The following is a 288,358-nucleotide window of genomic DNA, read 5'->3' on the forward strand; positions in this document are numbered from 1 at the left end:
GTCTTCAAACAAAAATAATGAATAAATAATAAAAAATGAATAAAAATACAACATAATGACAGAACTTTTTAACCACAGCTACAGTGGATTCTCTGGATTTCCCCTGTGAAGCAGTAACTCAAATCACTGCGCACGATGAGCAGAGTTGTGCGAGCCCCAGCATTACTCCTGCTGGCACAGGTTTTGGTTTTAGCTGTTGACTCTCCAACACTGAAAAAGTCTGCTGATAAATTGCAGATACAGGAGTGATACAGACAGAGCTTGTGACAATGAGAATGTTTTCTCATATCCACACATCCTTGAGTGGAATGGGTGTACATGCAGTCATGCAGACTAATTAACACACCTAATTAATATGAATTAGAAAAGCTACTATTACATGCCCCTAATTAATACAAATTTGTTAGAAAAGCTACTATTTTCTAAGGCTGAACTGTTGTTTTAAACACTAAACATTAGTGCTTTATTTTCAATAGATTAATAATGTCTTTTTTCCTTATTTTAATGGGAAAAATTGAAGTTTCTGAGCATAATTGTAAAGAAAAAACTGGTAGGGAAGGAAGTAAAAGTTTAAGAGACTTTTGAGCTCTACGTAGGTCAGGAAGGGGAAAAATACTGTCATGGAATCATGTGTGATCATTCAAATTTTGCATTAGGAATTAGTCTCTTTCTTGTGGTTGTTTCCCTAGTAAACCAATTCAGTGCTAATCTAGCTTCTAGAACTAGGCATCTTTGATAGATTTTAAATGCACCTTTTAAAAATGAAGGGGAAGTGCTATATTAACAAATTATGCTACTGCCTTGAAGTACCCATTCTGTTCTAATTTTTCAGAATAAATTCACATTTTCTATTCTGAGTAGCAGGAAAAAACAGAGAAGATTTAGACTGAGAACTCTGAAAAACATTGCAAACACTGTATCTTTATGAGAACTGCTCTGAATTATTTCTGATGTGCCGAGTGACAGGGAAGCTTGCATGCTATATATTACATAAAGCTTCCATGTCTAGGAATATATCCAACAGAGTGCACATTGAGCTTGGCAGCTCATCTACCAGGTTTTATGAAATGCTGGTCCCTCAGTGGCAGAAAGTATTTTGGTGTTGTCTTCTAAAATGCATTTACAAGGGTAGAGCTATTAAACACTGAAAGTTACTGAATATTTCTTTCAGCTTTCAATACAAACAAAGCCTCCTGCTTTGTTTTATCTCAGTCACAAAATCATCTGTTTTCTCATCCGTTAAGTAAACACAAAGTTTGTCATTTGATAATTTAAATAGAAGGGCATCACATCTCGGTATTCAAGGAGGGATCTGGATGTTCTCTGGGAAAAGTTAGGAAGCTGAATACATTTCTAGAGGAAAAAAAAAATAAGGAACAAAAGGATTTTAGGTGCAAAAATATTACTCTTTACTATTGCTCCAGCTGACATCATGTGCACAGAAGCGAGTAGACACACAATCTCTGGCTGGCCTCATCTTATCTGTGGGCAAGTTAATCAGTATTTTAAATAACTAAATCTTTGACATCTTCCAGTAGTATCCTGCATCTCAGGAAGTCATTTACTGTAGTTCTCCTGGATTTGGAGGGGTTTGTGGCTTGTACTAGGCCTCGTTTTCAAAATTGTAGTGTCTGTTAAATTGCAAGTCACTTAGAATCAATTTGTGCTAAATGCGCTTTGAATTGTAACAGGTTTCATTGAAACCAGTCAAAACTTTGCAGGACAAAAATGAAAATTAAATTGTTGCATGGTCTGTTTCTTCATTATAGTTACAAGTGAAAACTACACAACCCAATAACATTGACACAGCAGAAATAACAAAGAACAATGTTTTATTCCTGCACACTGAGATAAATCATGCAATTCAATACGGTGTTTCTAGTTTCTCTCATTCTATTAACTCTTTTTTCTTCAATCTTTCAGTCACATTCTCCAATTTCCCTATCTGGTTAGCAGACAAATAAGAGAGGAGAGCAATACTGAATTACATTTGTTGTCTTTGTACCTCTGCATCTCTCCTATGCAGGTATCCAGTACTATTTTGATAAAATGAAATACACTTACGTGCATCATTCCTGTTTTTATGAGTGCAGGCAGCCAGGCTGCAGAGTCGTGCCGGTGCTGCTGATGGACTCCAGAGAGTTTTCAGCTGCTTGTACAAACGCACTAGAGTATTTGCCTTCACACTACTCATTGCTGTTCACCTTGGCACTTGAAATCTTCAGCTGGTCACACAGCCAAAGGAGCTTTCCAGAATCTAGCAACCTACCCACAAAAAGCAGAGGAAAAATCCTGTGGATATACAGCTTCAGGATAACAGAGGGGTCTTGAGACCTATTTATAAAAAATTTTGAGAGCACCCTTTCCTGGTTGGAGAGGTGGAGCTAACCAAGTAGTTAATTTTCAACTTGTCCCTGGACTGGCTTCTTCACTGGCTCTACACTTTGTTGGAGGGCCGACTAGTTGATGATTATGCTACATGGGCTTCCCAGGTTCTTTCTCATCCAGCTCCAGGAACACCAAAGGGTTACAGAAACCACGCTTTTGTATGCAAAGAGAGGTTTCTTATCATTTCTTCAGGCATACATGTTTTGAATTTGAATAGTTGTGTATTTGAATACTGATAGCTAAGAATTGCTATCATTAACAGCTGCAATTAGGAGGACTAGTGACTACTCAAACTGAGGAATTCACAGCAATCTAGGAGATACACAAGGCTTGCCCAGGAGAACAGGAAAGGGAGCAGCCTCCCGCAGAGGAGTATTTTAGCTCCAAGCAGGTAAAACAGTACCATTGCAGCTTCAAGGGGAGGAATTTGTTCTTCTGGACTATCAGATATCCCCTAAGAGGGATAATTTTATATAGACTAGAGGTAGAAACAGACATAAGGAACCAGCATTAGTCCTCCCACTCACACATGACTTGGACCCAGCTGAAGGGTTTGGGTTTTTTTCCAGTGATGAGAAGAGATTGAGAGGTTTTTCTGACCTATGTTTCTCAGGGATGAAAGCATGAAGAATGTTACTCTCTTATTATTTCCACATGCAATTCCAGTAACTTTGTTACCTTACATGAAAGATCTGTAGAGGAGCCCATCCTTTCATTTTCTTGGGGACATCTGCTCTTCCTGCCATAGCTGCAATCCACAGAAACAGCTCAGACAAGTAGCTTCTGAGTTAGAGCTGTAGTTTCTCAGGCCAAGCACAGAAACACAGGCAAGCAATTAATTCTCTATAAAGACTTGTCACCCTGTTAACAGATTACAGCAGGTCAAATTAGGAAAGGGTGCGAGGGCACATTGGGGAGCAGCAAGGACCACAGGGGAGCCGGGAGCCAAGGACGGCCCCAGCACAGGCAGCACCCCCACGAGCAGGGGGGGTACCGCACAGCAGGCAGAGCTGGCCACTGGTTGAAGGGACCACTGACAGCCCCAACACCACAAGTGACAAACCAGTCTAAGGTCCAAACAGAGAGCCCAGACAGGAGCAGAAGGGGACAGGGCTAAAGACAAGCAACAACAAGGGCTCAAAGTCCTTCCTAGAGAGAGCACCAAGGACAAACCTGAAGACAAGCACCCCAACAACAGAGCTTAGTGGCCCAGGCCTGAGCTTAAATGGGCTCCTGGCCCATGGGGAGGGCTGCGGGTGCAGCCTGCAGGTGAGGCTTGTCAGGGCCTGTAAAACTTGTCAGTAGCCTCAGGGTCATGACAGCACAAAAGCGTTGCAGGGTCTTTAATAATTCTCATGTAAGTATTTACAAAATCCATGTGATTATTTTCCTTCACTCAGTACCTAGGAGGGCATGTTTTGAAAGCTATAGGATCAATGACAGAGCAAGCAGAAATGATATGACTGCTAACATTCAGCCATTAAACCCCACTCCTTTCTTAATTAATAAAACTACCTGGGAAATATTTTTCAATAGTTGTTTTGTTTGGTTGGTTTTTGTTTCTTAACAAATTGCGGCATTTTGAATTAGGAACTTTATTTGCTTGGTGATATTTTCATTAAACATATGCTTGTCTGTCATCTCTTACCACACAGGTGTTAAATGCAAGGCTCAGACTCAGGGAATCCTTTCTTTAGTATCCTATCTGTGCTATTTACTGTTCCAAAACCTACTATTTAGGAGATTCTTAATACTTGTCATTTGTTACCTCAGATGCATGCTCAAGTATCTAAAAGTAAACCATTGCCAGTGAGGGGTTCTGCCTGAAGAACTGCAAAATCAAACTTCTATTGCTGCTCATAATTGTGGATAATAACAGATGTGGAGTGTGACTGTGTACAGTGGAAATGTGCTCACTTTGTCTTCACAGAAACTAGAAAAGTAAAAATCTAGAAATTTCTTGCTGTCACCACCCATCTGACTTTTGCCGTAAATGCCTCTAGACAAGACAGGCAAGATCAATATTTGGGTTTTTTTTTCTGAGGCTTACTTGAGGGTTCCCAGTACTTACATTCTGGTTAACTTCAAATGAATGCTGTTACTCGCAGAGGGAAAATTACCTCCTTGATTTAGTGTTTGAAGAAATCAGATTCTCCTGAAATCATGCTTGTAAGGGCGTTCCTGTCCTAATATTGTCGCAGTTGAAACGTTGGCAAGTCAAACCCAATAATTCAGAAAAAATATAGTCTTACAGTTTTAGTGGAATAAAAAAGAGACAATGAAATCGATTTCATAATTAATATTTTCTTCAGCTAGTTATTGTTGCATAACAGCTGACAGGATGATCAATCAAGTTGTGGGAAGGTGCCTGGATGGCATTGCTGCTGAGGAGCCCATGTGAAACCTCTGTGGAGTGGCTGGAAGTATCACCTAGGGCAGCTTTTACAGGGCAGTCCTGGATGGGCTTTAACGCTCATTTTTCTGGGAATTCACTCACACTTCACATGTTAGATATTACTTCAGCCTAAGGGCATCTTTTCTTTGATGTCCCAATACTGCGTGTGAGCTCACCAGCCTGCCAACAGCCTCTTCTCCCTCTAGTTTTTCATTCTCTCTCCTGTGTTAGGGGTCCCTAAACAGGACAGGGTATTCCAGACATGTCCTCACAAGTGCTGAGTTATGGAGAATGGTCACCTGATGTGCTGGCCATCCTCTTTCTAATTCAGCCCACTATGCTATTGACCTTCATTGCTGCAAGGGTGCATCGCTGCTGCGTGTTTGACTCCTCCCCTGGGATCTGGAGCGTGTTTCTCCAGAGCTTTTCACCCCAGCAGTCAGTCCCCAGGTTGTGCCGGAGCGTGGGATCACACCGTCCCAAGCACAAGGACTTGGCATTTGCCTTTGTGGCACTTCATGATGCTCCAGCTGACATGGCTTATCAGGACTGCTCTGCACGGTGGCCCTGTGTCCTGTGTGTGACAAATGTGGTGTTGTATGGAAACTTACTGAGGGGACAGTTTGTCACCCTGGCCACTGATGAAGAGTTACACTTAGTTTACCTTTCACACCTGAAAAAGTGGGGTTACATTGCAAAGAATTTTGAACATGTGTCTAAATGGATGCAGGTCCAAAACTAGGAGATGGTCACATTCTGCTTAGAACAGCAGCATTAATGATCCATTGATGCTGTGTAACATTTTGTATGTGGATTTCTGAAAAAAATATAGAAGGTGGGAACTACACACAGAGTGACAAAGCAGTCCTCAGGCAACCCTCAGTCTGAAGAAGAGGATAAAACCCTCTAAAATCGTTAAGTGTGATGAGCTCCCCTTCAGGCTTTTTATAATCCCAATGGATTAAAAAAGATTGATGATAATAATGGTACCTGAGCAAGTAAACATGGCCTGTGGCAAACCTGAACAAACTGGGCAAACTAGCAAATACTGGGCAAAGGTATCAGCTGTGTAACAGAGGTAAAAGGGCAACAGAAACAGCTGTGAGCGTGATCCTGGGAAGATCACAGTTGAGCAAAGTGCAAATACAGAGCTTGTTAGAATGGCAGATTTCTGAGAAAGGGAATAGCCTCCTATCTTTTTTTTTTTTTTTTTTTTCCATGATGTATACAGGGAAATGGAACAGTATGTAAATAAATAAGAGAACATTGAGATCGTGCCTGACCCTTCTCACCCTATTTCTTAGACTGGTAAAAATGGCCTTACAAGACCATGAACTTTGACCAGCTAGATGATCACATCTGTAATGATGTTTTTCTCTCTGCTGTGGGAATTCAAGGCCTTGTCTTCCATCCTCTTTCATGAAAATTAGGAGTATTGTCACTGAATGAAAAGAAGTTTACTCAGCATAAACCAGAAGTGAGATCAGAGTTAGAAGAGAAAATGTCTGTGTCTTGCCCTAAGTCATAAGGCTAGCTGGAGTAGGGTCAGGAGCAAACCCCACTGGATCCTGACCCGTTTTCTGTAACAAAATCAAATAACAGTTCTGAGAGAATTGAAAATGGACGTGGTGTCTGAACAGTAAGTGATGAGGAAGTATGTACTTGAGGAGGAAAACTAACAGATTTCAACAGCAGAGAAGTTTTCTGTTGATAAAAAGGGAAATGCAGAGGTGTACAAATAGCACTGTTACCTTTCCTTAAAAAATGTATTTTATGTAACTTTTAATTAAGCATTACTGTGTCACAAGATAGTGCATGCTGTGTTCACAAGGATGTGTTTATGTTCCTCTCTACTTATGAGAGTTGGTATATAGAAAATGAATAAAGTAACCCAAACAGACACTGAATAAACAGGGGAACTTCAAGTACTCTTTTTGTTTGTAATAGCACAGGATGTGATCAAGGATTTTATCCATAGGAAAGAAAATTATTCCCACAGAGTTCTTATGGCAAATACTCTGGAGTTACTTCTGTGCCCTGATCACATCTTCTGTGTTCTTCATGCCTTTGTTTCTATATTCTCATGCTCAGCAGTGAGTATAATTATGAATGCCTGTCACTTGTTTAAACAAATGCTTTGTTTGGCAACCTTTGTTTTCCTGCTGCTGATGCAGCTGCAAAATTGTGTGCACAGTGTGTTAATTTTTTACCTTTGATGCTATGGTAAGTTTTTTTCCCTAACAAAAAAAAAAAAGGAAACCAATGAATGAGATACCAATCTCTCTTGATCCACACAAAACATGTGAAAGCAGCAACTTCCTTAGGAAACAATAGTAAATGAATGCTGATACAACGGTAAAATAAGCTAGATATTTCCTGGAACCAAATGATTCTTCATAACATGACAGAGAAAAGTTAGCACATACATAAAATGTAAGGGGGAAAGAGAGACTAAAAAAAAGATGAAAAAGGTGAGGAAATAAAACAACAAAGAAGTATCTTGTTATTTTATTTGGGACAACAGACTAACAGGGCAACAGAATGGATTTTCTTCCATAAAATTAAAAAATGAAATTGGTATATTAGCACCCTGAAGTTCTTATTTTTATAAGGGGGAAGGAAAATAAGAATGGATTTGACATAGGCACTTGAACAAGTTACCATGGTTTAAATCAGAAGATAACTCATGGTGTATCAACTTCTTCCTGGTGCTTGCTCAGGGGCAGTCTCTTATCCCGCGGTAGAGTGAAGCCTTCATTCACTAGAGGGGGACTTACACTGAGGTTCATTACACTGTTGCAGTAATATTCAGGTGAGCACATTTCTGCAAGCTCATAAAGTTTAGGAGATTGTGAAGCACAGGAAACAATTATCGTTTGGTAAATTATTCATCTGTTGGTACTGTGAATTAAAGACTAAAAGCCAAATTTGGGCCTTCTGATTTAAGCATAAAGGAGATCTCTATTCTTAGGTTGTGAACAGAAAGACCTTGTTTCTTGGGCTGTTTACCAATGTTTTCTGTCATACTTGATGCTGCGTGAAGAGTATGTCATACCTGGCTGTGCCAGTCTCAAGGGGAACGAGGGATAGGCTGCGGTAGCAGTCTCTTCATGATTTATTAGTGTAATTCAAAGTTTTAAAAGGAAATTCCCCCTGTTTTTGAAGAAACGATAGGGAAAAAAAAAAATCTAAAATTGCATCTCTTGTAAAGAGGTAAGTTAACTGTATATTCCAAATTGCTGTAATGATCAGAGCAGACCAACTCGCTAGCAGAAGGTAGCGCTGCAGCCTTTCTTAGTGATAAATTGCCTTTTTTTTTAATTATGTTGCTATCTCTGATCAAAGACGTAAACAGCAGTTGGATCCTGCCAGTATTTCCTGCAGTTAATTTGACAACTATAGATGAATAGTATAATTGGTTTATGACAACCAAAGTTTTTGTTTTGTGTTGTTTCAGCTGCAAAATGATTTACTGGCTGTACAGACAGGAGCAGGATCTCACACCCTCAGCAGAATGTGAGTTAATAATCTCTGGGAGAGAATGTACTGATGAGAAAACAGGACAGTTTTTACATTGGATTTGGTTTATGATGGTGAAAGCTTTTACTAGCCGCTTTCCACAGCAGGTAGGACACTGATATTTGTATCACTGCTTTTCCAGCTGGGACCTGGGAATTGCTTGAGTGCAGCAGAAACTGGTTGGCAAATCTGTTGCAGGGCAAATCTGTGCAGCAAAGCGTGAAATAATCCTGTGTGAAAAGTCAGTTTATAAGTAGTTTAACCTTTGAACTTCCTAATCTGCTTGTGAAGGAAGAGAACACAATAAATAAATCGACAGACTCGGCTGAACAGTTACAAATCTGGAAGCAGAAGCAAGGGTTCTCCTAACACTCCGGTTGTTAATTCCCTGGCTCGTGATAATGCCAATACTGAAAACACCAGCGTGAGAAGTCACTGCAGGCCTTTTGAAGAAAGGCATGGTGCACGTGCCCCTGGCAGCATAAGTTTCCCTGCCCGAAACATGGAACCCCTCAAGTCCTGTTCTCTGACTCTGTCTTCCAGACAGATGAGGAAGAAGAGTTGCTGATCCCTTGGGATCTGAAACAAGAAACTGGAGCTTTTGTGACATGCACCATTTAATTTCATAAAGTCCTTGCAGTGAACACTTTGAGTTTGAGCACGACAAAGCTACAGTGCCTGAGAAAAGCTTTTCAAACCACTAGCCCAGCAGCCATGGCAACAGCTCCGTTTAGCCATAGGTCTGTAGATGTCACGGTGGCTAATTACATCTGAACCAGAGCGGATTCAATTGCATGTCATGACACTGCAGAACTGAATTAAGCAGCTCATTTAAGGAATATTTTTATGCAGAAGTCTGAAAGTCACCGCTGGCTATGCCGAAGCTGAGAAATGAAATATGATGATGGTCTTGTTTGGGCAACACTGTGATATATAAGGATATAGTAAAATAATCTAATCTTTGTCTTCTGTCAGAGCTACTTGCATACTTCCTCCATGCTTCCTTTTTTATGCTTTTGCATATTTTTATCATTCCCAGAAGGTTAACAGAAGGTTTTCCACCTTCGCCCAGTCATTCTGTTCTCACACCAAATGCAGGAATGAAGCAACAGAAGAATCAGTCTGATGAGCTAATTTAGCAAATTCCCACTTGCTGCCTGTTCTTCAGCTGTGTTCTGAGCACGGTGACATTTTTCTCCTTAATATGACAGCTCACATTCCGATCATCCCATTTCAGCAATGCAAGCACTCAGGAGCCATTTGAGCAGGGAGAAATTTATTGGAAAGGACCAGGGAAAGGACGAGGAAAAGGGAACGTGTCAGCGTGTGAGTGGCTCAGTGCAGGCGGCTCTCGAGGTGCAGATACACATTTAATCTGCTTGTCGACAACTCCGCTGGCCAAATCCTGTGGCTGGGTCACCTGGCAGGTCTGGAAATAAAAAAAGAGATGTGACACGGGGGTTTGCCGTAGCCCCGAGAGGCTGTCGGAGAAGGAACCGCAAAGCTGTGGGATACCACTGCACAAACCCCAGGGCTGCCTTGCCCGGAACGCTGGCAGGCCCGTAACCCTCCAGAGGGTTTTGTGGAACCCTCAGGGTTGTGGCAGGGCCGGGGCCTGCGCCTCAGAGTGAACGGTGGGGAGAAGCGGGGGGACAGTGCGTGTGTGTGCGGGTCCGGGGAGGGAGGGCCGGGCCTGCGTGGGGCGTGTGGCGCGGACTACAACTCCCGGCATGCACCGCGCCGGGCGCGTGTACTACAGGTCCCGGCCTGCTCGGCGGGGGCGGCCCCGAGGAGCCGCCGCGCTGCCCTCTGGGAATTGTAGTTTTCCCCGGCGGCGCGTCGGTGAAGGGCGGCCGCGGGGCCGCGCCCCCCGTGCGCCTGCGCGGGCGCTCGGGGCGGGCGGGGGCCGAGCGGGCGCACGGCGGCGGCGCCTGCGCGCTGAGGAGAAGGAGATCTCTCGCGAGGAAGGACGCCATTATCGCAGCCGCTCGACAAACACCACGAGAATTCGGCACCGCACACGGTAACCGCGGCGCCCCGCGGCCGGACGGCTGGGGCTGAGCTCCCGGGGGGCCTGACGCCGGGCGTGTAGCCCCGGCCCTCACAGCCTTCCCGCTTCTCACAGCGCTGCCCGAGCACCCGGGCCGCGAGGCGGCGGCTCCGGGGAGGGGCCGAGGCGGGGGGGTGGGGGGGGGCCGCGGGCCCCCGCCTCCTCCTCCTCCGCCACCTCCTCGTCTTCCTCCTCCTCCTCTTCCTCCTTCTCCTCACCGGGGCAGGGGGTGGGGGGCGACCGGGGACTCGCCTCCTCCCGCCTCGGGACGCCGGAGCTGGGCCCTCCGCGGGCGAGGGGCGGGGGGGGGGTGGGGGAGGGCTGCTCTTCATCGCCTCGCTCCCCGCGCTCGGGCGTGGGGAGGGCTGTCACCCCCTTGCTGGGCTCCTCAGTGCTGGCCCCTTCTCGCTGCCGGGGGCCGCTGGTCGGCCCTGCGGCGTGTGCGGCGGAGGGTCTGCTCCGTCCCTCCCCCGGCAGTGCTCCTGAAGTCCGTTCCCGCTCTCCCCTCCCCCCCACCCCCCTTTCCCGCCCTCCCCCAGGGTTGTGTTCTCTCGATCTGAAGGAGGGAGCAGGTTTGAGCCTCCCCTGGCCGGGGTCGCGCACACCCTGCACTGCAGGCACGTTTTTGGGCAGGGGTATCGCTGAGCGCACCCCCCCCTCCTCTTCCCTCCATGTCGTAGGAGAGTGTAAATGACTGGTGACAGTGGTGCAGCCTCCTCCTCTCCCCTGCTCGCAGGTAGCGATAACGGAAAGGGGCTGCTGCTTTTCACATGCCTGCTAGTGGGGGGGAAAAAAAATAGTCTCCTGAGGTGCTGTTTTGCCTGTGTGGTCAGTTAGTCATAGTAGGGGTTTTTCACATCCATAGAGGAGTTGTATTTTCTACTGTCTTCATATTAGTGATCTGTTTGACAACACACTGCCTTTTTCCTTATTTGCAATGCAAGTGTTGCATTTTTTAAACATTTTTTTTTTAAGTCCTTGTACAGTGGAAAGTTGTCTACTTAACCAAATATAGTAATTTTATCCCACTACGGGACATATAGTTTATATATCAGTTTATTTTTAGAGCTCTCGAGGGAAGATTTTTTAAGTAAACAAGCTTGAAGGGGTATTGACAACTGAGTGATTGCTTCAGTGCAGCTTTCAAATTGTCAAATGATAGTTTGGAACGTTTTTTGCTACTTTTTTCTTTTGCCATCTGTGTAAGATTACCTTAGGTGTAGTACCCTGTTGATGTCAGGCTTTCAAGAAGCAAGCGTAAAATTTGTAGAATTTTCAGTACTCAAGATCTTAAAAACAAACAAAAAAACAAACTAAAAAATGCCTTTGTCTTACTAATTTCATAGCACTGCCTCTTGAAACAATGGATGGTCTCTCTTAGAAAGTATTAATGTGTTTAAAATGGATATCCACAGAAATCAGTCAGAATAACAAGAACTTGATTCTGAAACTGTATGAGCCTTATTCCGTACATTAAATGACATCTTGGCAGTAGTTCAGCTTTCAATAATACATGAAAAGATGTTACAAAGAAAGACTCGTTAATTTATTGAAGAGAGTTAAAAGATTGAGTCTGGATTTGGGAAGCATTCCACCTCCAGAGAATGAAAATATTTTATAACTTTTTTTCTTCGTTTTGTAATTTATAATCTAATTTATAATAACAGTAACTGGCTTTAATGTCTTAATTATCCAGCCATGTTTAAGTTGTGCGATTGTAGGACAGGTTTTAAATTTTAAGGTTCTTTTAAAGGAGTGATTGTTAATAATATTTAGAGTAATTGAAGAATGGTAACATTGAGAGTATGGTAGTAATATGGTGAGTGCTAATTATCAATGTTCACAGCTGAAAGGGTTCCATCAGCACGTGTTTTGCTAAAGCTGTTTGAAAAAGGCTTGTTTCCTGCCTGTGCTGTTTCTAACACGGTACAGCGTGCATGTTCTTTACTGGTTTGGACTGATCAGGTGAAGAAAGATGAGTTTATAGTCATGGCTTCATGTAACCAGAAGTGCTACTCAGTGGGTTTACCTTGATTTTCCAAGGAGTAGTGCTTTGGGATTCAGACCCACATTAATTGCGGTAATATGCCCGCATTTGCAAGGACTTGAGGATGTCTCTGGTCTTTGTCTTTTCCCTAAACTTGTAAAGCATCGTTTGTGCAGGAAGAATACATGCCTTGATTTTGTCAGAACTTGAATGTCTTCGTATCTTTAATTGAAGAATACCTTGAATTGAAATTGCTGTGATGCTCCTTAGAAAGTAAAGACTTTCTCAGTACATTCACTTTGAAAGGAAGAGCTGGGTATTTCTCTTTGTGCACAGAAGCTGTTTTCCCAGAGATCTACAGAAACTTTGTGAATTGAGCAGAACAGCAAGAGCTACTTGCAGGAGACAATGCAATGATTAGAATTAGAACAACAAAATGTTTATGTATTCTGAACGTTGCCAATAAAATTTTTTTCACAGAATTGATTTCCTTTAGTTTGAAACTTGATATTTAGTTGTTAACAATGACTTCATTTTATGTTTTCTGTTTTTTACATATTCATTAAAAGGCTAAATCATAACCTTTTTTTTTTTTTTCCCGAGTATAAATGAATAAAATGTCTTTTAAGTCATGTCAAACGCTTGTTTCCTTGCAGTTTTAGGTTTTTAAAGCTGTCGTTAAGTGCTTAATTTTGCTTACCACTTGTTAGACTGCATGTTTAGACATTAAGCAAAAGTGCACAAAAGGACTAACTTCCTAAAATCCTTTGCATTTGGGACTTTAAATAAAATAATTTGTAATGTTGTCTGTTGAGCAAAATTATTTTATCTTGCTTCCTGTTTGTAAAACCCTGACTTAGACCACTTAAGGGAAAAATACATTAAGTTCAGATTTTCCTCTGAAAAGTGGAACACCTGTATTTTATGATGAAAAAAGAATGTATCTCTCCTACCCACAGAGCAAGTTCATAGCAACCGTAAAGTTAAATACCTCTTCCTTCTCTGCTACTTAGACACAAATGTCTGTGAACCAACTTATCCTTCTTTAACATCCTATGAATATATAGTCTTGTAAACTTAAAGCTGGAGTTACTTTTTTTTTTTCTAGAGGGAGGGGGGAATTGCAAAACAGAATCAGACTGTACTAATGGAAGTATTTCTGAATGTGAAGAACTACTTGCTCTACATTTTTCTACTGAAATTATGCTCTTCAGTTTATTTTCATAAGTATTTTTGGTAAGAATTTAAAAATACTTGCATTATCCTTGTGTTTTAAAACAGTGCATCTGTTTCAGCAGCTTGGATGTTTCCTTTTTCTAGATAGCTACAGGAGGTAAATCTATTAGAAGACTTTTGAGTAAGCAGATTATGTGTTACGTATTTTCCGTTGGCCATCGTGCTTTTTGATAGTAGAAGCCTGTGCCAACATTGGGGTTTGTCTTTGTACCCCCTGGAACTGCTAGATTAGAAAGTTTTTCCAGTGTATAGAAGATTAGCAGTGCACATGCTAGGAAAAATATGAAATGATAAAAAAAATACATTATATTACTCCCTTTTGTTGTCCAAGATTCTGTTTTAGGTAAGCTGAACACATAGGAATAAAGCATTTAGAACAATTTCCCCTTGAACTTGCCATAGCCATACTGGTCCTGGGGTGTCTGCTGTGTTTAGACCAAACAACATTCCAAGGCAGAGCCTCTAAATGATAGGGCAAAGCCTCTGTCCTGCAAGGAGGCAATTAAACTGGGAGGTTACGGGATTAAAAAGTCTTAATTCCTTCTGCGATGAAAAATATGTACTGAGCAAGGGTGTCTCACAGAGCACGCCAGAGGAGGTCAGGTTCAGGTGTATGTCTTATTCCCACACCCTGCCTCTATATTTATTTTTTTGTTTCTGTAGAAGAGCTAGTTTTAACGTGGTGAAGGAGTACAGTGGTCAGAGGAGAACATTCTGGCAGAGTGTCTGTGCTCCACCACCCAGACGTGACAAATGAGGCGCTGTGGGGGAGCACCCCGCGCCCCCCACGCCGGGTTTGGGAGCTGAGGAGAAGTCACAGCTTTGGGTGTAGAACAGTTGAGCCAGCTGGAAGTGGCTTTTCGGCAGCCCTGTTTTCTTGCAAGCCAGTGCGGGGCAAGATGTTTTCCTCAGCCAACTCTTCTGCTTGGAATTTCACGGATGGGGATTTTCATCATGCAGTTCTAGTCCCAGTGTGGTGTTGGTGATGGGATGGAGTCATGATGTTGGAGCTGTGCTTGTATTTCTCAGTGCGTGGCTCGAGTACAGCTCCAGGCTGTGGGGCTTGGCTACTGGTGCTTTCATTTTTATCTAGACAGTGACAGGTTGTTTCTGCTTCCAGAAACATAAGCAGTTTTCTGCACTAACTAAAATTTCTAAATGGTCTTTTATTTGGCTCTAAGTAGAGCTCTTCCTGATTCTTTATGACTGAAAAATATGGATACTGTTAAACCTTGAGAGATCCTCATCAGAGCCAGTTTTTAGTTTGGTCAAAGATGTGTGTAGTTATGTCTGGCTACTGCTGTGATTTCATTTTGAAATGTACACTTAATTTAGTGATATCTTTAACTCTTAGGAGCAAACAATAGTCTCCAACCTAAATCTGATGTTTATGACAGTGAGTAATTTTTTATTAATTAAAAACTTCAGTTTTAACACACCTTAAAGAAATAATTTTTTTCCACTTTTAATGCTTTTTCCTCAGAAAGCATGAGATTGTGTTAGGTGGGGTTTTTTTTCACGTTTTGCATAATTTTTAATGAAGACATTCATTTAATACTGGCTTCCCCCCTCAATTCTCATACACTTTTTAGCAGTGTATTTAAAGTAATCTTTTTCAGTTTACACTAAATTGCAGTGTTTGGTCTGCGAAGTGAACTAATATTTGCTTTGCAAGAGTTAGGATTACAAGATGCAGTTTAGGAATTCAGTAGTTTAATCCTTTGGACAGAAGTTGTTTTTTTCTTATGGTTGCTAGCTTAGTCTTCACTCAGCCTTTCTTCTACATCTGTTTATGGAACCTGGAATAAATGTTGTTGGAAGTTTTGAGGAATCAGGGGCTCTTCTGGCAGTGTAACTGTTGGCACGTGGTGGTTGATGCCAGAATTGGTGATGAGCCTTCCTGTGGAGTCAGCAAGTCTCGTGGCATATTGGTGTGCCTCTTCCCACTGAGGCAGAGCCCAGCCCCACTGAAGCTTCATGATTGTGAGGGAATCTTCATGGAGAATTCAATCTACTCTAAAATTTGTTCTTTGGTAAACATTTCTTCACAAATAATTGCACTGAGTTAATGGCCTTGCCATTTCAGTAGTCATTTAAAGTTTAAAGTACCACCTGTGATACTTCATTTGAATACAGAGAGGGAATTTTTGTGAGGTGGAAGAATTACTTTGTGATACTGAAATGATTGGACAGCATAGTGAAAAACTGGGCCTTCAGAGGTATAAGTTGAAAATATGCTGATTTCCTTAAAATCTCTTTATTTCCCATCTTTTGATATTGACTGTGTACTTCTAGTCTTGCATGAGGGAAATCAACTTAAAATAACACAGATTGCACAGATTTTCACAAATATCAATGGTTGTGCAGTAAAGTAGAAAGTATTAAGCAGGAAGGAAACTTTATGGCATAGCTACTTAATACTGAAATGCCAAATGAAGCTGCATTAGAGATTCATGCAAGTGCTTTTATCAGGTATAAATTATGTTGGTGGTCAATATTCAGAAGCTCTCATTTATTCAGCAAGTTTTAGCAAGTGTGTCAATATTAAAAATTCGCTCTCCCCGTAGCACCTGACAGGTTTTTAGAACTGTTCTTTTTAGTTGCAACCCTTTTGTTATGCTATTGATGTCCCACTTTCCAAAGGGGGTTCAAATATTGAATAAGTAGCTGGTATCTAGAACTGTTACTCTTCTCATACATATATTCCCTAAAAAGTCCTTTTGAGTTGAACCAGTAGTTGTGCAGAAAATATCTCAAAGACTTTCTGACCAACATGTGGTATTGTTATCTAGAAAGCAGATACAGATGTATCATGTACAGTCTTAAAGAACTTTTCTGCTTTTTGGCATCTACTTCATATGGGAAACTAAAATTTTAAGAATTAATATTCTTCAAATTTTTTCAGTCTATGCCACAGATTTCAAAATGTTTTAATATCAGTACACTTTTCTTTCTCCCTAAAAATTAAGTAATAAAACTCAATAGAAATTGTATTCTCCAGAGCCTTCTCTCATGCAAGTTCAGGGTCAGAGGTCTGGTGGTAAACCTTGTTCTAGTCTAAACGTTGTTACTGGGGGAAAATGTGCTGCTCCCTTGGTCCTCCGTGGAGTAAGTTACTTTTCCTGAGCATAATGCAGATGCCTCTGCTGCGAAGGAGGTTCATCTCAGAAAGTCTATTTTCAGATGTCTGTAAAAGATGCTTGTACTGCTTGTGCCTCTCCTCCAAGTGTTTCATTCCTGGGACTAGAAGAAGACTTTGCAGCTTTTCTCTGTGAGCTTCTCCGCTGCCTCTGCAGGTCTTTTGAATAGCAGTGGTGAAGCTCATTTGCTGTGTTACTTTGTCCTGCTGCTTGTGAAAATTAGTGTGGTGCAAGAGCTCTGGCCAATACCTGCTCTGAGCTAGTGCTAAGCTGATTTCATGGCTGGTGATGCTTCCGCTACCAGTGTTTCCTGGAATATTGGCTTTCCAAAAAAAGTTCACCTCTTCCTCCCCCACCTCAGCTCTTAAACCACTTGTCAGTAGAAGCCCTATGAGATGTTTAAAAATCACTTGTTATTTCTCCTCTGTTTTCCCTGCAGGGGAAATAATACCAATTCTTTTAAAATAACACCTTTTATTCAAGAACCAGGCAGATACTGCACCTTTGGTTTTTTTGGGGGAGTAAGGTTTCTTTTTTCCCTTTTTTCTTTCCCAGATGGGAAAATTGAATCCTGAATAATGTGTGTGGTGATCCCTTGGTGGGCCAGTAGCACACATTGTGGTGGACCTGTTGTTGCTGAAGTCTGTAGACTACTGTGGTTTCTTTCACATTGGAAGCAGCATAACATTTTAATGTCCTTCTGAGTTTTGTGATGGAGAACAGGAAACAAAGCACTCAGAATTCAAATATTTAAGTACGATGTTTTGACTGCTGTATAATCCTCTTACATTGCAGTATTAAACTTCAAGCAGTTTTGCTCTTACAGGCTTAATGTTCTGGTAAGAGCTTTCTGCTTGTGGTTATGACAATGAACTGGGGTGCAGTTGTATTTTTGTTCCATTTTTGTTATTTGTTTCTGTTGCAGCTAGCAATAGCGTTAGAGTAGATTTTGGTCTTGATTTTACCTGTTTAGCAGGAATATCATTTTGCTGGGAACATATGAAAGTATTCCTGGATAGGGAATTTAGAGGATCAAACTGACCTTTCTGAGGAGAATTTCCAGTTTGGAGAGGCCCAAGGGTACAACCATCTTTATGGAAAGACACAGGCACAGTGAGTTAGGTGGGATGTTTTAAGGTATGCTTTGAATCTGACGTCGTGGAGCTGCCTTCATGAACTGAAAAAAATAGTAGTAACGTAACTTCAAGTGAACTTACAGTTATTCAGAGTTCAAAGGACATCTGGACTACCTATTAAAAAAATTCTAATAATGGGTGGAAGACTTTGAATTTTATATAAATAGTTTTATATAAATAATATGAAACTAATTCTGGAAGTTTGTTCTTTGAATGTAAGTACTTGCAGGTTTTTTTTGGAGTTACCAATAAAGATTCTCCATCTAGTGGATGAAAACAATAAAACATGACTACATCTGGTTCTGCATACTGCATTTGCTGTCTGGGCAGTTCTCGTTCCATATTTGCTGTTTTTTGGCCACACATACAAACTGTGCCTGGCATTAATGACCTATGTCCTGAATAATTATACCATGATGCAGAAAACTGACCTCTGCCTTAAGGCACTGAATCTGCAAACACTTAGGTATTATCCAGTCCATATGGGTAGTCTTATTCTGTTTAATGGGTTTATATGTCTGTAAAATTGAATTCAGCCTTTTTTTGCGTGTCTAAGCACCTGAAAGTGCAGTTGTAATAGGTGTTAACATACCCTTCCTAGCTCACTTGGGAATGATTATATCAAAGATGTGGCAGTGCGGGTGTTGGCACCTGACAGCAGCAAGAGGGTTTTTACAAGGTCCCCAGAGAATTTGTGCTTGAGTTGCTGGTGCATGTGGCCACATGCTCGGCGCTGCCGCTCCCTGTGCCAGAGCCTGTTAAGCTGGTGTGAGTTCACTGGAAAGCAGGACAGTGGTATTTCTCTTTTGGTTTGCTGTACGTTGTGTTAGGATTGCAGCCAATGGCAGTGTATTAGAAGAGTTAGAAAAAGACATCCAAGCAAAACAGTGGCTTGTACCAGGCGGAATGAAAAAAAAAAAAAAGTGTATGTGGGGGAATATTTCTAGAAGCAAAACAATAAAACAATAATGTGAGCTGCTTTCATAGCAGTATTTGAGAATTTCTGCCTCCCTGCAAGATTTTGTACTCCAAAGAAATTTCAAGTTCCTTTATTCTTGGAACAGCAGTTCCCTTTTTTTCTGTTGCTATCTGTATTTTAAGAGCTTGTACTGGAGTCCATCAACATAGCATCTCTGTGAGTGATATTTATTTATCTATCTCCAGAATGTTATGGCTGGTGTCCCTGCTTTCACAGATAAGGAACGTTTCTGTCATGTTTTGGGAGGATAGACTTTTTTTTTTTTTCTGATCTCTGGCTGCACCAAGAATGCCTGTATGTTACTACACTAATTTTAAAAATTGTTCAACTGAAACACTTGTGTAGTTTTACTATGAAATTTACTTAAACCACGATGCTTTTACTCGCCTTTTAAGGTGAGTTGAGAATAAGGATGAAAGCTAAACAGATCCTAAGAAAGATTAGAATATTATTCTTTGTAATTTTAATAGTAATAAAGAAATGTAAATTCTGATATCTCTTTTTTCTTTTTCCCCGTCCTCCCCTTGAAAATGATTTTCAGCTTCATATTCTGATAGACTGCAGCTTCAGAGAGCTGAGCATATGGGAAGCTGGTCGCTCTTGTATTTACAGTGCATTTAACCCTGCATGCTATTAAATTGTTGCTTCTTATTATGTTATTCCTCATCTGTTACAGTGCATTAATATTTGCACTCATGTGGCTTGTTGGGGAATTCTTAATTAGCGTAGGAAGCCTCTGGTTTCAGTTGCTGACTGAAGTGACTTTATCTTAGAGAAAAAGCCAAATTTGGGGATTATAAAAAAAGTTGCAAGTCACAGAGCAAGACTAAAAGAGCACTGTGAGGTTCTGAACTTTGTAATAGCCATGAATAACTTGATGTATCGAATTATAGGAACATTTCCCAGTTTTTTCCATGGGGCTACTTGTAGAGATTGTTTCTGTGAAGACACAACAGCTGTGTTGGAGCAGGAGATCTGTGCCCAGGTTAGCCAGGGTTATAACCTGAGCCTGCTGGTTATTCTTCGTTAAGACTATCATGTGAAAAATTTTGTTTTGTACTTGGAGTGCCTTTTTGCTGGTTTTGCATAATTTGCTTCCAGACTGGATTTAACTGAGCTGCACAAAGACATTCTTGGCGTGGATTATTCTTTGCACAGAGACTTAAAGCTCAGTGGTCCTTCTGGGCTGTTTCCCTGAAGGGACGAGAACTCGGGGAAGTTGAAGTGATTTAACAAAAGCAGTGGAGTTAATGAGTATTATGTCCTCTATGGATCTTTACTTTCAGAGAGTGGATGATCTTGATACTATAATCCCTTTACAGTATAAGGTCATTTTACTTCTGCACAAAGTTGTCCTCGCAGAGGATTAATACACTTAAATGCGTGTATCATACATTCTTATCGTTAGGCTTGCCTTTGTAGTCTGGCTGGTTTGGTGTTTCAGGAAAATGTTATAATGTCAGCAAATCATAGTGCTCTGAAAGATAAGGATCCTTGTTTGTCCCAATCATGGTAGATATTAAGCTCAGAAAAATAGGTTGATTGGCCAATAGTGATTTTATAAAGCAGAAAATATATTTGTAACACGGTATATTTGAAAATGGGCCTTAATTGATTTAAAGGAAAAGTGGAATGAAGAAGAGGAAAAACATTTGGGGCTTTTGGGTTGAGCGAAGTAAAATGGCATCCTTCGGCTTTTTTCACACAACCAGAAGGAAATTTTTGTCGTAGTGCAAGTTGAAGTATGAGAGAAGTTTTGCATTTATCGGTAGCACTGAGAAATATTAGCCAGGAGGGTGATTAGCTTCTCAAGTAAGAGCAGTTCAATTAAACACTCTTAAGCAGACTAGAGCTTTGGAAAACGTTTTTTTAAAATGTAGTGTTTACCCTCACTAATTAGTATGAGAGGGAAGATTTATGTTTTGTGCATGTTTTTGTATGTTAACAAGGCGTTGTATGTTTTTGATTATACACTTTGGAATGATGCCCTGTGACTTTGTAAAGCCATCAGATATTTCAGTAAATAGGTTTGTTTACAAGGGACTGCTCAGAAGAATTATTCTGAATTAATGTTTTAAAATAGATTAATTAAATTGCATTAAATTTGTGTGTGGAAAAGCTAATCTGGAATTCAGGTGAATTTAATTTAGTTGCTTACAAATATTAATTTACTTAATTAAACAGACTAATTCTGTATTAAGTGTATCAATTCTGAGTAAGAGTATTGGCAGAGGTATCTAGTGCACTTTATGTAATCTGCTTTAAATTTGTACCTTTAGTTGTCTCTAGTTTTTCCGAGTGTTCCAGGACTAGAGCCATCTCCTAGCAAGTGGCTGTAGGAATGGTTTAGGTTTTTTGCTCCCCTTTTTGGCTTTGTTTCTGAAGATGAAATGCCAGGAACATGGAGGAGTGTTTATCGTTACTTTCAACTCATGATACGTAAATAGGGAAATTAATATTTTTAAGTTTTGATGGGTGATGAAACAGACTGTATTTATTATTAGAAGATTTAGTTCTGTTACTCCATATTGATGCTTGTTCTGTCTTGGAATCTTAGGGCTGTTTTCTCAAATTTTGAAAAAGTATTTTTTATTTGGGAGGTAAAAAGGAACTGCTGCAGTATGTTTGCTATGTGTGGTTATTTCCATTATTCACTGTGATTAAAACGTGGGCCAATTTCTAGTACGTGCTGCTCTATACAACAGGAATGGGTTTCTGGTGGGTTTATTAGGCAAGGATTACCAAAGTAGTGTCTGGCCTGGGGTGCAGAAAGGAGGGGCAGATCTGAAGGGTTAGGAACATTTGAGGTAACTGAGATTTGAAGGCACCCAGGGCTGAAGTAGGAAGAGAGGTGGGAGGAAATCCCTCGGATACACACCGTAACCTGTTTTTCAGTTTTTGCGTTGGGTAAGAGTTGAGGCAGTCTCTTCCAAGCCCCAAAAAAAACCCTCTGGGAGAAGTGAGTGTAGATCCACCTAAATAGCTCAGCTGGAGTCACTTTGACATTGGCTGGCCAAGGCCTCCTGTAGTGTCTGTGTTAATGAGATATTTTCCATTGTCTGGTATAAGCTGTCTTCCCATCCTCCTCCCCCAGATAATGGCAAATTGACTATAAAACACTGCTCTGTTGAGCCAACTTCCATATGCTGGTTGAGGGAGGAAAAGTGGGCACATCTGTCCCTGTTGTAGTTTATCCTCAGTTTCCTGGCTTTCTGTTAATATTTCTTTCTTATAGCTTAATATTTATTCCAGGTAATATTTCAGCATTGGCTTCCTAATGCCAATGTACATACACTTAATTTAGAATTAATGGGGGCTAGGGTTTCAGCCAGAAAAAAGGAGAAAAAAAAAAAAAAAGAATGGGAACATATAGCAAATTTCAAGAAAATAATTGTTTTACACAAGGAAATGCTGGTAAATACTTAACTGAGTAAAATGCGTGGAAACCATATTGACAAAGTTATTTTGAATTTGTTGACTGAGGCTTTTTAAAATCTGATGGACTAATCTAACTCTAATCCTGTTAAATTTTCTTGGTCTTTTACCCTTGGTTCTGAAAGCAAGGTTAGACCATTGCTAAAATTTTCTGTTATAAATTGAAATTCTGAATTTGGAAGAGGGACATTTTATTCAAGTTACGATAGCTGCTGTGGTTGCAGTACCCAGTATAGCTTACTTGGGCATTGTTTTTCTAATCCACACATCTAGTGTTAATAACAAATTTATTTGTTTTTCCCATATGTTTTGATACAGGAGCTTGCTGCATCTGATGACAGCAGAAGTATATTTTGTTCTGTCTGTTGAGAAGGCAAAAATGTATTCCGTCAGGATGTTGGCTAATTGCCCATGAGCTGTGTCTGACTTACTGAAATTGTAATAAAATTTGTTTAAATGGAAATAAATACTAATGTTATGAAGACACATTGGTGTGTATGTGTGGTAGCTGTTCTGCCAGTCACAGTTTGGTTGGTATTGCCCTTGTTTCAAGGCCCTGTGACAGAATGTTTTGGTAATTCCTTTCCTATGTGAGGTTGAATACTTTCAGGCTATGACCCATGAGAGGTGGAGAACATGTTAGAAGTGTGAAATTATTTTTTGGTTGTGTGGAAGAAAGCTTTAATTTTAGTGATTTTTTTTTTTTTTTTTTGTAATGAATTTTGAAAGGCTAATACATGCATCCCATGAAATACTAAAGTGGACTTAAAGAAAAGCATTGCAAATCCTTTGGAATGTTTTATAAAATATTGATGTATTTATAGCTGTAACTGGTTTAAATGCAACATGTGAAGTATCGGTGAAATCTTGAATTGTGTAAATAGCCAAAGTTTCAAAAGTTGGGTTTTGTTCTAGTTTGTCCTTTTTTAGTGTTTGGAGTGGCGGATGTCTTCCCTCAAGTTGAGGGCAGGGTTCTTAATATTACTAGCAGTATGTAACATTATGAAACAGTAACTGTAGCACAGCTGTTTTATTATGTTAAGCCTGGCTGGTTACCAGGATTTCTCAGAAATGGCAAATATCATTTGCCAAAATGGCATCCATATGCACTAATGTATTGCCAGGTTTTTTTGGGCGTGCTGCCACAGTCTGTGCTGTCCCAACAGTTTTTCACCACGATCAGAATTTCAAATGACTCAGTATTGGCAGTGCTGGTATTTTGAGTAAACAATTCTGATGTGTGGGGAGTCCTCCTTTTGAGATGGGCTTTCGAAGCGCGCAGCAGTTGCTCAGGCCAGTCTCAGAATTCTTCTGTAGGTTGTGTTGCTCTCTTCAAAAATTTGTAGTCCACCTGTCTGGCTTAATGGCTTTCTTGTGTTCAAGTGGAAGAGGAAAATCTATATGCATAGTTGGACTTGCATCAGTGTTAAGGGATGAATTACCATTTCCATTGGTAAACCTCAAATTATCTCCCTAGTGGCTTTTTGCTTCAGGTTAAAAAGGAAAAAAAATCGGTTGATCTCTTAGTATTCATTGTCCATCCCTTTGTGGGAAAGCACAGATATGAATGGTTCCAGTGATTTTTTTTTTAATTCAATTTTACAGGCTGAAGGTTTCTCTTAAAGCACTAAGAAATAACCTTGACGGAGAATTTCAAGGGAGCAGGGCTGAGAAATATTTTGCTGTTAAAATCAGGACCATATTCTGAAAATAGTTTTATCAGAATTGGGCTGTAGAAAAACCAGGCTAGTTCAATAGCCAAGAAAAGTCAAATTTTTCTTAAAGTCTAGTTGTAATTAACTACGAGGAAGCTCCCTGTTCTCACTGAATGTTTATTAAGATTTGAGAGGCCTGTTAAGATCCATACATGTAAGAATCGTGTGTGGGTATAGATCTGTATAGAATGCAGTAACTGCAAACCTGATGTGGCTTGGGAGCTTCACATGCTTTTGTGACATCAAGAATAAATAGTAGAGTCTGATTGCTTCCAAGAGCTAAGTAATAATTTGTAAATTAAAACCCTGCAATTTAGGAATGGTCTTGTATGCTCTAAAGCTTCTAAAACAAATAATCAATGTGGAAGAAAACTTTTTTTTTTTATTTTATACCGATGAGCTGCCAAATATCTAAAGCTAAATGTTTGCCTTATCCATTGGGAAAATACAGAAAGGTGGATCAGCAGGGAAAGCTTGAGCTCTTGTCTCAGTGCTAGTATAGAACAATTTACTCACAGAGGTGGTGCAGGTAGTTCAGTCCTTTGCTCTTTGAGGAGGCTGCCAAATAAAGGAGTAGTTGATACCACTGGATGATCACTTCGTAGCTTAGTCACTTTTCTTAGGAACTGAAACTCCTTTTATAGAGGAAGAATGAAAAACTAAAGGCAATGTCAAGTATATATATAAATTTGTGTATTGTATTTAGAGATACGTATATTATATATATCGAGTGTCTGTATTAACACCCTTCTTGCTGCTGTGTTTCAGGATTGCATGACTTGTAAAATTACTTCTTTGGGGACCTGCAGTGGTGTTTGACTGGATATTGCTGCCTGGTTCTGAATGATGTCAGAACAGGATTTGGCAGATGTTGTTCAGATTGCTGTTGAAGACTTGGCTCCGGATAACCCAGGTAGGGTAGAGATGGCAGTGATGGCGTGAGAAAGATCGTTTACGGTATTGCCCGTTAAGAAGGTAGAAATCACCATTGAGCTTTTCTTAAAAATATAAAGCACTGCTTTTTTTCTCTGAGAATTTTTTTTCTGAGAGGCACTCCTTAAGACTGCATATGAGGTTTTCCATAGCTTCACTTGTATATCTTCAATACTCTTTAGATTATTTAAAAAAAAATTTTACTTTTCTGTTAAAGGTTTTACTTCCTGGGACATTTGTTGTGCAGGGGTAGACTAGTGCCAGAAACTTTGAGTGAAATATGACCTCTTGCAATCTTTTGTTTTTTTCTCCAGACCAAATATATATTTTAGGCTTTCCCTCAAATGAGAACTATCACCCATCTATTTTGAATTTATTTGTAAAGTAGTTTCTCTCATACATTATTAAAATTCTTTGTACGTACAACAAAATTACAGTAAAACTGAAAAACACTTCTGAAAGCAAACATTGTGATATCTTAGAAGTTGACCTACTAAGCAAAACCATGTTGAGATCAGCTATAGACATTGATCCTATGCTGCCATTATATGTAAGTGACTGAAAGAACAGTAACTACACTTATGGGAAACAGAAACACATAGCAAAAAACTTTTTTTTTCTGATGCAAAATGAAAAAGTTACTTCAGAAATGTTCCCAAAGAGTTGGAGGAGAAGCTGGGACCTGCCTGACTTAGCCTAGCTGGTAACTTGGTGCTCAGGATTGTGTATGGTCAACCTTCCACAACTCCTCCTTTGCTCGGTTTGGTAAAGGAACCTGACCCTGCTCTGATCTCAGATGATGCTCTGACCGTGAGGCTGGTCAGGGCTCTACCTCTTGATTTTACCAGCCAGGCCTTCTGATTCTAAATTCAGTGCTTTTTTTTGTTGCTGTTTCCTTCAAAATGAAAGGCTGTTAGAACCTATAAATCTGCATCTCTTACTTATTTTGGAAAGCTTGCAGGATTTTGTTCATCTGTACCGGGGAAAAATAATTCTGTCTTTGTACGGAACTTCATTATTATTTTTTATTATTTTCTATAAACACGAGGGTTCAGAAGCCTGTAGGACCTGTCAAAACAGCAAATGTGGCAAATCTGCTACCTCATACTAAGTTCCTAATAAAAAAATCCAAGGTAGTTCTCATGTGCTACATCCTCAGTGCATTTGAAACAAAGTCTTTTATTTGGATAAATGCTTTCTGAGAAGCAGTAAACTGCTGTCCTATATTTAAGAGAAAACCCAAGTAAGTGTAAAAATACATACAAGATGTTAATTAAATTCCTTTTACATTTTTTTTGTTTTATTCATTTAATGTATTTTTAATTTGAGCCTTGTCCTCTTGTATTATAAACAATGGCAATGCTTTTTTTTTTTTTGCAGTTGTGTTGGAGAATCATGAAGTGACAGATGATGATGTAGAGCCTGCTCTGAAACGTCAGCGTATAGAAATTAACTGCCAGGATCCCTCTATTAAGGTTATGATAATGCCTTTTTCTGGTTTTGTTCAAAATACCAGTTAGGTTAGCTTTCTTAGGGAAATATATTAAAAGAATAAATATTTTTTTTTAATACATGACACTGTAATTATTAATGGCCTTCTTGTAAATGTTTGTTTATTTTTGTGCATAAATCTTAAAATATGGATGATTGGCTAATTTGCCAGTGTAAAATTGGTAGCAGGAGTTTTATATGCAATATAAAATGTTATCAGTATTAATTTCAGTGTCTCAAACATCACTATTGGTACATTTTTTTGATGAAGTCAATAAAGTTGACCTAGAAGATAAACTTGAGCTTGTATTGGTATTATAATTTGTAGATACTTTCAGCATGTTTTAAATTATTTTCAGCTAACAGCATTATCCTAATAGTTAACCCATATTTGGTTCAGTAGCTCAAGCTTTTCTGTACTTGCAGAACTTGTTCTCACTAGTGAGAACTTCAGTTTGTTTTTTTTTTTTTTTCGTCTTGGAGCATGTGTATGACTAATATTTTCTTGCCACACACGTTAAATAGTATGGAATTCTGTATTTTTGAAATGGCCACAGAAATCGAAGCTCTGAAAAGAGCGGGGGGAGCAGCACCATAAACGAGCTTGATTAGTGTGTAAATTGTAGTGGAGGCCCACAAGGTGGCATAGTTGCTGTTCGCAAAGGAGAATGTATGTAACATTACCCTTTAATGGCCTGTTTTCCCAAGAGAAACTAAGTAAAGTATGCTTGCTTTTGAATAAAATTGCTTAGGAAAACAGATTTTACTTATTTGCTTTTCTTGATTTGTTCTTCAGGAGACAACTTAAGTGAGCGGCATTGATTGTCTCTGAGGTTATTTGTGTTGATATCATTTCCACTGTAATCATCTGAATGTATCTATTTGGGCAGGAAAAAAAAAACCAACCAACTTCATCCAGGAGGATGTGTTCATAGAGTTATAATCCTTTTGTTTTTACGTGTATCGAATGAAAGGCTTTGGCATGTCATTTGAAATGATTTTGTGGTGTATGAAATCATACTAACAAAGTGCTTAGGTGAAAATGTGTTTGGCTCAGCTGCTTTTGGCTTCTAAATAAAGATCTGGAGGAATTTGAGAATGCTAAAATGCTCCTGGATGTCATCAGTTTTGTACGTGGCTGAATTTTGTCACTAGGCACACTGCTAGTTCCTTTAGAATTGTTTTCCAGTCCTATTTATCTGGAACTTCCTTATGTGTATGTTCCTGAAGATAAATACCTAAGTCTTTAAAATCAGTTTCTTTTGCATTCTCCCCTTTCTAGTCATTCCTGTATTCCATTAATCAGACAATATGCCTGCGGTTGGATAGCATCGAGGCAAAGTTGCTGGCACTAGAGGCTACCTGTAAATCATTGGAAGAGAAGTTGGATCTTGTCATGAACAAACAGCACAGCCCCATCCAAGTCCCCATGGTGGCAGGTTCTCCTCTTGGCGCTACACAGACGTGCAATAAAGTACGATGGTAAGAAAAGAACAGATTACTCATCAACGTGCTTTTTAAAAATAACGTAAATCCATTTCTTTGGCATCAAGCTCTGCAGCTTTCGCTATAGCTGTCCAGATCCCGGTATGCTGTTTATGAATGTAGAATTAATTTATCGTGAAGGTAATTTTTGTACCAGTTTCATGGTGTTACTTAGAGTGAGACACTGGTCCATGGACAGTTTGCAACTATTTCCACATTTCATTTTGACTTCAACCAGACTGATTCATCTATCCTCTGGAAAAGTCTCATCAGCTATTTTAGACGGGTTTTTTAGACTTGCTTAACTTTCATTTATGTGGCCTTTTGGACTTAATAAGTTTGTCATCATTCTAATTGCTTCTCATTTTACTTTAATTCACCAGAAATACAATGGAGTTTAAGTGCTTGTTTTCTAAAGACTCTTGCTAGAATAATATCTGTGTTTATTTGGGGGTTAGAAGATGGAGGTGGAAAATCTGTTAAATAATCTAATCCACTTTGATGAAAAAGCAGGTTTGACCTGCAGTACCTTTATGTATGAGTTACTGAATATGGTTTTAAATATCTACATCTTGATGTGCCAGTCACTTTACCATGGAGATGATTCCAGCCAGAGAAATACACTTCTCAAAAGACTCTTTTGTCTAACAACTTTCTCTTCGTTCCTATTTTTATAGCTAGAAATATCTTAATACTTCTTTCAATAATTACTTTTTATTCTGTATTACAAAGGTGTATAGGCAACTTTCACATGTCATACTATTCTAGTCAAGATAGACTACCTTAATTCCTATTTTGTCAGTCTGTTTTTTCCATCTTCTGATCTTTCATCACTCTCCACTTTATCAATATCTGAAAATGACTTTGAATATTTTTGGTATATTGTACTCAGTGTAGTTTCAGGTGCACTACTCTAGAGCTCTATAGAAAAAAAGTAGTTCTTGCTTTATGCTGTGGGACTCGTAACCTGTGACTTGAGGGGGGAGCGGGGGGAAGCCCCAACCAAACCATGACAAACGTTACTGTCTTTTTACTAGGGCACTACTTGCTCTCTGCTATTTCTTTTTTAACTTTAAGTATTGCTATTTTTGTAATAGGTATTTTAAGTTAAAAAAATCCAGAGATGAGTGTGTTTTATTACAATACTTCAGTTCATGCCTTTATCAAAGAGGCTGGAGTATAACCTTAGTACCATAAGGGGTCAGAGTTGGAGATTTTTGTGCAAGAGGGATACACTCTGCTCTCGTAGCTGTACCTGCTGCATGATGCAGGCTGTTGCCTCACAGTTCCTCACTGAGCATGATTACTTCTGATGAATGTCGTCTAATCTTTTAAAAAGATACTTTATTTGTATATAAAAATCTAAAATGATACAGAACCCAGTGTGTTTCTTGATCTCTATTTTGAAAGTTCAAATGTCCTTTTTATTTTCAGTGTAAATTTGAGTACTCTTTGCTCCTTTTGCTCTAACAGTCACTGGCCCAGTTAGGAACAGTTGATGTCCTCAAACTTTTTCAAAACAACTTTCCTTATTAGATGTCCAAATACAATGTTTGGGTCCCAGTTCAGAATTCCTTTATCGTTTTTGTTCTTTTGCTGGTCGTGAACATCTTGACCGTTGTACATCCTCCTTTTCCTTTTTAATTCTTCTTTAAAATAGGTTCTGTGTTACATGTACCTATGCCTTTGAAGGCTTCCCAGTCATACATGGAAAAGGTCAATGATGGCTCAGTTCTGCATCAAAAGACATAAAGTACATGGAATAACTATTTGGATCATAGAGCAAGTAACTAGAATATTACACCAGTGTTTTTGCCAAATACTCTTTATCAATAATTACTTCTCAAGGAACCTTCTTTAAATCTGTTATTAATTTTTTTTTTCTCATTAGAGATCTTCAAGTTCCTGTGCATAAGCTGAACTTCTTACTGCGGTTTGTGCACAAAAGACTTCAAAAACATTTTCAGAAATACACAGCCCCTTTGGGAATCTATAAATTCATGTTCAGTGAATGCTTTCCTCTGTAAATTGTACTATTTTGAGTTTCTTATGGGATTTGTCAGACCTGAAGTGTTTTTGCTTTGCTTTTTTTTAATCTCTGTAACCATCGGAAATCTGTCCTCTGTGTTAATGGTGAACTTAGAGTTTAATCTTTTGTTTGGGGTTCACAAATTTATGATGACAGCTCCTTCGTCAGTCTGAACATAATTTAGAAGTCTTGAAGACTAAGATTCTCTGCCCCATATATTTGTTAGTGTTGGTATGAAGTTGCACATTATCAAATGCATCTTGCCAGTAAAGCACTGAGGGCTTTTTGTTCTTTTAGCAGTCTGTGGCCTATATGACTCAAAAGAAAATAGTTAGGGGTGTATGTGTTTAACTTGGCATGAGTAACGCTTCACTTTTCACAGTGGTAGAATGTTTCACTGAATTCCCTGTCTCTCATTCATAAAAACCTTTATCACTTGTTGATTGTTTCCAAACAAAGCCTGCATGGACTGTGTATCATCTCTGTATTGTTCCCCCTTCCCCTAAGATTGCAGATGGCAGTGGAGAGCTGCCAACAAGAGTTAGTATTTTTGGATAGTGATTTTTCAGATTCTGCATCGGAGTCAGATTCTTCAACTTCCTTCTCCTCCTTCTGCCACTACAATAGTACTGGGTTTGCTACTCTGGCACAAAAGTTGTAGTTAGCATAACCATGTCAATCAGATGGTGCTACACTGCCAGTAAAGCGCACACTCTTTTTTTGATCAATACTTTAGGGTTTGTGATCTTTTCCACTCTATAGTGAATTTTGTTTACCTTTTTTTCTGGTAGTTTAGTTACTTACATTAATGTGCTGCATGTTTAACGTAACCAAAATTTGTTGTACAACAGTGCACGCAGCAGAGTGTATGAACTGTGCATTATAAATTCTCACAGTGTGCATTGTGCTATTTCTGCTCTTAAAATTCAGTTAATTTCCTAAGACTTGCCAGTTTGAAATATGCTTAGGTCATCATGTGATGAAAACAAGGACAACCTGGACTTTCTTCTGTGTCATCTTGTGGTAGAATCATGTAGTGACAGTGTACCAGGTGAATTCACAGCTACACGCTGTGTCCTGCCTAAACTGGGATGTGGAATCTTATGCTGTGTGCAGCACTGTACCCTGACTGCTTATAAGGTAGAATGATAAAGTGTAATCTGTCCGTGCAGCTGCATTTGGGAGGCAGGAGTCTCACTTTGTAACAGTTGTCAGATTTACGTTTAATGATAAGTTGTCTTTTCTAGTAAACTTAATGCATTGATTTATTGGGATAACTCATACCTTCTTTGTGCCAAACCGTTGTTTCCAAGTTTTAATAATTCTTATTAGGGAAACGAAGCAGAAATTTTCATGGAGACTTGCAATAAATCAGGAACCACCCCATGTTATTAGCTCCCAGGACAGAAATGCAGTGCATTTTAGAGTCTCATTCTGCTTTCTGTCTCTTTATTAACACACGAGGAATGATATGTGTGGAAATCTTCCAACATCTTTTTCTGGACATGTGATTTTTGAAGGGTTGCTGATGTTTCTTGGAAAACTACAAAATGTTGAATTCTGAAATTACAGTACTGTCTACTGCTCTTGGTATTTTGCGTAAGTACATCTTCATGAAAGCTGGATTGTGTTCTAAACTCTTTTGTTCGTACTGTTTACTCTGATCTGCTGGTACGGTACTTCATTATATACTGGCTAATTGCAGTGCAGATAAGGGAGAAAATAAAGGGTACGTGGTGCTGTGTAATGAATAATTTGTAGAAACAGTTGAGATACAGAGGAGCCATGGACTACCTTTGAGATCTCCAAGTAAGAAGTTTAAGCTACAGGAAAAAAAACTTATTTTGAAAGGAAGTCATTCTGAATTTGTGAGGTGTAAACTCTTCTGGGGGAAACAGCAATAGGCCACAATCAACATGGAGAGATTTGTAGCTGTTGTGTTTCAGTAAATCATCCCATGAAAAGCAGAACTAAGCAAGTGTAGTTCCATGTAGGTTTTAGTCCTGTGTCCTCTATCTTTTCTCTGGATGAGCCTGGTGTTTCCCGTATGGTTCCTGACGCTCCCTGCTGTGGGATTTGGGAATCTTCCACGGTGGTCCCATGGCAGTAGCATATGCGACTGCTGGAGCTGGCTGCTGTGGGGTGATGGCTGAGACTTTTCTGACTTTCTGTTCGTGGGGTGTAGCATTTAGGTTTCTCCTTACTCCAGCCTCAGATTTTAACAGGTGTTTAATATCTCTCAGAACTCTTTCTTTTTGTCAGATTTGGTCGTAAGAGTGCAAAGTATTACTTGGAATTGGAGAAACAGCATGATATTAAATCTCATTTTCTCTGAGGGGGAAAAAAATAGAGTTTTAGAAAGTAATTTCTCAATGTTTAGTGGCTGCTGCTTAAAAATATGTAGTTGTCAGAATTATCTACAAAGACATAGTGTTAATAGAGTTTTAAAAATTTCTTCCAAGGAAGGCAGGCTGTCAGAAGGTTTCAGAACTAGTAGAATGGATGGCAAAAAATCCTCAGATTGCACAGAGTTATGTTGAACTATATGGAGCTAGAAAAGAGCCAAGAACAGTAGCAAAATAACTTAATAAATTGGTAATGGCAGTATATTGTCCCAGTGTTCTGAGCTTTGTCCGGTTTTGTGCAGCATTAGTACAGCCCTGCTTTTCCATCCAGGAAGTGATTGTCTCTCTTCCTCTGTCTGCAACATTTCCTGGCAGTATGGCTATTAAAAACCTCTAATTTCTTTTCTTTATGAGGTACCATGCTGGTCAAAAATTCCAGTAGCTGCTGAAAGTTTCTTGGATAGGAGAATTGGTGTGATGCCTGACAGCCTGTCAGTATGGCAGCCTCAAATGATAAGTTTGAAATTTAGCATGTGCCCAGGTCTTGAGATTTATAAATTGATGAACACACAGTGTGACAGTGTGACTAAAATCTTTTATCCATGTTTTAAAGAAAATATTTCATCTGAAAGATTTCAGTCCAGAAACAGTGTTATTTTTGTTAACGTCTTTCCATTAATCATTTTTCTGAGTGGGTAAGCCCAAGTATAAATGGTTAAGGTTGGTTGCTTCAGATAACACAGGAATTTGTTTTGGTTTCACAGACCTCTCCATCATTTGTTTTTATGGGTATTTCCTGCAAATGCTACATTGTACAATTCTGCACTGTTATTTTGGAAGTTTTTGTTGGGTAAACAGATGAAATTGAGAGCAGTTTTAAAAAATGTATTCATTTTGGAGAGAATTTAAATTTAAAATTGGTATTTTCTTCATACTTAAGTGTTTCTGATGAAATATGGATATTCATAGGTAAACGGAGTTTTTGCTTTTGTTCAGATGTTTTCTCTGAGCCTTTGTTACGGTAAAGTTGAAATACAGACCACATACATCTGGTTCTTTACCATATGCATTTGTGGCTAACCGATTAATGATGCTGATCACTAAGGGTAGAGATAGAATTGCATATATTTTTGTCTTTAATGGGAACTGGAGAGTTAAATGGAATTGCAGAGTTTAATGGACTCAGCTGCTGTGCAAGGACTTAATATGGTATTCTTGAACAAGACTTAGTGGGTTGGACATTAGCTTGTTGAAGTGGAGGTGCTTCAGATCGTCTTGTCTGCACTTCATTGTGGTGTTGGTAGGTTCAATCAGTTTGAGAAAACAGCATTTGCCTTTTTTTTTCCTTAAGAGACAAAACAAGTTTGGGGTTTTTTTTTTACATGCAAAAGAGAAGGCTTGATGCAGTTGTGTACCAGATGGGATGTATGGACTTGTGTTATTTTTGTGGACTTGTGTTATTTTTGTAGGTGTAGATCATTAATATGTTTGTTTTTACCATTGCTTAATCAACAGGGTGTAATAGGTTTTGAAGAACAGGATTTGTTCATCCACTTTGTGGTGTGCCAGTTGGCAAGCCTTTTGGCTCCAGATTTCCCAAGTTCCAGATCTGGATTTCTGGAGTGTGAGAGTTTCTTTGTTTACTAGTGGTTTTGTAGTCAAATAAGACAAAATTGAAAACTGAGATGATTTTAAATTAAGTTGTAAAGCAGAAAGATGTGGGGTGGAAAGAGTTGCAGGATAACTGTTCTTCTAGACTTAGCAAAACTATTGTTGCTCCTGTATAAACCGTCTAGGAAAGCAAACAAACCTGAAGAAACATAATCAAGGTATTGGTATAAAACCAAAAATAGCTAGAATTCTGTTTTATATATATATATATTTTTTTTTCCTGTGAGTTACCCCTTGAACAACCTAATTTCATGTTATCAGGTGTTGAATATCTTTTTCATTTTTGTTGCATTTTTGTCATAAGGATTTTTATTGATTATAATAAACTATCCTACTATGCTAATCCAGGCTTTTAAAAAGAATAGTAATTCTTCAGTTCTTATCACTGAATAGTGGCTGTTGAGTCTCTGGTGTATATCATTAACCTCTTTTGTTGCAGTTGATATTATAACTCATTAGGTGGCACAAATCACTATCCAAGTTTAATTTATGACTATTTTTTCTTTCCTTTTAATTCAGTGATAAAATGAACATTGTAAACCTTCAGGGTTGTTACTGTCTTTAACTGTAATAGAGCTAACTGTCTCTTCATGGAAATACACTCTCTTCAGGTCTGAAGACACTCAGTTTGCAAGAAGATTTTTTTTTAAGTAGCTGGTTTGAAACAAAGCATGTGTTGAGGAATATATTATCCTGAAAGATGTATGGTATGTGGTTTATTTTCATGTTGCAGGTACATTACTCTGCCTGCTGTGACCTGATCTCATGCACTGAACTTTAGGCCTGAAAAAATATTTCTCTGGAAGCAGATTCAGTCCTCAAGACAACTCAGCAGGCAGCTTAGTGAAAGATGTAAAATAAGCCATGTTTTGTGAGGTGTGAGCATTACAGATAATGTCTTGAAAACACAGCCAGTGATTTGGGGTGTTAATCAGAATGTATTATAAAGGTTTTGTTTGGAGAAGCTTTGGAGTTCATCAGGTTTTCAGAAATTCTTGTCACTTACTATAAGCAAGCCAGGTTTATTTATCCTTCAGTATATCTTATGTTAGAGCCTTTTTCTGGGGCCTCATCCAGTCTTTAGTGGAAACCTTTAAGTCTGGGAGCAGCTGACAAAAACACAGATGAACTTTTGTCATTGTTTTGGACTGGACCCTGTGGTATCAATAAACTAACAACCTTTCCCCTTCTCTTTCTGTCATCAGTCACTGGTACTGTGTGCAAACATTTATTTTAAATTTCATTTTTTTTAAAGTTCATGTCTGCAGCTTCAGCCAATAAGAGTTTTGTTTAAAATGACTGGGTTTGTTTCATGAAGAATTGAGGATGATGGTGCTGCCCCCGTGTGAATAGCTCTTTCATGCTAGTCCAGTCTGTTTATGTCTGGGCATGGAAGGGTTTGAAGGAAAATGGCACAATTGTCTGTGATCTGTTTTCACCACAGTCACGTCAGGTACGCTCACAATGAGAGAACAAAGTCAATATTAGCAAAATGTAAAGATCATAATTAAAACTTCATGGCTTCAGAAGATTTTACTCCTTTTTTATGAACTCAAAATTTTTCTTTTTAGAATCTCATTTTTTTTAAAGAGCACACTTTATAAGCAAAATTTTTATCTTTTCATAAAAAATTTCTGGTAAAGTGGGATTTTGATTAAGGGAGTGATAATTTGAACAATTGCATCAATTGTTTAACAATGCTTTTACTTTTCATGCCTTTTGGGACTTCTGTTTTCAGTTTTATTATCTCCCCCCCCTTTTTTTAAATCCTTACTGCAAAGTGGGTGATAAAGTGATAGATTCTTACACATGGCTTCATGTATAAACACACAGAGGCACACTCTTGTTTCCAAGTTGAATGTGTGAAGTAATATTTTTGCATGGTTTTCTTAAATGAAGGAAGTTTGCTGCTATCACCTTGCCATACCAGTAAGTGATGAGCAGTATTTTAGTCTGGAAGAATTGTGGCTTGAAATATATGTGGCTAGATGAAAAACCCAGATATCTCCTTGAGGTGTAGTAGACATGTTTATCTGAAAATTATGGTTCTGTCTTGCATTCAAAAATTCAGTTTATGAAATTGAACTAATCACATAAAGGAATTCTTTGATTAGATGTCGGTCTCTCTTTCTTTATCCAGGGCTGTGTAAGTGTTAGTTTCTTTGGCTGTGGTATGAAAAAAAACCCAGCTTGACATGTTTGATTCCTTGGAAAACATGACAGTGCTTTCCAAAGTCTCCTAATTTGTCATAAGAACTCATCAGCCTCAACATCTTGAGATTGATTCTGGTCCTACATAGCAGTAAGAATAGTGATTTACATATTTTTATTTTAACTGCATTGAAACATGCATTTCATGTGGAAGTACCTGCTATGAATTAAGTGGACTTCTGCACTTTGTTATATTTAGGATCAATACAACTTTATATTGAAATTAGTTTAAGAACTCTCACGACTGATTTTTTTTGTTGTTGTTATTTGCCGTATCCTGTAAGATCTGCAGCAGCAGTGCTGCAAATAATGGTAATTCTTGCTTTGGACATTTATGCTCGAGACTTAGATATTTGAAATTAAACTTGCCCCATTTTGGTTGTCTGTCTGGAGATTTTGTTACAGACCATCAGCAAGTGAAGATTTTTTTTGTTGTTGTTGTTGTTACAAATCATCAGTTTGCGAAGATTTCACATTTATTCCCTTCACTATTGGGAGTTAAAATTCACACAGGACTAAGGAGAAATGGCATCTTGGATGCAAGAAGCTTGTACAGCAGTGTTCTCATTGGAATTTCACATTCCATTATTGTTGCACTAAGATATTGAGGAGCCAAGTGTTTAGTAATTTGTTATTGGGATTTGATAAATTCAGAAACAATGTATAACTTCCAGATAGCATTTAGGTTGAGAGTGCAAGGTCAGTTATGGAATTAAAATAACAATTTAATACCAACATTTCATCTGTGATTTGGGGAGTTCAATAATTCATGCGTGTATGGGATGGAACTCAATTTATAGAACTCTTCAAACTGACCAAGAGTTGAACTGTGTTGATTCATTCTCCTAAGCCCAATTTTTCTTAAGTTAATGGTTTCTGATGAAATACCGTTTATAATAGTCCAATGATTCAAATGAGAGCCTAGCAAGTAGCAGCTGATAACTTATGTCTGAGAAATGGATGCAAAATGTATGGCTTGGATCTTTTTAATTGTGGTGGTAGTGCTTCAAATGTTCCTGTGAGGCTTAAAACACTAGAAAAAATGTTTTAGACGTAATTTTGAATTTTTAAATATAATGCTAGTTAAGATTTTTCAGCAGTATACACTAAAGTCTTAGTTAATAAACTTCCTTCCAAGTTTCAGACAAAGGTTTCAATCTTGCAGATGTGTTACAAGGTTTAATATTTTATTATTTGCCAGGTAATCGTACAGTAAATTTTCCTGGTTGTTCCTCTTAGCCCATGACAAATGTTGAAATCCTTTAAATCAGGAGGTTTAAAGCATCGGAAGTAATTTGAGCTTGCTCTGAACCACATGTGGATAAACAGTTTATTTATTCCCATTTAGCTAATACACAGGAACTGTGTTCTGTATCTGAGACCTTTGTGAATCCTTTTATTTTCATTTTGTAAAGAAAAACCCTATGTGAAAGTTACGGCAGCAAAACCAGAAATGCAGTTGTGCGAAGTCCCTTGTGGTGCAATATATTGCTATTCACAATAGTAAGCTAAGAAACAAGAGAACTGAAGGCACACAGAATTTGTCCCTTGTGCCAAGACATTTTAGAAATCAACATCCTTTAATTCTAAGGGTATCTGAGAATGAAAGAGAGGCGTACATGGGGATCAAAGAGGCTTTGAGTTTTATATACAGATTAGGGGAACATTTACCAGTGTAATTAGTGTCTAAGAACATTTAAAACCAATTATAGTAGTATTAAAATGTGGGTTAACCTCCCCCCTTGCCAAATCCCATAAGGTCATATTAGATGAATTCAAGGAAAAGCAGACCATTTACTTTAATTCTATGATTCCCTGCGCATAAGCCAGCTATTGCATTTGAGGAATCAGTGTAAAGGGTACACAGCTTGAAATTGGGTTCAGGACAAATGCCTTCATATGGCTCATGCTTTTCCTTTTGCCTAAAGTAACGATTGAAAAGAATTATTGTGTTTAAAGGAAGTGGTCAGTTTGTAACTCGTGAATGTTGTAAAATGGATGAAAATTACTTTTAGGATTATATTTTAGTGAAACTCTAAAAATCCTAATGTATTTGAAGCAGTGCATCAGCCTATGTTACATACTATATACTTTAAGAAATATCAAGCATATAATAAACAGAAGGGGGCAGAAAAGCCTTATCTATTTATTTGGATTCCAGTTCTAAGAATTTAAATGTTACAGTTTCTGGAGATGCTTGGGAGTTTGAAAATCCAGAAGTAAGAGCCGTCCCTGGAAACTTTTCCTGTGGGTTGGGGTATTTAATTCTGCGAGTACAACAAAATGAATGAATGGAGAGCAGCTAATCAGTTTGGATTAAAGGGGGCAAGTGTTCATCTTCCTTTGGAAAGGACAGAAATTTAAGTTGTTTCAAAATGATTTGCATACCAGTTTACACCAGATTAAAGTACCAGTAATACTATTTTTAAAAGTTGCAAAAATAACTTGTCTTGCTACTTATGGAAAATAAATTGTAGTAGTATAATTTTAAAAGATAATCTACAGCAGGTTTGGGTAGTCTTAGTTTTACTTTAAGCAAGGTGGAAAATAGCTATAGAGATGCATCCAGAGCTTGAAAAGGATGAGCCAGCCGAACATCTAGCAAGGTCTCAGCAAGGTTGGTAAGATGGCAAAGAGCCAGTCTTCCATCTGCTTTATTTGGCAGCAGATGCTATTTAACTGATACATTTCCAAACGTAAAAAGCACACTGTTTGGAATCTGAATGTCTTTCCAAACAGAATTTTTCCTTTTGTGGAACTGTACATTTTTGCATATCTTTAGCTCAATCTCTTTGTTCCATATTGAAGGGTGGGGTATGAGACAGGAAATCTGCTCCTAATAACTTTTAAAATTGTGTTCTTTGTAAAAAGCAGAGTGTGGTGTTTCTTTAACATCCCTTTGGGATAGATGGAAATTAAAGATTCAGTACCAGCTCTCAGAGTAGCAGCATCCTTGGCCTTTCTATAAAAAAGTGTGTATGGTGGCAGGTGTACATAAGGAAAATGGCTGGGTAATAAGGAAAAGCAAGAAAAACAGAGATACATGATGGAAATTATTTACTAACTGTCTCTGTAAGAGCATTTGAGTACTGTTTGCAGAAACCTAACGTTGTAATATATTTGCAGTTTGTTATCTGGTGACCATCAAGGCTCCAGTTACTGTAACTAGTGTCTTGGAAGCCAGTTTCTAACGCTGCTTCCTTTAGCCCCAAACATCCAGTGCCACATAAGTCAGACTTAATTCTGATATTAGGATTTGTAAGAAAATTTGGAAAATAAACCTAGAAGCAGCTAATTGTATAAAAAAGGATTCAAATGCTTTTCTTTCGCTTCATACAGTGTTTTCTAAATATATAGCAATTTCAATTTTAGTACTAAGGCTGCAGAGGTAATTTCATTCATAGTAACTTGTTGAAGATCAGTCAAGCCTGTGTATTTTGTTGTGGAAAATGACTGTCCTTCCCTTATAGATCAGCCTTTCGTATTTCGTGTTTAATAGAATCTCCAGCAGGCTACACGACTACTGCTTACCTACTTCAAGGAGTTAAGGCTCAAAGAAGGGTAACAACTGTGAATTTTTTCTATACTGTCTGAAAAAAAGAGATCTTTTGCTGTTACATTTTTGTGAGTGCATTTATCTTTTAAGAGTCTTGTATTGACCTGTTAATTAACAAGTCATGACCTATATTGACCTATTAATTAACAAGTCATGACCTGTCCTTTTTCTTGGCCATGATCAAAAGTAGAACAATATCCATTAATGCCATTTCTGTTATGCTGCTTTTCAGTCCTAGTTATGTTGTTGTACATAACTGGATGTGCTGGTCTTTGCTGCTTTGTGTATCTGCATAGGCCAAAAGGTGCTCTGGAGACTGTTGCACTGTGCATTTAATTTTGACAGAGTTTCACTTGTGTTTGAAATAATTTAAAAAAAAAAATCCACAACAGACAACAACATGTGAAGTTGCCTGTGTATCCATACAGGTGTAAAACCCCTGAAGGAACAAGCCTGACTTTTGAAATGGGAGGTTCTTTGAGTCACTTGTGGCGTTATCTGGCTGTTGGTTAATTGATAAACTAGTTGGAGATGGGTGATTTCATTTATGAGTGATTACACTAGATTGTACAGGTGTGTTCAGCTTTTCTCAGCGAAGAATAATCCACAGCAAATTTTAACAGCTTTAAAACTGGTTGATAAAATTGACTTAAAGCTAGTAATTCATGTCTTTCTGATTGTCAGCCAATTCAGAGGCTCTCTCTGTAGGTAAGGCTGAGTACAATAAACTCTATATAGATGTATTTTGTAACTTGGAAAATGTCTGGCTCTTTCTTATTTGAGCTGAAAATTTAATGTTAAATGTTCTTAAACTGTTAACAGTATGTTTTAATAAATGCTCGATTTGCTTTATCTTTATTATAAATTGATTACAGGTTTCTCAGTTTTCAGATCCATGAATCTCTCCAGCGATGGCTGGTGTACTTTGGCTTGTCTTTTTCCAGGACCTAATTGTTAGTGCTGTCTTTATAACGTCCGCTCTTATGTGATGTTCCAGATGCAAAGAATCCAAAGATAATTTTTGATGACTGAACTCTTACTGAAAATGATGGATAATGCTGCTGCTTTTCCGGCAATTGGCTGGGACTAGGCAAACGCATGGTTTAGGGACACGAAAACTTTTAACTGTTCAAGTGCCCGTGCAGCGCTCCACCCTGCTGCAGGTGTCCCACTGGTCTTCATCTTGGTGAAGGGTTTCATGGCTGGAAGTTTGCTCTCTCCTGGGAGATGAGGAGCTGCACTCTTTTACTCTTTTTTTTTTTTGGCCTAAGTCCAATGTAATTTTGTGTATGCTTTGACAGTTTGTGGTTTTGTTCATGTATACCATAGTGTAAATTCCTAAGTCAGTTTTCTCATTCCTATTTGGATAGGGAATTTTAACTGTGTGTACAGAAGGCAAAGGAAGCAGGTGGTCATCAAGAGGAAGGAGCATTTTAACGTCGTTATCTTCCTGAATAGTGATGAAAAGATCCAAAGGGTGTCTGTTTTTACAGATGAATGCAAGTGTTAGTGAAAGATAAAAAAAAAAAAAAAAAAAAAGTGAAGAAAACACCACATTTCTAAAACGGTATTTTTCTATATAATTTGAAAAACATTTAGGTTTTCTTCATGGTAGGGCTAATTATAATATTCCTCCAGAGACCCCACGCATGCATTTAAGCCTTAATATTTATCACCAGCAGTAAACTGGAAAATACTAGGTTTCAAGGGCTCTTTCCCAGACTTGCTTTCCTTAAAGCTCTGTTTGGCTGGAGACCTTTTGTACAAGCAGCCTGCCAGCTGTAACTCTCAGCTCCTGCCTTCCTGATCTCTCTTTCCACATCTCCCTAAAACATACGCTGGAGGAAGATGAGAAGGATATGCTCAGGAGCCCTGCCTCCCAGAGAAGCAGCCCTCACCGTGTGGGAGTTGTGGTGACCACAAAGTATTACGTGGGCAGGGGTCAGCAGTTCGTGGGGGTGCAGCTACCTGATGGTCTCTGAGCTGAGCTCTGTCTCTGAGCTCTTACCTCTTTGCAGATGTTCACATGTGCAAAGGAGACTCAGAAATGGTCTTAACAGAGGACTCTCTTCTGTTTTCTCTTTAACTGGGTGAACACTGCTATAAATATTCCATTAACTAGTCTATATTAGTGTGTCTAGCAAAACAAGAACAACAACTTCCTGTCTGAAAATTTCAGTCCTGAGTTTTTCCACAAGTAATTTTCATCCATTTGGAGAAATGCTTTTGATCGGGTACGTTGTAGAAGATAGAAATGTCACTAGGTTCCTTTTGCTTTATTTTACTCTCTTTCTAAATGAAAACCTCATCTGGGAAGAAGAGGAGATGATGCTATTGCCAAAAGTTCTTTTATGTCACTGGCTGCATTCTGTGTGATTGACAGGTTATTGGCAATGAAAAACCAAGAGTTAAGACTAATGATCATATCTCTGACTCACACGTTTTCCATACTGAAAATTACCTTTGGCAGCAATTTTCTTATGCAAAATATAGAATGTCCTTTTATATTTTAAAAAACCCCAAGAGCAGAAGCTAAATATCCACACTTGAAAATCATTATCTAGTATGTTTATTTTTTAGAAATATTTTCACCTGTAATTTAACAGATAATTCAATAAGCTGCATTTTAAAAAAAAATCCCCAAATATAATAATATCTGTAGGTTGTATGTATTTTAAATTTTTTTACTAAGTTATGTCCAAGAATAGGCAAATTGCAGAACCAGTCTCTCCAAGTTCTAATGCTTATGGGGAAAGGAATATGTGAACAAAAATGGAAAGTACTGAAGCTTATACAACAACACCGGGTTTCTGAAGCCCTCCCTCTGACCTCTCTTAATATTTTCTTTCCATCTTCTCCATGAGTATAGTACTGGCAGCACTCATAGAAAGAATTGCTTCACTTGGGATCTGAATATCAGATGCTTTCTTCCTTCTTGTGGTTTTTATTTTCTGTACTGTAGTACATAGTAATGATTAAAGTTCATTCATCTTCAGTATGAGAGGTACAGACTGAAAAAAGAAATTACAATGATCCGGTATCAGGATGCACTAGGCTGTAAAAAGTTTTAATTATTTCCTTGATGGATTTTGTCAGGTTGGCCCAATATCTGGACTTGACATAGAATTCCTTGTTTATTTTTGTTATTGTTGTCTCTTTAAAATAAATAAATCTGAAAATGGAGAGCAGAACATCTCATAGGAAAGTTAATGGGTAGCACGTTCCCATATCTGCCGGGAATCTTGTGGATATCCTTTTCCCCTGTGTATAAATTGGAGTCTAAGACAATCCTGTGAAACTCTCCTTTTTCAAGCATGGTGGTGCCCTTTTGTACTGGTCCCAGTTGTTATTTTCTTCCAGGTAAGTAACTGCTCAAGTTTCACAGCATCAGCTTTGAAAAATTTCTGCCTCGTAGTCAGAATTTCTCAGCAAATTCCATAGCCATTCTTGTCCATGTAGAACATGGACCAGAATTGTAATTTCTTGGTTAATGTTTATGACTTTTTGAATGGAAAGGTCACCTCATCCTCCTCATGCAGACTGTTCTTCAAAGCACCATTCTTCAAGAGTTAAACTTAAGAAATTCCTTCTCCTTTAAGACTGAAAAAGAATTAAGTGAGTTTTCCTGGAGTCTTTGTGCTAGTAGATACAGAAAACAGTAATAATCTTTTATCCAACCCTAATAATTCCCGGTAACAGACAAGACACTTCAGTTATTTTCAAACTAGATGTAGAGTTGCTACTCAGGCAGGTTAATCACAGCGAGAGGTTAATTGGAGGTTGTAGATTTGTTGTGCTGTGTATGCTTACTGTAGCTGTTCTCTACCAAACTGCTTTATAGGTACTTTCCTCTCCAAACTGCTTTATAGATTCTTTGAGACCTTACAACTTGATAAGAGTTCATTTCCAAATGTAAAACAATTGATGGACAGTTTGGTGGTATCTGTGGCTTCTTACAGAGCTTTTCCTTGTGTATGTGGTGTCTGGTTTTGTCGTTGTGCCAGGAAAATACGTGTCACTAAAATAGTGTGTTTAGTGGCTCCTCTCAAAATAACCGTGCAGGTGGATTTTTCCTGTCAATAACCCACTCTACTAACTAGGGAAAGTTAATTCTTAGAGAGGAGCCAGTGTTTTCATGGGTGTTGGTTTAGGGATAAATTTAAAGAAAATTTTTCTTCACTGAAGTAAGCAAGCTTGCACGTACATTGATGCGTTGAAGAGGCAATAAATCTGTGCTGGTGGGCTGTATAAAAGTATTTCCTAATTCAAAATTTGCTTGAATTAGCTATATGCCATCCAGCTCACTCTTAGATTGTCTTCTTTAAAAATGACTATTCCTTAAAAAAAAATAAAATAATGGGGCAACCCATCCCCAACTTCTTCCTTATTTTATGCCAATTTTTAGTGCTAAGACTCTTTTTCAAATAAAAGCTTAATATGAGCAAAATCCTAAGGACTTTATAAATGTAATTTTATTGCATTTATCTCTACAGCTGAAATTAATTATTCAGAGTGTTCATTAAAAATAAGCTTTGGTAAGTGACATTTTAAACAGGCATTCAGAAGTGATTGCAAGAAAGATGGTGATAAAGAACAGTGTCTAAAAGGAAGTGTAAAATCCTCGAACATTTTAAACTGGCCTGTAAAAACTTCAAATGCAGCTATTTGGGAAATGTAAGGAGAACATGTATTGCTGCTAGACTGGGGGGACTGCCAGCATTGCCATGTATTGGTATTTTATCTAGTTGGTGTAGGTTTGTTTTTTTAAAATGTTCAGTGCTGGCGTTGAGAAAAGAGGCAGAAGTTGCCATTTTAAAAAATAAAAAGCATGCAGGTTTTTTCCCCTTGGTAATGGAGAAAATTTTGAAAAGGTGACTATGAAAGCATCATAAACCCCTGTGCTCCAGATAGCAACTGAAGAAGCCCAACAGAAACCATCTATTGCTTAATACAGTTTGAACTTCACACACACACATGAAAAACTCTAGTACAGTTTGTACTTGTCTGATAGACAAACATCTTGCAGAGCTTCTCAAGGTGTGCAATCCAGCAGATCCTTGGCAGTCCGTGAGGAATCCCATGTGTTGCTAGCAACAGATGCAGTGACTGTAAGAAGGAGGCAAGGCATTAGGCCCTGAAGCTTTTTGTATCCAAAAAACCTGTGGTCAACCATTTTATCTGTGCCAAAGTTGAGATCCGTTTATTGTTAGTTCTTGTGACAGTTTCTTATCTTTTCTTTAGGTCTTAATGATGGATATTGTAGTGCTTAAAATGTAGACACATGAATATTCAAGCAAGCAGATGCTCTCTTACAGCTGAAATAAACAAGAGTTGCTGTCATCAGATTTGTTTAATTTGTGTTTGAACAATTAGCCAAGGAATACAGTTAGGAAAAATAAATTACTATCAGTCATATTTGAGATGTTGAACCAGTTAAAACAATAGTGGACTGTTTACTGTGGGAAGCAAAGAGAAAGAAGAAAGCCTTCTCTTTCACCGAACCACAATTTTTCTTTGAAGTTTTCTCCTTAAGTTTACCATGAGCACACTAGAAACAGTCTTAAATATCAAAACCATGATTTAGAATATGAGTAATGTGGTGGGAATAATGTTAATAATCTCTGAAACCAAATTAAATGATAAGCTACACGCTGGAGACAATTATTCATATTTGCTTTTGTATTATAGTGCAGACAGTGTGCTTTTCTGTGCAACACTTCTCTAGTTACTTCCTTCTATGTTGGCATCATAAGTGATCAAGAAGGCTTTGTGGTTTCTCACATGCTAAATGCTTTTCTATTGTTTTAGATTTTTTTTTTTTTGTATGTAAAATGCACACAAGAAATGATATAGTCTTGTCATTATTTAAAGTTACAGTCTGTCCCTGTTTGCTCTGATACCCCTAGTATCACTCTCGTCTCCCTGCCCTCCACAAGCCCCCCAGCTCTGGAAGACAACATGTGTTTTTAAACTAATCTTATCATCCAATTTTGTAATAAATAATTTTACATTTTTTTTTTCCCCCAGGAATTATCCTACTAAAAATGGTGCATTACCATGTAAGTTGGCTGTAGTATCTCTGAAATTGCTCACACTCAGAGTTTTAAAAAAAAAAGAATTTGGTGGCTCTTTGGAGCTTTGATTTACAGACTTCCTCCTGTGTATCTTGAGTTGATGAATTCTTTATCGCTTTGCCAGGGGTCGTGGACTTTTATATAATTCCATTGAAGCCATCTGTCCTCTGAAAAAAAACTGAGTACTTGAAATGGTACAGATGTCAAATGGGATGGATTACCAGCTTTAGCATTTGATACATAACCGCGATGCTGGGAGAAAGAGCAAGGCTTAGAGGCAGTCTCTTGTTTTTAAGTAGACTATTTAAACCATAAGACTGTGTTAATGTATTATTTATAAGGTTTGCTCCTTTACATTCCATTTTCCTCTCTGATTTTTGTCTTGTAGTGTTGTCCCTCAGACCACAGTAATACTGAACAACGACCGGCAGAATTCAATTGTAGCCAAGATGGTTGGGCAGGAAGAGCCGTTGAGCAGAGCAGCGGATTCTCTGGAAAATATCCTTAGCAAGTTAGTAGCAGTTACGGGAATCTTCCCCCTTCATTTCCTCCTTTGACAGTTCAATATCAGCCTCTACAGCCATTTGAAGTGCAAAACAAGGAATGTTCTAGGTAACAGTGAGGGGAAAAACATGGAACTGGTGCTTGAATATTTTATCAGGCTGAGAGTTCTGCCTGGGGAAACCTCCTATCAGCCATGAAGGTACAGAGCAACACTTCACTCTTGATGGGGAGAGAACATCTTGGAGGATCTGGGATTAGTTCAATGTTAGTTGACAGCTGCCAGTTGTCAACTATGACTTTTTCTAAGTGCCCATAGCTACATATTTTTTTTACACAGATGCACGATCACTTGGGAACATGCCAAGATCCTGTATTTAACCAACTGAAGAAGGGATATACAGCAGCCCAGGAAGGCTTGTTAGGATTTGTATTATCTACAGCAGATTTTAAATTAAGTGGAAGTGTAGATTCTGGGTAGAAAATGTTCTAAATAATATGTTTTTATAAATTATTTAAATATGTTTTTGTTTTGCACACTGGGCCTAGACTTTTCCATTAATAGAACTACTGTGTATCTAATAGTGATAAAAGTGTATATCTAAAATTTTGTTATTTCTTCTGCTGTTTCCCCTCCATTTTATTTTGCAGGGTATTTCAGAGTTATAAACAGGAGTAGTCTTGTTTAAAGGACTGTGTTTTTATAATACATTTGATTTCGTCAATTAGTGTTTTTAATTCCCTTATAATGATGCTATTCCAGATCAAAGAATTGTGTTTTCCCAAAGTTATGTACTTTTCTTTTCCATAGTGCTGTTCCTGGACGTAGGCAGAACACCATAGTGGTGAAAGTTCCAGGGCATGACGACAGTCACAATGAAGATGGAGAGAGTGGCTCTGAGGCCAGTGACTCAGTTTCCAACAATGGACAATTAGGAAGCCAAAGTATTGGGAACAATGTCACTCTTATTACGCTGAACTCTGAAGGTATGCTGATCACACCGTGCTTGAGCAAAGGAAATGTGGTGGTGGAATGAACTAAAGTTCAACTGGAAGCTTCAGAGATTGTATCACGGGTCCAACCTTGAATTGTTAGGCAGTATAGCAAGCATCAGATAGGAGTGAATGAATCTCAGTGGGTTGGTTAGTTGGTTTTTGGTTGTTTTTTCCTTTTTCTTTCCATTTTTACTAGTATTGCAGGCAGAACAGCTGATTAAAATTACTTGTAAAAGTTAGAAAGTATACTCCAGTATAGCGGGGTAGCTTTATATTTTAAATCCTTCAAATTAACACATGCAACCCACAGGATTTCCTATCACCAAGCTGAAATACTGTTTCAGGAAAAGAAATGTCTTCTCTGGGCAATAAAATCTATTGGTCCATTTCCTCCTGTAACTTATTGTGACAGTCCCCTTGTGTAATTCTTATGAATGTAAAGCAGTTATTTTAGCAACTGTAAACAAGTTTTATAAGGAAATTCATATTAAAACCAGCGTTAACAGGATAGTGTATAGTGTCAGATTTTTAAGTCTTGGACACAGAAATCAAATGTAGTGAAATCTAAGCATCTTAGATTAGCTTTATGTTCTATCTTACGTGGTTGGAAATACTGAAACGAATGTTAGTTTCTGTCTTTTAATCACAAGCAAAATTATATAAGGGATACTGAGTTTTAGGGGAAAACAACATATGATAAATTATATTTTATGACTCTTTGAAAGCATCAGTGGGTGGTGTTTTTGAGTACAGATGTAATTTGAATCCTAGACTTCAGTTTAATAATTTTCCTAATTGTTTTAAAACATATTTATTGAGTATTTACTAAAGTGTATTCTGGATGTGGTAGTTCATACTTATATTAATGTACCAGAGAAGAATAAGTTATTTCAGGAAATTATTGCAGCAGATTGCATTTAGGAGGTGACCTTTGTACTTAAGCGACAAATGTGTTGTCGTTTTGATCTCTGACATTGAAATAGGAAGATTCTAATTTAGGAGTAATTCAATTTCTTCTGCATGATCTCCAGCCATTGGTAGAAAGCACGTTGGGTGTGAACAAGTTGGGATACAATTAGTGGTGAGGATTAATTCAAGATAGCCTGAAACAGAGTATTTAGGAGTGCAGTCAAAGATTTCAGAACAGTTGAACGAGATGATTTAAAACTTTGATACTTGGGAAATTTCAGAAGTCAGTCTGCTGAAAGTCTCATGTGCCAGAGGTTGTTGCTGAAAATGTTGCTCTAAGGCATCTGGACCTAGGATTCTTTGAATTTTGTGGATACTTGTGCAACACGTGCATGTTATAAAGAGCTTTTAGGTTCTGTCCTGCTTGTGTGTTGTGAGACAGAGTTGCTTCCGAAGGCTGTTTCGTTTTGGGTCAGTGGGGAGGTAAAGGAGGCTGAGACTGCCTGAGGAGTTCCTCTCAAAAAAAAAATTACTGGATCGCAGATAGTGCTGATATTTCGATGTGAAAATACGCATAAAAAGTCTGTTAATATTTCATACAGCTCTGTCAACTATGTGAGGAACAAAGTTTCTAACCTTAGGAGGGTATTTGTTCTGTAATGCCCTTTCTGACTCGGTTGTTTGGCACAGTCTGCACAGACAGGTGTGATGTTGGCCTCTTCTGCCATTGTTGTATATGTAAATTTTGAAGAAACGGCTAATCCATTAATGTCTTCAGATCTGATTTTCTTCAGACCTTTAGAACGCTCATCCATTAAAAATCTCTCTGAGATTGATGAACACTTTGAGGATCAGATTAGTAATCCCCCACACCTACCTCTTGCCCTCGCAAAGATGAGAGAGGACCGCTTGCACAGAAGGAATGCTAAGCGAACTAGCCTGCAAGATATCACAGAAATTAAATTATTAATAAAGGAAGTGAAGAAGAAGAATAGTTCTCTTGTGCAGACTTGTTTTCTTCAGCAGTAAAAGGCAAAAGTTACAGCACCCATCAGCTTGCTTTCATCGTCTGTGAAAGAATTCTGAGTGACTTTGAGTTGCTCAAAGCAAACTGGATTGATTGTAAAATCCGAGGGGCTGAGAATGGCGTACGTCAGCCCTTATGGACTGAGACTAAACAGCAGGTTTTCAGTATGACTCCCATCTGTCATCTTGTGTCAGGAAAGCAAAACTAAGCTGTGTTTATAGTTGGGCTTTAGCTGACTTTGGATATGGCACTGACGTGTGGATATATTCAGAATTTAGTTAATACATTTATATAAAGGCATTGTTTGCTGGCTGTTTTCAAAGAGCATTTAATCATGTATGGTCGTTTAAAAAATATTAGTGTTATTGCCTTTCTATTCCTGCAAAATAATTATGCAGAAGCATGGAGGCCAGTTCCTAGTTCCAGTAATAGTCTAGAATAAGGGTGTGTGGGTTTTTTCAATTTAACACTGTGACTTTATTAAATTTTTCAATTGTATATTACTCTTTCTGCATGTGCAGTAAGGTGTGTTCTCTCGTTTCTTTGAACAACCTGACTTGCTTTTCAGAAAATGGAAAATATCCATTTTCTAGATGCAGTTAATGGTCTGCAAAGTGTTGACGTCAGAACGTAATATTTATGAACTGAAAGCACGTAGAGATACTCAATCTCTTAATTTTTGTGAAATCTTGTGAATTTATTCCAATGTGAAATTTGGAAAAATGGATTAATGTCCTTTCATGTGGGGACGATAGCAGAAATATTAACAACTGCTGTATTCATTGGACTGCAGTTCTCATGGTAGTGTTCCTAAAGTAATCTCGCACAAGTGAAGATAAAACCCAGCAAGAACAGAATTGTTTGGTATTGTATTACCAGTGTAAAATCAAATTAAAATAGGCTAGAAGGCTTACTAGTGACTTACTACTATTATTAATGTCATATTTTTGGCATAGAAAATATCAAGTATATCCTTATTCAGCCAACTAAGTAATAGTGTTTTTTCATTTAACTTGTAATTTTACCCCATAGATATTAATAACTGTCAAAAGTGATTAGTCTGTTGTTGTTTTGAATGCATATGTTAGAGTGTGTCTTTTCTGCTCTAACTTTGTTGCAGCCAAGTGGATCTTCTGGGGAAATTAGAGAAGAGCACTTGGTATGGATGTATAAACAGTCGTGTAAGCTTATAACCACGGGCTTTAGATGTGAAATTACTTTTCTACAAATGGGAGGATAATTTAATACTGAGATCAGAGCTCAAAACTCTGTTTTAGCAAACTTCTGTTTTAAGGAGATGTCTTCCTGCAGAAACTGTTTGAAAGAGTTGAATGCCACTGATCCTCTTAGAGCTTAAATGGGGAAGGGACATCAATTTAAAACTAACTAACTTTGAATCTTCTAGATTGGAGCCTTCATTTAAATCCTTAGGAAAAAAATATAACCATTTTTTTACTAACTGAAACTTGGTACTGAATGAAGAAGCCCAGGTGTGACCCACTAAACACATTTGAGTAGTAGTGAAAAAGCAGAAAGCTCTTAAAACAGCAAACATACAATTTACCAAGTAACACTGTGTCCACACGCTCTATTCTGGTAATTTAAACAGCTCAGCCCATGCTAAAATGTTTCTTCTAAGTGCTATCTGTAAGGTCTAATTGACTTAATCATCGCCTATCTCTTTTCTCTTCATTTTTCTGATTTAGGAAAAAAAATCTCCTCGTATTTTTAGCACAACATGTTAATGTTTAAAAAGGTCCTCGCTTTAACCAATAGTCATTTTTTCAAACCAGAGTTCTTTTTGTCATATAATTATCTTAGTTACAATCTTGGCTAAGAAGTTCTGATTTGGAAGAGCTTTTGGATTGCTCCTCTGACAGTTGTGAAGCTGTCCTTACCCCCAGTTACTAAGTCTCAAGTCGGGTTAACCTTTCTTTTTCTCTGTTTTTTGAAACATTAGAGCTCTATAGGTAACTCGTCTTATTGTGGTAGAAATGCAGCGAAGCAGTTTACGTCAGGAGGTGTAGTTTTGTGTTTTCATAGAAACGTTTTCTTTCTAAAGAGCAGCTTCTAGAAATTTGAAGTACCCATCTGTTCCCGTGTTTTAGAAGCCTTTGGTGTAGTTGTTATTCCCAGAATATGTGAACGTGTCTGTCTTAGCAGAAATGTTTTCTGGAGGAAAGAAACCACCAAACATGAATTACAGCGTGACGTGTCAAACTTACAAACAAACCATTTTCATGTGCGAGTACCTAAGAATTCAGACAGAGGCTAGTTTTCGGAAGGGTTTTGGGAGATGAAAACAATGTAAATATAATGAAAATTAATGTCTTTGCTGTGTTTTCCTGAAGCACCGTATGCTTTTTCTTTAATCTGGAGGAAACCTGTGTTTAAAAAATATAGGGGACTTTTCTTGATCGTTGTCCTCTCTTTCGTTTTTTTCTTTTTCCCCAGCATGGATTGCACATCTTTGCATTTAATGGAATAAGAAACAAACATTTATCACTAAGAAGTGTTTAAAGTAAATGTCAGCAGTTGATAGATGTGTTTTTCTCTTTTAAAAGTCCAGTTAATTTTGACACGAGTGTGTTCTTACTGTAAGTCTTGGAGTACAGCAAATTCTCTCAGTTTAAACAAAGTTGTGCTTTTCTTTTATCTTGAACTTTCTAATTAGGCTTAAAAACGATGAGCAGTTGATTAATGAAGAACATTTTTTAAAACATCATCATTTGGGCTTGGTGTCTATGTACATGTTATTTTTGTAACGGATTGTTGTAAATCTTCAGGAACTGTTACAAAACCCCTTATTTGTCCCTTTGTTTGTGAGGATTTAGTTGCTATGTGTGTTAAATGGTTTATAACGCAGTGACTTTTATCCATCTGTTCAGCTGTGATTGGAAGGGCGTTGATATTTCTCTCAGGTGTAGTGAAGCTGTGCAGAATTGTGTGACTTAAATGTCATGGGCACCCTCCAACTTTGTACAGTTCACTGTTATGCAAAGCAAAGATAGCACAGGAAGAGATTTCATTAATTTCACTGATACATTTTCAGAGTGGGAGAGCCGTTAAGTTTTATATACTAAGGATGCTAAATTTTTTTTAATAGCTACATGGGAATTTGTGTGTTAAATGATGGCACTATACTATTTTCCTCTTCAGTTTTCCAGTATTTTGCTACTTAAGCTCTCAGCGTGGTCATAGAAAGAAAAGTTTAGACTGTTATTTTGAGAAGACTATTTTTCTGTGCTTGCCAGAATTCTTGTACACTTAGAGAGGTGTGTAGACTCTGAATTGGATTTCACCAACCTAAAATGCTACGGTTGATACTTAGTGCCCTTCTTGCACAGAAATTATTTTGTGGATGGATTCTTTAGGCCTTTGGATCTCTGAAGATGTCAGTACTAGTCGATTACGTGGTAGGTAAGGCCTCGTGTTTAATCTGTTTATGAAAAAATTAATCTTAACGTTGTTCTTTTGGATTTTGCCTTCCACTGCAAAAAGTAATACTGTGAAGAACATGAGATCCACACTAGTTTTAAATTACAGCTGATTTAAACCTATGGTGGTATTAAATACCTATATTGTTTTCTGACTTGAATGAATTCTCTAGTACTGGTATGTGGCTGTAATCCTGTCGAGTTGGTTTTCAATTGACTAAGCTATAACCTGGCAACCGTACGCACTTTCATGAATCTGTTTAAAATATATTCTGACATTCTTAAATATATTTTGTCTAAACTTGTTAACTGAAGAGTTTTAGCGTTAGATGACGAAAAGCAAGTTGCAGTAACTATGAATAAATAAGTTTTGGTAAGAATGGTGAGCAGATTTTCAAAGGATCAGCACTTAAAAGGAGCCTTTTATGTTCTTAATAGATAACATCTGAGACAAAAATAACACTGTTTTGTCTAGATTTCAGTTACCTCTCATCTTATTTACTGTAAGGACTCCTCTCTGGCCTTATATTCAGAAAGCTGTTACGAATACAGTTGTTTAAACTCATAATTTTAACCCCGTCATCTTCTCCGTGCATCCCCTTCCCTACTCCATGGCACCCTCATTATGAAGGAAGGTCTTGACCTTTGCCATCTTCCAGTCACTGTTTAAGAGTTGCTCCGGCTTCCTCAGCCATAGATGACAGGTTTCCTTGCTTGTCATGTTTTCACAGAGACTTTTATGCTTCCTTCTGCTTCCCTGGGAGGAGATCCTTATAACTAGATATATACATCACTGTCCGTAATACTCGCTCATAAAATTGTCTTTTTTCATGGTGTTTACATAAAACTTAGCTATAGTTGATACCTTTCTCTTAAGATACCCTTTCTTTTGGTGATGTCTACCCATCTCAGTGTGTGTTGTCATCTGCCTGTCTCTCTGTAATCCACTTACGGTGGATTCTGTGGATTACTGCCGTGTTCTTGGATTGTAAAATTGCTGGGTAAGGTCGTTGTATTTGTTCTGTACTTATGTAGCACCTTCCGCAACACTTGATTCTGATTCAAGACTGTTACAGAAAATAGTCAAAAAGTGTGGCTGTTGCTTACTCGTGGTTTCTTATTTGTGGGTAAAACTGCCTGGAATTCATGTATAAAATATCACACTTAGTTCATAAAGAACTTTTTTGGCAAGTCTTGAGCTTGCACTAAGTAGCATTTTCAGAATTTTACATTGTCAAATACTGTTTTACCAAGAAACATGTGCTAAGAGCAGAAAACAAAGAATAGCTAACATCCAAATATATTTAGTAATTTTTTGGATAAATTAGTTTTGCTGTGATCAGGCAGTTTTGTCTTTCCTCTGAAGGTGTTGAATTTTATTTTGAAAAACTTTACAAGAACTTGCTCTTCAAAATTTCACATTAGACTATTGGTAGAAACAGAATTTGCTTTTTAAAATGCAGCTTATGTACAGAAAAACTACTAACTCAAGCAGCTGCTTCAATTTAGCTCAACAAAGCTCAAATGTTGAATACTTACTGTTCAACTAAAGGAGCTATCTAAAGGCACGGTGATTATACTTGCACGCTTCTCTAGGAGATATGATGAAAGCATTATTTGCTTAATACTAGATATTGCTTTCAAGATACAAGGGGCTTCAAGATGTAAGGAATATTATAATAATACTGTTCTTAGACATATTCAGTATATGGTAACATTTAAAATATCTAATCTGTGATTTACTGTATAAACAAGAGGAGCATCTGTTCCTAAAACATTAATGCACATTATGTTATCCTTTTAAATCTTTCACAATAGAGTTACTGTCCTGTCTTTAATATGAAAGGCGAAAAAAATCAAGCCCTCTCATCTTTGTGGTATAAGAATGTCCCATTCAGCATTACTATGGCGCTTTAAAAGCGGATATTTTTAAAAAGCCTATGCTAAAGCCAAGACTTTGAAATTACTAAGAAAGAAACACACTGTCCTTAGTATCTCCCAAACATGTGGAATGCTCTTGAGCAGAGCTCCATGAAAGCTGTTTTAAAGTGATAGAAAGAAAATGGCAAGATCCATTGATTTAGAATTTGGTTCAGTGAACTTTACCCTTGATACGCTGACATATGATGTTTGGCACCACATAGGGTAGTTTTGTATCATGTCTGCTTTCTTGGCATTCCTTTTACTGCATTTTAAGACTATTAAAAATGTAAACCTGCATATTTTTTGAGAAGATAAGAGAAAGCTGGTCTCCATAGTGTGCTAATTAAAGGGGGAATAATCTTTTTCCAAATGAAATTTAGTCACATATTGTCTCTTTGTATTCGAAACAATCATTTTACAATAGTAGTATTAAGTAGTGCTCAGAATTTACTTTCCAAATGCGAATCCAAGCAGCTATTTGCATGAGGCCCAGACTTTTCTGTCCACAGGATTTTTCAGTTTACTGAAAGATCAAATCTTGCATGTTATATGATCATTTGCAGCACTTGGCTTTTTTCTGCCAAGCTCCTTATGACCAGATACAGGAGGGAATGACCTTTTAAATTGCAAACTTTTTGTGCCCTAAAACAATATTGTATGTAGCTGATGTGAAGACACTGATGAGACTTCAGGAGCTTCAGTGACTCGTTAAAGCCAAAGAAAACTATAGAGATCGAATTGCTTTGATTTTTAAATTTTTAAAATTTTATTATTATTGGTAGCAAACGAATGAACAGTGGTTTCTTCCAGGTATCTGTCACGGTGATGTCTGGAATCAACAGTCTGGTCCACTGTGTAAAGTTAAATGTTAAGAAAAAGGCAATAAACAAGAAAGTGGGCAAAATCTAAATTAGAAATCTGATTTCTGTCATGAAATGCATTTTCTCAGTGTTTAAAAAGCCTTCTAAATCCACGGATTTTAATTTTCCCCAATTTATCTGGATTTTTTTTTTTTAGCTGATGGGTTTAGATTACAGATGATCGCATAGTCTTAATTTTCTACTTCCGTTGAATAAATTCCCTGGCCTTCCATGAGTCATAAAGTAAGTGAATCTCCTCTTTCTCTCATGGCTTTAACCGCATACTAAAACTGAGGCTTTATTTTTAACAAACTAGTAATCTTGCTGGTGTTATGCTGAGACTTCGATGCACACCATAGTATTTGCTGAGCCAAGTACGCTTTGGTACTGCATACCCGTCTCTGTTCCTTTGTGCTCTGTGTTGTCTGTCAGACAGCTGAAGAAACCGTGAGGGCAGGGCAGTGCAAGATATATTTTCAGAATATTTTGTACAGTGTACCAGCTCTCTAACCACGAGGGCTTAGAAGTTAACTGGAACTGTGTCTCCTGTAGCCAAATCCTTTGTGTCATATAGAAGATTTTACCTGGAGCATGCAATTCTTCTGGCTAGCTTTCTTTTATATTTACATGCAAGTTAAATCTTTTTTTTCTCCCCCCTCCACCCCAAGAATAGTCACGCAAAAAAACCCCAGTTCTGTGTCCAGGGCTGATGTTTGTGGATGTGTGTGTTGTACGCTTCTTTTTGCCAGAACTCCCAGCATCTTAACTGCTTTTTGTGGTGGGAAGAGGTTTTGGTGAGCATAGCTTTAAAGCTAGTTCTTTAACTTTTCTTTTTGCACAAGCTTTAAATCAAATTGCTAGATTTGTGGGTTAACATATAGCTCATTGTCACTCTGCTCCTTATTTAATGATTGTTAGTTAATTAAGTCAGTGCTCTGTAGCTTGTCAGTTCATCACTACCCCTGTGAACTCTTGCAGGAGCAAAGGACTTGGACTAATTGGCAGAAGTTTATTTAAAAAGATGATGATGAATTTTCTACACAACAGCCAAAATATTATTTAATTTCTCTAAAATGGGGGTTTATTTTTGTAGGTTAGTATTTGGTGGTTTTTTTTGTTTGTTTGTTTTTTTTTTTAAAAAAAAGCTCTAATTAATCTTTCTGCCTTTGTACTGCAGCTACTTCTCTGCTGCAAATGCCAGATTTGCACCCAGCCTTGTTAGTAAAATAAACACAACTACTCTGAATAATGGAACATGTTAATTCAGGTGTTTATGTGGGCAGGTGTTTCCTTTTGTTTTTCCTTGGTTTAAAGAAGTGACTGACAGCACCTAGCGAGAGCTTTGCTTCTGTTCACACTGCTAATGCTCCCATGTCAAAGTAGGGGAGTGTACCCCAATGGAAAGATGTAACGGGTAAGTGTCTGCCATCTCCCCAGGCAGAAAAACACACACACACGTCTAGAATGAGTCTGAAAGCCACAGTGACTCTTGTTTGGTTTTTATTCTCTTGATGTAGGGTTTCTTGATACTAACCTTAAGGCTGGCTCGTCCCGTTTCCATAGAAATGCTTGTTTGCGTAGCGGCCCCAGCTGCCTCTCCTCTTCTCACACATCCCTGCAGAAACAGAGGAACGGTCAGCTGGGTTGTGAGATAAAAGAAATGGACTTAATACAGTAAAAAAGATTTGAAAACGGCGTTGAAAAGTGAACTAGTTCTGGATTCAGTAGGATGGAGATAAAGGCAAATTTTCTGATCTCTAAAAAAAAAAACCATTGAAGAGGAGCTAGAAATTAGACTGTCTGTCATTGAAATGAGCTTCTGAGTACAGAGAAGAAATCAGATAAAAATGTCAGGACTTTTAACACTGGAAGGAGAAATGATCAAGAGCCACTTCTCTGATGATATAACATTTGGTGTAAAGAAACTCAAGGAAGTACCTTTCCACATAGCACTCAAAATGCAGTGAGGCCATTAGGAAAAGTAAGGAAAGAAAAATCCTTCAGGGCAGAACAAAAAAGGTGTGCGATTAACTGAGTTACAGATGAGTGTGTGCATTTATGCTTCGTTATCTTAAAGAAAAGCGTGTTCTTTGACTGACTGTATTCTTCCTCCCCAAACCCATCACGTGTTATGTGTGTTTTAGTAGCCTTTAAGGAATAGAAGCAGCTGTGTATGGGTGTACAGTGCCTAGCGGAGTCCTGACTCAGTATCTGGCTATTGCAACTTATGTACTAAATAACCTGACTCATCTAGATTCTATGTAGATATTACTTGTAACGCTGATAATACACGTAAAGAACCATTTCAGTAAGCATAAAAGGTTGTTTGAGTGCTAGGAGCTTCAAATTATGCACCTTTAATCAATAGTGGGTTTGTACTTAATAGTTCAGAGAGAACTTCCATCAAGCTCCCACTCTTTTTTCCTCTTAGTCTGTCTTCTCCCATACCACCCCTCTTGGGCAGAGCAGTTCTGCCTCCCTCATAACTGGCACTGCACTTTCTCTTTTCACCAGTTTTTTGTGTGCCAGTCTCTTCATATTTGCTGTATGCAAAGTGCCAGGTGCGTTGGCAGGCCGAGAGGAATTATTTTTAAATACGATAAGGAATAGTTTAGCTTTTGTGCCCTCAAGTAGCTGCAGTGAGACAGTAGAGTCATGGTTAACTTTAGTCATGCAAGTTCCACTTAATGCAAAATGATTATAAAGCAAATTCCCTTTTCTGTTGAAGCCTTTAAAGCAGGAGGAAAATGCAAGAGATAATTTAATGTGGGACTTGTGTTCATAGGTCAGAATAACAAGATAGTGTCTATTTTCCAGGCTGTTAGCAATAAAAGAACAGTTGCATGTGGTAAAAACAGTATGTTCTGGATTCCGTGCCAGTAAAAAACAAAAAAACAAAAAAACAAAAAAAAGAAGAAAAAGGAGATTATTTTGCAAATTGAAAAAAATCTTTGTTTCATGTAGGTTGATAGCATTTGTTAAACAAGATTGCAGGTGAAGGGTGTTCCTAAGTACTAATAACTCTTCTAATAGTAATTCTGTGAACTGGTAAGAAAGTAAGATTTGGATAGGATGTAGGATCGTTTACTAAGCCTTCCTAGAATTTCTTTAAAAAAACTTAACGCATTTATCCAGAGATGTTTTTGCTTTGTCAGCTCTGCCCAAATTTTTATAGAACAGTCAATTTATCTTCAGGAACAGACTGTTGTTTTCCCTGATAACGTTAACCAGACTTGTGGTGAGGCCAGACACAATGGCATTCAAAACAAGTCATAATTAATCTGAACCACCTTCTTTTTCAGATGGCACCTGGTACTGGGAGCAGAAAACAGCTAGTGTGCCCTAATACCTAGTTAGAATGAAAAGTAAGGTTCAAATAAAAGATATATATGAAAAAATTCCAAGTGTATAAAAATATATTCAGAATAGAGCATTATGTTCTGATTTCAACATGAGGGACTAGCTGCTACATATATCAGCAGTAAATATTTTTCCTTACAAATTATTATAGTTGATAATCAGATGTTTATAATGATATATGGGTATTGCATAATCTAACATTTGCTTCATGCTGTCATTATTCATTGCAATAAACTTGCATCTGACATGTGGTATGACTCAACCCAAAGGTCATGTTGGAAAAGTGTTTTTTAGTGTTTGAGTTGCTTTTATGTTCTATTTTATTGCATACTTTTGGCTTGTAGTCTAGTATAATGCAGGCTGCTTAACTTGTGCCAGTACTCGGAAATAAAGATGCTGCTTGCTCAGGGGTCTGCTCAGTGTGAAGAGGATGTGCTCATCTGTCTGAACTCCATCACCTTGTCTGGGGACTGGAAGGGTTATGAAAACCAGGAATTTGTGACTTTGTATATACCATGAAATGCTACTTTAAAGACATTTAATGAAAGATAAATCATGTAATTGAATTACCTGGTCACATTTTTACCAGTGTGTGAAACAATGAGATACAGTAAAGCTCCAGTACGGAAGGACTGAGTGACCCCTAAGTCAGGAAGCTTTGTTTTACTCCACAAAGTTGAGCAAACATAGAAATCAAATCCAAATGGTCTGTGTCAGAGAATGCTGAAGTGCTGGAATGTTGCTCTCTCCAGTTCCTATTAGCATTGTCAAGATTTGTACTGGAAATTTTGTTCTTATCTGAAATGAGTCTCCTCCTAGGTCCTGTGTTGCATCCTCCACTTCGGTAGGGATTGATCATTCTTACGAGTTCTGTTCTGGTTTCTGGTCAGTCTTGAATCCACTAACTTCTGGCATTGTCTGCAAAGATTAATTTACAGGGAGGACTTAGTGTTCGTCTTAAAATGAAAAGGTTTTTTTCCCACCAAACTGAGAGGCTGGGATAGAAATCAGAAAACTTTATGTATAAAATGTACGTCTGTGTATACACAAGAGAAGTTACGTACAGTTCTGCTGCTGCTCACCTTAGACTTGAATAGAAGGGAAGATGCACTTGGTAAATGATAAGTAACTGATTCATTATCTTTAGGTTGTTCCTTGGTAAACTCTGTGTTTAGGAAATAGTGTAGATTACTGGCCACTAAACTTGAAGAAAGACGAAAATTTTGTTTGGGGTCTCTGGCTACATTTTGAATGATTGTCATTGCTTGAAATACTCTAAGTGATTAAATACATTACTGCTTTAATTTCTTAAATTTATAATCTTACTTAGACTCATTCTGATGCTTTTGGGGGAAAATATGGTTCAAAGCTGTTAGCTTCTTGAAATTAGCTGTACTTTTAAGAATATTATGGTGGTGTAGTAATCTTCATTTTTAGGGGATGACTAACTTGATGAATGAGAACACTGTGAATATAGTATGCTCCTTCAGCTGTTGGCCTCTAGTATGAGACACTTTAAAAAGATAATAGAGAGCAGGTTAGGCTGGACTAATGGCACCAGTTCCTCAGTAGGCCAGAACATTAATGGCAGTAACTTTTGGTCACCGTTGGGGCAGATTTGAGAATAACTTTTTATCTGTAGCAAATCTTGTGAGCCCTTAGTCACGCTACATTTTAAAGAAGTTTATGGAGACCGTGAAGAAAATTAGAATTGCTCATGATAACTTAGGAAATGTTGACTGTAACTTGAACCCGACTGTTTCATTCTGTGCCACAGTTAGACTTTCCACAATCTCTTGTTTTTAGAGGATTACCCCAATGGGACGTGGCTTGGAGATGAAAATAATCCTGAGATGCGGGTCCGTTGCCCCATCACCCCTGCTGACATGCTGCACATCAGCACGAACTGCCGCACAGCTGAGAAGATGGCACTGACATTGCTCGATTATCTCTTCCATCGGGAAATTCAGGCCATCTCCAACCTTTCGGGCCAGGGGAAGCATGGGAAGAAGCAGCTTGACCCTCTCATGATTTACGGAATTCGCTGTGAGTATAACACTGAAACTTTTGTATTTATACCATATAGATAAGGCAGAAACTGTCTGCTACTTGCAGTTAAAAACTGTTTTGTAAGAATGGAGTAGGTATTGCTGTTAGACAGATGTTTTCTAAGCCTTTGTGAAGGAATCCTAATGGGCTCGTTTAATTTAACTTGCTGTGGGTGTTTACCAGAAATTCCTCAGTCTTGAAATCTGAATTCAGATTTCTTTGCAACTACCAGCTGGGAGCACAAGTGTAGTAAATGCCAGAGAAATACTATTTTCTCAGATAATGGGACAAATAATAAAACAAATTACACATATTTAAATGTTGTTCAAGTATTCAAAATAGTATGGTCTCGACTCTTAGTTTTTTACTTCCCGTTTATGTGTATTATTTCAAAAGACTAGCTGACGTTGAGATGGAGGAAATTTTCAGTCTCTACTAAAGGAGAGATTAAGTATCATAAAGTTTGTGGATTCGTAACAGGAATGTGTATGATGTGAATGTATTTCTGTCTGCTTCAGTGTGCGTGAGTCTCTTGGTTATTAAAGCTGTTGTGGAGTAATGAACAGATACTACTTATACTGAAGATGCAATTTTTGGCAATTCAAAAGGAATCCAATGTGTTTCACATCTTGAATATAGTAGACATAGCCACTAGTTTTAAGTGAAGAATCTGGACATATGCATTTTGCTCTGAGATGGTGATTTCTAATAGGGAATTACTCGGTGAATACATCGAGGACAGCCAAGTCTGTTGAAAAAAAAATTCATTATGAATTTCTTTATGAAAAAATATTTTCCAGCAAAAGAGGTAGGTGAAGGGCTCTCAAACAGCCAAGCATCTGACACAAGTGTACAGCTCTTGTGTGGTACCTTTGCTATGCATGCAAAGAGGAAACAGATTGAAATGTTAGTGCAGAATGAAGAGAGAGTCTAAAAATGACCAACTTTACTAGTTGGACTAGATTTTAATATACTAATAGGTCTCACTGTTAAAAGATTCTTTATAGTCACATCTTATGTAGGTCAGCCATGGATTAGTAGAGTGGGAATAATACGTTGTACTAGAGTCTTTAGTGTGCAGTTGCCAATTTGAAATGCCAATTAAGGCTTAAGAACATAGCCAGAGAGAGCTTATTTTGACTGGTGTTTGAAGAACTTGATGTTTTGTTTTTAATGCTTCTGTTAGGGCAGTGTGTTTGATAGTTACATGGAAGAAAATGTGAAGAATATTCGATGAGACTGCTGTGCTTGCTTGACGCTGAACTGAGCTGAGGAAATACAGTCCTGTTGACCTGCTTTTGTTTCTAGTAATTAGCTGGCTGTCTCAGGGAAATTGTTAGGCAAAACTAACCCATTCAGTTTGCTGCATTAAGCCAATTTTTTGTCCCGTTACATATGTGAAGCAGAAGACTTCAGGTTTCTGTATGAAATATATATTTTGAAGGGAGATTATGGATCAAAGTGAGTTTGATCTCCAAAACCTTTTTAGCTATTGATCTCGCCAATGCAAGTGACCTTGTCCATTGTGTTTTTAACATTTAGATTTCTGTTGGCATTAGTTTTTAGAAACATAAAGAACTGACTAGCCTTCTTCCCTTGTTCCACTGTTAAAGCCAGTCACTAGCAACCCTTTTCCCCATCCCTTAAATCTGTGCACACAAACCAGATGAGTGAGTTTATAATTATTTGTGTAGGAAGAACAGGGTTTTGAAAATGTGAGCATGGGGAAGGAATGTGCTCATGTGACTGAATGCTCAAGCTAGGGATTATGTCATTTATATGAGGCATTCTGACCATGAAGAAATTGGATTATAGAAGTGATCCCTGCAGCTGGAAAAGGTCTGCAGTGTCAGAAATGTAACGGCAGTGGATCACAAGCAGCAGTGTTCGGAATGATGGGCACATGACACCAAAGGCACAGACAGTGGTTCCTAAGCACAGTTCGGAAGGTTTTGGGATCCAGGTCTATGAAGCATAGCTTTATTTCTTCACATTGACTAGCATGTTGCTTTTGGGAATTAGTCCATAACAAACTAGGGCTGGTTTATGCCTTCTGGAAAAAATACACCCCATGTGAACCTGACCAGAGTTTACTTTTTTTAGGTGCCCAAATATTAATGGATATTGAGCTTTGCTATCAGCATGACAAAGAATCTTGTGGCAACAAATGATAAAAATGCATGTAAACTTGATGAAGCAGCAAATTTAATAGTAAAAACATTGGTCTAGAAATGATGATTTCATGTAATAACTGAGTATGTCACCATTGTGAATAATTAAGTTGAAATATGATTTCGGTAGCCTGTTTATGAATTTGCTGCGATGTGACTGAGCATATGGATGACTCATAACTTTTGGGGATGAGATTCTGGCCGTGTTCACTTCAGTGGCAGAACTCCTGGTGAGTTCAGCTCTGCCCTGATTTCATCCCCCACACTTGTGTGAGAGGTGCTGGGAAGAGCCCTGCCATGCCACAGCCACTTTGCTTTACCAGTCCACACACCATCTGTTTTTTATTGGTGAAGTGTTCCATAAAATCTACCAAAAATTGAGTGCAGTGCTAGCATGGGAACTAAATTAGGTCGTTGTCCTAACAATGTGGCTTGCTTCTGCTCTGAGCAGTAATACTTTGATGCATTATTTTAAAGTTAAATGAAAAATCTAATGTCATCAGCCTCTTATTTCCCAATCATAGCTAGAAAAGCTCAAGCCAATATAAAGGATTTTATTTTCCCTTTTGTTTTGAGTTTCTTGAAGTTTGTCAGTGGAAAGATATTCCTTTTTTTTTTTTTTTAGAAGAAAAAGAAAACACCAACCAAATCTCTATTTAATAGGGAGAATATTTTGTATAATATGCAGAAACTATAGAAAATGATGAGTTGTATGTTTATTTAAAATTCTTGATATACTGCATAAGGTTTACCGCAAGAGAGATGAAAGTTTATCTTTGGAAGTATAAATTTTCACTTGTGGTATAAATTTGCTTGTGGGGTGGCAGTGGTATTTAGAGAGTTTTTGGGCAAGAAACCAAAATGACTTAAACACACTATATGTCATTAAGTAGCTCATTACTTCAGCCCTGCTAAAAATGTAGACATTTTCTGGTGAAATATGATATAAGGACATCCACACTTGTAATTTTCTTTGTGTAACAAAAAAATGAAGGTTTAGCTCTTTTGAGATTTTTATAGCAATCTCCACAATCTGTTTGAAAAAGCAGATTTCCCAATTCAGAATTCTACGGTTTTAAGAAACTTTATGACACAAAGGATGATTTTACGTGTCGTCCTGGAAAAAATTGAGAGGGGATTTCTGAAGTTCATAAAAGAAAATCTGTCAGTAGTTCTTTAAGTAATTAAATTAAACCAAAATAACATTAGTTATTTCCTCTGTGTGTAACTTCGTTAGCGTGTCATGTCTGTGTAAGCCTCTTGTATCTGCACATGTGTTTTTGCAGACTCTCATCAATCATTTTTTAACATATTTGTCAGTTTTGGTTAGTTATGGGAAGGGGATAGAAGGTCAGTACCTACACATTAAATGCAGAACGAGTGGTTGGGTGGAGGAAGGAGATGCAGATTCACTAATTGTGTTAAAGGGAACCTGTGCCCTTAGTTCAGCTGTATTATTGGACACCAGAAATCCTCTTTTGGCTCCACACAGTCATCCGTTGCTTGGGCAACTATTGATGCGTGTTGAAATAACTCTTGCATTAGTGACATGATGATTGTTTAAAAAAAATCCCCCAAACAAGAACTAAAAACCCCACCAAAAAGCCCCAGTACCCGCAGAGGGGAGGGCACTGTGGTGAAGGATGTATGAGCACTGTTAGAACCAGCTTGGGACTATTCTGTTGAATTTTCCCATCCTCTTGCAAGACTACTTCCTAGAACGAATGTGTGCCCATTTCCATTCATGAGTTAACATTTATTTCATCCAGAATATGCTTCTGTCATTTAAATAACATAGAAAAAAAGTGCTCTCTGAAAATACCTTATGCTAAAGTCTGATTTTTAACTATATGGTAAATTCTGTATATTCTGTTTCAAATGGTACATTACCTTTTAAGATGCAATTCATTTTTAAGAGACAATGAAAAATATCGACTAGAAAAAAAAAAAAGGTAATCAAAGCTTGGTCTTTCTATTGTGGCGTAATATTGCTTCCAGCAATGATGGGGCCACTTTTCTACTGTACTAGTTGAAAGAGATGTTAATACACTTTGATAGAAGAGTGAAACGTAGCTACGTCCTCTTCTGAGGGCTGTTCAAACAGAATTAAGCACTATACTGCTTTATAAAATTCACTGACACAATAGTGCTTGAGAAGCAGACCACCCGCATTTGTTTAATAGGAAACACATTGGGCTCCTGCTTGATTGTGTAATGTATGTCAGTTAGATCAGTGTATGTATATATATATTCATGCACATAACCCAAACATCGTGTAGGTTGGGCCAGTTTAATCAACTTGTGTCATGTAAAGGCTGCGGATCGCAGTAAGTCACTACTGTTTCAGCTTCTCGTTTGCTTTTAATGAAGATTTTGATTTTAATAGCAACGCAGGATAAACAACAAATATACCACATTTTGTTCAGTCTTTCTTAAGCATTCTCATGCTTTGAAATACTGGAGGAAGGGTATAGTAAGTTGCTTCTCGTAGACAAACTGTTAGCTGTAACGTTTCTCACCAGAGGACCTGTTTTATGTGGTACTGCAGACTATTATACTGAGTGTTTCATATAACTAAACGTTACAGTTACTGAAGATGTACAGTGTAAATACAGAATGTATTTAGTATTTTCTGTTTGTTTTCATTTTTCCACTTAAAAGCTTTTTTTATTGCTGTATTTTTATAAATTATACCCATTTTTCCTTTTATATCCTTCTTTTCCTTCCTAATCTTTGTATACTTTTTTTTTGCACTCTCTCTGTCTTGCTTTCATTTCCTGTTTATAATTCTGGGCTTCGTGTGTTTCATTTCTGAATATTGTACTAGTCATTAACTGTCCGAGTGTATACTGTATGTACAATGATTTAAAACAGTGTTATACCTAGACGCAACGGAGATTGCTCAAAGTCTTGCTTATCAGCAATTGTAGACATGCATCTAGACCTTGGATTCCATCAGGACACTGTTGGAGAACGTCAAGAAAAATTAATAATTTTTCCGATTGGCGTTTTGTCCTATGTGTTTAATATTTCATCATCACTAGAAACCGATGAATTTCTGTAACTTGGATCGTTATGACTACATTGCTAATTGTCATTTCGATCCGTCCCCCCTGACAGGCCAACTAACTCAAGATTCAGTCACGCTCCGGATACGCTGGAGGTTTGGGGGAAAGAGGAATGGGTTAGTGGCAGTGCTCAAGCTAGTGATTTGTTGAGGATCTCTGTCTTCTGTTTAACCCGTGCTTCTGTTTGTTCATTATATAGGACATTAACTAATCTTCCAAGCTATAGTAGTATGAAAAGCAGTTGTGTGGTTTGTATCCGCATGGATGAGCTAATCTTGTGGTCACTGGAAATACTACTTGCCAACATTTTCTTCTCCTAGTAATAAATACCACGGACTGTAGCTCTTTGGAAATAAAGATTTGCTTCAGCCTCTTCCTTTGAGGACTGTGGTGTTCTTAGATGCTGTGGTGCATTTCTCCTCAAGTGCCAGGTCATGGCTTAGAGGTAGGACGGAATTCATTTTACAGTTTTGAAGCGTTGAGTATAAGCAGGCAAGAATTTGCCCAGTTCTGCAGCATCATGCCTCTGGCAGATAGGGGAGTCGAAGCAGGTTCTCCCGAGCTGTGTGCTATTCAAAACATCCACTCAATCTCACCAAGCGGACCATCTCCATCTGACAGTGTCAGAAAAGCTGTGTTGTGATTCATTCTGAAGGCCCTGAGAGTGGTGATGGTTGTTGGAGAACAACTTGGGAAGAGAGGAGGGAGAGTTTGCAGAGGTGTTGAACTATCTCATCCTCAAGAAGAGAGCGAGAAGCAAAGTCTGAGACTTTAGCACATCTTTAAATGCAAAGAAGTGAAAGAAAGCATTTCTGCTGTGCTTTTCTCATACCTCAAAAGCATTAATTTTTTTTTTGTGCAGCACCCTCGGGAAAGGCCTTGTGATGCAGAGGTGCTGCTTTTTTTCAAACATGTTGTCTTCCTCGGAGCTGCAAAAGTCTGGCTCCAGTTCCAAATGGCTGCTTCTTTGTGAATCAATTAAATGCCGCCACATGGAGGGAAGTGATAACCTCTTTTGAGGCTAGGCAAGAAGATAATGCGAGAACCCATTGAGTTTATCTCAGCACCGCAGTTCTCATAAATGGCATCAATGCTGGCACTTGCTTACTGACTTTATGTAAGCACTCTAATTTAATGCTGGCTGTTGTTTCCTTCTTTCCTGGGCACTTATGTTTATTTCAATTACTTTCCTGGCCAGTTACTGTTTAATAAACTGAAATAAAGGCAGCAGTTTGGGGAAGTAAAATAAATTGTTGGCAGTGGGTTTTCTCTCTCCTTCTCACACTTCTCTTGTTCTTGCATTATACAAGCGATGAATTTAATTTTCCATTCTTGAACGTAAGCAGCTGCTTAGCCTGTCAGTCGCAACTGTGCATGTAACTTGATTGTGCATGATGTGCTGTCAGGCATCTGCGAGTTCGTAGGCTCTACAGAAAGAAGTAATACATTAGGTCACTTGGACCATTTCTCTCCAGCTGATGCGCAGTTGTTCCTTCCAGTCATTTCTTTTCCGCTTTGGCCAGACTTATTTAAAGTACGTGCTGAAGTGCGCAGGTCCTCGCTTCTCGAGAGGCAGCTAAAAACATTCAGATAAGTCTCAAGTGTGAAAGCACTTTTCTCAGTGTCTTTAAGTGTTCCTTTGAGAGTGTATCATGAAAAAAAGGGGCAAATTGAGTAATTTGTAAGGAAGATTTGCTCATTGGGAAAGTTACTGCTTCAAGTATGGTAACTGAATTGAAGGAGTGCCGTTCCGTTCTAATGAAAATCAAGGGTGTCTTGCGTGGATTTCAGAAGTTTTTACATATTCATGTATTAAGCCCCCAAACCTCACGTCAACAAGAAGAATTGGACCATTCATAATCAATGTGTTGAGTGTGATGTCCAAGGATCACCCTTATCAGTACTGAAGATCCATCCAAACTGTGAAATTACAAGTGAAATAAAAGACTCTTTGTATCACGGTTGTACTAATCACTTGTTTTCTTTGGGCTGATTCCTCCATACATGGAACTTCTCCAGTGTTATGACTGTCTGCAGGGTAGTTACTCCAGTGTGCAGTTGTGGTGTCCCTTTAGGGCCGAATTCAGAAGGATGCAGCGTGTGCTTTACTCTCACCAGCTGTAGGGGAGGCTGGTGGTTACCCAGCATCACTCAGGCTCAGTCCCTGCATAAATAAAATATCCTAATGAACTTCCAATGGACTCCAGACAAGAAATATTTTCTTTACTATTGAAGGCCTATAAATGTCAAAATTGAACTTTCATGGTGTGGTTTTAGAAGACGTGAAGAGTCTCTAAGAAAGTATTTAATCCCTGACATTTTGGGAGGAAAAGCGGCTCAGCCACCAAACGCAGATTGATCCGCGCGAAAATAATGTACATTCATCTGGAAAACTCATTGCTGCACGCAAGGAGAGCTGTGATTTCACAAAATGTCGTAAACGGAATTCCAGAAAGTTGCATAGCTTTTCCTTTCCTGGCTTTGAACTTTCTTTTCTCCATTTCACAAGGGTTAAAAAGTGAAGTGAGGAGATGCCTCAAGCTGACTGCAAGTAAAATGTAAATAAATTCCCGCAGCGTTCAGGTTTCTGTCGTGCCAGGCCTTTCCAAACCCACAAGCTCCTTCGGAAGGGGAGAAATTTTCGTTGTTGATTCATAAGTGAGTTTTTCTTGGCGGCACGTGTGGTGGTGTTTGCCATCCAGATGGGCTCCCGAGGCACTGCGGTGAGGGCTTATGTAACGGGATGTCTCGGGAAAGGGGGTGGTTAAAGCAACAACCCTCCTTTTTCCATCGGTTCTGCTGCCGGTTCTGTCAGATCACATTGTGCTGCTGTGTGAAAGACAAACAGCTGTTTAATCAACTTCTCTGTAAAATTGTGGCTATCAAAAATGACCTGATGTGTGGTTTCTGGCAGCGACTCCTTAAAATCAGAGGCATTTATTTCGATCAAGCGTTATTACTTCAATTTAGGTGATTCCATTTGTTTTGAGCATCAGACTTTGATTTCAAACAGTAAGTTGATCCTTTGGCAATAAACTCATCATATACTTAGGTATGTTCCATCCCAAAACAGAATGACGTCTGATAAACCTCGTGGGATTGTTTCTCCCAGTGAGTAAAAGAAATAGCAAGATCTTTGCTTGCTGACTGATCATAAATAAATGCTCTGACGTTTTGAGTGTGCAAAACTAAAAGGTAAATTTAACTGAAGGCTTAAAAGCGTGATATCCTGTAAGTGTGTTTTTATTATGCAAAAAGAATGTAATAGTTATCATGAGTGTGTTAGGTATTTTATTTGGAAGGTGATAGTTAGTGGCGGGGTAAGTCAAACCAGTGTTGGAATCTGTAGGTCCTACTCTTCATGAAAAGCCATTTCAGATGAAAATGCCTGCACAGTCTGTATGGAAAGCTGCCACTGCAATTTTTAGCTGTACAGCTATAACTATGAAGTATGCAATTTTGCTTTCATACTGAGTCCCAAATGTTGCATGAATGTATGTATTTTGGGGAGGAAATGAAATGTGGATCTTTTTTTTTTTTCAATGTATCTTGTTTTATTTGCTGTGTCTTTGGATTTTTGCAAGATGGTTTTTTGAGCAAGCAATGTGTTTTCTTTCTAAAATGAGGGAAAAATAGAAGTAAATTTGTGTCGTTTGTCCAGTATCATCATAGTGGAGTATCTCTTATGTAACTCTTGAATTGTAGAAAGTCTGTACTATAGATGACATAGGCTTTTTTATTTTCACATTGTAAAACCTTTGATTTGGTCTAGAATTATTTTCTTGTGGGGTTGATTCGTTTGACGAGTTAGACGCTTCACGTTTGTGATAATTATACTCTGGTTATTAAACTGTTACTCCTATGCAGCTGTTGATATTCTGTCACAATCAGAGACATGTGCTCTAAAGATCCCTACGGGAATGCCTTACGGGCACTGCTGAACCTGCCGCGTGGAACTCGCTTTGACCAAAGCGTGCAGCCAGGAACATCAAAAATACTCTATTTCTGTAGTGATTAATTCACTCACTTCCATTTCCCAGCGTCTCTCTGGTTCTGCAGTTCTTGCTAACCTTTTGTAGCACTTGGCGTGTGCTGAGAGGGAGTCAGAGACTGAGCAAACATACACATGCACGGATAAAAATGCTGTCGTTTCTTCCCAGAATGGTAAATGTGACGCTCCACTGGATGGCATTATTTGCATGCTTATGGCTGTCTCTTGACGAGTCAAAATAAAACAGGTTCTGCTCTTTGTAAAATAAATAAAAATAGACTGGTTTTCCAGAAAGGTGGCAAAGTGTGTTAGAATGTAAGAACTCCTCTGTTTTAGAAGAGGATATATTGGTAGAATTTGCAGATTCTAGATGCTAATTAATTTTATTTGTTGTTTTTGAAACTTCTCATAGGGTCTTGGAGACCTGCATGGGTCCTTCTAATTTATAGTACAAGGGGATTTAAAATAATTTTTAATTTCATGTTTCTTCTGGTTCTGTGATTTGTTAGAAATGAAATATTCAAGCACATGTTCTAAATAAATATTAATAAAAGATTTGGACAAATTAACTTTTAATAAAATAATTACATATTAAATATTCTGATAACTGGAAGCTAGCTATTGCTTCTTTTAAGGAACAGTACATTGCTAGAATGAAATCTGAGCTAGATCTGCATATGGGCATCAAGAAGGTGTTTACTTTTCTTGTGTAACGTTTGGTTTCAAAACGCTTTAAATCTTTTAAAATTCTGTGTTTTAAATCTTTTAAACATTCTGTGTTTACAGAGAGTAAGAGCAGAGAAAAAGAAACCTCATGCCTTTTGAGTTGTACTGCTTTCTCATAACTTTTTTTTTTTTAAAAAGCCACAACAAACAACCAAACAAAAAAATATCTGGATGTTGAAGACTACATATTTTACCCAAACCAATAAAACTTTGAGCAATCACTTGTAGAAGGCGAATGGTCTCTTGCAGTAGGCCTTTGACCTGGTATGTTTGAGACAAATGCAGGAAATAAATGTATTTACAGCCATCTGTCTGCATCCACCAAATCATTGGGTCTGCAGCTTCAGATTGACAGAGCTGTAAAGGTTGAAGCAGTGAACAATTCACTTTTACATTTCAAATCACAAAGTGAGCTTGTACGTGCAAACACTTTTAATGCTGTTTGGTAGATATTTTAAAATAAGTTCATTTCTGAAATGTTTCCTCAACGTGATAGAGTAATTTGACATTATTGAGGAAAACCTTGCCTATTCTTTCAAATGGTTTAGTGTTCTATTTGCATAGAATTGTAATCAGCAGATTGTCTAAACAGTGTAATTAGCATTTTATAAATAGTTGCTGATTGTGGTTTAACACTTCTGGCTTTCTTTTGATGCTGGTACATCAAAATACACCCTTTTGAGCCCCAGAAGTATTCCTGCCAGACATATTTAATTTGAACTTGGCTTTGTTTTAGGAGCTCAGATGAGAAAACATTGTTGTAAATTGCTGGTTTTCTTGAAATGACTAAACCATGCAGCTTTCGTGTACGTTAGAAAGGAGATTTTCATTCTAAAAGGGAAGCAATGGCTGATAGGATGTTACCTCAACCCATCCTGTTCTTGAACTTGGGGAATTTATGGTAGTCATAGTTTGGGTCAGACGGTGGCTTGGTAATGGTAAGACCTGTGTTACTGGGATTTTGGTAATGGTAAGACCTGTGTTACTGGGATTTTGGTAATGGTAAGACCTGTCTTACTGGGATTTTGGTAATGGTAAGACCTGTCTTACTGGGATTTTGGTAATGGTAAGACCTGTCTTACTGGGATTTTGGTAATGGTAAGACCTGTCTTACTGGGATTTTGGTAATGGTAAGACCTGTCTTACTGGGATTTTGGTAATGGTAAGACCTGTCTTACTGGGATTTTGGTAATGGTAAGACCTGTCTTACTGGGATTTTGGTAATGGTAAGACCTGTCTTACTGGGATTTTGGTAATGGTAAGACCTGTCTTACTGGGATTTTGGTAATGGTAAGACCTGTCTTACTGGGATTTTGGTAATGGTAAGACCTGTCTTACTGGGATTTTGGTAATGGTAAGACCTGTCTTACTGGGATTTTGGTAATGGTAAGACCTGTCTTACTGGGATTTTGGTAATGGTAAGACCTGTCTTACTGGGATTTTGGGGAGCGGGGCTGGGATGCTGATAGGCTGCTGTCAGTTCAGTCTGCAGGTCAACAGTCTCACAGTTGTCTTGTAAAGGTATGAAAATACAGTGCTTAGAGTCTGGTTCCTTAATGTGCTGATGCAGGTATTTATGTAACACCCACATCATAATGGCATCTGGAAGCCAAGAGAATTATGCAATATGAACAATACACCCCTGGAAAAAACATTTTTCAGTGTCCTTAAAGTTAGTCCTTATTCCCTAATTTGTCTAATCCTGTGCTGACACACACGTTCACACACAGTGAAGACCACTGACGTTTTTCACATCTGGACTGTTTCCTTGAACATGCCTGGCTTTTTCAAGTGTGTTCTTAGTGGTATTTATGCATCTCCTTCCTCTCTTACCATAACAGATTTAATTTTCTTACTGTAGGTAAACAGTTTCTAGGTATTTGTTGTAAAACAGTTGTAAAATTAGCAATTATCTGTGTTGTCATGAAGTTAAGACTCCTCGTGATCTCTAGTATAGAGTTCATGTTGTCCAAATAGGGATTGGATTAAGATTGAATTTTGAGGTTTATATATTACTATAACTTGTTTCAGGGTATGCTAAAATAATCTGTTTTCTATGGAATCTGTTTGCAGAAATCCTCTTTAACCATATCTTCTGTATCTAGGAAAACAGGGCGCTGCTTTTCTTTAAAAGCTGACAGTTGAAAGTTTCCTGAAAAAGTTCAGATTTTGTGAACTTGATTTTGCTTGGGGTTTTTTTATATTTCACTGTTTAAAATATTCTACTTGTTAACAGGTTTAGTAAATCCTTCTTTAGGTATGTGTAGTGCAATAGGATTTCATTGTATTTGAGGCTGTTCGTAAGTACCTCTGAGTATCATTTGTACTCTAACATGTGCTCTCTAGTCTCTAGTAGTCTATAAATTTATAGCTGTTTGAAAGATATGGATGTAATAGTTAAACAAAGGAACTGTTGAAATAAAATGGAAAGCAGAGTAATTGCTTGGTAGCAGAATTTTCCTTCCCTCCTCTGTCTCTCTCCCAAGTTCTTAGCAGCTCCCCCCATCTCTTTTTGGATGTCGTGTAGCCTGTGGCTGAGGACAGGGTTACAGGTAGTGATTTCCCGGTGACATGACTGATGCTCACAAACCTGTGACACCGGAGAAGCTGCCAAGGTTCTGCCATCCCACTGGTCACCAGGTGACTTTCCCTTGAATGACAACGGTGTTGCCCTCCCCTCCTGCATCCCTTTGCCCAAGCCTAAACACTTCTGAGTTTCGGAGGGGGAAACTGCCTCCCAGCTGTGGAGATTGTACACCTCCCTCCCAGCTGTCACACGAGTAAACAATTACTCTTTTAAAAATTGTTTCAATATGGTCAATGCGTGATCATAATTATGTTTGAAGAATTGAAGCCTGAAGGCGCAAGGAGTAACTTCAGAGGTGCTTAATTTTTTTCCTCCACTGTTCCAATATTTAGTACAGCAGATTTTGTTGTCATATGCTATTCGTTTAATAAAAGGAACTCCAAATGTATGACCCTTCTGTGAAAAAATGTGTTTTGTTAGCCAAACCCCCAAATAATCGCCCCTCTTCATGATTCTGTGCAGGCAGAATCTGAAGCCCTTGTTTTTCATAATATCCATCCATATTCTTGTCAATAAAAAAAAAAAATAATCTGTTCATCAGTTTAAGCATTTGAAATTTGAATGTGACATCCTGTTGCTTTTTCTCTAGACTTTAACAATTATGTTGAATTTGAAAATGGAAGGAACAGTTAACCAAATCAGTTTGGATTACACATTTAATGTAAATATGTCTTTATTTTATACATGTGGCTGTTAAATTTTCTGATGGTAACACTCTTCCTAATCTTTCAAAATATAACCATCACAGAGGGAAAGTCTGTGCCATCTCAGTATAAAGGGCAGCAAAGGGAGCTCTGCCAAGTGCATGAAAATAATGATTTACCTTTTAATTTTCTAAAGAAATCTGGTATTCATGGAGAGTGGGAATCAGCACAACGTAGCCATATCCAAGTGCAAGCTATTGACATGAAGTTTGTTTTTTAGGAGGCTGATTTTTGAATGCAGTATCAAGATGGAATATTTCATGTCTGGTTTTGATATTACAAATGTCTTCTCTTTCTCCACAATTTGTTCTTAATTAAATTTCTTTACAATTTAATGTTTTATGTGGATTGTTTCGTCTGCTGACTGACTTCTGACCTTTAAGAAGGAGAGGATTACTTTCTCAGGAACATTGTTTTCCTGGGGTTTTCTTTTTTTTTTCGAATTAGCCCTGTTTTTAAAAAACCCAACCCTTTCTCCTTGTATTTTGTAGATTAGATACCCCAAAAGTTTGGGAACATATAGTCATTTCAGACAGCATTGCCGACAATCTTTGTGTTTGTACCAGATCATCTTCACTGCATTTCCAGGCTTTTTTTTTTTTTTTTTTTTCTTTGAACCACAAAAAGATTCATTTTGTGGTGCACAAGAAACATTCTAGAACGTGTTGTCTCAGTTGTCTTTTTAGTTTTATAGGAACTTTGGCAAAAATGTGCTGTGTTTCTAATGTAGGGTATGGAAGGGCAAAATGTCGTGTGATGCACCTGTTGGATTTTAAAGCTGACTTGAATTTTCCCGATGCCCACATGCCTTCCTCTTAAGCTTTTGCTTGGACGTTTTTGAACGTTGGTTCTTTCTTGCAAACCAAAGTGATTTGCTCATTGCACGTTTTGGAATAGCTCTTGTCTCTGAATTCTTTGTGCAGACCTTTTTGTCTTCCAAGCTGCTGGTAGTATGTATCTGGTCTATAGAAATCAGTCAAGCTCTTGCGATTTATTGAATAAGTGAACTATTTTAAGTCTCTGGTGTGTTTTCATAGAAAGCTTTGTTTAGGAAGTGAGACTCCCAAAGAAAGCAAACTTTGGACTCTTAAATGTTTAAAAACAAGCACATCCTTTGTGTTGGATGTTACCGGCAACCATCCATTGTCCTAAATAAAAAGATCACTAAAAACACAGTCAGCCATCCTTAGATGATCTAAATCCTTTACTTCACTCTTGTGTAAATGCATCTGTCTTCCAAAATACTGTTGTCATTTTGCCAAAGTGCTGAATTATATTGCTGAAGGTATTTTTTTATGTGTTTTTAGCAGGGTTGTTATGTGGCTCATAGATAAGTGTGCTGCTTACAAATGACAATGCTTCATGCTGCTTTGCACCAGCAAATGCTCTGAAAAAAGTCAAATCCCTCCTCACTGAATTATTGCTGTCCTTTCTAATATGGACTTCCCCAATTTAAATGTCTCATTTGCAGTATCTTGCTTTAGTGTTCTGCCTTTTTGACTTTTTCTGGTATTTGACATGCTCAGAATGAGACAGCTGAAGGCTCTCCTGCGTGTGATCATTTATGGATAGAGAACAGAAAGTCAGCACGCTTCAGTTTTCTGATATTGTTTGCATATGTTTTTGGGATGTATCTCTCTGCTACAGGTAAAACATATTTCTAATGTTATGGTGAACTTCTTATCTACTTAAAAAACCACTCCACTGTTGTTAGCGTTAAATTTTTCTTCAGTCATCAGTGGACTGTTATGAAATGTGGTTGCTAAAGACCTGTTCGTAGAATAACATTTTAGATTGTAATACCAACTGGATAGATTTATACATCTGAAATTCATTAAACCTTTATATCAGCTGTCTTTGTACTTAAGGGCTAATTTTTCATGCCTAGTTTGCACATGCAGTTACTGTGACCGAGTATACAGTTATGGTAAAAATCTGTGCAAACAGCAGGCGTTTTGTCTATACCAGTTTTACGTCTTCGACCACCATAACAGCTAAGTAGGAACTTCATGAATAAGCTAAAAGAAAATAAGCACGCCTGGCTCTGAAAATCGGTGCCTGATGTGTTAGGTCTCCCTAGCCTGAAATCTTCTTCTCTGATTCTACCCTGTTCAGCTTGTTGCCAGTTTTCCACACTTTCCTCTGGACTCGTGTTCCCTCCATGAAGGTAGTGGCGTCTCTATCCAGTATTCCACGGCCATTCCTTACCACGTTGATTAAATGATAGTTTTTGTCATCATTAAATAGAAGACAGTCTTTTCCTGTCTTCCCTCAACAGAGCGATTTCTGGGATGTTTTATGTCACAGCTTCGGCACTCGTCTTCCTTAAGCTCTTGTCCAACATGGCTTGGGTCTCCTAGTAGGAACAGCTCGCTGCACCTGAGACTGTCTTGTCCCAAATAACTTACATTGGCTTTGATTTCTCTTTGGATTAAGTGACATCCAGGAATATCCTGTGGATTACGCTGTAATAGTTAAAAAATTTCTAGCTGGGCTCCTTTTCTACGAGAGTTTTCTCTGACCTGCAGTTGATTCAGTCGCTTCTCTAAACAGAGCAGCATACAATGTGAAAGTCATTAAAATGTATTTGTGAATGAAGTATGGATGTTTTTTTCAAAATAACCACAGAGCATGTGACTGTGTTTTATGTAGGACTACACAAGTACTTTTGTATGTACTGACAGCTGAAGTCGTATAAAGAGTTAAAGCACAACTATTTTTATTGGACATTACTGCAAACCTTTATAAACCCATTTCTCTGTGTAGTGCATATTAGTAATATATTACACTGAAAAATGTGGTCTCAGTGTTCACAATACAGAATGTGCTTTCCTTTTGCTGACACCCATGGAAAGGAAACTGTTGCACAGCAGCAGATGATAATTTCAGTCGATTTTCCTCCTTTCCTACTCCCACGCCCTTTTTGGAGACATGGTGTAGGGGTTGTAAAGCAATCTCTAAGTACCCTGCTTGCTGTCACTTGCCACTGAGGAGTCTTGGGCCTTTAAAGCACTTTTGGAATCAGCTTTTTGATGCCAGTGTTTTCCTCCTGTATATTGTCTACTTTATTTCAAATTGCTTTTTGAGCAGATCTATAAATTTAGAGCACTGGAAACTAAATGTGTTTAAAAACTGATGATGACTTAAGAGATACAGTGCTCAGCTTGACTATGTTAGATCAGTAACCTGCAAATTTCAGCTTCTGAGGACTCTGGGTTCATTTGTAATACAAAGGAAAGTACAAAGCTGTTAGTTTGTGCAGACCTGGAATTTTGCAGCTGTAGGCTTAAATCATTTCTCTTACAAGAGCAGCCCGTAGCCTTTTTGTAAGACTATACAACAGCTTAAGCAAGTACCTCACAGGATCAGGACCCTATTTGAGAGTAAGGTTGAAAACCTAGTAGGTTGAAAAGATTATTTTACTTTGCAGGGTATGAAAAGCAACTGATACCGAAAGGAAAATAAGAATCTCAAAGATACCCTTCAAGCATAGTCATGTTGAGCAAAAGGATATATTACAGCTTTGGGTTGTTTTTTTAACTGCAGTATTGCACATTTAATCTGGAAAGTTTAGAAGTACTGAAGTTTTAAAGAATGTTAAGTGTTCAGATAGTTCTGTTTTAACTCACAGGTTTTGAACCTTTGGGTTTAATTTTTCAAGTGTTTTTTCTGCAGTCGTGAGGTTTATAAATGTCTCTTAACACACAGCGAAATGCTCTCAACTCTTGATGCTTTAAGCAAAATATAAATCACTCTGAAGCTTACATTGAAATGGTAAAAGTATGTAGCAATGAGGAGTACCTTGAAACAGCTGACAATGCACAACACATTTCCCTCCCAGTTTTAAAGCCATTTGTCCAGATGTTGAAGCCAATATTTCTTGTCATACCTGAAATAGTCTTTTTGCTCCCCCTGTTTCTTGTATAATGAGGTTTCCCCTTTGGGTGCAGAGGTTGCACATCTGTAAAACCAGGTTGAACCTGCTTTGAGCTGACAGCAGGACTCAAATCTGTACGAACTTTGTTTCAAAATACTCAGTTCGACTCACGAGTCAACGTTGTGTTTATGTAACAGTTTGACAACTTAGCACCAAATTCGGGAATGTGCATAACGTGGCTCTTTAAATGACTTAATACTAGTAGGAACATTTTCAGAAGATTCTGATTTTGTATTGCATTGTTATTGGATTCTGATTAATTTTGAACCAAGCTTTAAAAACAGGGTTTTTTTTATAGGGAGCTTTATATGGTTTCCTATTTATCAGACTTACACATATTGTGGGGCACCATCAGTGAGAACTAAAGTTTTATCCAGTTTTGGCTTTGGAGTGCTGGATCCTTCTGTTGGTTACTGTTGCACAGCTTGTAATAGTGCACTTCCCCTGGATAGAAATGGAGATTAGAACATTTCATAGACTGCTGACATTTAAAAAGATGTCTGTGCATATGTATTTTAAATATACTGCGAATGTGTATGATGACTTAATTTTGTGAGTAGCTGTTGAAATCGCATCACTGTTTTTTATAATGTCATTGTATTCCTTTAGGCACTGTCAAGCGTGAGTGCAGTTCTAAAATATTCGGAGTTACTTTATTGTGTGTGTGTCATCTGTACATTTTCCTGAAAATATGGATTTGTGTTGATTTTTTTTCACCCCTTTTGTCTTTCTCTTTCTAATTGCAGGTCACCTATTTTACAAATTTGGAATCACAGAATCTGACTGGTATCGGATCAAGCAAAGCATAGACTCCAAATGCCGAACAGCTTGGAGGAGGAAACAGCGAGGACAGAGTCTTGCTGTGAAAAGCTTTTCCAGGCGAACACCTTCATCATCATCTTACAGTGGTTCAGGTAAAAAACCAAAACAAATCCCAACAGAAGTGGAAACTTGGAGTAACAATGCCATTTGTTTTTCAACATACCCAGAAATTATTTTGATCTTAAGTTATATTTACAACAGGTGCATGTAGTACCCATAAACAGGAATGGTTTTGTGTAACAAAGATAAATGGAGAAACCACGTTCTTCACAATGGAATTTTTGGAGCGGATTTTTATATTATTGCTTTTTTTTGTTTGTTTGAAGAACCATTTATCGTTGGCAAAGAGGCCCCTCTGTTACAGTGTATGGATGTCTGCAGTGGTCCTCAGGGAGTGTATCCACGTAGTAAGTGAAACCAACCCTTTGTAGTTAAATCATCTTGGGCCTTCAGTGCAAGGCAACCACCTCCTGGTACATTTGGAGTCCTCAGCCTCATAGGACCTGTACCAAAGTAGATCCCTGGTAGGATGAGCTTCTAATCCTGTTTCATCTACAAATTGCAGTCGTACTCCTGGTTGCAGTGAATTAATGATCCTAGAAAGGAAGTGAGGGGTGTGTGTGCTCACAAAGAGAAAGAGGGAGAAGGGAGTCTTTCTCTAAAACAGTAGTGAAATACAGATTTGCCAGAAATGAAAGTGTAGTATATTCCAGAGTGTGAGAGATTGGCTTTGTTGATTTGTATAATTCAGAATTATCTGAATGCCTGGCTTTGCTGAGATGTCCATCCACATGTGTTAACTGAAAAAATTCAGCACGTGCAGCTTCATGCCATCATTTTTTTTTTTACAGTGTTCAGTATTTTGTGTAGAAAGTCAAAATGTTTCTGCAGCTGATGTTCGTAAGAGGAGTCAAGTGAATAAATCTCCACAGTGTGTTCACACCATTTAGTAGGGTGTGCTAAATTTTGTTCCTGAAGTATGTTCCTCTGAAGAAATTAAATATGTTGAAGGTGATTCTGTATTTCCATATAGGTATGTAGGCATGAATAGTAATAGCAAATGAAAAATACTGACCTAAGAAGTGTTCTCATAGGACATTTCTGGCTCATGCTTTTAATATAAAACAGTGTTATGGGACATTTGTACATCATATATTAAAAACAGTGTTTTGGAAGTGGGCCCAAAGAAAAGGAAGTAAGTTTATTTGCCTGCATAAAATTTTTGGTTGCATGTTAACACTAACCACTGTATCTCATGCAAAGAATGCCAAAATCTGCTTTCAATGGAAAATTTTATGTGCTGGAACTGGGAACCCTATCCAAAATTCTCAAATTAAAACAACTAATCAACGTAATGATAACCATAAGCCATATATGTTGATGGGATTTTTATTTTCAGTCTCTTAGCAATTGGTATTTTAGAATAAAAATGTAGTAGTAAGTGGATATTATGGGCCTGTGCTCATTGGACCATACTCCTTGACTGTTGTTGAGATTTATTATTAAAAAATAATAATCTTTAATCTCCTAGTCTGGAGATTTGGGGAGACTGGTGTAGAAATGTAAAACACAGACTCAAGCCCAGTGAATTCTTTCTTCAGAAGGCCATAAGATAATAAGTTTTGGTGGGGTTTTTCTGTTGTGGTCAAGCTGAAAACTCATTTCAGGTGCCTTTGTACCCATAGAACAATTTACTCACAAATCAAGTTAGTGGAACTGGGGGAAAAAGTTAACCCTTGGGATTTCAGCAGCTTGCTCTCTGGGTGTGAACGGACACTCCTGATCTGGTTCTGCAAGGGGTTCTGTGCCCGGGCTGGCTCATTTAGCTGGATTTGAGTGGCTGCCTTTGGTACATCCATCTCCAGGATTCCCCCGGTGGGTTTTATGCCACCTGGGTCTCCCGCTGAGCAGGTTATCTCATCGCCCATGTCCCCTGGATAGCAGATACTGTCCTTACAAAGGTGTCTTTGGTCCTGAAGACGATGAAGGTCGGCTGAGGCGTCTTGGCGTGTCACTGGCAGGACTCTGTAGACTGTGCAGCCAAAAGTAGAGTACAGGCAATCACATTAACAGCTGCCTTTGGTAACGGTATGTGAAAATGTTCCCCTGGATTCAGAGTCTTTTGTTAATTTTCTTTAAAATACTGCTCTTAGTCAGAAAGTCATTGGCATCATTTTCTGGGAGGCTGTAAAGATGTTAGATGAATTCACCACTGCATTTGCACCCACTGTGAAAAAGCTCTTAGAAAAAGAGACTGCTTTGCAGAATGAGGTGGTCCTTTGAAAAACTTAATTTGTGTTCCCAAATCAGGTGGGAGTGGTATTTCACCTCAAGCCAGGTGAGGAGGTATGAGGGAAAACAGGAGAGCGGGTTGAGAGCCTGAAGGAGTATATACGGAAAAGAAAGATGAGAAAAGATGCAAAGAAAAATGTAGATTCACACAGGTTTAAAAAGGTAACTTTTACACGACAGGGCTGTAATTCCACCACTCTGTGCAGGTAACTTCACGAACCGCTCAGACTTTGTCTTTGTGGTTTGACATCCCTGGAACCCCTCAATGGAATTACAGCGTCATAATTCACAGGCATCTGTTCCTTATTATGCACACTGTATAGTGGATATAGCAGAATTCCTGCTGCCAGCTAGCAGGAAAGAGAAGTAATATTTCACAGCTCTGAAGTAAAGGAGGTCTGTATTTCACAGTTATGACAACATAGCTGTCAAATATGGCTTTTTAAAGTGTTACATATGAACCCAGACAGTTTTTATGGTAGCATTTGTTTCAGGGGGCAATTTAAGGTGAGCCTTGAACGGTCTGAAATTCAGCTACTTGAGAAACTGTCTTTCCCGCTATTGTTAGTTAGAGCTATTAAGATCAGCTTCTGGGTGCTTTATGTCAGGTCTCCACCCTAGTGTGGTTGCTGCTGGCTGCAGAATAATACCTGTTTGGTGTCACCGAGTAATATGTTGCTCCGTGTCACTTCACATACAACAGGCATTTGAGTTGTTTAGTCTGTTGGGCAGAATATAGGAGCTGCTTCTCACAAAAGATATAATAATAAAAATAAAGGCTCTGAAAAAGATTGTGAATATCTACTGTGCCGTGTTTACACTGGAGGATGTGGGATACACAGCATAGTTTCTTCTGTAGTGTCCTCCGAGCTGTTCTGAGGAGCTCTGGCTGTGGCTCCACTCGTTTGGCATAATATGAGTTCGATACTAAGAGGGTAGAATTACTTAGTTTGATCGGGAAATTTAGTAGAGCTGGTCAGGTGAGGTCACTGAGCACCTTAAGGTAAGCGTGGCAGGTTCTCCGATAGCTCGGACACAACTGTGGCATTGCACACTTTCAGTAGGAAAATAATTTCATATCTTGAAAACAAGCACTTCAGATTATGCCACGTGGGGGGAAAATTTACACACACCCCCCTTTTACCTGCTCAAACATGGTAAACCTAAGCTATTTGTGGAAGTGCTTAAACCCACTGTTTCTTATCTGAATGATAATTTCTTTTATCTGAATGATAATTTCTCTGGAAAGTTTTCGGGCTTACCCTAGAAGATACTCTTGTCATCTTCAGAAACTTCTGAAGATCCACTATTGCTATTAACAAATGCCCTGAGTAGACGTGTAGTATCCCAGTGTTTGCCATTCAGCTGAGCTGTTGGGAAAACATCATTAAGAGTTTTAAATATGATTTCAATACTCTGAGCATGAATGAGTGAACACCACGTTCCCTGTATGAACTTTTCCCAGAGTTTGGGTTTTCCACTTCTGAGCTTGTAATTTTAGTATTTCAGTATCAAAATTGTGACCAAGAGGTGCAACAAACAAAAAGGCTCGAATCCAAAACTGGCGTGTTTGATTGGCTCAAAGTAATATTTTTCATCAGCTATCTCTAGGAGCTGATAATAGCTCCTGATAGCTTTCTGTTATGTCGCAGTATAATAATACATGCTTCAATCAGCAGAAATTTATTGGCGCTTTCTTCAAGTGTTACAAAGGAGCACCATTTTCTGATGGGTTACGGAATAGTTTCTTAAATTCTGGTATGCTAAAAGTCTAGAATAACTTAGTAGTTTCTGTTTGGCAGTGAAAATTGTCGAACATCTCTACATATCATTAAAAACAATATATTTTTTTTAGTCCTGAAATAGTCTCAAATCAGCATGGTCACTGCCCTCCTGGACATCTTCCCCTAGGAGTTAGGAGACTTGATTTTCCAGAGCTGTTTTTAAGCAGCAGTTACTTTGCCTCACTTAAGAAAAAAAATAAAAATACCAGCCTGAAACTCCCCTGCCTGTGACCTGACTTTGATTTCTCTGGCTCTGAGGAATCTTGAGGGTGGTTGAACACAGTAACAGGTTACCCAGAGAAGCTGCAGAGACACCATCCCTGGAGCCAGTGAAAATCCCCCTGGCCACAGTCCGGAGCACCCGGTGCTGGTTGCCCATGCTTGGAGAAAGGGCATTGCATTAGGTGATCTCTAGAGGTCACTTCCAACCTCACCCATTCTGTGATTTTGGGGATTTTTTTTTTTTTTTTAATGAGTTACCGCACACATAATTACTAATTTGGAATTATTTACATCTAAAGCAGATTGCTCTTCTTGAGCTTCATCCTTATGTACTTGTTGCACATGTCAAAACTTTTAGGCTTTTTCTGCTTGTTGTGCATAAAAGTTTATGTAGCACATGGCTTTGATTTGAGTCATGATAACAGATTTCCTCTCTCCTCTGTTTATCATATGGAAAAATTAGCTCTGCAAATGACATAGAAAAGCAGGAGGCTGAGCTCATAGTCCTTACGTAGCCTTACAAGTTTTTTGGCATTTTAATTTCATGATAGTGTTTAAGTGTTAAGAGCTCAAGCCGAATTGATCTGCAGACAAAAACGTGTCTAAGGAAGCTGGTAGGAAAATATGAATGAATGTCTTTTCTGTCCTTCACCCCCAAAGAAATTAATTGAGATTGTTCTACACTTAATTGACTCTGCAGCTTTACAGTAGCCACAAGATTTATGGGTTGCATAAAGTCGTTGTAGCAGACTGTTATATTTAGGCAGAAGTTGGTTTTCCGTATTTTATCTGGCTCTTCTGTTTGAAGCTGTTGCCTTTTGTTGGAATTGAGGTATTAATTGCGGTGGTTTGCTCAGCTCTTCTCAGAGCCAACACTTAATGTGTGTTTTTCTCTTTTTTTTTTTTTCTTTCCTGACAAGTCGTACACATGGCTGCCATGATAATTTAACTAGATATTCTTTTTTAAAATGTTAGCAGTCTACGGAGGGAAGGCGGTAGGAAATGAGGTTTTGGGGAGGAGGATTAATTGAAGAGTGCTTTCTTCCTTTCTTTTAATTTCTCTTAAGATTGTTAAAGCTGTTATCACAGTTTTCCATGTTGGAATTTTTAATTAGTTCTATGACTTTGGGATTTATATGTAGATTTAGGCTGAAGTGCTCAGCCTGTGCTGAGATGTCACACATAAAAATGGATGTACAGCCAAATCTTCAAAGCTGTTCTGCAAAATTGGAGGCATTTAGCACTGGATGAGTCAGGTTGAGATAATAGTTTACAGTATACAGTTTTACTTCTATTAATTGTTCAGTAACGGTGTTTTCCCTGCTTTTTGTTTTTGAGGACTGCTTTGCTACATCTGGCCATTAACCTTTCCTTGCTGGGACTACACGTCAAGGAAGCAGGAAAATATGTGCTAGTTTAAAAGCAGAAGTGTGAGGCTGCAAGGCCTGTATGCTAGGAGAACAGTTTTGAATAACACCACATAAGGAGACTAAGCGTGAATCCCCTCTGCCACAGAATCTGTACCCCCTACATTTCCCACCAAAATGAGAAGCCCAGTGCTCAGCTGATAAATATGAAATAGAATAGGAAAGAATTAGAAAATACCAAAGGTTTTGCCCTTGAAGTGGGCTATTTTAAAAGTGATTTTTGTCGAGAATTAAGCACATATTCTTAAAACGGTTACAAATTACATTTGTCTGACAAGTTTAATCTTTCTTGGCAATGTTTGAGGAAGACAAGCTTCGAGAAATGTGACAGAAGGAACTGCTTCGTGAGGTGGTTTTGCCAACTCTTGAACGTTCGTCTGAGAAGACAGACTCAGGCTAAATTTCCTTTAACTTGCAAGCATACGCAGTAAACAAACAGAAAATGTAAAAGGTCCCATTTCAACTTGGGAGGAAGAAATATTTCAGCAGTTGGGTTTTGATTTCCTTTATATCACAACTTAATCACCTGTGGAATGGTCAGTGCAACATCTTTTGTTCTGTGGGTGGCTCCAGAGCTGTTCCATCTGGTGGAAGGTGCTTTGGGAATACCATGGGCAACGTGCTCTGTAGTAGCACTGCATGAGCTGTTTGGTTCGTGGCAAAGTGCCCCTTTGTAGCTAGTGCAAGGGAAAATTTCAAAGCAAGAGTTCAGCTATATAGCTTCTCGGTGCCAGGGATTCTCTAATATATCAAAGTTGTAAATGTGAGGCTAGATAGTTTACATGATAGTGATTTATAACTGTTGACATATCCTCTATTCAAGCTGTGTGCTATTCATGTTTGTGTTTGTTTTTAATGGGGAATGTTTAAAAATGGATAAATATTAACTTTTGTCTGGTCAGAGATTTAGAGGGGAAAAACAATACTTATAAAGGATGTTTTGTTTTTAGACACTGTTGAATCCTCTCTCTTCTTTCTCCCTGAGAAGTAAAAAAAACCCACCAAAATCCAACAAAAAAAGAAAGAAAACCCAACTGTGGTTGTTGCAGTGAAGCCAGACTGAATCTGTTTATAAGTGACCATAGGAGGTGGACGGTGTGATTGCATTCAGTCTGTGTCTCCCATTCCCACCTCTGAGAAGTGTAATCGTTTCTGGCATCCGTGAAGCAAAAGATGGTTTACAAATAAAGGCTTTTGGACTTCACAGTTAAAAATATATATTTACATATATATTACATGCACATACTGAAATACTTTATCTGCTGCAGCTCTTATTTCTTTGATACTGTTTTATTCCATAACTTTCTTAATCAGACAATACTTATAATTACATCTTGGTGTTTTCTTAGAAGTACAGCATTGCAGTTTGTGTAATGGTAAGTGTAAGCTACAGGAAAGGTACTGCTGGAAGGTTATAAAATCTGTAAGTGAAACATGTCTTACCTTGTTTGTGTCCCAAGCCATTTTGCTGTTTGTGTGTATTTATTTACATTTGCACTATATATGTTGGAGCAAAGGAGTTACATACGTATGCATGTGTGTGTCTATACACCCACATCTAAATGAAGGATTATCTGTTGGGACACTATGGTCTGCCTAGAAGTTGAGTTGTAACTCAACTCAGCTGTTGAGTTACGTAGTGAGAGGCTGGGAAGTGAGGTGGAAAGGCAAAATCACAATGGAATGGACTAGTGGTAGCCTGGAAGAAGCGAGGTGAATTACAGTGGGCTTTCTTAGCTACTTAGCATCCTAACAAAATGCTTTGTAAAATAAAAAAAATACAGAAAATGAACTGCATAAAGTGCTGTTAGGACTGAAGTAATGGAAATGAGAGAAAAAGTGAAAGACAAAGAGGCTTAAGTTAAACCATCTTTCTAGAATATCTGTTACTTTTGGTGACCATGACAAAGCCACTGGCAGCAGAAGGCATGAGCTAGTATCCGAATTTGAACAAATCACATAGTTATTTGGTTGACAGTGCAGTTTCTCATACTAGGTACAGGACTTTCCTTCCAACTGTGATTTGTTAATCCCATCCAGACTTCTGTACAACAAACTTCCATTGTGCAACAGTGCAGGAAATACTGGAATTGCACAGTAAGCAACGGGACTATATTTAAGAAATGATAAACATTCTGCAGTTACCTACAAGTCAAATGTAAAGTATTAAATATGTATGTCCAGTAGACAGCAAAACCATGAACTTGTTATGTTCTGCTCAGTTACTTGCGTAAGTGTTCTGCTTGTAGTTATGTATTTGCAGATTGTTAACATAATTAGAGCTGTCTAGTGGAATTGTTAAGCAACTAAACTTTTCAACAAATAAATAAATACTAGCTTGGTGGTTTTGAGTTAGTTTCCAGTTCCCATGTTTAGACTTAAAACTCAAAGGCGACAGGATGAAAAAAGCCCAAATGCATGATTTTATTAAAGAAAATGTACATTAAAATATTTGTATGAGTGGATAAAACTCATTGTTGCAAAACTAACATTTTCTTTTCAGTATAAATCTTAGATTATTAAGTAGAGATGTTAAAATTTTATGGAACGTGGCTTCCTGCTGTGTTGGTTCAAAAAAACCAACCATCATTTAAAAAATGAAAATATATCAGCCATCAGTCCGCTCTGAGTAGGATGAGGCCTATCTAGTGCTTATTTAAGCAATACGTAAAATCTTGTAAGGAAATGATCTATAATGGGAGTAGAGTGACACTGTTTCTTAAATATTTTCATTATAGTTTCCGGTACTTGGACAGCTGGAAAGCCCTATAGTGTTGAATGCTACTACACGTTAATGTTTCTTACATTAACTCGTAGCATAAAAGTAATTGTCAGAGCAATAAATAATTTAGAAAGATTGTAAAGCACTTCGTGCTTCAGAGATTTAATTCAGTGTATTTTTGTGGCATAGCAAAAGAAAAATGTTACCATTGTTTACAGGAGTACTGTATAAGAAAAGTATTTCTTCAAATACATTATTCTAAAGGCCCTTGATGACAGTCCTGTTCTCCAAGATGTCTCAAGAGGAAGAAAACGGGAATGGCTGCTGAATCTTAGTGTGATACTAATATGATATTGGGACATTTTAGGGTTTTTTTTTTCTAGCAATGTCTACATGAACTTGTCAAATGTGCTGCAAAAGTGTAATTGATTGATAACCCCATTTTTTTTCCCCCTATTCCTAAGAGGATATATGGTATCTAGCGATGCATTTTCCTGCTAGCAGTGGCTTAACCTGTAGGAGGACTCAAACACAGCATTAGTCTCTGGTCCTTTGTATTCCACTTCACCCTTTCAGTACAGAATTATTGACTTTATTAGTCTCTTGGTATCACTGACAACAAATACATAAACCCCCCATGTTTAAAAAAGAAAAAGTCTTTTGTGCTAAAAATAAATTTTAAAAAAATTAATTTATTTTTACTTGCCTTTTGCATCTTGCATTTATAAGAATCCTTTTTCTGCGGCTGGAAACCCTAGAATTGAATCTATGATATGTTTACTCATGCAGGTTGTTATCCTCTTGAAATCATGCGATGGTTTTTCTGGTGCCTGTCTGTTATCTCTTTATCTGGAGATAAAGCCCAGGTGTCTTCCTTCTTGTAGGGGCATTTTCAGAAGGCCTGACTTTGCAGTGTGAGTTAGTGTTTAAATTCAGTTAGGAAATAAACCTGCCCTTTTGAGGTTAAAAAAAAAAATTAAAAAAAAAAAATTACAGGCTGATGTGTGTCAGTATGAATTATAGATGATGGATCTTGAAAAACAGGTATCCATGATTTATATGAAAACTTCAGTTTCCAGGATGAGTTTTCAGATGTGTCCTGGCTGTGGTGGTGGCAGTAAGTTCTCAGCTACAGTGCTGCACGAAAGTGTCAAAGTGCTTAGGAAATGCTCGTGGTTTTGCTGTGATATGACTTCTGCAGTTGCAGAATCTTTAATCTAGTTTCAAAAGACGCTGTTTAAACATATACTTTCTCAGAGACAAAACAGCCTTTGGAACTCCTTTGGAATTTGTAGCACATCTACAGGTGAGCAGTGAATATGCATAAGAATGTATAAATGACTTGCATCTATTTCTGACTGCATTTGTTTTCCACAGTCTGTAAGTATGCATTGTTGCGTGGCCACTGGCATGAGATACATATAATAAAGCTGGATTTTTGGTTGTTTTTTTTTTTTTCAGAGGGCTCACAGAGTTCAGTTTCAGCTTCTAATGAGATCCAGCAGAACCAGCCACAGGCACTACACTATGCACTAGCCAATGCTCAGCAGGTTCAGATCCACCAAATAGGAGAAGATGGACAAGTCCAAGTAGTATGTACTCAACTTTTTTCTAAATTATTCCATTTAAACAATCTAGAATATTGCAAAGTTTGCTTCAGTTGAAATGTAACTTTTTTTATTTTTAAAAAGTGACCTCTCATCACATCTTAAGCATGATTTTCAGAAAACAAACATTGAAGGCTTATGAAAAACGTTTTAGTTAGTTGGCAGAAATCTTCCTGCAGGATTTGCTAATGCCGTTGTTGCAAATAAATGCACATTCATTACTGGATGTAGAATTGACTAGTCTCTGCCTGGCCATTTGCTTGCACTTGTCATAATAATAATAGCAGATCTGCTAAGTGTATGATTGATGTTTCAGAAGTAGTTCTAGCTATGACTTTCAAAACAAGAATGCAGTTATTTATTTATTTGCATTTAAAAAAACCTGCATTCTCAGGCATTTTTGAACATCTGTTAGCTGAATCCTTTACATGTGTATTCATTTAGATACATGTATACAAGTAAAAGTTATAAATATTGACATTTTTTAAGCCTGAGACTCCTACCATAACTCAGTCCATGATTATTTTTATATGTGGTTTTAGTGTACTCTGAAAAAACTCACCTTGGCTTTAGTTCCCGTGTGCCACAGTTGGATTACAAGGATTGTTTTAAATTCAAATTTTACAAAAAAGTAAAAGGAAATAATGAAATAATGGCTTGTGTGGCATTTCTGACGTGCCGTGTTCAGAAATAATGAATTATATCTACACACAGTCTTTTGCTGTAGAAACCTGACAAATTAACGTGCCAGATCTGTCTGCCATTAGTTTTCAAAAGCATCGAGCTTTGCAGTTAACAGCATTTCTGCACGGTCGTATAACATAGAGGCTTTTTCACTGATGGTATGAATGTTTTGGAGGCATCCAGAAGTCTGAGTATGGGCCAACACTCAGCTGTGCCAGGCAGTGTCCAAATACAGAACAGAAAGAAACGTGCACCCACGTATGTACCTGTTCTGTGTGCTGATCACAGACACCCACTTTCCTTAGAAACCAGGCTACAAAAACAGGTGGGAATGGGTAAATAAGAATTCTTTAGAGATTATTAGTCAGCAGTATAAACTGTCATACCCAGTGGTCTGGCTGTTGGAAAGGTTTTAGTCAATGCCATTACAGAGAAGAGTCTGAAATAGGATGATAAAGCATCTTTGGTAGATACTTAGAGTATTTTCTCCCCAGGTAAGAGAGGCAGTTCAGGAGAGAAGCAGCAAATGTGCCCAACTGAAAAATTTACACGTAAAGAATGAAAACTCTATCAGCGCAAGGAATACTCAAGTCTAGTCATGTAGAGCTGTCATATAGTCAGCGTGGGAATGGTGAAGTTGCTCAGAAATACGATGAATAAAAAAGGGCTATGAAGGACAGATGCTTTTGGAATGTTATCAAAAAAGACATGTCTGTAAGACCTGCTGGAGGTTTACCAGAGTAGCAGTAGAGAGGAGAATCAGAGGAGAAAAGTGTCATGGAAATTGGGGGAAAATTTCCAAGACGTGCAGCAGATGTTGAAGACAACTGACAGAGCTGTAAGCATTGCTGAAAGGGACTTAAGTATTAGCCAGAATATTTTTTAAGGAGTGCGTGGAAGTGAAAGGGGTTTGAGAAGAAAGTGATTGAGAGTAACTCCAGACAGCAACTGTATGAGTTGTGGAGAGGAAAATACAATAGAGAGTGCATCGTTCCAAAGTGAAAAAGGTTGCTTATTAAAGTAAGAGAAAAGAAAGACCTTGACTGTGGGTGTAAGGGATGCTAGGAGCCATTAGCTGTGAGGTTCAGATGGGGTTGGGAGGTCCAGGCCACCCCTTTCGTGCTCCCAAAGGCCTTGCCCTTTCCTCTTCTGTACCTGGATGCCATATGACATCAATGGCAGTTGAGGAGCTGATCCTGCAGAGTGATTGCTTAATGGAACTAGATCCTAAATGCTTTCAGTTAGTCTTCTCGAACTTGGAAGAGGACTAAAGGGAAGTTCAGTAAATTAACTTGCCAGCTTTTTTTTCCCTCCTGCCAGTCAAGAGCACCCTCAGTGAAATAATGTTCCTTCTGCAGGAACTGGGTGCAAAAGTCCCATCTCTACTTCCCTTTTGCCATAATTTTACAGTATTATCATGTGAATTGCTTTGTCTCTTGGCTTCCCTATATATTTTAAAGAGCTTATCTTCTTAATTGCTGTATGGATCTTTTTATGAGATTTCATTGATGAAAAGTATTTTTCAAGTCTTGAAAGACAAGGCAGAAGGGAAAATTTTATGAAATATGCGGATATAATAGACAAAACAGTTATGTCTGTAGATGTAAGGGATGAGAGTTTGCCTCACTGAAAGATCAGGACCTGTCAATTATCCTTTAAATTGATGGTGGAATCATGAGAAAAATCCACTGTGACTCACAACCACTATCTAAATGTTGTCATAATTTGTCAAACATATAAGGGTTGTGAGATAATCATTTGGATCTTATAGATCAGGCCGAGTCATTAGTAATGTAATAGCTGTTTATACTATATATGTTGAAAAAAAAATTAGTATTGAATTAGTGAACAAACTAAAAGGAGTGTCCTTGAAGGCCAGCTATGTGTCTGCAAAAGATGAGTGAGCAGGTCTTTTTTGGAATGCTGCACGATACAAAGGTGAATAAAGTCACCTTCTCTCCCCTCCCTGTAGTCGGAAAGGATTGCTTATATTTGAAAACACTATAAATGGATCTTTTAAATGTTCAGTGCTTTTTCCTGGGAGCCTTGAGAGCTTGATGTTAAGGAGGGAAAGTGATTCTAATCTCAACATGGACTGTGGCTGTGCTCTAATTTTATATACAGTCCCTATTGTCAGAGTGATACTTTCAGTATGTTTTTTCTCCCTATAAATAGACAGTTTCCTTCCAAAGGAAATGAAACTGTTTGAAATAGAGGGATCTGTGTTTCTTTGAAAATCACATGCAATTGTTCTTGTGTTATAAAATAAGAAGAGCCTTTGACAGAATTCCAAATCATTATCTTTAATCTCTGTCTCGTGCAGGCATATTAAAATGAACACAAAGCCTTATAAACCCTGAAGTAGGTTATTTAGAATCCAATCTCCCTTCAGGTAAATCACAGTAGCAAAGACTTGCTGGGCTAGTCAGGATGCAGAAGGAATTCCATCCACTCTCTTATCCCTGTTTTGATCAAATGGTGGGCCTGATACCATTCTGAAGTGGCGGGTATGGTCAGCAATACAAAGTATTAATATCATTAAAACTGTTAGGGCAGATTCTCCACTAACATAAACCAGTGTAACTGCATTCAAATTAAGGACTTCATGCCAATTTATAGCTGCTTGAGAGCTGGTCTTTAGCATGGCACTGTACCTCGCTGTAACTATGTGAATGTGCAAGGATATATGGATATTTACAGATACCTTTTAAAACCTCACTCTTAGTGAGTGGTTAGTCTTGGCATATTTGTTTTAGGAACTTAGTTTCCAGGGTCTTTAAATGGGATAAACGTTTTGGGCACAATGCTAATCTACCAAAGCAAGTCAGTCCCATACTCTGTGTTTCAGTCAAAAATACAGATACTTTGTCTATAGAGAAATGCACTACATAAATGTTAGTTATTATCACGCCTATTTTAATTCCTCTTATGTGAAAATGAACTGTTCTTTCTTCAAAATCACTTTGCTTACACTTTGCCTAAAAAGATGGGGAAATACAGATACACTTTATTTTTTTTAAAGCTATCTTCAATGGTTTTCGTTGAATAAGCATTTTGCTTCCATATGTTAAGCTGTATTTAATCGAAGGTAACAGCTTCTTTCTCTAGTTATGATTTTCTTCTGATGCTTCTTGGTGTTTTCTTCTGTTGCGGATCCCACAGGGCCATCTCCACATAGCCCAGGTGCCTCAAGGCGAGCAAGTCCAAATCACGCAGGACAGTGAGGTGAGCCAAAAGTTTGGGTGTCCGCGGAGCAGATGTGGGTCAGAATTTAGGGCCCTGATTCTAAAACCTCTGAGATCTGCTACAACACATTGCAGAAACCAGAGGGGGTAGAAGTGAGAGCATGTGGTGGAGCCAGGACAAAATGTGCTTTGTGGCAGTAAATGCGATGTGCTATTTTTGTCTCAGGATTTTTTTTTTTTATTTCTTTTTGTTTGTTTTGTTTTTTTTCCCCTTGACCAGCCAAGACAGCTCTGTGTGTGCATTACACTAACGATTGTTGTACATGGCTGATGGTCTTCGAGTATTATAGGAAACCAGCTTAGGTGCTTGCACTGCCATTGAGAAATGAAATTATTTTAGTTAGGTTTATGAACTAAATGTGTTCAGAATACTTGGTGTCTTTTAATTGTGGGAACTGTTGAGCTGGACTTGGAGAAACCTTCAGACGCCATCTAGTAAAGATATATTGCAGAATGAAGTGAACTTAACTTTGTTACTGCTCGAGTAATCTGGCACTGAAACATTTGCACTTCATAATTTTTTTCCGTAAAAATAGTACAGTACAATGGAAATGGATAAATCCAGTACTGAACCCTCCAATTTTGACCCTTCCCCCCCACCCCCTCAGGCAAAAAAGCTATTAAAGCCAGCTGAATTTACCTGAGTGAGAGTGCTATTGTTGGTTAAAGAATGCATAGAACTGCTAGGAGTGCTGTTAGATTTCTCGGGCACTTTGTTTACATGACGAAGCAATAGCAAACTAAGGTCAAACATAAATGCAGACTACAATTGCAGTCTGTATGATTTCCCTGTAGAGTTTGTTTACTTAACGTCAAGCATATCTGCTTGTGGGTTACTTTAATGCATTTCCAAAGTACCCTAAATCACATCACATAAAACCACTTTTGGTGTGGAGGAATACTGTTAAACACAGGGAGTTATTGCAGAATAAATATTATCATAAATATTATATAAATATTATAGTTAAAGGCAGCCTCCTTTGAAGAGCTTGTCAGACCTAGAGAGAAATAAGAAAGGCTCAAAATGTTCTAGGTCTGAAGGAATGCATAGTATGCTACAATAAAACTGAAGCTGTTCTTGGGTAAAGAGCTACTGAAAAAATTATGATTCAGCAGATACTAATTGTAATTGATCCTGAGGTTCAGGCACACCAACAAATCATTGGCCTCATCTGGAGTTCCTGTATGTAAGATTTTTAAGGACTACATTTGTCCCTGGCAGATGAAAACATCTGGTTTTAAATTTATTACAATGTACACAGCTTCAAATAAGAGGAAGCGCTGCCAGTAAGAGAAAATGCAGAAAACATGCAAATCAGAGAATTGGTATTTTTTTTTCCTCAAAGAAATGTGCTATTTCACTGCAATTCTCAGTTTGGGAAGCTGTTTTTTCCTAATTTAAGCGTACTTTTGGAAGGCATCTCTGAGCATATGAATAAAATTTTTTTTTTTTAAAGATACTGCTTTCCTTTTTAGACTTTATAGCTACAGTTTCCTTTAAAATACTTTACATGATTGAGAATTTTTTGTAATAGATGTAATTCCTCTAACAGAATTATGTTGGTGTTTGGTATCAAATTTTGATAAAATAAATAAAAATCTGTTAGCACAGGAAGTAACTTTATAACAACAAATAGTAAATAGTACTCCATATGTGTAAAAGTGTTACAGTACTAATAGCAGTGTAGGAAGGCTTTGGCTTAAATTTGCAGTTTTATATAAATAAGGAAAAACAAAAAACCTTACCTCAAAAGCCATACAAACAACCTTCTCATAAAAATACCGTACATTATACAGATTTGCTTTTTCAAAAAGCAAAACATCCTGGTGCTGAAAAACCTCCTTGCTTCTTAGTCTGTTTATCCTCTGTGGTTAAAGTGCTGACCATTGAATTGTAGCTGGATTGCCAAAATAACCCTCAGCAGAATTTCCTAAATTAATAGATTTCCTTAATATTGAAGTTATTTAATAATGAGATGAGAAACAGACCTTTTTCAGGACAGAGCAACTTTTTCAATTCCAAAGTTGTGTTTACTGTCAGTGCTCTTATTTTACAGGGAAACCTGCAGATACATCAAGTTCATGTGGGTCAGGATGGGCAGGTAGGAACAGAACTGAATTTTAAGCAGCATTTTACTTTGGTCTTTGAAATTAATGTTACAGTTGGAATGATCTCACATTATTAGTGGTTGTTTTAAAGAACAAAATCTGTTCTGGTCTTTCTGTTTAAATAAACAACTTGCAAAATGATAAAACGTAAGCTAAGTATTCTGTCTGTGGACTCAAAGTATTTGACCAAGCTTATTTCATTTCTGCTATAAGATACTTTATCCCTGTGTTTTATACCTTCTTGTCTTTGGCCTCTTCACCCTGAATTAACTAACTGGATTGATGATATTCTGTACAGTGTGTTCTTTTCTCTCTTATCAACTGTCACTATGGCCAGATGTGGACTGCACTCCATGCAAACCTAAGAACATTTATTGCCGAGGTTTAAGCAGCTATTTTTTCATTATATGGCTGTCTTGGGAGAAACAGATCTTTCACATCTGCTTTTGTTCTTTTTGATAAGATGGCTTTATTAGGTGCTTATGCATACATGAGGTAAGAAAAAGAAGCTTTTACTTTGAGTGATGAATCAATAAGTGATTAAATTAGCAGAATTTCCATGTCAGGTGTCAGCAAAATCGCTAACATTTGATCTCAGACACACTTTACTAAATGTTGAGCTATATTAAAATATCCACAGCACAAAAATACTCATGTAACAAGCTTTCTAGCCACGCCACGTGAATAAATGTGTTACGAATTTTTTCTGTTCCTGTTGAATATTAATAAGTTGAGACATATGGCTAGAACTTGAATTCTGCCCCGAATTGAAAAGACTCACATCATGAAGGTTCTTGAACTCAAAGGCCTTGAGAAGCCACTAGTCCTCTGAACTTTTGGTCACATACAGTATTTGTGCGGGGAAGCAATCTAACTTGTATTTAAGAAATAAAAATAAAACCCTCTAAGTGTTCTTTACTGAGATTCTCATCAGTAATACTTTCAGAGAAGTGAGACTAGGAAAGGTGATTTTTTGGAGACATGTCAGAATCTTTGTTTTAGTACTTATGTTTTTTTCCATTTGTTGTGAAATACTGCTGTCTCAGTCACATCTTAAAAGACTAATACTGGACGGTGGTATGTCTGTGTGAGACTGGCATGTAGATTAAGGTACATTTTTAAAAAAATTACAGCTCAGTACCATTATTTTTCCCCTTGAAATACCTGTTCATAAGAAGTGCTCCACAAATTTTATCAGTCTTTCTTAAATAGAACCGAAGAATGTAGTTTAAAACACTGTGAGTTCAGGCTGGTTTTGAGGGAAATGCTTGGATGACTGTCTCATCTTTAAACCCCTTGTGTTAGGCAGGGAGAGGTAAGTCCTTTCATACAACAGTAGCATTCAGCCGTGTCTCATGCTAAAATAGTCATGGAATAAAAACCTGTCAGCTTTAGAGTAGTAAAAAACTTCCAGAGTTTTAAGTGGCCTGATCATCTGAGCAGTTGCATTAGTATGTGCAGGATAAGGCTGCACTGGAAGAAATGTGTTCTACAAGTTTGTAATACGTGTATGTGTGTGCCTGGGCATGTATATGGATACGTGGTAGATGTTTGGTGAAGCACACACAAAATGGGGAAGAAAAGCATGATTTAATTTTATTTGTATAGTTCACATCAGATTATCTGTATAAAGGCATCTGTACTATCACATAGTATATCATATTTGGGATAATCTTGGTTCTGCCTAAGTGGTTGTGGCTGTACATGTGTATGTAGGAAATCGGTTTCACATCCAATTTTAGTCTTTTTAACTAAGTGTAATCTGCTTTTAAACTTCCCTTGAAAACAAATGGTCAAGTGCTGTGTTTTTTTTTTTTTTCCTTCATGCACTCAGCTGCGTTTTGGTGCAGAAGAGTAACTGCTGTCTCCTGAGCATCGAGAGCCAGGCGTTGTCCTGCTTAAGCTGGGATCTGTGCAGACTCCCAGGAGCCCTCAAGCTCCTCCTAAAGTACTTGCTGCTTAACTCTTTTCCGGTGGACCAAAAAAATAGGAGCAAGCAGATATTTAGGGGATTTTTATCTCCAATCTGCATGAGATACCGAAACCTTCATCAGCAGTTTAAGCCATGTGGGCCTGTTTTGCACCAAAGTGGATGAGTAGCACTCACATGATTCCTTGCAACAGCTCTGTGTGTGTGTTAGCGAGGGGGTAGAGGGGAGGTCTGCGGCTCAACTGGCTTCTGCTCGTCAGCTGATCTGTGTTAAGCGACCATTTTTTGAGCTATTAGCTCATAAAAATTGCAAAGGAAAATGAGTTAAACTAAACTCTGTGGTTTAAGAATGGAAGTTGAAACTAATACATTTTCCTTGGCACTTGCAGTGGGATAAGAGCACAAAAACCTGTCATATGATATGGTTCAGTGGTAATGTAAGTCATAACAATCCGGTAGCTTGCAATCATCTGTACATGACCTGTGATCAAAGAGACTTGTGTAGTTTTCCCACCTGTCCATTACTTTCCAGGAGAGTGGCTTTTTCTTCCGTGTTTTGAACTCTAGTGCGTGCTGCCAAGGGACACCGAAGAGTATCGATAATAAGGAAAGTGAATAATGTGGCACTTCTGTTAGTGAATGTTTTAGCTGACTAATCTATACTTACTAATGGTACTAGATCTTAGCTTGGCTACTAAATATTCCCTTTGAAAATTCATCTCCTGCTGCTGTTTTCTACATCTTATTGTACACTTAGCAGAGTACTAAACCTCACCTCTATTCAGGTAAGGTTTAGTACTGCTGCCTGATGGAGGCTTTCACTCTGAATCACAAGTCAGAGCTTTACAAGGAGCTGGAACTGCAAAGCATAAAGTTGTTAGCTTCATATGAACTAAAGCATAAAATGGCATAAATCTACTGTGAAATTTTATCAGTAAAATTTCCAAGGTGATAGATACATTTTAAGCTTTGTAATACTAGTAATAAATACGAGCTTCTCTGCAGAATGCTGCCAGTTGTTGATTTTAACTTTTTTCTCCCTCTTGAATTGTCTGTCTTGGTAGTTGCACTGAATTTAGATTTTGTTTTTCTGGCATCCTTGTTCGTGGAACTAATGAAATCAGGCCAAAAAGAATGCTGTCTACCTACACATGTGTTCTATTAGCTGAAAGTTTCATATTTCAGTGCACGTTTAATAAAAATACCAAACTGCAAAAATAATTAGATTTCATATTAACTAACACTTGAAGCCTTGGACCAGTGGGAATTTTTTTGGACTTCACATTTTATACTTAGGAATTAGCAGAAGTTTTCTATTTTGTCCCTCTCTTTCCTCTGATTACCTGCCCTCCTTTTTCCCTAACTATCTTTTTCTTCCCTTGAGCTTCAGTGTTTTGCTTCCCAGGAGGTGATCAGCGTGTGTCCTGCACAAGCTGACGTAGTGCCACAGTGTTCAGAAATATATGTGGGGCGTAAAGAGGTAGAACAGGACAATTTCAGTAGTTTGACATTCCTTGATTCTGCATTTTAGACATTCCATTTTGTACATCCCTGCAGTGTTTCTCCAATTTAGAAATTAATTAAAATGACACTAGGCAAATGGGCTTCAACTAATAGCCTTAGTTCTTAAATTAAAAAGTTAATGCACTTTAAAATCTAAAATATGATCATACATTTTCCTGTAGAGCTGACAATTTGTTCTGCTCAATGAATGAAAAATTAATAAGAGTAGCAGCATTTAGTTCACGTAGTATCTGTAGGTATGTTAGAAGAAGCAGGAGAATCCAGAACAAACAGCATATATGATAGGTTTAGCAGAAAAAAGCTAGCCAGTCTAAATTGCTTCTGTAATATCAGTCTTCTTACTATGTGCATATGAAATAAAAATGCAGAATTACTTCTGCTACATTAAATTTTTTGAAAATAAACTTGGCATCTTACATAACTGTAGACACAATCTCTTCCAGATAAGTTTGTAATCAAAGTGGTGCACTGAGACCCATCCATAACTGTTGAGTTACATATACGTAGAGAAAGAGGGGATCGCATTAATAACACATTTTGCTGCTTAATGAGGTATTTGTATGGAGCAGTGATTGCATTATCTTTTTCTGAACTTTTACTCTGACCTGGCTGCTATGAGCTGCTTTGCTTTATGGCAGCTCTGAGGTCTGGGAGAGTTCAGATGCAGGGCTGTGGAGGTAGCTCATCAAAGAGGCTTTAGAACAGCATCCTCATACGCGTAACGATCGTGTGAGAGTGTATGGATCCGTGATCAGTGAAGATATTCTTGGAAAATTGCTGTAGTGGTGGAGAAAATACAGCAGACTTCAGTGCTGCAAAGTAGCAGCTAGCTGCTGCTGGGCCCGAAAGGTCAGAGTATAGATGTGTATGAGAAATACATCAGTGAGAGTTTGTCTTTAATGTCCTCAGGAGGAGTATGAATCTGATGTCTCGTTCAGATCTGGTTTCAATACACATAGTACGCCCTGTAATACAGCTCAAAGGAGGTATGACCTCATCACCTATGTTCGAAACATCTGTCCTGTTTCTCTGCTCTGCTGTAGTCTGAAGTGAAGGGCAAGCTGTTAAATCTTAGAGGAATGGAAAAGGGGAGAAATGGTTCCAAATGTTCAGGGGAAAAAAAAAAACCAAACCAACCTATTCTACTAATTCCACGTAATATCCAGTGAATCTTACTCGCAACTGGATCAAACTAAAATGAAAATAGGTTGGTTTGTGGAAGAAATAATTTACAAACCTATGGGATTGTCTTCAACCAGTTCTTTTAACATCTACTTTTTGTATCTCTGTTTACCTCCCTGGTGGCCATTGTTGAGATATTTACATCTCGCTTTTCAGTGAGGGGCACCATGTTTTTTTTAAGGTCCAGTTTAATCCATAACTCGAGCATGATTATCAGTTATACAAACAAAAATGTGTTGACATGTTAACTCAGCTTCTGCTCGCTTTTATGCATTTTGGAGATGTCATTTTATTGGGAAAGAAACTGTTTAATGTATTCTCTGAATATGCATTTTAATTGCCTTTACTAAGCCTTTGGAATAGATACTGCAGTTTCTATCGATATTAACAACTTCAGTAATATTGCCCAAAACTGAGAGAACTGTCTTCCACAGTTTTTAATTTTCATATAATGCATCTAATTAAAAAGTTTTAGATTTAAAAATACTCAAATTCTTTATTCATGTTCCTCAGCGAAGAATTAATACAATGTAGGAGGTTTTTTCCTGTCCCTATTTTTTAAGCAGTAGAGGGCAGTAGTATTAAGATGATTGTCAGTTCTTTTCTCGTCGAAAGCTTGAAGAAATGAGGAGGAAATTTGAAGTGCAAGAAATGTGCTGCTCCGACATCAGCCTTGTAAAGTGTCGTACCGTGGGGACAGAGACACACTGGCAGCGTGAGTCTTTCTGCGTGCGTGAGTCTTGCTGACACAGGGGCTGTGTGCACGGTGTGTGCTGGTGTGCAAACCCGAGAAGGGAAGACGACCTTCACTTCTGCACCAGCTCCTCTAGTAGATTGAACAGGCTTTTTCTCGTTTCAGCATATCTGCTTTTAATAATATGCACGGAGAAACAAACAGAATTGTGAGAAGAAAACCAACAAAATTAAAATCCCAATGTGGTTCAGCTGGACCTTAAAAACTGCTCATCTGGTTTAGAAGAAAAAGATATTATTGCTAACTAATGCTTCTTCAACAATAGATTGCACTAAAGCCTTGCAGGTCTGCTCTATTTTTAGGAGCAAAAATTAAGAGAACAGTTTTGAAACAAAATGTGCTTTATGCAAATTTCACGTAGAAGCACAGTGTATTTATGGATCAAGTCAGATTGCTTAAAATACTTAAGTGTGAGCATTTTAATTGCAGTATTTTACTGGTTTTTTTTCTTTCTTGAAGATAGTCCTTTGTGCACATACACTGTTTTAATTGGGCATTCCATAGAAGAGGTGTTCTCCACTTTGTTCCTCAAAGTAGATCATCAAAAACAGTCACCATACTTTTTAGTTCTGAAAACTTAGTTTGCTAGAGGAGCTAGTATTTTATCAAATTAAAATTGAGAAATTTAATTTTAAAGCAGGTAAGTGTATTAAAACTTACAAATATGTATGGTTTAAAAAAAAAAAATCACAGGGAAAGAATCCTGCTACCTAGGTCATCAGTAACACAAAATTTCTCTAGAAAAATTAATATTAAAAGAAAAAACAGTAACACATTCGTGTTATTAAGTATGGGTAACTAACAAAGTAGCTGTAATAAACTATGTTAGGTGTAGTTTAACCGCGTTTGTAGAAGCTTTGCACCTACTTTGTAACGGTAAAGCAGGGTAAGACGCTCTCCAGTAGAATTACAACTGGTCTCCAGCAGTCCTGGTTGTCATTGTGCTGTATTCGATCCCTGAAACAAATCTGTGCAAGTTATTTACTCCAGGTTATTAAATTTGACAACAGAACAACAGAATTCTCCTCAGTGTGAGGAGACAGTACTTGGGGAAAATACACTCCTTTGATGGCAGTCAACAAAACATAACAAAACAGGGAAAAAACCACAGAAGGGGAACTGCTACTTAAGGGGTATTGATGACAAAATACATTCTCTGCAGTTAAAAGAATGCAAAACTAATTCTGGTATTTAATTGAAAATGCCCTATGTTTTTTACTACATAACATCATTTACCCACTTTTGGGGAAAATACTGAGTGATTTAGAAGCTCATTGAAAGTCAGCAGGCCTGGCTTGTGAATGAGTTAACATTTTTGAAAAACGTCTACACTGTAAATTCAGGGATTCTGTGTTGTTTCGTTAAGACTTAAATTTTAATGCAGTTATGGTGACAGAACCATTTCTTTCCATGTCCGTGCCTCTGCATTGGGAGATCCTTCTGCCTCTCAGCTGTCTTGGAGAGCTGAAAGTGAATGTGCTTTTTTTGAAACAATGAGAGTATGTACTGGTTCTCTGTGTCTAACTACTGCTGTTAATTATGTAAAATTTCAGAAATGAGTTATTGGATGCCTGAGTTCACTAATCAGTACAGAAAGCTCTAGCAGATTTTGAAAGCCACCGTGATTGGAAAATAGCTTCAATTTTTATTCTTGCAGTTTTAAATTTCAAAACGTGTAAAATACTTTCTTTAAAAAATGGAAAACCTGAATATTTTGCTAGCACTTTTTTTTTTTTAATCTTCTGTTACATAACAAGTGATTAATAGTGGCTTTTAAAATCTTTTTAGATTTAAGATAAAGAAGAAAGGCAGGAGTCTTTAAAATTTTTAAATTTTGTTTTGGCGAGAGATTCGCTGTATTAACCTGACCACATCCAGTAATTTTTGTCACTTTTTTTATTGCTTAAAGGTGTATTGTAACTCTTTTCTTAAACTAAGATTTGTTTAAGAGGGGGTGTGAGGGATGACCCTGCAAATTTTGAGCAGTGTACAAAAAGAATACCTAGTTGCTGCTGTTTATACAAGTCTTCTCCTTCACCTTGTTGAGATTTAAGTTGTTTTTCTTTCCACTGTGCTGTCTCCATCTTCTTACTCATTTATGGTGCCTGCTGCTGTGAAGGCAGTAAAAAAATCTTTTGTACCAGAGAGTCAGCGGTATCAGATCCCTGCAGACGTTATTGGGTCATAAGTTTCATTTACAAACTGGCTGCATTTAGTTTTCTTTCTGCACTATTTTGTGCCAAAATAACTGCTTTATTTTATGGAGAAAACCAGCTCTGTCCATGTCCAATACATCACCAAGAGTAGTATCCTCAGCTGGGTCAAGAAAAAAAACTTTTTTCCCCAGCAGCACGGCCCATTCTTAAATCTAGTAATTGTTACACCTGACTGCCATCAGTACTTCAACATTTTCCACTCTAAGACATGTTTATTACTACGCTTTCTGTTCCAAGATGTAGCAGGTATACATTGGCACTCCCGTGAAGTAGTTTAGTCCTCTTGAAATTGGACTTTATTTCAAAATATTCATGGTGGGGGACTGTTTCTCCCCATTTTCAGAGTGCTTAGCAGGGACTTCTAGAGCCTCTGCCCCTTCTCCATGTGTTAGTTAAGCTTAAGTGAAATTGGTGACAAACAGACAAAATGAGTCCCTGGTGTGTGCAGAAAATGTACAACTCTGCTTTTTAGGGGTTTTTGGTTGTTTTGAGCAGTAGTGGCACCATTTCCCAGCCTTTTCAATACTTCACAAAAATCAGCTATCTAAATGTCATGCTGCTAACAAAAAAAGAATAGCTTAGATGAATTTACTTTCTTTATGATATTGAAAAGAATCTTTTACTGGTTGGTTGCTGATCCTGAATGCTGGGTTAACTTGGTTTCTTTTCATCAGCCTTGAGTAAGGACTGATTAAAAGACTCTTTGCAAAATTAGCAAATATTTTTGCATTTTCTTCTCTCAACTTCAAAGCAACTTTTATATGATGGTGAAATAAAAGGCAGCGTCTTTGTGTAAGTGTGGGACGACACAAGCAGTAACTGTTTTACATTTGTGCCCTTAATGCACAAATGAACTGATCTGATGTGTGGTGAAGTTTTCATCTAAATGGAATAGAGGGTGGATCGTACCTTGTGGTGCTCTTCAGAGAAATGTATCCAAATAGATTTTAGATGTGGGAAAGGAAGGAAACAAGGAAGAAAGAAACAGGCTTAATTAAATTTATCAGGAGCGGAAGAAAGGAATTGCTGCTTTGGAGATAAAGCAAATACTAAGTTGGTTTAGTGTACTTAAGGTTTGGTGTGTAGATATTTATATGTTGTAGTTTATCAAAGGTTGTTAATAGTTCTTCTGCAGTTCAGCACCTGGTTTAAAATGTGAGTTTAGGAAGTCACGGGCAGGCCAGCCCTCTGCTCTGACTCCACTAAGGTTCACTAACGCTCCTCAGGTGCGTGGTACTGGGCTGAGACTTACAAAGCCAGTTTTGTTTTACCATTGGGTAAAAGGACAAGCTTCTTCAGCCCATAGCACTGCCTGAAAAATGCTCAACTTTCTTTTGAATGCCTTCGTGCTGGCATTTGTTCTCCTTTTTTTAATGGGAAGTCCTCGTCTTGCAGGCAGCTGTAATTGTGATGCCTTTAATTTTATTGTGACACTACTTTGTCTCACCAGGATCCGAGTCTAGCACCTAAGAGTTAACACGTAACAAAGTTTGCGATTGCCTTTCAAGTCAACTTCTGTAAGTTTTTCCCTCTCCACTCGTTATCATTAATTACCATTCATCAACAGCCACACAGTGTTTTGTCTTTTTTTTTTTTTTTTGTCTTTTCTAATTTGAGACCCAGCCTAACTTTATATGCTGAAAAAAAATAGTCTCTGCTGAAGGCAAAGGGAACGAAGTCTCCAGCAGCAAACTCATATTTATGGCATATTTTTTTTGTCACTTCAGCTTTTGGCAAAGTGAGACAGTTAAGAAATAGCTTCCTGTTAATAACAGAGGATTCAAATTTGACCCCGCTTTCATGCTTCATTTCGGTGATGCAGTGACGCAGGTGAAGATTTGTTTTGGGAGCAAACAGTAAATTCCAGCAGATACTTGGCTATAAGCACATAATATAATGTCTGTGTTTTAAACGTAGAGTTTTTCCCTAGTGCTTCTCAAGGTTTAGACATTATGTCACGCAACTATTTTTGTCTTCTGGTCAGAAGTCCCAGTTCCCAAAACAATGTCTCTCTTAATGACCTGTGGAGCCTTGCACTGTTACCTTTCTCACATCACAAATTTGGTTGTTTTTCTTTGGCTTACTGATCAAAAGTAGTAAAATATACAGAGATATGTTAAAATCAGCCATTATTTTAATACTGATGTATATTAGGTTTGGTGGTGTTTTTATTTTTTTTTCCAAATTACTTGTTTCCATTTGTAAAAATGTTCTGACTGGTGGAAAGAATTAATAAAGGTGATTTGTTAATCTCTTGTAGGTACTTTCTTTGATACAATCCCTGAGCGACAAGAGTTCGTAGTGATCTGTGGTGGTTGTAAAGCAAGACTGTTTAATGAAGGTTTTGGAAAAGGATAATATTTTCTGTCATCTTTTTTTATTTTTCTCCTAAGAGGGTGGGTTGTTCCATTAAAATTCCATTCAAGCAGACAGGAGCATTTATAATGCTCCAAAGAATATGTTCTCTATTTTGGAGCATATTATGTTCTTTATTCACCCAAATCTTGTTTTAATATTGCTGTAAACTTAATAAGAAGAGATGAGATATGAAGTGATAATCTTTTAAATATAAGGAAAAATAATTTTCTCCACCTTCATAGAAGGCATAGGTCTAAGCTGTCTCTTATTAGAGATTTTGGTAATAAAAATCTCTGCTTGTAGAATAGCAGTCATCACAAAGCTATCTTGCTCTGCTAATCTAGAGAAATCATTTCTTTTTTGTTTTGTTTATTTTTTTTTAGTGCTCTTCATTTATGATTTTTCTCATCATGTGATACGAGCCCTGTTCTTTATGCCACGGATTTGCCCTTATCCCATCCCTGTTCCACTTTGTATGCTCTAATAGTTCCATGCTCAGTTATTTTAAATATTAGGAATGCCTCTAGCATCATCTTGGTGTTCAGAAATCACTCTCCCACATTTCAAATTCCAACCCAAGAAGGATTTTGGGAACGGTTGGTACAATTGAACTGTCAGTGTCCGTGATGGGTTGATGCTGGATGCAGAATAATGCCAATATCCTTGGCAGGATACCAACTGCTTGCCTGCTGCTGGCAGACCCTGAGCACTGCTTAGCTGTTTGACGTGGAGAGATCTTGTTTTATCCTGATAAAATATAAAATAAGTGTGTGCATGTGTATCTTGTCAGGTTACTAAATGGAAAGTATAGAGTTCAGGCTATTAACACAATTAACCTTTCCACTACGTTAAGTGCAACAGTAAATCTTGATGACTTAAATCTGTTTCCAGATTTCCGTGTTGTCTGCCTAGGTTACGTGATCGATGGGGTTTTGTGGTGTTTCACAAATGGTGCTGATGACTTCTCCCCGCTAAAACAATTGCCTTTTGTCACGCGTGGTCACAAAAGCTATCCCTTTGAAAGATTAAAACACAGCGGCTCGATTGCAAATGAAGAATGAGCTTATCTTTTTAGAAGGAAACCTGTGTGATTTCCATCGAGTTTTCAGGGTTTTTAACAAGATAATGCTATAAACATAGTGAGATTTGACCAGTTGATTGACTTTTATGTCTGTTGTGCAGGTATCTAATCCTTTCCATAGTTCCAAATATATTTTCAGTTCAATTTTCCAGAATGCCTAAAAAATGTCAAACTAGCTGAGTGAATATCTAAGAAATTGAAGAAGGAAGATCAAAGAGCCTGATTTTGTGATTTGCATGCTGGTTGGAACGAACCATACAGGATGCCATGTAGTACAGTGTATTTTTTAATAGTTAATGTGCGTTTCTATTTCAAGTGCATACATTAAAAAAACTACAAGATGACCACTTTGCTTAGTTTAAACATTGAAATCCCACATCAACAGCAGAGTTTTCTGTTCTCAGATGCTATTTTAATTTGCTGAGATGTATTTACTTTATTCAGAGTATGTCTGTGTATTACTGTGAGTAACATTTGGAAAGTATGTTTGGAATATCATCCACTGTAGCTTGCCGTAGCCATTTCTTTGGTGTTCTGTGAACAAAATTCTTCTTTGTGGAATAAGTACTCTAAATTATAAACTTGCTTCATTTTATTTGATCCAGTCTGCTGGGATTAATTGTTGTATACTGGCTCCATCAATTATTCAGCTCGAGCTATCAGTTCCTGACTGGTCTGGACTCAGAGCAGTGCTGCTTTACACACAGATATTCTTTTTCTTTGATTAGAAACTCTGGGCTCCAACCAGGGTTGAGCTATGAATGAATCTGTTTTATAAATCGCTTCTTTCTTTTTTTTTTTTTTTTTTTACAACTATTTTTATTCCTGAACGATGTCATTCCATGCTTCTGGAATGTTGCTAAATATTTGTGTTAAACAGCAGAAGTGTGACAGAGTTCACCAGGAGGAAGCGTTAGAATTAAGTTATTTATCGTGTTAGTGTGATTTTTTTTTTTCTAGTTAACTATTTTGTCATAGGTGGCTTGTGATGACACTGAAGATGGGCTATCTCAGGCCCACAGTAATGACACAGAAGTAGTATTGTCTTCAAATCCAGCCCATCTTGCTCTTAGTTTGTGTATGGTTTCCAAGACTCGCTCTGTTTTCCTTCTGAGTTGGTACTACAGTGTGGACTCCAGAGCTGTGTCAGGTCACGGGTTTGCCCGGTAAAGACCCTGAGGGTTGCAGAAGTTGCTGTAATGCATCAAATTCAGTCAGAGGCAAAATGTCAGTGGTGCCAGTAAATAAGTAGATGTAACAGCTAGCAGTGAAAAAATACTGATCGGTACTTCTAAATTCCAGAACTGTGTTGTGAGATTTTTGGGGTTTGAGTTTTTCTTTTAGCAGAAGGGCATTTCACATAAATAAAAAGTAGGGAAGACAGTAGCGTGCAGTTCAGGGGTAGGACATTCTGTAAATATGAACAAAGGAGGTGTTCATGTAGAGAGGAGAAAGTCTCAACCAGAGACCATGCTGTGCGAAATGAATGACATTGTTTCACCAATGGCCCAGTGGTTTTTGTGGTTGACTTTGGTGGGATCATGTTTTCCTTCAAGGTAAGTTTGTTTTACAGTAGGTCAATACATAAAAAAAGACCTTGTCAGATGGTAGAAAGGGGTTGAAAGCCATGTAGAAAAGAGAATGTGTCCCAGTGTTGCATACAGAGATGTGCCAGAAGTCAATAGTGAAGAAAATATTTTTGCTTACGGTATTGGCTGTGTGAACCCAGACTGTAAGTCTCCAAAAGGAATGACTGTTCTGTCTGTATCTGTCCACTACTAGACAACAGGACGCTGATCTTCAAAGGCGTATGGTGAAACACTAAATGATTTTATTTTTTGGTGTGTATTTTTCATTGCCAGTGGTGATATGTCCGAGAGACTATCTGAAACCTGAAGAAAGGAGTGATCAGTGAATCATCTGTTCTGAATTAAACAAAATATAACTTAGACTTGCGTAGCAGGAATGGAACTGTCAAACCCACTTGTCATTGGCCTCATTCTTTTTCGGGTGATGCTAACAGTTTTACCATTAATTGGAGTCCATTTAGTCCAACACTGAATTCTTAACAAAGGGGAAAAAAAATCACCCAGGAGTTTTGTGATTGTATTGTGTGACCATTCATGTCAGCATGTACTTAAAGCCCCAGACATGGGGAACAGATGTTCCTTTTTCCATGAAGATTTTCCAAATTGAGGTGTAATTTGGGTCTATGTATGTTATCTGGAGTAGCTAAGGAGTAGTTGAAATTCAGGATTCTGAAGAATTGACCTAGAAATGGGTAGGTAAAACTGTTCAGGGGGCACTTTCTTCTGCTCTTTTAGAAAATACCATTATATAAGGAAATTTACTGTGTACATCAGTATATCTTCATTAGAAATGCTCTTTTCTTTGGGAAAATATAATTTGCTTTGAAGAATATGAGTCTTGGCATACCAATATCTGGGACTTTCTGGACTTATTGAAGATACACAGATGTTTTAGCTTTCCGTGTGTTGTATAGTGTCTTTTTCATTATTGTGGGAAGATAGTGGAATATATTTGGAGACTGCTGCAAACTTGAGTTTTAAAAAAAATCTGTTGCTGAGCTTTACAAGAGCAGAATTTTGTCTCACTGACGATAGTGTAGATCGAGACTGACTTGGTTAATGAAATAGGAATGACACCCTTATGAAGTCAGAACATCTGAAGTCAGCACTGGGCCCTCTTTTTCCCTGAGCGTTTTATTTTTTTAATAGCAACACCACACATTTAATAACGTGCAACCCTGCTAGAAGCCACAGTTAAATATCACTAAATTGCAACTGTCCTTCTCACCCCATAGTAATTCCGTATCACTTGATTTTCTGGAAAGCACTGATGAAAACTTGCAGCAAAGTGAACGGAGTCAGAGGAATAAAAGAATTCCTAGAATGTTGCAAAATAGCCGGCGGAACGGACGCTGTTACTGCTCTGGATCTCGTTGCCATTCGCAGCAGCACCAGTGCACTAGTATCAGTCTGTGGTGTGCTGGAGCCCTTTGCAGTGGGCAGTCACCCTCTAGCAAACCCTTAGCGCAGGCAGGGCTTTGGTACCTGTGGTCAAGGCTGATGACTCCGGGAAGCCGGAGTCTTCCAGAGTCAAGTACCGACGTTCCATGTTTTTAACAGTTTTAATCATATTTCCTGTTCCATTAGATCAGACTAAGCCAGATTGTTTCATAAGCATTTATTGTTCACTTTATAATTTTTTCCCTGGCTGAAATATTAAGTAGAAAAGCTTTTCCTTTCAGACTCTATCTAAAAATCTGTCTAAATTGTAAAATTATAACAGTGGAATCCTACTCCTCGGACTTTGTCAATACTGACTGAGAGAGATTTCGACATTCCTCACTGTTTCTCTCCCTAAGTAACCGATATTCCCAGGCAAATCTGTATTTTTTTTTTTCTTTCTCTTCAGAATTTCCTGTAATGAAAAACTCACATCCTTTTAACTGTGGACTAGTGCCTAATTATAACAAAGGGAAGTGTAGTTCATAAAGAAAATCAATGCTATTTAAATTGTCCCCTGAAAGCAAATAGTATCTCTTCAAATCTGTTTTGCTTAGACCAGGAAAACACAACTGACAAGTTGGTGGTTTTCCCCAGCTCCTATTCTGTAAGGGCACATGGCATCCAGCAGCTCTTATTCCGAGCATTTGCTAACGCTAATGAGAAAGAACTTAAAAGTCACAGACTTCAGCCATTGTGGTTAATTGGTTTGTTTTCTATTAGTCAGACCTTGATGTCAGTACAAGAGCTGACATTTATTTTGAATTTTTTCTGAAATCATATAAATGCCATATTAATTCCAAATGTTGAATTTGTTGAGAACTGCATTTTCCATTTCAAGTAAAACATTTTATTAAAATGATAAATTGATTTGTCATCTGTTTGCATTTTTACAGTAATTTTTATTAAAGCTGAAATTGGTGCAAAATGTTTGAATGAAATAAAAATCTTTGCTTTTTTCAGCCCAACCGAGTGCAAAAATCAAAAGCTAAAAAATCCCCAGACTTCCTTTTTCTTGATTTGGAAAGTTCTTATTGTATTTGCTTCAGTGAGAAAAAATAAAATATAATAAGCGGTCGAAGTAGGGAAATAGGGGAGTAAGAACACACGCACAAAAACATAATTTATTTTGCAGTATTCAAACAACATGTCAAAAATGAATGTTTTTATGAGGGGAAAAATAAAAGTAAAAATTTTTTTCAGTGTTAAAAAAGGATAAAAAAAAAAAAAATCCTGTCTGCTTTAAAATCATCTTTCTGAAGAGCATGAACTTGCACAGTAATAATAATGATAGCTGCCTCCTGTGAGGCCGTGAGGTATTTAGTGTTACGGTCCATTAAGTTTTATGGTTCATGTGACACTATCTGCTTTGTTGGTGATAGCATCTTGCTGGAAGGAAGGATTCGTGCCAGGCTACATAAGCAGCAAGAGCTCGTGTTTAAAGAGAGTTGTCTGTGTTAAATTTTCCTAACATATGTGGTCCTTATTCCTGTGAGATTAAGACTAAATAGGTGCATAGGCAGGTTTTCCCAGGTGTGTAGCCTGCATAGCTGTGTTGCAGGTGCTGTGGAGTGGAATTAAAAAACCCCAGTGACTTCTGAGTTGTGACCGTGCTTGGCGTGATGCTGGGGCACTGAGTTTGTGATGCATTCTTAAAAAAAATGACTTTAAAATGACGCCCGTTCCTTCATATCTGCAATTGTTACGGACAGCGCAAAGATTGAAGTCTGTAGCCAAAAGGAGAATTGTTTTGAGAATAGCTACTTTAAAAAGAAAAAAATTTGGAGGAACAGTTCCCATATGCCTCTCTCTGTGAAGCCTGTTGCTGAAATACTGTTGGGGAATGATGGTGTCACGGCCAGCGCAGTAGTTACAAAATACAAACTTAATATTATTTTCTCTGACCGATGGATGCTGCGAGGAATGAAAAGAACAGTTTAAAGACATAATTTGGTAGCTGTGGGCTTTCTCAGAAAGACTTTATCCGCTGTAAAGGAAATCTACTGTTGAGCAAAAATATTTTGCTGCAGCGAACAAAGTTTTACAATCTAACAATAAAAACAGGGCTATAGGGCAAGGTTAACAACAGAGGGGGATACTGGAGCATCCCGAGGCATTTGCATTGCTCAGCAACAGAAATGATTCTGGCTGGGATATTTTTACAAACACACAAACCATGATCCCTAAGTTTTGTTGTTAAGCCTTTGCCTGAAGTGTGAATGCTTCATAGGTGGGACCAGCCCTTATTCCTGATCAAAAGAAATTGTGCTCCTTCCATTAGGAAATACATGTAATGCTTAAATATACGGGTATAAGAGAGTTTGGTTATATGAAATGCACCTGTGTCGTCTGGATAGAAAAAAAATGTGTTAAGTAGAAGTTTGCAGCATCGATGGGTTTGTTGTGATGTTAAGTACAGCCAGCACTTTAGTTACCCTGAGTTTTCACTCTTAATTATTTCCTTCATCTTCATGTATGTTGGACGCTAGGCAGCATTTCTCCTAAAATCTCTGTTTTAAATTGTGGAGGACATGTAACATGTCTTTTAAGCTGTAATGTTCCATTGTAGTCTCAAAAATATAAGAGTTGAACAGAAAACTCAATGAAATGGAGGATCCAGATGCCTTTTTAAATGCGGTTGGATTAGATGCCTTGCCTTAAAAAAGCACAGGCCTTTTTAAAATATTTTGGAATCAGTGTTGGTCGGTAGCAGGGAATCTTTGGTTTTGAGACTATGGGCTTGACAGAAGCCAGCTCTTTGACTTGCACAGTTTTTGCACAGACTTCTCTGGCGCTAGAATATCATATTCTATGTGAGCTGTAAATTTACGGTTGCTTTAGAATTATTTTGATTATGGAGGTTTTTTCCTGGGGAAAACCAGACACGGATCAGATCTTCTCAGGATTCTATAGCATTATCTTAAGAATTAGCTTCAATAAAGATTTCATTTTTGTCCTATTATTTTGAAGCCATTTTGAACTGCTCTTTTTAGGTCAAAAAGTAGACGTTCTCGACTCTCCTACATTTTATTTACAATAGTCATCCATATGTCTAATCAGCAGCTTGTTTCTCCCTCAGGATAGTCTTTGGCATCTTTTTTCTTTAGTTGCTCCAGGAAAAGTTTGGCTCCTTAAGAATCTTCTTCTTTTGGCTGTGCTTTGGTTTCCCCTGGTCTCTGTTCTCACAGCCCCATCAAAGGCTGCCTTCCTGGCTCCTGGCTGTCCTGACATTCCTTCTTGGTTGTGCTTTTTGCTGAAACTTCATGAATATAACTGCGCTAGTGCCTTTGAAGTGTGCTTGTGCCACTTTTGTGTAAGTGGTTTCAAAGACCTAACGGCCTTTCTCAAATTCAGAGTGATTTGGGCAACTCAGTCCCTTGGGTTCCGTAGTGACTGCCAGGTAAAACTTCAGCAGCTTGATCGCTGTCAGGCTTCCAGCTCTTTTATCCCAGCACGGGCAGGAGCACAAAGGTTCTGGCACAACACCATAAATGTGATCTCAAATTATGACTTCATGTAAAAATCACAATATTTGAGTGTGAGTGGTAATTGAGATCAGAAAATACAAGGGAGCGCCACTTTTTTTTTTTCTTCTCATTTTCTGCATGGTGGTTAGATATTCCTGCGTTCGTTGAGTTGCTTGAGACTGCTTTCCTCATCAATACCGTGTTTTTCATTATAAATCAGTCCTGTCTGTGTTATTTAGTCAATCCTTCCTCCACAGCCTTTCTTGGTAGCAATGTGAGAACTCTCAAATACTTGAGGAAAAAACTTCATTGTGCCAGGTCTGCCATGCTCTCACTAGCAAGGTGCAGTGTTAGGGACAGCTTCTTCAAAAGCTGAGGTTTTGAGTCAAAATACATGTAGAGGGTTGTGAAGGTTGAGTTGTTATTTTGCACAGCCGACTTAGAACAGGATATGTAATTAAAAAACCTGACAAAAATACGCACATGCAGCCTTTCAGAAATCTCGTGTGATGGCTGAATTCCATGTGGTACGAGGCATAAAAAGAAAGTAGATCTCTTCGGTGGGAGAACGGAGGCTGTAAAACATGCATCAGAGATGAAATTTGCTAGGTGTACAGGAAAGTTTAGACAGGAATGGACTGAGAACAACGAAAAGGAATATGGCTGGAGAGTAATAGCTGGTTTTGGCACACTTGAGAAACTTAACAATTTTCTTTTAACTCTGAAAGAGAAAGGTAACTGTGAAATTGAAATAAAGAAATTGGAGCAGTGCTGCGTTCCAGTAAGCTTTGAAATACAGGGGGGAGAGATGCATTTTTACCTTCGAAGACGGAAGGTGCTAAAAGTGGTCGAAGTCTTAGAAAACCCTGTGGCTAATCAAAGTTTCAAGAGTCATTTTTTTCAATTTTGAACGTTTTTTTAATTGTTTCTGTGATAAGAGATCAGATTGTGATAGCCATCTGATGAAAGAGCCTCAGAAGCAAAATGCTTTGTAAAACAGTAGAATTTGTCCGTCAAAGCAAGCCACTTGGTTTGTGTTTAGAACTAAGGATACAGCTCTGCTGCTGTGGGCACGAGGAACATTACAAAATACGACAGGAGAAGAGACCTGCAGCCGCAGACCACATCTATCATAGAGCTGGACTCCAGCAGAAATATATGTGTTAAATATTTTCTTTTGTTTAATCCAGCAGCTCTGCCTCCTCATGAGGACATGTGGGTCATAACAACAGCCCATAAAAAACACAATTATGTTTTTATTTGCGTTTTAATCTTTTTGAAAGAGACAGTTTTCTTAGATTATCACTTGTGTTCAGTTCAACACCAGAGATGCTCTGTTAAAAATTACAGCACGGTTTTGATAGCACAGAGAGCAGTGATGGCCAGTGGACAGCCCAGGGGGACAATTTGGCCTGCCAGAAGTATTTATTGACTGGATGCATGGTCATTGCAGCAGTCTCGTCTGTATTCATATGCTAGAAAAATCTCTTTTGAGTCTCAGCAGCACTGTCACTATATTTGGATATGTACTCAGCTGGGTGGAAAGGCGATAAATAATATGCGGAGTTAGTCTGACTTAGGGTCAGCAGAGCTTGCGTGCTGGAAAGGGCCCCATGGAGAAGGCAGAAGATGGCGTGTGGCTTGAAGTGAAGATGTTCAGATGGTGGGTCAGTTTGTGCACTGGGGGAGGATTGGAAGCCTGGGGACAGGGAGGAGGAACGAAGGAGCACTGCTCTTCTGTGGTTTCTCAGCATGCAGCTTGGCTTAGACAGATCCAGGGCTAGTAAGTGCAGGAGGAGAGGAGCTGCATTTCGGTGTCTGGAGTCGTAGATTTAGAAGAGGTAGTATAGCTAAGTTTAAAGTTTAAAAAAGAGGCAAGAAAGGACTGTGAATGTAGAGTGTCAAATCCATGTAATGTCAGTAAGACATTTGGAGAACCACGAGAGAGTGTGCAGAAGGGTCACCCTAAAGGTATAGCTCTTCTAGATGGACTAGGAAGAGAGGCAGAACAGATTTCTATGTGAAAAATTGAATTGGCAGCCTAAGAATGCTGATGGGTAGAGATAACTTATGAACTTGATTGTAAATCCACAAATTCTGCACCCTGCTCCCCCCCACCCCAAAAGCAACCAAATCATTGCAAGCCCCAGGCCTGTGACAGTACCAAAATGACTTAAGCTTTCTGATTTTGTACACTTCTTTTACCTCTGTGTAATCAGGACCAAAGCTCAGCAACCGGTTTGTGTAGTTGCTAAAAAAAATAATTATGCACCAGTACAGTCAGAAAGAGGAGGAGGTTTTGGCTTTAATACAGCTATGTGAAAAGTTTTCGTGAGTCGTCTTTGAGAGGCCAGCTGACCATCAGCCACTAACTGGTATTGCCAAATAGAGCAAATGGGTGATATCCCACTGGAATATAAAGATTGCTCTTTTGACTGCAGATATACGATTAGCCAATGAAATACAAAAGTATTAGACATTTTATGTTTGCAGACATTGTTTCTAGAGCTTTGGCCAAAAACACAGTGGAACAAAGACCAGAGTTAAATTTAGTACATGTCAACCTGATCAAAACCAAGTATACACAAACAAAGCCTGTCCAGATTCAGACACAATGTGGCCCGCAGTTGCCAGAGCTACCACAAAGGATGGGATCTTGCAGAAAATACTTCAAACTGCTACAGCAGGAGGCTCGAGGCAGCGTATCTCTACTGCCAGTGTGTGAATTCAGTAGGCCTGGTAGTGACTAGAGGAGGTCTTATTTAAGATAGCAAACTAGAGTTTTCATTGTTTTGTTCAAAAAAAGTGTTTAAGAAGATACACCATGATAGTTCAATCTTTTTTTTTTAATTTTATTTATTCTGAGCCAAAAGCTTACAGTAGGCTCAGATCCATTAAAACCCTTGCAAACCAGCCTGTACTGGACACTGTTAAATTGCAGAATAGCAGCAATGAAGCATCGAGTATTGCCTTTTGATGTTTTGTCCAACGGAAGAATGAAAACAAGAATGCCTACACTGCATGGAAAGTGATGTCTGAAAGACTTGGCCTGAAAGATCTTGTGAGACTGACGTAATCGAGGAGGGCAACGGAGCTGGGGCAGGGTCTGGAGCACAGGTCTGCTGGGGAGCGGCTGGGGGAACTGGGGGGGTTCAGTCTGGAGAAGAGGAGGCTGAGGGGAGACCTCCTGGCCCTCTGCAACTCCCTGCCAGGAGGGGGCAGAGAGGGGGGATGAGTCTCTGGAGCCAAGGCCCCAGCGCCAGGCCCCGAGGGAATGGCCTCAAGCTGCCCAGGGCAGGGTCAGGCTGGCTCTGAGGAAGGATTTCTGTGCAGAAGGGGCTGTTGGGCGTTGGAATGGGCTGCCCAGGGCAGGGGGGAGTCCCCGGGATCCCTGGGGGGGTTGAAGAGTCGGGCTGAGCCAGCGCTGAGGGATCTGGTGGGGTTGGGAACGGTCAGGGGGAGGGTCATGGTTGGGCTGGAGGAGCTGCAAGGGCTTTTCCAACCGAGAGGATTCTGTGATATTAATAATGTTTCTGTCTTATGAAAATGACACTGTGTGGGTCTGCAGTGGGAGGGAAGCGTCACAAGGAGCAGGGATGTCTCATGAGCTCGTCCTGTGGTTGTGTGTGAGTCTCGACCCAGATGGGCACAGTATACAGCAGCAGAAGATAGGTTGCACAAATTCTAGGAGGAAAGAAGGTGGTTTTGCCAGAAAACATTTCAAACAGGCAAGGGCTATAGGATGCAGCATGAATGCCAAAGCAAGGAACTGGTGAGCGAGCCCCGTTACCGTAGCAGCACCAGTACTTCGAGGGAGCCCAGAAGGTCCAAGCAGTGGCACAGAGAGTGTTTTCTTAGCTGAACAATAAATAACTTAACCACAAGGTTGACTGTAAATATTTAATGTTATGTTAATGTTGGTCTTTAAATCTTTTAATGTGTTTCTAAGCTCTGACTTGGAAGAGGGAACGTGATGTTAGGGACTTTTAACAGCTGAGCTTCCCTGGCCTGGAGTCTGGGCAAGGTGTTGTGAAACACTTTCTGCCTGTACGCAGCCAGTTGGAGAGGAAGGCCCAGCAGAGCCATGCTCCAGCAACTGTTTCAGCACTGAGTGAGCACAAAACCACCACACGAGGCCAGATCTTTCCAGCTCCTTAAATTTTCCTCTTGAGCCGATCTTTTAATTTTAGGAGAAATAAACTCTTCCAGCTGTGCAGAACAACCTGTGTTATCTTGTCACCCTTTCCCTTTGAGTGCTGCCTGTCTGGGTATCATCAGCAGGAGAAAATGATTCTTGAGTCCTTGTACCTTTCATTTCTTCCTTCTGAAGAGATAAATCTGTTGATAAATGTTTTCACTTGTTTTGTGTCAATTAATACTATGAGATTGTTCTTAAAGTTCCTTCAGACAGCCTTTATCTTTTGTATCTTTAGGGTAGTGTTTGTGTATCGATGTTTACAGGGAATTGTCTTCACAACAGTCTGTGTATTATCTCTAAAGCAGATTTTATTCATTAAGCCTTTTTACAGCCACAGACCTGATCAGAATATGAAGTATTTCACAACAGAGTAAACAAAGGCAAGTTTGCGGTCACAAGTATCCGACATGCTCTCCCAGCGAGGCTGGGAAGCATTGGTTTCACGTTCTTGTCATTGCTGTGGCTTTTAATTCCCATTGCTTGCAAGCTCATTGGAGCAAGCAGAGTGAGGATGGAAGATACCATAAATTTCTGAGCATTTAAACTTGGGAAGTGTGAATCATTTCTTTCTTGGAATAACTTTAATAGAAAATTAGAATCCAACCTGATGAGAAAAACGTGCAAAACCTTCTCTTTCTTTTATTTTTCCTGCTCAAATGCTTTTTTCCAGACTATTTTTATCATGAATGCATGAGCAGTTTGAAAAACCTAAGCAACTTTGAGTGGTAACGCTTATGGAATTAGAGCACTGTAAAGAAGTATTTTGTTAGGAGGATTTTTTAAGGAGCGGTAGAGTTTCAGCCAATTAGAAAAGAAATTTATTTGTGTCTGGGATAGTTTGCATTAGATTTTAAACAATTTGTGCAGCTTATGGAAGGTTAGAAATTGGTTGGATTTCCTTCTGAGGAGATGTAACATCATTTCTAATATATTTTATAGCAACATCAGATGTCAAAAGCATAAGAGAGCTTATATCTCACAGAGGCAATGCCAGAATATCGTGATGTGTTCAGTAATTCCCTGGTTTTACAAGAAACTGTGGATTATATTCACTTGAACCTTACTCAGTTACTGTGTCATTCTTTGGACGTTTTATCTTGAAGATTTCAAAATACTGAACAAGCGAAAAACACAACCAACCCAGTGAAGATCAATGTAGTGTCTCCCATTCCTAAAAGAAATATTGACATACTTTGTTGTTTTAGGACTTGAATTTATGGTTCTTGGGGATGTAGTCCATTCCTTAATGTCATATAATCCATTGAGTGCTGAACAGAAAGCCAGAACTGCTACTTCTCAAATCCTGTGCTTGCCATTGCTAAGTGTAAATTTAGAAAAAGCACCATCACTATCGATGTGGAGTGCAGCAGCTGATAGAGTGCACAAAAAAATGTGAGGCTATTGCTGGATTACGAAGCTTCTTAATGTGGAGTATTTTCTCGTCGTAGAGACTGAGCCAGTCCAAAAACTTGACATACAAACCATGAAACTGCATAACGTGCAGTCTGTCCCAGCCCAGGGCAGGGGTTCACATTGACCTGCACTCTTTGTGTAGCTGGAGATTGAGAGTTTCCCTTCCTGTTCGCCCTCCGTTGTGTGTGGAAAGGAGACGATAAAGAGGTACCACGAATATGGCTTAATGATTCTGAAATTGTGGTCTTATAAATAAATGATTGCTGTGTTCTTAATGGAACTTGAATTAATTTTGCCAGGTGGCATTCATTCTAACAAGTTGAAGTATTTGGGGGCAAAACTGTTCGTTTCTGAAAACTTGAAATGATAACATATCAAGCTTAGTGTAAACAAGCCTGATGCTGCTCTGCGCCAGATCTCTGGTCTTTCTCGGTCCTTCTAACTCTGGTGAATTGACAGACTGACAGTTAATAATCAGGAAATTCTTCATCTGGATGCCACTTCTTTTGGAGTGCTTTTTTTATAATCTGTCTGATTGCCCAGCACCGCTTTTTAACTCTGCAGGATTATCCAGTGGTTTTGCTGCAGTAGTGAAAAGGTAACTCGAGATTATCCAATGCCAACTTAATCTGCACCAAGGAAGAGCAACTGTGATTACGGTCTTATTGTGGGCATTACCCATGGTACGTAGCTCTCACATTTACTGTAATTTTGTTTGGCATTTTAAATTGCCCAATACAGAACCCACTGTTACAGCACAGCCTGGCGGAAGCAAACCTTAACTGGGTCTTCTCTGCACCATTCCATTTTCGGGGCACCTTGAGCGGGGTAGAGAAGGTTGGGAAATGTTTTATGTTGGAATTAATGAAGTCCAGAGAAAATAGAGCAAAAATTCAGTTTAATTTACAATGAGTCCACATGATCTTTTACTCCTCAGTGACAGACACATGAGACAAAATCTCATCTTTGCTGATAAGACTCGGATAAATATCAGTTGGAAAACTTGTGTGTTTATCCATTGAGGAAGTAGCTTTTAAAAACTTTTGTGAAGGGATTTATTTTCAGAGAAGTATTTTCTTTGAGGTAAATTAATATGTTTATAGGGCCAAGCTCTAGTTGCGTAGCATCTTTGACTTCTGTAGGTGCTCTGCTTCTTATTTAAGCTCCTTTAAGATCTTTAGCAATTAGGCTATGCTGATAAAGCTATGTGTTCTTATCTTGTCTCTTCTCTTAGCTTAGAGGAAATAATTTGTGCATTATATCAGGGATAAGAGCTAGAAAGTGTGAAATCTGATTCCAGTTCTGCCACTTGGTGACCCATAGGAAATTGGTTCACCGCATCGTTTCAGTTTTCTTGTCTGTGTGATAGGTAAATGCTAGTCTCATCTATCTTCCAAGGTATTCTGCAGCTCTTGGTATTGAAAAACAATACCAAATATTTTAATAAGCTTCTCTATGTATCATTTTTATTGAAGTAAAACAAAAATTAGGTTATCTGGAACTTACAATAACTGTGAATTTCAGATTAACTGTGAAATCTTTCTGCTTAAAATCAGTGCGTCCCACTTGCTTGGAAAGATTTTCTATTCCATTATTCATTACAGGGGCCTTAAAATTATACTCTAGTGACAAAGCCTCTATTTATTTTTAGACAATTGGCATCCACTTCTGGCTGACCTAGAATGTTTCTTTGATGACAGTGTCTGTGATCCAGCTGGGTTTGCTGAATGGTTGAATAAACAAAGACAGATAGTAAAATGTGGGAAAGAAAAGGCTATTTTTATTATATTAGAGAATCTGTCCAGCCAATTCCAGGCCTGATTCTAAATGTCATATCTGTAACAGTACACTTCAGTTAAGTGCCCTTGTGGTCTCCATAATATCTCTGGAATTTTATCATTATTGGATTTCGAGGTTATGAGAAGGCTAAGATCAAGAAGTTCAGAATAAAGGTGATTCACAAAAAGAGGCAATCAATTTGTTATCCGGCCTCTTCCTTCCTGAGGTATGTAGGTTAAATACATGGAAGTAAGAGGATAAGTCTAAGCTTGTTTTCTCCCTTAGCATTTTTTCATTGTTGTTTCCTTTGCTGGCCATTTATGTTTTATTGCAACAGCTTCAAAGTCACTTAAGTTTTGGATGATAATGCTGCCTGTAGGCAAAGAACTCCAGGTAGTAGAACAAACAGAAGTCTCTTGTTTTGACTGAAATCAAGAGAGTATTTCACTACACAGCGTCACAATCTGAATTTCTCTCTCCTGTTCAAAAAGAAGAACCTAAAGCAGTTATTGGTTACTGTGCAAGAAGGTGTCAGAGGGCAAACTTTGGCCGCGATTCAAATTTCACTGTAAATTTAGGGAAAGTTTTATCTATCATCTGAGCCTGAAGACCCAAGTGGCAAGTAACTTGCTCGCGTGTATTTAAATTTAGTTTCTACAGTACAAATAATAGATAGTAATGAGAAGAACACCCAGATATTCTAGTTCTGCCATCCCAATTCCCAGTTATAGCCTTTGCACTAAGTGCAGCTCACAGCAACTTCAGATTCTCACTAGAGCTGCTGGCAGAGAAGGAGACCCAGCAAGCCCCATCGTTCTACGGGGTGTAGTAGCAGCTTGGGCCAATAAAAACCATTGCTTCCACCGTAAAAAGCAACGGCACAGCTCAAGAGTTCCAGCGTGAATATTGTCAAAATATTTTAACAGGAAAAATAGTTGGTTTCACAATTTTTTTTTAGTGGTCGTTGCGTGTCTGAACAAGAAGCCATTTTAGTGTGTGTAAAATAACCAGATGTGCTCTAGCTTTTAACTACGGCTGCTGTCCTATCAGTAAAGGGGTTATTTCCACCACATGAAACAATTAAAGTACTCGACGAATGCTCTGCAGGAGCATTCTATAATCATAATCATCATGTTTGTCTTGGATTAGGAACTTTGAAGGATTTATTTAGAAGCCTTTCTGTTTATCTGTTTCCAGAATGTAAAAAATGGCCTTTCACATATAATATGCTAAGCTCAATGGCTTCAGTGTAATTTTCCACGGTTCATACTTTCTGCGGTAATAAATAAAATGTAATAAGAATAAATTATAAATATTTATAAGACTATTTTTGTCTTTTATTAGGTTCTTATGATTTAGAATTTAATATCCCAGCCAAAGCTTCAGTCAGAGCTCTTCTCTTTAACATCAGAATGACTGCTCAGAATTTTACAGTTGAAGACTGATCTAGTTGACTGCAAAAACCCCTCACCTGTATCAATGCCAAGGAAAGCATCCGGTGAGATAGACCAAACAAAGTCAGCAAACCTTAGACATCCAGATTGGGGTTAGGAAGTTCATATGACCCAAGCACATTCCAGCTCCCATCCTTGTGCCCCTGCCTCTTGATTAGTCACTCTTACAGACTTGGTTACATGCCAGGTGTACCAGACATGTTTTCTGAAAAGTATTAAAAGACAAATAAGAAAAAGAAACAAGAATTCATAGGTTTCTTGAAGACTTGCTTTTTATAAATGAGTAACCTTCTGTGCTTAAATTCGTATCTCGAATAATTCTAGACAATTTAACAAATGTTTTTTGAATGTTTCTCTTGTAAAGTTTGGACTTAATTTATATGGAAAAGAATGTGGTTGATGGTACTAGAAGAGAAATAAACACAGTCGTCTTTTAGTTTCTGAAAAATATTTAGTCCCTCTTATTTTGTGCCCAGACTTGAAACTGAAATATCTCCTTAATTTGGTTTATGCTGAGGTACAACAGTTTTGTTTTTCATTTCCCTTGTAAAACATGTTGTTCTCAGTGCCATGAAAATCCATCCATATGTACGTTCCTCTGCGGTTGTTCATACACCTCGTACTCCTGAACTGGGAGTTGTATTTTGTGTCACTTCTGTCATTTTTGTGTGCCTCGCGCTGGGGCCATAAAGGGCAACGTCTGCTTCTTTTCACCCCCGGATAGGGGAAATAGATGAATATAGCATACCGAGATTTTTCTGCAGTTTGCATCACTTTTTGAGTTCGGTACTTTTATATATCAGGGCAATGAAATTAGGTTTTGCAGTTGTCACTGACAACCTCTTAAGAGTCTTTTAAAGCCAGAGGGAAGAAAATTCTTGTCCCTACAATGGCTTCCCTGTTGTCTTACGGGTTCGGATTATGGCATTGAATGTGAAAAAGCCAAGTAGTAGGCAAAAGGCTGTGAGTATCTCTGCTCATCTGAAGAGAGCCTTATATCCCAGGAAGGCCTGTATCTGCAGGTATTGCACTTGACAAACCTCCAGTGACAAGATGGTAGACTAGCAGATCTCTCTTTTGAACAAGTTAATGATGGTGGCTTCAAACCCAGCTGCCAAGGACGGACCCAAAAGACTCAGAGAAACCCAAGAGCTCTTAGGTGGCTTGCCTTCATGCGTTAAACAAGGAAACGTTGTTCGATGAGATAGAGGACTAAGCAAGCTCGAGAGGCAGATTTGCTTTTCCATTCACATGGTTAGTTCTTTTTATTAAATATTGGCAGAGTTGCAGTAAAACAACAAAGAATTTGCAACGGGCTTACAGAAGCTGCAGGTTTATACTGTGCAAACTGGTTGGCCACAGTTGCTGAAAGCCAGCATCTTTGGAAAAGTTTCCCAATCAATCCTGCTGTCATCACGGTTTGTTACTACCCGTAGTTAGAATGTGTTTCTATTACCTGAATGTCTTCTGATAATGCTTAGATTGTTGCATGGGTCCTTGGGTTTCTTCGCAGTTGTTTTTTCAAGGCAAAAACAATTTCACCCCAAGAGAGACACTTGGATACAAGCTGCACTTTCAGTGCATTCTGCTGTTTGGGGTTGTGTTGGCTTTGGATCTTAGTAACAGTTGTAGCGACAAAGCTGGGTTGTAAAACGAGAGCAATTCAGTGACAGCGTCTGTTCCAAGACTGCTAGCAACCCTCAGCAGCTTGTGCTCAGTGACTGTCCCAGTACAAGCCCAAGATTCAGACTGTGCAGCTGTACAGATAAAGAAATATTCATTTATTTTTATCTTCTTTTTTTTTTTTTCCCCCCACAATGAGTTGGAGGAAGAAGGAGCTGCTCTGCACATCCCAGAGCTGTCAGAGTTCCAAGATACTCAGCAGGAGCAAAGCATGGATAGTTGTCTTGACTTTAATGGAAGGACTCAGTCCTTGCAGCTCTTCTCTTGAGCAAGTTGATTACACTAGCTTCAAACTAGAAGACTGGATTAAGTAGGTAATAAGCGTATGCTTTAGTGCCAATGGTTTGAGGTCAATAATGGCCAAGCTCTTTGTTAAGATACGTACCAGACTTGCAAGCAGCTCATTTTCTTTATAGGCAAATTATTCCCTGATGATGGGGAGGAGCTGTTGTGAGGTGAATTTGCACATTGGCCCGTGTGTGTTCACTGTGGTGGTCACATCGCGGTCAGTCCGGCTGCTTGAGTCAAGCTTTTTCAGCAAAAACCGAGTGCTGTGAACCTCCTGGCTGAGGTGTCCAGCTCCAGAGCTGCCCCGTTTTGGTTTGTCACCTAGACAGCCTTGAGGTGACTCGTGTTGGAGAAGCTCCGTATGGTCTGGTGAAGTAATTTAGTGACTTTCTAAAGTAATCTCTTAATTAACAATGGGCTCTTCTGTCAGCTCCAAGCATCTGCATTGCTGAAAAGCCCATCCAGCTGAACACGTGTAAGGCTGTATTCAGTAAATTAGAGCTAGAATTGATCTTTTTTTTTTCCTAAAATTCCAAGAACTGAAGTCCAAATATCACTGCCTCTGCCTCCCTGCTGTGACGTGGTGCACGGGGAGTGATAAACCCTCATGTAGCTCGTGCCCTGTTAGTCAGCTGTGTGTAAGGTGCAATATGATGAAGATTCCCTCTTGTAGGGAAGAGTCTTGAGTTTCAGAAGTATCCTGGCAGAAGAGATCACTGGCATTTAGTGCATAATTAAACACAAAATCTAAGAAAAAGTTTATTTTTGCATGTTACCTCTCCAGCGTGTTGGGAAAAAAATATCCTACAGCCTAAGTGGAAAAAGGGAACTCTTGGTAATACCGTTATTAAAGCTCATTTTTGCAAAGCTTTAACAGTCTTGCCAAAGAAAAGAACAGGTTGGATTCTTTTTTTTTTGGTTAAGAAGTGGTAGAATAGCAAATGTTTTTCTGTTCCCTTGAGTAATTTATTCCCTGGGCAGCATGCTTCATTGATAATATACATTTTTTATTTTGAAGAATGATCCAAAACCTGGCCAGAAGATAATAAAGTAAAGGAAATATTGCACAAATACCCTACTGAATATGTGCTTTCTACTAGTATTTTGCTGTTTATTTAATATCCTGTATAAAAATTTTTAAACCCGTATGGGTGGAGGTAGGTTTTTACTGTATTGTTAAAATACACGGGCTTACATAAAAATACTCTCTAATTTACTACCACTGTTTATACTGCTGTGTCTAGGCTGAAGGATTTTAAAGAAGAAATTTTATTTTCTTGATGTCAAACAGATGTGTGAAAAAATTTTTTTGTTGTTGTTTTTTATTGTTTTCTGCAGGTTTTACTGATGGGGGAAATTTTTTTTCATGTTTTTTTTTAATCTGATAATGATGTTTGTAGAATATGCCGGTTATGAGGTTTTGAAAAAGTATTATTTGGATGTTTGTGTAAAAAGTCACAATGTATAGGAAGAATGAGATAAGGGTATTTTTTATTAAACTTAAAGATGAAAGTTCTCTAAACTTTTTCAGAGATTGATTAGAAAATAACATTTTCTCCTATACCTGTTTGGCAAGGAGAGCCCTATTAATAAGAACTTTGCATGCTAAGTTTCAGTATATAATGTCTGTCTTTTCTTTGAGCTGCTTTTCCAGCTGCGTCTGCTTTATTTCAGTTGACAAATGTTTAACTCTGTTCAGTAAAGTAGTAAGAAATATGTATTTGGAATGAACATCCTGAAAATTTTAGCTAGCAGATAGTGAATTGCTGTAAAGAGGGTTTCAGGAGGAATGTTAAAGATGAGCCATTTTAGAGCGAGGAATTCTTCCTGACACTTAGTTTAGATTCTGTATCACACCCTGAGGTAGTGAAGAGCATGAAGTTGGTAAGAACTTACATACTTTTAAAATATCTAATATCTAATAATTGTTCTTTAGTCTCTTTAGTTTTCTCAGGTTTTTTTTTTGTTTGTTTGTTTGGGTTTTTTTTTGTTGTTGGTTTTTTTTTTGTTGGTTTTTTTTTTTGTTGTTGTTTTTTTTTTTATGAGGGTGCAGTAAATTCATCTGGAAGTCCGTGGAAGTCTTTTAGCAGTTTTTAATAAATTTTCAGTATTGACCAAAATGAATAAATATTGTTGTCAGTCACTTCAGCTGCCCTCATACATCTGTTTGCTAAAGATATGCTGTGCTCTGTAGGATCAGTTTCAGCAGTTTTGTCACCTATTTAAGTTGCAGCACTTAGATGTGTTTTTCAACTCTATGATTAGGTCTTTCATTAAAAAAAAAAAAAAGAAAGAAAGAAAGAAAATCTTCCTGCTGCTCAAATTCAGTTTGGAATTTTTCTTAATTTGCAACAGCAACGAAGAAAATTAGTTGACTATTTTGGAAACATTTTCTATTTATTTAAACTATGGCTTCATTTAAAGAATATTCCACTCTTTTTATCCAAACAACTGTTTTCCCCTTACCACTCTTGTCTTCTCTATCCTCAGCTCACCCTGCTGTGCTTAGGTGTTAGAGCAGCATTTTTTTAATGCTGTTAGTGTAGCGAGAGGACTTGAGCAACGTGTCAGCGTAGTAGCATGAGCTGAAGAGTACAAGAGATGAGCTCAAGTATGCGTCGTGTCCCTCGACATGGTTGAAGTTAATCTTTGATAACTGGAACTGATGTTATTGGATACACAGAGCGTGTGCTACAAGAGCTGAAATAACGGTCAGTTTGCATTTGGAAATTATTTAAAATGCCGCAGAAAGGCAAAGCTGAAGAGCACCTCATGATGCTGAACTTACACCACTACAGTGTAAGGAGATATTTTTAGTCAGTGCCACAGGGCAGCTAATACAGCCCCCTCGTGCCTCTTTGTAAACTTCCCAACCCCTCTTCCACATGATTGAACTTTTAATTCTTTGATACATTTTACTACTTTACCCTGGGCCACTTTCTCTATTTTCTATTGGGTTTGTTTCTAAGACTGAAAAACTAAAATGGAATGCATACTTCAAGGCACAGTGCTAAATACTCTTTTACAAAATGACATAACACTTCTAATTTCCTTGTTTCTGGTGCCTTTCACATCTGTTCAGCTCGACATGACAAACTCTGTTTATCTGTTTTTTTTTTTGGTGAATGTACATAGTTAATTTGTAAGTCTGTGTGGCATTAATTTGCACTTGGGGATGAATTTCACCTGCTGCTGTGCTGCTTTGATGTGTTGCTGAGTTGGTTTGGATTCTCTTGCAGAAGTTTTTCTGCTATACGTTATCCTGTTGTCATCAGAATGGTTCAGTATCTCCCAGGATGTGCATGGTGCTCTGTCAGCCACCTTTCTCAATGTTAAGGTTAAAAAAAAAATTCCTGACAGTTCAAAAATCGTGTAGCATTTCTCCTAATACTGGGAAATTAATACAATTCTTGGCTAAAGATTTCCCCTTCCGCAGGTAAGCTGACTAGCTACCATGCTCAACAGAAGTTTCATTTATACTGTTATTAAGGTGCATTTAAGAAGAGCGTTCTGTAAGCAGTATACTTTGAGTAAAAGCATTGTGAATTACTTTAACATATTTTTTTCACTGGTAAATATGACTACAGCTGAAACAAGGACTGTTTCCCTCCTTTTAAGTTGTTGATAGATATGGTGTGTTACTGCTAAGTTGTATGTAAGTTCTAGATTTCTGGCATTTCTCTTTTTTTAGGGGAGGAAAGTCATTCAAAACACTCATGAGGAATTAAATCCGTTTTGTAAAATCACTTGAGGGGAATTAGATACATCTGCTTAGATAGTTCAGTCTTTCTAAATTGTATTAAACGCTCTTAAACAAGAAACACTCAGCATCCAGCTGCCTCGGGCAGGACGCGGAAGGTAAAGCTGTGTGTTTTTCAGCAGACACCCAAGGTCTCTGTAGATTTGGGTAGTAACGGTTTGTGCTGCAACTTAATTTACCGACAACGCGTAGCAGCTTTGTGCTTAGATCTTCCATTTTATGCTAAATGTGTTATCGCAGACATCAGGCAGACAGTAAGGAGCTGGCGAGCAAGCCTGTGGCCAGTCAAACTTGCAAAATTTACAAACCCGGGATAGATTTTGACCGAAAGAGAGCATCGACTCTAAACTTCCCTCCCTCTATATTCACATACACAAGAAAAGAAAAGGAAGTAATTGTTTTAGATGAGGAGATGCTTGTTCTGCCTGTTGTGTATTTTCGTAGCACTAGCTGTGAGGTTTTGGAGAAGGAAGAGAATTGTTTCTGTAAGTGTTATTTATCTCTCTGCAGATAGAAACAGGTTATCAACACATTTGCAGTTATGTGCAGTTATGTACGGGCTAATAACTGAAGAGACAATTAAAAGCAAGGAGACCTAAATTCTGCTTGTGTCTATAATTATTCCTGTACTCTTCCTAAAACAGGAATAAAAAAATATAGACACTATTTGCCTAATCCGGTTTATATAAAATACAGAGTTGAAGCAAAATTCAATTTCTTGAGCCACAGCTGAACCTGAAAGATTTGCTGATACAGAACTAGGACTGAATCTCTTTAAAATACTTTGTATTGCTAGTTCAAAATAAACAAAAATCTCTAACCTTTGCACAAGGCATCCTTTCAGGTGCAGGACTTTTTTTACATGGTGGGTCTACAAAGCACTGATGTGCTGTTGCTTCTCCCTCTCTTTGTCCCAGTGAGCCCTTGTTTCTGCACTGTGACACTCTACGTACTGCAAATCCTAGTAGGGATTTTATTTTTTAACGCAAGAATTCGATCGGCTCTGACTAGGCTGCTTGGAGGGAGGGATTCCTGTCTGGAGCACAGGCAGCGCTCCCCGGGCTTTCCCCTCGTAATCCCCCTTCCGAGTCCTGCTGCGTGTGCGGTTCTGAGCACCTGCTCTGGGCGTCGGTGCAGGGTCTTGGATATACAGGTGGCAGAACAGGATACCAAGAGGATTCACACCCTATCCGTAACCTCTCTTTGTTTCCTTGGGAACAACACCTGGGTCATTTCTCTACTCGCTAAAGCCCTCAAGCTGTGCTTGAGCTCTGACAAGAGGGTAGGATTTGGGGAGTTAGAGGTTCCCTTTGGCCGAAACCTCCGCCTACGAGTCTTTCCCTTTTAAAATTTTGCATTTTCAACGCAATTTTAAGTTACTTACCAATTAAATCACTGTTTGCCTGAAACATCACTGCAGAAACGCACTGAAAACTGATCCAAAAACGCAGTGGGTTTGCGTCCAGGTTTTAAGGCCTAATTAACTAATGTCTGCAGGGGTTTTAAGATTCTTTGGTTGCAGCTGGATTTAGAAGGGTGAAATAACAGTAGCAGTGTGCTGAAGAACTGCTGAAGAATTTTTTTGGCATTGTGTGTCTGCTCTACTGAATTAACAGTTCAAAACTTGCCATTAAATTAAAAGGTGAGATTTGGACTATATCCAGAGTCACCAAAGTCACTTGGTTCAGACTTGGAAGAAGCTTGAATCCAAGTATCTCCTCAAAGGTACTTGTCACAAAGGGCTACAAGGAGCTAATGGGACTTGACTTTATCTGTGACAGATTTTTTTTTTTTTTAATTTTCTGTTTTCAAAATTGTGGAGTATTTTTTTCTATGTATAGATTTGTATACTGTTAAGTCTCTTTTCAGTTTGTGTCTTTTTATGGAAATAATCACAGATGTAGAGCTTTTTCCTGTGAAAACACTTGCCAAGCAAATCTTTATTACAGTTATCCAAATGAAAAGCCATTTTTACAGAGTTCTCCATATATATTTTCAGACAACTCACAAAGAGACAGCCAACAATAGCAGTGGCATCTTTCAACTTTAACCTTGTGTTCTTTAAAACTTAACAAAAAAAAAAAAAGAAATTCTAAGAACTTCCGTCTTTTCCATGAAGTGATTCTTTTGAAAACTCAGATAACAAAGGACTAGGAGAAATGTGAATGTTCAACTTTTTTGTTTTCTATGCATGAAAAAAATCCTCTAGCAAAAACATTTTGTGTAGCAACTTTCAGAAGTATTTGGCTATCAGTAATAGTTTGCCATATGAAGCAGAATAATACCAACTCAATAGGCAGGGTAATTTGTTATTTCTCTTGTAATGATAGTGTTCCTTTCAGGCAAAAATGTTCTTGTCTTGCATGCTAAAACAGAAACAGAAATCTTGGAGAGCCTAGGTAGCACAGGGAATTAATCCCTTATGGGAAACCCATCCCTACCAGAATTAGTGGAAAATAAAATTTAAGCCATAATGAGTCAAGAAAAAGGGTTTGGTGTTTATTAGTTCCAAGAAACACCCTAGTAAAGTCTCAAAAACAACTGTACATCAGTTGTGAGTCTGGCAAAGGTGAAGCGTGGCCAAAAGAGGCCCAGGACAGCAAGAGCCGGACAAATATCCTCTTTCAGAACGATCTCAGCAGGCGATTGTGCTTTGTCTGTCCTGCCTTTTTCTGAGTACTGGACATGGAAATTATCTCATTGCTTTTGCAGTCATAATCCTTCAATATTTACAGTTACATTAGTATCTCTCCTATAAAAACTATTAGCGACTACGCTGAAAGTTTCGTTTAAAAGGTGAAAGTTAACTCCAATTTTGAGATTGTGCCTGGAAAGGCAAAAGACTTCGTCACAGCTACAGTGCAAGTGCTCACGAGGGAGAAAGATAAACAGGAGAGCCTCAGCTCTCAGTGCAGTGCTTCGAGGGGCTTCGCTTTCTGTAAATTTAATGAAAATCCCTAAGACGCAGCTGTCAAAGTAAGCACAGGTATCAGCAATATATCACTTGCTCCTGGTTTGTTTTTACACACGTGACTTTAATTGGCGTGTATTTGTGTAGATTGATGCATTAAAATTGTATCGGGATTTGTTCCAATTTCTGTGCAACAGAGCGTATTGAAATGAAACCATCGTGTATTTGAATGAAGCTGTTCTTGCAAAGATTTTTCATGGAGTTACTTCTTGCTGCCATTAGCTACAAGTATCTGAAACTAGAAACAGAGCCCAGGAATCTCCTAGAAAATAATTCTTCATCAGGCACAGGCATGGACTTCCTCAGAGAAAGGGAAACCTTCAGCATTTAATGACTCTATTAATAAAATTTTCAATAATTTCTCAGACTGTTGAAAATGTGTAGATGTGCTTGATGGATGTGTTAGGATATTCACTGCAGGAGGCTTCTAGGTAAGTGAGAGGTTTTTTAGGTTTTGCTTTGGCAGCAGTTCAAAAGGGATTGTAAGGAGATAAATGGAAAGCATGAGCAGCGTTCACAAAATGTGCATATAGGTTACGCTCATGCACGAGATGTAAGTGCTCTTGGCTTTCTTTGCTTTTAACATGTGAAAAGCTGTATTGTGCTTTAGATGGTAGTAATTAAACAGTAGATTTGTGATCCACGTACTAATATTGTATTAGTGTATATTGTCGTGCAAGTAAGAATTTGTGCACTCCTGTCACATGGCAATCGATAGAGCAGTGGGTTGTTTATTTGTGGCTGAGTAACGATGTAGGACGTGGCCAAACTCTGCAATAATTAAGGGCTATCGTCAAGATTGTGAGTTATCAGTTGAATGTTCATCTTTCCAGATTTTTCTCTCCTCGCTTTTATTGAACCTCTCACGTGTTGGAGGTGTGAAAGATGGAGGTGGAAAGTAGAATGTCCCCTGCAGGTTCTGGGGATCGTACACCTGCAGCATGATGTCAGGAGCATTTTCAATCTATTTCTCATAAAGTAGAGGGTGCTGGTTCTCACTCCAGACCTGGACTTGGTGTTGGCAACAGTTCCCACATTCCAGGAACATTTGTCTCCCGGAGCGAGGGGAATACCCAGAGAGATTTGTTTGGATGGAGGTAATACACAGTCCTAATAGAGTTATAGCTGGAACTGGCTGGCCTCCAAAATATCGGAGCATAACATGGTCCAGGCATTATTACAAAGGGCTGGTGATGGGAGGGAGTCCTTTTCTGGGGTAATCCCGGAGCGGGACAGCGTGAAAGTAGAGGATTATACTCAGTGGACCTGGGGTTACTATATACAGTAAATAAAGCTTTCTAGTCAAAAAGGGAAATCTAATTGCATGAGAGAGAAAAATGTCTGTTGCGGACACTGATTGTAATAATCCTTAAGATGCTCTTCTAGAAGGTTGGATTTATTAAAAACAACAGTGCATTTCCCATGTAATTTTGAGGAACGTTGGCAGTCCTTTGCTGACTTGAAAGACTGAACAGTAACAGGGAAAATGTGAGATTCGTTGTGTTCAGTGAAGACTGCGTGGACGGGTGTCACATCCCGGGGTGCCTGCAACACACATTTCTTTACCAAGGCCAGCAGTAAACAAAGCGATAGCAGGTGATTGTTGCGTGCACCAATCTGCATTAAAAATGGGAACAGCTTATTTTTTATATTCTGCTTTGAAAGCATAATCCAAAAATTACAGACCTGTGTATGAGAATACCTTTGATAATTCTACTGAACTCATCCTTCCGAGAAAAACCTGTGTTCTTTTGGGCTTCTCTGTACAAGAATACTTCAAAAAGCTTATCTCAATTAACCAAAGATAGACATTTAGTGGATTATTTTAAACTGTAATAAACCCCTGTGTGGACACTATTTTACAGAATTCAAGCGGATTTAAGTCACGTATCTTAATTCACTTTTGAGTCTAATTAGATTGAATTTAATGAAAGTCACTTGAATTATGAATGAGAGTGCTGAGGGATTTAATGTAGTTTAGCTTATCCACTTCATTTTTTTTTTTCTCTGTTCTGTTACAGATAGGCACTCTTAAATGTTTACTTTTACATATAACAGGACAATCTACTCGGTGTAGTAGGAATTAGGCTTTTTTCAGCCAGACTGTATAATTCCAGCTGATCAGAACTACCACACAATTTTCTTAGTCTGTTTAGTCAATGTAAGAGCAACAAAATATTCAATATATACTCGCTATTTGCAGGACGTGTCCCGCTGCAGTTGAAAAAGGAAAGATCCAAGATTTTATGAGTGCATGTGCTTGTATATATATTTTATCTTAACTCATCTGTGGCTATAGTTTTCCTAATAATGTTATGTGAAGATGGGGAATGGGAAGGCAGAGTGGAGGTATTAAAGGAGAAGTATTTAGTTACACACTTGCAGAAAAAGCTCTTCTGGCCTTGGACAGGGTAAAACTTTTTGTATTTACCTTAATTCTCAAGGTTACGTCATGCTACCACAGCTTTTGGGGAGGGCATCTTGGGTTTCCCCAGCTTATCTCAAGTATCACAGCTCATATGTCTGTCACTCATATTCTCCACTGAATTGTTTTTGCTGAGTGAATATCAGTTATTTATACTCTTCATACTTTTGTTTCGTGCTATCCCGTTTCAAGCTATTGGAATTTTGCCACTGATTTGACAGGACCTGGGATCGCAGACCTTGAAGTTTTCAGCTCTAGCTACAAAAGTTTCCTTATTTTAGTTGCTTTGTATTTTCTACTTTGTAGCCTCGGGAGTCAGTAATAGTTGAATCCAGCATTTGGTTACTGCTTGTCATTGTGTGGTATGTCAGCTCAGGGTTCCATTTTCCTAAAATAGATATTAACTGTGTTATATTCAATTGAAACTTTTGTACTGCACTTAGAGCAACCCAAATCTTATTAAGATGAGATTAGAAGTGGATTACCTCTCTCTGTTTTCCTCTACAGTTGACAAAATCCTGCAGTCACGCTCCTGGCTGTGTTCTTTCTGCCTTATCAGTTCAAAGTTTAAGCATTCCCAAATATTCTGTAAAAAACTTTTTACAGTCCCTTGTATGTTCTCTCAGGATTCAGAGTCCAAGAATGAAATATGTGTGATATGTGTGAAGTGCCCCCCGGGTTTTGGGAGGAGGTAGAAATTGGTTCAAATTGGCAAAATATGCATGTCTGACAACACAAGGGCTTAAAAATTTGGTGATTGGTTTTGGTTGTTGGTTTTTGTTTGGTTTTTTTTTTTTTTTTTAAGAGAAATTAAGAGCATATTGAACCACTTTCCCTAATTGGCCAAACTAGTGAAATATGTATGCATATATATATATGCGCCATATAAAAAAACCTGAGTATTGGAAATATCTTCACTCTGTGACAAATGTAACCATTTGTTACTAATTTTTCATAGGTTGGAGCTATGCTAAACAGTTCCCAAGGCTGGGAGAGTCAAGGGGAAGGGGAGAGGAGTGGGTTTTATTGTCACGAAAAGATCATCTCTGACTGGAGTTTTTTCCCTTCTACTTGCTATTCTTGCAAGTCACCTATGAAAAGGAAAATAATATCCATGAGATAAATTAGCAGAAGATAAAACCCTTTTATTCTTACAAGGTTTTTTTACACATAATGCTGTAGAACACGTAAGAACAGGGTGTTGGCTAGAACAAATGCTTTATAAACCTTGGTATATTTGCTCTTGGAGAGATGTTGTGGAAAAAAAATTATGAAGACTCTCTAACTACAGGAAAATGATAGAAAAGGTTAAAAAAAGTAAAGATGAGAAGAGGAATTCATACAGACCAGCTGTTGTGAGCAGAGCAGTGAGGATAAAAAATTAAGTTTTAGACCACAAGATATGCTAAATTAAGCAAAGATTCCACAAGCAAAACTGATCTTTTGACTTTAAAAACATGGATTCTTTCTGTGGACTTAATTACATTAAGGTAAAAGTTATGCGCTTTTTAAAGAAGCTTTCTAGAAGGACTATTTCAAAAATATTGCTGCGTGTGTACACTGCTGGACCACTGTATATTCAACAAATAAAATGAATGAAAGAGCATCTAAAACAGTAGAAAACCTCCTGGTTTGTGTGTGTGTATATATATATATATATATGCATGTGTGTCAGCTTTTTGTTGTTTAGTCTTCACAGATTTTGTGTTGGTTTGTTGTTTTGGTGGTGGTTTTTTTTTTTTTTTTTTTTCAGTTGCGAATTAAATGCTGTCCAAATAATCATAATTAGCACATTAAAATTTGCCCGTCTTCAGCTGAATAGAGCATTAACTTTCCATGGTACTTGCAAAGTTTTCCTCTTAATAGGATAACAAATAATGTTTGAGATACAGTGTAAGGAATAGAATATTGCTAATATTAAAGCAGAGCTAGTGTTGCTTGATTATGCATGATTTAAAATCCGTAAATTCACAATTAGACAGCAATTGCAGAGTATCTCATTAATGATTTTTTTTTGTGTTGCTCTACCTTCGCATTTTAACAGACCTCAGCAGGAATCTCGAGGGGTTGATTACAGATGTTCTGCATTATTACAAGGTCCTAATGTTGTTATCGTTTCAGAAGTGCATCGATTAACGAGGACGTTGTCTTTGAATTAAAATTCCTTCCACGTGAAGTTCTTTGACTGTCAGTATGTCTCTTGAATGGCAATCACCGTTTCTGTACAAAAAAATTTGTGTCCACCTCCTATTTAGTAGTAATGTTTTGACTACCGAAATATCAGTTAGCTGCCGGGTTAATAACAAACAAAAATCCCAGACAGTAGTTGTGTGAATATTTCCAACAATGGAAAAGCATATAGCCACAGACGAATTTCAGCTGAAGCTCAGATTCATAGGACCTTGTACAAAGTGAGAGAAACAAAGGGCAGAGGAAATTCCGGGACATAAAACCTCATCCCGTGTAAAATGTCATATTCTAATTGGTTGCCTACTTCCAGCGGGGAATAGGGCTTTATTTCCTGTTTTAAATCTGTTTTTAAGTGCAGCTCTGACAGCGGAGCTGCTGCCAGATAGCTGTAGCTGCTAGAAGCAGCCCATACCCTTGTTGTGTGTCTGTCTGTTCCCAAATGTCCCTGTACAGGAGTAGTGACAGCCACGTTGTACAGGTGGAGAGGTGGAAGTGGTGACTTGCCCAAGATCACTTAAGCTGGTAGGGAACTAAGATAAGAAATTATAAATTCTGGATTTCTCGTCTGCATTTTTGAGTATTTTCTTTGATTCATGATAGATTTTGTCCTGCTTTTGCAGAGGAAGAAGCCAAAGCAATTTTTCTTTCTTTTGGAGGAAAATGGCTTAATTCCCGCTTTGCTTGCGATCACATCGTAGCCCTTCTTCCTTCCTCAGGAGCTTATGACTAGTAACAGAAAACCAATTTTTCTTCTTCTGTGATTTAGCAGAACGTGTTTTGCTATGCACAGAATGACGCAGGAAAACTCTTTCAAAGCCCACCGTCCCCTGACGCTGTCAGATTGAAACCACTTCTATAAACCCCGTTGGATTTTCGTTCGCCTGTGTTTGCAGAGCTCTGATGCATGGGGCAGGTTGCCGTGCAGTTCCCCGAGTTAACAACTCTGTTCAGACGCTCCATGATTCTTAGTGGACAGAGGACCTTGATGTATTTGTGAGAGGTTATTCCCCAGAATCTTTGAGATGGGTTTGATTTCCTTGTTACATTTCAACTAAATTAATTCTCCTTTGTTATGTGGCAAATGCAGTTGTTTCAGGACGCTTTTCATTTAGTCGATAAACTTGTTTATTCTAAATTATATATATATATATGTAATGTATATATACACACGTATCTAAAAACCAAAAATAAGAAACAAGGACTGAAAGGTTAAGAAGCTCCTATTTCATCCTTTTCTCTGTTAATCCATCAGCTCCGGGCTGTAGGCTCCGCGTGGCTGAGGAGGAGGGTTGCAGCCTGTTCATCCCACGGAGCCCCCATCTCATTCATTTAATAGAATGACCATCCACGAGGGCAGGATTTCAGTTTGCTCTCTGATTTCTGTGTGTTTGATTTACAATCTGAATAATCTGCTGTTTATGTTGTGTACCATTCATTACATGGGTTTTCAATATTGGTTTTTGATATGCATATTCCTTAAAAAACCAAACCAGATTCTAGCTAAGGTCCGTGTGCCTGTTACAGCGAATTTGAGCCTGCTTGAGAAAAACTTGTTTGTAATCAACTGAAGTCGAAAGATTTTAGAAGTACTTCATAGATTCTTTGCATCCCTTCTGCAAATGTTAGCAGAAATAGCCTGAGGTCAGCTATCGGTGTCTTTTTAATGAGTTTGGTTTTAATCTTAATATCTGAACTAGAAATATTTGTTTCTCGTTAGGTAGCTGCATAATGTTTCATTCATCTAGCAGTTGCCTACAGCTGCATGTAAAACAAGTAAAGGAACTTAGAAGCATTTGCTTTTAGCGAAAATATATACTTACTTTCAAAATGTTTTTATGAAATACCCGTGGCAGCTTTGGAATATCTTCATCCTTGGTTTTTATTCACTCTTTCACATCATTAATTTACAAGCTAATGAAAAGGTTACAATCACAATAAAACAACACAGAACAATAAATTACTAAGTCTGTAAAAATACTTGGCAGTATTCAGTTAGATACTAGTTGAGATAACATTGTATTCTGTTCTGCAGAAAGGGTGCAAGAACAGGGGACCCACCTGGAGTTTAAGCTTCAGGTCTCCTGTCCTAAGCCAGTCTGTGTGTGCCCAGGTTAAGTAAACTCAGATTGGTAGATCTGGGTGAAAAAGAGCTCACTGCTTCTTGACAGTGAAGTGCACCTCTATGCTCTGCGAGTGGAAGATGCAGCGTAGCAAAGTGTTAGATTTCCTGCTAATGCAAGGAAGAATAATCCTTTTTTTTTTTTTTTTTTTTTTATCCTTCAGTTGTGAAGATAAATACTGGCAGAACCCATTGCTGTCGCTGGGGATGTCACGTAAAACAGAAGTGTTTAATACATAATCTTAACTTTGAAGGTTTTCCCTGTTTATAGAGGCAAAAGTATAACTTGTCCTCTTGTCACTTTTGCATTTAAGCAGTACCGGGAATGAAGTTCACTGGTCTGTCCTTCAGAATATCTGCTCAAGGCTTTTATACTGATATCTCATTTTATTTGCTTCTTGCATTTTTCATTACTGTTGTGGCTGTAATGCTTTCCCAGGTTACCACAAAATTCTTCACCTTGATGGAAACACTCTGTAGGAGAATAGATGATAACACCATTTAGGTATCTCTGTAAATTTAAAATGCAGCGTGTTTTACATAGAAAAATTCAGGTGGTTTCATTATATAATAAATCTTTCATAGCCTTTGAACATTCCTTCAGTTCAGCCTGTCCCGTAGGAGTCCTTCCACAAGTCCTTCCTCTGCATCGTGTTTCCAAAAGCACGCGGCTTGTCTTGAGCCAGTTTCCACAGTCTTGGACACTTTGCTGAGAACATTCTGTATCTGGGCAGTTCCTATTTACCTGGGATACCAGTGACTTAAGTCACTGAGTTTCTCGACAATTATTCACTCATTAGCCAGATATTTCAAAACCTTAAGTTTTTCAGAAAAACTTTTGGTCATAGTGCTGCCCCATAAATCAAAAAAGTAACATCATAGATGTTAAATAAAGCCCCATAAATATTCTTCATTTGAAATTCTTGGCTTTTTATAAAAATAGACAATAATGCTGTTAAAGAAATTGAAAGCAGAACTTTCAAAGTCAGGAAAATTTATCTAATCCTCAAAAATTGTTAATCTGATGCTTTTAGCTGTGTTAGTCATAGGTGACCAATAGAAACTATATCCTAGTAAAGAAATTTTGGGACCATTCACTTTTGTTACCATTGAGTGAGTAAAAGCTTGGAAACGTGTAGAAGATTAGCACCTTATTACTCATTTTTTTGTTTCTGCTTTTGAGGTCTACGATAGATTTTATCTAATTAAATTTTGAAGTAAAATCATCCTCTCTTTCTTTTTAAATACACTCAATCATCATGATATTAAAACTGGTTTAGCTTTCCAAGTTGCCTGGCATGCTCAGTAAATCAACTTTATGAAGGTTTTATCGCACTTTTTTTTTTTTTTTTTTTTTTTTTTTAAAACAGTGCACGCTTTTTTTCTCCGTCTTCTCTGCCCCGGTCTGTGTGGCAGGTGTGCTAAGTGTTTGAAAAACGTGTGCGTTATCCCAGGGATGATGATGGTTTACAACTTTAGGTACTTGTTTAAAAGTGAAGTAAGTGCTGAGGAGAGATTTGGGGGGGGGTGTCACGAGTGGAAGGGGGACGGCAGAGGACCTGGAGTGCTTCATCCACGCTGCAGTTTTGGGCCTGGCTGTACGAGCTCGGTGGCCAAAATCTGCGAGTACTTCAGCATGAAGCAGCTGCGCCCAGAGAGAGATCGAGGCCAGAAACATTTAGAATATTGGATAAGCGTGAGAAATTTTTGGTCTGTAAAGCTCAGAGCTGTCTCTTTATTAGCACGTAATTTAACATGATTTGTATCCTTAATATCACACAGACAATCCTCTCTCACCCTTTGGTTTGTTAGGTCAGGTTCATTACTTTATTTTCCTTGGATGGAAACCTTCCCCAGTTATCAACCAGTGAACAAACATATTTAGACATAAGACCGAGTATTGTTTATCCTTTCCTTTCAATCTGAAATCTAATTTCCAGCCACGGTAAAAACAATAAAACTGATGTTTGCTTTTCTCCTTTTTTTTTTTTTTTTTTTTTTTTTTTCCCTTCAGTGATAAATACGATATATTTTGAATTTTATCTACGTATTGAAAATATTCCATTGGAAGCTTTTGAAAGATAGCATTGCTTTTACTGCACAACTGGCTCCTGGTCGAGTGGTTTAAGCTGTATGCATGAATAGAAACTTTTGTTATTTATAATAAGTACATCCGTTGCTGATGTACTTTGTAATTTATGTTTAGAACTAAGTGTAATTTCTCAGATTTTAACTATTTCAAATTGACTCTCAATACAGAACTTTTTCCCTTCTGAGTTTTTAATGAATCTGGCACAACAAAAAGTAATTGCAATTCTGCCTACTGCTAAATTATCTTAGAATCTAATATTTCATGAACATAATGTCTACAGATTTTTCTCAGCTATTTATCAAGATATAAATCCTATCCACTGTGCCCTGTGTTTATCTTAACATACAGCAATACATTTTTACCCTGTCTTTTGTGTAACTGCAGTGCTTGGCAGCGCGATTTTTAATTTTTCTTTTTTCTTGAGTGCCATCAATGTTCCAGTGTAACTTTTATCCTGCGGGTAGTCTGGGAGTCAAATAGATGGGGTGCTTTGAACTTTCCGTTTTCTCTCTTAATCCTTTTTGTGGAATTTCTGTTTCTCCTTGCATCAAATTCTTTAGGTAAATATTTAAAATGTGTATGAGCACCGAGATGCACTTTTCCTGCATGATATGCATAAACGTGTTCAGATTCATTCTCATGCCATTATTATAGTTTTGTCCGCATTGAGGATTTTCACATGCACCTTTATCCCCTTCAGTACAGGGCTGTTTTGTTGTTTGCAATGTCCAAATGCTTAGAAACTTTCTTCGTTATTAACACGTTAAGAAATTTCAGACAGATTTTTCCAATGTCCTTTTTTTTTAAAAAAAAAATTTACTCTTTGCCTTTGTGAAGATCAGCACTTGTTACTTATCTGAAGAAGTCATGTTTTCCAGTCGTAATATTAATAAGCTCTATAATATGTAGTTTTGCTCATTACTGAAAAAAAAACCCAAAGGGGTGCACAACCTCTGTTGTTCCTTTGCAAGGCAGGATGATGTGCCGCACAAGCGGCGTGACAGCGCTGCTCTGTTTCTGTAGGTAGCTCCTACGTTCTGGTCTCTTGCTCGTTAGAGACCCTGAAAAGTCCAGAGGGAACTGTATAACGTCACCATTTCCCTGTGCCCTAATGCAGCAGAAATTCATTTATGAATGTCAGCCACCGCAGCTAGGTTTTATGTAACGAGATCTGTAATGGTTTAAAGACGTGCATCAATCTATAGGGAGCTGGCTCGGGCTCTCAAAGGAGCTCTTTGTAAATAGAGCTGTCATAGGTCTGGGACTGGCCTCTGTGGGTCTCTGAAAAGACCACGGTAAAGGTCACCAGTAGTTTGGTTCAAAATGGCAGTACATTTTTACAGTGGTAGAAATTAGCGCTCTAACAAATTTTGAACCAAGTGGAAGAAATATCAAAGGTTGTCAAAGGTTCAAATTCTAATATTTCAATTGTAAATGTTACTTACGACTAACCTTATCTCACCCCCCAAAAGTTGAGTTTTTTCCCCTTGAGTTGCCTCTTGACATTTTGGATTGTGTTTAATACAATATGCAGCAAAAAGTCTGGTGTGAACCCAGCAATCCAGCAGGTCATTCGCCAGAACAATGCTGGTATTTGCCACTGCTTTCAGGAGACACGCAGGATTTCAGAGGGGAAAAATAGTTGAAAAATCTGCAAATCGAAGGGGCGAACCGGGAGGGTGGTTTTATTTGGAAGTGACAAACGCTACAGCTGAATTCACCATTCGTTCAGGTCTGCTCCCCGGTACTGTGGATAAGCAAAGTGTTGGATCGTTGAGCCCTAATAATAAAAATTTAGGGATTGCAGGCAGAGGAGGATCATCCCTGGACAGTGCAGAAGTTTGCTTCTCTAAAACTACTGGCAGGACGGACTCGAGCGTGATGTGCACACAGCAGACGTGCAGGCTCGAGCTGCTGCACGTTTGCTGCACACAGCTCACGCACTCCAGGCGGGTGGGACAAGATTTCATAGTCTTCCTCATCTCATTATTTCCATCTGTCTCTCTGGACACTCAGGCAATTAAATTAACCCCCAATCAGTCAGATACAGAATGTTGTTACTGTTAGGAAAATGGCTGGAAATTTTCATTTCCATGTATTTTGAAGATTAAATTTTTTACAAAGCGCAGATGCTCAAGCCTATTAGAAAAGTTTACCTGCTCACTGTGTGCCTGCTAGATGCTGTCTACCATCATTTAAACATAAAAATCTAATTATTAACTATTATTGCTTTCTTTTTTTATAACACTGGCTGATCATGCTCTGTGATGTGCAGCGGTTTATTGTTTATCTCAAATGCCAGGATGGATAATTACTAAAGATTTTTTTTTTTTTTAACCTGACTGTGGTTAAAAGGGAAAGAATTTTTTAAATTAATCTTTTCCACTGCCATTTTGTTACTTATCTCCTCTGTGGCTTATTTACTATACAATGGGTTTCTTTGTGCTTTCTGTGATCTAATTTCTAAGCCAAATATGTGGGAAAAAGCAGCGTGTGCGTCTGTAGGTAAATAAAAGCAAAGTATCAGAGGGAATACTTGGTAAACTATAAATCTCCTGCACCCCTGGGGAGTCTGTTTTACCCCTTTCTTCTTTCCTGTGCTTTTATCTTCTTGCTATGGCAAATGTGTAAGGACCACTTCTTCCCCCCTCCTCCTTAAGTACAGTTTCCTCCCTTCTCCCCAAAAAGCATCCCTTAGTGTGAAACTTGGATTTAACGGAGGTCGTGTCATAACTTGTGGTGTCAAGTTTGGAGTCCTTGCACTTTGTTGTGATTACAGCAAGATACAACCAAAGATTTTTCTAGAGGAAAACGGTGGTACCAGGAGGAGAATAGGTTTCTAAGAACAGCTTGGTGTTCAGAAAGAAATGATAAATCTAAGAGGAAATATTTCCAGAATTAACTGCGAATTCAGGGCCCAAGTCTGGCAGTGTTACTCAGCTGGAGTAATTTAGTGAGTGTAAGTAGTCTCACCGGTTGGTACACTGCAGTGAGGTCATTCAGGGTGCCTGTCTTAATGATGATGTTTGGCTGAAGTTTAACATGTAGAATTTTTCAGAAAAAAAAAAAAAAAAAAAAAGCATGCTCTGTATTAGATACAAAAAAAAAAAAAATATTTTTATGAGCACATGCTATATGGAATCTTTATATTAATAGCATCTTGGCATTTTACATTCCCAAGGCAGTCTCAGAAACCATGCGAGGGCTGCAAATCTGGTTTATAAGTGCTGTAATTTGTATCAGGACCAGTTTTGATCAAGTCCAAATGTGGATTATTTTTTTTTTCCCCCCTAAAATGCTGAATCCATTTTAAGCCTTTATGCATCTCTATAAGAGCGACGAGCCATATAGAGTCAGACTCAGACTGTAAGATGTAAAGTTACTGTGCGAATAAAAATGTGAGTCAAAATAATTTGTGCATTAATGGGCTGGAAGAAGGAATAACTTTTACTGACACTTCTTTAAGCTCCTTTAGTAACATTTTACGAATTGCTTTCAAACTGGGCTCACTGGGGTCCTTGCTTCATGCTTACCTCTTAGCAGCCTTTAGGATAACATTATCAGGTTGTCACTTTTATTGCTGCACGACTTTTGATTTATGTTTTGGCCATCAAAGTTGCCAAAAGATGATGATTTTATATACAAGATTCTTCTGTAGATTCAGCTTTCTCTGTTCAGCAATTTCCTCTGTGCGCTCCAATAGCCTTAGTTTCCTAAGAATTAAAAATTTTGTTACCAGACATTTGTACTTCCCACGGACTGGAAAGAAGAAAGTTTCAAGTTGGTCAGGGAAAAGATTGTCGGCAGCCTGGGGAACATTCCTGCAGCACGCTAGTGTTAGACGCTTTGATAATTCCTTTCTGATGTTATGAGAAAACCACATTTTAAATGTCTTTGCTTTAAAAACTTGTGTTGTGATTGTAAAAATAAGTAATTTTAACCTAAAAGCAAATTTTTATGCCGCTCTAGTGAGTTTTAGTTGCAGTTTCCAGTTGTGTGGCCACACACATGCATGGTGCCTGGTTTGGGGTGCGATTTCCCCCCCCCCCCCTTTCCCCTTTCATTGATACAAACTTTTTGGTATGAGAGTAGAACGTTAGTCAAGTTGAACTTAATGCATACAAGTATTACTGAACAAAAATATGTGCTTCTAGCATTTATTTTAGGTTATACGCTAGTTTTACATTATCCCAGCTGGGTATTAAACTGAGTTACAGAACTGGCAGTATGTTGGGGAAAACCAGATGTGTACTCTAAGAAAACAATAGTTTTGGGTCCAGAGCTTTCATTGAAGTCTGCTTCAAATTCACACTCCATATTCCTCTCCCTTTTCTCACAAAAAAAAAAAAAAAAAAAAAGAAGAAATTGAGAGTTGTTCAAAAATGCATTTAAAAAAAAAAAAAAATCCAAACGATGATCGGAAAGTTTAACATGTATGCAAATGCTATCTGGATATGGCTTCAGAAAGTAAAGACCTTTGGCTGGCCTGGAGGCTCAGCTGGTAGCAAAATGTATTGCCGTATGGGAGACCCTGATTTAAGTTCAACCACAGGCCATTAATGTCTGGAAGCTCCACATAGGTGCAACTTTCAGCTCTACAGCATAGTAGTAGAGGATTCGGAGGCTGCGTTACTGATGGATGGTTCATGTAATTACATCCCGAAGTAACCGCCTGCCATGGATTTCACTGAGGTGGAAAATGAACGCAAATGGTAAACGAATGGACGAGAAGTGACACAGAGAAGTGCACAAATCCTTGGAGAACCACCGAGGCTGGTGCTCTTGAAGGGTAAAATTGCCCTGACAGTAGACATATGGTTGAAGTTTAATTCACAGGGGAGAACAGGCACTCAACTACTGTGCCAATTGTTTTCCGCCCCGAAAGCAAAGATATTTTAATGATTTATAGCAGAAACAGGGTGTATGTGTTACCTAATGTGTTTAGAATGACTTGATACAGTTTTCTAAGCAATGCAGGAAGCGAAGTGGATAAACAATCACTTCGTCGTCTTCTTTGTTCCGAATTTAAACAGCAAAGTTTTGGTTATCATCTGTAATATTAGTTTCTCTGAAAATGCTTTCCCATGCAGAACTTCATGCCGTAGGCTAATACATGCAGGCAAAAAAAAAAAAATCACTACCAGAAAAATGATTTTACTTGTGTTCTCAACGTGGAATGTAACTGGCAATTCACATTTTTAACAATCTGTATGATACTTAAATGTCACGTTACTGGCTCCAACTTGAGAAAAACGAATAAAGGAGGAAATTAATTCAGTAACCAAGAATTCATTTGCAAAATTGGGAAAGTATCATCTGCAGTACCGTAACATGTAGTACACAACTTAGTCAAACAAACTGACACTGTTAGGACTCATTTTCATTTTATGACTTTAAATTAGAAAAAGCATGTTTGCATCACTGCAAAGGCTGGTGTGAAAGAAGCACCAATTCCCAAGCTCTTCTCCAGGGTATTAAAAACATTTGTCCACTTCGTGCATTGACTAAAGAGAAAGCACATGTGAAGTTACATTACTGAGCAGGCTTCTGATGGAGAAGCGAAGTAGAAACGGTATGGCTTCATGTGGAGAGAAATATATATAACTGATGTCTTATCTGTGGACTTTGGTGGAAGTCAGAGGACGGTGATTTGTGATAGTCTAACATTAAATCTGTCAAAAAGGTGATAGTTTTCAAAATGACAGCGGATATATAGAAGAACATCCACTTTAATGAAAGAAATCAATCATTTTTTGTAATTCTTTTTGTTTGGGAACTATTGTTTGAAAATGCTTTTGACATGAAGCATAAGATTTTCTAAGGTGGAACATGATATATAGCTTCTAATATACATTACATCTGCTTTTAGTTTTGGTCATCATTGGAACACACTGAGCAGTTTACAGCGACACTTGTTGGGTGTGAATAATTTAAATGAAGTAGATAAAGCTTCCGTTATTTTAGATTCTTTTTATATGAACTTTATTAGTAGATAAAAGGCAAAGTTAGGGATATACTTACGTATTTTAATTCTTTTCCTCCTGGATATCCTTTAAGCTTTTGTAGGGGTATCCCGAGTAGTCCAGGTGGTCTTGTATGTTTTTCATTCTGGAAACCAGCCACGTTGTATGTTTATTTCTAGCCTAAATTCTGGAGTACATATTCCCCTTATAAATGTTATATCCCACTATAAGATGAATAAAACTCCTTGTGGTTGTGGAAGGGTTCACGGCCAGGTTGGACGGGGCTTTGAGCAACCCAAGTCTAGTGGAAGGTGTCCCTGTCCATGACAGGGGGGTGGGAACTGGATGATCCTTAAGGACCCTCCCAACCCAAACCATTCTGAGACCCCTGTCTGTCTTGAGATTTGGGTGGCAAGGCAAAGCTAAGGAAGACTGAAACCCTTTGAAGTTCTGGATTTTCCTGTCCATGCCAGTCAGAGAGCATCTTCCCTTGCGTCGTGGGTTTGTTACAGGGAAAAAAACTTGGAGTCTTTGAACCTGCTCTCTAACTTCTGTCAAGTTTACACTTTTTCTTGTCCTTCCTGGGATTTTTATCTTGAATTATGTCTACGATGTTATTTTTTGTGCAAGTTTCTTTAAGAAACTTATTAATGCAATTCAGGTAATTCTCAGGAGTACTGCTTTATTTAAGTATTCTTTAATTGACAAGTACTGCCTTATGACTTTCTCCAACTTCTGATTTATAGTCCAGGCACCATTACAGTCAACTCCTCCTGACTGTGGTTGCTCCTACCATTCTTCATCTGCTTTTCTTTTGAAGCCATTATGTACTTCTGATACTGATTGATATAAACGGAGCTGATTACCTCATTCCATAATTAAAGTGCAGGAGGTAGTATATTCATTTTCTTTTCATTAGGACTTTTCCTGGACGTTGCAATAGGAGAACTTTTCTGTTCCTCTGTGTATAAAAGGCTCATGCTGTTGTCGCATGTGCTTTTTTTTCCCATCCGTATTTCTCCAACTTAATAGGATCCTGCAGTGTACGGTAGGAGCAGTGTTTTGTTACCCTAGCAACAAGAGCCAAACTTTCAGATGTTATTTTGCTAGTATATAAAAAAAAAATCACTGCCAGTTATGATGTAAACATTTGCAGTTCCCCCCAAATGTCTTTTCTTTTTGGAATCAAAGTAAAATCACTGTTTTGAGGGGAAACTGAGAAATTGTTTTAGACGTTTTAAAGCAAAATAACAGATGTGTGTGATTCTGGTAGATCCTCAGCGATCTGGTCTTACTATTTTTAAGTGGCATATTTACTACTAGCCTCATTGGAGGAGATGTACCCTCTCATCAGCACTGAGTCCAACTTTTAGTTTTAAGTTATTTCTAAAAGGATTGAATGCTCTTTCTGCTGAAATTGCCTGAAGACTTTAGCAGAATTTCATAGTAAATGCTGCAAGTACTTCAGCATTTTTCTTGACCTTTTGTTTTGAGCATAACTAATCCCATCAGGAATTTGAGACTGGAGGGATGGGACCAGCACAGTGACATTTAAAGCCGTGTTTACATTTATTAGACTAGCAGGGACTTGTCACATAAAAATGTAAAGCAAGACAGTCCTTTTAGGACTGAGTTATCCTCTCCCTCTTGGCTAGGTTATGTCACAACAAAAAATTTCCCACCAGACAGATGCTGTGTGAGTCACCATTTATTATTCACTCGAATAACCTTTATCAGTGCTGGTCAGTTGGAGGGAGTCTGGGTCACTCATGTACGACTTGTTTCTTGAGCTTTTGCACTCGGCAGCTACAGTTTAGTAAGATTTTTTGACACTGTAGTATTTTTCTCTGAACGATCCAGCCATTTCTTAATAGCACTCAGTTGTATGTTGAATAAAACCCAAAAATAACGTTCTGTTGGGGGGAAAAAAAAAAAGCCAAAGGCTTCTTTAATATTGCTCAAAATAGTGAATTATCATAGAGAGATTTAATTGTCCACTCTTGAAAAATCTTCCTTTTGGAAGGAGTTCCATCAATTTTGCCATACTTACTGCTAACAATGAGCCATTTCATCACAATATGTTGCAATTGCATTGATTTGAATAATATTTACTGTTCTTAGATTGAATTAACTCAAAAGATTTTGCAAGTTTTAATAGAATGTCGAAGGCTGAGCTGAGCTGAAATGCTTAGTTACGATTTCTGTCTTTTTTTTTTTTTTTTTTTTTTTTTTCTTGCCAAAAGCTGATTGGGATATATGAAATAATTTTTGCTGGGCTGATTACCTGGCAGTCACAGCTCCATATGCGTGCGTGTAGGTCGTGTGATGTAAAACATTGACTCACCAGGAAATAGATTGATTAACCTTCAGAGAACCTGGGCAAAAACGACTAAAACTACCTAATTTAGAGAACTCTGGCAGGTGCAGGTACATCAGACTGCTTTTTGTGTTACAACTGAGATGAAAACTGTAGGTTATGGTTTGGGAAGTGCAGCATTTGAAAAGCGTTTTCAGTTAACCACAACGTTGTTTTGAGAAGTTTCCCTTGGTGGGCGATTCACTAAGAGCATCTTCATAGAAAAGATGAGTCAGATGTACGATACAGATTTACTTACAAGCCTCATACTTGCAAATAGCCTCTTTAATTGGATACGGTGAATTTACATGAGGAAACTCTTCTTTCCGTAACCAAGTAATTTTTATTGAAATTACATCTGTAGTTGAACTACCAATTAATTCTAATGAAGTTTTGCATATGTGCTAGTTTAAAGTGTCCCTTCAGTGGAAGTCTGTGGTTTGTTGTGGTGTATTTTACATCTTTTTATAGGGCCTGAACCCATCTCTACTTGAAGTCAAAGGAAGGACCCCACTTGGCTCCTATGGGATGTGACCCCAGAGCATCTTGAGACAATACCTCTTTCTTTGCTTTGTTACCCATTCATGCTGGCAGATGCAGAATCACAGAACTGCCTAGGTTGGAAAAGCCCTTGAAGATCATCCAGTCCAACCATCAACCCAACATTAACAGTTCCCAACCCCACCAGATCCCTCAGCGCTGGCTCAGCCCGACTCTTCAACCCCTCCAGGGATCCCGGGGACTCCCCCCTGCCCTGGGCAGCCCATTCCAACGCCCAACAGCCCCTTCTGCACAGAAATCCTTCCTCAGAGCCAGCCTGACCCTGCCCTGGGCAGCTTGAGGCCATTCTCTCGGGGCCTGGCGCTGGGGCCTTGGCTCCAGAGACTCATCCCCCCTCTCTGCCCCCTCCTGGCAGGGAGTTGCAGAGGGCCAGGAGGTCTCCCCTCAGCCTCCTCTGCTCCAGACTGAACCCCCCCAGTTCCCCCAGCCGCTCCCCAGCAGACCTGTGCTCCAGACCCTGCCCCAGCTCCGTTGCCCTTCTCTGGCCACGCTCGAGTCACTCAATGGCCTTTTTGGGGTGAGGGGCCCACGCCATTACATACATTACTCTCTGTCTACCTGTGATATTGAGTTAAAATAAATTACTGCTCATGTAAATGCAAACTGCTTACATAGAGGATTTCATATAATCTCATTGTATTTAGATCACATGATACAAAGCTTGATTTAGGCTTTTATTTCTTAATAATTAACTTTACATCCCTTTCAGCCGGCTTAATAGTTCACAGATAAAGTTTTAATTACACTGATTACCCTTTTGTATTCAACACTAACCACTTCTCAAAGGAGCTGTTAGTCTGTTGAGGGACCCCCAGCTTCCCATGCGAGGATCTATGTGTTGACCCAGTAAAAGTGCGAGGTACTTTTAACAACTGCACATTTGTTTTTAGGTGTTCACTTAAATTCAGGCAGGATGCATTTAACCTGGAGAAAAATCATGAGCCTCATGTGGTTTTCATGCATTATTTGTTTTTTAAATACTGTATGTGGAAAATAATGGGTCAGATTGCTTATTTTTGTTGGACTGTGCTTAGGGAAAGGGTCAGAGGGCCAGTGATGGAGAGAGCAGGTGCTTTTTTTAAAAAAGCATATTAATTTGGGGGGTTTTCTGTGCTTTATGTTTCTCCAGTTTATTTACCTAGTGAGATGTGAACACTTTTCAAAGACCTCAGAATATTCCTTGGTAATTTTTAAGAAAAATTTTTTTTTTTTTGGGGAAAAAAAAAAAGCTCCTACAGGGAATGTTAATAAAGATCATGTCCCTCTGCTATGCTTTCTGTTTGAAAACTTCCCTCAGTCGTATGTATCTCATTTTTCTTTGCTCAGGGCCTGTTACAGCATTTCGCTGGTGGCTGCTACTCTCCATAAAACCACAGTGCTGGAAAGTGTTGGTGGCTTTGCTGCATAGCATCAGTCTTCGGAGGCAGAGGCTTGGTCCTGGGGCTCGCTGAGCCCTTGGGGGGGATCCCTGAAACGCAGCTCTGGGGAAGCAAGGTGGTGTGTTGGGAAAGGGCTTTTGAAGACGCAGATGGTTTAAATACACTAAGCCCCAACTTGCCATCACTTATCTAGCTCAATCCAACTGCAGTAGCCAGAAAGATAGACGTTTTTGTCAAGTTTATTTAAGTAACCACAATAGCTGCAGTCTGTGTTCATGCGTTTCTCCAGGTTTCGTGCAGGCGCATGAGGGGAATCTCTGAGTAGACATTACCGAGTAGATCTGTGCTGTGGTATATACTCAAAGTAAAAGCAGATGAGATGGTTTATTATTTGTTATGCAAGGAAATAATGCCGCTGATAAAAACGTATTCTGGAATTATTGTTTTCATTTTTCCACACTTGGTAGAGCTGAAATCAGTTTCGCTTTTCATGCCTTTTAGTTTGGGGAATTTAAAAGAGGTGCTCTCAGTTATATGACTCTGTAGGGGTGTTAGTTAATGAAGTTTTGACAGATTTAAGGTCACATTTTGCATGGTTCAATTCAGCACACTTAGAAATACACAGCAGGGAGAGTTCCTCTCTCTGTGAACTGCTATATATTAGACTTTTATATATGCTGAATTTATTTTTGTATTGGCACATTTTATATAGGAAATAAATATCAAATTTAGATACAGGTTGTTTTTGGAGTAAGGAATGAGTAAAGCTTTATGAACTAGATCATTAACTTCAGAATGATAACCTAATCTTTAAGAGCAGTGGGTCCTTTTTATTTTGGTTTCCAGGCACCCTTAATCAAACATACTTTTATTCCAAAAGAAACATATTGGAATGTTAATGGGAATATATTACCTTAAAGTTACCAAAGCCCTTGCAGTGTAATTTTTGGCAAAACCCTTATCATACAGTGCTGGAATATTTGAGGACAGGTGAGTGGAACAATTTGATTTTGGGTAATGGAAACTGCCAACAAGATACGTGATCTGGGGACTCCAGCTTTGGTAGTTGCTTCGTTACTGCTGGGTCTCTCAGATCCCTTTTTTTTTTTTTTTTCCCCTCTATTCTTTTCTGCATAGCCCAGTCCCTACCTGGATGGGGACATCAGAGCCAAATTTTTTCTTTGGCATCAGTTGTCTGGGCACAGACGTTATGAGGAGCGTGTTTTTAAATCGGTGAATATGCCCAGTTCAGAGGAAGTGTTTAGAAGGTAATTAGTAAAGAATTAAAACATGTTAGCATGCTTAATGTGAATCAGCATTATTTTATTAAAAATGGGCTTGTTTTTGTCAGCTTGATTGACAGCGTCCTTATTTGCTTTGTATTTCCAATCATTTGAAAATGTAGCCCTATAGCAAATGATTGAAGCCAGTGTTAAATTTATTTGAAAGAATCGAGTTGATAAATTGCAAAAAGTAATTTTAAGCCTTCCAATTTGTATTTTCTGGTCTTTGCCCACAAATATATCGGACTAATGCTATTCAGTATTTTAATCAAAGATATGAAAGAAAATGAATAATTAGTGCTATGTAAATGGCAGTGTAATGAAAGTAACAGGTCATTTTTACACTCTGACCTAGATTACTAGATATGATTGACTCAACCTGCCTTTTAATAAAGCTAGATGCAAAGGAGTGTATTTTTCCAAGAACAAATATTCCAGGATTGGGTTTTTTTTATGCTGGTGAATGTTTGGTGACCTGTGTGATAAGATAAAATACTGTCCTACATCTCCCAAACCTTTTACTGTAGGGAGCAATGAGAAGACACAGAAGAGCTGAAGTATTTAAAATAAAGATGGGATGGCTTCTGAAAAAGATGTTACACTTCAAAAAGCAGCGATGGTTTTCATGGAAATCGCTTTGTGTAAGCGTCTTTAATTTATGCCATGTAAGAAAAACTAGACAATGATCAGCCCTTTGTAACAGTAGAATAGAAAAACACATTATGGCCTAGAGGCTTTTTCTCTTGTGTTGGTGCTGGTGGTAATGAAATTATAATCAGAACAAGTTCAGCTTGAAAAATAAGAAATCAATATATGTAATTATTTTGGAAAAAAAAATGTGAGTGGTATATATTGTGGCTTTTTCCTTTCCTTTAGTGCGATCTTCGTATAGTTTGAAGTTGGACATGCAGCAGCCAGAAAAAGGCACCCTAAAAAGAAGAGAGGCCTCCTAATTTTGGAGGCATCTGCTTAAAAAAGGGTTGCCAATAAATGATCTAAAGGACGGGTTACATCTTCCATGTGCTTCCTCACACCTCTGTATGCTTCTCATCACTCGTTACTGAGAGAGAAAAGCTGCAGATACTCTCTGCAACGCTGTGGGCCATCTGTCTGCCTTATCTTTTTGGAAGAGGAACTTCCAGTCTTTTATTGCTGTTAATATTTTGAAAAGTTTGGAAGACGAAACTTAATCCTTAAAACTGTCTTGTAATTCTATCAAAATACTTATTGCTTAATTTTAAATACGGCGTAGGAAGAATGCAGCACCAAGTGATCCTTGGGCCGTATTTTCAGCTGTGGAGTTGTTCTGAAGAATTGCAGGTTGAATGTGAATTTATTTCTTTGGAAAGATAACACATCATCAGGCTATATGCATTCTTACTTTATATACATATGGGATAGATTAATAGAGCACAAGGGTTACAGTGGTTTTCAAATAATGCTGCTTAATCTTAGCATGAAGAGGATTGCTTCTTCAAGAACAGTTAGGTCAGTCTGTCCTTTGCTGCCACTCCTTTTTGTCACGTTAATACTTGAATTTTATTGCAACAGGACTGTAAAATCACCAAAATAAATTTGTATGAGCCACCATCAGACATGAGGTTTTCAATACATTTGACCTTGGTTCAATTGAACTGGTGGCTTAAAGAGGGAGTGTAAAGTAGATCATGTTACTGATTTTCCTTTATGCTTTAGTATCCTCCACACTGGATTTGTTTCTGAGTGTTGGGTCTTGCTCTACTTCATCAAGTGAAATTAAAAACTACAAAAGACAATCTTGTGGAAGAAAATCTTGGGGTTTTTTCATACAGCTCCATTCTGGCATTCTGCTTTGCCTGTTGTCCTGGTTTCAGCTGGGACAGAGTTAATTCATTAGTAAATGCCAAAGTGATGGAGACCTTGATTAGTCTAAGTCTCTGATGTTTTCCAGGACCTCATTAATTTCTGATACAAAGAAGTTTTGAGTTTTGCACCTAAATATAGAATCTAGTTGCACCAAGTAAACTCATCTCTAAACCTGTAAATCCGCTAAATAAATGTTTCATTGGTACTGAAGACAGTGGATGTTTTTAGTCTTAAGATTCCATGAAGAAAACTTTAAGACTGAAAAGAATCAACTAGAGGGAGTTATTATATTTAAGTGAACATGTTTATCAGCAGAACTTCTTATCATTTGAAGGAGCTGTGTTTGCTATTTGAATGTGTTCATGTAGTTTCGCCATCAGTGATGAATGGCAGTGTAGGACCAGGTTTTTTCTTAATTTTTTGTTTCCTAGGAATCATCTAAACCCATAACTGTCCTTTCTATCAGTGTTTTAGCTAGAGCATATCACTGAGATGTTTCCTTTTACCTATGCACAAATCATTTCTTTTGTGCAATTTTTGCTGAAATGGTTACTTGCTGGCTGTAAGTGTTAAGTGTTACAGAATTTTCAGATGTGAATCTTCTATAAATAACCAGTCTTCCAGTGATTTGAAAAACTTTTTTTTTTTTTTTTTTTTAAAGAAACATCATCTTTTATTTTATTCCTGCAGTAGAAATGGGAAGAAATGATGGAAAAAAGACACCAAAATCCCATTGTGTCTTGTTTTTCAGCTTTTTATAGGTAGGCAAACATATGTGCTTGCCTAGATTAATAAAAAAGCTCACAATAACAGTAGCAAGAAGATGTTTTAGAAGGCTCAATCTGGCGAGAACCACACTGAGGAATGGGCTTTTTTGGTAAGCAAACTTCAGCTATCCCAAAACAGTGATCTGTTTTTGAAGGTTGGGGTCTAGAGAAAAGTTCTCTTATGGGCTGCTAGAAGAATAGTTCTTGGTGATAAGTAAAATCAGCAGAGGACGTGATATGAATTGAACCATGGTTGGAAACTATGCTTGAATAATTTTGGAAGAAACTGAAGGAAAACCTATTACATTTTAATCTTTTTTAAAAAATTTTATTTCCTGCCCTGGCAGTTGAACGTTACATGGGAACTCTTAGTTATGGGCTAAAATGGTCTTTAAATGGAATGGAAGGGAGCAGAGAAAGAAGCTGGTTTTCATTATTAATACTAATTCTATTATTACATTTTACATGGCAAGCATCTTACACAAAAAGGCATGAAAAATAGAAATGCAGGACTTTCGGGCTCAAAAGCTTGCATGGCCTAGATCATCAAGACTTTGGAGAGAGAATGCTAGAGGAAAAAAGGTAGAGAGGGAAGGGAAAAAGGAAAAAAAAGCCCAAACAAAGAGGCAAAGATTGGGGTCAGTGGGATACCACTGCAAGGGTCTGTGTTTCTGCTGAGGAAGCCTGGGTTTGTGTTAACGCTGCTGTAGGGAGGGATGGAGAATGTGCATATGGGCACCATGTGCTCTGGGTGGGTAGGAGGCAGCTGTCTGTCCCTTCGCTCATCTCATCAAATCTGGCAGGTTTGTGTCTCTCACTGAAAGCTTATAGAGCTTTAAGGAAAATAAATGTTTGGTCAAATAGACCGTGGTTCTGTATTCACAACCAATGCCAAGAGTTCACACTTCATTTTAAATATCCGAACAAAGTACTTTTCCTTCCGGTATTTCCAAGATCATTTAAAATTAAAACTAACAGAAATGCATTTATATCTCTGTCTGGGGGTGTTGGGGAACACTTTCTTATTCTGAAAAGTGGTGGGAGTAGTGAGCGAAGGGGCTCGCTCATGCTTGCTTTTTAATTTAGGCAAGTTCTCTTCACCAGGGTCCCCATGCAACGTGCTAAGCGGTGACCTTCGAGGCAACAAGGTTTGGGACACAAAAGATCAGGCCAGGTCACAAAATGTGCTCAAGAGCATTGGCAGCTTTGAAGATACATGAAGATACATGTTCAGAGATACATCTCAAAGATATTCTCAACTATCTTACAGATATTTCCTAAAGTATTCTGAATTTTCTTAAGAAACAGTTTTCACTAGGTTTTTCTATTTGGGGAAAAGCGTGTCTCCGTGGTTGGAATTGCAAGCTGAAGGAGCAGAAGCACTGAGCGAGCTGCTCTGTTGCAGCTCTGCAGTTGCTTACGCTCGCAGTGGAGATAATTGTGCAAGGTGAAGTGTGGGCTCCGGCTCCGTGAGAGCTAAAGGGCTTGTCACTCTCAAGACAACCTTTTACCACTGACAGCAAGCAGTAGTAGATGACCAAATGTACTTTTTCTAAATGCTCCACTGAATTATTTTAGAAAAAAAACCCCATTTTTTTGGTCTGCTTGTCAATTTTAAAGGCACTCTTTTTTAGGATTTTTCAACCTTGACTTCAACTCTCGCTAGCCTGAGTTAGCTTGAGCAACACTCCGTGTCAGATACTCTGTGCTTTTTGTGCTGAAGTTAAAGGGAAGGGTGACTTAAGGCTTTTTTGTTCTGTATGTGTGTAAGAGCATGAATTAATCTGTTTTATTAGAAGTGAAGTTTATTATTTTTCAGCTTAACCATATTCTGTTACCTGGTTTGGACCAGCAAGGCAGGATGTTAAAGAAGCCCAGTGGAATTGGGGACAGTGGTTCATTTTCAGGGCAGATTGATTATTTTTTTGGTACAACTCTTCTATTTTAAGGTCGAGGGCAGGTAAGAATTCCAAAGTTAAAGTGTTGGTTTGGAACTCAAGTGAGCAGCCAAAGAAAAGCCATGTATTTGTACCTGCCCCGTTTGTGAAAGGCTCCGCTACCCAACTGCTCCACAAATCCCATGGTATGGAAAGTTGTTGATCCCTTGATGTCTTTCATTTTTGCAGCCTTGCTATACTTTGCTATAAAACTTGTGACACAAACAGAACAAAACTATTAGATGAGGCTGATTGAAGTTACAGGGTGAAACTAAATCCCGCTTTTATCTGGGGAAGCATGGTCATACTGATTAGAGAGTCTGTTCAATCCACTTAAATCCACTCTATGGACTCTGTCCTTTATTATGTTTGTTTGTATCTGTCTGTCTTTCTGTCAACATGTATTCTGTGATAATTTCTTCCCATGGGACCTTTCTCCCCTGTGTTAAAGGAAATGGGGATATCTGTGTTCATAAGGCACTGTGCATACTGTGGAAGAAAAAAAAGTTTTGCAAATGCAAGGAGAGTCCAACTTGCCACTTGAGCTGAGCTTTTTCTGAACAAAGTGTTTATCAGTACTGCTGTTTGTGAGAAGTAGAAAGGGTGACATCAGTCATAGTTCTTCAGCATAACAAACTTTTAGCATATTTTAAAACTAAGAACTATAATAAATTTATCATAATCTCCAGTAATGCTTAGAGAAAATGTAATTTATGGCTGTTTTTAATGTCAGTTCAGTTGGATTTTCTTATCTGGATATGCCTGAGATTCATGATAAATTGTGTTATCTTACGAATACAGTGTGATTAGTTAAGTGCTATCTTTAGTAAACTGCAGGTCATCATCCTGTCACGTTTGACACAGGTGTTCAGACATACAAAGTGGGATCAAATGTTCCAGGCTGAGCCTGAGATTGGGTTGATCCTCTCTTTGGCTCAGCAGATTAAACACAAGGTACTATGCCACTGAGACTACAGAAACAGCTTTATTTCCAAATCCCTTTCCAAATAAAAAGGGGGAGTGTGTGTGTAAAGATGGCAGTTCTCCCCTTCTGCTCTCATCCATTTGTATCTTAATTTCAGAAGCTGTACAGTAATTGCAATAGAAACTGCAAAACAGGCATTTTTTTCAGTGCTGTATATAAACTCCTCAGATATTAAGAAGAGCTTGTTGCTCATTACTTCATTTAAAGTTCAGTCAGATGGTTTAATTTAAGACTGGGATCTTTTCCCTGTTCTTGCTTTTGTTCTCATTTGTTTAGTGACTGATTATATAGCCAGTTATGCCACAATAACAAACTAGGCAGTATTTAATGACAACTAAGACAGCTATTAATGTTAGCAAGTATTAAGTGGAAAATATTAAAAAGTCTTTTTCAGCATTAGATTGTTGTTCTTTTAGTTTTCAAAGTCCAGATGGATCTTTCATTTTTTTTCAAAAGTGATTTTAAACAGGTATTAAGTAGATTGTGCATGGTGAGCAAATAGATAAAGAGAAGCCTAAAGAAGTAAAATGGTTCTTAGTTTTGAAAAACAGCCTTTTCCTGACTTTCAAGCATCCTGACATGTTTTCTAGCTATAGGGAACAATACAAAGGCAGCTTTTGGTAGAGGATAAACATATTAGTATATTCATTTTAGAGCCGATCACCTGGTTTGCAAAACCCCAAAAGTTTGACATAACACTAGTGGACATGAATCTGTCTTGCTTAGCCACTCACCTTCCATTATTGAACAGGGAGTCCTTGGGGTCTGCACAAGCAGGATATGACCAAGAAGGAAAACCTGTGTTAATTGTGACTTTTATAATGTTTGTCTTATCTCTCCAACTTATTAATCTGATTTTTTTTAATACTACACGACTGGAAACCAGGCACACTGTATGTAACTGTCACTGCTGTCACCTGGAATTGGGATTGGAGCATGTTTAAGTTTAACTGAGTTGGTTTTAATCTGGGTAGTTGGGGGAAATGGAGCAGCAGCAATCAATCTATGACCTTGTCAGTGGAACTTCATAGACACCTGGGTTTGTCAGCCCCTGCTGGTGCTGGCATATTGTCCATTTTACCTCTGAAAACTAGCTCAGCTTCATCATTACATCCTGTAAAAATGCTTTCCCATCTCCTTGTGAATGAAAGCTGATGTACAAATAGTTTATCCAGCAGGAAGACACAATAGAAAAAGCACATCACCATCTGCATGGAACCAATAGGGAAGTGTAATTTGACAGCAAAAAGTATTTTATGCAAGTATTGCTGGGGTTTTTTATTGTAGGCAGGATGGTAAAGGTAGATTTTCACTAGGAATCTAATAGGTTTGGTATAACATACAACAGAATTATTTGGTCTCCTCCACACTGTGTGCTATAAAAGGCTGTGCTGTAACTTTTGAAGTGCGATGGAAGGTGTTCAGTTGAGAACATACAATAAACCAGGGGAGCTGGTAGTGTTCCGAGCTTTAGGCTTCTTTGTCGTAAAACAGTTTGTATACGAGGGTGATGGGCTTGTTCAGTCACTCACAGTCGTTCTGAAGTTTGTTGTTCAGAAATAAATGAACAAATAGACATTTAAGACCTGCAGGTAATCAGTAGGACAGACTGTGATGTGGTTCCGACAGCGTGTATCATATAGTTCCAAAACAAATACTGTAGGATGAGATAATTTCTCTTACTCCTGTAAAAACAAAATGTAGCATCCTTTTACAGTGTGATGCTGACTGTATCTCAGAACACCCAAGATCCCTATAAAATCCTGACAACACCCCTGAAGGTCATTTATGGAGGTCACCTCTTTTTGCCTCCCACACTCCCTAGAGAAATTCTGGTCTACCCACTCCTTCATGGCCACCCACCCGCAGATCAGCTGAGAAATCATACTTTGTTAAGAAAAACCTTTGTTAAGAATGTTATTTTTGATCTTTGTTCTCTTTCCTTCATTTCAAAGATGTCTTTTGTTCGGTGCAGCTCAAATACCGTAGTTTGAAAATCCATCAGTTTTAATTTCTATATGCCGAATATGTATATTTTAGCTGAATTTAAACAATGAGATTGGGGACTTGTCATCGTTTACATACATGTATTTATTCTCATTGGTGTTTCAAGAAGTAAATTAAAGTTAGTCTGATCACCACAGCGTGTTTAAGCAAGCACTTTTAGGTGGATCAAGTGTTCTTTGGGTTTTGATGCCTACAGGGGACTTACCTGCATCTGACTGGTGAAGACTATGTGTTTAAAGTAAGCGTTAATTAGCAGTAATTCTTAAATCTGTACCTTCATATACAATAGGGATATAAACATTACTGTAATAAATTGTCAAAAGCTGAATGCCTTTGGCTGTGAGAAGGAGCAACGTGGATCTGTGTCTGTTCATGTAACAGTCGAAGCGTTACTCAGTGATGCTGTTGTGCGTGACTGACATTATCACCCTCTTGGTGTAACCTGCACACTCTCTCCCACTTAGCCTTTGTCATAATCATTAACAGAATTATGAATCACATCAGGCAAAATGTAGTGACCATCTAGTTTGGGAATCATTCCATATGTGTACCACGTCCTCTCGGAAACCCACATGATTGAAAGCAACTGTTACCCATAGACCAGTTCTCCGGTGTTTCTTTTTAACGGTCCTTGGTTTGGCATGTGTTTTCAGTTAGACGGTGGGTAATGCATTTCTGCCTGGGGTTGTTTACAAGCTGTGCTCTCCCTTGCTTTCCCCCACAGGTGTTGCAGGGCGCTCAGCTGATAGCTGTTGCTTCTGCTGAGCCTGCGTCGGGGGGTGTTGACGGATCCCCGCTCCAAGGGAGTGATATCCAAGTCCAGTATGTGCAGCTGACACCCGTGACAGATCACTCTGCCACTAATCAAGTATGTATATGTATCTTTTTGCCATTTGAGTGTACTTAACTTGATTGGAACATCTGTCAGATGAACTGTGTATCTATCCACAAATACTGCAGTCCCAGTGAGTTTATGAATTTGTTTCCAAACTGTACAAAAAAAAAAAACCCACACCAAAACATCTACAATAAGAAACACCATTTTGTTAAAGGTATAAATGGTCTTTGATTATTCCCACTTCTCTGTTCTTGCTCAGTGCCTCCAGAGAGTAGTTATGTTGGTCATTGTTGTTTTTCTGTGTCCTTGAAGGCAGAGTGCCATGTTAAAGGACAGGGCAAAAAGCTTGCTTGGAATCTATCCAAAAAGTATTTTTCAGACTGAGGTTTCTTTTAAAAATGTTATTCCCTTTCTGACAGCAGTTTTCCAGTTATTTTGATCAACAGCCTGGATTTCCCGCAGGAGTCACAGTGTTAGCAATTGTAAGTGAACACTTGATCCTCTCAGCTACGGTGGAGGAATTATCTTTTTGTTTTTTCCTTTTCAAAGCAATTTGGACAGCCATGTACCTTAGTCTAGAAAAAGTTTCTCATCGGCTTGAAGCTGTGACTGGTGACAACAACACAAGACTGTTGACAGAAAACATTTGACAGAAGTTTTTCTGAAGACGGTTACACATTCTTCCATGAACCCCACTGTAGTGGGCTTCTTTTCTAGAGAATGCCAAGTGGCTGTGAAAAATAAGCTGTCACTTGCTAGCCAAACTATAATGATATCCTTAGCAGCCAATATTAGAGTGGAATTTTGTCTGATACATACCAGTTTTGTAGAGAATTCTGACCTGCACGAGCATTTTGCATAGTGAGTCTTCTGAGGGGGAGAAAAAAAATTCCGGATGAAATCAAGGGAATCTTGTCCAAACTTTGTGTAAACAAAACTCAAGTACTTAGTGCTTCTTCCATGAGCAAGGTGATCTGCAGATATGTGAAGTTAGAGCACATCAATTACCCCAATGGCAAAGGGGCCCTGGGACAGAAGGTGGAGCTGCTTTGCGTGTTGTTGGCTGGTGCTGGTAGGGAGGCTGGAGCTTTGATCTCTTTTAGTTGCTCCCGTCCACGCTGGCTCCTCACCTGGGTGCTACAAAGTGCTTTTCAGAAAAATGACACTCCCTGCCAAAAAGGACCAGACTACCTGGCATGTGAGTGTGCTGTAAGATTACGTTTGAGTTTTCTGCACGCTGATCTTCCTGTGTAGAGGAGCCCTTAATAGTTGTTTTTCCCTCTTTGCTAGATTTGTGTCTGCACTAAATTCAATATTTTATTCGTAGTCACTTGTAATAACACGCTGGGCAATAGGAACGTTGCTACAGGGATTGTGCTGTAATTACTTCTTGTAAATCCTCAAGTACTGGTGGTCCCAAACAATTAATAAAGCATATAGGCATCAGGTTGTGAGAGGTGTTTCTTGTGCTGCTGTCCTCACTCCAGGCCTGAGAAATTCTTAAATTTGCCTCCCACAGACTTTCTCCTGGGTCTGTTCTTCGTGGCTGTCCTCCCTTCTCAGGTAGCACCTCTGACGGGCAGGAGGTTCCGCAGTTTGGTTATAACCATCAGCATCCATCTCCCACACGACTGGCAGCTACCAGAGGAGTTACTTTCCTCTTCAGGGACACTTTGCACCGTGTTAGGTTTTAATATTGTGGTTAACCACAGAGATTTATACAAAGCTGAAGAGAAGCAGAAAAGGAATGTGAAATAAGAAGAGTATGAAAGGAAAAACAGACAAGACTAAAAATAAGTTTGCCATAAATATTTCCTCAGTTTACACAAACTAAAAAGCTAAGGATCTGTTAATGAATTGGAGAAACCAACTTGGTATTTGTATTACTCTGAGTTATATGGATGGTTCAGTAGACTTTTTTTTTTTGGGGCTGAAATTATGGAATAGTCCTGCGTCATTTTAGAAAGATCTATCTGAAGAAAAAAGTTTTATCTCAAGAGAAAACCCTCTCAGTGAGGCTGTAGCGACACTTTCATCTGTTTTCACGTAGTTGTTTGTCAAGGTACTGAGACGTTCTCAATGATTTTGTGTCTATTTATCAATCAAAGCTTACAAAAGTGGAGTTTATTATCCCCCTGGGCTGGATGCTGTGCCCTACACAAATTCCATGTTTGAAACACCACAAGTATGAATCTATTTAATGTCTGAAAACAAGATACCAGTTTTCTGAGCTTTTTTTCTTGAGAGCCATGCCTTTGGAAGCAATTGCACATGCAAAGCTGAAGGTAGGAGTGAGGCTGTTCGAAATGAATCCCTTCTCTGACTTCAGCTGGAGCAGACAGCAGTGTGCACTTCAACTTGATGTTTTCAGGGTATTCATGGGAGATTTTGTATTTGCAAATCAGTTGTAGGCAGAAGTATTAATAGCTTGGATTCTGACAGTTTCGTAGTGACCCTAAACCACATGTGAAAACACAAGCTATTAGTGTATTAACGTGTTTTGCTGGCATAAAGTTGCAAATGCCTGTATGGAGGGAGGTGTTGTTTGAAATCAGGTGCATTTGGGGGATTTAGCTTTAGTTGGCTCGTTTTCATGTCTCGATAGCATTTTTACAGCACCTTGAAAAACTTAGAAATACAGAATGTGATGATGACAAAGTGTATTCGGATTAATTCTATGCTCAAATTCATATGCTGGTGGTAAATTTTGTTAGATTTTTTGGGGAAAAAAAAACCAAATTCAAATATAAAGTGTGCTTCTAATCTCAAATTCCAAATCCAAAAATCCAAATCTAAAGTGTGCTTCTGATCCCTTGGGGCAGTCTTCTGCTTCTGGTCTGAATGTTGAATAAAGATTCAGCATTGCCGTTGTCGCTATTATTTGAGAATTATCTCACTTCAAAAAACTTTGATGGTCGCTTGAAAACATACCTGCTATCACATTTAGCAATCTGATAGAACTATTCACCACTTTGGCACTAATTTATTGAACTTTTAAGTAAACTCCAAATTACTGATAAATTTGAACAAGAAAAAAATCTTGTAGCTGGGTGCAAGTGCTGGCAACAAGGCACAGAAATGAAGAGAAATAATTTTGACAAGAAAACCTTAATTTAGGAGCAACGTTTTATAATTTTGAACTTGCGGTATTTTCATTTGAATAAATAAGTGGCGACTCTATAGTAAAACCTAAAGGATGGGAAATCCAGTTGAGTTTCCATCCCTGAGTCTTTGTGGATCATCTTGCAGATGTGAGGCCGAGAGCATAAAGCAGAGATTCGAGTCAGAGGTTTTTTTTCATAACAGAAGTACTGCCACAGAAATAATTCCCTATCTGGAGTGTTACATAAAGCATCTATTAGATGTATTTATGGAGGGAAAATCCATCAAGGGCAGATCTCTGGAATCTGTGGGAGCGTACAGGAAAACATCGTTAAACGCTTGCTGTTTTCTTGCAGTTTATCTCTGTTTGTGATACTGGCTGCTATCAGGGGAAGGCTTATTGGGTGTGATGGACTTTATCCAAGCCAATACAGCTGTTCTTAAATGCTATTCATCTTATAGCTCTAAAGATGGAGCTTGTTTCATAGTCTAGTTTTCTTCACTCCAACTAACTTGGCTAAAAAGACAGTTTGCGATGGGATGACCCTTTCACAGCACTGTCAGACTGCTGGTAGGCAGCACGGGAATTTTTAAGGCCACTTCCTTTGAAAGCTTAAGTTAGTTGTGTTTGCTTCAGATTTCTTTCTCGGAGGACTGTTTTTGCTTAGAAAGCGAGTCGAATCAGGCCTGTAGGAAGAATTTCATTTGAGAAAGACGTTCGCTATAGTAGCGCTATTCTCATTTTACACAAAATAGAGAAAGGCTACGGTGGGTAACGTCAGCAGTTTTAGACCGTATCCTACACCAGCTGGGGAAATTCCAAGCACAGGGCAAACAGGTAATTTCACCCTCCTTACCTACAGTAGTTCTGTCACTCCGGGACTTCCTACTGTCTCTTCTACGATCACCCTTGGTGGCTTTTCCTTCCATAAGGCTGTTGGTACACGCAGCATCCCGGGACTGGTCCTTCCACAGCTTCAGCACGTGTTGTGCCAGACACGGGGTTTATTTTGTTTCTTTTTAGAGCTGATTCTTTTTTGGGAAGAGAGGGGGAATAATTGTTTCTGTGTGCTCTCTTCATGCCATTTGTGATTTTTTTAGATCCTTATCACGATTTCATTATTTTAGCCTTTGCTTTCCAGCCTGAAGGTTGTTAGTCTGCCTAGTCTTCATGTGAACTCTTTATGTTATTTTTGGTGCCTTTGTAAACGTATTCCCATTTCAGCTCTCCCATAGACCTGATACCCATGCACGTTTTTCACTAGTGTCTACAAAAACTTCGTATTACAGAATCACAGAATCAACTAGGTTGGAAAGGACCTTGAAGATCATCTAGTCCAACCATTAGAATGTTAGAACAATACATATAAAACCAAAACATCCACATTCCCTTGGCTACACCAATGGAAAGCACTTTTGTATTGATTTACTGATGTCATGTTTCCTTTTGCAGGGCACTGACACCCTTCAATCAGCAATCCAGCCAGAAATGCAGATAGAACACGGAGCAATCCAAATTCAATAAAAGAATTGCAAGAAGCTGGGTCAACTGGGATGTCAGTGAGCCACAGTCAGAAGTTAAGTGCTGTAGTCTTCGTGCAACAACAGGAGAATGGAAATGCCTGTTAGACTAATGGTCACACCTCAAACATATCCTGCACATAGCAGAGTTCTGATGATCTGCTTCTCCTCACCTGGAATAAATCAGACCCACTTACTTAAAACATCACAACATCAGTTGAGGATCTGGCCTTCAGAAAAATAAATGGCCTGTCCTTAGGTACACGTAAAGAGGGGGGGAAAAAAAAAAAAAATCAGAAAGAGGGAACGTAATCTAATGAATCAAAACCATGAGACTAAATTAATGTTTCATCCTGTTCATTTCTTCTGTGAAATACTCCATTTGAATGTCTGCAGATACCTTAGGAGGTGTATTGCTGCTTTGCAATACTTGCTTTACCACGTATAGAAGATCAAGAGCTCAAATATTTTTCACTGTTTAAACAGCTTTTTTTTATTTGCTATGGTGTTTATAACAAAAATGGAAAATATTTAAAAAAAGGAATATCCCATAACTGCAAGTATTAGCCTTTTGCTGGTGTTTTCTGTTCAGTGTAATGAAAACTGTATTTGCAGAAGACTAACAATTTTGTTTGTACTGTTGCTTAACTACTTTTCTAGGGGAAAATGCTTTTAAATGCTGTAATTATGCATTTCTAATGAAAAATAAATGTGTATTTATGAATAGTGCAGCTCTAAGTTGCTCTCTGCTTTAGGAATGAACATGGTTTGACTGGACTGTGCTGTAAGAGTGTAGTTCTGGAGTATCTGAAGACAGATGCTATCTGGCAAGCTCTGCTGTCACACTGAGAAGTAAGATTAAGTCTATAAGGAAGATATTAATCTTAGATCATGTTATTATCTAAATTTCCAGTGCAAGAAAAATGTGATAGTTAAGCTTCTGAGTCTGCAAATCCTACTTTATACAATGAATTTATGAAATAATTTTTTCTAAAATGTGAACAGTTCTTCTAAGCTCTTTCCCTTATTAGTTCTTCCTACCTCCTTTGTCCAGCCATTCGTGGCAATACCTCAGTTTGGGACTCATCCATAAAAAGCTGGGCTGCAAAAGTGCAATTCCTGTCTTGATATCCAACCTGAACAGCAAGGTGAAATCTTCTCTCCACTGAAATTTATGGGAAATTTGATGCTGATTTCAAGAAAGCTATGGTTTCATATTTACTAAGCTTGAGTGGAAAACGATACATGTTTGCTATCACCCGATTATCTTAATGGTGCACTTTTTAGGGAAATATAGTTTATTGGGGGAGGTGTTGCTTTGTTTTTCATCTGGCTTGCTGTATGGTTGTTGTCAATGTATGACTCATAATGCATTTAATGTATTAATGAACGAGGCACAGCCACAACTTCTACATGGTTGAATTCAGAATAACTTTTTTCTATTTTATGAAAGGAAGGGTTAAGCACACCCAATTTCTGGGAATTTTGTCCCTGGTAAGTATTACACTTTATGTAAATTCCTACTTCTCTTTAGGATATTTCTTGACGCACAAGTACAATGCAAACTGAACCACAGCTTATTGAATACAATGTCTGCAACAGGCCAAGAATTTGGCTACTCTTCAGTTTCTTTTTTTAATAGTGTTTCTCAGACTGGGTGATGTTTGAAGAGCTTGGCATCCAAATAGAAGCCTAAAAATATAGCAAGGCCTGTACATTTTAGCATGGCTGTTTAATAATAATTTATCACTTGGAAATGACAGTGAGAAAGCTGGGATGGCAAAGCTGCTGCGTGCTACCACATACCACTCTCTTGTTCTATTCATGTTGGCCACGGCAGCTCTCTTGTCATCTTCAGAAAGTTTCCTTCTGTGTACTGGGCATCTTCTGCTTTTGAGGGGAACACACGTGCATTTAAACTGTAGGATATCTTGTCTTTGGTTTATGGTGCAATTACGAATTCTGTTCTCTTTGCATTTTTCAGCTCAGGTACAAGATGAAATTGAGTTCAGGAGAGGTTTCCTTTAGCCACGAGACTGCTGCATGCTCAAGTCTCTTCTGCTAAAAGTGCTTGTAAAGGTGTATCGAGCAGTGAAGTAGCATTCGCTAGACTTTGAGAGAGTGAAATCCACTTCACCAGTGTGGAATGGAGAGTGTACAAATCATTTGAAATAGGTAAGGAGAGCAGCTTAGTAAGATCCTCCACCGCAATCACATGTTAAGGCGTCATGTTCCTCAAGATTGAATTTTTCTCAGTGTTGTGTCAATGTTTACATTAGTCTAAGCTCTGTCACATTATGTTTAAAGAAGAGAGACTTCAACATTGAACCAGGTATTCCTATGAGTAATCCCTGTCCCTGTTCCCTTTCTGTAGATTTTATGTCCTTGGAAGATTTATGTCCCTGTCCAGGGAGGAAATGTCTTCAAGAACGTTTTATATATTTTCTGGACATCGCAGGGTGTGTCATGTACAAATAATTCCTTAGAAGAGTAATTAAGGAGTGAATTTCCATCTAGGAAATGTTTCTGACTGTGAAGAGTCTGTGAGGTTCTGTGTGAAGAGTAAGTCCATGCAGAGGATATTTTAACAATAACATGTCAACGTAACAGTAAGAAATCCTAGAAGTATTATAACTCAAGGAATGAAAGTCTTGCAGGGGTACTGAGGGTTGTGCCTGGCTCTGTTCAGGTAGGTTGGTGTTTCACCGTGGATGTGGTTCTGCCCTTGAAGACTCTTTGTGTTCAGTAGGTCAGCTAGAAATCAGTTCTCATGATGTCTCCTTCTGTTATTCCCAGCCTCTGCCTTTTTAATGATAAGGTTCTTTTCCCTCAGCAAACCTTCTAACATCCTCATTTTTAACTCTTTTTCTCCTCATGCTGCTTTTGTCCAAGAGGCAGAGACTGAGAACGTGTGACCAAGAATCTTCAGAGGGACGTTTCTTGTAAGGTTAGACTAGGATCAGCTGCGTATTTTATTTGTAATTCATCTCGTGACCTGCAGAATACTGTTTTCATGGGTTTGATTTCATTTTGTATAATAATGTTTAGGCATGCAGGCTTTGGGAGAGGAGAGCCTCTGGTTACCTGCTTGTCCCCATTGGTTGTTTTTGATATGAAGTTCACCATAGCCAGGTCCTCCTCATTTATCTCGATACACTGAAATTCCTGACATGTTGTTCTGGCTGCACAGGCAGTACGGTACCATTATCAGTGACCTTTCAGATCATTTGATCTTGAATCCCACCTGAAAGAGCATCCACCTCAGGAATTCTTAAGGATTTTGTGGTTCTGCTGTAAAAAACTAATCAAAACGTTACGGTTTGGTGGATTGTACAACTAGAAATTGGTCTAAAAAAAAAGCGAAGGATGTGGGTTACTTCTTTTCTGGTTTTCTTCTTGCTTTCATTCCTTGTTAGTTTTACGTATTTTGTCTTGCAAAACAAAACTATAAAAATGAACGCCCTTCTATGACTCAAAACTGGAATGCCCTCACTAGCTGCATTTTTAGGCATCTCAGTATTGACCATTTGCCTGTAAAGCAAGGAATGCTGGCCAGAATGTTGCTCTAGTGCTTGTCTGCATCATGGAGATCCTGGCGTGCGTACAGGTATGCTCTGGTGGCCCTGTACTTTATTATCCGCTTCACAGAACTGCTATGGAGTTTCATGTTGGAAAATACAGTAAGGAAACCAATATCTTAAAAAAAAACAACAAAACAACCCAAATAACTCTAGCGTCTCACTCTGCACAAACTTCTGTTGGCAATCAGTATTCCTTCTGAATTCCTAATTACCTAAGTACTGAAAATTTAGAGCTGTAACTATAATTCAAGAAAAACTGTTTCCCATTATCAGAAATAAGAATGTTCCTTTCATTCGCTGCAATCCCAGAGCACTTCTATAAGCTCTGCTGATTTAGATGAGTACTCGGCAGTCAAACCTCATTTCCTTGAATGAAGCTGGGAATAGGAAAGTCATTCAGTTAGAGTGATGTTTGGGGTAAACTGAGATTGCTTTTTTTAATGTGCTGGTACAAACAGACATACTTGATTTCTTTGCTAAACAAGGTCTGACATATTTAGAGGTAGGTTTTATACTTCACAAAACCAGAAGTAACTAACCAGGCAGCAAGTGGAGGCAGGAGGAGTCGTGCAGAGCTGAAGGTAGAGCTGAGGTACGTGGGACACAACTGCCCACGTGCAGTTTGGCCAGGGCAAGCAGATAACGCTCCTCCTCTTTCAAGAGGTGCCCGGGGATTTTTTTTTTTAATCGAGTCATGTTCTTTAGTATGATAAATTGGATGGAACTGGATGAAAACCCATTTTTCCTCATCTATAACTTCACATGCAAAGTTTAATTCAAGAGCAAATGTCTCCCTTGTTTGCCTTTTTTAAACTTACATGAGTTCTACTTTTGAAAGGTTTCTCATGTTTGTTTCCTATTCAGTCTTTCCTTTGCAAAGGAAAAATTGTCTTTTAATGATAGTTAAGAAAATTTTATATTTTGGGCAGTAAATTATATTTTAAGGTTTTTTCATTTATCATTATGGGTATTTTTAATCAACCAGGAGGCTGCAAAAAATTCTGTACTTCTTCCAGTCCCTCAGGTTAATCTGTGGTTTTGAATCTTCAAGTAAACTCTTGAGTTTCATTTCCGTCCATCAGCTTGGGTTGAGCATAAAATTATATGTTACATAATCTTCCAGTAAATATTTTATTGCAGATTTTTCATACTAGTTAAAGGAAGGTTAATGTGGTTGTGAAACAGATCACTCAAAGCCTGGATGGAAAGCTGAGTTTAGCCTGAGTCTCTCCCTGCTACGCTGTGATGCCACCTGTAAGGATGGATTGTTCATTGTCCCTCACTGTGCCACAGTCTGGACATTTATGGTATTTAATTTGAAAATAATAATATCCCTGTTTTCCAGACTTATTCCCTGCTTTCCTTAAGGAATCTTTGGGATTTTTGTTTTCAGGATGCACTGGGGTTTGCTTGCCAGGCTGTTGAGAGCATCATATCAGGATCTGAGAATTGGAGCAAGTACACTGAAATCAAAGGGACTTCACTCTTTGTTATTATCACAGGGAAAACGAATCTCCTGTATGTATATTGAAAATAATTCAATTTTTAATTGATGAACTATATATTCAATTTACCATTGGCTTTCTGAGTAGAGCAAAAAAAATTTGGGAGCTGGCCAGCACCATTTGACTAGCTGAAAGGTGCACTTCAGCCTGCTTGGGGGGGGGGGGGTGCTTATGTTTTTATATATGGCTGTCTTGTTCCTTGAGTTTGCATGAGGTTGTCTCACCTCCTCCTACTTTGGTCCTAGAAGTCACCTTTCCCCTCTTCTTCCTTCCTTTTGATACATTTTTTTACTCTCCCATTTCTGTAGCATTTATTTTTAATCTCATGATAAACCCAGATCCATTTTACTGCTTTGATCTTACCAGAGGGGCTTAGCTGGGCACCTCTAATTTAAAAAAAATATAAATAAGAAACCCTTGGACTGCTGGATTCCGAATTGCATTTAACAGAAAAAAAAAAAAAAAAAAAGGAAAAAAAAGGAAAAAAAAAAAAAAAAAAAGACGACAATACCTTGTGCACAGGGAAGAAGCTCTGTTACTTGGTTTATTTAAGAGCTACAAAAATTGCCACAGTTGGAAATTAAGTGTCTGCCATTAATTAGTAACACTTTCAGTTTAGTAACCAGATTTTCCCCTGCTGTTCCCACCAGGTAGCAAAATTAAACCTTCCTTTGCAAGCGCCCAGGTGGAATGCACAAGTAGCTGGTACTGTGAATTGCACTGAGAATTCTGCTGACTTCCAGTCTGGGTTAAATAGCAGCTAAACTTGCCATTTGATGCCTTTCCTCCCCAGAATGCCTGTTTCCTTCTCCCCGGTGTCATAACCCTCCTAGGGCAGCCCTTCTCTGTAATCACTACTTGGTATGATTTAATCAGACACGAGTGATGTGCTCTTTGTAAAGCAGAGTGGGGCTGGGTTCTGCTTCCCATCCCGGCGTGTGCGAAGTGCTGTGCTCTCTCGTTGGGGCCATCTGCCTTGCATAATTGCTCTTATTTAACAGCAATTTTATTGCTCAATCCTACTTCAACTCTCTTAATCCCCCTGCTCTAATGGGCTCCCTGCTCTCTTCAGCAAAACCAGAGGAAAAATAAAAAAGGCAAAATGTTCATAAAAGAGGAGGAGGGAGGAATCAAGGAAAAGCTGAGAAACAATTTGTTGATTTGTTTTGAATCCCTTCCTCCCTTTTCATTCAGGTTACCATTCTGCACTTCAATGTGCAGCCCAGGGAGGTGGTTCACAGTGAGAAGTTCTTCATTCTTTGAAATACAATAGTGACGAAAATATCCTACTTTTATCCAAGGAACAGCAGCTTTGGAGGTAGGCAGGGGCAAGGTGGAGGGTAGAGTTTTGGGGTTTTACTTCATTTTGGGGTTTTTTTATTGTTTATACCTTACTATGTTTTTAAATAGTTTGTAAGCGTCTTGGAAGGCTTACATCTGGTTTGGGTTCTGCCTGAAATTCCTTTTAGTTTTGTTAAATTGACCATTTTAATGGAACTAGGAGGTTGTCTGGCACGTTCTCAGAATTTTAAAAATATAGTGTATCTCCACGCTTTCCACCTCTGACATTTTCATGGAAATTTTCTTGTGTGGCAAAAGGCTGATTGCACCTTAGTGTTAGTGAAAATACTCTTTTCCTTTTGTTTTACTTTTTGTAAAAGGTGGAAGGTATTAATCTTTTCTGCCAGAAAATCAATTTTTGTAGGAACGTTCCCATAAGACACTTTGACCTCTGTGAATGTCTTTGCACGGGTTGACATAGTTTTCCACGCCGATTCCTTTCTTTTTGCAAATGCAACACACTTAGGACTGTTAAAACTTCATAGACAGTAAATGGCTGAACATTTTGAGGAAGGTTGTTTGTGATTTTGCTTTTGTTTTTTCCCTGTGTCATTTCACTGATGGGATTCATGGTACGGAGCTCTCTGCGCCGTACAGAAATGAGCCTGACAGAAGCCTGTGCTTGGATTTGAGCTCCCTTGTGGCTGCAGGCTTTTGGCTCCGAGTCCCTCTAAATCTTTACAGCTTTAATCAGTGTGTAGATTTGGGCAAATAGTGGGTAAGATTTAAAAGCCCTCGATTGCTCTTGGGAAGAAAACACTGGCTAGTGAAGAGCTCTTCAGTTTAGGCAGGGAGGGAATTGCAAGAACCATAAGCCAGTCAAATTCAGGTGGGAAACAAAGCAAAGTGTTTGACAATGTGTGTGAAGGAAGATTAATAACTGAGCAAACTGTCGAGAGAGGTGGATTCCTTGTCTTTAGGTACCTTCTGCTCTTGACTGGCTGCCACTGGCAGGACTATCACCAAATGCAGCCCCACAGTTTGTGATGGCAACGGGAATGTGCCTTGATCTACGGCGGCCTGGCACGCTGTGATAAGGGTGCAGGGGTTGTCCTGGGGGATGCCCGTGGTTCCCACGGTCTGCAGCAGCACCAGTCTCACAACAGTACAAGCCCCCAGTCATTAAATCTGTTCCCTGGACTCTTTCAGAGGATTTTGCCTCTCTTCTTTCCCTGCACAACACATGCCATAAAGCACAACCCAATAAAGTATTAAATATCCTAAATTCAAAAGCCATAAAGCTAAAATGTGTAAGTATAAAAGATTAAGGGCTTTGCTCATGTCCTGGTGTCCTGTGGTGGCAGTCTCCCGTGACATCAGAAATTCTTTGTGAGCCTTTCAGGTAAGCAGCAGGACCCTGAGCCTTGAGATTCCTGTGGTACTGATGGGGCACCACAAACAGTCAGCAAATGGTGAGCAGGTTCTCCTTCAGCCTTTGTGCGGTGCCAAGGAACTGAGCAGGCCAAACCCTCGTGACAGCAGCAGAGCTTGTTGGTTTTGTTGTCGTGCAGTCTGTAATTCAAGAAAGTATCGATTTCTACCTTGAAACCAGTTTTTTTCAGGACCATCACTGGCCTGCTTGAAAGCTCATTCTTCTCTGATGAGAAAGTTCTCTTTTTCTCTGTTTATTTGCAATGTTCTGGTGTAGGTCTTGAGTGCTTGTTTCTGTAGTTTATGGGTCTTTTCCAGTCCCATTCCATCCCATTCAACTTTAATCAACTGAAAATCTCAAAAAGAGTTTCTGTTTTATGTCTCGAGCACTTTTCCTACTTCCAGATTGCAGCTCTGTGAAAGTGAGATTGCTTTAGCACCCGGAAACACTGACCCCATCACTAGTCTGTTACCCTTGTTCTGGCTTTACTAAAAAGGCTGCAGCTCCCAGTAGAAAAAAATTCCCAAATAAAGTTTGTCAACATGTTGAAAAAAGCCCAAGAGCAACCTCGTGTCAAACTGACAAAACAACAGAAGAGAAACAGCAGCTCAGTGGTGTGTGTAGTGTGATTCCTGCCTGCACACCTGCACTACCCTGGGTAGCCCCAGCAGGTACAAGTGAGATTCCCTGGTGAAACAGGTTGGCCCAGGAGTGTCTTCTGCCACTAAGGGGTATTCCTCCACTTTAGGTGTTGGAAATGCCGTTAGCGTGTGGCTGAAAGCAGATACCCAGGTGGAAGTACCAAATGTACAGAGCAGTTGTCTACCACTTGCTTAGATGTTGGGAGGAAGGATGAGAAGGAGGCTTCATGTTGCATAAGTTAATATTTATTCTATCTGTGGTAATTGGTTGTCTTTATCTTAATAGTGGCATACCAGAGTGTTTATGTGTCAGAGACAAGGCAGGTATCTTCCCAGTTCCTGCTGGGGAAATTCTGGAGTGGTTTGTATCCCAGAGATGGCAACAGCTCCCCCCTCACCAGTGCAGCCCAAAGTGACCATAGGCTGAAAGTCACCAACAGCCCACATCTCATCCCAGGCAGGGTGTCCAGCTCTTTAGTTTCCGTTCTCTGTGTCCTTTACTTTGTCCAGAGAAATAACACGATGGCAGGAGAGTCTGGGATGCATCAGAGATGCTGGTTCTGATGAGTACGTGGAAGCTGTAGCCTGCAAGTTATTACTAGAATGGCCACACTCATCTGTGCCTGCCAGGTTTGCACAAAACCGCTGGAGCAGTGTGAGCTGAGCTCTGCTTTTTCTAGTCTTTCTGTTGGGCTGCACAGATCTGAGCAGGTCGATGGAGAACGGGCAGTGGCAAGCGTGCTTGGCTGTGAAGGACGTAGGAAGCCTTTGGCTCAGAGCTCAGGTAACAGTGGCAGCTGTTTCATCCCGCACAACTGTCCACGGAGGGGGGAACGTGCCTTCTCGTGTGCTTTGCAGCTCCCTGTAAAGGTTGAGTTGGGCTAAAAGTGCATTTTACTGGGTTGTGACCAGTAAACAGAAAAGTGGTAGGTTCTTGGGCACAGATGCTTGTTTGTAGCCGACAGCAAAAGTCTTACTATTGAACAATGCTTCTGTCCGTAGGTGGTCTGGGAACTGAGGGAGGAGGGGTGGCTTGATAAAGATCATAAGAAAAAAAATTCAGGACAGAAACAGTTTAAAAAAAAGAAAAAAAAAAAAAGGCTTGAAATCCCTAGTCCTTTGAGACCAGTTGGTTTCTAAGGGTCCATAGTTAAAAATATCATAATTAAAAAGATCTTTCTTATAGTATGAAGTTACTAAGGAGGGAGCATCTAAGAGTATACTTTTTTTTTTTCTCTTAAAATTCTGCCTTCCCACTTCCTGCTTCTCCGCAGTCTTTTGTACCTAAGAGGGTTTTGTGGGTGTTTACTAGACACTTCCAGCAGAAGGAGGGTTAAGTACATGAGAAGGGGGTGGAGAGGGAATCCCAGCTTGGAACTTGAGACTTTCCAGCTGAGAAAGAAAGATTCGGAGATGCAGACGTAATCATACAGCACTGCAATCAACTCCTGTGTCAAAAGAAGTCAGGAAAAGCACATAAATAACTCCACAGCCACACTTAATGTAGTGCAGGACATATATCAGTAGTGCCACCACTTCCTCCAGGGTGAGTATAGAAAAACTTCCTGTCTAAACGCTTGCAAAATGGTTTAAATACTTTGAAATGGCTTGGTGTAAACTTCAGAAGTTGAGGTAGCTTTGAGCTCAGATTATTTGGTACCAGATCAAATTTTATCTTGTTGCAAGTTTCAGGTTTCCTTGCAAATAGTCTCAAGAAATAAACTGTGGTTGTCTGAAGCATAATCTGTATTGTTTCCTGCTGTAAATTCAAAAGTCCAGAGGGGCTGCCAAGGACTGAAGAGCACACTCATTTAGTGGGAATGCAAATTTGTCTGTGTTCTTTAATACACAAATTTGAGCAGTTCTGTTTTAATGGCTTAACTCCTTCCAGCTAATTGCTTGAGTTGCTCTAGTTATCTGCCTGCTTCAGCGTAACCTTTTCAGGTAATCCATGTCTTTGGGATGGGCTTTCCTGAAGCTGTCACTCTGGAGCAGCCTTGAAGCGTCCTCAGTAAATTTGATGTAGCTCAACGTTTTATTCGCTGCCTGTGTAACGTACAACAGCTTCTGGAAGGACTGTGGGGTGTTTGTGGTCAGTCTGCTGGTCTCAAGGATCCAAAGGCTTTTGATTGATACCGACAGAATGAAGGATGGAAGAGGAAAGAGATGCTGCTGCCTTGCTTCTCAACGGGGTGCTTTCTCCCCTGCTAGGTGGATGGTGATGTGATGTTACAGATGGTGTGTGATTTATTGCGTTATTAATGTTATTATTACCAGTCTTTATGGAATGGTTCTTGGTTAATGTGCTTGAGTTCATAAAGCGTTTCATGCTGGGCTTTGTGTGTGTGTGTGTATGTGTTTGTAAAGTGCCTGTTTTCCATTACAAAACTGGGAGATAAACGAAGATGACGGTCACATTTTCCTAACATAAATTTCTTCCTTTTTCAGTCCTCCTTGGAAACCATAAATTTCAGCAGTGTGTCTGTGTGCTCCAGACATCAAAAAGCCACAGTCAGGCAGGCGGATTTACAAGCCTTCTGTTTTCCTTGGTCAAGTCCTTTGCAGAAGTAAAGATAGACATCCAAATGATAACAGAAAGCTGGGAAGGGAAGCAGAGTTGAAGGAGGAAGCTGTGCAATGTGGGAGGGGAAGGGAAGTCTCCCGGGAGGACTTGTCTCAGCTGATACAGTTCAGGTGGTGGACAGAGATTTTCCTTCTCTTTCTGGCCAATAAACATCTTCTTGTTTTCCTGTTCCTGTACTAAGTGTTTTCAGCCATAAGTATTCAACCTTTTCTTCCTCACAGCTAAGACTCTTGTCCAAATTGTTATCTCATGTCTCAATTAATGCAACATCCTTTTCTCTTGGCCTTGATGAGCACTGACTTTTGCCCAAATCAGATCCATTCAGAAACTTCCTCTCATTTGGCTCTTTTCTTCTCTCTCCTATCAAATACTTGTCTGTACTTGCGGTCCTTCTTGGCCTGTCCTCATCTTATATCCTGTTTCTCATTTACGATCTGCCCCTTGCACTTGACAGGAACAAAGTTTCACATGCAAACAACCTTTACTTCTTGCCCTTTAATCCCTTCCTATGGTGTGTTGTTTTCTGTGCCTGTCATGAAAATCTCGACTGTTTCGGTTGCTGGCATGCTATGACTACTTCCTATTAGGCCTAAACATTATGTCAATATTATTCTTAAATAATGTGTTATTCTTTTGCTCTGTGTTCCCTGTCTTTATGGGCCTTCTGTCCCTTTGAGGCTTGGGCCACCCTTTCTTCCTTGTGCCACACCTATTTGGAGGATACTGATATTAATTCATTCATGAGTTTTGCTTGTCACCAGTTCAGTTTTGGTCATTAATCCATAAGCAGTGTTATTTGTATTTTTTTTGTTTAATTATTATGCTAAGATTAAGCATGATTAGCTTGGAGTTGCCATAGATTAATAAAACCAGGACTCAAGGTTACAGAGGAGAAACCTTCAGTCTGCTCTAAAAACTTCACCATGCCCTGCAGAGCAGATCAAACTCACTGATCTGTTGAAATAAAACCGTTCTCACATCTTCAGTCTCCTTGAGTCCTTATCAACGAAATATTTGGGAGGCCATAGATCCATCACTGTAATTGCCTCCCTGGACAGCAGGGTCTCTGCAGATTTCCTGGCATGGGTGTGTCGAGGAGGAAAGGCGACTTCAGCTCTGCTCTCCCTCCCTGTGTTTTAGGACTTCTGGCCAGGTGGTCACTACACCCAAGCAGACTTTCAGACCTCTTCGGAGCGCTTTGGACTTCCCCGTGCTTTTTTCAAATGCAGAGTGTGTGCCTGTAGGTTGGCTCTATGCTTCACGTGACAGACTTGTCATTCTTCGCAGGACGTGTGCTTGTCGTTCCATCTGGGCTTTCCCCGGCAGGGATGCGGGAGCTGTGTGGGGATGCTTTTGTGTCACACCAGCCAGTTGTGGTCACGACGCTCCCCACCAACACACACACGTCGGTACTGGGCTGAATCCTCCAAAATTTCTCTTCCTACCAGCTTGTTGCCAGGGTTGATGTTTTCTAGCCTCTGACTTTAAGAAGCTCCGGCAGAATCAGGAGCTGAGCTGTTCAGTAATGACTTTGAGCCACGATTTTTAGAGACCTGTTTTGTTCAGGGCTTCATTCTGTGTTGTTGTAACATCAGCGTCTGGGCAGCACCGCAGCCATGTCCAACTGCTGCTTAAAAGTGCCTCTGAAAGGTGTCCCTGCTCACATTCTCCTTCGCTTGCCAAGCATAACAATAGTAGTAACAAAATATAAACATTTCAATGAGAGTCTGACTCTGTAGCTTTTTTTAGTCGGTCCTTCACTGTTTTGGCATTTTACACCAACCCATTGCACCGGTGATATAATAGGAGCAAGTCTGAAGGGAAACTCCAGATCCTGACTTTACTACAGATGGCTAAACCCATTACTTCAGGTGCCATATTTAGCAAAAATCAGCTCAGTCTTCTTACCTGCCATATCTTCTAGCGAGCTGTATTATAGAAAGAGATTTAATAATCCAGATCACCCACTGTTTTCTCAATGAAAATATACCTGCATTGTTCTGTTGAAAAGTCTTTTACACCACTGATTTTTGTCCTCCTGGTTGACTGGTTTTGCCCTATGTGACAACCCTGAGCTACTACTTCCACGTGATTGTTTATTTCTGCTAGAGTAAAACATTTCTCTCTGTCATCCTAGAGGTTTTAAAGAAAATCCCACCACCAAACCTATTGAGATCCAGTGCCTGCCTGTGAGATCTTGTCTTCTACAATAGCAATCTGTGTTTTTTTTCCAGGAATATATGGAGAGAGGTTTGTGTTGTTTTGTAAATATTTGGGCTGTGAGGCTTATCCAGTTTATTTGGACACATTTTCTAGAGGAGGAGATCCCGGGTGTGGTTTGTTTCTGGTAATATGGGTGCTGGGTGGGTGGGTTCTTCAGGGGTGAGCTGGGGCAGGGTGTTGCTGTGGGCTTCTGCCGGGACCAGGAGGAGACAACAATCCATCTCCTCCATCAGCAGGTCTCTGAGCACAGGGTGCGGTGGCCGTGCCGCTAACACAACGTGCAAAGCTGTTGTTGGCATCACCAGAGCAATAAACGGGGGAGCGCAGAGTGTCTCTGCAACCACCAGACGTTTTTATTTGCTTTGCAAATCAGGTGTTCATAGCCAAAACAGAGCTGTGTTCTCAAGCAGTGCCTTGACAGCATCTTTTTGGCAGCAGTGATGATCGAGTTCACGGTTTGTGGCTGAGCACAGGTAACGCCTGTTTTCCTCAAGAAGGGGCTTCTGCTTTTCAACACGCAACCACCAGCTGTGGCCAAGATCCCCATCCCCTCTGAGCATCCTAGTTGTATGAACACCAAGGTGTGCAGGGCACAGGCCGTGATTTTGGCTGTGCTAGTGACAGAGACACTGCCAACATCCTCTCTGGATGTATATCCCAGCGTCGAAGGACTGAAGCCTTGCTGCTGCAGTTCCCACGCGTACTCTGTTGAGATCAGCATCCTTTGGTCCCTGGGACAGCCTTTTCTACAGTAGCGCTCTCAGGTTGCTAATCTGAGCAGCTGAAGTAGGGCAGCTTTGTTTGCACATCGTCATTCCAGGAAATCCTTGAATCTCCTCGCCTGTTGTGGCAGCCGGGTACATCTTGCCAAACTCTTTTCTGCCTGATATCTTTCCTTTATTTCCAGGATGTGGAATTCAGCTTTAGCTTAGAGGCTCCAGCTCTTTCCAAAGTGAGTTGGAGCTTTCTGTCTTGCCTTTTCTGCAGATTTTCCCCAGATGTAAGCATCAGCTCTGTAGACTTTGGAACCCTCCTGGATACACCAACAAAAATATGTTGTATTTTCCAGTGAAACACCTCTGGTGCTGAACTCAACCCAAATGACAGGCTGAGGAAAGTGTCTCTCAAAGAGAGTGTTGAATGCCCACAAACATGCACTTTATTTTTCTAAGGGCACCCGCCAGAACACTGCTGATGCATCAAGCACAGAAAAATATATTTGGCATTAGATATCTCTCCAAACATATCTCTCTTTGTAGGTAATGGAAAATGTTTCTTTCAAATGTATTCTTATAATTATTTTGTCTATACAGAATTTGTTCTTGCAGTAACCTGCGAGTGCAACAAATCTTGATTCTTTTCCTTGCTCTGTGGTTCATAATAATTGCATCTTTTCCAGCTCTAGGTGCCATTAGTAAGTCGAAGCTTTCCACACCAAACCATGAGTTTTTATCTCATTACTTTATGCTCAGTGCTCCTGTTGTGACTCTGTACTACGTTGTGCAACTCTGTTTTAAAATCTACTTCCCTTGCAGCACCGTCTCTCGTTTCTGTGAAGCCTTCCTGAACTAATACTGTTGTGCTTAATTTTTGTCAGCTTTGCATTTGATTCATTTCTAGTGGATTTTGGCTCTGGTGAGGCTTTTTGCTACTTGGTTTTCCTCAGGATAGCCTTTTACTCTCAGTAAAGCCAAGAAACTAAAAAAAAAAAAAAACCAACCAAAACCAAAAAACCCCCAGAACCAAAGATGGATCGAAGCTACCAAGGCCACAAGGCACTGTCTTGCATTTGCAGCACTTGTGATTAGTGCTCCTATAAATCCGCTTCCAGCTCTTCGGAGTTGTTTAGCATAAGGCCTCCTTCTAGCACACCAACTCGTTCCAAATAGTCCGTGCGTGACCTTCTTAAGGCCTGGCTTAGGCGGGGAGCAGCTGTAGACAGCTGCTGGTCTTTACTTGGGATCACAGACACCCCAGGAATCCCATGTATTTTTGTAGGGAAAGCCCAGAGCTCCTTTAGCTGCATTTTATGAAGTTTAGTTTTATGGATAATGAGTCCCTTTGCAAGCAGGCTGTAGCTGAGGGGTTCCTTGCGAGTTCAGGAAGTATCTCCATGCTTGGCTCGTTTCTGGTGTGCAATAGCAGCTGTCTTTTCTTTCGGTCACTGATGTTTTCTTGGATCCAGGGAAGAATTAATCCTCTAGGTAAATCAGCCATAGTCCCACGTGGACTAAAGGAACCTGGAAGTAGCAGACTGTCACTGTACTGATGGTGGAAGGGACACGAATCGTGGGATAAAAGGCAACAATAGATGTCAGTGCCCAAGAAAGCTCACGTGGAAGCCTAGACTCAGCCTAGTGTGATCACCGTCGCTGGGCAACAAGTCAGCCTGTCCTGGCTTTCATCCTTGCCTGGATTATTAATTGTGTTGGGCTCTACATCAAGCAGAGGCTGCCCCTGTGACAGATGAACTCTGTTTATACAACTACGTGATTCCTGGGAGGGGGCACAGGCAGCCTCCAGCAACCAGCACCCCGTTGTGCAGTGTGTGGAATAAAGAATCCCGTAGTACGTAAGCCTGCCTAGCTTTTCCCTTTCTTCCGTTATTTTAGTTCTTAACACTTGCCATAAATAAGGTCAGTTTCTAAGTAGTAGTAGTAATAATAATAAAACCTGATGGTAGTTTTACATTGCAGGGTGATGTCTGTCCAGTTAGTCTGAGCTCTTGTCCTCATGTGTCTGGAAAATTTCTATTTATATACAATGTACAGAGGCTTTTTCCAGTTTCAAGGTGGGGATTTGCTGAAGACCTAATCTGGGTCATAATGAAAACTGCTGGGATAGACTGACTCATTCTCCTGCTATAAACAGCTAATGTACATAAAGCTTCTATTTTTTTTTGCACTTGTTTCTACCTCTTTTTATCCTGTGTCTTAAATTCACTTGTTTTGATGGCAGGGAGATGAAGCCAAGACCAACTATACTCATTCAACTCCTCCCAGTGGTTTCAGCCTAGCCCTTTAGCTGCTTGAAGTGGTACCTCACCATGTGCACTCTTCAGCAGCACAAGGGACTAAACACAGGCCTCCTAATTCACTGTCCAGCAGCTTCATTATGTGATTATTGTGTCTCTTCTCATCATGAATAGATCATCTAAGCCCTTCTAGGTCTCATCTAGTCCATTTTCTTATTAGTATAGAGTTGCTTCCTGCAATCCACTTTCAATTTTTTTTTTTTTTTTTTTTGGTTTAGTTTCATGTGTTCCCAGAAATGAGTCTTTCACTTCAAGCTGTGAAAGCTTTCACTCAATTAACAAGCTAGCTGAATTCAGCTGAATTCCCTTTTATCTTCATTCCCCGATCCTGTTTTATTCATCAATAAAATAGAAAGTATTTCAGATATATGCTGTTGTAATTCATGAACAGCGGTTTGGATTTCAACTACTGCTGAAGATCCTTTTCCATCGCGAGGGCCAGCACGCCTTTGGCAGGACATCAAACGCACACAGCTGTCCTGTGGAGACGTGTCCTTCCCAGAGCTCACAACGCCCAGGGCTGCGTTCAGCACCTTCACAAAGCACAGAATTGTCCCCTGCTCTGCCCCGTCGCAGGCGGCAGGCAGCGCGAGGACCACCGAGAGCGTTGACCCTTCCATTTGCAACGCGGTTCTCAGAATTTCTGTCGTCTTTCTTCTCTCCAGCACATGTGCTGTACCCAGTGAGGCACTTGGCTGTGTGGAGGTGTGATGTGTACAGACACATGAATATTGGCATCCTCGGGTCTGAGTCTTTTGTCATCGGTTCCAGTTCAGGCTTGGCTGTCATCCGAGAAGAGACTGTGATGGAGGGACCAAATTTGGGATCTGTCTGCCACTGGAATAGCTCTTACCTTGGCTGCTGGGCAGAACTGAATCACAGATGTGGATAGCTGAGATCCTCAACTGCTGCTCAGACCCAGACCCTGAATCCTGGAGAAGTCCTACATCCCTTCCCTGTCCTGTGCAGACTGGGCACAGACCAGAGTCCAGTGGCACACTGGTCCCTCACGGTAGTACTTTTCAGTGCAGGGTTTTTGAAACAAGATTATTATTTTTTTTTTTACTCCTAGAAAAGCTTAAATTCAGAAAGGGGGCTGTGCTAGGGTTATCTCATTCCCAGGCCTTAAAGGACCAGTGAGCAGCGTGGGAGTTTGGGGATGAACTGCAGGACACAACGGTGAGGACCTCGGGTGTGTAGGCAACTACCACTTCATCAGAGAGAGCTTGGAAGGAGCTGGATCTGCCAGTGGCGCCTTTTTCTTTTCCTAGAAGAATTCTTAACTGCTGCTGCAGGATTCATGCCAGGCCAAGACCAAAGTAGAAAGCCTGGGGCAGGGGGAGCTGGTTTCTTTTACTTTTTGAAACTTCGGGAGCCCTAGGGAGGGGAGAAGTGCTTCTGGGTAAGAGTAACCTTCAGCAGAGAAGCAGGGTGGCCTGGCAGCCTGGAGTGTGGCCATCTGTTTCTATTTTAGGGACCAGGTTGGAGCTGTGCTTCACCCATTCCACTGCAGCTGACTGGAAACAAACCTGTACTGGTCTAGCAAGTGCTCCCTCTGTGCAACTGGGAAAGGGGCTTGAGCTCTGGGACGTAACACTGATTGCAAGTCATATGCTCTGACACAGGTTTTTAACTATTAAGTAACTGTCTGGTGCTTGTGAATTGCTAGAGATAATGCCATAAAAAGAAAAAAATCACTGATCTGGCTGGCTAAGCCTATGGTTCTGCCTTTCTTCCTCCAAGCCAGAGTCCTCCCCCTTTCCTTCCCTGGTCTTGCTTTATGGTATATTTACCTTTGAAAACTACTAAAGCATTTCTGAGCCAGGGGATTTGCTGCTGCTACTGTAGCTGGGCTTTAACTGATGGGTAGTTCCTGCATGAACACCAGCTTTCACCCATAGCCTGACTTCCCTGAGGCCACAGAGATGATGGAGATCACCAGCTCTGTCCAAGGGCAGCAGAGAAAAGCTTTCTGCATTGTCTGTGTTACAGTTTCAGATCTCTTGCTCTATAGATTTGGTTGCTGAACTCAGGCTTGCTCACAAGCCCACATGTGCGTGGCGTGGGCAGGCATCTCCAAAGGAGAAGCCAGCTGGTAGGACTTGGGGGTTTTGTCACCAATAGATTGCAACAAAGAACAGAAGAAAATACGCATTTCTGTCTGTATTGCACAATGTTTGGGATGCATGTGGGAGAGCTGCTGAGTGTCTTACACCTGCACCATAGGCAGAAATTTGACTTTGTTTCATGTGAGTGAGTTATTAGGCGAGGTGAAGAGCAGGTCTGCAGTGCTTTTTGCCACCTGAGAAGCTGCAGGTTCACACCCCAGTCCTCACTCTCTGCACAAAGGTGTAAAGTCGTGCCGGCTGCCAAATGTCTTGTAACGTGGCTCCTTGCAGCTCCAATTTAGTGTTTGGACCCGTGATGTTTGCCAAAGGGTTGTGAAGTACACCCCGTCTCCTAGTGTATCTGGTAAAGATCCTGGACTGTTAAAACATTAGCTCTAAATTCCCACTGTCCTCTGCCACCACGGCGGCTGTATCTCATCCCTGCAGCATTGCATGGAGAATGGTTGTGACCCATTTGGGGATAAAACACGCCAAAAAGAACTCCAGCAATGCTGGCTGGACCTCACTGTCCACAGAAAGACCCGGTGCGGGTTATTCTTATTCAGAAACATCTTTCTCTCCCATGAGGTATTTTATTTGGTTTCCTCACTAAAACTGTGAAACAGCCGAGGTCCTCTTCACCCTCACGCGGCAGAGATGCTTTGAGGACTTACTTCCACACAGAACCCAGATACAAAATTCACTCTTTTCCTCAATTCCCTATTTTTAAATTTATTCATCGGGGTGCACCTTCCCTTGTTGCTCTGCATCTGATACCCATATGGGAGAGACGGCTGCTCTGGTGCCCTCAGGCTGTGACTCAGGGTTCCCATGTCTTGTTTACGTGGTGGTGACCAGTGATGATCTTACTGAGGCTGGAGTGTGACCTCGCTTAAGGAGCTGTCTGGTTTCTCTGTCTGCCAAGTACTGTGGAGCAACTCTTGCTGCAGAAGGCATATGTGTCGTGGTAGCGTCTGACCTTTGCAGTTTGCTGTTGAGAAGAGGGAGACAAAAAGGCAAGAAATAAAGCAAAGCAAACAAAATAAGGAATGGCTCTTGAAGTGCCAGAAGCAAAAGTCATTTGAGATAGCAATTTTTTTTCTTCTATTTTTAATCCACTAACTTTCATTTTTTCTCTGGAACTCATGGAAAGAACAAGCTTCTGGATAAGGAAAAGACTGAACTTGTGCTTAGACATAAATAATCTTGTTAATCAGTAGTGCAAGGAAGGGAGACAGAAAACTATGTGACAGTTGAGCTGAAGTTTGGTCAAATCCCTCTTTGTTTGAGACATTTTGCCTGATTTTGCAGAGAGCTGTCTCCAAAACAGAATCCAATATAAGTTCAGTGTTATTAAAATAATTCATCTTTTAAACCTCAGCAGAATTTGTTTGGATTGTTAATTTCCTCAAGGCCTCAGGCCCCTGTATATGTTGAAGTAGATAAAAATTCATGGTTAGCACACAGGGTATCCAATTGCAGTCTCTTGGGGGTAGGAAATCACTTTACAAGCATGCCTAATAGTCCTGGTGCGTAGAAATTATTATTGGTGATTACACAGTAAAAAAAATAAATGATCATAGCAGATGCCACACAGTGATGTGGGTGCTGAAAGAAAAGGAAAATGGATGGGAGAGTCAAGGAGATACAGGCTCCACGCCAGTTTTGCCATTTTATTCCCCCAGTTTGTCCCTGGATGTAGTCACATCAGTGGCTAAATAACATTTCTTCCAGCAAAGGTTGTTCTGAGTATCTGCTTGCAGTTACCAGCATGGAGGGGTCATACGTGCCTTTTATCCAGTTCTCACCCAGCTTTCTGGGACCCTTGGTAAGATGGAAACCAGTGCATTTTTAACTCACACTGCTGTACTTCAGACTAAGCTCTTGGGTCTCGACCTTGACTTCTTGACTAAAAGGGGCTGTGGCAGTTACTGCCCTCCTGTCTGTACCCTGGGTGTGGTGGCACTCAGCTGCCCCCAGGGTCACGGCAGGGGGGGCTCACCAGGCCATTATTCCTGCAAAAAGTTGTCTGTGTCTCAATACGCATGAATATACAGCAAGAGCAACCCTCTGACCTCCGCAGCATTCTGCAGACTGTTTTTCATAATCTTTATAAGCATAGAAAAGAAAAGAAAATACTTCTTTGGCTACTAAATAATGCTTATTTTTGTCCTAGCGGTCCCCTGCAGTTCCAGCCCTGGCTTTTCCTGGCTGCTCTCTCAGTGCCCCCCAGCAGAGCTTTCTGTTTTCCCAAAGTGCACCTTAATTGCGCTGTATGTTCTGCTTCGTCCAGCGTTTGTTGTGAGGGCTGCCCTTGGCAGCAGATCCTCTCCTGCCAGCCGCCAGCTCCCCGGGTCGCGGTGCGGTGGCTGCTGAGGTTTTTGCCTTCTGGCTGGGGGGGCCTCTGCTCCTGCCCTCGAGACCCAGCTCCCCTCCGAGATGGGCTGCAGGCCGGGCTTCTTGCCTTTTCCCTCTCTCTCACCTTACCAAAGTCATAATCATCCTGGTAAATAAACACCTCACTCCTTTCCAGCTGCTTCGGTGGCCTCGGGCCAGAAAGCGAGGCTGTGAGAGTCACTCTGGTTCAGCATTTCATGCTGCCGCTGTGCTCTGTCTTGGGACCCCATGAAATTTGCTCCCCGCCCGTGGCGCTGCCTCAGAAGGTTTGCAAGTGAGAAGGGCGAGTGGCACGTGAGAGGAGGGAGAGAATGGGGTGGTGGTCTTGGGGGAATTCATCGTTTCCTCCCTAGGAAATGTTAGTTGTTATTTCCAGACGAAGCGGGGACTTTATACTTAGCTGTTGGCTGGACACAAAGCAAATTATAGAATCATAGAATGGTTTGGGTTGGAAGAGACCTTAAAGATCACCCCGTTTCAACCCCCCTGGCCTGGGCAGGGCCACCTTCCACTAGCCCAGGTTGCCCAAAGCCCCGTCCAACCTGGCCTTGAACCCTTCCAGGGAGGGGGCAGCCACAGCTTCTCTGGGCAGCCTGTGCCAGGGCCTCACCCCCCTCACAGGGGAGAATTTCTGCCTTAGATCTCATCTAAACCTGCCCTCTGTCAGTTTAAAACCGTTCCCCCTCGTCCTATCCCTCCCCCTGATGACGAGTACCCCCCCCCCCCCTTTCCTGCAGCCCCTTTCAGCCCTGGGGGGCCGCTCTAAGCTCTCCCCGGAGCCTTCTCTTCTCCAGCTGAACCCCCCAACTCTCCCAGCCTGACCTCACAGGGGGGCTCCAGCCCCCCGAGCATCTCCGTGGCCTCCTCTGGCCCCGCTCGAGCAGGTCCGTGTCCTTCGGCTGTTGGTGCCCCAGAGCTGGACCCAGCCCTGCAGTGGGGTCTCACAAGAGTGAAGCAGAGGGGAGAATCCCCCCCAGACCTGCTGCCCACCCCGCTCTGGATGGGAAGGGTTGGCTTTTTGGGCTGCAAGTACACGTTGCTGGCTCACAGTCATTTTCCATCCACTACTACCCCCAAATCCTCCTCCTCAATCCACTCCTCACCCAGCCTGGATTTGTGCTCGGCATTACAAATCCTTCCCTTTATTCCCTCCTGAAAAAGAGGAAAGCCACACAGCATCCTTTTCCAGACAGCAGCGAAGTGCCTGCGGTCATTTTTGCCCAACTGAGAGGGTGATTAGATTTTATAAATAAAGTAGAAGGTGTGAGACTGCAAATAACCCAGTATCTAAGCGTTTGTGGAGGAACATGTTTCCTGTTACAGCCTGGGGGCTGGGTATGGTCCCGGAGTCTTGGCTCGAGAGGGAGACTCAAGGAAAATCACACATCTAAAGCAAAATATTACCCCTGAAGAATTGTTGGGGACTGTTGGGACAGTTCCTGTGTTCTGGTCTGTCCCTGTCAACTTGGGGCTGTTTTGCCCTAGTCCTAACACACACGTGCCTCCTCTGATGTGGATGTACAAGTTGAAACTGAGAGTGAGCAGTGAATCCCATCTCTGTTGTTCTCTCTGTGTTCCATTTATGTTTCTCACAGAGTTAAAATTACCCATTAGTTTAAGGTGGTTTTTTTTTCACAGCAAACTTAGGCACAGAGAGAAGCAGCTGACTTTTGCCCCTTCTTATATAGATTCCAGTTGCAGGCTTAGCTGGAAACATCTATAAAGTGTTAGTGCAAACAGAGCTGATAAGTGCTGCAATAAATGTCTGTCTGGATGTTTTCCGTGAGCTGTCTTGAAAACACCCCAAAAATTGTTTCAGGTTGAAGATAAAAGCTGACAGAAGTGACTTAAACCTGGTTTTGTTAGACACCCTGGCTGTTCTAGGTGGTTCAGCACCTTTTCCTCATCCGTTAACTGGCTTTTACTGATCTCATCTTTTCCAGGCAAGTAAAAGCCATGTTTGAATTGTTTCCTTTCCTTGCCCATCCTCTGCCTTTCCGTGACTGCCCCAGCTGGATGTGACAATTTTGTTTTCAAGCGTGGCACATCAGCCTGAGGTTTCTTATCGCTGGCGTGTTCTTTTGCAGCCATTTTCCTAACTCAAAGTGCTCCTACACTTGTGCCCCAAAGTACCTAGGGGTAGAAGGTGGCTCTTCACTCAGATGAGACATCAGCAGTAGATTAGAAAAAGGACTGTATGGAAATTTTTTTTTTTTTACAAGTATGGCTTCTGCTTTAGAGTATAGATTTATTTCCACCAGGTTTTATAGTTTTCTACAGGGTTTTTGACAAACTGAACATAAAGCCAGAATTGCCAGCTATAGAATCTTAGTCTACAAATATTCTGAGATGGGAAAACTCGAGGGCAGAAAGGTTTATACACTTATACAGTGATTTTCCTTAAGAATTTAACCAGGTTTATACACTTATACAGAGTGATTTTCCTTAAGAATTTAACCAGAGGTTTCAGAGAACTAACAAATATCTGCATAGACAGGTACACGAGAGTCTCCCCCATCCGTCCCCTGGATGACCCAGAGGCTGCTCAGACACAGCCACGAGAGCAGGCGGTTTGCATCCCCTCTCAGGGGCTCTGTGTCCTGGGGAGACCCAGTGCAGGTTTTCTGTACGTAGCTGTGGATCTGCCAGCCCGCAGTGAGCTTTCAGGTGCTCCCGAGTTCCCATCGTGGGGTCTGAGACAGTAACGGAGAAAACCAACCTTTTGTGTGCTCTGCAGCAATCCACAGATGGGGCGTTTCTGAAAGGAATGGTATCTTCCCTGGAAAACCTTGTTTTGACAAATGTAAAAAGATGAAAAACAATCCTATGTAGATGATAGAGGGTTTGCATGTGTCATTTATTAGTTCTGTGTGCTCACCAAACTCGGGACACCTGCATGTCCCATCTCATAAGATCGGACATGTCTTGAAAACAACAGCACAGGAAAAATCGTGTAGAATTTAATAGAAATCAACTGTTTCCAATTGTTTCCTAACTCCCTTTATTTATTTTATTTTATGTCTGAGGTGGAGCTATGTCCCAGAAAAAGCATGTTAACACATAAACTGATTCTGATCCTTCTCACCAGGCAGTTTTCTTCTTCCACTGGAAAAAAAAAAGGTTTCCTTCATGAATGAGAGATCTGCAGAGTGACCTGTGCTCTCAGCCCACAGTAGTTCAAGGTTAGTTGATTTTATGTCACATCCTTTTAAAAAACAGCATATGAAACGATCTGTTCAAGAATAAATAATTACCTACAAGTTAAGTGTTCGCAGGGATATGCAGAAGCATTTCGAAAAAACAAGGTGAGCAGATGAATCTCTTTCTTTTTTAGTACCTCTCTCCCATTCTGGATGGGAGATGAGTGTTTGTTTGTTTGCATCTTGCAAGATAAATAATCGGTGCTTTACAAATGGTTCTGTAATTTGCATGAGTTGGCCTTATCATAAAGGAAAGGCTGAAACAGAAACGCCACTGAAAGCGTGCAGGGAGCTGGGTGTTAATTATTCTCCTGCTAAAGTTTGGCATTAGGCTTCTGGTGTTTAATGATGCTGCATCTAGTAATGACAGGTTTCTGCTCTAACAGGAGTGAGTTAATTTGCTGAGTTTCTTCATAGTACTCGACTTTCCTTATGCTCAAGGGCTATATTTGGAAAACAAGAGCTTGTGTTTTCTCTTCTTTTCGATTTTGTGGAAACTATTTTATAAAATGCAATGCAAAAAAAAAAAAAAAAGTTGTAATTTATGCAAATACAAATTGGGGGGGGTGGGGGGAAGAAAATCCAAACCTTTTTACTGTGGCTCTGGGAACTCCCACTGTTTCCCTTCCCGGTGTGTGTGGACAAGAAAGTGAAAACAAGCAGAAATGGAAAATGTGAGTCAGTTGTCAGCAGCACTTGAAGGCATGTTCCCCACCCCGTGTGGAGACCCCTTCCCCTCGTGTGCCCCATCCATCCCTCCCATCTTGTGCAACATCTCCCACTCCAGGGCAGGAAAAGCATAAGAGATCAAGAAATGGTGAGAACAGAACTAGGTTTTAATTTGCTTTCACTATTTTTCATTAATCTCTGATGCTGTTAATACAGGAGTTATATTCCTCTGAAGAATAGAACTAATCAACTTCCTTTTTTTAAAAAAAATTAATCCTTGTTCAGAGGGTTAAACTTTCTCCCAGGTGCCATTCCAAAAAATAGCAGGGATTCAAACTCCTGTAATTTTAATCTGCAGGACAGAAATGACTTATTTGAAGCTTGTATATGTCTGTTTTCTCCGCGTGTATAATCTCCCTCCCCCCTAAAATAACACTAGCCATTTTGAAGGAAACCTTGGGCCAGGTTTTACAACTAACCACATGCAAAAATGCTTATGCAATTGCCATGTGTTAAAATTGAACTAAAATTTCATTAAAAAAAGACATTTTTTGGACACGTAATGAGTAGATGAGGTTATCAGGCTGGTCTTGTGATGTGGTGGATGCCAGAGCTGGCACGTTTATGGCCTTCACACCTTGGGCTCCGTGGTTCACAATGGTGGCAGGAGGGAGCAGCAGCCCCCGCGGTGGATGCCCACCCTCCCTCACTGCCTTACGGGAGATTCTCCTCTGATTTTAGCAAAGTAACATCAAATCGGTGGCAAAGTTGGTCTGATGCTGCTTGTCAGAGGACGGCGATGTAAATATGTGCTCCCCAGCTGGCTCCTGTGGAATGGATGTCAGGAGAAAAGAAGGCTCTTGCCTTATTGTGTTGCCCTTTGCACTTTCCTTCAGCGCGTTTTAAATGCTAGGAGCCTTTTGGTATCCCTGAGCCTGTCATCAGCTGGACACATTATGGCTTTGGAGAGGCAAATCTCTCATTCGTTTGGTTTGGGATTTTTTTGTTGCTTTGCTTGCAACTGCAGGCTCTGTCCTGGGATGTAGACGTGAAGATTTGGGATTTATCCCTGGTGATGTCCTTGGGGTAGTGTTTTCTCTGTCTCTGTGAATGTTGTTTAAGGTTAGCAGAAGGAAACGTAAGGAGATGAACTGGTCCTCGTAGAATTGTTGTTTGCAGGTTAATACAACACCATAAAAAAAAAAAAAAATTAAAGTTCTCTCTGTCTTACACCTGTGTGGTCTGCTCCGCTGGGGAATTACTGCTTTGGGAGACCTCCATGGCTCTCAGAGGGCTGAGGAAGGTGTGTTGAAGGGGTTAATCACCAGCTTCTCTCTTCTGGAGACTTTTGTTAAAATTCAGCCTGAGCCACAGAGGTCTCGGTGGCCTCATGGCTCTCGGATGTGTCTCTGCCCTGTAGCTGGGCAGCCCAGGCCAGGGGGAAGGGTGAGCCAGGCCAGGTTTGGAGCATCGGGTGAGGCAGGTTGGGTGTGTGGCCTGAGCACAGAAGTGGCAGCAGTGGCTGTGTCAGGATGGCAGTGCCACGTCTGAGCTCTGGCAGAGCCTGTGAATTGCCCAACACCTGCCCAACTGCCCAAGCACCGGCCATAAACATCCCTGCTGAGTCCCCCCCGTCCATCCCCTCCTGCTTTGGTGCCCAGGGAGGGCCATGCTGCCTGTCTTCTCGTGGGCAGAGGGACCGCTGGGGACCGTCCCTGACTGTGACACCTTCTTGTCAGTGGCTCTGAGGAGGAGCCCGTGCCACGCTGCGCTGGTGGAGAGCTGGCTTGTGTGCGGGGAGGGCCGGGGAGACTCGCAGTCGGTGCTGCAGAGTCACCGCGTTCACCCGTTTACTGAAAAACAAACAAAAAACCAACGCAAAAAGTAAAAGCAGAGGACTAGAGTTGAAGTTTTGGCTTTGACCCAGTCTAATGGATATTCAGCTCTGGCCCGGAGACTCTGAGATTAGCAGATATTTGTTTTCCTCAGGGACTGAGGAAATCTCCACATTGGCTTTTACAAAGGCTGGTTTTTCCCCTGTCTTGTGACAGGGGTTCATCCTGTGGACACACGTTAGCAAGAAGCAGATGATAAATTAATCGCCTCCTGAGATTTTTTACTTTTTTTTTTTTTTTCCTTTCACACAATGGCACTGCAGCCTTCCTAAGGGAGTTCATAGTTGGCCGTGGGCTTCCAAACGAAAATGACTCCGCAATGGAGAGTTAATCAGAGACAGCTGTTACCCACAGCACTGCCGGCCTCACCTCTTTAGTATCGGATTAAAAATCATTAATAATAATCAGTGAGAAGCCATGGAGGCCGCTGGCGAGCTCCAGCCTTGCGGTAACTGCGCTCTCCAGGAGCCATCACGGCCTGGGGTGGGCACGAGCTCCCCGTGGTGGCCGGGGCAGGCGAGCGGTGGCCAGCGGTGAGTCAGGATGGCTCCCGTGGTGGGTGTGAGCACACACGGATCTTTCGGGCACTCTAATGCACAAAATGAACAATCTTTTGGAAGAATGCAAATGAGGACGTGAGTGCGGAGCTCCACGCAGGGATGGTCTTGGCTTTGGATGTTGTTTTCTTACCGAGAGCGAGTTGGATTTGAACAACACAACTGGCAGGCGAGTGAGCCTTCTTCCTCTGTTTCAGTTCTCTGTGCTTTTTATATCAACCTCCCTCAGCTGGGTCTAAGCAGAACAAAAGGGGTTTTATTAATTTTGTTTTTCCCTTTTTAAGTCGCTTGCTCTCGGTTGCGCAGACTTGGAGGTCCCGCTGTAGTTGCCCCCGTTCACATACGAAAGCCCTCGCCAGTTGGCAGACCAGGAGGTTACGCAAGCAAGTCAAGGGAAGCACACAGCTCCTTCGCTGCATCCAGCTAGCTTTTCTTTCTTCCTCTTTGGTACTGTCAGGAAAACCATTTGCTCAGTGCCAGTGGAAATGCGGGCAGGATTTATTTGATAAAATGGGGCGCGCTGGGACACCCGACAGATGGATCCAGTTTGCGAAACAGCCTCGTGTTTCGCATGTGCTCCTGTTCTGTGTAAGGCAGAACAGTTGCCTGGGAAAGGACTGGGGCTCAGAATCCAGGCTCTGATGTAAATCTCGTTTTGGTGAGTGTTTGAGGCCGGTTTCTTAAAAGTATCCACGCGCTGACCTCTGGGAGCAGCCTCTCTGCTCCGCACGCGCTGGGTCGTGCCGGTGATGTATGTGGCTCTGTTCCCCCTGGTGCAAGCTCTGCGCTGGAAACAGCATCTCAGTCCCCATCCTTACAGTGACAGCAGGGCTTGGAGCCTGGGCACAACAGGGAGGCTTTGGTGGTATGGAAAAACCGTGGCATTTCTGCCCTGGACTTGTCGATATCCAGAGACGGACCTTCTGGGGATGTTGCAGCACTCGGTGCGAGCTGGGGAAGAACTGCTGAGCACACACCTATGCAGTGCTGACACAATCAATAAAGCTCAGCGAGCTTTCTCCAACTGCTGAGGCTTGGTGCTTGGATTTAATTAGCTCCAGAGATCCAGCAGCACCCTGTTGTATTTCTCGAGCTCCCAAAGGCATGGAGAGTGAAGGCTTGCTTTCAACGCCCCAGAAAAACCATGAAAAATGGTCTCCAAAACGTCTAGAGCCCATCCTGGCTTCCACCCACCATTACTGCCTCTAAACGTTTGCCGATGGTCTGCCAGGAACCTTCTGGAGGAAAAAAAAAAAACAAAAAAAACCCAAACCAAAACAGGGCTGCTGAGCAGGCTTTGCATGACTTTGGGATGGATGAATCATTCATCTCTTTGGCTCCTTCAGGGGCTGCAGATTCAGGGTTGAGCGTGGCCGCCGCGCTGACAGCTGCCAGTCATATCATCCCTCTGAACAGAGCATTAACCACGAACAGCCTCACTGCCGACCAGCCCGCTCGGTACACGGGCTGTGTCACGGCAGAAGCCTTGGGCACGGGGAGGGCTGGGGCAAGACGGGGCTCAGGCTGCTGGTTTTTCGCCTTGGGCTGCAGGGAGCTGTCTTACCTTTGTCTCCTTCCCCCTTCTGGGGCAAAGAGTCGCTTCCCTGCTGCGTTGCTTCGAGTTCTACTTTTGTCCTATGAATTCCTGGCAAAATAAAACCCAACCAACTCCAAAAAGAGTCAGGTAGCAGGTGACAGCACGGGCCAGCGTTTCTTCTTTGCTGCTTTCACCATCTGGAGCAGCACCTGCCTTTGTCTCCCTGTCTCCAAATCTCAGCCTGTTCTTCTTTGCCCACACCTCTTAATTTCTTTCTGTTTCTGCTACTATTTATGCCTTAACCCTGTTCCTGTACTAACTCTGGTATGCCCAGATGCCCTGTTTTTCCAGAGGTGGTGGCTAAAGTGAAGCCAGGTTAGTGTTCCCTCAGTGACCTGTGCATAGAGAGTCCCCTTAGCATTGCTAAGGCTTTGATGTGCTTTTACCATTTTTAGTATGTTATTGTTCGGGACACAGTGCTTTCACCCCTGTTGCCCAGAGCCCATAAACACGTTGATGGAGCGAGTTGTGCCAGTGGTTTATTAATTAAGGCACAGAGAGCTGATGCGAGCTCCTCCATCCCCTCGTCCTCCGCCCTTGTAGTAGTGGCACTGGAGGTGCTAAGGGAGAGTTTCAGACCCACCAGCATCTTCCACACCCCCTCCAGCAGTCCATGCCTCCCAGGGATTTGCTCCCAATGGATTATATTCCAGTATTTTGCCTGATTTTCAAACAATAAAAATACCCCTCAGTCACCAGATCTCAGACACCCCAAATCTGAGGTTATTCAGCCCACAGTTCCTGCATTAGTGCCGTATCTTGCATCTCTCCCAGGCAGCTGAAGTCATCACTGTCTTACCTGGCCATGTAAAGCACAGAGGTGACCACCTTAAGAAGTGCTGATGGAAGGACAATTTTCAGTGCATAAGGGCTGTGTCCTAAAGCCTGAACCTTTTGCTCTCGCTCTGTTGGGAACGCTTCATTCACAGTGGATGAATGATTTTGTTTGTCGTCAAATTAAGGACCAAGCTGGTCTTTTGCCTTTGCCTGTCCATTCAGCAGAGTTTTGCTTGTGTCTGGCCAGAATATGACTCAGTCTAACCATGACCAAGGGGCATGAGCGTTTCTAAATCAAAGCAGTGAGAGGAATTAATCCATCAACAAATAGAAGCTGATATCTTGATTCAGTACCAAGCTTATGAAGTAGAGGAAACCACAGGCAGAGAGATTTGAATCAAGAGGCGATCCATGGGGAGAAAGTGGTTAGAAAAGGACAGGCTGTTCTGATACAACACCCAGGATAAGGACTTGACCAGGGTCCAGTACTCCTTTGAGAGCTCTGTGAGCTACCAGACGGTTTTTCAGCTGGGTGGGATCCAGATGGAGAAGCCAGTGGGAGCCAAAGTAGTGCGTGGGTTGCTGAGGATGTCTTTCTGTTCCTATGACCCTATCTTGAATCACAGTAATAGTTTTTGTGTTGTAGTAAAACAAATGAATTCTTCACTTTCACAGTAGCACAAGTCTAGTGTGGAGTCATTTTGGGGGGTCTGTAACAAACCTGAGGCAGTTTGGGGATGCGAAAGCGTCCCCAGCCACGTGGCAATGGGGTCTGTTAAATTGGCCAGTGGGGGAGGGATGGATGCTGCCTGTCTGCAGGCTCCCCTGCAAGCCTTTTTGAGTAAATGAAGCAGGAAAATGGGGACAGCATCTGCGCTGAGCAGAGACTTCTGCAAGGTCCCTTGGAGGACCCCGGCGCTGTGACTCAAAACTTAAATGGCCTTGTAGGAAATCTGCTTTACTGAGCTGTGCGTAGCAACGGCTTCCAAGAACCCCCACCCTTTCTCCCACTCGTAATAGCTTGGGGTGCATGAAAACAATTTCTCATTAACTATAAAACACCCAAACCTCAACAGAATTACAAACAGATGGATAAACAAACCAAAATTTCAAACAACGTGAGAAAAGCCCTTAAAAAGCAAAAGCGAGGCAGAGTCCTGCCCAGTCCTCAGAGAGCCAGTCCCCACTCCTCAGCCTTGGCATCCCTTTGTCAGAGCCCAGGTGGTGGAAAGTTTTGTGCACACACCTCGGTTGTCTTTGTAGAAGGGCTAACAATGCCTTGAAGAGGTTGGAAAGGGTTCATTGCAGAATTAGGCTTGGTTTGAGCTGGTTAATTCCAGTGCTGGGCACAGTGGGGTATCAGTAACCACGCTGCCCCAAAGAGAAGGCATGGCTTTATTCTTTTGCTCCAGGCATTAAGTTCTTGGGGCGAGGAGAGGGGAAATGTGTCTTCTATTCCTCCTTGGGGCCCGCCAAGCAGTTGGGAAGTAGCTGCTGAGAGCACACACGGGAGGGAGGAAGGCTGAGACGTCAGCAAAGCCCTAAACCTGGGCCCTGCCAGGGCAGCAGCACCGGAGCTGCCACCGCGTGCTGAACCCAGCCCTGAGCCCTGGGAAGGGGTCGGGAGCTCTGGCAAACAGGGACGGTGGGATGGGGAGGCACCAGGACCGTCGTGGAAATGGACTGAAGTCGCTGATGATGCGGTTGAGGTCGGTGACGCGACTTTGAATAGGGGTTAATTTTTTTAAGATCGATTTTTAGGGTAATTTTTGTGCAAAGCGGTAATGGGTTTAGTTCAGATTGGTAGGGCAGACTTGGATTGTGCTTGCTTTGACAGCCATACAGAAATCTTTTTAAGAAATAGGGAAATGTCTGAAGCGTCCCTTTTTTACCTCCAGCACACCTGAAAAAATAACTGAGAACAGTGAGTGGGAAGCGCTGCACGTTCCCTACCTGCAGAGGAGCTGCATCCCTCTCAGCTTCGCTGTTTCTGAGCAGTACCATGGTCCCACCCACCCCCCTAAGTCCCGTCTCCAACCCTGTGATGTTTATTCTCTCTGTCCTTCCCTGTCCCTTTATGTAAAGAGGGCCTCTGTTCCTTAGAAACGTGCATCATCATTTCCTGCTGCTCTAATGGATGGAGATTTTGCCATGAAAGGATGTGGGTTTTGTTCCCATCATCAGTGGGAATTTCTGAAAAACAGCATTAAAATTGATGGCAGCTCCACATTAAGCACAGCGGGGCTGCTCTTCCCAGGAGTATTCAAGAAATCTATCGCCTGCATCCAGCTGGGCCAGCGAGTTCCGATCACATCTCCTCACTCAGAGCCGCTGCGCGTCCTGGCAAACCTTCTCCCTCGGTTCTCCCCACTGACACTGGGCAGACGCCGGCCAGGGATGTGCCTGGCACCAGGGGGCAAACTCCCATTTCCCCCCTATTTTCTGTCTGATGGTAAATAGCAGGGCCTGCCCACCTCACTTCGTGATCACCCCGGCTCTTTGCAAGACTAAGGGAGGGGACCACTGGTTCCTGGGGGGGGTGCGTGTGTGTCCCTGCCCCCCCCCACCAGCCACAAGCCCCATCCTCTGTGTAGTTGCAGTCACCATCCATCATTTTCTGCTTGAGATAATTCCTTCTTTTAGTCAGGCTTCTGCAGTAGTGGGTGGCAACTACAGCCTTTTGTATCGGGTTGTTTTCTCTTGTTCAGCTTTTAATTCAGGGAAGCAGCTAATTTCTTCCCGCTGGGCAGAGCTGCCCATGGAAGCCCTGATAGAAGCCAAACCACTGGCTGGCTTGAAGGAATTTTCTTGGGGCTGCAGTCAGGGGCTGGGACATGACCCGTTGCTGTGAAAGTTGTTTGACGTTCACACGCGGGCGGGGTGGGAAGGGCGTGCGCCGAACACAAGTGAGCTGAGCTTGTCAGTGCTGGGGGAGCCTTTGGCTTCACTACCACGGTGTGTAAAGGGCCAGACGTGAGAAGAAGATTGTGGGATCAGGGAGAGAAACCAGAAGAGCTTGTGTCTAGTCTTGGCTCTGTGATGGACTCGGTGCGTTGCACTGAGCGTGTCATTTAAGGTCACCTCCTTAAAAAAAAAAAAAGCTTCTAGTTCAGGGAGTTAAGTCAGGCTCTAACAGTCTGATTTTCAGAGGTGGTGAACTCCCACTGCTCCGAGTTGGCTACTTGGAAACAGTTTAAAGGTCAGTCCCTCGAGCTGTGACTTCAACTGCCCCTGCTCTAGAAGCTGCTCATGGACAGTTTCAGCTTCAAGGTGAAAAATGTGGCTAGTGATGGTTGTCTTCGAAGGATGGCAGAGAGCAAACCCTTATTTTGAGCTGCTTCAAGTTCTCTCCGGAGGTTGGACTCTTTGGACTTGACTTGAGCACAGCAAGAGGCTCCTGGTAACTTACAAAACGGAGGAGTAGCATCTCCCAGCCATCTCTTACTAATGACAGCTGGGATTTTCCATGGAGCTCGAGTTGGTTGTGCGCTTAACTCCCACCGCAATTTCTGAGCATTTGGTGCCTGCTCCTTTTCAGGTCTGTAGAAAACTGCTGTCCATATCCACCAACCAAATTTTCTGGGAGCAAAATGCGTGTGCTGCTCAAAATACAGCCAGTGTACTGTAGTGATGAGCGTGTTCAGAAAAGCCCCATGGAGTGAATTGATCTTTTGGATCAGTTCTGCCCATGTTCATTTAATTGCAGAGAAAAATAAGAAGTTTCTCTGTTAGGCAGGGAGCAGCTCTCTCCCTGGAAGGCCCTGTGGGTGACTGGATTTGGAGGCTGAACTCGCCCAAAGGCAGAGACACGTTGGTGCTGCTGGGCTCCACGTGCCCGGTCTCTGGGTGCCTCTCCAGGCTCGAGGAGGCAGCTCTGGCTGCTGGGGCGTGTGGGCCGTGTCGCTGCACCTGGCTCTGTTCAGCGGGAAATAACGTGCTTGGAAACTTCTCCTGAGGGGCTTTTTACAACCAGAGCAGCCTTCTCGGTTGTTTCCTTGTGAATTGGTTTCACCACCTCCTCAGACCTGTTTTGCGCAGCGCTGGCCGGGCTGCTCCGTGTCTTGGCCTCCGCAGAGCCTGTCTGGCCATTTGATCTCGATATGATGGGTCACTTATGGAGCATAGTCTGTGATGAGTATGTCAGCTCGAGGGAACCATAAAGAAGGAGCTAAGAGTTCAAGCAAACAAAACCTGGAAGCTTTGATAGCATAAGGTCAGTGGAGACACCCTCTCCATGGCAGGACACTGTGTTTTTTTGAGACTGGGCTGCTTTGCCTGGCTGGAGATCTCTGGCACATCACAGAGTTTGCAGTAGACTCCTTCGCTGAGCTGGGTCTTGAGTCTGTTCATGCTGCAGGAAGCAGCTTAGTCTCTGGGTAAACCAAGAAGAGGTGTTTGATGCACACACAGTTGTTAACCGATGCACGCGGAGCACGTCTCTTCTCTTCACGGATGAAATGCTTCCTCCCTCTCTGCTCAGAATCCAGCCCGTGCAGGGCACACGAGGACAGAGCGTTTCCTAGAGAAATGGGCCTAGTCTGAAAAACCAGCACCTCCATCTCGGGCGGGGAATTTGCTTTGATTCACTTGCTGTCCCTGGAGCAGCTGCCACACTTAATCCACAAACGGGGAGATTTCAGCTTTGTGTGAATCCGGACTCGCCTTGCGTTGTCCTAGGTGACAGATGTTTCTGGACCTTACGATGCCCAGCATGGGATTTGTTTGCTTCCCTCATTACTCAGTTTGAGACTGATTCTGGCAGCTCACGGTGGCCAGAAACCTGGTGGAAATGAGGTTTCCAAAACCCCTCTTCCTTTTCAGTGCACAGCAGGCCCGAGGCTCTCGGGACCTGCTCCACCATCCCGGTGGCATTTCCCCATCTTGAGCGGGTCATCGTATGGCAGAGGGTCCTACCCAGAACAGCCTGGTTTACCAGGTCAAAATGGACCGTGAACCATTTCTCCACCCGTGATACAGGGCAAACGACCTTTCATCTCCTTCCTAAAACCCTGCGAGACCTGCCGGCACGTAACGCTACTGCGAGCGAACCCTTGCTGTTAACGTTTAGCATGTCCAAATATTATTTCATCCCTGTACTGCAGCCCAGCCGGCACGGGAGCCAACAGAAACGTGGCTACAGGACAGCCACAGCGGCACGGGGAGGGCGGGGGGCTGCCGGGATGGGGCAGGCTTGCAGCCCCCATCTTCCAAACGTCACGTTTGCAGCCCCTGAGGTCTGTGCTCCGGGTGGATGGCTTGGCCCTGCTTAGCCTCCCGCAAGAGCCGACGTGTTGAACGGCCTCGGTGCACCACGTGCGAAGGGACAAACTGGAAACAAATGCTAATCTCTAAGACTTCACCCCCCGAATGCGCCAGCTCAAACAATCCAGGCCCTCCTGGGTCTCGTGGCCTTTTAATTTGTCTACTTGCTCGCAAACCAAGTTGATTTCTGTCAGAGAAGATAAATGTTGTCTACAAAGCTCAGATAAGAATGATGAAATCTATCCTTTTCCGAGGGCTTTGCAGAGGTTTTGGGGGATGCAGATGGAAAGTCGGGACTAGACTTGCCAAGAACGCAGAGACTGATCAAGTGCACGTTAAACGGGGGTTGTATTGGTTGGGGAAAAAGGATGCGAAACCCTTTATTTCTGGGTCATTTGCTTATTTCCATCCCAGTTTGTGGTTGTTCAGCGTTTCTGTGTGATGGGTTAAGTGCAGGCTGTGCTGATATACTCTGGCGATACAAGTCTTTGACATGCCAGGGCAGATCCTGCAAAGGTCTCTCCCTGGCTAACGGGAAGCTGAGTGTGCTGGCCTCCGTCCTGCTCAGAGGGCTAGTGTCCATCTCGCCAACCCCTACCAAAACCACCAGTGCTAACACACACCCTTGCCCAAAGCCTCAGCAAAGAGGCCAAGCTGTGTCTGAGCGATGGAGTGTCTGACCCGACCGCTTGCCAGGACTGCTTTTTTTTTTTTTTTTTTTTTTTAATTCCCCTAGAAATGGGGTTTAGGGTAGAGATGGGCAGATGGAGACATGCAGAGTCAATGCGGGGATTTTGCTGCAAGCAGGGGAAAATATCTTCCTTTCACCAGTTCTGTAGCTTGGCTGAAGACGTAGACCTTGGATCTCCTGAGCTCTTAGGACGCAGGGGAGAAGCACCCTGCTGCCCTGGGGGGCTGTCACTCCCCTCATAGCTGCCCCACGGTGGGGACAAGCTCGGTGTCAGGTGGGTTGGAGGCTGTGGCAGCTCCACACCCCGGTCGTGGCTGCATCTAGCCCAGATCCACCCTGTTCGCCAGCAATACATTTGCTTCAGACTCTTAGGGAGCCCTGCTTAGATGATGTGAAACATGAAATTTCCCCCCAAAAAAAGCTGCAAAATGCTGTGTGGTGGCCCCGGTTCCCCTGGTTTCTTTAAAAGTACAGCTCTGTTCATCTGCTGGAAAGTTTCTGAAAGATGCTGTTTGAAGTCTGTGCCTTTTTATGTATTATGCAGGAATTTGGCTACAGGAAGTCTTAGTTCTTTCACGTAGTTTGTATCAAAATCCCTTTGTAGACCAAATAATTACTTTTTTCGTGGTAGAGACTATGACCCATACACAGATTGCTTCAACCTGTTCGTGCTGCTGAAAGGAACTGAAAAGACAAGTCTGTAGCTTTTCTGTTAGGTTCTCAGGTTTATATGAATTTTTGGGGACATTTTTCAAAGGAGAGGAGACAGCTCTTAGCAAAGCTTCGTGGATGAAACACGCTGGTTTCGTCCATCCCAGAGCGTCGCCGAGGCGTTCAGCGCTCAGAGCGTTGAGTCAATGGCCCTGTAGTCACCTTCACCGGCACTTAAGGAAAAGACTTGCAAGAAATTCCTGTGGTTTCTGAACTCTCAGCCTCTCGGGGAGTTTCCCACCTGCAGCGAGTCTGTTTGCTCCGTGCTTAAAAGCAGACCTCACATTGTCAGTGGTGAAATCCACCCTTCGGAGCCAGCAGCTGCTGATGTTCCTGTCCCACCCAAGACAGGCTGATAACCAGCTCGGTGAGTGTGTTATCATCACACCCCCTGACATCCAAGCGGTGGCGATGGATGCTCAGGCTGGAGGGAGGGAGTGAAAGGGAGAATGAGCCCCTCGTCCTCTGCGTGCGCACGCGGGGTTGCTCAGGGCCCTGCTCGCGGGACGCGGCGTGCCCCGTGCAGGCACCCGCAACCCGCAGGCACTGCCCTCCCTTGTAGCCACCAAGGTGCCAAAAGCAGCGAGGGCAAAGGTAATGAGTTGCAGGGAGACGAGATGACAAGGGGGTGGAAGATAACGATACGTTTTTCATTTCAACATCACATTAAACGGAAGGAGGGATGTTCCCATCCCGGCAGCTTGTTCGCAGTTCTGCGTCGTGCCGTTGCCGTCGGGTTGGGCAGAGGCCAGCAGGCACCCAGATGTCTCTGGGAGTGAAATCCCAGAGCAGCTCTGCCTCATCGAGGGGTTGCAGATCCCAGCTGGCTTTGTCTCCTGGGCCCGCTCCGTCATTTACACTGGGTGGAAAGGGTGGCAAGTCACCACGTGGCTTTGCAAGGCTGGAAAATCAGGAGAAGGCAAGTTCCTGTTACAGGGACAGCTTGGCTCTTTCAACGTCGGCCTGCGGGAGGCTGTGAGTTTGCTGGCCCACAGGAGAGCGGGGAGTTGCTCTTTCAAAGGGAGTAGACAGAAATAAAACACGCTGTGATGACATTTAGTTAAGTGGCAAGGAATGCACCACGGACATCTCTCTGCATCAGCGTTGCTCAGGGTTTCCCCTGGGGCTGGCTGTTAGGAAAATCTCCTTGTCTGTGTCCCTCGGGAGACACACACAGCTTGTGGGGTGGGGGAACAGTATTTCCAGGCTGGAGCGAACTGCTCATCCCTGGACCTGGCAGCCTCTGCCCGTCACGGCGGGGCTTCGCAAGTGGAAGCGTTACATCCATTTTATCCTTTGCCCCTTTCCACAGGGGCACCTGACCAATACTGTGGTTAAGCATAACCTCAGATGCTGAAGAGGAAAATCCCTCTAAGTCCAGCCTCCGGTGTGCCAGGTCTGGTTTACAGAATTAAGCATCTGTCTCTTCTGCTGCAGACAGCTTGCAGCTTTTCAAATCAGAGCCCTGGCTATGAGCATTTTGAACGTGCACCTGGAAAAACTGCAGAAGCGTTATCCCGTACCAAGAGAAGTCATTGCTTCTTTCTGCATCTGGCAATTACTTTTTCCACCCTTCAAATCTGTCCCACTTGATAGCTGACTGCGAGCAATCAAGGCGCTGCGGGCTGGCGCGTTACTGCTCGTGTGCTGCTGCACGGGGCGTCCTCCCGCTGCGAGTGGCTCAGGAGGATGTGTCCAAGCCCTTCCCGCAGCTCAGCTCCGGGATGAGAACTGCTGAAACCCCACTCCCGGCTCACTGGTAATCCCACATCTCCCGAGACAGATTTCTCAAACTGCTGGACAGACCTGCCACCCTGTTTCCATTAGAGACAAAAAGGCTTTAGACTCCATAAGGACTCAATTTTTTTTATTCTGCAAACAGTACAAGATTTATCCCCTTGACCAATATTTGTCATTACCAAGGCCTGATGCAAGGAGCCAGGTTCAGTTTTGCTTGAACTGTCAGTGCTCTTGGAAAGCCAGGGCTTTCAGCGGGCGCCTCTATCTGCTGACCTTCAGCGTGCGCTAACATGTGCTGAGCAGATCCGTAGCCTCACCCGCACAAAGTGCATCGTGACCTCAGTTAAGAAAACACTTGCTGTAATCGCCTCCAGATCTGCCGCTGTCTTTGATCAGTTTAAATATCGGTTTATCTTATGATATAAATATGTAAAACGTCCATTTGTTTTTGTGCAGGATGCAAATAAATCATTGTGTAAGTTTATACATGAGCTAGGAAGTGTGTGTGGGGGGGTGTGCAGCGATGGGTTCATAACTCATCAGTCTCCACCTCTTTGAAGGTCATTACTTCAGGAACATGCCTTTTCTCTTCCCAGCAAGCCCCTATTTTGCATTATGCAAATGGTCCGTGTCATCCTCGGGCAGCTCTGCCTTTCCCTCGCAGCGACGACCCGTGTGTGCATGGTGCCACTGCCCTCTCGTGGGTGCAGCACCCATCCACCCGCCCCACTCCCACCCGGCTCTCCACAACGCTTCAAAAAAAAAAAAAAAAGGCAAACCAAACCCCAACAAAAAAACCCAAAACAAACAAACCAAAAAGCTTCCAACTTCTCCTGAGACTGCGCGCCAAAGCTTGGCAGATCTGGTGGTCATTTCCCAGCTCTGCCACGGGCCCGCCGGCTCACCCGTGGCCGTTCAGCTCATTCCCACCCCTTGTGTCCACACGTGTGCGCGCCAGGAATCCCTCGTTACGCTGCAGCCTCAGCGCTGCGAAGGATTTTTATTATTCTCTTAATCCCATGGCTGTTTTCCAGTGTTTCCCTCCATCATGTACCCATCCCAGACCCTAATCTCCCATCTCTCGGGTGCTGGCGGGGTGTCATCCTCTGTCAGCGTGGCTCTGCTGTGACCCCCAGCTCGTGGAGGTGCCCCCACGTGATGCTGCCCTTCAGCTGGAGGATAGAGTCAAGCCCCCTGCGAGAGCAACAATTCCCACGTGTTGTAAGATCAGCTTTCGGCGGGGGAGTTGTTTAAACCTTTGTTAGTGGGATGGTGTTACAGAGATTAAGCTGAGCCCAGAGCTCAGCGTCTCAGCCGCCGTCCCAGGCTCTGTGTCCCACCAGGCTGGTGTCAGCTGGGCGCCTGCTGCTCACGGGCGTTTGGTGGAAAATAGGAATTTGGACTTTCTCCTTTGGGGACTCCTAAAAATCAGCTTTTTCTGCTTGTTCCCAACTCAGGCATAAACACATCCCGTCTTTAACGTGTCAGAGAACAGACTCTAGCCAAGAGATCCAGTAAAAACTATAAAATCACATAATAATTGATGATTGGGGAATCTCGTCTGCTGAGCCATAAAATATGCAAATGAACGTTCACATTTCTTCTGTAGCTAATGAAGAATCAGGGTCTGATTCTAGATTCTAGACACACCAGTCGTGTTCTCCAGAGGTCTGTTAGCACTTTCCCCATAGAGAAGGGATTTTGTGTTATTCTTCTGTCTGAACTCCTACTTGTGCCCTTATATTCCTCTTAACTCCTACTTGCCCTTATATTCCACCTTCCTTAAGGCCCTATATTTTTCCTCACTGTTAGAGGATTTTCCATTTCTTATCCTAAATGCTGTACCGGTGGGCAGATCCCACCCAGGAGGTGGCTGCATTTTGAGGCAAAGTAATGCCCGTGTTCACATCTTCCTAAGTAATAAAGCGATTTCAGTGAAGAACATCAGTATATAATAATATTAATCAATATTTTACTGCTGTCACTTCTGCTCACAGATGTCCTGTAAAAGAGAGTATAGGGAGCAATCTGAAGATAAGATATGGTGCATAAAATAGTGCAACATGATTAATGAACCTTTTGTCCTGGTGAGCGAGATAAAATATCTAGTGCTACTGGCCCATGCTAATAGCATTTATATCACGTTTTAAATATTTTCTCTTATTTCAGAGGTATTTCACTATCTGTCTTTGTTCAAGGGCAGATGAGAAAGGGATGAGGCAAACACTGAAATTTGAAATCTTCCCCAGCTTAATTTTATTCTTAGATCACAGAGGTCCTTTCTTTGCTGCTTGTTTGTTTGTTCTGTTTTCTCACCTTTGCAGACTCCAAGAGTCGGAAGAAATCCACATCAATTACTGACACACACACACACCCCCCCCGGCCTTCCCCACCTCACCAAACCTCCTGCATCTCAAGCAATGCGGCTTATCCGGAGCCTGTCCCCAGGGCCACCAGCAGCACAGCTCTGTGGGCAACCAGGAGGGAGGAGTGGACCCGTGCCAGAGTTTTGTAATGCAGCAAAGCGAATTTCAGCTGGAAAGCAGAGGGGAAGGAGGCAGAGCACCCAGGGCATTTCCCAGCCCATTTAAACTGGTGGGGAGCGGGAGGAGGCAGAGCTTGTGAAACTCCCCACGGCTCGTGACTGAAAAAGGCTTTTCTCCTCCTCCTCCTCTTCCTCCAGCTCAACTTCCTCTTCTTATTCTTTCCTTCCAATTTTACAGCAGCTTATCCAAGGGAAAGCTTTGCAAGTATGAGAGACACGTCAGGCCAGTGCTGGGATTGCTGGGACCAGAAATCCCCAGGGGAGACAGCGGGTACAGGGCTGGGAGGTTTAGGGCACTGCTGAAAAGTGATGAGAGCCCCAAAGTCCTTGACGTGGGAGCTGAGAACTACTTGGATTTTGGTCGGGGGTGGGGTCCCTGCGTCTGGGGGTCCCCTGAAGCGAGCGTGGGGTGAGGACAGACAGGACAGAGGTGTGTGAGGGTTAGTGGGCAGCCTCACCTCCAGCAGCCAAATGGAGCTTTCTGGGAGATACTTCTCCAACTTTTAATGTACGAAGGCCTGTATTTATTCAGAAACTGGGGTTACACTGGTGCTATTTGGAAAGCCTGCCCGTGTTGCGTGAGCCGTGCCGAGCTACCTCAACCACGCAGCAGTCGCCTGCACAGAGGCTTGGACCAACCTGATTTCAGCTGCCAGTTGCAAAACTGTGGTGTGAGAAAAATCCGATGACACCAGCGTTATGTTCCTCCCGTAAAGACCAGGTTTACACCATGTCCAAAACGAAACGAAATACAGTGCTGCAGGGGCACCGTTTGACCTTTCCCATTTTCTGGGCATTGAGTTTTATTTGAATTTCAACCTTTCCCCCACCGTTTCTTGGCTCCTTTCGCAGCAAGCTGACAGATATTTGCTCTGCACGGAAATCCATCCCACCTCAGGTGCCGTTGAGCTGAACAGGAGCTGCTGCCTTCGCTTCACATCTGTTCTGACACCTCTGCAGGAGAGGGTCTTGCAGCATCCCCCCAGATTCGGAGGCTGTTTGGATGCTGCAAACCTCCCTGCTGTTGGCTTTTGCAGATGGAATTCACACCGAATTCCTGTCCCGCAGTTAGCGCAAATCTATGGCACTCTCCCGGCAAGGTGAAGCTCTTTGCCCATCAGAGACAAAAATGTTATATTTCCTGTGTCTGAAGCCTCTTCTCCTAACTGTACCGTTGTAGAGCAAGTTGTATTTTTTTAACTATGTCTATTGGTTTTCTAACAGACAATCAGACCTAGCTGGTCGACTGCAAATGCTGTTTCCTTCAGTTTTGGCAGATTTTACAAAGTCAAATCAGACTCCAAGCACATAAGGAATGAGCTTAGCTTCTTCTCTGTGAGGTTAAGAATGAAACTGGGACAATTTAAACCAACATTTCCTGCTGGGAAGAGTGGCACTACTTTTACACCCATTCGGTACTTCAGGGAGTTTACTCCCAATTTATTCCATGCCATGTGAGGTCAGAGTCAGGCCACGAAAGGAAGATAAGTGTCTTTGAAAATGTTTGCTGCCTGCTTTGATGAAAGAAATGTAATGGCTAAAAATAAATCTAAAGTGGAAAAAACAAGACTATTTTTGGAGAGGTGGGAAGGACACAACAAAGCCAAGGACAAAGTCATTCTCTACCAACAAAGAAAAACAAGGTGCAGAGGCAGTGATGTCTGTGGTGAAAAAAAAATGGTGATTTGAGAGATGAAAAGCAGGAATTTGTGGTTGCCCACGGTTTGTGGAGTAGGTATGTTCACAGATTTCCAGGGTTTCTGGCTGGAAGTTGCCCGTTGCGGGTCTTTGCCAGGGACTGACTTGTAATAATCTCCAGTGTGCTGTGCCTGGGGATTCGCCTGGCATGTGCGTAGCTGATTTTGGAACCACCCATCATCTCAGTTTAGTGTAACTACGACCAGCATCCTGCAGCCTCTGGCCCCGTCCGCTCTCCTGTTATTGCTTTCCATCAAGTGGATGGCAAATCCTTATTTTAAGTGGCTAATTAAACCGCATAGATTTATAGGCAGCGCTGCTCACGTGCAAACTTAGACAGGGAAAATATTCTTAGGGAGTGCTTGTCAGGCTGCCTGGGGTCTGCAGCTCACGGGTGACCTGATGTGCAGCTCAGAAACACACAGCAGCCCCACTTTCTCCACAATTCCTACCATTGCAGCTCAGCTGCTTTGCTGCCATCTTATCCAAGGACCCTACAGCTGTCCCTGCTCGGTGTCCACTCTCCCATGAAGTATGTATTTGTATTTAGTGATGGTTTTAGCACTCACCAAATGTTGGCCTGCTTCTCCGGAGTCAGGAGCGTTTTGGGATAGCTGGGATTGTCTTGCCAGTGCTGCTTTTATCACCTCGGGGGAGTCCACAGCCTGTCTCTGCCTCCTCCCCAAACTGTGGCTGTTAACAGTGCAAAACTACTGCCTACGTGGGTGAAAGTAGAATGGAGAAGGAAATCCTCTCCAATAATTAAAATGCTGGGTTCGCTGTTAGCACTAAACTTTATCCTCATAAAAGGCACAGTCTTCAAAAACATCTGGAAAAGCAGTGCAGCATGAAAGATCCCCCTCTCCACGGGAAAGGCATAACGGATTTCTTAGGCTGGGATGGCATGAAGTGTAACCTAGTAATCCATGTCATAGTAAGTAGAAAAGATCATTGCATTACCAGCTTTCCTGTATGAATGCAAACCCGTCATCCTTTTCACAAGATAAATACCTGGGGACCCTGTTTGCTATCGCTGAGCGAAGGAAGGGAGGACAAAACACCGTGCTGATTCCCCAGACTGTCATTTTAAAGTGTCTAATGGGTGAGGAACGTGGATTCTACCAACCCGAGGGAATTTGTGCTCCCAAATCCCCTGAGGGGATTGGAAAATCTGCTCTCCACAACAACTGAGCCTGAAATGGTTGAGAAATTCAATTAATACATGCACAGATAGCTGTTCCTAAGTATTTACACAGCACACCTATCTCGGTGGTATGTAAACACTCTGCAGGGTTTAGCTGCATGATTACAGCTGACCTGCCAAGGGCAGTCATTCCCTTTGCTGTTTTCCTATAGTTTTGAGTCCTGGCTATTGAATCAGAGTCCATTTTCTGTGAGATTTCATTTGAAATTCAGAGTATGGTCCTGCTCTGCATGACCAGATAGGTGTGGGACAAAATTTCAGGAGTAGAAACTGTGGAAATGTGACACCCCCCCCCCTCAAAAAATATATTTTTTTAAAATGTATTTTTTTTAATTTACTGTTGGGCAGTGGTTTGTGCTGAGAATTAATTTTTACTCTAGCTGATTTATAACCCCATGAAAATGGGCTTCAGTCTCGGAAAAAAAATGCATACACTGCAAATACCAAAGGTGTGCTATCCAGTTTCCATACAGCCCTCCAGCATTCATATACAGAGTATTTGTAGGGGTGTCACAGCTGGCTTTCTCTTGGCCATATTTTGCTGGGGAACTAGGAATCTTGGCAATTCTGAATTTTGTTCTTCTTCCAAAAGCCATCGACACCGTTACTGTGTGGTGAAAGGTCTCTCCGTAGGAACTACATCTCATAAGTTAGTCTGCAAATGCAAGGCTGGAGAAGAGCTGTCATGCTCTGCCTCCCACATTTCCCTCTGTGATTGCTCAGGGTCCTGCTTGTCCACGGAATTGTTGAGGTCAGCAGAGCATGTGAGGTTCAGGTCTAACGGGGTGGGCCGGGAGAGCAGGCTGCTCCCACGGTTGCAGGGAAGCTTTGCAAGGAGACTTCTTGCGAGGGAATTAAGTGCTAAAGCCAAACTGAGCCACCTCACAGAGTGCTGCGGATGTATAAATACCACCTTAAATATAAATATATAGACTGGCTCACCTCTGGGTCACAGGAAAGTTCATCTCCAAAGCAACAGACGCAGCTATAGTGGCCACGTGTCTTTTAAGCAAGGCTGCAGTTCCTGTAAGGCATCCTGGCACTGATGCACTGCACTCACTGGAGTAACTGGAGTGACTTGGTGGCAGCTAGGCAGGAGCAGGGGGTACCCCAAACTCCACAGCTGCCTCCACCCTGCATTTTTCCCATGAGGTCTCAGGAGACAAAGCTGCCAGTCAGAGAGGGACCTGGGGGGTGATTGATAGTGAGCCAGCAGTGTGCCCAGGGGGCCAAAAGGCCAATGGCATCCTGGCTTGTGTCAGCACTGGGGTGGCCAGCAGGGACAGGGAAGGGATCTGAGCCCTGGGCTCGGCACTGGGGAGGCCGCCCCTCGCTGAGGGGGTTCAGTTTTGGGCCCCTCACCCCAAAAAGGCCATTGAATGACTCGAGCGTGGCCAGAGAAGGGCAACGGAGCTGGGGCAGGGTCTGGAGCACAGGTCTGCTGGGGAGCGGCTGGGGGAACTGGGGGGGTTCAGTCTGGAGCAGAGGAGGCTGAGGGGAGACCTCCTGGCCCTCTGCAACTCCCTGCCAGGAGGGGGCAGAGAGGGGGGATGAGTCTCTGGAGCCAAGGCCCCAGCGCCAGGCCCCGAGGGAATGGCCTCAAGCTGCCCAGGGCAGGGTCAGGCTGGCTCTGAGGAAGGATTTCTGTGCAGAAGGGGCTGTTGGGCGTTGGAATGGGCTGCCCAGGGCAGGGGGGAGTCCCCGGGATCCCTGGAGGGGTTGAAGAGTCGGGCTGAGCCAGCGCTGAGGGATCTGGTGGGGTTGGGAACGGTCAGGGGGAGGGTCATGGTTGGGCTGGAGGAGCTTCAGGGGCTTTTCCAACCCGGGTGATTCTGTGAGCTGGTTGTCCTCTTAGATGCCCGTTTGCTAGGGAGTGAAGAGAGGCTTTGAGAAGCAACCCAGGCTCCAAGGTTGTGTTTGGGACAAGACAAAGCAGCTGTGTCTGAAAACATCCATCCTCTGCTGTCGGGGCCTGAGCTGCAGCACTGTAACGTGCTCAGTTGGCAACACTCACCTCTCCAGGACACAGAATACAGGCGGCCGCTCTCACACTTACCCCGAGAGAAGATGAAGCGGGATAGGTGGAAAAAGGTAGAAGAGAAACGTGCCTGTTCCCCGTGCGGTGGTTTGGCAGAGAAGGGACACACTTTGGCTGCGGAGGCAGCGCCCTCCCCGCTGCTGATCATAAAGGGGTTTACAACTGATAACCAGTGGAATTGCTCAGTGCCGGCGGAGCGGAGCGTGTTTGCATTGTGGCACGGAGTAGATACACCTGGTAACAGCTGCAGAAGGAGCAGCGTAAGACGGTTTTATAGCGTGAGGCTGTGCTTCGTTTGTGGGATAAACCCAGGCCATTTCCCCAGTTACCGGTTCAGGTGGGTGATGTTACTTGTCCCTTCCCTGCAGAAAAACTCCTCCAGCACCAACCCGTTGCTGATAGGACATAAATGCTTCACATACAACCCTCTTGTCACTCACAACTGATCAGTCCCCTGTTTTCCTCCCTTCTGGTGAAAAAAAACAAAACAAAACTAGAGGCCGCAGCCTGGCTCCGTGGGAGATGCTGTTTGCCTGATCTCACGTGCAGGCTTGGCTCACACAGGAGCAGCACTTCCCTTGAGCAGGGCTTTAACCAACACACTTGTCTGGTTAAAAAAAAACCCAAACAAACAACAAACCTGGCTTAGTTAGGCTGAGTCATTTAGACTTGCCTCCATGGTCTCTGTGTGCAGATGGGGGTTTGCATCCGGCCTCACCTCGAGCATAAAAACTAAAGAAATCAGAAAGTGAAGGATTTAACACAACCACATCCAGTAGCTCCGTACATCTCACACGCTGTACTGCGTGTTGTTTGCTCACACTCATAGTATTCCTGGCACGTGCTTTTGGTAAGTTGTGAGCTGGCTTCCAACCTTACAAGGCTGGTTTCAAAATTAGGAGGTCTCATACGTCTAATAAATTTGGGGTTCTTTTACCTCCTCCTGTATTTATTTTTTTTTTTAGTGTAGGAAGCACTTTGCTGTCGTTTTGAAGTTCTGTCTGCAACCCTGTACATTGACAAATGAAGTGCTGGATTTTAAGCAGTAATTACTAGAAGTTAATGATTGTGTATTCCCCCGATTCAAAGCCCTTGGACTTGGGGAGAAGCGCTGATAGCACAGGATACGCAGTAACGCGGTGAGCGCTGCCAGCGCTGCCTTTCTATACATTCCGGTGTCTGAGCTTTCCTCTCCCTTTTCCAGTGGAAACTTAACCTTCAGCCTCTCAACTCTGCAGACTTTTTTTATTGTTGAGACACTGCCACATTCTTGAAAGTCTGTGCTCTCCCTCCCCCCTCCATCCCCCAGAGCAGGCTCCGGTTTGATGGCAGATGAGCACAGGTGGTGGTGCTGAAGGTGGGATTAGATTCAGATTTTTCTTTCTCCGTTGGGCAACTCCTTGCGCTGTCCCGAGGCGCTGACACTTGCTGTAGTTCTGGCTGGATTCAAAGGTGCTGGCTCCGTCTCGCTTTCCTTTACCTGAAAAGCCAAGCACGGCTCGGTCCTTCTTGCATCCTGCTCTGCTCTTGGGGTCGGTGTCTGAACACACGTGCTCCCGCGCTCTGGAAGGACCGTGGTGGCTTTTAGCAGCCTGTGTGCTGAAGACACCCACCCCTCTCAGCCAGGGTTTGCAGAAGCGTTTGCATCTTGCTTGCGTGGTGTGCGAGGGGCTCGGGGAGCTGCTCTGATGTTGCTTAGGCTGCTGGAGAAAAGCAGATACGATGGAGGAGGAAATCATCCTGATAAAGGATAGATGGGGAGCACGAGTCTGCCACGACTCTGAGGTGCCCACAGGCCTCGGAGCAGCCCGGCTCAGCGGGGCGTTGCAGGAGGTACCAGCCCCTGCTTCCCCCAAGAGCTCTGCTGCTCGCCCAGCTGCGAGGGGGCAATCAGTGGCTGTGGGCAGCTGGAAGCAATTAGAAATTAATGAGGCCCAGCCCGGTTTGAACACCTGGCAGCAAGCTTGAAATTACCCATCAGTGCTGGCTCCCCTCACTGGGGTTGGGGTGAATTTCTGGGGAAGATGCTGCCTGGAGCTGGGGTTTTATTTTTTAGCTTGTGAGAGACAGTAAGAGAGTAGGAGGGGTAGATGGTGAACCTCTCCTTCCTGGGGGGCTGCACAGGCCTTCCTCATTTCCTGGAATTTTGAGTTGAAAGGTTGGGCTGATGCTGACCTTGAAAATTTTACCTTTTCTTCTGGGACCTGGGTGGAGCCCTGGGCATCTTCCAGTGCTGTCCTTTGCTTCCTGAGCAGCAGCCTCCAAGCTCAGCAGGTTAGTGAGGTGTTCCTCTGTCCCATGTCCCTCTGCCATGTCCCTGAATTGCCTTTAGTTGATTTTAATGGTTTGTGATTTACTGGGGGGGGTGTGTGGGTGGGAGGCTGAGCTGTGGTTTGGTTTAGCTCCCTCTTGGTTCAGTTAACGCTACTGTGCTGCCTGCTCTGAGTTAGGAGAGATTATAGCTGTCTTGGATGCAAAGCTCGTTTTGTTCCTTCCCTTTCTTGTTTTCAGCAATATTTGGTGCCAGTCTTTCAGCCCTGGGGCTGTGAAGTCTCAGAATATAGAAACTGTTCTGGTTTCAGAAGGCTATTCCCTAGTAGCAAAATAGCTTTCAGTTTCCTTCTCCATTTCTTGTAAAGCCTTATCCCTCTTGGTCCTGTGCTCTTTGGTGTCATCAAAAGGTATGTCTGTATGTTATTTCTTACAAACTTTTTTTTAATACCTTTCACATGTCAGCAGGTGGCTGTACCAAGTGTCTTGCTTTCATTGTGCTGGATGTTACTGTTATCCTTTCCTGTTCCTCCCCTGGTGAGCATGTAAGCTTGACTCAGGGCAGTGCCCCTGGCAGTCTTAAATTTAATTCCGTGATGTCTCTGGTATGCACCGTGTTACCTTTTGCTTCTCGGCTTCACTCAGAGAACTCCAACTTTCTTCCACCTAAAACTTTGGTTTGTGTGTTGCGATAAGAAATCTTACTGCTCTTTGTGAAAAGGATGAGTTTTGTTTAATGTCTCCCCTCCACACTGCTGGATCTTTTGTGGGGAGCCAGAGTGACCCTGTCTCAGGCTCTGCCACTGCGACCTGCTCTACACGGACTTTCTCTGTTCCTCGGTCTCCACATCTGGAAAATGGGAACAAAAAGGCTTTTTGTTCTTTCTCTAATATAGTCGTTGTGAACTGTGGATGAAAAGCAGCTTTGGGTCTGATCCAAAATCTTTGGAAGCTGCCTGAAAGACTTCCATGGATTTAATGGTCTTTGGAGTAGATGCTGTGATGTTTGCCTCACTTTTATTTAAAAGTCTTTCTTGCCTTCCCTACCCAGCTGAGTGTTGTCTTGTTGCAGCTGCAATCACTTGAGAGCATCACCACCAAACACCTTATAGAGGGTTGAGTAGTGAACTCCCCTGGGATGTGGGCTCAACAGATGCCTTCATCTTTTTGGTCTAATTAAACTAAAAATGGCCACATGCTTTCTCAGATGGGATCGTTATCAGAACGTTCTTAATCTCGGTGTTCTCTTCCAAAGTGAATCTTCCCAGCTCTTCATAAAAAGAAGAGAAAAAAGAAGCGGGGGCGAGGAACCAAACCCATGCTTGTTTTTGAGTTCATCTATGTCTCTGTTTAATCCTTGGTGAGAGGGCACAGAGCTCTGCAGCTGTGTGAGGCCCAGGTCCCGATTCACTGGGCATCTCCTCTAAAGTATTGATCATTACAACTTCATTAAGTCTGGTGATAAGTGTTGAGTTGCAGAGTTCTCCCAGGTGGAATTCATCCTGCCTGACTAGAAGCAGAATATTGGATACCTGAAAATCTTTAAATTTGCTTTAAGTGTCTGTAGGGCCTAAATGTTTCTAGGATTAGATAGCAGCTGAGTTGTGATTTTTTTTTTTTTTTTTTTTGAGAGCCTCTCTGGAGATTTAGTTGTAGGGCTTGCCTTCACCTGTTAGGTATTTGAAGAGCTTTGAAAGCATGATTTAGGGTTCCTGGCATTTGTGGTTGCACTCTTGAACCTTTGCAGCAAGTGATTATATATGTACTTGGGTATATTTTTCTAGAAAAAAGCTATTACCTCAGGCATTACTTTCCATTAAGCACCAAGCACCTGCAGAAGTTGTCTCCTGTTCCTTCAGGGGTTGCTCCTGAGAGCAGGAGGCAGGTGGGTGCTGGCTTTGGGGTTACTGGTTAGACAGCACTGAAACTGCGGAAATTTCTGAGGGAGAGTTGCTGGTTCTGATGGGAGCCATGGAAAGGGGAGGCATGAACGCTGCCGCAACCCTTGTGTGTGTCTGAGCTCTCTGGGGTATGCTTGTCCTCCGAAAGTGCTTTTTGAAGACAGGAATGGCTGGTTTGTTGCTTTTGTGGGTTTTTTTGTTGGTTTTTTTTTTCTTTTTAACTGGGAAACTTTGCCAAACCTGTCCTACTTTATCTTCAGGGTACGTGTTTTCTTTACAACAGTACTGGCTGAAAATAAAACGATCTTTCGGGAAAGAATAAATCCTGTCTTTGGTCAAGGGCACTGGTGAGTGGGGAGGCTTGACTAGTGTGACTGGATGCAGAAACATCTTGGCACCAATCCTGTCTCTGAGGGAACAGTAGAAGTCATAGAAATGTCACTAGGGCTGACTTCATTGCTTGATTCACAGAATCACCTGGGTTGGAAAAGCCCTTGCAGCTCCTCCAGCCCAACCATGACCCTCCCCCTGACTGTTCCCAACTCCCCCAGATCCCTCAGCGCTGCTCAGCCCGACTCTTCAACCCCCCCAGGGATCCCGGGGACTCCCCCCTGCCCTGGGCAGCCCATTCCAACGCCCAACAGCCCCTTCTGCACAGAAATCCTTCCTCAGAGCCAGTCTAAGATTCAGTCTTATGGCATGAAACATTCCTGTCATCCAGGCTTTAATATTGTTCTTGTCTGTGAAGTGACTAGTGTTACACACCTCATGCTTTGACACCTGAGAACTTGATTTAACACTTGAAGTGCTTGGAGATCTTTGAGTGGGAAAAAAAAAAAAGGGGCAGTATTAACAGGTGGCAAAGAAAATAAGATGGATCAGGGGCCCAGGCTGTGGCAGCGTGTCTGATGCTGTGTGATGCAAAGCCCTGGCAGCCTCTAAAAATGGATGCTGAGATCTGTTTCTCCACACTGAGGTCAGATTGCCTGTAGGATGTGCAGCAGCACTCACCAAAAACTCCAGGCTGTCCCTGTGGGGCGGGTGGGAGAGGGTGGGCACCTGCTGGGCTTCCCACCGAGGGGGTGTGGGAGCAGCCTGTATCTTTGCCCCCCTTGTGCTTGTGGAGGGACTTGGTTTAAGCTGCCGGGAGGAGGAGATGTGCAGTCTACTTCTGAATTAGATTGCAGCACAGTCCTGGTAAATTAGCATCCCATTTTACATAGAGAGGAACACAATCTCAACAGGAGATGGAGGTATCGGTAGATCTCTTTAATGCACTTGTACTGAGAAATTCTATGATTCTGTTGAAATGTGATTTTAATAGTTTCTCCATTTTCCCTGATTCTCCCTGCAAAGCCTTTTCAGCTGCAAAGGATGCAGTGTGGATAGTTTGAATACTGATTCTTTGTGGGCAGCCTAGTTAAAGTATAATTATACTGTTTATCATTCAGTAAAAGCCTGTCTCTGAGAAGAGTCCTTTTAGGCAAGGAGAGGGTTTTTTCTTTTATTTGTTAGAGAGCAAAAATGAAATAAAACACTTGATACCATAAGCAGCACTCTATTCACCCATCTTCTGCTATGCTAACAAAAAAAAGAAGAAAAAGGGAAGACTTGATGCTTCCTTTAACGCCAAGAACTACAAAGAAGGTCATTTTAAGTTTTACTGGCTTGTTAATTTAAGCTGTTAACTTAAAGTGCATCTTTCCCATGCAATGGCACAGCCTAAAAATGTTCTTTGTTTGGGTTTGGAGATAAATAGCTCCTATGGTGAGATTGCAGGCTCTGGAGAAGATAGTGGGTCAGAAGAATGAAGGAGATACACGTCATTAAACCAGCAACGTGGATATAAAACCGATGCAAATGGGGGGGGAAAAAAATTAAACCCTTTGCTAAAAATAAGATGGGAAGTCAGATGCAACCACTTTGTCGTTGGTTTTGGGGGGTGTCACCTCTCAGGATTTTTGTTCATACCTGAGGTGGCAGATCCGCTTGATCTCCTGAGGCTGACGCGCAGCTGCCTGGAGAACGTCGGGCATCTGTGGAGACAGCGGGACCAATTTTATTATCAAATGTTATTTTCTTAAATGGCTGTAATCCGCACTGCATTACTGAGCTGCTGCTGTTCCCAGTGCTTTCCTTGTCTCTCCCTGCTGAGCAGATAAGGTGTTTCTTTCAGAAACAGGAGTTGGGGTTTCACAGAGCCCCAGTAGCTCTCGTCTGTTTGGTCTGGGCACTCGTGTGCACGAAAGGAAACCTGTTTTATCTGCTTCTTGGCATGTGACAAAGCAAGCGATGACCAGGGAAACCCCTGGAAGTTGTTGGCATTGCCTAAGCAGAATTGAAATGCAGGTGTGAAGGGCACGTGCTGCCAGGCAGCATGGGAGGATGACCCTGGCCTGAGAAGGCAGAATCGGCACCCAAATGTGCACACCCAGCTGCTGTAAAATCGCTAGAATTGGGTGATGGCGTCATTCTTCTCCCCCCTGCCACATCCCCATTTTTTTTCGCCTTTCTCTGACCCAGGGCTCACAGCTGCTGTGCTCTGGTATGTGCAGGAGCTCAACTAAGGTCAAACCTGCATCCCACAGGGCCTGAAGGTTTTGGGGCTGGAGTTGGGGGAAGAGGGAGGAGGGTGAAAAGCTCAGATGGGACAGACCTGGATCCTGGTTTTGTGAGGGGAGACTGTGGGAGGAGAGGAGAGGTTAGCCTTCAATTTTGTTTCTCTTTATAGAGGCCAAAAAAAATTTCTGGAGTTGTCTTTATATTCAGAGCTTTTTATGTCCTTGTGGAAATAAGGTAACTCATCCCTTTGGCTGGAGGGCCAGGGAATAAAAGCCTTTCTGGCTCTGGGTGTGCTTGCAGTGGCCTCCAGCATGCGGGGGACTCCCCTGGGTGTCCTGTCCTGCGGCGTCACCTGCGCTGTGACACTGGGAGCTGGTGATGGAGTGAAGGTTATAAATGACCAGAAAACAAAAATCTGATCTGTACAAACAGAGGTTTAAAATGTGGTTGAGTTCCACAAAGGAATGAAAACAAAACCTTTCAGTACGAGGGTGTTTTCTTTCTTTTTTTTTTTCCTTTTTTTTCCTCTTCTGAATGGAATGGAGACAAAACATTTGTTTTTTGGATAGAAAAGGCTCCCCCTCCCACCAGTTTGCCTCCCTTCATCTCTCTGGAGGCAGCAAATGGCTCACGCTGGACCTCGGATTCTTTTCCACCAAATATTGTCAGAACTGATACATGTCTCTGTGGGCTGTTTGAGCAGAAAATGTAAGTTCCTTCGATGCAGCCAAGAGGAACCATATCCCGAATTCTAGTCCCAAAGAACTAGGGATGAGAAATCTAATTTCCAGCCAGCAAAGATGGTCCTGCTTAAATCAAGTGCCACAGAAAACTTCCTCCAACCGGTTCCTGTTTTAAGTAGTTCTGGTGTAAACTGGAGCTTATGGTGGAGATGGGAGTCCCAGGCTGGTATCTGCAGCCACTTGCTGTGGGACTTCGAGCAAATGGGTTGTCATCACCAGCAGGGAGAGGACACCTCTCTTGGTGGAAGTGCTGGGTGGGAGGTGCTGTGTCGGAGCTGCCGTTACCAACACAAAGCATAATTTTTATTTTTTTTTTAAATATTTTTTGAATAAGGGCAAAGCCAGCCTTGTTTTTCCAACCAGCTTAAAAGCACTTTTTGAGTGTAAGTTTTGGCTCTTTGAGCCTTTGAGAGAGTATTGAGTTGCAAAAGGTGGTGGCTGCCAGTTCCTATATAAAAACACTGCATTTGTCAAAAACCCCTTTGGAAGCGCCACTGATTAATCTATCGGTTCCTAGGAGAGCACACTGACCTAGATTTTGCTTTAGCTGTTTAGGTGGAGACTCAAGTACAATGTGGCTTTTATCTGTTTGCAGAATGGATTTAGAGGATGTGGAGTCTACAGAGAGCTTTTATTTCCTTTTAAAACCATTGTGTTCAAACGTGCTACCATATGTTTGTGGGGTTTTTTTTTAATCTTGCTCGTTGATCGTTTGAGGCGTTTAGAAGGTCGGTGGTGTTAAGCTTATCAGCCACCTAAGAATGGTTGGGGAATCCATTAATTTGCATGTGTTTCATGGCATAACTTGATTATCAGACACCTGAAAGATGCTGGAGGTAGGGGCTGTAGTAAATATTTGCTGGGATAAGCAGTTTTTTCTCTTTGGTCTCTTTGAAGTTCAGATGTGTTAAAAGTACGATCCTAACGCTCATAGGCAGGCATTTCTTATCTGGCTTATTTTTGCTGGGGGAGTATAATGCAATGTGAAAGGCGTTTATATGGAATTTCTGGAATAGTGTTTTACAGGGTGGGAAAAACAGGATGTGTGTGAAAGAGTCCAGCCTGTGAATCTGCAGCAAGGGCTCACTGGAAGGGAGCTGAGGCTCGGTGCTGCTCCACAGTTGTAATTCTTGCCCTGCAAAACCTCCGAGTGCTTTTGGAGCATTAGAGGGGTTGTTAGCTCCTGCTTCTGCTGGCCTCCCCGCCCTCAAAACAAGAGTAAAAATAAGGCCTGGAAGGTATTGCAGTCTCCTGGATTTGAACAGAGGGGGATCCTTGATTGCTGAATTACGGGAGGATTTCCTCTGCTCAACTCCTGTAATCTCCGTGGTTGTCATCTCACCTTCCCCAAAGGGCTCAGCTCCACGCCTGCATCTCGGGCAGCATCCAGGCCACGGGAACGGGAGTGGAAGTGAACGTTCTGCTCGTCGGGATGAGCCACAGTTTGGGTGTTCGTCTGCGGGTGGGTGCTGATAGCAGCACACCTTGTCACTGCAGGCCAAGGGATGCTCAGGAGGGGGTGTGCTTGGTTTAGCATTTCTCACTGCAGCTCAATTAAAAGATTCCACTGTCCACCTTTGATCTACCATGTGTTCTCTCTCTGCCATTGAGACAGCGTATAAATTGTTGCTTTGAATAGCAGTATTTACAATGAAGTCTTACTGATTTTGGGTAAAGGACAATCCAAGCACATTTCTCAAGTCTTGATTTCATTAGCACAGCGCTGCAGTTCGTCAAACCCCATAAATATTTATCTTTTCAGCATTCTTCGTATGATTTCAAAACACTGGCCGTATTTTAACGGGATGCTTCATGTTGTTTATTGTGCAATAGCTTTGCCATAGATACGCTGACAAAGAAGTCTCTGATGGCTGTAATGAACGGGGAGGCACGTTTTCTTCCAGACGTGTTTATGAACCTGGTAAAAGCCTCCTTTGCATCAGCACTCCCCGAGTGGGTGGGGAAGGGAGGCCAGTTGGGGATTCCCCCGCGAGCGCTGTGAGTCAAAAGGATTTGCAGCTCTGCCAACCCCGTGCACTTCAAAATCATGAGTCGGTTGCTAAAAATCATGGGGTTGATCATAAATAAGTAAGTGGAGGGGTATTTCGGCGGGCTCTCAAACAGCTGTGGGTCTGGGTAAGATCAATACTGGTGTTTGGGATTTCTCCACAACCCCAGTGGTTTGGGATTTATTCTTCCATTTTAATGGTGTAGCAGAAATTCTTGCTGACATGTGAGCCTTTGGGTGTTGAGACTTTTTTAAAAGATTCATCAAGTATTTGGAGACTTTTGTGGATAAAACAATACAAGCCGGCAGCAAGGGCTTCAGGGAGCAGGAGTGAGGTTGGCTCACCTTGTCCTGGTGATGGCTACCTTTTGCCCAGGGACTAGAGACTCTTGTGTCTGCTCCCTTTAGAGGCAAGAAAAGATGGTCTCAGATGGATAAGGACTTTACTTGGCTTCTAGTGGCACTTGGATTTGGAACCTTGTTCTTGCTGCTCTAATGGAACTGATTGGTTGTTAAGCCACCTAATGCTTGTGGAGGACGCTATTCATGGCAATCACAACCGTGAAGTTTTAAGTGTTTGTTTAAATGTTTGGGGTTTTTTTTTAAATACCAGGATGATTAAAACAAAATTAAAAGTGGTCTTTCATGAAGGTTTTGCCAAAGTTCTGTGGAGTGAATGGGAGGTGTGGTCGTTGCTAATGTTTGTACTACCCAGAAATTGCCTGATAGACTTTGTACTGACATGAAGGAGTCAGCTGCTGAAGAAGCCTGTTCATGAAACTTTGGTATTACAGGATTTTTTTAGAAGACTCTTTCAGACTTTTCTTCCAAGCATTTTATTTGTTTCAACAACATATTTTTGAAGAATAAAAGAAGGCTGAATAATTATTATAAACCTTAGTAACTGTTCCTTTATAGGACAGAAGAAAGTTCATGGTGTAAAGAAGAAACAAACTCAAGGTCTCTCCTTCATGAATAAGTTGTGCTTAATAAGTGTTGAAGGCTTTAATGAGTTCGATCTTTATTTTGTTCAATTATGGAAGGCCTTTATTTTAAAATATGGGGGGGGAAAAAAGTATTAATTGCTCTTTCCTCTCTCTTTCCAGGCAGGATTTGTTGATTCAACACACTGATTCTGTCCTGCGTGAGCTCATCTCCTGAACACCGGCACCAGGTACTACTTTTCTTTCATAGCATTGTGCTGTCTTTCCATTTAATGCCACTTCAGAAAGGTCTCTGTCCTTTGATAGATACCGTGTCTGGATTTTAATCTTGCTTTTGGGAGGCTGGGCTCCATATTTTGGCCTGTTCCTGCCAGCATCCCAAATTTTTTTTAATTGCAAGAAGATGCTTCTGCTCATGGAAACTGAGGGGTGATGGGGTCCTTGGAAATAGGGACTGGCTATTACCATTCTTCAGAGTGAATCAAATAGTATTTGGAGGCCTTGCAAAAACCAGTGTCTCTATTTCCAGTTGCTCAAGGAGCACGTGATTAGGGCTGGATAAAGGACCTGGGTGTCCCTGCTGACTTTGGTTGCGCTCACACAACTGTGAGTACTGTGCCTGTGGAAAACAATCGACTTCCCAGCTGTTTCTTATCACAGATGTAGCATGTCAGGAGGAAAAGCCCCATGTGTGACCTGAGACATCCCACATTTCTGAAGTGTCTGAAGTACTTTAATACTTTTGTCAAACTGATCCTCAATCTCTTTTCATCATGTTGAAGTTACGGCATGCTCTGATGACCACAGAGCCCAAGGCAATGCTGAGTTCTGGCTGTATGATTAAACTGCATGAAGTGCTTCACCCGTTTACGTGATAGTTTTCATATGTTTTCTTACTGTATTTACTACTATAGGTTACCTCTCTTTCCGCTTATAAACAAGCGTGCGGCTGCAAAAGTAGAGGGGAGAAGAAAGCAACTCAAATTTGCCCTATGCAGGGAAAATGATGTAGTGCATAGGCACCGAGCCATTCCTTGTCACACGGTCAGGATCGTCCTCCGTGAATATTATTCCATCTAGAATTTGCTGATCTGCTTTGCTGGTATTTCTTGACCGTGCTTCTTTGTTTATTCCCCAACCGCTTTGGATGAACAAAAATTACGCTGGCAAGAACATTTGTGGGAAAGCAACATCACGTTGCATACTTGTGCGAATAAATATTCACAAGAGAATCCACGTTGAGAGCGCTCGCACGGCCGCTTGCGAATTCTCTTCTGATTACTCACCAAAGAGACTTGCTGAATGTTTATAGCTGTTTGGTGGGCAACTAGCAGGCGGGTTGGGAGGACTTGTGATTTGTCTAAGCCTTTGATGGTCAAGTCTGGGATAGAAATGAAAGCATCTGGCCTGCGTTGACTAATTTTAAGTGGCACTGGTAGCCCAGATTTGTAGCAACTCGTTTCTGTCTGTAGCAACTCCAGTTTGTCTGCTCAGGTCATTCATCAGAGCTAAAGGCTGGAGAAATCTGTGGAGGAATCACAGTCTGTTTATAGATTGTTATGACTTAAACTAAGAGCTGGATTTGCTGGATAAATGAACAGAGGGTTATTTGACCAACGTTAGAGAAATGTGAAGATTCTATTTACCTTTCACTTTTGAGCGTTCTTGAAGCAATTACCCGTTAATGCCTGTGCTTCTGGAGAGCTGTGACTGAATGATAATGATCTCTTGGGAGTTCCAAATTCTCTGCTCCGAGTGCTCTGCACTGATGGATACTTTTATCCGGTTTCCTTGCAAAGTACTGGGAAAAGCAGCTGTTGCCTTTGATACTTGGATGGATTGGGCTTCACAACTGAGTAAACTCTCACTGCTTGATTGCTTGCGCTGTTTCCCTGTGAGTCTTCCTGCAGTGGAGGAGAAAGCACTAATAAACTGTTCCAGTTGTGGTTCTGTAGACAAATGGTGGATAGTTTTTAAGTGGAGGTCAACCGTTAAACGAAAGTTGCCTCATTCTTTAAGGATTTGGTTGATAAAGGTAGCTGAAATAAAGCTGGATGGGGTTTTTTTGAGCGTTGGATGTGTATCTGAAGAAAGCAATTAGCGTTTTACAGCATAACCCGCACACACCAAATGGATTAAGAATTGGCTAATACATCTGAAAAAATAGTCATCATTGGGGAGCCCTCATGAAATCAGAGGTTGCTCGTTGGGCTTCGTGCAGCTTGGCGCATGGTTATTCCATCGTCTCATCAGCGACCTAAAGTCATGATAAAATTACTGCTGATGAAGCTTTCGTACAGCTCACGCTTTGGCTGGGAAGTGCATAGTGGTGACTAAAGAAGTAATGCCGTGTAGTCTGGAAGGCTCGGTAAGCTCAGCCCACGGAAATAAAAAATGCTTTGATGCAGATGTAGCTCTACATCTGGGAACAAGGCAGGCAAGCAGTACCGATGGCACCGCCAGCTGTGCCGCAGAAATAAATGCTTTTATGGAGGCCAGGATGAGCTCCCAGCATAAAAAAGGGCTGGTGTGATGCTAGGATGTGTACGCAGGAGAGTCTTGTGTTCCCCCACCAAACTGTACAGTGTTTTTTATTTCTTTTTAAAGGTTGTTAACGAATAGAAGTCCATGTGGAGAAGGGCTAGAAAAATGGAGAGCTGGGAAAGCAAGCCATTTAAAAAGCTCTTAATCTACTGAATTTATGACCAAAAAAAAAAATAAATGAAGTGACTCGATATTTATGCACTAGGATCATTTTGAGGGAGAAAACTTTGGAAACAAAAGGAAAAGATATAGTGAGAATCCTAGCTGGAAGCTAAACCCCACCGCATTCGAACCCAGATACAAAGCACGTGTTTCTGAGTAGGAACGCCACAGAGGATTTACTGTCTCTTGGTGCTTGTCAAATCAAGCCTGTGTGCACGGGAGGGATGCTTTAGCCAGCCCCCAAATGAAGCTTTAATTGTAGGGCTTTAGTTCTTGGGCTTTACAGAGCCGGGTGAGTGGGTGAAATGTAACAGTTGGGGTGATGCAGGAGGCTGGGACAGATGATATCACCATCCCTTCAGGACTCAAAGCTTTATGAATAAATGCATTTAAAAATCCCTGTTATATTCTAGTGGGAAGGACTGGCGTTACTTGAGATTAAAAAGAAAGATTGAGACTTGCAACCACGATAATGTCCTTGTTGGCTGGAGTGTTGCCCCGGGCAGCGCTGGCTCAGCCCACCTTGTCTCCTGTCCCCCAACACCTTCATCAAAGGAGTGGTAGCAACTGGGGCTAAGCTATATGCTCTGTGCTTTGGAGTTTTCTCTTGTTGGAGACCACAAAAAATAGTGTTTAGCTGGAAGGCTGGTCAAGTAAACCAGTCGGTTCTTAAATATCCGTAGGTGTCTTTACAGAATGAATTTTTTTTAATTGAGGGCAGTTCTGTGTTTTGCTCCAAGAGCTGTGAAACACGGGCAAACTGGTTTTGTCAAGGCAAAGGAAACTGCCTGATTCTTCAGACCTCTCCATAAGTACTGTTCCCTTTGTCGTGTTTCCATCTTCCATCAGAAGAGACAGTTTTGATGAGGCAGAGTGTGATAATAAATCCCCTACCAACCAAACCCAATTTATTCACTTACCAGCTTTATTTTGGGAAAGCAAGTGTGTTAGGCTTTGCAGCAAAACCAGGAAAAAATATTTTCAGGTCATGTATGACTTTGGATTAGAACAAGAAGTCACCCTGTGCTACACTAAATTGTGCTGAAGCTGGGGGACTGTTCACAGTGATGCTCTGCTCCATGGTGCCCCTGAACAGAGCAGAACATTTTCTTTTGCAGGCTGCAACATGCCCGTCCTGCCTTTCAGTCAAATTCCATTTTGCTGCTGTTATGCTAGAACTGAGTAAGCCAGTTTAATCATCTCTATTGTGTTAAATGGTTTCCAGATCGGAGGTAAGTGCCTCTAAGCAATAGGTAAAATAAATTATCCATCTGCATCCCTTCAGAACGTGGATGAAGGGTGCCGTGTACTTGTTGCTGTGATGTTATTACCTCTGCAGCTCATGTGGCCCAGAGACAGCGGGCTCAGAGTCCATGACTTGCGATTAGGGGGTTTGGTGGTGTTCTCTTTCTTTTTTTGTTGTTGTTTGGCTGCAGCTGGAGAGGAAATACCTTAGCGTTGTCAGCTGAAATGTAAACACAACCTCCATTATCAATCAGGAGTCATTGAGGTTCATCTGCTCTTGCGTTCTCTTATAACCACGGGAGAAGCGGATTAACGTGAAAAATACTGGTGCGTGCATGTGGTTTTGTGCATTTAAAGCTAACCAGATGTTTGAAACATCTTTCTGAAATACAGATGATGATATAATGACTCCATAGTAATGCAGAGCATTGGCAAGGGAGACATGAATATCCCTCAGTGTGGCATGTAGAGATGAACTCCTGATTCGTAGGCTTGGATGAGTTCAGGAAGTTCACAGGCTACCTAAGGACAAAAGATTTTTGTTCCAGGCGTGCACTCTGTCCTTGGTAACACACAACACTGCTGGACTGGGAACATCTTCAGGTTATTTAATTTAAGGCAAGTATCCACTTGACGATCAGTTTGGCACTCGCAGGATGCCTCTAATCTGGAGGCTTTACACAAGGCTTACTCCTCTGTGAAGTCCCTTTGGTGGTGAGCGGGTCAGGGGGGGTGGTGGTGCTGGGCTGGCCGTGGGCACTGGGACAGCAGCACTGGGCTGTGCCCCCCACCGTGGTGCCCTTGGGGTGTCTGACTCCACGTGTGCATTCCCGTGACGTGGCACTCGCTTGATCCTCCAGCACAGAAAGAGGAGAAAGCACACCAAAACCAGACACGATGACTAGACTGATAGGTTTTTTTGGCCACTTACCTATAGGACTTTGAAAGCTAAAATCTCAATGAGAGGGAAATAAAATGCTCTGGGGTGCAGGTAATCTGATAGGGAGGCATTGGTCCCAGTTTCTCAGTAGGAAAGTTATTGTCTTCGGAGGAACTGTGCATACGTTTCTTTTTATCCCAAATGAACAGATAGCAATTTCCTGCCTCGTTTATGTTTCAAGGACATAGTCTGCCTCTGTCGTCCCCCCCCTGCAGAAATTCACGGCAGCGTGAGGAATGCAGCATCTGTCAACACGTGTGGCAAGAGAAATACAGGAGCCTAAAACCAGGGCCTGACAGGAGGTGGATGACTGTGTTTTAAATAATAAAATACCCTTTCCTGTTAATTTTGTTTGGGTGAGTTACAGGGGGAGGGGAGGAAGGCTCTAATGAATGCCACGCTTTTGTGCTCGGAGGGCAGAGGAGGCGTCAGAAACGCAGCAGGTAACGAAAGGGTGTCAGTCGGGGGACAAAAGCAAAACACAGCCCATGTGGTCCATGGCAAGATAAATCTGGAATGATTTTGCTAAAATGAGGAAACCAGTAGTGTTTAGTTCGGAGCAACTACAGCTCCGTGCTTTCTAACCTTCGTTACACCTGCTTGCTGTTTTTTTGGCTAGAACCCTGTTTCTGTCCCTTCCGCATCCACTTAGTAGGAGACCAAGATACCTGAAATGTTGGTGCCTGTTTTCTGCCTGATGTACAAATCGGAGGCACTGTAGTGTCACTCTGATTTCTAACCAGTTACTTTACCACTAGATTTAATCGGAGAGTTTTTGGGTCCGTTTGTTTAAACCTTAAACACTCAGCTGAATTCACATGACTTATCTAGCCTGGGTTGGACCTGTGAGTCCTCTGAAGGTCTTTACACCGTGTGTAGTCTCTGTCACCCCTGGTTTCTGCGGTACAGCTACTCACAGCAAAAAGCTGTTGTCCTGTGCAGAGTCAGCTCCAGTCTTGTAACGTCTGAAAAACGGTAATGTTGATAATTGCGGTGAGATAAATGGCTTGATTTTCTGCAAAAGCCATGGATAATGCTGGTTATGGAAGTGAAGGATCACCTAAGGTGTTTGAAGATGCTGATTTAATTGGCAGGTTTGCTTCTAGCTACACAGTTAATTCTCCAGAGAAGGTCTAATTGCTTGGCACTAGCACAACAATTTTCATCTGCAGCACATGATTAATTCGTGCTGTTTTATCCCCTGAGCCTACAGAACAGTGCCCTCTCGTGTGCAGCACGGAGATGAGCTGGAAATGATAAAACCTTTTCCAAACTAGACATAATTTTTGGAGTGTCAGTAAGAAATTAACTGACCTGTCACCACGTGTTGCTTTGCTCTTTTTTTTTCCTCTTAGTGTTCGATGTGGCATGATGGATCTAGAGGGTTTTATGTACCGATATTTTAAAAAATGTAAATAATTGAGCAGTTTTTTAAACACTTTGTAGTTCAATACACTAAATTGATTTCTTTATTATAGTAGGGGAGAAAAATCCAAAAGGCTTTGCCTATTTTCCTGATGCTGTAGCTGCCATAGATTCTAGTGATTTGCATGTGGGTGGCAGCAACCGGGCTCATGTGCCAGAAACTGGAGGTTAAGGTGTAGAACACCATTTCAGAATAGTCCCAGGAGGAGAGGTTGAGCATTCCCATGTGTATTGTATACATTGCTGAGTGTTTCTGTGTTGTCACTTGTCACTGTAGTGGGATTGTTTCAAATGCACGGTGAGGTTGAAGCACTTGGTTTGCCATAGATGCTACAAATGAGAGAAACCTGTGTGCTCTCTCCTGTGCTGCTCTTCTGGCATGACCTTCCTTCCAGTCCTGGCCTGTTGCCGTGCAAAATTTCAATCATTTTGCTGTTTGGGCTCTGTATAATAAATTGCAATCTCCATATGGTAGTAATGATCCTTGTGTTCTTCTATCTCCATTTATTGTCATGTTTTACTCTTAGCTACTCTTTCAATTAGCTAACTGTTTGTCTTCTCTTTCTACAGGACTTACTTGAGTAAAGTTAGCCAGCCTGAAGCTCTTGGGTGCTTTACAGAGAGATATTCTTTTTATATATGGCTAGATATATAAATAATATATATAAATAAACCTAATTACCAGTACGTATAATGCTGGCATATGGATTAGAAATGCTGTAGTGCTTTTTAACTAGTGCTCTAACAAAGGCACCTACCAATTATTGCCCTTTGGATGTGATGAACTGGAGATAACTGTGTGTGGTGTGTGCTTTGGTTACATCATGCTGCCATGGGCAGTGCCATTGCAGGAGGAATCCTGCTGGGAATCTGTGTGGGTTGGGGGATGCTTGCTTTCTGAACCTATTTAGAAATAATTAATCTAGGGGTAAGACTTCAACCTTTTGTGAGGCTTATAACTGTGCTTCTCTGGGGATCCAAGCTTTGTTGCTATAAAAGAGAATAGCATCTGTCTTTTTTTTTTACTGTGTTATGGGAGTGTTTGTTTAGCTAGATGTATTTAATCCCCTACGAGGTGGAGGAATGCATGTTAAATAAACATTAAATTTGGGCACTTTCTAGAGTTGGGTGTGTTTGCCTGATTTTTAGGAAGGGTGATGTGTTTGGATGAAGGATTTATATTTTGCAGTCGGGTTCCCTTTGCGCTTACTCCAACGGCTGAGATTTGATGTTCAGATCCAGGATTCTGTGTTCAGCCAAGGGAAGTCATAAGGGGAGTGGAATTGCATAAGCCAGAGATGTTCTCCATGTGAGCAAGCCTCTGGAGCACAGGGTCCTGCTCAGCAGAGCTGCGTGTGAGGTGCAGCATCTGCCCTTGAGAACCTCTGTCGAGGTGGTTTTACCTCATGCTTGGTCCCATTTCTGCTCCCAGCAGACTTCCTGCACCAGTCACTGCTTACGAGGGAGGATGCAGCTTCTAGAGCCAGTCCTTTGGATCAGTGGTTGGGAGCTCCTCCGCTCACAGAGGAATACCGGCACCTCTTGCACCAGCTTGGTGGGAGAAACAATCGAACTTCTCTTTGGCCAAGGTCACTGGAACGATAGAAAGCACGTCTCAAAGCCCTGGCCTTGCAGAAAGCCTAAAACTGAACTGTCTTGGGGAATTTGAAGGGTTTTCCCAGAGTGTGGCTGTGAGTAGAGGGCTGGAACCCCAACTGCCTTGTGGGTGTGCGAGTCTATGTGTCAGAAGTGGCAAATGGGCCAGGAAAAATCCGCAGAAACGATGGTGCTGTGCCCCAGGAAGATGCCAAGAGAATGAGAGGTTTCTCAGGCAGAGTGTTGGCTATGAAGGTAGGCTTGGAAATGTCTGCAAGGAAATTCTCCTTCTGTTCCTACTTGAGTCAGGGAAAAACGACTTTGTGTGCACATTTTTCAGTTAAACAGGAAGCTACTTGACTCTTTCTCTTGGAACCCAGGCAGGAAGGTCCTGGGTATTAGCTAACCATGTGGGTTGAAAGGGCCAATACTGCACCTCTCATTCTTCTGCCCGTTACTTGAATACCCAAGCCTTTGCTCTGAGCTTGCTGTTGAATCTAAACCAGAAGAGTGATGCTAATCCCACTGCTCAGACCAAGGGCTGTGCACGTTGGAAGTGGCACAGAGATGTTCAGATGGAAGCAGTGTGGTTGAATGATGCCCTGGCGTCCTTACTGGGAGGCCAGGCTCATGCCGCTGCGGGCAGGACTGGTCCATGGTGGTCCACGGTGGCTTGGGCTGGTCCAGCAGCCTGCAGGCGGCTGCTGAGGGCTCAGAGCTCTAAATTACCTGCCTGTTAGGGATGTAACACCAAAATTATCTCCCCTAACATTGTATTTGCATGCAAAGGTTGTAACAGCAATTCCATGTTCTTATAATCCTTTGGCTTGGATAAAAATCAGATCTTAACAAATGTGAGCACATGAGAGGACTAAAGACTTTTATTACAATATCTTTTTAATTATCAAGGTGAGGAATCACATTTTACAAACTACAATAAATTGAATTTTATTATAGTTTGTGTGAGGACTTATTTAATAGTAGATTACACTAGACACTAACAAATTTTTTTCTCTAAGGTTTATTTGTCGCTTGTTGAACTCCAGAAAAGTAAGCTGTGAATTGAACCAAAAGGTTACAGATATAATCCAAATGATGGTTTGTATTTATGGTTTAGATTAGCCTAGTTTAATTCCAGATTGCGAACACTTTTAACATCTGTGAAATCCAAACCAGGCAGTTATGCTTTATTAAGATCTAGCTTCTGCTATTTTCAATAGGTAATTTGTGAAGTTTCAAATACTGAATTACGGCTGTTTGTTTTGGAAGGAGCTTCACTTATTTTTCTCTTGTCTGTACTCGTTGGTAATCCCAGTGTTATGATAACTCAGGGCTTCTGTGGAGCCTGCTGCCATAGGCTGATGCAGAGAGAGGATGGCCTTGGTAATGGGGAGCATCCACCCTAAACCAGTGACCACTGGGTTACTGCACCCCCCCATTCGGGGCCTGGTTTATTGCTGGTCCGTGTCATGTTCTCCTGATGAACAGTGACTCTATTCTCTTTCCCCTTCTCTTACGCTTCGTCCTTTTGTCATGGGGCCGTGGGTCCACTGAGTGACCCGTGAAAAGCCTATTTTCAAGTTCATAGTTCTCTTCCTATTCCTTTTAATGTTTATATTTGTATGTGGAAGCCACTGAAGACCTTCCAAGGTCTCTCTTTCCCAGTGTGAAAGATGGGCTGAGATGTGTTGCGTAGCTGAGAAATTAGAGAGGACCCATCTTCTTTGGTGAAAAGAGTGGACACAACCCGATGCTCAACAGAAGATGACAGTTTTTCATGTCGACCTCTCATGGGTATAGCCTAAAAGAAAAGATTCTCTCTTCAAAAGATCGCCTCTTAAAGAATGTGGGGACAGAAGTGGAAGCTTGGTTAGAGATGCTCAAAAGTTGTATTTGCATGAACAAATGCATCAGAAGTGTGTGAATAGACTTAAGGAACTTGGCATATTTTTTCTTGTTAAATAAATGTGTTGAGTATGGTCTCTCAGTGCCTGAATTGGAAGAAAACTCCTGAAAAGGATGGGTCTCTCTTTAGCAAATAGTGTAGTAAATGCTGATGTGTTGGGGATGGAGACTGCGATGGTAGTTGATCACCGCTGGGACTTGCTCCTGATGGAAGATAGATTCAGGCTGTGGCAGAGGGCTGGGTAGTTGCACCAAGACAGCCTCTGTGTGAAGCAGCCACAGGACTTTACAGGGTGTTTTTTAATAACACTGAGGTTTGTGAAAGCTTTTGACAGTATTCGGCTCTTGGTGGTGAAGAGTTCCCTTCTCAGACTTCAGTATGGTGCTGTCTTGCAAATAACTGATTTATTCCCTGATTCTTAAGAGTTTGCTGTCTCTGCAGGGGTCAGTCCTTAGAAAAAAAGATGCTTGCGATTCTGGATGCTGCTGTTGCAGACAAAATTTGCAAGCAAGTGGATACTGGATATCGATTTTTGACTATTGAGAAGGTGCTGGTGTTGGGGGGCAGGTCAACGTGCAATTCCCCCAACTTGCTCTGTGTGTTCTGAAATGCAGCAGGCGACAAAACTGAGCCCTGTACTAAATAAATGGGAAGACTTTGGTTAAACAACCTTGCAGATACAGTGGGGTGCCGATACGATCGGGTTTATACTTTCATTTTAATTCAATTCCCTAGGAAAACTTTGGAAAAGAAATCTAATAAAACTATAAAGAATGGCAGACATTTTCTGGCCCAATGGCTACAGTAAGCATACACATTTAAGAGATTATTTTCATATGCATGTAGTCATCTTAGGATTCTGGAAGGGAATGGTTTGTGACATATAATAAATTATTCATCCTTTTTATTACCATAATAATCGCTTTTTATGGTTACCCAAGTGAATGCTATTATGAAAGTGCGGAAAAATCTATTAATTATTTTCCAGGATTTTATAGTATTTAGGTTTTTTCCTAGAGTTTTCCTATTCTGTAGATTTTTTTTGATGTTATCAGAAAGCAAAGCATTTAATCTTTTCTAAGATAAAAGTCTCTAAGCGCACTTATTTTGTGTATTGTGCAACAGCATTGCTATTTGCAGAGCTGGAAGAACATGAGAACAACTTAGGGAAAGTGCCAGTCTCTTCCCTGCTGTTTGGTCCCAGAAGCAGTATGGATTCTGGGTGTGTTTCCATCGGTTTTGTGTAGGTATGTAATTGATTGAGATAAATATCTCAAACAAGGGTTGGGTTCTTAAAAATAAGAAACACTGACTTGTGCCAGGAACAAATGGAAGTAAACTGGAATGGAGAATTTTCCCCCTTCAATAGGGGCAGGTTCTAGTGCTGTTTAGTGGGAGCCCCCAGGGCCCAAGCTCATGCAAAATTTAATGCGGGGACTTTGTTAAACTTCTAAAACCCCATTCCCAACCTGGTTATCTGGGGTACTGAAGGACTGGACCCATTGTCAGACCTGTATCGTGTTTGTTTTTTTCAAAATCAGTAATTATTCAGTAGGGCAGCAGCTCCTAGTGCCACTTATTGCCATATCTTGAGGAAGTTACTCTGCCCTCGCAGCATGGAGAGCATGGTCAAGGTCATTGTGCTGGGGTGCAACTCGGATGTGTAATAATTCTGGGTTTGGAGTTAAAAGCTTTATGAAATGTCATTGACTGGTATATGGCGGCTGGTGTTAGAGGCTGAACAAGTAGGAAAAGGATGCGTAAATCTTCTTGACTCTGTCTTGGTTTTGATGGACTGAACCTCTAAGGCAGCCGTCGCTGTTGCACGTAACAATAATTTGGTTGTAGCTAATGCTCAGTCCGCAGAGCCCTGACCTCTGCAATGAAGGGCTCAACGCAGGGGAATCTCCGCATAATCGAGTAATAACAACCTTGGACCTCTTTAATGCCTACAAGTCAGATTGAATAAATCTTCTGGAGCTGGCTGCTTCTATTCAAAGCAAAACCAACACTTAAGAAAATCGGTTGCTTGTTTTGCACTTCTGGGTCTCCTTAAAGCGAGCTGGCTGGATGTATGCGCCTCTATGACACCCTGCAGCAATGTTAAAATGTAAAATGATGATAAACTCCCAGCACAGTTGGCAGGTTGGGTCTTGGTTCATCTTATATCTCTCTGATTCACTGGTCTCCCCTGCTGCAAGCACAGTTTTTGACCCAACATCAATCCAAGAGGTCACAGTTCATCAGTGTAGCTAAGCGCATTCCTGGGTTAAGGCATGGGACTAACCTTGTTGTGTCCACTGAGACTTGACTTATGCTGAAATAACATGCTGAACCGCAGCCTAAATACCTAAGAAAAAAATATTCTCCGAGAAACCTTTCCTTCAGAGCTTGTTTTATACTGTACATCTATTTGGCCTCGAAGTGCCGTAAGGGTTGGGAACATGTCATCTTCTGGGGGTTGTGCAGAGCCAGATCACTGCTTAACGCAGCCATAATCCTGTCATCTCTAGTTTAGATCATGAGCATTTCAGAAAGGGAGCTCCTCTTTCTTTTCTGTATTAGCAGAGCACCAAGAGCCCTGTCAGTGCTCAGTAAATCCAACAGCTTCTTGGGAGTTAGCCTTTCTATTAAAGTGCTTTTCTGCTTTACAAATGATGGAAGAACTGCCACTTATAGTAAAAAGGAAAAGTGTGCAAGAACGATAAGGTATCTTTTCATGTGACGTAGCACGTGGCGCAAGGAAATAGCACAGAAGAGCAATTAAAAAGGTTTTACTGGAGTGAGGTTTGAAGGAGACTTTCTGGCAAGCTTTGAAGACGTGTGACTAACCAGTCAGGTGAAGAAACCTGGAATTCCTCTTGATTTGGAGGAGGTGTAGAGGAAGAAGCTCATTTGCTGGGAGAGGATTGCAAGGAGGAGATGGGGGGGAAAGGAAGAATTGTAGGCTGGATATAGGGCAAAAAGAGGGAAGGATGGCCAAGACAGTAATGATGGAACATGTCCAGAGAGACTTAAAGAGAAATAATCCAAGAATGAGGTAGGAAACATGACCCTTCTACCCATGTTTCTCAGCTGCAAGATGCAATATTTCCACTTGTGATTGGCACGCAGTGGGGCAGAAAGTAGCATCCTGGCATGAAGGTGACACGTCTTTCAGTAGAAGCTCTGGGAGTTCTGTGAACTGCCAGTGAGTGACATGTTGGAATCTTGACATACAGAGTGCTTATGATGGAGGCTGAGTATTGGCTTTATGCCAGTCTGTATGTGTGTCCTTCCAAGAAATAATGTCATGCGTGTTGGCACTGAAACCAGAGCCGCAGGCTTTTGAGAGAAAAACACAAGTGCAACATTAAACTGTGTGTCTAAGAACGGCCTGGCCACACAGCTTAGTTTGGATGGAGCAGTCTTGGCAATTGCATTTACCTATGGAGATTATTCTGCTGTTTTCAGGTAAATGGGATTACTAAAATGTTACTGTCCATAATACACCAGCAGATGCAAGAGCTGTACATGGTACATCCCAAATCAAACAGCTTTTTTTTTTTTTCCTAAACCAGGCCTCTGAGGACATCGTGTGCTAGAGGTTTAAAATGTTAATTCTAAATAATAATAATTTTTAAGAAATCAGCAGACTTCCAGCTAAAATTGAAGGAAGCTTTTCAGTGAATGTGGCTCATAGATTGGAAGATACGGCAAGCCTGTCTGTATTTGTACAAATCTATTTGTATTACACAAGGCACATGTGAATCCCCAATTTCTGCCTTTCTTGATGCTCCTCTTTGTATAAATGACTGAACACTAGTTTTTGTCCTGCTGTGCTCTAACTTTTATAAAGGTTGACCCTCCTGTATGTGATCTGCACCTGGATTTGCATTGGGTGATTAAGTGGCCTCCTTACGAGCTGACCTGGAGAGGTCAGGTTTTTGATGTCATGGAAATACTTGAAAGATCTCAAGTTCCCCCTACTGAGGAAGGGACAATTTCAGAATAGTTCTGCATTCACAACATATTGCTGCACTCATAGTCCAAGTCTTCACTTCTAGAAAACGGATAATGCAGAAATGCATGCAGTCTCCTTCTCATGGTGTCTCTTCCTCTTTCACACCCAGCAAATTCCAGATAAGTGCACTACACGTGATTTTTTTTTTTTTTAATGCTTCTAACTGGGCCGTTTATTTCCTCCTTGGTGCTGCCTCCAGCAGGGACCAGCAGGACTGGAGGATGCAGTAGCCTTCTGGCCGCCTGGTTTCAGCATTGGCTTATTTTCAACTTCAACGTGGCACTGGAAGTGAACACTGCTTGGGTGCTAGGAGGAAGCTGAAAGAAGCTAATAAGACATGAATTCTTTACTGACAAGTGCCAAGTAAGCCACAGTAGAAGAAAATAATTGGAGCTGCTTCTACAATTTTTCTGTTCTAAGTTTATTATATTAATCAGGAAGGAGTAGTTAAACTTCTTTGTGGTTGCTCAATGTAGCCTTTGGCACCATACACAACAGTGGTCAAAAAAAGCAAACAGAAGTGTTAAGAGGCATACAAAACACATGGAAAATATCTTGCCATTATATAAATCGGCTGAATGCCTGTGCCTGAAATGTTGTCTTCCATTCTAGTAAATTCATCTCATAAAGGAGGCAGCAAAATAAGAAGGAATTCAGAGGCAGGAGAAATGGAAAGGGTTAGCGTTTAAATATTTGGGAGCTCTTTTCACCATAGTGAATTTTAAAGTCATTGGAAGGAGTATAAAGCAGGGAGATAAGTTGACTTAAATGTTCTTTCTGAGAATATGCAATAAGAGATGCTCAGTTAAACTGAAGAACCAGCGAACTGGACTGTCAGATGTTGTGTACCTTGCAGAATCACACTGTGACCACGAGCTCCACAGGTTGCCACTGAGATAAGAGTTAAACAAGACTCAAGCCCCACCCCCCCCTCCCTCCACCCAAAACGCCAAACAAACAGAAGAAACCCAAAACCCACAACTAAACAAATAGCCAAATACTTAGGACTAAAAATACTAAGGCAATCAGAATCTAATGAATCGAGATGAGCAACGGGATTTATAAAGGATCATATGTGGTTGGGGTGGTTTTGTTTACTGTCACAACTTGGAGGAGTTTCTTCCTCTTCACATGGTGAACAGAGGCAGAGATGCTTGCTGTGCATAGGTGGTAACTCTGGTGCATCCTAGCAGTTTCAGGCAGATATTTTAACCTTTGCAATTACTTCTGTGAGCCAGGGTTTTGTGTGTGGGGCAGACTGGAGGTGAAGAATCCCGAGAACTGTGGGCTTTCAATGCAACCTCCTCTCTCCATCCTCCAAGGAACATTCTGCCTCTTATCCGTCCCCCCCAGCCATCCTTCTGCTTCCATCATCTTTCATCTGCCCTTAATTAACTTCTCCCATTCTGCTGAGCGTACGTGCTCCTGAGATTAACGTTAAGAGGGAGTGCAAAGTTTCAAGAGAATTGAAAATCAATTTCTCTGTCTTCATGTACCTGTCAAGGATTGAGTGCCAAGGCTGGAATTTGTCCTCCGATAGCTGATGGTATCGCCTCCACCTAAATCACCTTCGTAGCACTGCTCAAGATATATTAGCCTTAGCACCCGGGCTGCCATCCAGTTCAAGTCCAAAGCATTGGGTGAAATAGGCAAGTGATGTCTGTGAGAGCAGAGGGGCTGGAGTCAATGCTGACTTCTCCACGTCTGCCAAAAACGTGGTCGTGGAGCGAGAGGAAACAATGAACAGTCAAAACTCCGGAGTCCTCAGCTCTGACAAAAACTAAGCCCTGGTGTTTATAAAAAGGATTGAGCGTCGAGGCTCTTGAGTTAGGCTTAGGCTTACTCTGCTGCTGATCTATGGGAGCAAGGAGGGAGGAGGTGTCTGTTTCTACATCTAATCACTTGCAGGCATGTGATTACAACATTTAATGATCATGGACTAGGTCAGTTTTTAATTAGCTGAGCCACATGATAGGTTTTCACAGTGCCAGCAAACTCTTTCCTTATTGATGTCTGGTCTGATGTTACAAAATAGCAGCTGTGCCAGTGAAATCATAGATTTATGGGTTAAATCACATTGTGTAGCAGATTGTATTTCCCAATCCCAAGCTGTTTTGCTCTGATCTGGATGGGACATGGTAGGTCTAAATTTCAGCATGCAGCGAGTCTCTCTCCATTCGATGTGTTGTGTGGCATGCAATAAATAAGAAAAATAATGCTCCAGCATGCTTGGGAAGTTGGAAACAGGGAACCATGGCTCTTACAAGGACTCACATGATACTGTGGTCCGGTGGAATCAAATACTGTTTCTGACTGAATCACATGTTTTTGTACAAGTAACAACCCATAACACCCCTTTCCTCCCCAAAAGGACTAAATATAGTCCCGTGAATCTCCAACCAGTGAGGACTGGCACTAGATTGTGACTTTTCCACAAGCCCTGTGTAAGGGCCAGTATACAATCACACCGTTCCAGGAGCAGATGGCGGAGCAGGCTGCGCATTTCTGAGTCAGTCAACTTCCCTGCCCGGAGGATGTGTCCTGCGCTGGCTTTATGCATCGCTTCGCATCCATCATCTTACGCTGGAAAGGGCAGATGTATGACTTTGGTTTTCCTGGCCCACGTGTGGAAGACAAGTCCCCCGTTTCCCTCCCTGCTACATGAGGGGGGTGGAGGAGATGGTCCCCCAGTGATTAGATGGGCCATGACCCCTCCAACTTAAATGCACAAATCTGTTTTCCTAAACATACATCTCGCCACTCAGGCGCTGTACACATACTCTGCCCTTGACCCCTGTTGCATGCTAACTAGAAACGTTTTCCATTTATTTCCTGGAGGTCTGGAGATTTCAAACAGTGCTGTCCCTTTTTGAGCCATCCAGGTCTGGAGTGTATTTAAGCGCCAAAGTATAGCCAAGTTTGAACACACAGAGATCTCCCAAAAATGTGCACGTGAACAAATCTTTCCTTATCGTACTCTTCTGCTGAGCCAAGGAAGAAGTCCCTGGTGATGCTGATCTTCAAGCCGGGGCGCATTCTGGGGAGGGTTTAGTTTCCCCTGAAAGTCTGGTGCTGATCACTTGTGAAACCAGGGCTTCCAACTTGTTGAGCTGTTGATGGTTCATCAAATGTGGGGCTCAGAGACCAGTAGCATGATTTATTTTTTTGTAATGTTTTCCTTGTAATACAGGTTTTGAATTACGGTTCTTCAGTTGTTATACTTTATATGGGTTTTTTTTCTCACTTCTGTAATTGGGTTTAGCCTAGATTGTTTATCCCTTACTTCCTACCAGCGTAGAAGCTCGTTTGATTAAAACTGGAGCCAGCGCCACATCATCCGACCCTGAACTTGGGCACTTTCCTGCCCTGAAGAGGAGAGGAAGGGAGGAATCTAGTGCAGACCATTTACCCACCACTGTGGCCAGTTACTGACATTCACTATTACCATTTCAAAGGAGATGTGCTAAATGAGGCAGCTGTGCATTGCTCTCTTCAGTTAGTCAGCTCCCCTGCAGCTGTGAGCTCCTCAGGACTCACGGTAAGAAAAGATATGGAAGTTGGTCCTATATCTCTGTTAATTTAATACTTGGGGGGGGTTCTGCAGAAGTTTTGTGTTATGCAAAGCTGAGTTACGCTGCTTGAGACTCAGTAGCTGACTCGAGGATTAAAGTTGTGTTTTATGAGCCTGAGGTTGAGCAAGGTTTTGTCCTCTGAGCCTGATCTGGAATTGAAATTCTTAGGGAAGTTGTTGGAGGGAAGAAATCAGACAGGGACTCTAGACTTGTCTCAGTTTTCCTCTGTCATCTCCCATTTACTGCCACCTGAGGTGGTAAAAGCTAGGCCAGGGATCTAGCTGGGTACCAGAAGCTGTTCTGATTAGCAGAGCTAATTAGCTGATACAGAGTTCTGTGTTAATGCATCCTGCTGCCTCCAGTTTGCTCAGATCTAGTCCAGGTACGTGTGCTTTCACCACCTTGGGGGCAGCGAAGGGGGGCTGAGGATGGGCTGCTTGGTTGTCAAGTCCCTTCTTCACCCTGTTTGCTTCCCGAAGATCTGAAGTCCCAAGTCTCCCCTTGCCCTCTCAGTTGTGCTTCTGGCTAAGAGGAACCTGATTGTCAGTCTGCTTTGGGAATGTCTTTTTGCAGAAACGTGATGTGGCTCTGTGCAGGGCAGTTTGGTGTGTGCAACCTCTGCGGGCAACTGCTCCCTGTCCAGGGGTATAAAATCTCCCTTCCACCCTGTTTAGCTTCAGACCCTCTGCAGTCAACAAGAGGAGGTGGACATCTCCAGATCTTGATTTCAGCCCAAGATCTGAATTTCTTTTTATAGATACCTGTGGAAGGGTTATACAAGATCTCTAAGGGCAACTAGACTCCTAATTTAGCTACTGCTGTGGGTTATGTCTGTAGACCTCTTCCTTATTCTGGAGGTCCGTTATCTCTTTTACTGAGCCTGGAGTTTTGGAGCGTGGTGTGATAGCGGATAGGAGTCTATAGCTGCAGATGTTTTCCCAAAGGCAGCTTTTCAGCAGTTATTTTTTTTGAAAAACACAGCGTATGTGTGTGCATGTCCGTTGGTATGTTGCTGGTGATTATACGGACTGTGCGGCAGCCGGGGGATGAATAACAAAAGACGTGTGGTCAAATAGCTGGTTGCATGCCCGTGCAGTCTAATTTTTAGAAAGCTATCTATTCTGGGCTTACCTCCCAGTGACATTGGCGCTGTCACTTGCAGAAATCATCAGCTTATTGCTTAAATTTGTTTGAGCCGGGGCTGATAGGATGGTCTGATTCTTGCTGCGACTTTCCTAGGGCGTAGCAACCTCCTTGTATCGTGTTACAGAAACGTGTAGGCAACTCGCTGCTCCTGCTCGGTTGCCCGTAGGTCTGGTGGAGGCGGCTGAAGCTGAAGTCAGCTCGTGGTGCTTACCAGAGAGAGGTGGCTTGTTTAATTGGACAGGGGAGTTTGTGGGATGTGGAGTCTGAATGCCCAAGGCTTGCGCTTGACCTTGGGAACTGTTTGAGTTACGGGAGCGACAGCGGGCTAAAGCAAGGGCTCCGTTCAGGGTGCTCTGCATCCTCAGGGTAGGACGTGTTCTTGCTTTCCCCTTAGCAGATGGGAAACTAGAACAGCGTGAAAACCTGCTGCACAGCTAGGAAGTGAACCTAGGTTGTCTGAGTTTTGCTCCGTTGATTTGGCATTTTCTGTTTAATGGGCTGGCACAAGCTTGACTCTTAAAATTATTCTGGATTCCTGTAAAGCCTGGGAGTTTGTGGTTGTGTGAGGCACTAATGGGCGTCACAGAGGCATTTCTTAGCGTGTGGAGTTCAGGCTGTTTTATCAAAGCAACAGCAGCGTGCTGGTGAGACGGGTAACTCCGAGGTATTGGCGTGACTCTTGACATTCCTCATCTTCCCTTGCAACATGGCTGCCTGGTAGGTAGCCAAGTAGCCCCATGCCTCCTCTGCTCGGCAGTTTTGGACACTGTTGCCTTTATTTTTGAGACATGGAGATGCTGTAAGTTCTGCTAGCGGCATCGATGGGCCAGCCACTCGTCAGGCTGAGCCTGGAAATAACAGACAATTTCATGCTGGTGAGCTGCCGTGGAAGATTCTTACCTGCTGAGAGTAACAGAAACATAAGAAAGGTCCTACAGAAGGTGACATTGTAAAACCAGTTTTAAAACTATTGATCGAATTTGCAGCCACCAGCATTCTCCTCGTTGGCTTATTTGTTGGCGAAGGCGCTTGCGTGATCAAAGTCTATTTGGTTTTGCCTGTGGGGATGAATGAAGAGCAGCATTTGGGAAAAATTCTGGTGATTTTGGGGGGGGGGGGTGTTTTTGGTTTTTTTGTAGGACACTTGGGCTTAACCTTTGATGTTAACGGTTATTCTGCTGTAGAGCTTGGTGCTTCTGCAAAAAGATTCCAGTAAAGTGTTAAATTCAGATACGTGTATGAAACAGGATATGGTTTCCACAGGGAGGTTTTTCTTGGTTCTGGACAATGCCAGTGCCTTTCATGAGAATATCTTCTTTTCACCATCCTGCCTTCCTTTTCTTATCACTGCTGGCTTTGCATGTGAATTCCCAACAACAGGAGAAGGCTTGGAAGCTCTGATCCCAGTCATATCTATTCCAAGTGTTTTTGAACATGCCACTCAAGAAGGCACTGTAGCATAGCATAATACGAAATATTTAGAGTGTCCTGCTGTAGGTCTTGCCTTTATAAACAAAAGCCATTCCAGAAGTTTTGCAAGGATTGATAGGATCAGGATGTATTTGTTAGCAGGGAGGGCTGGCTGAGATGTAGCAGTTGTAGCTCACCCTCCATGTGAAGTGAGGAGTTGAATCTGCTGTTTTCTGTGTGTGGCTGTGAGGGAAGACGGGCCTAAAAATGAGGAGAGATTTCTGGATTTGAGATGTATTTTGAGAATAAAGTGTTGTGTCACAGAAGTGATTCGGGATGTTCTAAGGGTATGCTACCTTGATTTAGTCTTGATTAAAAGACCGTGCCCAACTTGTACATGTGCAAGCACACACGTGGGGTGTAAAGTAAAACAGAACATTTCAGTTGACTTGAAGATTTATTTTTTTTCCTTAATTTTTCTCCTCCCCCGTGGAATTTACTGCTACTTTGCAGAAAGCTTAAGATTTTTTTTAGTTCGAGGTGTTTTTTTTTTTTTTTCCTGATCTGGAATAAAACTATTGTTCAAAATCTGAACATCTTCCGAGAAGGACCTTATCTTCTCTGTAGTGCTAAACGTCTGCTTGGATCCGGGCTGGGCAGCGCAGCCCCCAGCTGCCTGTCACCGGTGCCGATGGGACGTTCCCAAGGGTTTGCAGCTGCGCCCGTTCAGACGGCTGCGCTGAGTCCATTCCAGAAGTCTCTGGTTTTAGCTCCAGGGGTGGACGCTACAAATTCTGAGTAGCTTTTGTATTATGGTTACACCAAAGAATGCTGGTCTCGACTCCTTCAGCGGTGGGGATGCTGTGTCTCTCGGAGTCCGAGTGCCATCGGAGCCCTTTGGGTGCCCAGCCTAGCTGGAGAAAACCAGGGCACAAGCATGATAAGGTGTGGTATGAGTGGACATACCTGAACAGGCTTGTTTGAAATGACATTGCTGGGCAGATGTTGGAAGAGCTTCATCCCAGGGCATCTTTCCATTGCTCTCGTTGGGATCAGACCCCAAGCCTTTGCAAGCATGAGAGCAGCTCGCCCGCTTTATGCAACTGAAATCCCGCTCTGGCTTCTTCACGTAATGTCGACACACCCTTTTTTATTAATGTGAGACCCTTGGGGAAAGGAGAAGTTGATGGGGTGGGGACCCCTTGGTTTAGCTCTGCCAGTTCCACACCCACTCTTCAGCTGGTCTGCTTGCGATCATCGTTCTGGGGAGCAGCAGACCAGGTCAATTACTCCATAACAGCTCCATCTATGACTCTTCAGTCATGCAGCTGTATCAGAATTACAACAAAAACAACCTCAGTTATCCTAGTTGGATGTGAAAGCAGACGCGTGTTCCATGAGAAGCGGTGATGCCAGAACGTGGAGGTCAATGTTGTTCAGTGTTTTTTGGCAAAAGAAAAACCTATCGTATGGAAGGCGGTGCCTGGGGAATCTACATGGAGCGGTGAGATGAGCTCTGTGCACGACTGGAGATAATGGTGCTTGGGGAGGTGATTGAGCCAGGGAATATTGGAGAGCGGCTCTGCGTGGCTGCCAGCAATCCCCCCAAGCCCAGTGGCCACCCTTCTTCGTGATGAAGTCATTGGAAGCAACAAAACCTTTTATCCAGGAAGGCAACCTGCCTCCAGAAGGCCTGAAGGCACTAGTGAGTTTCTGGAACCTCTGGGGTCATGTTATAAGAAGATATTTGTATTTTTGACCATCTGTGAATACGGGTGCTGGTGATACTGCCTCATTCCCCCTCCGATCAGCTCAAAGTTGCCAAGTTTCTTTTTCTCTTTTTTCTTTTTTTTTTTTTTTTTTTTTTCCCCAGCAAAAGGCTTTCAGCTCTTCTTTCCTGGAGAATGAGGTGCTTAGTACTGTCAGCAACACATGAGCCATCCCTACAGTAACAGACCCGTGTCCAAGGGGATGTAGGCAATGTGTTAGTACATGTGGAAAAATCCCCTGGAGCTTCCAATTTACACTGGAATTATTAAAAACAAAAAGTAGAGAAAGTTTTGTTCATGAAACTATGGAAAACACCACTGATAATATCTTTTCAGGGCTATTTCCAACCTCCCACGTTAAAAGATGATCTCAAAGTACCAAGTTTTGGGTCTGGGTTTGCAGTTTTCCAGACTTTTGGGACTCGGAGCAGCAAGAGAGATGAGGGCTTGAAATAATCTTTTGGCTTCGGTTGCACAGACTAGCATGGTAAGAACAACCAAACCTCCAGCAGCAGGAGGGACCTGGGAGCTGATGGAGATGAGACAGCAGCACGGCAGGTCGGAGCCGGTCTTCTTCTGGAGAAGAACAAAGCTGAGTGTCCAGGCAGCAGTCAGAGCCCCATCGTAACGGTCTGTAATGTGGTTTTGATGAGGTTTGCCTTTTGGTCTGAAGAAATCTGTAGCTTTTCATCGTCACTCCCAAGAACTGGATCCATTCTGAAGAGCAACAATACATGGAAAATGGAATATTTTGCTTATTAAAGTAACTTGGAGTTCCAGCCCTGAGGTTGGCAACCAAACCTCGGAGAGGCTAAGGAGCTGGAGAGGACACCGCTCCCCCCTTCCAAAAGAAACCTCAGTGTGTGCCAGCACTTTTATTTATAATGTTAAAATAAGTTGAGTACATTAAAAGATATTATTGAGGGAGCAGGACTTAAAATATATCATTTTTATGTTATTAGGCTGCTCTAAGTGAGGTGTCCTACTGCAAGCAGATAATCTGTGCCTCTGCCTGGATTCCACACTGGAACTTACTGGAAGCTTTTCACCACAAGAATCTGAGCAAACTGATTATTTTCAAGAAAAGAAAAGGGAGATTGAGGAAAATAATATTGAAAGACACAACCTCAAACCATGGTGGAGAAATTTCCTGACAGCAGTTTGATGTCTCATGACCACCTGATCTCTCCTGCTTATATTAAGGGCTTTAGCAAATGCCCATAGGGGAGCTCGGCTGGCTGGGAAGGGTTTGGGGTGGGCTGCACCTGGAGCTGGCTGCCCCCCTTTCTTCATTCCACCTCTTTTTTTTTTTCTTTTTTTTTTTTTTTTTTTTTTGTAGTGAGAGAAAAAGCAAGGGAAATCCTGAAGGAATCTAGATGTTTTGAGAGCATCAAATAATCACGTTGACCTTTGCAAACCATTCCCTCGTGTTAATGTGTCGTGGTTTGAGCTGCAACACGAGGAAGCGCTGCTGTCTGGGAAAGGATGCTGGGGTAATAAAGGTGTTGCAGTGAAAGCCAGAATAGGCAGCCAGATCCTCAGAGGAGGAGGAAGAGAGAAGGAAGATGTAACTTACCACATCCTGTCCGCAGGAGCACTGAGCGTCAGGCTCGCAGAATATTTCATGTCAGAGAAAGATCTCGGTGTCCAGCTCAATTCCCCACAGTGAGGAATTTCCGAGGGCTGAGTTTTTGCTCTAAGTGCACGTGCTTGTTCAGTCAGCCCCACGCAGGTTACGTGCCTGGTTTGAGAGCTCTGCTCTCCGGCGCGTGCGGGCGATGCCCGTTACATGTCTGTGCAGTGTGGATGCACGCGTGTGGATGTGAACACGCGTGTGCACGCAGTTACCCTGCTGTAATACCAAGGAGTTGAGCTTGTCTGGCAGCTCCTGTTGCAAAGGTGGCCCAGGGCTGTGGCACATAAACAGGTGTAGGAAAGAAAATGTTCCCCTCGGGGATGGAAGGGAGGACTTTGAGCCGTTCGGTGGATCAGTCCTTGGGTGTTTGCCTGTGCCCACCTACATCTCTGTAGGTGGGTGCAGAATTACCATGATAGCCGGCTGAATGCAGCAGGAATAGCTTTGAAAAAAGCGAGAAGAGAGAACTTATATTGTACCTAATTTGGTCAAAAAGGAGTTAAGCTATAGCCAAGTGGAGCCCAGGAAATTATGGAGATGAGCAAACCCAGTTTTTGGAAGGAGGGCAGGGGCAGAAGCAATGGAGGTAAGTGAGCAGGGGGACTGGGTTTGATCTGCTTCTGATGCAGGCTTGTCCAGCTTCCTCCAAACTTTCCACATATCTGAATCCCTTACGAGCTAAACATAAGCTCGAAGGTTTTTAGCCAAAAAGGGCTTTCCATGTGAACATTAGAAGCTTAAGAAGAAAGCTGCCTTTCATCTTTAACTCTGAAGCTCAGTAAGACGCTTTCAGGAAACTCCAGCACTGTACAAGTGAGATACTGGAGGGGAAAACTGCTTCAGAGATGAGATGGAGTGCTAAAACTTCCTACGAAGGCTCTTTGGATGATCTCTATATTATTAAAAGTGTTATTTAGTGCTATCACGGAAGTGCCTGGAGGCCATGGCTGGGATCTGTCATGCCGAGTGCAGTGCCCAGGCAGAACAAGAAACAGAGTGTAAGCAGAGGAAAGTGCAAACGAGGTAAAGGAGAGCTGCGGCGTGAGAAGGGAGGCAAAGGCAGGGGAGGAGTAAGCAACATCACAGAAGAAAACACTGCGTGGCTCAGGGTATCCAACACCATGTTCCTCTACTCTCCAGGACTCCTCTTATAGCTCTGATGTCCCACAGCCGCTGCAGCTGTGGAAGGGACACATCCATGTGGCTGGTCTTGACTCGGTCCTGTCTGGTGTCCGTAATTTCCAATCTCAAATAGGCCCAACACCCAATAAATGTTTCAGTCTTAGGGAATATCAAAACAAAACATTGCTGGCAGTGCTCTGACGTTCTAAGTGAGATAGGAAATGGTGGCTTGCAGCTGTAAATAAATGGCTTGGGGAAATTTTCAGACCACTTATGTACACAGAAGTCGAAGTCATGAACATAAACTAAGAAGCAAAGGGGAACCTACCCATTAAAAGCCGTTTGTCTATAAGGGGCCTGTGTTCCTGCAGAAAGGATTCTTTGAGCTTCCCCCCTCAAACCACATCACACCTCCCTTTGATGCTCTCAGCCGCTGCAGTTTGCCTGCAGCAGCCAACAGCTATGAAAAGGATTCTGCAGGCGGGCAAAACCCCCAGCTGCAAACAGGTTGGGGGCTCTGCCGAAGGGCGAGCAGCCCCCAGAAAATGGATTTAACCCCTTGGCAGAGGAGCTGCATCCACGCTTGTGTTTTCCAGCTGTGCACGTGGCTGCTGCCAGCTCAGGGTAAACGCTGCGCTGGCTCTGAGAGGAGGTGGCCGCTCGGCTTGTGCCCTCTCCCCTTGGCAGCACGGTGGCTCTCTGGGCAGCACTGCCTGGGTAGTCCTGAACCTCGAGACGGCCGAGCAAACAGAGAGAGCAGCCAGCTTCTCCTCCAGGGTGCCGTGAGTTGGGGCGAGCGTTGCGAGGGAGGCGGGTGGGTTAGGATGGGCGACGGCTCGCAGAGCTGCTGGAATTAAGACACAGAGGCTGGGCTTGTGCCTGATGCTGTATCCAGCCCGCAGAATTAAATCATCGCGGCCGCTGGTGGTGCTTGGTGCTGGCCCAGTTCAGCTACAGAAGGTTGGTGCAGGCTCTTTGTGGCACTTGCTAAAGGTGGGCCTGCGATGGGCCATTTCACCCTCTTGGGGTAGGGCGTGTCGGGGAGCTCAGGGGTCCCCCACATCGGGCTTGGGGCCCTGCAGGGAGCCCCTGGGGAGCTGGAGGGGGTGGAGGTCCCCCCAGCACCCCCCAGCACCCAGCCCAATTGCTGGAGCTAGCGCTGCATCCAGAGCTTTGGCTTGAGCTATTTCTAATAAAATACTGGAGTGGCAAAAAGGATTTATTTTTTTTCCAAACTGTTAAGACCGAAAACTCCCTTTGAGAGATAGGAGTCCTTCTGTGCCATGAACAGCAGCAGCACCAGTCCCCGTGGTCAGACACACCGTGGTAGCCACTGCTGAGGCTCCCACCAGCCCGCACCCCGCTCTGCAACATTTTTGTATACAAACTAATTTTATTTTTTTTGCTTTTATTCTCCCCTCCTGCCCTCTGAAATCGGCGCTAGTAGCACCAGACCAAAGCAGCAAGCTGTGCTGGGACTGTCTCCGACAGCTCTGCTGACGCTGGGGCTCGGCATGCAGGCTGCGAGTAAAAATGCTTCATAATTAGCTTGCAGTGTGGATTTGATATGTTTTTGAAAAAAAAAAAAAAAAAGGATTTTTACAGCTCTGAAATTAGTTGACTAATTTTTTGGCAGGGAGAAAACACGCAAGGAATTCAGGAGGAGAAATTGCCTTTGGTACCAAGGCGAGCGTTCAAGCAGGGCGCAGGCTCCCTCGCTGCAGGAGTGGCGGTGTTTATGACGCTGGTGTCTCTGGCTGGTTGGTGGAAGGTGACTGTTCCCTGGGCTGAGCTGGGCGTGCAAATTAGCTATAAGCACCTCTGAGGAGGTTTAAGCCACTCGGCTGAGTCAGGGCTGCAGCTGGTGAGCAGTGTTGGTGGATGTGTAACGGCCCTCGGTTGGGGCGATGGTAACGCGCAGCGGGAGGTGAAACCACCACCCACCATGGCAGCCACCTCAGCAAAAGCCTGGCCCAGTGAGGCTGTACTGCTTGGGGCGAGGACCAGGCTCCCTGGAGAAAGCTGCTGGAGGTCTTACTTGCTGTAGTGAAACTATTTTGCCTGGACCTGAGGCTATTTTCCAGCTACTTCTCGGAGCAGGGAGCGTGGACCAGCTGCTGCCCCAGCGTAAGCTGTTCGGAGCTGCGTGGCTGCGCTGGGGCTTTTGAGCAATATCCATTTGTGAAATGGGTTTTGCAGAAGTCATCCTCTGGATTGAGCTCTCCGCAGCGCCCTGCGGGGAAGGCTGGTGCTTTCCAGTAGGTCTCTGACCTCCACCAGCACTGCCTCGCTGTGGCAGGGGCCTTCTCCAGTGCCAAACGCCACCACAAGCTTGTGGGGCCCCTCCAGTGGATGCTGGGGAATGCTGGTAAAAGCACCAAGCCTTAGAGCTGTTTGTGATCCAAACCAGCCTTTCGGCTGCTGAGGGGCAGCCCTGGGTTTTGGCTTTAGCTACCCCCACCTATTGTGCCCAGGGAGGCTGTCCCTAAGAGCTGTTGTTTTGCAAGTTTGCTGGGGGGGCTGATTCTTGGGGGGTTTTGGAAGAAATCTTCCTGTCCCTTCTCTCCAGTGATCCAGCACCTTATTGTGTCCTTCAGGCGAGTCCTCTCAAAGATTTCAGCTGAGGATGTGGCACTTCTACTCTTATTCTCTCCTGTAGGACACTCTGGGAGACTGATCTCTTCAGGGAGTTGAGTTCCTATCTCTGGTACTGTAGCTCCCAGCTGATTGCTCCTTAGTCATGCCTCTCCCTTTTGCAAACAATAGCTAAATAAATGTTTTTCCAGTCAATCCTGCAAGGGCAGAAGATTTGCTGAGGACAGCAGGCTCGACTGCTGGCCAGCCCGGGCTTTGTCACTAGCAGGACCATGGCTTTACCCTAAATCATCACAGGGCTCGGGGCAGCCTGCCCAGGGGCTGCTTTGAGAAAACATCACACATGCTTTTTTTTAGTTTTTTTTTGTGGTTTTTTTTTTTTTCTGTGGGGGACAGTGTAGTTGGCTTTCTTGATGTTTTATAGACTTCTGATATACCTTAGTGGCTACTTTCTCCTTCCTGCAATGAGCAGCAGACCATCCTGTTGCATTTTTGTCTTCACCTGAAGGGTTTTCTTAAAAGGTGAGGCTTCATTGCAGCCTGGCTGTCCTTGCTGTCCCCGCATGTGTCTCATCCTCTTTTACTCTTTATTGGGTTTGGCCTCGGCAGCTGTGAGGTTCCCCAGATCTCCTCTGAAACCTTCACAGGCGCTGTCCTGGAACATACACCGAAGACCACAGCCCTTACAGATAGGCCATGGGCAGAAAACTGATACAAGCTTCGAATTTGGTACATCTTGTATGGTTAGTCCTGAACAAATAGTTAAATCAGGAAAGACTAACGGAAAATAAGCTTGCTTTCTCTGTTACTAGTTTTATTTCTCTTTTACTGTGTGGTCTGCTCAATTTGAAATGACAGTGTTTTCTTTCCCTCTTACCCTGATTTAAGGGGAAAGGTTTAAGCTCCCTTCTCCTCCTTGCTCCTTTGGATTGGCTCAAATCATCAATGGGAAAAATGAGGAGGTTTCTTAGGAATACTGTGTTCCCTCCTCATTTCCTGCCAGTTGGCATCTCTGCAACATCTCCACTGCTGCATACTTTGGGGATGCAGTGAGATTTCTCCTGTTCTTTGAGGTTTGCTGCTATTTGCTTAAATTTCAGCGAGCTCCTCTGTGCAAACACACACGCGGATTTAATTGTGAAAAGCTAATACTGAGATGAACTGTCTCTGGTTCTGTTTTCTTGGTCGACTCTGTGTTTGCTTGGGAAGGCACAGCCTCTGCTTTGGGTTTGTCGTGATCCTTTCAGATAAGGTTAGACGTGTTTTGTCTCTGAATCGTAGCAAACAAAATTATTTCGGTTTTTATTTGCATTCTGCAAATTGAGCCTGATGGGGAGCTCCAGTGTGGCATTTTTATCCCTGTCCCCCCCACCCCTGCCCCGGCCTTGAATTTCCTGATCCAGCTGCTTTGAGTTGGTTTGTTCCTGGTGGCTGGGCTCCCAGATGTGCTTGGTGGTGTGGGAGCAGCTGGGTCCAGGACCAGTTGTGGCTGCGTGGTGCTTGTCTGGAGCACGGCAGGGAGAGGGGCCTGGTGGCAAATGCTTGAGCAGCCTCTTTCTCCTGAGTGCAGGTGTCCCCAAAAACCACCATGGTGCAAATGTCATGTTTGCTGAAATACCTCCCGTTCTCTCGGGTGGTCTTGTGGCTGGTGAGATCCCTCATCACAGCAGCCAAAAGGCTGAGGGGAGATGCTAGTGCTGGTGGCCCATTCCTGGGATGGGTACCTGCCAAACACGCTGCCCGAGGGCTCTCCAGCTCGTTTCTCGTAACCCCTCCAAATGTAACCTCTCTGGGCTCTATTGATGTGGGTTGGGTTTGAACAGGCTGTTAGTTCCCAGAGCTTGGAAAACCACCACATTCTTCCTCTGGTGAGTCGCCTTGCATAAAGGGCTGCTACCTCGAGCCCAGGACTTGCCTTGCGTTGATGCTTGCCTTAGGGCAAGTTGTTTTAATACTCCTGTACTTGTTTCCTCAAAATAATTTGAGGATGTTTGTGATAGAGGCACGGCGCAGACTCCGGGAAATTACACGGTAGCAACGAACGCCACATGGTGGATGTCTTCAGAGACTTGAGCATCCTATTGATCCTCTCAAACCACCCAGACCAGCTGTAATCAGAAAAAGGTGAGGGGAGGCAAGAGACATGTTTCTTTAAGCAAGCTAACTGTCAGATCCAGAGTGTATTCGAGCATGGATCCACCTCTAGAAGAATAAATTGTGTGGGATGGGCCGTCAGGAAGCCTTGAGGACTAATTTAGAGTTTGACTTTGGATTTGAGCTCTCTTTTGGCTTAGGTCCATTGCCTGGAAAACCCTGATTTGATGATTCATCACCACTTTGTGAGGACTAGCAACATGGTACTTGAATGCAAAAAGATGATGATAATGCCTCGTATGTGAATAGGAAATTAGCTTATCTCCTTTCCTTAACCTGTGTGTGATACATGGCTACGCTGGGTTTTCCCCTGTAACTAGTGATACACATTCATTGTGTCTAACTGATGGAAAGCAGGAGGTGGAATGACATCATCCCACCCTGCCTTCCCACTGCAGAAATTTAATCTGACTTTACAGAAGTAAACCTTTGCTTTTTTTTTCTGTTTGCACAGGATCCTTGTTCTTTTTCAGAATGGGCGAAATGTGAAAACATTGGGAAGTGATAAAAGAAGCAGGTCACTGTCACTTACTCTTCTTCAGCTTTTTTTCCTCTTGGTCCAGCTGCATCCTTTCCAAATTGCATCTTTTTTTCCTTTCTATCTCTGATTAGAAACAGGACCTTTCCCAAATCATATTTATCATTTTTAATAATGCTGAATGCATCCTCTGAGCATTAAAAAAAAAAAAAAAATCCTTTTAAAGGAGATTCTAGGTGAGTCCTTGGTTCTTGTGAGCCTGATATCTGTGATGTTGGCTCATAATTGGATGATGACTACAAATAGCTGAAAAACAAAATTCTTCTCCTTGGAAAGTTCCGATATCTTATGGAAAAAAGGTCCTATCTGGGGTGAACAACAGTGCATTTGAGGAAACTTATGTGGAGTGGTGTCTATCAAGAATATTACTGAAAAGGGAGTAATTTTAAATTTTGATGATGTCAGAAATTTAAATATGGAATTTTGTCTGTGTAGTAAGTAACTAAGACTTATGCAAAGAAAGGGTGCAACAAAGCACTTGTAGATGCTGTGAAATTTCTTCAGTGAACTTTTAATTAATACTGACATGTTTCCACTAGAAAAAAAACCAAACAAACAAACAAAAAAAAACCGCACAGAGCTTCTCAGTGGAAATCTTCTCTGTTTAAAAGATAGGATGTTTGCTTCTGCTAAGGGCGTTCATAAAACTTTCTGGTAAAATGTTATCAAGTCTGATACGTGGTAAAGGGAAACTTCTCCATCCTATTACTGGTCATTCATTTCTTCACTCTTCATCTGGTCTGTGACCTGGATGTTGTCACCCATGTGGGTTTGTTTTTTCATACTTTATCTTCCCATCACCACTGAACTAATAGTTCCAGTTTCAGGTTGAGCTGACTAAATTTGGAAGCAGGCTCATGTTTTGTCTTCTTTAGCAAGCTCCCCACCAGGAGTGGATTCGATCACGGATAGAGGGATCTGGTTTCTTTACATAGTGTCTTGAAAACTTGCCAGCGTAAGCACCTCACAGTTTGGGTCAATGATATTTATAGGCTACATAAGAATATCTTTTTCTTGCAGACTTCCCCAAGATCTCTTTTCTACTCTGTAGTCAACTGCCTGAACAACAGCAAGGCTATAAAATGTCTGCTACTATAACCCCATGATAGACCTCCATGGCTTGTAACAGGACCTTTTTCATACAATAATTCAAATTTAGAAGACTTGTGGTCACGGTGGTTTTTGCCCATAGGACACATGAACTGTTATTTGAAGGTAAAAAGGGGACTCGTGGTAAATTGTGCTATACTTTCCTACGCTTTTGCTTAATCCTTTGCACAGGCAGGGCTCTGTCTTCTCTCAAGACTTCTTGTAAAGCTTTATTCTGCTGAACCTTCTGTGGTTGCGACCATGTGTGTAAGTACTAACGGCTCAAAGACGAACTCAGAGTGAGTGCTGGACCAGTCCTCCAGCAAACACAAAACTATCGAGCAGATCCACGAAACCTCTCAGGTGCCCGTTGGGTAGGAGCTTGTGCTCACACTGCAGCCCTCCAGTGCTCCGCTGATGTTTCCCTCCACACCCTCCTGAAGCTTAAATCTAGAAGTTTACACGTGTGCTGCTTTAGACCCATCTCCAAAGTGCTTTCAGATGGCAGCTCTTGCTTTCTGCAACGCAGCCCCGTTGGTTTTGTGCGCGTGGGGATGCGCAGACACAAAAATAGACCTGGAGCAGAGTGCCAGGGGACTGGGATTTTTCAAACCCTGCAGCCTGTCAGGGAGCAAGAGGCTGGGGACAACTTGGGCTGGAGTCAGCGTCGATGTTATGAATGTCCCAAGTCCAGGGAACATCCCAAATCTGTGCAATGCAGGGAGCCTCTTCGTATTTCCAGACTGGATAATGCTCCCCAGAAAACCTCTTTTCTTAGAGTATTTTCTAATTTCCTGGATTCCCAGAGAGGGGTAGAAGTTTACAAGCTCAAAAGTAAAATGGGTTTTCTAACCTCAAAAAAATGTCTGTCTTCAGTTGAAATGCTGGCGATAAAAGATTTTTTCAGGGCGTGGGCCACTTATTTTTCTGAACTGTCTGCTCATCCTAACAAGCTGTGTCCAAATAAAAATGTGTAGCTTTGAGCAATAAAAAAAAACGTATCTTGTGAAGAACCAGAGAGATGTTACTACTCTCTTCTTCCAGCTAATGTGTTTGTGCTGAGTTCTCAAGTATTTTCTAAAGACTAACAGCCCAGCAGATGTTGTGACTAGCTCAGCATTTGAACAAATGAATCTTTGATCTACGTATTTTTGAATAAAACTGTCCTGGTTCAATGGCATCTCAGAAACCTATTTGTGGGCAGAGAAATGTGAATTATTTTTTTTTTTTTTCCAAGTCATGCAAAATCACAGACCCAAGTGCCACTGAGAAGAGCTGCGATAGCTCCCAGCTTGGTGTTTCAGCTGCGGGGCTGCTCGTGGGGTGGTGCTCAGCCTGGCAGGACCTGGCCACGCTGTGTTTTTAGTGCTGGGGTTTTTTCTTTGCCGTAACGCAAGTCTGAGTCTGACACAAAATTGCATCTGTGCCCGCCGCTGGGGAGCGGGGGGGAAGCACATCTGGACAGATGTGTTGGCAGAGGAATTCTGAGCGTGCGAGCCCGGATTTGAGCGCTGTGATGGTCTCATCGCCTTTGTGTTGGCGATTCCTGAAGCATGCCACGTGGCAGAGACCAAAGCTGTGCTTAAATATAGCTTGAAATCTCTCTGCTTCCTCCTGTTACGGACAGACAGGCTCCCTACAAATAGATTTTCTAAGGGTAGGTTGTGCAGTGTAGAACAGGAAGAATTAGAAAGAAAAATTCTGTCCTTTGTTGCTCAAGTTTGGTTTAATCATACGGTAAATGAATCCTGCCCCAGAAATTACTTCTTTTTATATCTGTAGTGAACCACTGTAAGCAAAATATGAACTTCTGAACTCAGCTGCGTGAGCATTATTAGAAATCTTGCATAACGAAAATATACTGGGTACCAAATAATGTGGTACACTGCTATCAATCAACGTGTAACGTAAATCATTCTCATGTGTCACTTCTAGGGATGCTTTCAGATTTGCTTTGGATGAGGGCTTTTATTCCACTGGAATTAGTTGAAAAGTATGTTTTCACAGGTGCCAGTCATCTCCTTTGTGCAAGAGTGTCTTTTTTATTTTTAAGGATAATTCAGTATTTTTTGAAAACGTTGTAGTACTTTGAGTGGGGAATGAATGGTATGTAGGTGGGAGAATAAAAAAGTGCCTGGGCTTTCATCTTTCTTTATGTTTGTCTTTGCTTGAAACTGAAAATAAAACTTAGATTTATGACTTTTCCTTAGCGGTCCTTGGCTGGTGGTGGTAATATTGGGAGAGCGTTAAAAAGATGAACCTGCCAGGACTGGGCACTCGCTTCCACCTTAGATTTTGTAGCAAAGGATCTTCTGCTCGCAGTCGCCCCTCGGAGGCGCGGGCGATAGCTGTCCCTCGGGCAAGGCACGAGCTAAGTCAGTCCTGTGACATCAGTGCCTGCACAAATTACTGTCCTAATCTGAATCTGAGGCGATATCGGAAATGAGAGCACTCCTCGACTGCAAATCTTCTCTTTTTAGCACAACTTTACGGCGCTCTGTGAAACTCAGATGTTCCTCTTCTCTTCTGCCAAATTTCCAGCTGGTGTAAATGAGCCTATAAGTTCTTCTGAGCTCATTGTCAGATCTAACATCTGGCCCTATTATAATATAGATTTGGATTAAATTCATTGTGATGTTAATGTCTTTAACGCATTGGTACTGTGGTGGATGCGTGTTAAATTAAACTAAATTTATGCTAAATGCCTTGCAGGATTTCAGCTATCCTTGTTAAAGTGAAAAAGAAAAACCCCTTTAGTCAAACTTTCAAACTTTTAACTCGCACAAGGGGCGAGTAAATTTTGGACCCGGGGATTCAGTGTGTCTGAGAATCGTGCTGAAACTTCCAATTTCCTGCTCTTTTATTAGTTGGAGAACATTAAGCCTAATTTGAATTGGTAGGGGAAAAGGTAGAGTTATGATGATGATGATGTAGCTAAGATTACAGCTTTTCTGTGAATAGAGGAGTCTTCTGCACGCTTGTGAAAATGAGGTATTTCCTGGTGTCTTCTGGGCTGTCATCAGATTTTAACAGCTGAGCACTGCAGGAAGAACTGCAGAGTAATGAATCGGGGTAAAACCTGAGATCCCTCCTCTTTGCTGCACAGGCTTTCCTTACCTTTATGCATATACAGGGAGAAGTGGAAGGGGAAATTGCATCACGAGGCAAAATCCTCTTCTGATTACAGCCAGAAGGTGGAAACTTGGACCTACAGACTTATTTTCAGTCCTGCTGTGTGGCCCTGGCCATGTTGTTCACCCTTCCCGTGCTACTTTCCCTCCCACAAAATGTGGGTGACAAGGTGACAGCTCTTAGCTTTTGGGTGCAAAGTGCATCCCTTCTGCTACCCTCTGGCAAGAGGAGAGGGAGAGGCTGAGGTGGGGGCTTCTTGCTGACAGGATGGGCTGTGGGACATGCAGGCAAGCAGGGACTGTCCCCAGTAACAAATACTGGTGTGTGCAAAAAAAAAAAAAAAAAAAAAGGAAAAAGAAAAAAACCACCTGCCTTCTTTTAACCAGCTCTGATTTAATTGTCTTTCATCAGAACATCCTGCTCGGCAGCTGAGCCCTCTCCTGAGGGCGCTTTCCACACCCCCTCTCCTTCCTGCAAGGAGTACACTGTCTTTGCAGATGGCAATTGTTTGCTTTGTGGTTACTGATCTATGGAGCAATTTAGAGAGAAGAGGAAAAAAAACAAAACAAAACACCCCAACTTTTCCTTTTTTAGGTTTAGTGGGAGTAATCACTTTGTCTGTTCATCTTGTGTGTTCACCAAAGGCGTTGCAACCCGCGCAGGGCTGCAGTGGGATGTGAGCTCCCGTCCCGCCGCATCAGATATTTGGGTGGAGGTCGGAGCGTGGCCACGGGATCTTCTGGGAGTTCCCAGGGCGCAGAGCTGGGGCAGGGGAGCTGCAGCAGGTCCCTGTGCTCTCGAGGAGCCCCCAGGCAGGTGACCAGAGCTGCTGCATGGGGGGTAGGAGACACCTCTGAGCATCGAGGCGTGGCGAAGGGATCTGGGCACGCAAGGAGGAATTTGGAGATAGCGCCAAGTTATGGAGGTGAGGCTGGGGCTTGCCTTCTCACCATCTTCCTCAGCAGGGAGCATCTGCTCTCTGTGACCCTCCCTGCACAGCTCCCCGGGGTTAGAAGTGGCCCCTCCTCTCCTGGTGGTGTTGGGCTTGTTACCTTCAAGGGTGATTGTATTTGATTTGGTTTTTCAGGATGAGAAAGGGCAGGATAACTTGGGTGGTGGTGTGTAGGCTTCCAAACTCTAACCAGAATATATTTCATGACAAATGACCGGTATGAAGCATCGTATCAAAGCTCCTGTTGGTATCTATTCATTGTCCCATCCTTTGGTTTGGCCTGAAGGTCCTGCAGCCACACGGCTGGCCCAGCCGTGCTGTCAGAGCAGCACTGAGCATCCCAGAGGCTCAGTGCTAGAAACGCTCTGAAGGGAAGCAGCAAGCTGTGTTAGCTTGGGTTGCCTTTCCTCCTCTCTTCTCATCTCCCCTGGATGTCTCCTTCCAGGAGCAGAAGGGAATTTGGCCTGTGTCTCTCCATGCTGCAGTCTTTGGGAACGTACTTAACGGGAAAGCGTTTAACTGCCAGGGAGCATTTGTGTGCTGACACAGTTAATGCCTGTGCTACAAATTTTATGGATGTTGAAGTTCAGGATGGTCTACACTGTGTGCTGGAGCGGGCTTGACCGGGGTGGAAAGTGGGGGAGTGGAGATGTTGTCAGCAACGTTGGGCTTCCTCTGAGGACCACACAGAAATGATGTGTCTTCCGGCAGATGTAGCTGGAGGTCCCTGCTCTTGCCAGTGGCCACGGCCATTTCTCTGCTGCAAGGATGAGTAGGCAGGATGGAGCGATCCCAGGGGCTGGAGCTGGCTTCCACATCCCCCACCACTTGCGTCAACTGGCTGCGTAGAGGCCGTTTGGTGAATAAGTGGGGAACCAGGAAGGGAGATGCTGTAATAAATAGTGAACGTGGCCTAGATGCTGCCCGGGGATCTGCAGCTGAAAGCAACGGTGCATCACTGCTGAGTTCCTGGAAGGGAATCTGGGAAAGACAACCAGGAGAATCCCATGGGATCCCATTGCCCGGAGGCAACTGCAAGGAAACATGGAGGCACTGACCTTCAAGGTGAGGGTCTTCCAGAGCTTTGCAGGCGGCCAAGCCTTGCCACCCACGTGGCAGCTGGGAGCCCCCGCGGCCAGGACCGCGGCCGGAGGAGGAAGATCAGAGCCAGCCCCGAGCTCACGGGATGCTGCACCACGGAGTTTGTTCCGGGGGTGGCCTGGGCTGCGTCTCTACCCTGTCCCGTGCTCCCCCCGCCCCACCTCCTCCTCCCAAAGGGACGGGAGGGAGCGCTCGGGGCTTGGCCCTCGTCCTATCAGCCAGCGGGATCTGCGGGCTTGTTCCTGAAGGGAAGGGGAGGGACGGGGAGTTTGGATGATTCTGGCAGTTTTCTGGCTGGGTTTTTTCTTGTTTGGGGGTTTTGTTTGTTTGTTTGGTCTTAATGGTTTTTCTCTGTTTCCAGCTGGAGCCTTGCCTGGATGTCGGGGTGGGGATGTTGCATTTTGGGGGAGCTGTGGAATCAAAGTACCTTTGTGCTCGTTGCCCTTGCTGTGAAATGCAAACGTGTGCATGCCTTGCAAGTCTAGATGAGGCTTTTCTTTTTTTTTTTTTTTTTTTAAAAAAAAAGCACCCTGATTTGCTGTTTTATTTCTTTAGAAATATGTATCTATTTGCTGCTGTATCAGAGCACGCTTTGTTTAGATATATAGTTACTGTTCAATATGTAAAAAAAAAAAAAAAAAAAAAAAAAGGCAGACTTCTGGAAGTGCTTTAAAACAGATCAAGGCGCTAAATTATGTGCGTCTTCCTCTCAGAATTCATTATAGCATTTTCCTTCTTGGTTTCTTCCTGTGTCCCACACTGTCAACTAAGTGTCCTGCCCTGGGTGGTGTCTCAGAACCTGAGTGGTAATCTCTGAGTCTTTGAAGGTGAAGTCGGTGGGATTCTGCGCGTGCTTTACTACAGAATACCTACTTGGTTAATAAGGTTTGCTGCACTAAATGAGTCTACTCAAAATCCTTGGTGGGGTGGTTTTTGTTTATTTTTACTAATCTTTACGTTTTTCATGTCCCTTTATATTGTCTGGTATCACGTGGCCGCGTGCTTCAAAGATGTAGCAGAGGTAAAGGCACGTGCAATACCAGCGTGGCTGTAATGAGCTTTTAAGGTTCGTTATGGCTTAGGGAAAACAAGAGCTGGATTTTTGTCCTCTGATATATTATTGTGCCTGTCTTGGCTTTAAAACATATTAGTAGGGAAAACTTAATAAAACCTGTAAATGTGGTGAAATATTTTTTGTCGAGTTTATTTTGTAGCCCAGGTGATTGCAGCCCAGTCTATGGTTATGAGACAGGGCAGGAACTATAATTCATCCAGTGATCAGCTCGCAGGTCTGCCTCAGTGCAAGGCTCTGGGCCTCCTTGTGCTCTAACGCTGCCTCTAAACTGGAGAGAACTCTGATCTTTACTCAGAGGTACTGGCTGGAACTGGAAAACTGGGAGTTTCAACCCGGGTTAAAAAACAAAGCAAACTGGTAGAGAAAGGCTTCATGTGGGGCGAGCGATGGAAAGCTCAGCTGCAGTTCAGGAAACACCAGCGTGTCCCGTTCGGAGCAGGATTTGTGGGATGCTGAGAAGCAGATGCAGCAAAGATGCGACTCTGCTTAATCCCTTAGAGACAGATCCACATTTTCCCAATTTCACAAGCCACATTTCCCTGCTACCCCTGACAAGAAGGGCCCTTGGAAGTGATAAATGCCATATATCTTGCCAACGGATGTTGTGTCTGAAGACAGTGACTCCAAGTTGAGAAGTTTTAAGACAAGTTGTTGTTTTCCCACGGTGATTTTTTTGTCTCGCTGTTGCTGGTAGCTCAGAAGAAGTTAGCTGGATTAGCAGCAACTCAGATAAAAATCTGGATGGGTTGGAGTAAGTCTGAGGGATTCTCTCTCTTCGGGAAAAGGTCTGGCTCGGATTCAGTTGCTATTTATATTTCTAATGCAAAGGTAGTCGTGGTCCAACTAAAACTGTGAAAACTTTTCGCATTTTTTTACGTCCCAGTGAAAGTAATTTGTACAAAACAGTGCTGGTTTTAATGGTGTTTTTCTTAAACAGCAATTTTTCCATCATGAAATATCCCCCAAAGCTGTCAGTGTTTGCATGAAACCTCCTGTTCGTAGTCACAGGCTCTGCTGGGAAACGGTTAAGTGAGAGTTGCTGATCTTCTGATGGCAAGTGATTTACTGCCCACCTGGATGGAGAGGAAACAGGAAGGGTCTTTAGAGAGATGACCATAGCACGTCGGATGAGCCGTTTTGAGGGAGGATCCCGACAAGCACCCATGGCTGGAAGTGGGTTGGAGTTGAATTTATCTCCTTTTAATTTTGCTTATTAATCAGAACACCCCACCCCTCTCCCCGAGGACATGTTGTTCTATGAAAGGATGAGAAAAGCATCTACTTTTTGCTACGTCTAGTGCTTAAATGCCTCTTCTACGTGTGGAGGAGCAGAGCTGAGAGACAGGTCTTCTCCGTGTTCGGAAGAAAACTTGGAGACCCTTTGCTCAGGGAGATGCTTTGGAGGACTGTCTGCTCTTGGAGTAATTAGTGACCATGTACCGCAGAGCATCCCAAGGACTGCACGTGTTTGCTTTGAGATTCATGTTATAGCTCTAAGTTATAGCAGATGGTTTTATCTTTGTTGAATCATAGAGCCCTATTGCAATAAACACAACAAATAATTCGTGCATGCGGAACGTCCCAAGCGTCCTGCTAAAGCCCTTAATCATTGTCTGGGTCCTATTCTACCTCTATGCTAATATGACTTGCTGGTTTGCATAGTTTCTGTTTTCCCTCGATATATCTTCTCTGAAAGGATGCAGACTGCGTGCTTTAACTCAAGCATTTCTGACTTAAAATGAGAGAGAGTTGGCTTTTGGGGCTGGGGAGCAAGTGTTTCTTCTGCTCCGAAAAGTTTCTCAGGAATCTGAAAGGGATTTTTCTCAGCAAATGTTTGTTTCTTCAGGGGTGAAATTAGGTGACCTATATTCCATCTAAGGGATGCATGATAGATAGGGCTTCTGCAGAGGAAGGAATTTCACTCCTGATGAATAATAATCAAATCAAAAAGAAGGAAACCACATATAACTCTTGATCCCTTTTGGACTCTGACCGTTCCCAGCAGCGAGCGTGACTAATAGGTTTGCTCCAGGGCAAGCTGAATATTTTGCTGAAATAAAAATAAAATCCAGAAGCCCAGACTGATGTGTGTGACATGAGTCATCTTCAGACTTCTGAAACTCCGTCCCGCTCTGTGGGATCAGAGAGCAGATCCCTGCTGAGCTTTGCTGCAAGGGGCACAGTAGGGCACGGAAGGTCCTGCTGCAAAATAACTGGGGGGTGACTCAGCCTTGCTTGGACAGGCTTTGACTCACCGGTCGGAGTACCGGGGTGTATTATCAAGGTATTGGCACAGAATGCAGAGGACTGATCTGCCTCTTTGTGACTTCAAGTGTTGACCTTTTGCAGCTGGGATTGCTGCCTTGCATAGCCACAGGCAACATGTGGCCTCCCACCTTTTCAGGAGGTGCTGGAATGGCCGAAGTGAACTGGGATGACAAAAAAGTAGGATGGTTTTGTAGGGAATTGTGCAATGGGCTGGTGAGGCTTGAACTCCCCCGGGCAATAATGGGAGCATTAAGCACTGGGCAGGGCAGTGCCCGCTCGGTGCAGCGCGCTCGGTGCAGCGCGCTCTGCACCCGTGGTTTTCGTCGAGACCCAAAGAGACACCTCTGAGACCTTGGGTGCTGCTTTGAGCTCGAGAAAGGATTTCACCCAAACAGAACAAATACGGGTCTAAATGGAGCGTGACCCATCCCGAGGGCTTTGAAGGAGTCCAGGTCATTTCACACTTACGGGTGGGAACCGTGCGAAAGGCCAAAGAAAGGGAAATGTCATATGATTTCCACCAAAAACCAGGCAGAAGTGAATGCCTTGGACTGTGCTGCGTTTGAGTCATGGAGTTTGGTTCCAAGAGAAATTAGTTGGATTTGCAATCGATGCAAACCAAAACTGGATGAAGGCGCTAGGCAAATGCCAAAAATTGGAGAATGAGCCAAGCTATGAAGGGGGTGGGCTGATTTTCTTCTGTGAAGTAACTAGCCTTCCTGAGGGACTCGGGACAGTGACCTTGAGGGGACTGGTCTGTAGTGACACCATTAAAATGTACTTACGGAATACAATTATCCATTTTATTCTTTTAAGCAAAGCCTGAATAAGATCCTTCCAATAACTCTGCGTGTGAAATGTGTCTCAGGGTAGATAAAAATGAAGTAAAAAAATTCCGGTAGTTTTTGGTTGTATAGCACTGAACGTGTTGCTTATTTCTTGCCAAAACCCCCGATAAGACCTCCTATATGTTTTTTTCTTTTAATTAAAACTATGATTTTTATGTACAAACAAAATGTTTGTGCCATATTTTTCTTTTATGGAATATTATGTCATTTCAGAATTTGTTCCCGGTTCAGACACTGAATTCCCAGTGGGAGGGAAGTAAATCTTTGAAAGTGCATTCTCCAGTCGTTCCCTTCTATACTCCTTTCAGATATTAAGAGGCCCAATGCCTGATCATAAATATTTCTGGGTTTCTAAAATGCTGTGAAGGTTCTGAATGCCTCTGCTGGTTTAGTTGTATTAATAGTTGCAAGAGAAACATAAATTTGATCTTTTCTGTACATACATAAATGAAAAAGCTCCATACCTTTAAAAATGTTTTGCTTTGCAATGAAAGTAGCAGGATTATTTATAAGCAGTTATTTGAGTTTCTTGTGCTTTAAATCAGAGCTACTTTTTTCTTTTTAATTTTGGGGTTTTTTTTAATTGATGACTTGATGGGTCATTTCACCCAGGTCTGTGTACCAACACCGCTCTAGCCAGGGCTGCTCGCAGCTTTGTTGGTGGCAACGTGCATTTGCTCTCCAGGAAATGAGAAAAATAGCAAGAAATGTGGGATTTTGGGGGCAAGGCTAGTTCTGAAGCAGAGCCTGTCGCCAGAGCAGGGAGCGAGGCAGGACGAACACGGTGCCGTGTCGCACGGGAAGCTCGATGGCAACTTTTGTGATGAACGGGCTCTTCTTGGTGAGAAATTTGTGTTTCCTTAGCAATTATAGGGAGGAAAATGGAGGTGAAAGAACAAGATGCTTTTGGAAGGTTAGAAAAAGGCTTACTGCCTCGTTCGTTGCGTCTGCTCGTGGAAAGCTTTTGCGCACAATTTTCAGAATGATCAGAAATGGCTGGTTTGGGCAGTGAGCCCCACCCAGCCCGAATATTGATTCCGTTGGGGATTTCTTGGAAGCGAAGCAGTGGGAAGGCAGTGGGGTGTCAGGCTGTCTGCAGTGGCTGTTAGCCACGCCGGTGTGTGACGGGGAAGAGACCACACCAACTCTGCCTTTCGCATGGGATTTTTTTAAACTTCTCTTTCCTACTGCATTTTCTCCATGCCCGCTTTGGGACAGATGGTGGGAAATGCCTTTCCAGGGCACGGCAGCCACCAACGGCTGTTTCTTTCTTAATACAGCTGAGCCCTGAGTTTGGAGAGGAGCACAATGGCACAGCTTTAGTATATCGAGGCCTCTGGCTACTTCCTTGGCTTTGCCTGTGGTTGAGCCAATCTCAAATTAAAGGGAGCTTCCGTGACTCGGTCCTGGGGACTCTGAGGCAGCGATTGCCTGGTTAAAGATCACTCGTCCCTCAGGGGGAAATCACCCACCTCGCCGAGGAGGGAGAGCAGAAAGTGCTATGAGTTTGTGAACGTGCATCTTGTAGGTTTATAGAAAAAGCTTAATATCAGAGGGACTTGGTGCTAGTTCTCACTGAAGCCTGTACTTTTGAACCTTGTGGAGTTCCTCCGGAACCATAGAATATGTTTTACAGAGAGATTCTGCTGCAAGCTGTGCCTTGTGAGAAGTATGGTGGTGTCTGTTGCTGGAAGCGTTGCATAAATCTAAACTCAACCACTGCAAAATGTTATCATGACTAAACTAGGCATTAATTCCAGCCAGTCTGCTGAGAAATTAATGTCATTTGTAGAGCTGGCATGATGAGAAGTCTCCTGACTTGCAATCGTAAACCACTTTCTACCTGCCTTTCCATATCGACTCCACATGGTAGGAAAGAAAATCCATTGTTGAACATCCACCTCGATGCTTCAGGGCTGGAGCATGAAGGGTCTCAGTTTCCCTCCCAGGGAAGGAGCACAGGGAGGTTGAGTGTGTTTCACACGTAGTTTTCAGGGCGTTTTTGAGCGCGGCCACCGCAGTGCTGCTGGCAAGGGTCTGAAATCCTGCTGCTGGCGAGCTGCTCTGGCCCCCCACACTCTCCCTTGCTGGCCCCCGCTGCCTCTTCTGCATGAACTTTCTCCTAGGGAGGAGTCGTAAAACACAAACTCTCTCTTCCTTCTTACTTTGGTCTTCTCGCCCCCCCCCGGCTCTCTCCCCAGAAAACACGTTATTCTGCTTCATTGTAAATGGTTTGTTCGTTGCTCTTAAGCCCCCCCTGAGTCTCCATGTGGTCTCTCACCCTTTCTGCACCTCCAAGCTCTCTGAAGATGCTGCTCACCACTGCTGCTTGGGTTTCCTCTCCACTGACTGCTTTTCTAGACTCTACCTTGCTCAGCTGCTCTTGCGTGCGGTTGTAAACTGTGCTTAATCAGGGGTCTGCCCTGGCCTCCAGGACTCTGTTGCTTTGGCCATGCTTTTCTCCTGGCAGCTTCATCCTTTATCAACATGTGTCACCATCCTCTGTTTCTTGTTGCTTCTCCATCCTTTCTCAGGGCTTCTTCCACCTTTCTCAGGGCTTCTTCCTTCTTTGGAGTTTCTTTATTCCCATCTGGCTTCTTTTTAGCCTTTCTCATTGCTGCCTCTCAAGCTTGGGAAAAAATTTCTGCAAATATCTTTTAAGCCATTTAATTTTTGTTATTCTCATTGCCAAGATGCAACCAGGTTTAGGACAGTGCCAAACAAGCTGCCCAGTACTGTTTCATAGCTTCCTTGAGTCCTCCAAGTCCTATATTGTTTCTTTATTTAATTAACAACCTTCCTGGGTCAGGGACCATGTTGCTGTGCCTGTAAAGCACTGTGCACAGTGACTCCTGGCTCCAAGAGCAGCGTCCTGGTTCCTCCGGTGCCGCCGGTTGCACAACCCTTGGGTGGAAGGTGTAGCTGCGACTGACAGCTGCGGGCACGAGTCCAGTCAGACCTTCCAAGGCGTAGCTTGGGAAGTGCTTGCCTTGATCTTCGTTCAAGGTGAAAGATGTGTTACAAGTGTGAGACCGTGCCACTGCAAATGCACTTTGGTTTCCCTTTATTTGACCTTTCAGAACTGCTCTGCTGTGAACAAACGAGGAGAAGCTTTGCTTCTGTGCTCTGCTGTGGCTGGCCCAAAACCTTAAAACAAATTATACCTGTGTGTAAATAGAACAATTAAACTAAGGAGTGTCCAGAATAGATGGTGGCTGATAAAATGTTGTCAGCATGATGCCTTCACAGTAATCATCCCGTGCTCATCAAACGTCCTCAGGCAGACACGTGCGTGCCGTTGGAGGAGAATTAAAGCTCACTACGCAGTTACAGGTTTGCAGGTGTAACCTGGCTGCTTCATTTCAACTCCTGTTCTGCAAACTGAAATATTTGGCAGGGTTAAGGGGATAAATTCCTTTATTGCAAGCCTAATGGCTTCAAAACTACTAAGCTTGCTTATTGTGAAGCATTAAAAAGGCTTGATGGACAAGTCATCAGAGGTTGCTTGTATTGGGTAAGAGTCTGCCACTTTGATTACGTAGCTCTTACACAAATGTCAGCCTCTTGCGAGTTTTGGGTGGGTTTTATGGATCAGCCAAAGTTGTTGACTTCAGATCCAAACCTGAACATGCCTGCATAACAAACAGCTGTTAGGTTTCCAAATCTTTAGTCTGTAGCCTGTCTCAGCTGCATCTGAAGAATAGGTCTCTGTTTACCCACTTGGTGGTGGTTGGGATTCGACTGTTTGCTATGTAAGAAAATCTCGGTTTCAAAACTGGGTTTGATGTGGGCATAGGCTGTTTGCAAATTGAGGGAGATTAACCCTGGCTAGCTGCATGGAACTGACTCCAAGCCTCCCGGGTCCTGGTCCAGATCCTTAGCAATGTGGTTGATTTTCTTCAGATGTTAAATCTCTAACATATTGGCTCGAACGCCTGCAGCAGACAGACCTTAAATGTTAAAGTACTTCCAGTTTTGGAGGTGTTGGAAGGTGGAGTTTCTTCTCTTCCTGTAAGAGGAAAGGTGGACAAGTCTGAAGCTTAAATTGAGTTATTTGGTTTGGATTTCATATCTACTTTAAGGATATTTGGATCTGATCCTCAGCTTTCGACCCATCTCCCTTGGAAATGTTAATGCAGTTTGGTGATAGCCTGGAGGCACGCAGTGCTTGGGAGAACGGCCAGGCAAGTCTCTGGAGGACCACCACGGAGCGAGCTTTGGGAATCTGTCTCTGCAAACCTCCTTAGAAAGACCCGAGCATTTCTAATTTCAACAACCCCTGTTGTCAGAATGTCAGGCAATGGGTTTCCAATGAGATTGGTAAACGTTTAAGTCGGAGTCGGAAATTGAGACAGCTTGGCTGCTGTTAGTCTGCTTTATATAAAACAGCACCAAACACAGGATTCCTTGAAGATAGTCTTTCTTCATCTCCCACCGCCTGAAAAGCCACATTAACACACTCAGAAGAAACAACTTCTGAAAAGCCTGATGTTCTGTGGCTGTAGTTACACTGTGGAGAGCTGGGTCTGCGCCAGAAGCTTACGCAAACAACCAGTATCTCAGTTCTAACAGACAGGAAGATGACAAAGCTCTAAAAGTGGTGGGGTTTGGTGGTGGGTTGGGGTTTTTTTGGGGGTTTGGGTTTTTTTTTTCTGTTTAGCTTTTTCCCAGCAGCAAAATTCCCGACAACAGCAGTCCTTGTGGTGTTTTGTTCTGACAGCTGGAGCATTGCCAGACTTGCCAGTTCAGGTCACATCCACAGGCTTGTGAGGCTTTTTAATTGGTTTTGAAAGGCTGTTGATAGGGAAGAGATTTTATTTTATTTATTTATTTTTTTTCTGCTTAACACAACGGCCTGGGCTCAGTTCTGCTCGCTGGATGCATGTCTCTGGATAGATCCCGTTCCCAGGAGTATCTTTATAACACTTAAGGAGCCACTTTGCGAAGCTACCTATAGGCTTTGAATTCACTGGTTTAGTTACGTTTCGGCATCCCCAAATGCTTAAGGCAATGCTTGAAAGGAGATCAGTGAAGCCTTAAAACCAGGGAAGATTCAGCTGTAGATGGAAAGTAATTTGCCCTGCCACACCCACATGGATAGCAGATTTCCCTCACTCTTTAACTTTTCAGTTGGGTTTTCTATCATGTTATCTAACATCAAAAAAAGTATTTAAAAGGATTAAGAGATGTAGCTGGAAGGGATCGTGGGGGCACGCCTGCCTCTCGTGGGCATCACTCTGAGGTTCCCGGTGCACTCGGAGTATTTTGTGGCGTGGTGGCTGGCGTGCAGTAACAGAGATGCTGGACTGGATGTTAAAAGCCCAGTTAGAAGTTTTATTCTCTGCTCCAGAGGTAGGTTCTACCTCTCTTCCCATCAGGGCATGAACACACCCCTCTTTTCTTTGCAGTATGCTGGAAGCAGGAGCCGTCATGAGGCCTGAAAGCATCTTGAGAGCTTGGGTGCATGGTAGGGCTTTTCTCCAAGGAAGGAAGACCAGGGCAATTCTTTCCCACATTGGCAGAAAACATCCATTTTCAAGCAAAACTTAGAGGTTCCCTCTTAGCCCCGGTGTTTTCCAGAATATAATGTTCTGACCATCAGCTCAACAAATGCGTCAAGACTCTTGTGATGGCTTGTGGATTTCCAACTTATGAGTCAGTTAATGGAGAGCAAACATCTTTGCACTGACACAGCACTGCGGCAGATTGGCCACTTGTGTGTGTGCCTGGACGGGTGAGCTGCCGAGAGGGGAGGGTCAGCTGCGATTTTTGCTTGGTTTCTCATGATTCTTGACATTGTTTCTCATTTTTGTGGTGGTTTTGAGGCTTGGGTGGAGAGGTATTAAAGCATGAAAGCATTGCAACTGGCTTGAGAAGTCTCTTTAACACATGCCGGACCCCCCACGCCAAGACTTTTGAGACGCTGGGGATGGTGCTGTGAGCGCTCAGCATTTCCCCGTGGACTGGAGTCATCTCGGATCTGTTCTTGGCCGTATCTGCCAAAGATGGATGATGGGACAGGGAAAGGCTGAGAGGAGCCTATGCAGAGCGCTCCCGCCTACAACCAGTAAAGCATGAACATCAAAAACTGAGCATAAGCTGCCCAACCTTCCAACCACCCGCATAATGCCAGAATCCTCTGACTGCAGAGGGCAGGTTTGTAAAGGTTTATAAATACTTCACCACACCTGAGGAAGGCAGTGCTGTTCCACAGCCTGGGTTTCCCAACCTTGGGAGAAAGATTAGGGAAGAGATTGGTAAATTATTTATATTTCCCTGAAAACAGTTCTGCTGTTTTGTGATTTCTATTTTTTTTTTTAATATTTTTTTTTTTTTTCGGTGGTGTTGCTGGTAGTTAGGATTGGGAAATTCTGAAATGCTCTGTATATTTAGAATTTTAATATGGCTTCTATTTGAGGAATTAAAAAAAAAAGACAAGAGCAAACAAACTTTTCTTAACAGAACTTAATCTTCCCATGGAATTTCACAATAGAATTTCACTCAGAATGCTGAAACGCCCATTATTTTCTGACTGCGTGGATTTGACAACTTGCAGATAAATAAGATTTGGATGGCTGGCAGAGATCCTTTGCCTTCTAATGTGCCACATCTGAAGAAGAGCTTGAAGGCTGAGACCTCTCCCTTATCTAGGCGCTTTTTCTCTTGACTCGTCCGCTTTTCTGTTGAGCTTGTGTCTGTGGTTAGCAGCTGGACTATTTAGCTAGGACTTTGGTACTCTATACTGCCTGTATTTTTTTTTTTTTTGGTGCTTCTACCTGTATTTTTTTTTTCTTTTCAGTAGAAGTGATTTAATTTAAGGTTGATCTGCTCCACATCTGTCTAGAGTTTCCTTCAGGATCAAGCCCAACTGCCCACTGCAGTTTACATTCCAGCTGTGCCTCGACGCAGCAGTTAAAGCCCCTCTAGCTCCTCTGTCTCACCAGCAGCTGTACCTAAGCATGTTTTTTTAATATTTTAAGCTCCCCAAGGCAGAGATTTTTGTGGCTCAGGTAGTATGTTTTACGTGCTGTAAAACATTGTATGCATTTGTTTTATGACATAGAAATCACAATGAACAGGCATTGCTTCACCTGTCTCTGCCCTTGGATGGAGAGTCTGGCTTGTGCAATAGCATCCACCAACATCTTGCAAATGCTGAGAGAAAGGCAAATTTTGGTGTCATTTCCATGCGCTTTTTCATCAGTGTTTGAAGCACGAACATTTTTGCAATGCCACTGTGTTAACGTGTGGGTGTGTCGTTCAGGTAGCAAATGCCTTTTCACATACGGATATTTTGCAAGACAAATGCCGGTATAAACGATAGAATTCTGGTAACTTCTGTCAGAGTCTCTGCAAAATACCATTAGGGTGTAGTTTTTTGTGTTAATAACTTCATTATTAATTTATGTGTTTAGGACTAGATTTCTGAAGTATTAGCCCCAAAAACCCCACAGGTAGGCCCCTCATAGGATTGCCAAACAACACATGGATGCCTAAGAATAGGAATCTCCTAAGTATCTTTCCAGATCCTACACGATGTGTGGTGTAAAGCCGTGTCATCAGTCGATACATTCCCAGTAACTCATCGTGTTTTGGACCAGTCCCGTTCTCACAGAAATTTTAAGGGGCTTTCACCTCTTGCAGCGTCGGGTCCAAGTGTTGCATCCCCAGACGTGCTGGTGGGCTTGGGTGGAGCCCGCCATAGCTGGTTCCCCTCGACGGCCGTGTGCTTGGAGACCTTTTCTGGAGGATCTTGTCCATAAAATGTCCTTTGCACGTGCAAGTTGTTTTTCTTTCTGGGACTGCTTTGCGTTGGCCAAGCACTGGCCTCCTGGAGCACTCTTGAAGCAATTTACATGATGTAAGGGACAGGCCAATTACCTTTATGGGCATTTTACACAGAAGTGACACCATTTTAACAGTCTGTAACTTATTTTATGCATCTATATGTTGAAATGGGCTTTTTAGGCATGCACGTAAACCAGGTACATTTTAAGGCAACATTTAGGATTTGTCTTAGTGCTTCAGAGACGACCTGTATCAACGAGTTTCCTTCTCCATATGAAAGAAGTTCATGTTAATTGTCAAGGTGCTGATATTATTCCAAGGCTAATGAGAACCTGGGGGGCAAGGGAAAGTCTGCAGGTTTTTGGGATTTGTCTCAGGCCATTAAAGGGGAAGGGGAAAGCGGAAAAAGAGAACAACTCCACAGTGAAACATGTGGTTGCTCGTTTGCCTCATTTGTGTTGTCAGCCTGGTGATTTACGCTGAATGAAATTCATTCCAGATCATGAGAGCAGATTAATATGGTTTTTTGGACCCAATTGAAAAGATATTAGGCTCTAATATGTTTCCCTAAAGGTGCGGCACGCCTATGTTTCGCTGTTCAACCACTTTCCACGAGTAACATGCTCTCACCCTGACACTGATTTGTGGCATCAGCCATACATAAGGCAGGTTCAGAGGGAGATAAAATGTTGGGTTTTTTCTTGCTTCATCCTGTTCAATTCAGAGTCTATTTTTTAACCAAAAGTATGTTCTTTGCCCAGCCATGAAGGCTGACCAACTTTTTTTTTTAACAATCCTTTATTTGCCAAAGGTATTAAAAGATATATTTATATATGTATATACGTTCCTACAAGCAAGCTGCCAAACTAAACTGCCCTTACTGTGTGTCTGCTCCTGGGTAGCTCTGCCAAAGAGAGGTTCTGGAAGCTCCCTCTGGTCTAGATTTCCTCCTAACTTTAAGCCTCAATCAGTGACAGAAGCATGGGAATAGGAGCAAAAGCTAAGTCTTCCCAGATTGCTGCGAAGACACAACTCATATCTTCACCTCTCGTCTTGAGGCACGTTGGCAGAGAGCCTCAAGCGTGGAGATTGCTGCTCACCTACACGTGCGCTCACATTCATGGTCTTACAACACTGTTTAATCCTCCAGCATTCCTGATGGATCTGTGCTAAACTCTCTCCGAAACATTTTAGTGGTCAATGTCTTAAAACAGCCGCCCGGACCGGCTTGGTCCAGGAATGAGCGTATGGAGATCTGCGGGTTTGTCTCAGGCGGGTGAGTCACTACCCCTCTGAGTCAGTTCCCCCGACAGCTCCGAGCATGACTTCATTGCTGTAGGTTTAGACTAACTGATCGCTGAAACTTTCCCAAGAAAGAAGATTAATGACAGTAGAAGTCAAAAGAGTGGGAGTTGCATGTTTATGGTGAGTCAAGTGAAACGAAGAGCTGGACAAGAGGTGCACGTAGTGGGACGTATGCGCTAGCTTATGTCACTGTGTTGACAATGTGTGTTGGAAAGAAAAGCACCAGTATGCTGTCGAGATGCACTGGGTTCCTGGAAACTCCAAGAAGGATTTATTAACCCATATTCAGTGATGCTGAATGGGACTTTGCATCTGCATTTCTGTCCGTTATCTGTAGGTTTAGGTCTATGGTTTTAACTGCTGGCTAGTCCGAAGAATGTGTGGCTTTTTCGTGCAGGCTTCAATATACGTAAGTGTCCCTGTGGAAGGAAGTCTAAGAACTAAGAGTAACATAATCCGCTCATCAGGAGCCTGCTGAACTCCCTGAGCTTTTCACTGATCCTTCCAACTTCCTTCACCGGACAGCGCTTCCCTTTGCCTGCAGACAATTAGCGACGGCTTTGGAAGGTCGGCTGTTTAATTGCATTGCAGGGCTGGCTTCCACTGCCGGGCTGCTGTAAGGAGGCCGGGGTGCCTCCTTCCCTTCTGCTTGGCTATTTCTTCTGGAAACGCCTTGAGGCAAGCAAAGCGCTGCGCTCCAGTCTGATGCGTTTTGCAGCTAGGATTTCCAAAACCCAGACTGAAAAATCCCCTAATTCTGCACCTGCTGTCCGTCCTGGCAAAGTGCTACAGCAGCTCAAATATTCAAGGGGAGAGGGTAACCTAAGAGTAGAAACACAAGCGATGGGAGAAAGAACAGAGGGTTTCTGGGCAGTTATTGCACAGGATGTGTTTCTCCACAGTGTGGATAAGTCTGAGCAGCCTGGTTTTATCACCCTACTGGAGAGTCGGAGACTGAACTAGATACAAGTGTTTCTAGCAGCCCCTGCCCAAATGATAGGGCAGGAACCCGTTATTGCCATTGTCCTGGCTTTGTGGGCAGTTTCAAGACTGCAGCTTCAAGCTCTTTGTCCCAAGACCCTGTACTGGCCTCTAAAGCAGAAAAGCAATAACATAAAGAAAAGTAATTAAGGTTTGGGAAACTGTTCTATGGAGAGCTTTCTGGTTTGTGTCAGAAATGCAGATCTGGACTTGGGGGTCTGGTTTAAATATGATACAATCAGAAACATACCCAGAAAAAAAATGAGTGTTTAATTAAAGAACACAGTGCAAACCAAATAAAACACAACCACCGAAAGCGAGGGGCTGCACTGAGGATCCCGAGAGGAGATAAACGCAGAGGAAGATGTGGGTGCTCTGTATCCTCATGCAGAGCGTCAACAGAAAATATCAAGTAAAGCCAGATGTTGGCTGGGCTGGCTCAGCTCCAGGTGTGTGCTCTTAACTTTCTGCCTACCTGGGACTGCTGGAGCAGCTGCTGCGTTGTAGCTGGCTCTGCTTCTTCCTCTGGGTCTCAAAACTGGCACAATACCTCCGTGATGGGAGTTAAGGTTTGTGGCAGGAGAGGGAGATGGCCGGGCTCATCGGGATCGAAGCAGGCAGCTTTGGGCCAGCTGGGCTTGCCAACTGCTGTTCCTTGAAGACGGAGGAGAGGAAGGAATTCCTGCCCAGTTTGGTTCTGCTCTTTCCACTTGGGTGACTTTTCTCTTTTTATTTTTGTCATTTATTTCTCCTTCAGGACCCGTGAGCTGTACAAACCTGCGGCGGGCTGGTGGAGCTGAGGGTTTTCACCCAGCACCTTCAGAGCCCTAATCCTGCTCTGGGCCATCAGCCCCCCCCAACCAGCACCATCTCTGGGACCACCTGCTCCAAGGGAAACGCTGCTGGGGTAACCTGCTGCAGGGAGGATTTGGGTTTGACTCGTGGTAGTTAAATTTTACTAAAAGCTCTGGAGCAAGAGGAGATATACAGCTCTTTCCAACTCCAGGGCTTTTTCTTAATATTTCATATTAGAACTCCCAATATTCTTGCTTTACATATCTATAATGTCATCCTTTTGAATCCCACTACCTTGTGGCCTCCGTGAGACCCTGTGGCAGTGTAGGTGGTTGTTTGCTTTTTTTTTTTTTTTTTGGTAGATGTGTGGAGAAATGCTTTGAATTCTCTTATTCTTGGGCTCTGTGGAGATTTCTTTGCTTTGAAGTGTCCCCTTGTTAGCATCATCTAAAACAAATCTGACTTCAATAGAAATGTCATAGTAGTGTAATCTGTTTGGTGAACGTCTTCTGTCTTAAGTTGTCAGGATAATTGATTAACAAAAATTTTCTATACGTCACCGTCTATTATACAGATCCCAAGTAATTTGATTAGAAATCACAGGGGTGATTTCACAAGGCACAAATCACAAGGCACGTCATCTCGTCTGGCATATTGCCATTTTTTTCTGATACCTGATTAAACAGTGGTAATCAGGCAACAGAAGACATGCTTATAGCAACTGGTGTGCCACTGTTCTCTGCCACGTGCCGAGGGGAGGAAGAGCCAGTTCCAATCGCTGATGCTGCTCAGGCTGAGAGCAGAATTTGGAGGAGCAGGCAGGGATTTATCTCTGGTCGCCTACTAGCTTGGGGGGGGTGGTGGGGGGGTGGGCAGCAATGCTGCTGCTTCCCCGGCTCCTGAACCTGTATCTGGCAGTTGGAAAAAATAAAAAATAAAAAAAAATTCATTGTTTTCCCTGCAGTAAAGAGGGGATGGACTGGCTTTCCATAGGAATTTTTGTGTGTATTAATTCCCACCAGCATCAGTGTTATGCAGCTGTAGAAGGCCCCCTGTTTGTGATTGAAAAGGACTAAATGGGAGCGAGTCTTTCTTTGCTCTTGGCCAAAGGTGAAGACACTTGAGACTATGAGACTTTCCAAGAATTTCTTACTAAGATGTATTTTAGCCACGCTTAATGGCTGCGCTTACCTCCTATTTCCAGACGTAAAGAGCGTGCGAGCAAGCAGTGCTCAACCTGACCTTTTAAACTGAATGTACTTCAACATACCGGGCCAAATTCCCCTTGCAGCCACGGTGCTGGAGCTCCCCGCCAGCACCCGGGGGTGTCACCGAGCCGGAGGGCGCTGCAGGGTGCGGGGAGCTGACACGTGCTGAGAGGTGGTTGTCAGGGTTGTGAATCCCACCCTGCGAGAGAGATCCTGTGCTTCTGCTGGGAGGTTTCTTTCAATGATAACAGATGCTTCAGGCCTAAATGTGAAATTAATGGCTTTGGGCAAGTAGTTGTTCATTTTAAACTTGTTTCTTAAGCTTCGGCATTCTGGCTGCATGGGGATGCTGGTGGCTCCAATGCTTCTTGGTCCTTCCTCCTCAGGATAAATTGCAAACTCCCTGCGCTGCTTGGAAGCCTCTGCCTGTCTCCACATTTCTGTAACATGAAGTTTTCAGGTCAGGCTTTCCATGGGGCAGTGTGCTGGAGCTCCCTTTTCTCCTGTGTGGGGAGGACAGAGCATCTAGCAGCCTCTGTAGAGCTCTGGAAAAGCCAGGGAGGCTGAAAAAACCCCCTGTGGTAAACCCCCCTCCCCAAACTTCATCATCTTGCTTATGAGAGGGGCTTGTGTAACTTCTAGGTATTCACTCCTACCTCTTGATTAGACCAGGATTTTCACTTCATACTCAAACAAAACTCTTATTTGGAAATGACTGAATCCATATATTCTGCTGCTAAATGAGAATCTGTACTCTAAAGCTGGTTAGGAAAAGAAGCTTTTGTTTTGCTTATAACTTCCTGAGATGAGACCAGTTTCATTTAGCTCAGTGGAGATTTTGCAGCTGCTTTTCATAGCTCTGTCTCAAATATCGACCAACTGTCAAGTTTCTGATCTGAGATTTTCTTTCTTTTAACTTTTGGCTTTTCAGTAACCAGAACCTGAATGTTCTTAGTTATCCAGGTTTCAGGTTCTCAATCTGAAGCAGACAATTTTTTGAGATATTATATTAAGATGAGGAAGTAGCAGATTTTCCATTTAAAAATAAACTTTTAAGTTAAAAAAGACTGTCCTCGCTGGCAGAGATCTGTGACCTGGAGAGTCCTTTCCCAAAAGGGCTGGTGCCCTCACCAGTGATGCTTGGCTCTATCTGGGAGCCGCAGCAGCTGGGAAGGTGTCAGGATGGGAAGCAGGGCATGGCCTTTCACCTCATGCCTCAGACTTGCCAAAGCTTTGTGAATGGAAAAAAATCAGGGTTGTCTGATAGACTTCTCTGATAAAGGTAAATTAGAGGTTGAAATGTGGTCATATTGCTGATTTTTCAGAAGCGTTTCTTAGTGTGTGAAGGTGGCGATGTGCACCTACCATGATCTTTTAAAAAACCAAATAATTATTGGAGCAAACATCTGAGTCCCAGAAAAATCCTCTGGGACAGTTTCTAGGAGCTGCCCTGCATCTTACTGTGCCTAAGGACTCTGGAAGTCTGCTCTGGCAAGGTGACCAGTTACTGTCCATCACATGCTTGTTGGTGACTGTCCAGCTTTCTCACGGCAAACACAAGAGGTCTGGAGATGCTTAAACCTCTGTTAAAGCTCGTTCCATTTACCTCCCTTTCACACAGGGCTGATGGTGTGAGCACGGGCAGTTGTGGCAGAGCAGCCTTGGGCTGGTTCCTGCAGCAACTCCCTCTCCTTTGCATCTCAAGGCTCGTGGCACGGTGATTCTTGATCACGTTGGGGGTTGGATCTAAGCTCCTGTGGTCCTTAGGAGCTCTCCTGGGCTTTGGTTACCGCTGTGGTCGCTGGAAGGCCATCCCCAGCTTGTGCACCCTTGAGTTTGGCCAAGATATGCTCAACACCGAGTTGTATCGAAGCTTGAGCTTGCATTTCCTCCCTTATTTTCACTCCCTGATTCTGGAGCTTTTCTAATACCCTCCCCGACAGCGCAAACCTCCGCAGAGCGCGGAACGACGGGGAGTCCTGCAAAGCTTTGGTTAAACCCGCGTGGAGCTGCAGCGAAGCAGCAGCCAGAGCACAGCAGGTACCAGGACACCGACTGCCAGTTCCCAGCTATAAAAACACCCCGCTCGCACGGCTCACACAACCGGCACAGATGCAGCCCCAGCAGCTGCCAGGGAGAAGGGGAGGAGGATGAAAAAGACCATTTGGATGTGAAAGCAGAAGAGTTGTGCATATCTTCCCAAAACAAAAATAGTAGCTCAAAATGCACTTAAGAGTTTTTCTGGCAATAATAACCAATGGATGGGAAGCACATTAGGATATTTTCCTGGTTTGGAGCAAGCAGATGTTACTGTGTCCACTGGAATCGTGGCAATGAACGTAAAGCACAACTTCCCTGCTGCCCTGGCATGAATTTTGATTTCTCTCTAGTGTAAATCAGGACAGACTCCATGGAGGGCAATGCTGTTACACGGTTGTACGCCAGAATTGGCCTTGCTTTTCCAAGTCCCAAGGGTGGTAGTTTGATATCTAGAAAATTAATGCTTGAGATGGATCTGACCCAAAACCCTGGATTTGAACTCTTTGCAAGTTCAGATCCGGATGCAAACTTCACAGCTGCACCCTATTGTCTCTGAGCCCAATAAAACCCTCTCTCTGAACCACCCACAAGCTTAATGAAAATGTAGATTGAGATCAGATCATTATGGCCTCGAGCCAGTGCTGTGAAGCACGCACAGTGAATGGCCCGACTCTTCTCCTGGTCATGGTGATGTAAACTGTGAGCAACTCCCCAGGAAATCAGCTGAATTTCCCCAGTGTGCAGCCACTTGTAAATGTGAACAGAATAAGACCCTAGGTATCTTTTTTTTTTTTTTTTTTTACATTTTTGTTTTGAGGAGCAAGTGAACTCCCATCTCATGCTGACCTAGTCTGAGAGGTCATCATCTTCCAGGAGGAGCTTTGCCAGGAGCTGAGACTGGATTTGTCCTGATTACCAAGACACATTGTTGGGGAATGTGATGTCAAGCGATGGCTATTTTTGTTCCAACCTCAGCCCTCTTAGTCTGTTGGGAAAGCTGATGCTAGTGATGAGGAGTAGGAAAGTCTTGAGGGGGAGAAAAAGGGATAGAGAGAAGGTCTAAACAGCTTGGGCCGTGCAGTGCGGAGATTCCTCCTTAAGGAGATTTTTTTTGTAAAGCAAACAGCAGCATTAGTCTCTTGGGAAGACTTTTCACTGGAGGGCCGGGGCACTGGCAAAATAGAAGTCTTGTCTTCTTCCCTTTCTCAGTCCTCTCTTTACACGGATGTGCACAAATGATTTGGCTCAGATGGCTAAACTAGGTTAAATGGGAGACTTGTGTGGTTGCTCAAATAGAAAGTGGTTCTTGCTGGTTGTATATGTGATTTCAGTTTCACTATGAAGATTTTCCCCTCTGGAGCAGAAATATTTAGTCTAGTTTCCTTGATAGACAGAAGACCTAAGCCTCAGGTATAAACTTTTTCAGTTCCTGTTGAATCATTAGGTTTTTAAACTTTAGGGCTTTGGGGTGAGTGTTTTGCTTTTCTTGTGTTTCTTCTGGGTAGTATTTTCATTTTAAAACACCAAGTTGCTCGATCTGTGCAGGTCAAGTCCATCCTTGGATGGCATGAACTTAGAGTTGTGCTGCTTCTACTGGCTTTAAGTTTGGGATGTTATTCCTCATGAAGGGCCAAGACTAGTTCCTGTTACTGCTGTTGCCTACCTGTGTCATCTCTTGAGATCTGCAGGTCTTTGCCAGGTACGGATCTGTGTGTTTATTTTGCAACATAGTAAGTGAATTTTGGGTGCTGGTTCCTCTCTTCTTGGACTCTGCCGGAGCAGAAGTGGTGCTGGGAACAGAGGAAAAGTCTCAACTTGCAGGGAGCTGAGATGCTCGGTTTGGAGGAACTTAGTTGGCAGGGTTATGAGTTTGCTCTTTTATTAGATGCCGTTTGCTGTTTTCCCAGAAGATGAAAGGATTTTGCTGTCAACACTATTGAAAAAAAAAAAAAAAAACAAAAAACATAACAAACCAAACCCAAGTGGGACTATGGTTCTGCCATTAGCATCTACTGGGACTTGTTTCTGTGAAGCCACCACTATAAAAATCCTTCAATTCTTTCCACTACGAAAGCCCACAGAATGGGCTGGCAAAGCAGGGGACAGTACAGAAATATTAACAGCCAGGTAATGGGGTCGTGTGTTTTCAGAACCAGTATCTCTGCTTCTGCAGATCGTGGAGCTTGTTTAATTGCCTGGTATGGCTGCCTGGCAAAATTCCCATCTGCCACTCCCTCTTTTTTTTCCTGAATAAAGGAGCAGAATACCGTAACTTCTCTTGTTTTCCTCCTAAGAACAAAACTTAGCACCAACAAATCACTTTGATAAAAGTTTTTAAAAATCTGTTTCCATGTAATGTCTTGGGAACGTTCAGAGAGGATCCAAGTCGTTGGCGTGGTTGCAGTGATGGAGGTTTGCCCTGAGTTACATAGTGGAGCGCTTTGGTTTTGGAGTCTGCATAGATCTGGGCAACCTTTTTCAGGATGAATAGTTTATTTGCTGAGAAATACAATTTTGGGGTTGACTGAAACTATTTACTGAATTGGCACTGGTAGCTAATCTTTTTGTAAAGAGCAACTATGTTTTGTTTCAACATTTTCGGAACTAAATATTCATGTTCTTCCATTTTGGAGTAACATTTCGTTTCATAACTTGCCTGCATTGTAATCTTTTTTTGCAAAAGGGAAAAAAATCTATCCAGACTACCAAACCAAAATGAAGGGATTGGTCATGCGTTTTGGTTGACCTGAACTTAAAGGATTTTTTTTGTTTTTCCTTTGCTGAGGAGAGAAAACAAATCAAAAGCTTTTCACTCCTAGTGAAAATATAACCTCCTTTCACCCTTTGAATAAGCCAGTGAATCTCATTGTATTATTTGCCTGATTGAGAGTCGCCGTGCCAATCTCCGCATCACGGATCCTTTTTCAGCCATAGTTTCTCATCATGAGAACAAATTAGTATTTAATTATTGCTTTGATCTTGGGAAGTGGCGCTTCCCGGATGCTCGTTCCCTTGTGCCTGTTCTCAAGAGCAGTTGGCCCTGGACAAGACCCATCCTCTGCTAACTGAGCTTTGCGGTCACTTTGCTCTTGACTTGAGGGCACACAGGTTAGATGCTCTTAAAATGTGAGAAGGACGGATTTAGATCTCGCTTAACTGGTGCAAGCAGCAGTGAGTGTGCTAAGGTCAGGATGGGCTTTTGTGGGCCGCACAACTCATTGCGCGTTAGGACAACGGTTTAAGCTGTTTGAGGGCCTTCCACAAGATTTTCTGATTTTCCAAGATAAAGTATTGCTTGTGGTTGAAGAGGATCCTTGCTGCGGTTCGGGCAGCGTGGTTGGGTTGCAAAGGCTCTTGCTCCATGATCCTGACTGTATGTGCTGGTTTGGAATTGAAAGCTTAAGGCTCAGCTGTGGTCTCACCAGTGCTAAGGAAAACTGTCAAATGAAGGTTTCACGATTTTAGTGGGTTACTGCGTTGTTGATTAATGCTACCACCCAATACTCGAGAAAATCTGTGGAAAATAAGCACAGCCGAGAAAATGGCCCTGTAGTAACTAGTGTTCCTCGTAGAAGCCTGTCTCTGTGCATCCCCCACGCCACACGTGCTGTCCCACAGCCTGGGCAGCTCCAGGCACCACACGTTATTCCATCTGCCCGTGGTAAACAGAATGGCACGTTGGGTTTGGCTTCTAAATCCAGCTTCTCTTGAAAGGGAGCAGATAGCAGCGACACCGCTCTGTGTGATACCGCGCTTCGTTTTCCATGTCTTGAGCAACGGGGTGGAAAAATCAGAGCCAGACGCTAGGATGTCGAGGGAGGAATGTTAAAGCATAAAACTGAGGATGAAAGAGGTTAAATACAGGTCTTGGTTGTGCTGTCTACTTAGTAAAGCAAAAAGAAAATGACATGATGACTAATGTTCAGCCCTGTGGAGGGTATTCTGCTAATTACTCCTGAGATACACCTCCCCCTTGCAATATCACCGCATCCCAGGACCTTGAAGCTTAAGCAGGATTTTTCTTGCAACCTCACGTCTGGTTTTGCAACTCCTCCACTGTCCCAGTGCAGGGGGAACTGCAAGACAGGGAAAAATGGGGTGGCCCACGTCTTGACTTACAAGCAGAGGTCAAAAGCTCTGGAGAAACAGCAGAGCTGCGGGGTTGGCTTTGTGTCTTGATTCTGTCTATTTGCAACTGTTGCTTGAAAAAGTTTCTGCAGGGAGGAGGGACTGACGTAGCCCAAGTGGGTGCCAGTAGCAGGCTGAGCTGCAATGCGGGCTTTACCCCGACGCAGAGAGAAGGTGGGCAAACCCCTCCTCCCCGGAGCGCGCGGGTGCGAGGTGCAGCGGGACACACCAAGCTCTGTCATTCCCGCCTGTCCGTGAGCACTTGCACAGCTGCTGTCACTTGAGAAGCTACTAAAGGTCTCTCCAGTGCCTGTCACCCAAGGACTTGATGTTCTTGGGTGGAACAGTGCTCTGACACGGAAGAATAACGAGTGATTGCTTCATTTCTGTCAGCGCCTCCCAGCGCAGGCGGTGCTGCCTTCTGGCAGGCAGCGCGCAGGAATGCACATCCCTGGCCACGGCTGGGGATGAGCTGGGATCAGAGCTGGGATCCGAGCTGGGATCCGAGCCGCAGAGCCGTGGCGTTTGTGTTACAGCTTGGGAGTCGCAGCAGGGCTGTGCTGTGAAGTGATGACTGTTGGAGGTGCTGACAGACTCCAGGGGAGCTCCTGGTGCCGGGTTCTGTCCCTGGATGGATGGAAAAGCCAGAACACTCGTATCTCCTCCATCTTCCAGCTCTCTCCCTGCCACCATTCGTTTTATTACCCATTGCTCTTCATTTAGAAACTCCCTTTGAGGGCTGTATCTCCCTGTGTTTCCTTCTGCTCATCCTCTTGCTGTTGACTCCTCCTTGCTTCTCCAGCCTTTGCTGCCCAGAGCAGTTTGTCCATAATTTTCCCTTCTTTATTAACAGCACCTCCGTTGTCCTGTTCTGGTGTCTTGCCTTGTCCATCCAATCCTCTTGCCGCAGTTGTACCCTGTACCTTTGCACGTTGTTTTATGCAGACTGGGAGCAGAGGGGAGCGGGGCTCCTGTGTCACAGCAATGTTTCTGCATAGGAGTGATGCCACCAGCCTGTGTGGCAAACTTGGAGCCACCCCGTGTTCTGCCTCTTGTTAAGTCCATACAAAATGAAATGAATGTGTCCTGTCCTGCCATAAATGTGAGGGCTGGGTACGTGCAAACCTCACTGAAACAAAAAGAAAGGATCCTTCCTGTGCGTGCATGTGTTGCCTCAAGTCTCACCCACGTGTAGAAACCAAATGCTGAAAATGTGCCCAAGCGCAACTTCTTCGTATGATGCCACCAAAGGCTTTAAGGTAACTCATCGGTGTCTTTTTACGTGATTGCATTTATTTCCGTATTTTTGCAAAAATACTTCTAAAAGCACCTGTGGGTAATCTCCCTGTTCCTAGTGACTGTGGAGATCGATAGCTGTCTCGGAACTCCGGACGCATGCGCTCTAGATTTGTACTCATGAATCTGCCTTTGTGGATGCACTTTTTTACTCGAAGGCCCCAACATCCGGATACATCTGTGGAAGGGAGACTGTGCAAACATTAAACGTGCTTTCATACTCTCCTTTCAGGCCAGCTTTGACTTTCCTTGAATGAAGTGAAAACAAACAGATGTTCTCAGAAAGTCAGGGTGACCTGGAAACTATTAATTAGGTAGTGAGTGAAAGAGGAGATTGCAGTGTTTGGATTTCCTTTAAGGATAATTATTTTTAGCCTCTGCTGATGTAGCCCAGGACAAGCTAACAGCAACCTGCTCCTGGGCCAGCGGAGGAAAACTAGAAAGAAAGATTGCTGCACTTTCCAAGAGAGGTGGTAGCTGAAATGCTGCGATTACCTGGGATTAGTTTAATCAAAGTCTAGATATATTAATTTGGAAAAAAAAAAAAAAAAAAAAGGTTTATGCGTGCCACTAGTCTCCTGGAAGAGAACCCAGGAAACCCTCTGTTTCTGGGTCATTTCATTTCTCCATCTTTACCTTCCGCTCCTTCATGCTCCAGCACTGGAGATGTTCAGATCCTCCCCAAAGCTCTGTGTGGCTCTCGTGGTGCCTTTAACCTTGGGATGTTTGTCTGTGATGACAAATGTGCCACAGCTGAGGATACCCGAGAGGTGTTTGTCTCTCCAATCTCTTCACCCAATCGATTTTCTGGTGCCTGTTAAAAGAATAAAAATAGCTAGGCTGATGTATTTGAGGAAGCTTCATCCCTACCTACCACCTCACTGCAAAGGGCACGGGGCTCTTAGAGGAGCTTATTCTGTCAGACCAAGGGAAAAATGACTCCAAAGTCGTGATGGAGCTGCTGGGGATGTGCTGCAGCACAGGCTGTTTGTGTGTGTTTTCGAGAGCTGTTTTAGTTCCAATATTTCACCCTTTTCTCCTCGGGTGTTTGTATGGGAATGGATTTATTAATGTAGGCAGATAGTGTCGATGACCCTGGGTATTTTCTGTGTTTGTGAGTGAGCTCCGAACTATGAAAGGGTGAAGTGTGTCACCCAGCTTGGGGGCAGGAGAGACAGCATGTATCCACATTTGGTCAGTTATAGTCCAGGAAAGCAGAAAGCTCCTGGTGTAGCTAACTTAATAATGCCTGCTCTGCTCTCTGTTTGAGACCTGATGCTTAAAATTGCTGTAAAGGCAGATCACGAGCACATGGCTTGTACCTCCCTTCCACCTGGCTCTGGTGTAATGTGCTCTTGCTTGACTCAACAACCCATCTGTTCTCTTTTTCTTCGCAAACATCTCTCCAGAAGCCTTTGTAGCAGCCTCTGTTTAGTGTCCCAACAACCAAACCTGCAAATACAACTAGGTTTTTAGTTTGCAATTTAATACCAGATGAATCTCTTTCTCCAGAGAATAACGTGCTGCCAGGACAGGCAGCTCAGTTTGCTGAGCCATCGAGAACAGCGGGGAAAACCTCGTGTACAAAACAAGGAGGCTGTGGCTGGGCTCCAAACATCAGGAAAGCCTCAGATTGGATGTACAGGATTAACGACAGCAGAGTACGATTACAGACCAAAAAAACCCCACAGAGCAGGCTGTACACCCTGCCCTCTGCCCTACCAAGGCTAGGACCTGCGTTTCTTCCTGCCAACTTGTGAATCAAGCTAAGAAGTTGTTCCTTCCATGCATGCAAAATCTTTCATCTCGTTATCTCTGTTCCTCAGATGAGACGCAGCACTTCGTTGACCAAGGATGTACGGCAGATCCTTGGCCAAGTAGAAAACAGGACCTTAGCGAGCGACTTTGTCCCTGGCTCTAACTTCTGGCTGCAGGAGTTGGCTTTCAAAGCCCACCCCACCAGGTTTTCCACGTTTGTATCTCCCTTCCCAGGGCTTCACCGCAGAGCAGGGACAGGGCGTTAACCCCCGTGTTGCTTCCCCGCAGCTGCATTCCCCAAGCTCGGCTTAAGTGGGAGGCTCGTGGGCTTGATGTTCAATGACCCCAGCTTGGTTTCTCCTGTTCTCCTCAGCCCTTCCAGGCTAAAGGCCACACGAGCTGTTTTAGCTGCATCCTGAGCTTCCAAGCATCTGGGGCCAGTTCTTAGAAACCTTAGACTCGTGGAAGCAGCGCATGGAAGTGGCCGGGCTGGAAGGGCTGGGCTCGACTGGTCTCTGGAGAGCGCGTGGGAGTCCTGGTGTCATGTTCAGTTATGGAACTTCACCAGCTTCATCCTCGGAGAGGGATTTGTGCTTTCGGCACTGCTGTCGGGGAGAACCAGCCAAGAAGGAGCAAGATAAGAACAGCACGTAGCAGAGGATGCAGAGCGAGCCGTGTGCTGCGGCACTGGGGGCGGCAGGGATCAGCATCCCCCAACGACCCCTTCTTGGGCATAAACTTGCCACTCCACTCTTGACATTGACTTTGTTGTCCGTGGAGCTCTTCCAGCAATCTCTGCCTGAAGATCTGGGCAATCACGTGCAAGCACTAAAGGATAGCCAACAGGTACTAAAATCTGCCATCTGCACACACAGCTGTTTTTCAGCACAGCCAAACACGGGAGTGACACAAAGCGAGGTCCTTCGGCACGTTAGCATCGTTACGCACGGTGTATTTTTGTGTGCTGGTTTTTGGGGTTTTTTTTTTTTGCTCCCTTTTTTGAAGATGTACAATTGCCAGGGCTCATCTGTCGTGTTGTGTTGACGTGTACTTAGCTGTGAGCTGTGCAGGTCAGGACCTACTTCTTACCTCACCGGTGTTCAGTAGCAAATTGTCACCACAGTTCTCACACTGAGACAGAGCCATATGTCTTGTAGTTTCCTGGTGAGGAGGAAGACTTAAATATATGTATTTTACTTCTATTAAGCAAGCATCACATTCCTAACTCTACTGGAAATCAATCATCCCTATGTCAGAAATTACACCCTCCCCCAGACAAGGCTTTCAAGTTTGTAGTGTCTAATGGAATTTAATAATATTTATTATGTTTTCAACATGTTTATGGGGAACAAGACTCAACTTGCTGCTTTGGGCTTTCTCTGGAAGGAGATTATGGATGGGGCTGGCGTTTATGCTGTCGTGGAACCACTGTAGGTCCACACAGATTTAAACATTGCAGGGACAAAGAATTTCCTTCTGTAGCTTAATCCATGATTAGTCTTAAATTTCAACCTTGGCAGGAGGAGAGGGACTCTCCCCTCCATTGTAGGTAAGAAGTTGGAATTAGTGTTTTTCCCTTGGAAAGGCTCCTGCTCATCTGTGCGTATTGCACTTAAAAGGTGTTTAATCTTATAAACTTCCTACTGCCCTTTCCGTGTAATGCTGCTGTAATCCGGTCCCCAGATCCTCATCACTAACGGGGTGGTTGTTTCCAAACAGAGGCAGCTGAGTCTGAATTACACAGGTGAGTGCCCGTGGCGGTGCAGCAAGGTGCTCTCTGTTCTTGCGCAGCAACAAAAGCATCAGGGGATGATCAGTTTGAGGGGGAAGGATGAACTGTATCTTCTAGCACATCCTTCACCTGCTTTAGACCCCGATCCAGTTTGATGATTGTTTTATAGGATTGCATCTTCTAGACAGCTAGGACAGACACAGTTTGGGGCTCTGGGTTGCTTATATTTCTTGGCAACAAACTGGCAGAGACTCAGAACCAAGACACCCCTCCCCAGGTGGATGACCTGCTGCAGCAGGTTAGCTGTTGTCTCCAAGTTGCTTATTCTGTGGCACGGATTTGTTGGGAGAGGGATGCAGTTTTGTGTTGTCCCTTGTGAGTGAGGAAAGCTCATGGCATAGTGGCATATTCTGAGAATGAATTCTGTTATGCTGCTGTAGGTTCTCTTGGGTTTTTTTTATTATTAATAAAAAAATGGGTTGGCTGAATCATGTGAACAATTTGAGCATCTGCTATAGGACTAACGGCAAATTGAAGTAATGTTTTCTTAACCTACAGTGACAGACGCAAACTTTATGGGTTTTAATTTTAATACATATTTTACATAGGTGAGATGACAGTGTTATTAAAAATGAAGAGATTTATTGATGTTAAGTACAAATAGACATCAGCAGTAAAGCCTCTGAAGTGGCTTTTCCTTCCCCTGGTCTAACACACCCGATGGGGTCAGCCTGAGCAGAACCCACCACGCCTGCACTGTGCACAGGAGCCAGAAGCCAATGTGGAAAATTATCCTTAGGGAATTAAAAGAAGAAGATTTAGTGTATTGGTTACCTTTTTCCTTGACGTTTGCAATGGCTGTGGGGGATGAGTCAGGCTGGGTTTCGTACATGGGGTTGTGCAAGTGCTGCAGGAGGTGGAGTCCACCAGCACATGGGAAGGGACATGGGGGGCTGAGCCCCGGCAGCAGCTCGAGGCAGGAGTGGTTTGTGAAGTGGGATGAGGGCAGCTCTTGCTGAGTTTGGGGCAAATGAAAAGGTAATAACAGGTGGAGGCGGCGTGCAGGGCGAGCTCGCGTGGATCTTGGGGTTTCCGCCGTGCTTTTTGATTTATGTTTGTCTTTAAACAGCCTCTGCGGAACTCTGGGTTCAGTGCCATATTTTTGAATTGCATACATCATCCAATAAATAAATCAAGTCCCCATCAACTTTGCCTCTGAGCAACATCCAGCTGCAGTCAAGCAGAAACACAAACAAGCCGTTGCTGCGCTCTTCAGATCTCCTTCCTCTGCATGCAGGCTTTGTTGTTCGCTGGCAAAGAGCGCGAGGAGTCACTCAGCAAAGGGACAGGGGAAGGTAATTCCTGAGTCGCTAGTGACTCCACAGCGTGACCCTCTTCACTGCAAAGCATCTTACTTTTTGTCTGCGCCCTGTTTGTCTCTGTCCTGTTGATTCTGTCTGAGGATAATCCGTGCTCATGCTGGAGGAATGCTTTAGGAGCGAGTCTGGTTTGGGTTTTTAAGGTATGACCCGTTTGTGGTTCTTCCCGAGTTGGTGGTGATGGAGATTCCCAGCATTTCAGAAAACTGGCTCAGTAGTCAAGACCTTTAAAGGAATTTGAGATATGTGGGGTGAGGCAGTAAGGCCTGGGAGAGGGAGCTGCTGGCTAGACAGGCGCAGCTAGCAGCAGCCGGGACGTACTCGTTCTCCCAGCAAAATCATCACCTCTTCCACAGCTTCTTGCAACACTTCAGACTGCTTATGCCAGACTCTTACCGAGTTCCCATGGAATGGGTCTGGCACAGGTTGGAACATGCAACTCCTGGTGTTCCCACTTCTGTGTGTTTGCTATGATGGCCAGAAGCAGCTAAATTTTAGGCTCTGGTGAGGTGGTCCCCATCTGAACAGGCTCCTAGTGCAGTCTGACATACCTGCTTGGTCCTCTGGTATGAGCTGACCCAGGTGCCACCTTGTGCATGATGGCAGGGTGTGACAGAGCAGAAAAACACTGTGGAAAACACTTGGCCCCATCACAAAGTTAAGCACAAATGCTGAGAATTGGCCCAGAGGTTTCCAGGTGGCAGATTCCAACAGACCTTCCCACCTGGGAGGAGCAGTGTCTGGTGAGGATGCTTTGGAAGAGGCAGGCGCTGAGCAGAGGCTGTTCTCCCAACATGGATTTATCCTCACCCTGCAGTTGGTGAGGGCTGGGTTAGAATTGCAACCCTGGGTGGGGATGGGAGAGAAGGATCTGGGGATTCTAACTGACAAGCAGCTGAACATGAGCCGGCAGTGTGGCCAAGAAAGCCAACGGCCTCCTGGCTTGCGTCAGCACTAGTGTGGCCAGCAGGAGCAGGGAGGTGACAGTCCCCCTGTGCTCTGCACTGGTGAGGCCACACCTGGAGGGTTGGGTCCAGGTTTGAGCACCTCAATCCCAGAGAGATCTGGAGGGGCTGGAGCGAGGGCAGAGGAGGGCAACGAGGCTGGGAAGGGCTGGAGAATCAATCCTGTGAGGAGCCAGGGCAGGAGCTGGGAGTGTTCAGTGTGAGGAGGAGGAGGCTGAGGGGAGCCCTCATCCCTCTCTGCAGCTCCTGACAGGACATTGCAGAGAGGCTGGGGCTGGGCTCTGCTCCCAGGGGATCAGGGACAGGACACGAGGGAACGGCTGGAAACTGCCACAGGGGAGGGTCAGGCTGGGCAGGGGGAGAAAAATTTTCATTGAAAGAGTGGTCCGAGAGTGGAACAGGCTGCCCAGGGAGGGGGGAGTCCCCATCCCTGGGGGGGGTTTCAGGGCCGTTGGGATGAGCTGTGGGGGGATGTGGGGTAGGGGAGAACTTTGTAGAGTTGGGCTGAGGGTTGGACTCGGTGATCCCGAGGGGCTTTTCCAACCTGAAGGATTCTGTGAGGCTGTGTGAGGCTGTTCCCTGGTAGAAAACACTCCCCTGTCCCAGGGGTGTGTGCTCAGCTCTGTGTCCTCATCAGATGGGGAGACGTGCTCTCTCCTGGAAGCCTGTGAGATGTCCCTCTGAACGATGCTGCACACAGGGTCCTGTGCTCAGAGCAGGTGAAGTTTTACCAGCTGGTGCTAACACAGAACATCAGGGCAGAGTCATTCCTCACCTTGAGCTTTAGGAGTGTTCAGAGGCTTCAGCTCCCATCCAGCCAAACCGTGTATTGTTTGTGCTTCCAAAGAGTAAAGGAAAAAATTTAAGTAAATCTATTGGCTAGATTTCACTTTTACTGGAATAAAAGCAGAAGAAGGAGCCTCTTCCTATAATTAATATTCTCCCTTCTACCTTCTTTGGATAATCACACAAAGAATGTTTCGTTTTAAGCATCTCAGTTGCGTTGCGTGCATGCAGTAAATCTTAGGAGCCCTGTGAGCATTCTTGCAAATCTCTGGGGGATTTCTGATTGCCTCCCATCCAAACAGCATAACTTCTTGGAAAAACGCCTCGTGGACCTCTGCCCTGCCCTCGCCGGGTGATTACAGTTAGAAGTCGCTGCAGGGCACGTGATAAATGCCCGGCTGAACGCCGAGGGTCCTCCTGATGCTGCCGCAGTCCTGTGCCGAGGGCTCCCAGGTTGTAATTCAGCTGTCCCTGGGCTCTTCGGGATTCTCGGGATCGCTCTCATCCCCTTGGCACTTGTCAGCGGCACCTCAGGGCCTCTCGGAACAAAGGACAAGAGCGATCCTGCTCTCAACAGGAAGGAAGATGTCGTGGAGGGAGACAAGCGGAGGGAAGCGCCTTGTCTGGGATCGGAGCGGAGCTGGGGAGAGGTGACAGCGCTCCCGGCTCTCACCAGCCATGAGTAATGGAAGTGGTTCCGTTTTGGCAGTATCTGAGCATCGTTGGAGATTTCAGAGCTGTTTCCAGGGGTGTGTCCTTCCTTCACTGGGGCACACTTCCCTCATTCTTGGGGGATGGAGCGTGGAGGGGCTGGTGCCCCCGTTTCAAAAGGCACTTGGAAGTGCAAACAGAAAACCGGTGGGTTTTCAAAAACACCTCGCTGCACTGAAGTGCTTTAATCACCTGACTTCCCCTGAGACGTGGAGAGCGTGTGATAGGGCTGAGACCCCAGGCTGGGTGTCTGGAGTGCTCCTGTCCTGGCTGAGAGCTTTAAATGCACCCTCAGCTCTGCACCCGCTGGCGCTGGGCACGCGTGGAGCCGGTGTGTCTTCAGCCAGTGATGGTTTGGTGGTCACAGCTGATTGTTTACATCTTTCAGAAGAAACACAGGAGTAATCTGAACGTTGCAGGAGGATATTCCACGTGCTGATCTTTCCAGGGGTGCTGCCTTTGAGATGGATCCCACGCTAAAAGTTTGATGGCTCCCCTGATCTTCTTAGTAGAGAAATGTTTCCAGGCTGTAACAGCATCAGCAAAAATGTATAAAACTGCAGTCATGCTGCTGTATGCCAGCACTTAAGCATTATTATCTGTGTTCCGGTATTCTAAATAATAGTAAAGGAAAGGGAAGGAAAATTATCTCCCTGTAGGTTCCTTTGATTCCGCTTTAGACAAGTCTCGGCCTATAAAAATATAGTGGCTACGAGTGCATTCCTGCCCTATCAGCAAGGCATAGGTTTATCCTATAAATACATTTGGTCTCTGGGCCTTCTAGATCCATTTTTCCAACTTTACCTTCCTTTCTGGTGTCAGGATGTATGATGCTGCCTACACAGGCTTGTTGCTGATTAGAAGATATTTTTGGGTGTTTTTTTTTTTTTTCCTTTTAAGTTGAGTAAACTATTTCCATCACCTGGTCTGGTAAAACTTATCTGACTTTTTTTTTTTTTTGAGTGTTGAGTCATTAGGATGTCAGTTGTGACTAGACTTGCATGTCTCAGCTGTTTCTGGATTGCAGTGATAACTGATTTAAGGGGGGAACTGCCCAGCTTTCCTAAAGACTCAATTCCTCTGGTATTCTCAAAAAAGCAACTTTGGCCAAATCCTGAGGTCCCTGTTCAGGCAAAAACTTGTGTTTTTTCACAGGCATCCAGATGTGTTCAGTAAGTATATTTGAAAGATAGACCTGTTAGTTCTTCCATTTTTTTCACTGCTGCCCCTCTGGCACTGAAGCCTCCATGAGGTGGATCTGTAGAGGATGTAAACCTTGAGGAGAAGGGAAATTACCATTTATTGGTATTTCTGAAGTGGTCCCTTTGCTTTTTAGATTCAAGTTTTATACCATCCAGTTTCCCCTTGATGGTTCTGAATAAAGTAGAAAAATAAATTGAGTTCCAAAGTGTTGGGAACCTTGCTGCTCGAGGGATCAGGTGATGCAAAGTCACCAATTCAACAGATTGTTGGGGTCTTTTAGTGACTTCTTTCAGTAAGAGAAATATTTTGGGTAAAACAGCTATTTGTTTGGATTGTGGGGTAGAAGACAAGGGTCTAGCATGTTATACGTGCGCAGTCCAAAAGCTCTGTCTTGAAGGGTTTTCCCTTCCAAATATTTCTGAAGTCCTGGAGGGGTTTCCATAGCCTGGAGATGAAGGCCATCGAGCCGTGGTATCAAGGAATCGTTTTTGCATTTGTTGTTTTTGCAACAAGACAACATTTACATGACACAGATCCAAACACAGTCCCCGCTATGTACTTGGGGAAAAAAAAAAAAAAAAGTGGATAAATTAAGGCATCTCTTGCCAGAATTGCCACTGAACCTACGGGTCTGCCTCCGACCAGGACTGCCTCAGCGGGGTTGAACTGTGCCTGATGGTGACAGCTAGAAAGGAGTTGCTCTGCCTCAGGGCTCCTCAGCTGCCCAGACAGGTTTGCAGCCTACTTGGCATTTACTTTAAAGCATCACTTCTTGGAGCAGGAGGACGAGAGGATCCTCCTTCCAGGCACAGTCTCTGGCTCCCGTTTCACGCTGCCGATGGCCTTGGGAGGAGGGACCCAGGA

General features: G+C 41.9%; 1 protein-coding gene and 1 long non-coding RNA gene across 2 annotated transcripts; both read left to right on the forward strand.

Annotated features, from left to right (window-relative positions):
* Positions 1 to 10,249: 10,249 nt before the first annotated feature.
* BANP (BTG3 associated nuclear protein) lies at positions 10,250 to 164,066 on the forward strand. The gene is made up of 13 exons (XM_074913085.1): positions 10,250 to 10,325; positions 24,749 to 24,893; positions 26,294 to 26,388; positions 27,687 to 27,886; positions 46,164 to 46,286; positions 47,088 to 47,263; positions 60,595 to 60,834; positions 78,768 to 78,935; positions 88,752 to 88,882; positions 92,744 to 92,806; positions 94,884 to 94,928; positions 158,656 to 158,799; positions 163,325 to 164,066. The coding sequence occupies exons 2-13, from the start codon at positions 24,824 to 24,826 to the stop codon at positions 163,394 to 163,396; spliced, it is 1,527 nt and encodes a 508-aa protein (XP_074769186.1). The 5' UTR covers positions 10,250 to 10,325; positions 24,749 to 24,823; the 3' UTR covers positions 163,397 to 164,066.
* A 4,123-nt stretch (positions 164,067 to 168,189) lies between these two features.
* LOC141963945 (uncharacterized) lies at positions 168,190 to 169,753 on the forward strand. Its single transcript, XR_012634237.1, has 3 exons — positions 168,190 to 168,280; positions 168,367 to 168,491; positions 169,673 to 169,753. It is a non-coding gene; the product is annotated as an uncharacterized LOC141963945 (long non-coding RNA).
* The last annotated feature ends 118,605 nt before the right edge of the window (positions 169,754 to 288,358 follow it).

The sequence above is a fragment of the Athene noctua genome, chromosome 9, assembly GCF_965140245.1.
Source record: "Athene noctua chromosome 9, bAthNoc1.hap1.1, whole genome shotgun sequence".
Taxonomy (NCBI): domain Eukaryota; kingdom Metazoa; phylum Chordata; class Aves; order Strigiformes; family Strigidae; genus Athene; species Athene noctua.

Bases quoted from the DNA above. Each gene is read 5' to 3' on its own strand.
- BANP (XM_074913085.1), top strand. From the start codon at position 24,824: ATGATGTCAGAACAGGATTTGGCAGATGTTGTTCAGATTGCTGTTGAA. The intron at 27,887-46,163 runs GTAAGAAAAGAA...TTTGTCTTGTAG, and splicing joins ACGTGCAATAAAGTACGATG to TGTTGTCCCTCAGACCACAG. The intron at 60,835-78,767 runs GTGAGTATAACA...TTCTAATTGCAG, and splicing joins CATGATTTACGGAATTCGCT to GTCACCTATTTTACAAATTT.